The sequence below is a fragment of the Glandiceps talaboti genome, chromosome 10 (genome assembly GCF_964340395.1).
Source record: "Glandiceps talaboti chromosome 10, keGlaTala1.1, whole genome shotgun sequence".
NCBI classification, from domain to species: domain Eukaryota; kingdom Metazoa; phylum Hemichordata; class Enteropneusta; family Spengelidae; genus Glandiceps; species Glandiceps talaboti.
In genome coordinates this window covers 8,759,196-9,011,748 of record NC_135558.1, presented here as the reverse complement: position 1 = coordinate 9,011,748, position 252,553 = coordinate 8,759,196, and the positions used below count along the sequence as shown (strand labels likewise).

General features: G+C 34.2%; 7 protein-coding genes across 8 annotated transcripts; 1 reads left to right on the top strand and 6 right to left on the bottom strand.

The window, feature by feature from the left end:
* The first annotated feature begins 2,155 nt into the window (after positions 1 to 2,155).
* Positions 2,156 to 43,377, top strand: LOC144441456 (whirlin-like). Its single transcript, XM_078131032.1, has 16 exons — positions 2,156 to 2,898; positions 24,960 to 25,172; positions 25,837 to 25,962; positions 27,558 to 27,836; positions 28,093 to 28,308; positions 29,564 to 29,659; positions 30,328 to 30,480; positions 32,578 to 32,673; positions 34,070 to 34,284; positions 35,260 to 35,274; positions 36,164 to 36,165; positions 37,408 to 37,657; positions 39,556 to 39,622; positions 40,729 to 41,535; positions 42,095 to 42,247; positions 42,803 to 43,377. The coding sequence occupies exons 1-16, from the start codon at positions 2,200 to 2,202 to the stop codon at positions 42,995 to 42,997; spliced, it is 3,582 nt and encodes a 1,193-aa protein (XP_077987158.1). The 5' UTR covers positions 2,156 to 2,199; the 3' UTR covers positions 42,998 to 43,377.
* A 4,272-nt stretch (positions 43,378 to 47,649) lies between these two features.
* Positions 47,650 to 51,709, bottom strand: LOC144441455 (tRNA-splicing endonuclease subunit Sen15-like). The gene is made up of 4 exons (XM_078131031.1): positions 51,632 to 51,709; positions 50,883 to 50,964; positions 50,015 to 50,150; positions 47,650 to 49,222 (listed from the first exon to the last, which is right to left on the bottom strand). Exons 1-4 carry the CDS (start codon positions 51,704 to 51,706, stop codon positions 48,925 to 48,927), a joined length of 591 nt encoding a protein of 196 aa, XP_077987157.1. The 5' UTR covers positions 51,707 to 51,709; the 3' UTR covers positions 47,650 to 48,924.
* Positions 51,710 to 55,458: 3,749 nt separating this feature from the next.
* LOC144441364 (N-acylethanolamine-hydrolyzing acid amidase-like) lies at positions 55,459 to 61,964 on the bottom strand. The gene is made up of 9 exons (XM_078130920.1): positions 61,783 to 61,964; positions 60,418 to 60,582; positions 59,783 to 59,909; positions 58,744 to 58,834; positions 57,865 to 57,965; positions 57,361 to 57,533; positions 56,888 to 56,950; positions 56,001 to 56,096; positions 55,459 to 55,582 (listed from the first exon to the last, which is right to left on the bottom strand). The coding sequence occupies exons 1-9, from the start codon at positions 61,962 to 61,964 to the stop codon at positions 55,459 to 55,461; spliced, it is 1,122 nt and encodes a 373-aa protein (XP_077987046.1).
* A 9,316-nt stretch (positions 61,965 to 71,280) lies between these two features.
* On the bottom strand, positions 71,281 to 76,055 carry LOC144441363 (N-acylethanolamine-hydrolyzing acid amidase-like). The gene is made up of 9 exons (XM_078130919.1): positions 75,874 to 76,055; positions 74,728 to 74,892; positions 74,230 to 74,356; positions 73,697 to 73,787; positions 73,259 to 73,347; positions 72,757 to 72,929; positions 72,340 to 72,402; positions 71,661 to 71,756; positions 71,281 to 71,365 (listed from the first exon to the last, which is right to left on the bottom strand). Exons 1-9 carry the CDS (start codon positions 76,053 to 76,055, stop codon positions 71,281 to 71,283), a joined length of 1,071 nt encoding a protein of 356 aa, XP_077987045.1.
* Positions 76,056 to 77,172: 1,117 nt separating this feature from the next.
* Positions 77,173 to 82,348, bottom strand: LOC144441362 (N-acylethanolamine-hydrolyzing acid amidase-like). Its single transcript, XM_078130918.1, has 9 exons — positions 82,167 to 82,348; positions 81,330 to 81,494; positions 80,488 to 80,614; positions 79,749 to 79,839; positions 79,344 to 79,432; positions 78,681 to 78,853; positions 78,159 to 78,221; positions 77,807 to 77,902; positions 77,173 to 77,350 (listed from the first exon to the last, which is right to left on the bottom strand). The coding sequence occupies exons 1-9, from the start codon at positions 82,346 to 82,348 to the stop codon at positions 77,173 to 77,175; spliced, it is 1,164 nt and encodes a 387-aa protein (XP_077987044.1).
* Positions 82,349 to 84,666: 2,318 nt separating this feature from the next.
* On the bottom strand, positions 84,667 to 90,133 carry LOC144441361 (uncharacterized). Its single transcript, XM_078130916.1, has 5 exons — positions 90,101 to 90,133; positions 86,315 to 86,408; positions 85,875 to 85,980; positions 85,091 to 85,201; positions 84,667 to 84,852 (listed from the first exon to the last, which is right to left on the bottom strand). Exons 3-5 carry the CDS (start codon positions 85,974 to 85,976, stop codon positions 84,667 to 84,669), a joined length of 399 nt encoding a protein of 132 aa, XP_077987042.1. The 5' UTR covers positions 85,977 to 85,980; positions 86,315 to 86,408; positions 90,101 to 90,133.
* Positions 90,134 to 115,979: 25,846 nt separating this feature from the next.
* Positions 115,980 to 228,141, bottom strand: LOC144441127 (uncharacterized). 2 transcript variants are annotated; one of them, XM_078130659.1, is made up of 8 exons: positions 227,973 to 228,141; positions 171,696 to 171,770; positions 165,760 to 165,939; positions 165,388 to 165,454; positions 122,095 to 122,182; positions 121,462 to 121,541; positions 119,647 to 119,749; positions 115,980 to 119,291 (listed from the first exon to the last, which is right to left on the bottom strand). In XM_078130659.1, exons 1-8 carry the CDS (start codon positions 228,061 to 228,063, stop codon positions 119,205 to 119,207), a joined length of 771 nt encoding a protein of 256 aa, XP_077986785.1. In that variant the 5' UTR covers positions 228,064 to 228,141; the 3' UTR covers positions 115,980 to 119,204. The 2 variants fall into 2 exon arrangements, with proteins under 2 accessions (XP_077986785.1, XP_077986784.1); XM_078130658.1 differs by lacking the exon at positions 227,973 to 228,141 and adding an exon at positions 179,241 to 179,462.
* Between the last annotated feature and the right edge of the window lie 24,412 nt (positions 228,142 to 252,553).

The window sequence follows — 252,553 nt, the reverse complement described above, 5'->3', positions numbered from 1 at the left end:
TTCCCCTGGCCTGTACATTAAATTTATATATATTCATACAATATCGGTATTGGCGCCACTAAACCTTTTTCGATGAAATCAGACGGGTCGTCTGCAGAGAACCTATAGCCAAATAGTTATGATTTACACTAATGATACGATCTCTATAGCGTAGTGTGGCAAGGCGGCCTTTCTGTTAAACTCATCAGGTCCACCCGTTGAGAGTATATTCAGAAAAGAGCTCTCAGATTTATCCCATTATACCATACATCTATAGCGCGAAGCTCTTAACCTGCTAAAGTTAACACACACTTGAAGCCAGACGCCTTCAGATTTGCAAAAAATTCGCAAAAAGTATAATACACCTTGACCACAAGCTTCACTATATCAAACACGTCAGAGACAGAGAGTGAATTTTAAATGCAGGACCAAGCGAAAGGATGATAGCCCGATTGTCTATAATAGTGTCAGACTTTTACTATAATTAGCTGAGCTGTTTCACATTTTATTTTGTTTTTAGTTCGTCCCTTTTGAGATTTTTATGGTGATTATTTTATATTAGTTGACATACTAAGTTTGTATTTTTAGCTATTCCTTTTTTGTCTGGTAGATCGTTATATGTACTTTTAATTGTCTGTATTTTTTTATATTTGGATGCGTAATTAGTATTATTATCATCATCATCATCATCATCATCATCATCATCATCATCATCATCATCATCATCATCATCATCATCATCATCATCATCATCATCATCATCATCATCATCATCATCATCATCATCATCATCATCATCATCATCATCATCATCATCATCATCATATTATTCCAACTTTAATATCATTATAAGAAAAATGTGTTGTACAAAAGAGATCTTTGTTAAGATTAGTTAATTACGGTACGTTAGAAAAATTACTTAAGTTAAATGTTTTTATTACGATAGTAGTGGTGATGGCTTTGTTATTGTAGGTTTTAAAATAGTTTACGTTCAGTTGTGAGTTCACCGTGCCATGTACATGTACCGTATTCTAGTAGTTTTCTGTCAGTAATTAGGTGTTTGGTAAGCCCGAACCGATGACGTCATTACAGTCTAGGGGTAAAGATGAACCATTGAAAGTCAACTTTGAAGCGTCCCTATAAACGACAGATTAATCATATGTATATATAAATCAAGTATAATATATTAGATTTGATATTAGATGTTTAGTAAAGTCTCATTGCTTTATCGAATGACTGTGACCGTGACCGAACTTGAACACACGAAGAGTCTTAGATCTTAACTATAGTACCGAAGTTATTAAAGTTTTGAATCCAAGTCATGTTTCAAAGTCTTCAAATTCATCAAAATTGATATATCAAGAAACCCTTTCTTACTTTGTATTTTGCATGAAACATGTAAAAAAATATATTCTCTCATAATCAAAACAAGTGGGTTCAAGAGTGCATCCTAATTACATGCATTATCGAAGCGTTTTGAATTGTTTCCCTAGCATTTGCATACTAGTAGCCTTATGACATGTTTTACAGTCGTATTGTCTTATTACATACACGTACAGCATGAAAAACCCGCACACGTGCTGGTCCTTGTAAATGTGTAAGTATAAGTGAACTATAAGTGAACTATAAGTGCCAAGCACGGACGGATCGTGTCAGAACGTACGCACACAAAAATAAAGTGCGCCCTCACTTTCAATTTATCTCAAACTGAAATTTCAAATGAAATCTCGGACAAAAGAAATCTAGAAAAACGTCATGAACGTGGGTCATTGGGCAGGGCACTTCACATTGACGTATATATAAGCCAAACTGTGGGGAATATACTTCATTGTGACTCAAAAACCTTACGTTTTTCTGATTGCGTGACTTATCTAATCAAGTTGCGAAGTGTGAAAATCGAGAGTGGATGACTCAGTTGTCAGTCAATTATAAAAGTAACCAATCAGCGTCTACCATTTCATTAGCTAGACGGTATGCGTAATCATCCTGCGTACTGCAATGTATTGGAACAAGACCGCTGGAATACCATACAAACAGACCCGATGAAACCCTAATTTTTTTGTGCGATCACGGAATTGTTGTGAAGATGGACTGTCGGAATTTGTGCGAGTGTATTGTGGAGGATATTAACAATCGAGAGGACCAAAATTTGGAATAACTTTTTTATTGCTGTGCCGATCTTTTTTTCACACAGGTGGGTGACAATCGTGGAAACCAAAAATGTCGGTTCCAACTCTGCCACGGAGTATGTATACCAGTCGGTCTTGGCGAGATCCATCACCACAGCCAATAGGTAGACGAACCCTGTCAACAAATGTACGCCGGTTGCACGATGCCTTAAATAACCTCCTGGATGAGGGAGACCGGGCTTATTTTGTTCACGCGTTGAATGATTACCACGCTCGTCGAAATGTGTACGATTTAGTTCAAGCGCTCAGAGTTGTTTTGGATACTCCGGAAAAGAAATACCTTTTCGTTCTCCTTGAGCAAGTTGTACCAACGTCGGATCATGTCCGTTACAAGCAGTACACAGACGGCTTGTATCCGCGATCTGGATTTGTAAACAGATCATCCAGTTTGCCTCCGAGGGGGAGAACACCTCTCCCTCGATCAAGCCAACAACAGCAACATCAGAGGACGGTTGAACCACACGGAAAAACAGTCAAAAGATCCTCCGGACAAAAATTCTCTTCGGATGCGTACAAAGATGTTCGAAGGATTATTTTGAAGAAAGCGCCGAATGTGAGCGATGGACTCGGATTTAGTATAAGAGGAGGCTCTGAACACGGTATCGGGATTTTTATCTCGATCGTAGAAGCCGAGAGTACAGCTGAACGAATTGGCTTACAAGCCGGTGATCAAATTCTACTCGCTAACGATATTCCGTTTGAAAGAATCAGCCATGCAGAAGCTGCAAGGGTAAGTTTGTTTTGAAGATGGTACAATATTATTGAACGAGTTATATACTGTCGAAAATTATGCGAAAAAAACTAAAGTTTCAGATTATAATAATACATGGCGATACCAGTGAAATAAAATAAAACAGTAGAAAGGATTATAATTATGAATGCTTTTGTAATAACCTTGAGATGTTGGCACAGACTGAGATATGATTGGTTCTATTCAAAGCCTCAAAGGAGAATGTGGGATAATTGTTTACACAGTACACTTTAGAATAAAACGTTTTACAATGGTAAGAACAGCAGGGATTAAATGTAGGCAAGATTTTAAACTAACAAAGTAATTATATATTAATATAATAAATATATATTACATATCCTTGATGGATATACATTAATATTTTAATGAAATTTTTTATTGTTTATAGTAGATACATTAGAGGCGTCATTTGTTATTTTTTGAATTTTTTATTGTTCCAGGTTTTACACTCAAAAATACAGCAGTCAGATTAGTGTTAGATTTGAGTGCAAACCCCGGAATGATAATAAGCTCAGAAACAAAATAACACTACAATTCTATGTATATTATCAATATCAGAGAATAGGAAATAAAAAATCATTGTTATATTTATTGATATAAAATTATGATGTTTTTAACAAGACTTTGTAATTATAAAACAGAGGGGGAATTCCGACAAATTTATATGTTTCCATATGTTGTATTTTAAATTTGATGATAAAATGACTGGGGAACTTAGGTAGATTTTGCCTTCAGTAAAATACTGCTCTTCAAAGTACAGTACGCTGTAAACACTTCAATAATATTGAATATGAAAATTTTGTAAGATATTAAAATACCATTACATTTATAATGTATATGTATTTTTTATTAGTTGCTTGATATCTTATGTACCATAACAAATTTCACAAATGACATTTCTACTTTAAATTTACTAGAAAAAACTTGTATCTTTTAAAAAAAATATTATGAAATATGAAAGATTGAATTGTACATGTAGTGGCAAAAAATGATAAGTTAAGCCCCAATATGTTTATTAATTATTCCTAAAAGACCACCAACACTGTGACAGTTTGAGTTTGTCCCTGACCAAGCATTTTGTAATTACTATGACCCTGTACCATAGGATCAATAACCAGGCATGTACATTGTTTAATTCAGTGTTGGCCTTGCATAACATACTATTAGCAACATGTACCAACTTACACTCAACACTATTGTGACTGAAACAATGTTTAAATAGCCATCGTAATTAGATTTGTAATTATGCTAGGGAAATCTTTTATCACCTGAAAATCATTAGCTTAATGTTGTGATTGAGGAAAATGAAGAAAACTTTGCAATCAGTTGGCAAAGAAGGAGAGCCTACGGCGTCAGTTATTTAAGCAGTATTAATATTTCATGAGCTATTACTCCTACCATTGTGCTAAGAATACAACTTGAAAGGGAGAAAATGTCAAACAGTTTTTTTTAAATGAAATGTTTACAATTCTAGAATCAGGAGGCTTCTAAGCAGTAATGTCTGACTTTTCTGTCAATAGCGATGGTTTAATATTATAATAGGTAGTGACAGAAGTCTACTGTGTATTGTGGTTCAAGTGAAACTCTTTTAGAAAGTACTGGAATGTGTGGCTTCTGGTGAATTCCACTTAATTGATGTATACCTTGTCTAGTCCCTACCCAAATACTTTGACTATTCATGGCTTCATCTTAGCTCTAAGTCTGCTCCTCTGTAAAGAAAACACAGTAAGGAATTTTGAAATTTATTTAGCCATACATTGTACCAACTTGGAGGATATGCTAATTAAAACAAAACAAAACAAACAAGAAAAATAAATGGTGCTATTCCAATCTAGCTATATGTCTGCTCCCATGTGTAGAAAATTAAACTAGCAATTTTTTGAATTTATTTATCTTATACATTATACCAACTGGAAGGTATGCTACATTGAAAAATTTGACAAACACAAACAAATAGTGTGTCCTAATTACCTGTCTCTATGTATTAATTACCTGCAGACCCAAAGCTTTTGTTAAATGAAGCATATGAAAATGAAATGAAAAATCAGAATTTTTATTTGGCTTGACCACATGTGTGTTGCAACATGCATATCTCAGTTAAAACATAAAAGATGATATTAATCTCCATTAATTACCCACCCCCCACCCTTTCAGTTTTTTACCATGTTACAAACTATGATAATATTTACCATGAATTGGTATGGATATTTCCATCAGAGTTCAGGATTTATTGAATATGTGCTTTCCATCACAAAAGGAAAAAAAATCACTTGTACAGTAATTCTTTTTAAATTATGAAATGAAAATTTTTGAATTCATATTAATCACCAGTATGCTACGGTACCTTGTCAATTTCAAAAAATAGTAATATATCATAGACAGAGAAACAAACAATGTTGTCCATTTCATGAAATTCCAAAACATAGTCCACTCTATTTCCTGGGTCAGGAAGGTAAACAGTGAACCATTATGCGAAGTCAAGAAGCCTTGTAAGTTAATAGTGGTGATAATTTAGATTTGAGTTATCGGGAATCCACCCTATCCAATAGGTGTGTTTATAAATAAAGTACGGTCAGTGTAATTTGATTACTAGTCTAGTCAGCAATTCCTATTCACTTCACCTGTTGTTAGGTGTCTTGGAATTTAATTAAGATGTCTGCTGTTTGCAAGATTTACAGCCAAAACAGGAAACATTCACTAGAAGACTAGTGCATGTAACATAGAAGAGTTTGTTCAGTATTAAAACGAAGACCACACACTACAGATAATGCATATACATTTTATATAGAAAGCTGATCATTTGGTAAATGTTACATGTTGTTGTTTTACTTGATAGATAGAAATACTTAAAAGTTTTTTACTGCTGAACCCAGCATGATTGTAAGGCGTAAAAAAAAAAATTGTGTGGTTCCGATTACATTCAATTTTAAAATAGGTGGTGTAGGTAGATTCTTTATTTTATTTTATTATATATATATTTTTTCATGTGTGAGTGTCTAGTTCAGGTTGTCCATTGTTTTCCAAATGGTCTCTGTGTTGTTTATTTCTTCCTATCAGATGTACAGCCATTACAGATTGGAAGAACAGTTTTATATTGTCAGTTTCCGCACCCACTATTTCTTGCAAGACTTCACACGATTTTCGCGATTTTATTATTATTTTTCTCGAATACATAAAAAAAAGTTTAGGGTTGGTGTGAAAAACTAGGTGGGGTTGGATAACCGGAACCAAACAACTTTTTTTATTTGGCCTAATAAGGAAGTCCTGCACACTTTGATCAATTTCTTATCAGCTATTAAAATCTACAAACTAATCCAAAACTAATGTAAATATTGTCTATTTCCAATTCACCATGACTAATTTGATTTAATCACAGAAGTTTTGTGTGTTGGAATGTAAACTATGCCATGGTGTAAGAAGAGTTGATATGTACCAGTCAATTTCTTACCACCTGTAATCTACATCTCAAAAATCAGATGTTATGTAAATATTGCCTATTTCAAATTCACCATGACAGAAGCTTGTTGGAATTTGATCAGGCTACATGTAAGAAAATCTAAGGATTCACTGGCCATTTTTTTTTCACCTCAAATCTACAAAACACAGTCATTATAGTGTAAATATTGTCTATTTCAAATTCACCATGACTAATTGGGTGAAATTACTAAATGTTCTAGTATTTTGAGAGATGTTCACAGGGATTGTTGCCAGATAATAGCTTGATTTCCAATTAAAAGCCTGTGACCTTTTGATGTCAAGACATCCCACTCAGAGAAATAAACGCACCTTAAATTTATAAGAGAAAAAAAAAGCATGTAAACAATTGTTATGCACCTACACATGTAAATACTATAGCTTGTTAGCTCTTAGAAATCTTGAAAGTCATGAAATGGACATGGATCAAGGTTACCACAGTGACTCGCAGTCGGCACTTGTTTGAACTTGAATCAATCAGTGTATTTTGTAACATTCTCTGTAATTGTAATAAGGAAATATTAATTACTGGTGTAAAATTTTTGAAAACAGAATATATTTTAGCGATTTTTTGAAACATGTAATAATTCCTGGAGGAATTACTAAAGATTACAAAGCTAAGAATGAAAAGAAATCTGTAAAATCAAATGAAATATACAGAAAATCAAACTTAAAAATTGTAGATCGAAAATATTGAGGAAGACAAAAAATCTGTGATATAATACTGTACATGTTAAAGAAATGACATTCATAGGTGTTGCTTTCTCATGTCAGAACATTTATTTATATATATTGTGTGACATTACAAAGTTTAGTGTAACTTCAACAATGTCTGTCACTGTTGTAGCAAAATGTCGAGACAAAGTTGAAAAACCAATTTTAGTAATCTAACAATATCTATGTAAACGTTTTCATTCATTATTTTGTCGGATCAGCTGTAATTATAATATTTTCACTATTCACTGATGTTGTCAGTTTTAAATCGCCTTCAATACATGTATGTCTATTTTTGAAATGTCATGGTGTATTCAATATTTTCATACCATGGAGGAATGTTGTACAAATTGATTCAAGTGTCTGTGCTATAGACAGTTACTACGGTAACCATATTACATACGTGAGCTCCACAAAGTCATTAAGTGTGTAATTTCCTTCATACGGAAAATCACATTTGTTAAAAATAGCCCAGAAGACAGAATGAAATGAAAAGGACTGAAGCTGGTACCATTTGTATTCATGAATTGCCATGACTTTCAGGTTAGAATATTACAATGTACATGTACAATGTTTGCACTCAGTAACAGCGAATGTATTGATTTACCTGGCATGCCATGACGACTTTTATTGACATGTAAATGTTTGCTTTGTTTGCTTCGATGGTTTCCTGTTTCATGTGAAACTTTAGAAAGTGGACTTAGTCTACTGGTCTTACATAGAGTTACAAAATGTCTTCTTTTTGGTAATGACCTTTGAGGTACTAGACTGTAAGACTGTGTGTCGATTACGCCATCCTATCAGGTACCATTCATTTCACTGAAAGCCTGATAAGACTAAGAGTTCAATGACACAATATATCTTAGTCTAATATGGTGGGGATGAAAACTGATCATCTTGAGCATGTTTTCGTAAACCAGTTTAGGTTGTTTGGTGTTAAGAATTATATGTTTGAGATCACCCTATATTCTATTTACAGTTCTTGGAAGGGCGGTTAGAAAATTTGATATATTTCATAAGCTTAATCAGGTCATTCAATGGTTTTGAGGATTATCATAGCCAGGAGTCCATGCTATTATAGTTTTTCACAGACAATAGGGGGGGGGGACCTGTCTATTGTCTTGGCTCTACAGGTTGTGAAATGGAATGTATTTTACTCAGAATTAGATTGAGGCTACAGGAATCAGTACTCCTGTATTATAATTATGCCCTTCAGTTCAACCCACTTCCTTCTTAACATGTTAAATAACAGATAAACGGAAGTGTTCATTTCAAGGATGTTTGAACCCATTCAAATTGGCCCACCTACAATTTAACATTTGGTAGGGTTGGTAGTTTATAGTCTGGGTACCAACTCTAAGAGTAGAAGTGTAACTAGTAACAATATCATATAGAGACTAGACTACATGTTTTTTTAGGGCAAGATCCAAGATTACTTCTAAAGTTCCTGTGAAAGTATTGTCAGAATTCTCCCTCAATACGTTTATTATACCTTGAAGTTGGCAAAAATTAGTCCAACTTCAGTAATAGTACAGATAAGCATTTATTGACAGATGTCAATGATATTTTTTAAATAGGATTATCATCATTCATGTTGAGAAAATTAGAGAAATTTAGACATGGTAAAACCTGAAATAGACATATTTGAAACAAGTGTTGTATTTATACAACAACCTGTACTTAGAAGTACTAAATTATCATTTGGAATAAAATATACAGAATGATGCAATCCCAGTGACGTACATGTACCAGATACTTTTTTCTTACATTTAAAATCTTTACTACCATGCCTGCATGTCTGATCAATATGTGTGGCTTCCTAAATCATCAAAAATTAGGTACAGGTATTAAACAACTTATTTTTGCTTTCAGTAAGACTAAAATCTTTTGAAAATCCCATATTTCACAGTATACTATTACAAACGTCAATGTAAAAGTCAGTGTCATTAGTTGTATTTTGACCAGATACATTTAAAATGACTAGATTTAATATAAATTAATCTGAGTCATAGCCTAGTTTGATGTCTGTATCACATTAATATGTCTCATTTCATTTTATTAGGACTTTTGTATTCACTAATGAAGAATTGCAAGATTTACAAATTGTAGATAAAAAGGGTCTATTTCAGGTGATTCAGTCTAACTAAGTGATCATTCTGAATCTCAATATCATGTCTCATTTCGTTATCATCAATGACTCAATTTATTTCACTTTTATTTGGTTTGATTTGATTTGATTTGACTTCATTTCATTTCATTTCATTTCATATGGGCTATTCTATTCACTAATGAAAACTCTAAAGGTTTGTAAATTAAAAAGTGTCTATTTCAGGTGATTCATTCTACATGTATCTAAATTTTATCATTCTGAATCTGAATATCATGTGTTATTTCGTGTCACTTCATTAGTACACAAGTATTCTGTTCACTTATGAAAAATTCAAAAGATTTACAAATTGTAGATAAACAGTGTCTATTTCAGGTGACACACTCTAGCTAAGTTTTATCATTCTGAATCTCAATATCGAGTCTCATATGTCATTCTTTACTATCATCCATGTGTCATTTCATTTAATGTTAGTAATTTTAATTCAATTTTACTCATTCGAACTCTTCTGTTCACAAATGAAAACAGTAAAGGCTTTAATAGTAGATAAACAATGTATATTTCAGGTGACCCACAGTCTATAACTCATTCTGAATCTTGTCGATATCACATCTCATTTCAGTTCATTTCAGTTCAGTTTATTTCAGTTCATTTTATTAAGACTATTCTGTTCACTAATGAAAAATTAAAAAAAAGTGTTATTTGAGGTGACTTACAGTCTGGCTATTATAATTCTGAATGCCGTCAATATCATATGTCTCATTTCATCTATACCACATCATTTCATTTCACTTCATTTCATTTCATTAGGGTTAGTCAATTAAACTAATTGCAAATAAATTTGTAACTCATCAATCATGTCAAGTAAAATTTATGAAATTGACATACATAGTCACTGTAGTAAATCGTATTTATTGATAACTTCCTGTCCAAATTGAAAAACCTACATGTAGTTCAGATTAGGATAACAATTTAGGTCAGTTGTCTATAAAAAAAGTTGGTCTATAACAAATACATGATCCTATGGATATCTAATCCATATGCAGTGTTTTTGCTAAGGATAGTAAGTAGGTAAAATCTACCTGAGTTCCCCAGTTGTTTTAATACCAGGGTTCCCTACCAGTGTTTTTGCCAAGAGTGGTAAGCATGTTTAGGTAAAATCTACCAGAGTTCCCTAGTCATTTAACCAGGGTTCCCTACCAGTGTTTTTGCCAAGAGTGGTAAGCATGTTTAGGTAAAATCTACCAGAGTTCCCCAGTTATTTTACCAGGGTTCCCAACCAGTGTTTTTGCCAAGAGTGGTAAGTATATTTAGGTAAAATCTACCAGAGTTCCCTCGTCGTTTTACCAGGGTTCCCAAACAGATTTATGGTGGATTCTACGGCAAACTATTGCATTTTTACCTCTTGCTCATTTACTGTTACCAGGGTTACCCAACCGTAACAAAAACATTGCTTATGACTTCACTGATGCTAGAACATAGACCTTAAAGTGAAATCATTAAAACATGTAAGAGCCCTGCAGTGACACCAGAGAAAATAATTGACTTCCATCATGAGAAAACCATGTATTTCACACCATTGTACAAAAGCTGTGGCCTTTGTGATAAAGATTGGTTGCATAGATCTCATTATAAAAAGACTTTCTTTGCAAATGTTATTGGATTAACTTATGAAACCTATTACCCAATTTAAAGGTGGCAAAATACTGAAGTTGTGAACAAGACAGGAATCCAGCTTGTCTTCTCACTAGATCTATGTCTGTACTTGAGCCTAAAAAAAAATAGTTTGTTTCCGATTTCCCAACCCCAATCTGTAAAAAAATGAATAAAAAATCTACCTACCCTACCTGTTCTAAAACTGAGGGCAATCAGAACCGCACAATTTTTTTGTTAGGCCTTAGCAACACTTTACTTACTGAAAATATATTTAGTGAGCAAGTACAGATCTAGTGAGAGTGACATCATAGTAATCCCCAATACTGACATTTGACCTCTCTTTATGAAGGTCCAGAGGTAGTGGGATAGTGATTAATCTAGTCCCAAATCATGCAGTCTCTGTGAATAGGAAAATAAATTACTTGAGATCCTGCACTTTAGCGGAAAACAGACTTGAGTTTTAACGTAAATTACTCTATATTGCATACAGACGCATTACTTTACACTACAGTATGCTATGATATACAGTCAGGTATTGACAACATGTTATTACAGCTTGGAGCAATAAATGCATTAATTTTGAAAGATTTATTTAATTTGGTTATACATTAAATACTTTACCCTGAAGTGGTTATTTCATTTCTAATAATATACATCTAGAGGAGATGTAAAAGTTAGATGTTGCCATGGTGATAATGATACAGCTAAATCATTTGACTTCAAGCAGGGTTTACCTTTTATGGACTCTCAGTAAGAGAGAGATCAGCTTGATAGGAGACTAGAGATATGAATGCACCACAGTATATTGCATACACGTAATTTCAAAACTTGAATGTATCATAATTAAATGTTTGTTGGATGATATTATTAAATAGTTACATAATTTCTTCTTGGTGATATATATACATATCTCTAGTAAATTTACTAGTAAATCAGGTAGAACCCCCCCCCCCCAACCCCTACAAACATCATCAACAACAACAACAACAACAACAATAATAAACAAAAACAAACACAAACAAACAAACAAACAAAGATATCAAAAAACAAACAAACAATACTTCAAATGTTAGTAGTTGAAAGATCAAATCTTGTAAACGACAGTATGTTACTTTTAACAAATTCCTTTCTGTTTTCAAATGTATTGATAGGATATTGTTTGATAAGTTTATCTATTTGTTTGCTTTTAAAGTTATGTATATTTTGGGCCATACTAATCGCAATATAAATTTTTTATAAGTTTGAGATATATTAAGAAGGAAACTCTTGAACTGAACAACCCAACCCTCCTTGCTTGCTTGAAAAGAAAGAAAAGTATTGATGTGTATGTTGTGTTGATTTCGTAACAATTATGTATTCAGAAAAACATTATTTTTCAATTTTGAAGAAAAATGAATTCATCTATGTAGACTGTCCACCATATGTACAAAACATATGCATAATGATTTGATATAAATTACAGAAGATTGCATCAAAATTGGTATTGATGAATAAAATTAAAATGTATGGAAATATTTTGAGGAACAGAAATATGCAGAAATCAGAATTTTTTGTTTTAACTATGAATACTACAATCAATAATGATATGTTCAAATATTTCTTGATGTAGTTGTTCCAGATATACATGCTGTGTAACAGTTTATGTTTATTTAGTAGCTTCGTCAGGTTAGCCAGGGGAATATGAGTAACCTAAGGGGCCTTGTCACTATGAGTCGAAGATGAAGAGTGACAAAACCGTTTAAACCATGAGTATTTTCCAGTTGGACAAAGAAAAAGATTAAATATATTAATATTTGTACATATGACATGAAAAAATGGTATAAATAAAGGAATTTTTAAAAACATTTTCAATCATATTTTGAACACTGCAGAACCAGTGATATAGACAAGAATAGCATGACCCGGTTATAAATCTTGTATTTTTTGTTTGAATGCATTCAACTTGGCTTGTGTAAATTGTTATACATTTTATACCATGAAAGAAATTCAAGCATGTTATCAGTGAAAGTGTAATTCATTCTAACAAAGGTCAAAGGTTACCATGGCGAACCATATGTTATCTACATATGTGTTTATATATACACATGACTCACCTTTATGAATTACCATACCAGTTAAAATCGATTATACAGGATTAAAATTAATAACATTAGATTAGTTTTTGTGTAGATTTGATGATCTTGTCAACAGCAAAAACATGAAAGTTTGTCTATGGAAAGGATTGTGAAAACTTGGGTCAAAATAAACCGTATAATTTTTTATAGATATTTTGGTCGATATTTTTCTGCCAGGGTCTGTCTTTTGACAGAGAGTTGATTGATGTTGTGAAAGTATATTACCAGATGGTAAACATCTAAATTGAGACATAAAAATTGATAATTTTGGAAATAAATTTGCTTGCCGTACCGAACTAACTCAACTACCCAAAGATTAAACTCTAAAGTTGTGCCAATGTAAGTGAAGGTTACTATGCATATTCACTATTTTTGTCAAATATGCAAAATTTTCATCAAATACAAATAAAACTTACTAGTATCTATGTATCATAAAAGTGAAATTTCATTGGATGTTCTGATCAACAACGAAACCTGAAATCTACATGAAAAAAACGCACTTCAAAGTTTGTACATTTCTTGTAACTATGGCCGAAGTATTTATAATACAACTGAAAATGACATATTTTTTGTGTGTGTATTCAATTCATCATACTTTGTGTTAAGGGCGTATGTATAGATTGTAGTCAATTGTATGAAATGTTGTATTTCTGGGTGGTACATGTATTTCAACTCAGCCACCTAGGGATATTTACCTGGTAGAGGTTAGTCTGTATTAAAGTCAGAATATTTTACTACTTTAGGGGTTATTTTTGGTCACTTTGTTTCCAAAAACAATAGATTTTATGAGAATTCACCTGTATTTGGTTCAGAAGGTAGGATTTTTTTTAGAATGTTGATATACGTATCAAATGAAGGACAAATATGTCAGCTATGATACATCGGCATTTTTGATAAGGTTTGTCAAAAACAGGGAAAAATCTGACAAAACTGCACATACCACATTTCAGTGCAATGATCAACACCAAAATGTAAACACATATAATGTGAAGGATGATTGAAACAGCAATGAAACAACCTGAACAGCTTTTAAGTAGATTTATGTTGTACAGTAAATTTGGTGATAAAATATATGGGAAACTGGGGTTAACTTTTACAACAGTCAACAAAAAAACTGACAGTGTGTTTTATGGGTAATCACGGGTATATCATGTGATGCCATGTAAAGTGTTTTTTGAATGTGATCAAACAAGTAGTATATGCAGGTACATGTACAGCACTGTACATAGTTTGAAAACTGGGGATTTAAAAAAAAATTCTTTTTGTACAAAAATTGAGATAAAAATCAGATTTGATTCAGGTACTATATATATATGACTGTAATGGGTTTGGTAAACATAAAAATGTTTATTTCATCCATTAGCCTCCTCAAACAAAGTGAATGAGATATTTATATAAATTTGTCTATTTTGTCGCAGACTCGGAAACCAGGGCTCTTTATATTAAACAATGCCTATGAGACGATCATAATCCTGGTTCAACATTTTACTGTAAAAGTATTTCATAACTTTTGTTTATTTGAATTTAAAAATATACCTTTTATTCAAGCAAAAGAAAAACATGTGTCACCTGTTTATGTTTATCCATGGATGGTTATATGGAGAAAGTCAGATAGCTAACACTTCGTCATCGTACGTGTAGCAGGCGTATGGTTATATGGGGAAAGTCAGATAGCTAGCGCTACGTCATCAAACATGTAGCAGGCGTACTGAGCATTCTGTTTGATAGCTTTCAGTTGTGTTCTGAAAAATTCTTCACAATCTAAGTATAATACTGGATTGAAAATAACAGAATTATTAAGATAAGAAAACACATTATGTCTGAAATGTACAAATTGTATTTGAAATGTATCCATAATGTATTTTAACAGAATTTTAGACAGTACATGTATGCTAATGTCAACACTGTATCCAAAATGTATCCAGAATATATTTGAAAATTGATACAAGAGGAAATATACACTGTGTTCAAAATGTATGCTTAACTGAAGTGAATTTCGTAACTGCTATGTCTGAAGTGTAAAGCTTACACGAGTTTATACAGGCAACAGAAAAAGACATATTATGCAAAGCTTCAAAAGATTTGTTTCATTCTGATGCTGTGTCTGAAATGTACATAATTGGAGATGAAAAGACAGACAAGTTTCGAAAGGTTTGGTTGCACAGATCTGATTATTGTATTAAAGTATCCTGTCATGTATGGTTTTTCTGGCACCAGATTTTGACAGCATGTTGCCATAAAAATCGGCAGTGACAAACTATGTATATTGGTCAAATAATAATTTCATATTTCATTTTCAAAATAAGTGAAGAGAAAATCTGTGGGTATTTCAATTTGGCCCTAAAAAACTGTGGGAGATAAGGAAATTGGTTACCATGGCAATGTCATGAACATACACAGCCACTGTGGCGTATGAGCCTCAGGCAGGATTATGGCCATTGTCAGTTTCATCTACTGTGGTTTTGTGATGTAAGGGTTTTAGAACATTGACAAGAGAGATAGTAAGAGGAAAGAAAGAAATAGAAGAGATAGTGGTGAAAGAGAGAAAAAGTAATGAGAAGGAGAGAAAGGGACAGAGATAGAGGAGAGATGTCAAGAGAGCATGCACAAGAGAGAGCCAGAGAGGCAGATAGAGAGACAGAAACAGAGAGAGAGAGAGAGGATAGGCAGATAGCTAGAGAGACAGAGAGAGAGAGAGAGAGAGAGAGAGAGAGAGAGAGAGAGAGAGAGAGAGAGAGAGAGAGAGTGTGTGTGTGTGTGTGTGTGTGTGTGTGTGTGTGTGTGTGTGTGTGTGTGTGTGTGTGTGTGTGTGATGGCAATATGAAAATATTTATATTCCATAAATACTTTGTCATATGCTTCATACAAAATTGAAAATAGACATAAAAACAACTGACCACAAGCTTCTAAACTGTGCCACTAAAACAAAAACAAACATATAAGATGGTGGCTATTCATGATATTAACTAAACAATACAAAATGCTCTCTTTTAAGTTTTATACAGCAAACTAAAACCAATTGATATATTATTATATTTTTCAATCAGTGATGTTCCCCAGTGAATTTATGATTACAACGAGATTCAGTTATTAAGCTATATAGACTAGATAATGAATTCACATGGGTATTACTCTGCTGTCTAATTACATTAAAAATTTATATTATAATAATATTTCTACCATAAAAACTGTTTGTTTTGATAATTATTAGGATCTTGATGGATGAGTGTTGGAAATGTTGATAGAAAACTAGTGGTGCAGATCTTTACAAAGACCTCATGTACTTTTCATTATTACATAATGTTTTATATAACAAGAATTTTGACACATACACACCTATACACATGCAGATATACATATGTACATGCATAGACAGACAGACAGACACACATACATACATACATACATACATACATACATACATACATACATACACACACAGACACACAGACAGACAGACAGACATACATACATACATACATACATACATACATACATACATACATACATACATACATACATACATACATAATGTACATATGTACATTACATACATACATACATACATACATACATACATACATACATTACATACATACATACATACATACATACATACATACATACATACATACATACATACATACATACATCGTCCACCTACCCACCCACCAACCCACCCACCTATCCATCCTTCCATCCATATATAATGCATGCGTACACATGTTCACACAATATGTTACATTGTAGAAACACACATACACACACTTATCGCTATTTTGTTAATTTTCAGTCTATTATATACATTATGTAGACTTAATATAAAACTAAATATAGCTGATTAAATAGATCTAATAACATTTTACCTTGAACAGCAGCAGTATACTTGTAATGAAATTAGTTAGAACTCTCTGAAGTATATGTATCAATTTCAGACCTTTTTTTACTTTGTACCCTGGTCCCGGAAACCCAAATGTGAGTAAATTGGGTTTTTTAAAAATTATTTATATGTAAAATTACATTTCATTAAAAAAACAGAATATTGAAACTTTTGCTAACAATATATGGTATGTGTATTTATGAATGTAAGTTTGCTGTCATTCAGTAAGGTTAGAGTCAATGTCGATAAAGATGAAATGTACTGAGTACATTCAGAGTATTTCAGAGAAAGAACAAACTAAATACTTGTAATGAGAAATGAGAACTTTTAATTATACCCAATGTAAACTTACTAGCACTGGTTCATTTTAACTCTTTATGAAATTTTGAGCGTGACTCCCTTTCTTTGCCCTTTTTCTGTTAGTTTCATGTTTTGTATTATTTTCTCCCTTTTGCATTAATAAAATATAAACACATTTTTAAAAAAACAAACAAATAAATGAAAAATGGAAAAAGAAAAGAGAAGACATTTCTACAGATATTTAATAATAGAAAATTCATGATATGAAAAACCACAATGGAATGATTTTCTAATAAAATTTCTCCTTGCATCAATCACCTAGTCAATCATACTATGAATCAGAAAATAAAAATTGACAATTTGATAAAATACAACTGTGAGTGATTCAAAAAGTTCTCCATGTATCAGTGAAGCAGCTTGTCTCTCCCTTTTCCACTTTATCCGTCTTTCTATCCCATCATGACTGATACCTTGGTGACCTATTCAACGCAGCTGGTACACTTTAATGTTGTTTGTGTGGATCACTCCGTCACTCATCTATTGTTCAGTAATAGTTTCTACATCACTGTTGTCATGGTAACTGTCCATTCACACCAGGAGAATGACCCGCTCATCATTTTTTCCATAGAATTATTGGAAAAGTAGTTAGAATGATAAATTTGAATTTTCAGAAATATTTATTCTCATATTTACTATACAGATTTATTTTTTTTCCTGCTACTGAATCAACCAATATACTTGATATATTCCAAAATTCTAAAAAAATTTAATTCAGTGATATTTTATAAAAGTTTTGAAATGTTGACAAAAGACCAAAACATCTTTATATTCGCATGCAGTTGAATAAATATAACTTCGCTACTAGACTAAAATCGTGGAAAATTTGTTTTTCGGAAACTTAATTTTATAATTCTATTATTTGGTGTTACAGAGATTTGTTATTTATGTAATACATACCTGAATGGAAATATTTATCCAGTTTACGCCACCACTAAAAAAAGTTTTAAGAAACGTTTCGAATAATTCTAATTAATTTATGATAAAAGAATTAGAGAAAAACTGTTTGTTTTATATATCATATATGTATTGCATAATGTTATTATTCAAAGTTCAAAAATCATTTTAAACCATAGCTCGAATAAATTAATGGTATACTGTGTTGAAATTATGAATCGTTTTGATATTTTGGTATGTTCATCTACATTATAAAATATAGAAATATCAGGGTTTATTCAAAGTACAGACTGTCTATCTGTTTTCAGTCTCCATAACTTTGAATTTATAGCTTGATAGTCAGTTTATGAGATGCAATCTAACACTCCAATATTTCCTGTATCAGTTACTATATGGAAGCGCTCCTTCCCATGAATCACTAATTTATGCATATCTGAGTGGCATTTGAAAACAAGCTAAAATGTTACCTCATAATATGTATGTTAAAAAAATAACTAGGGTAGCAAAATAGATTCACAATTAGGGTGAAAATCTTAAATTGTCTGAAAAATTGTAAAATTTGGTATAAATTTATATGAATAGATACTCTTGTATGATATTGATATTTTTGAATATATAGTAATTTTAAAAAAATGTCAAATATTTCTGCAGGTTCCAAATGAAATACAACAAATTGTGAACAATGAAATGTCAATCATGATTTCCGTAACCGAAATGATTCACCTGGTACATACATGTACGACTGAAATACAGAATACATTTATGCCAACATTTCACAATATGGAAAGGTCATATGATACCGTCATACTCCCAACCATTTGTTAATAATATGTCTTTGTTATCCCAAACAGGTCATTTTAGTTCAGCAGCGGTATTTAGATGCAAATTTATAGATGATTTGGATCACTACCATCTGTTTCACGTACACGATAAACATCATATAAATAGATTCCTCATTTGCATTTTCCCCTTACTTTTTATACAATTCAGTAACGAAGTATCAAAAAATTTTAAAAAAAGAAGAAAAATTTTACCAAATATTATCAAAGTATTCTGTAAAACAAATTATTTATTAAAGGGAGCAAGTGCATGTATATTTCAGATAGATTTTAAAATAAATATGCAAATTTAGTAGCGTTGCTGTTCTGTGATATGTTGCTGTCATACGCAGGTAATTTGCACTGGTATAAAATTTGAATACCCATTGTTCAAAACTCGTTTAGTCACAAAATTTCTAAAAAAATTGTCTCTGATATTTACACATATGTGTTGTAATTTATCACAAATTTGTTGATAAAATTTTCCAAAAATATTCAAAAGGGTTTTAGTTTGTAGTATTTCAGAGAATCTAAATGCTAATGTTATGATGTTTGTGCTGCTTTCTATTTTAGGAGCGTAAATTTTCATGCTGGTAGGAGTAATTGTTTAGAAATGATAGGTACCGGCAGTATGGCTATGACTATCTTTGTGCATGTTGTGTTGCAAATGTTAAGAACTGAAAATAGATCAGGGAAAAGGTCTTGTTTTGCAGATAAAGAAGACATTGTGTGGTTTACGTGTAACTTTCAGAGTCAGAAAGTTTGTATGAAATACATGAATAGAAGGGTCACTTCACTCCATAGTACATTTATTGCTAGTCTACACAATCAAATCTATTTGAAGTAGAGATTTTCAAGTAAAAGTGAGCTCAAAGTGCAGCGCCGCGTCATATTTTCATGGTCAAAAAAGTGAAAATACAATATTCAAAAATGTTTTGTCGCTCTAACAAGCATAAAACTGCCATTTACTACCATTAGGCAAAATCAAATCTAATTCAACTAAGAGATTTCTAAGTAAAGGTGAGCTCAAAGTGCAGTGTCATGTCATATTGTCATGATCAAAAAGTGAAAATAATTTTCAAAATACTTTTTGTTGCTATTACATGCATAAAACTGACATTTACTACCAGTAGGCAAAATCAAATTAATTCAAGTAAAAGATTTGCATGTAATGTACACAATGTCAGGTCACTATTTCCTTGTAAAAAAAAAGTGACTGTGCAAATAATTTACAAATCTGAAATGTAACAACTGTATTTCCTTTTGATATAACAAGCCTGAAAATGATATTATAATTCTAGTAAAGTTAAAACGGAATCAAATTTAATTCAAATAGAGATTTCCTAGGAATAGCGACATTGTTATATGTTGTGTTTTTCATCATAAAAAGTGAAAGCACAAATTGAGACCTGTGCTAGCCAGAGCTGGAACTTTGTTAGATATAATGGCTAACTTTTAACAATGTATACTCTGAACAGTATTGAATCACCTGTAGGTAAATATATTGTGCAGCATGCAGTACACATAGTACTATGGTGTGATATATCCAAGCTGATTGATTTTTGGGTCCGCACCCAAAAAAACAGGACGGTTAGAATGGTTATAAAAAAATCTAAAAACCAAAAGCAAAAAAAAGGAGAAAAATTTTAGTATAATGATTGAACGACTGACACTTTCCTACAGCACAGTAAAAATAATCGATAAGAATCAAAATATGTCTGTATGTATAATTTGGTCCTTTTATTGTCATGAACCTCAATGCCACAAAATTGAAATTTAGAAAGTACATGAAAAATAACCCTTACGGAAATGGTCTATAGTATTCCTAAAAGATTATTCCTATAAGATCTTATAGTATTTTGGCCCCTTTCTTAAAGGAATACTTTACAATTCCTATAGGAATTAGGATAGTCCTAAAGGAATCTTTCAGGACAGTCCTATAGGAATGATCAGTCCTATAGGAATCATATAGGAATATTATAGGTATTATAGGAATCCTATAAGAATACTATAGACCATTTCTATAAGGGAAAATAAAATATGAAAAAATATCACCTTTGATGCAATGGTATGGAGTGTGTAGTAGCATATCATATCATAGTGTATTTCACTTTTTATAGACATGTTGATGACATGTGAATTTAAGTCCCAGGGTGCCACTACTGGGTAAAACTGACAGTAAGATGATTGATGTCATTTGTGGCTGTCATAAACATTATTACCATGCAGCTCTAATTTGACCGTAAAACAACCTGTTGGATTCCTACAAAGTCAATAGTAGACATTGATTTCTTTTTTTACATGCAAATTTCTACAATTATAGTCCCGTTCCACTTAATCATTTCTATTCCCTAATTAAAGCGTCTGTTTTTATCAAGTTTAAAGGGTAGAATAAAAAAGCCTGGCAGTTTTCCAGCCAGGAAGGAAACTGACCAGTACTGTCTGGTGACCTGGCATATCGTCAAAATAAAATCTATGGCTTTCACCGACATGAACCATCATAAACATACATGTCAACCCAACCATGAACCCTAAAACACATAATGAGCTCGGAGAAAACAAACATATTGATACTGTCCACAGTCAGTTTTGTCTGTGATGAAAATTTTACGGATAATTTGTCAGGCATGTCTGTGCATGCTTGTTGGCATGCAATGCAATCAGACCATAATTGAAAGCCAGCGTTCCAGTGTCAACTTGTTAAATTGAAATGGTGCCTTTAAATAAAACACTGCTGTGGGACTGTTTACTGAGTTTTCACAACGACACTTTTTGACTTTACACATGGAATGTTTTGAATCAGTTACCTTGTATATTAAAAAAATACATCCATTACTTTCTTTCCAAATGTATCTTATTCATGTGATTATATGACCAGTTTATGATTTTACTTATTAATACTAGCTTTCATAGAAACCACCATTATTCGGTTGTAGTAATGAAAACCTCGTAAGTTGAGAATTAAGGGAGCAAATAGTTTTCTGCCGAGGGACGTTTGAGTCATTTAAAGTCAATAAAAACAATTTACCTAAGTCCCCACCTAATTTTTAATGCAAACTTGCAAGTGTATGTGCTCAAAGGTTTTCTATGGTGTGTTCAATCTGTTCTGAATCACTTTGATCATTCTATTTTTCCCCCATTCAAATTCATGATATCTGCTATAACATATACTTCAAAGGAGTGTTTGTATGAATGATCCCATCCCATATTATTTTAAAGTGTTTGTCAGGATAGATATTATGTAAACTTTGTAATAGCCACTAAAGTATAGCATATGAATAGAGCTGTCCATGTTTTGTATCAAACGTTTATACATGTAATTATAGGAAATCGTTACTTTGTGTAATAACATATTGTATGCTTGCAGTCACTAAATTTAATATATGTAAATTAGACAATCGTAATAAATACAGGTTCAATGTTAAAAAAATAATAATGACATCATACATATACCAGGTATATATACAAGGTTTTATGTAGATTATTTTATATAAATACATGGAAATTAAAACAATAGGTGTAATTTAAATTATTCCTGGTATACATGTACATACCAGTAGTGTTAGTTGTAAGATACGACATTTGTACCACATAATCGGCTACAACTTACAAAATACTACTTGGTTTAGAAGGCTGTTAGGGCTGACAACATGACTCATAGTAAACTTTTGATGTTGTTAAGGGACGATTGCACAATTTCACAAGCTCATTATGGGGGGGGGGGGGGTCTGGTCTTAGTGCGAATGCTGAACTTCATTTTCACACTTCTAGCCAAATTTTGATGGAAAATTTGCATTCCTTCCATGATAACAGCTTTTATACCACTGAGATGTTGATAAGTTGATAAAAATTTACTTCTAATGTGAGATATGGTGCTGGGTTTCTGGTAGTATTTTAATGTGTTTACAATCATGTTTTTACATATAATACATTGATTGTAGTGGTGTGACTGCTACAGTTTTCATAGTAGTTTACATCATATATAAATGTTTGATGTCGACCGTGGGAGTGTTCGTTGGGAGGGGGGGGGGGGGTTTACCTCAACAAACAATGTTCGTTTGTTGAGCTTTTGCGACTTTGTGTGATCATCCCTAACATGGTAACTGTTTGTATCACAGTGTGGAAGAAGCTTACATTTGATTGTAATTTATGTACAATAAACACCACTCCATCTATTGGGCATATATTACAGTCTATATTTAGGGTTAGCAATAGGATTTGAAAATGAAAGATACTGCAACCAAATTAGACTGAAAATGAAATACTTGCGTGGCTGTTTGTGTTCCTGTAACTATATAAAAACTAAACAGGGAATTGAATACAAGAACGTACAGAACAATGAATCTCTTGGTCTGCGACGAACTTATACTTGAAAAATATACCACATGTACATTCCATGATGATGTGTCAATATTGATCTCGTTTCACTTTCTACATTGTCAGGATTGAGGAAGTCAGTGGTGTAAATTACAACCATGTGAAAGTATATGTACATGTGGTGTGCTCTATATGATGTTACTATCTATTTCCTTCTAGGTCCATGTAGTTCAGATTAGGTTTAAAATTTAGGTATAAAAGAAATCGTTTTCCAAAGCTGTAGAAAAAGTTGGTTCTGAACAAAAGAAATTGTCATTCTTACTGCTAGACTGATGTGATGAACCCTGACCTTTTGTACAAATTCTGTATATATAGCATAAGAAATTACCCTCCTCATCAATTGAAATACTGAATAAAAAGGTTTTCAGTAAGAAGGAAATGACATGAAAATTGAAATATCTCACAATGACTTGCCATAACCCCTGCAGAATACTGTTATTAAACTTGGAGTAAAAGCATATTAGAAGTGCTACAATGTATAGGAAGTCAGTTAATTTAACCATAGAAACCCCTAGAGACTGTCTACAAATCATGTGATCTTTCTTGTGTTGTAGCAACCAGTGCAGTAACCAAGGAAACACTTACACTGATTAGAATATTCAATGAGGAGTAAAAGAGTAAAGTCAATATCGTGATCTATGTTCCACTACACTGCTTGTAAAATGCACCGCACTACACTGCTTGTAAAAAGAACTCAGCTCGTTCTCTGTACTAGACACAGTAATGAAAACAAATTATTGTGAAATGCATGTATCTAGAGAAATAAGCCATGAATGTCAAGCAAAGGAATCCATTTGTAATTCTTATAAATTGGTTATTTTGAAACATGATCTTCAATTAAGAAAAATAGGTAGTGTGTAAGAAATGCAGATATACATAAAAATGAGTTAATAAATAAATAATTGTATATATGTACTAATATTATTTAATTATTTTTAATTATAAATAAATTATTTTATTTTTACAAGGATTTTAATGAAAAACAAATTAACTTGTATTGAAGTGTTTTGCTAAAGATTTCCATATTTTATGCAGACCATCCCATAATATTTCATCATATCATTAAAGATATTATATTTGATGTTTAATTAGACTGTCAAAGCTGTCCTATTAATATTTGATAAATTTATATATGAACATTCAAGGTCAAAATTTCAGATGATGAAGGAACTAACAATATTGGAAAATATAATTTGAAATTTTTTCCATCGAAGATTCTTTCAGTCAGTCTTTGATGTGTTGGTAATGTTCAGATTATAAAATAAAAAAACAGAAATGAATCCAAGTAAATTAGTATGTGTTATTTGAGATGGAACCATTGAGAGAAATCACCTGTCACCATGTTTTTATAACGGACAGTAAATCATACTATGAATGAAAGGGGCAAAGTCGAAAGATTGCTACAGTAAAGGGGAGGGGAGGGTAGACAAAATAAAGTTTCATCCGACGAAAATGATGTATTTTTTAATCAAAGCCGAATAGTTTATATGGACATACAATTGTACTAATTGTACATACATGGAATGATGGAGTTGAAAAAACTTAATTTTATGTGTACTTTTTGTTATCTGATGTCAGTGATGAATATGTCTTTACATCATTACTAGTCTAAATTGACATCTTTTTGTTTACATTTATTTTTTCAGATTTTAAAGAAAGCGCAAAAACTGTCTCTTCTCATCAAATCAGTGGGACGAGTTCCAGGGTCGTATGTTTCACATCAAACGTATACATGGGTAGATCCACATGGACGTAGTGTGTCACCACCTCCTGATATCGATGTACGGGGTTATAGAGGTAACGATTCAGTCGGAAGAAGAAGTGGTCTTAATTTACTCAAAGATGGAGATGAGCGAAAGGTGAGATGAAAACAGAGATTTACACTGAACCAGTTAGACAAAGCTGTAGTAGTAATGACAATATTATTTCAGTCAGAAGTCCTGTGAAATAACACTCAGTGGCTCATTGATGAGTTCAGAATGTGACCATTATGTCTGACATTCAGTCAGTGTCAGTTCATTCATGTGTGTTTCCACAAATTAACTTTTACTGATTGCGCAGATCCATTAGTCTTTGGCCAATTACCAATCTTTTAGAAGATGTTAACAGAAAGTTGGACAGTAGAAGTTAAATTTTCAAAAGTTACTCCATGTACTTATTGTGTTATCAAAATGGACATTGATTGTCATGAATAAAGCCATTGATAATATTACAATTAGGAATATGAATCCATTGCTGATTGCCTGTGAAATGACCAGTAGTCCTCCAATTATGTGAATCTATTGATTGTTGATTGTCCATAAATTGGCCATGTGGTCCATAAAGTATGAATTTCAAAGTGACTCCATTGGTGGTTATCTATGAAATAGCCATCAATCTGCTATGTACAAATATCAACTCATCACTAGTTTAGTCTCAGAACTGGAAGTAGAAATAATCCAATATTGTAATAGTTTACAGACTGAGGTCTATTGTTATTTTCAACTCATAACAATGCTACTTCTTTTGCGTCATATATTTCAGGTACATTTAGTTGTAGAAGATGGCCAAAGTTTAGGACTAATGATCCGTGGAGGAGCAGAATTTGGTTTAGGTATATATATAACGGGAGTAGATGCTTTCTCAGTGGCTGAATATGCAGGTCTCAAAGTAAGTAATACAAGGATTGAAATTCTTATTGTAATGTATTTGCTATGGTACCTTCAGTTTCAATGGGTAACACAGTATAAACTTAAGACATTCTCACAAGCTGGAGCACTTATTTCTGCTGAAGCAACAAAAAAGAGGCTGTGGTTTATGAAACTAAGATTAAATTTGTATAATATCAAATACTGCAAATAACACTACTGCATAGTCATTATTTTGTAAATTTTATAGCATTATGCAAATTTGACCATGAGGTCAATATTAGGTATATCACACCACTGGTTTCCTTTTATGCCAGTTATAGGTTACAGTACTGTCACAGAGATAACATTTTGTACAGTTGAGCCAACAAATCTGTCGCTGATGATAACATATGATCGTAAATATTTCATGTACAGAATATAGATTACTCAAAATGAAGAAAATCCACAATTCTCTATTAAGTGTTTGTGATATGTCTGTGTTGCCGACTGATTGAAATTTATGAGCTATAGGTCGTTTTATACATTTGACACTGTGTCTTCTTAGCATTAATTAATACATTGTAGTTTATTATGCAACTAATTCAGTAAGAGTTGCATGTCACACATCCTGTTGACTTTTCTTGTTGAATGTACCCCTATGAATGTTTAAAACATTAAAGTTAATAGGCAACGGATTTCATTGACCAGTTGTATCATGACATGTTTAGGCCAAAAAGAAAGAGAATTGTTTCTAGTCAGCACATGCATCACTTAAATACCCCTGTGTCAGTCTTTTTTTGTGTGTTTGTCCAGCCCATGCAGTCTGCAGCTGTGGGGAAACACAAAAATAACCCTCCCTACTTCAGTGAAGACAACTGCAGAGCCAATCATGAACAAGCAAATGACATCTGCCCCACATATACACTTGCTCTAAAGTACTAAATAAAAAAAACCAGTAACTGTCATAAATAGTAGATTGAGTGACAGTTTGTTGAGAATAAAAAAAAAAAAACGCCATCGCACCATTTTAGGCAAAATGCCCTAACCAGAAACAATTCTTTCTTTTTTGGCCTTATGTGTACATTTTTTTCCTATGTGTGTAAATATAATCTTTTTTGATGAATAGCTTCATTATATAAAGTTTGTTACTATGTATGATAAATGACAGTATTGGTATCCATGGCTATGTTTTACTGTAGAACAACTATGAGTCTGTAGGTACATGAATATTGCATGATATGCAGAGTACTAGTACTTCACTGAAAGTCATAACAGTTCAGTGACCCCTATACATGTACGCTTGAGTTACAGATGGGAGATAATTTACATATTTATAGCCTTAAAAACTAGTCAGCATAATATCATAGGAATTTCCATAAAAAACGTACACTGATTAACTTTCAAACTCAGTTTCATTTTTCACCATATTTAGGAAGATATAATAGAATAGAATAGAATAGAATATAACTTTATTGTCCAATTTCATAGTATGTGTACCAATATGGATGTACAAACACAGTATCCTGTTCAGTGTTTTCTGGAACACCAGTACGAGGAAATTGGCAAAATTTCCATATAAATTACTTGTCATTGACTATTACATGTATCTCACTATCTATATGTCTTTATCTGTAGGTTGGAGATCAAATTTTAGATATTAATGGTACTAGTTTTCTGAGCATTGAACATCAAGAAGCTGCAAATATACTAAAGTCTTCCAAACTCATGGTTATGACAGTCAAAGATGTTGGCAAGTTACCCTATGCCCGGACCACCTTTGACCAGACCAAATGGATCATGGGAGATCAGTTGTCTCAGATGAGTGAAGGAATGAGGTCACGGTCTAGTTCTGTGTTGAGTAATAGAATGACCAATGGTGATAGTTTGATGAATGGACAGTCCAGAGAATATAATGTGAGTGGAGATATGAATAAGCTGTTTTTTCGTCTCGTGGCAGATCTCACGAGATCCCGCGTGAGCCATTGCATTCATAGCAACCACTGAAAGTGTCAAACACTTAGCAACACTATTGTTCTCAACAAATTGACATGATTCACAAACTAGATAAAAAAAAAGAAACAAGAAAAAACTTGTTGGTAAAAGTCATAAACTGTACATGTAGAGTCATCAATCTTTTCCATTTTCATACATAAGTTCTGTTTCTCTTCAGTCCAAGTTTACTAAAGGAGTGGCAGGAACTCAGTTGATGTGGAATACCAGTTTATCAACACAGTCATGGAGTATGATGGAAGAACAAGCCCGACATTTACTGAATGAGAATGAACGTGGTACAATGAAGTACTATCTAGATGAATATCAAAATGGACATATCTCTATTGATGATTTAGTTATGGCATTATTTGAACTACTCAATACACATTCCAAGGTAAGGATAACATTGATACAACTGCCGACATCAGACTGTGGAAACACAGAACCTGTTACAAACAGGGAAAGTAAACAGCTGAATTAGATTAATAACACTGGTATGTTTGAAGTACAGAGACTTGTATTACATTCCATCATTTGATAAGAACAGTTTTATGGCCTCTTTACATAATAGTTCATGTCAGTCATATTCACAAACAAATGTCTGGTCTCTCTTCATTTCATGTACACATGAAGAGGCAATAAAACTGTTCTTATCAAACCAATGTGTGTTATACAAGTCTCTGCTGTTACAACATGCTGAGCCATGTGTTATTATTCCATATTTGTAACAGCTTCCATTCGTCCACAGTCTGATGTCGTCAGTTGTAAAACCACATTTTGGTTGATAATCAGATGGAGAAATCTTCAACCTTAGCAGGATTTTCCACTCAAAGCATTTATCATTTTGCACCTGGAAAATGGAATAGAACATTTAGTACAGTTGGATGCATTTGTAAGATTACAGTCGTTCCTGATCAGGGAGTTTAATGTCCAGACTATCCATCCATGACATTAAATTGACATGTATCCTCTGTGATAGCAACAATTTGTCATTTGACAGGAAATTGTGAATTTCAAGCCTAGTCTTTCTAACAGTCGTGTGTAATTTCATGTATAGAAAATATACGCTTACAATTGTGACAGAACAATTTGGATCACTAAGTTTACAATATACTCACTGGTTCCCTGTGGCATAGTGGTTAAAGCTTAGGATTAGCAGGCGGATTTTTCTTTGATTGACCCAAACCTAGGGGAGTGTTCTATAGACTTAATGGGCAGGGTTGAATCACTCAGCCATATCTCAGTCACAAGACAAGACAAGACAAGTGCAAATTTGGACAGACTTCGGAGTAATGACTCAAACGGTGTCTGACGATTACTCACATGGAGCCCACAGGTGCTATGTATGCTGGGTCTGGGTGACTCTAGGATATAGCCTGTGGACTGACTGGGGAAGCCTTGACAGTGCCACAGCAACGTGATATGGAGTGTGTCATGTAGTCCCAAACCTGAATGGATTTCTGTAGAAATGTGTAATTGTGTTTTATATGTGCATATATCTGCATCAAAAGTAAATTGTTGGGAGAACTTCCCGGCACAAGATATCTTTTTTAAGGAAAAACTTTATAATGTACAACTGCAGCATAAGTAAATTTATGTTTGTATGATATCCTCATTGAACCAAATTGTTGTGTTTCTGTCTTCTGTAGTTTTCTTTGTTAGCTGAAGTTCGAACCTTTATTGTACCACGTGATATCGACCGATTTGACACGCTGGTTTTGAAACGAGAGGTCCAAGCAATGAAAGTAAGTGTATTTTATTTTAATAATCTTTCCTACTCTCTCATAGTTTCTGCGGATCCTAGGTGTCTCTCTTTAAAAAGTGGCAAGATATTTCAGTCATATATTGGGGCATGTAGGGTTTTTATTAAGTCAATATGTGCAGGTATCAATGACCTAGTAAGAGTAACTCTAGAAAGCAGAGAGTAGAAAAGTAGAAAGTCTACTTGAGAATTTTGAAGAGTAGTAAGTGTCAATCTAATGAATTAAGTCACCGTGACTCAGAAAGGTGTCACTGCGATCTGATCACAGATAATGTCTCAATAGATTGCTGTGCATACTGTCACTAATGACAAATCTCATCTTAAAGTATGCAAGAAATGATAAGAAAGAAGCTTTGTTTTCAATACAGATAGGAGTCTCAAAATGGATCCAGTAGCTTGTCAGGTAGATCTTTTAATATGAAGTTGTATTACTAGGAAGTTATTATTGAAACTTAGACACAATATCTAATTTGTAGCTTGAAAGATACATCATTGTTTCCACCTGTACTGGATTTTTCATACTACCCAATTTGCATAAAAAAAATTAAGCATATGTGTAGGTTTTATTTTTTGACCTACAAGGTAACTATTCATCATTCTCAAATCACCCCTCAATTTCCATTTTGAAATGAATTTATTCTTGTTCTACAGGCCCGTCAACATGATGGCTTCATTGCAGACAGGACCTCTATGAATTCGTTTGGTGAGACAATGTCATCGGCCAGCCATTATTCATCTGCCTCCATTGATTCACGACCTATAACACCACCTAAAGTGCCTCAAGAATTACCTCCTAATATCAAAGTAAGTCGTAGAACTAACAAAATTACAAAATTTGGTCGAAACTCAAAATTTTTTCTCTTTTTTGCTTTTATTTTTGATTTCACGATACAAACATATTCATAATGATGAAGTAAATGAAAAGTAATATTCAATTTGACCAAAATCATAGTTGAAAAAATGAAATTTTTTCCTGTATCTGAATTTTTGTCTGCCTCCTGAGAGGATGTGAACATGCACATCCTGATCTCATCAGAAAATAATATTTGTAATTTATATTTGGAGTATATTATTTTTGCATCATATTCATCATTTTATCATTTGGCAAGCCTAAAGAACAGTGTAACCTGTACATTGCTGTATACCCAACACTGTACACTTAAATTCACTATAAAATCTAAGTTTAATACTTGAGAAATCAAGTAACACATAAGAAATGCAATCCCTTTTGAACAAATAAATATGAAACGATTGCAATGTTTTGATCCATCATCCACTTGTATGCTGTGATCACATAGTGATTTTAAGTATTCACTAAATACATATTACAAATGTTTTAAAATAACGTGAAATATGGTCACTAGGAAAGAATCAATTTGAAATGATTGCGAAGATTTCATCCATCTTATTTATTTATTTATCTCACCTTTGTATCGGTACAAAAAAGAGCTATAAAATAGGATAAAATATACATACATCAAACAAGTACACATGACAATACAAAATCAAACAAAAACAACAAGAAACAGGGATGGCACTCCCCTGTCTAATTAAAAGCATACTTAATGTGCCAATGATTTGGATATTGAGCAAACTAGGATTTTAAATATTCACTATTATAAAATACTTATCACAATAGTTTCAACTTTATGGTTCCAAAGTGACTGTATTTCACTGTCTAATTTGATTCATGAACTATATATTCTTCAAGACATAATGTTTTAAAGGATTTTGTTGTGCGTCCATGAAACCTGATTCTTATCATCCACCCTCAGTTTAGGGTTACACTGTTCTGAAGGAGCATCAGCCATACTGTCTTAGACTATTGCAAGCATCTTTGGGTGATTCTGTCAATATAGTGTCATTGACTACCCGTTAATCTATCATGGTGTTTCCATGGTAACAGTCTACTTTACTTTCATCTTTACACATTTCATCCAAGCCATCTCTTATAACCATGGATACTGTCTCATGTAACCATGGATACTGTATTGTATCTAATACTTTTTTGTGTATAATTGGTAGAGCTTTTTTGTGTATAATTGGTAGAGGTGTGGAAGTAAATACTCCATTGTAAGCCTATCTTGTCATTATCATCCCACTTACGCATCAATTCATCATTATTTATACCCATCACTTTGTCTCATTTTGAGTCCATTAATTATTCCATCCAAATGCAAAACACATTTTGTCTCCATCCTCCATTCACAACACTGACGACTAACACTTTGTTTCCATGGCATCACACGGGTGTTACATCACGGGCAAATTTGACACTGCTCACCACATCTGTGCACTAGGTGCTTGCATACTGTTTTGTTTTGGTGTTGATGCATTTAGACAACCTTTCATGTCACATTCAACATTCAACAGTTTACAGTTATTTGCTGTTTGATTCTCTTTCCATCTCAAGATCAAAGTTTTCTCATTGAAGTCAAAAATTAAAAACAACAAGCAAAATTTGTTTTTAATTTACTTTCAAAATTGTTTTATGCTTTCTGTATAAATAATATTATCATAGACCATAAAGCCAAACTTGAGTGATTTACATCACATCATACATCCAAGAAATTAATCTCCTACACATATTTTCCACATTTTGTCTATTTATATCACATTTCGTGAGTCTTTCAAACTATAAAGGAATCAAGAACAATAGTTCTGTCACACATAAATCAAATTTCAACAAATGAAAATATGACAAAATTGTCATAACATTTTCAATAAAAACATCGAAATAAGAACTATAATCATCTGAAATGGAAAGCACAATTAAACACATCTTCTTTTTGGATCCAACTGTGATAATTTTTTCCCTAATGATTTTTTTTGTTTTTTTTGTTTTTGTTTTTTGTTCACAAACATCCTTTTTTGCCATTTCCCACCACATCACAAAACAAGATGAGTTACGATCATAATTATTATGAATCACACAATGGCACAAATGCTAACCACATAAATGATGACACAGAGGGCCTCCCTGATTTTCAAATGCCTGTAAGTATTGACATTGTACAAGAACACTTTCAATCTTTCATCTTTCTTGGGGGAAAAAAGAAACACAAACTTCTCTTGATAAGCAGTGTTTTTGTTAGAGATGATACTAAAGTTGGTACAAATAATCCTATTGTATTATTTAACCTCAGTCATATTTGGAGTCTGTATGTGTGGACTTCTGGAAAAGTCCAAACTTCTCATAAAAAGCAGTGTTTTAGTTAGTGATTGTACTGAAGTCAGTAAAAATAACCCTACATCATGTACATGCATAGTCATTTTATTGGTGTTTGAATGTGGAACTTGTTCAAAAGAAACAAGCCAACTTCTCTATGATGAGCAGTGATTTTCTTAGGGGTGGTAAATTAATATTGATGAAGAAAGAACATTTTATAAAGCTGTCGACTTTAAAATACTTCTCCAGTCCTTTTACTTGGGTTCCCAACCCAAACTATGAATTAGAACAATTTCAAACATATGCGAGTTTACTAGATTTTCCTTGTATGTAAGTATGTTTAATACCAGTGTGAGGGTTCTCAAAATGTAGTGAAATCACTGACAAGAAATCACACACATTATAAACTAAACAGAGAATTGGTATGTTGGACTTTCTGGATAAATTTATCATTATTCCACAGATCAGATTTAGGTTTAACATCTTGTTCAGGACATTTTTTCTTTTCCATAGTAGTTTCTAGAACCACTACAATATCCCATCCACCCTTCGGCATCCTATCCTAGACTCTCCCAACTTCTTCCTTGATAAATTACATTTGTACCTACTATAGAAATCAGATCCATGCATTCACGTACACAACTATTTCCAGGACACTTAGCTTCTAACACCTGTGCTTTAGAAATTTCTCTTGCTATGTTCTATCATTAGCTGTAATTTAACAATGTGATTATAAAATAAGATTACGTTTGAAATGATATCTGCATCTGTTACACATATAAGAAATTATCACGTTGTATAATGTTTTACTGAGAGAGAGAGAGAGAGAGAGAGAGAGAGAGAGAGAGAGAGAGAGAGAGAGAGAGAGAGAGAGAGAGAGAGAGAGAGAGAGAGAGAGAGAGAGAGAGAGAGAGAGAGAGAGAGAGAGAGAGAGAGAGAGAGAGAGAGAGAGAGAGAGGGAGGGAGGGAGGGAGGGAGGGAGAGTGAGGAGAGAGAAGGAGGGAGGGAGAGAGGGAGGGAGAAAGAAAGAACAATAGGGAGAGAGCGAGAGAGAGTGAGAGAGAGAAAGGGAGTGAGGGAAGAGTGTAGTGTTGGTTTTGACAAATTATATAAGACATGACCACCTGCAAATACTGCTTCACACATGGGAGTGTAGTCAATGCCTGTATTGTATAGGAAATTGCTTGTTTGATAGATTATATTTTCTTGTCTGTCTCTCTATAGGAATTTGATGAATCACCGCCCCATACCTTCAAACCAAGACCAATAATTGCAAACAAACAAACAGTGACAGTAGACATTCATCACCACATTGAGACTGTCAATAACCATGGTAACAAGTTTCAAGATCCACTCTATGATGACACCAAGAGTCCAAGTGAAGACAGTGGAGTTGATGTACATCTCGGTGCTCTCAGTACCACAAGAACTAAGGAAAAGTTAGTATTCTTATAGGCTATCATGTACAATAGTCTGATTTTACTCAAAAAATAATCATTTCTGAAAAATTAAAATACTCTCATACTTGAGTCTAATTATTGGCATTTACCCAATCTGTCGTCTATTGTCAACCAAACAACAGCCACTACAATGTATAGGCAGCTTACAATTTTCCAAAATCATAGCTTGCCTGCTACAGCTCCTTATTTGATTATAGTCTGCCATATATTCTCCATTTCTGAATTTGTATGATCTTCTAAAAAAAAGACTCCACAGTGAACACAGTTTTAGAAAGAAGTATAGTAAACAAATCACAAACAAACTTTTGATGCTTGATTTGCATACATTTACATCTTGTGCTGAGTTATCGATTTCAGTTATTTTGGCAATACAAGTGTATGTTCCATAATTTTACAATATTGCACTTTGTATTGTTTGGGGATGTGTCTGCTCAGAAGACTTGTCCAAATTGAACTGCTTTGTAACTGCAAACGTTAAACCTGCTTTGCTGCTGGCAGAGTGACTGCAGCTCTTGATTGAAGGCTTTCTCTTTCTTCTCGCACAAATACAAATGATTCAAACTCTGTATACTTGTCGTCCGGTCATTATTGCAGAGAAAAGAAAAAAAGCTATTGAAATATTGGTGATGGGTTTTAAATTTTCATTTGCTCATATTATCATATTTTGTTATTATTTCGCGTGACTTTGATTTAGTTTTCATCCCATCCTTAAATATGAAATATATGTGATATAATTTCGCAGAATTTTTTTTTTTTCATTTTTGTATTGCTTCCTTTATGTTATATGTTATTTGCATGTGAATGTAGGTATTAGTTGTAGAATTTTTTAACATGCTTGTTTGTTTGTTTATTTGTTTATTCTTTTTTTTTTCCCTCCCAACCCCCCATGGTGGTGGCAATGCTTCCCCCACCCCTACATACACACACTTCATAAATGTATGTGTACCAACGCAGCAGACCTAAAAAGAGGTAGCGTAAACTTTGCACTACATAATATCTGTTGCGCTTGGTGTGATGAGCGCTACGTGGTGTCCCATGTAAATTTTATATTGTAACAAGGCATTTATAATTTATGACAAGAGTGACTTCTTTCCGGGTCTTTTTTGAAAATTAAAAATTGGCTACCCTTATGAAAATCAGAATTTCATTTCTGTGTATCAAAATAACAGCTTAAATTATTAGAATGGCAAAATGGGTAAAAGTGAAGAATCTATAGCTAATATGTATGTTGTGAAGGATGGCACATTTTGTACCTTGAAATGAAGGCGACAAGTAGCATTAGGAATTAGCGAAGTTAGCATACCCAACACAGTAAGATTGACTACCCAATATAGTATGTTATGTACCATAGCTTATTTTTAACCAAAACTTAATGACGGAGCGAAGTAACAGTATTGTAACAAGTGTTGTCCAATGTAAAATTATTATCACATGGAAATTACTTTGTTTCCCTGGTGTGGCCAAAAAATATTAACAAATTTCACTGGGATTCAAAGACTATATTTAATTCAGCATACCCTTAAGTTTCTGTCTTTTGAAGGATTTGAACAGAAATCAAATTAGAAATTGTTAATCTTACGATGAAAATCAACAAAACATTACATCATTATTTTGCACTTTTTCTTTTCAACGGTCTTCTCAAAATATTGTTCTTGTATTAATAGTGATTACTGGCCAACGTGTCTTGACTTTCAGAGGCACCATGTTGTTTGTAGAGAATGAATTATTAGTTTCCTGTGAAATGTACACAAAATGATATGTCCACAGAATCCCAGTAATCAGAGTACATGTGATATATCATGAAATGATATTTTGCTTCAGATGTAACATGGAGGGTACATTGCAGGTTTTACAGAAGTCGTCTACTCTTTGCCATAAACACAAAATGCTTTGTTAATGTCCAGTTAGAGTACAATGTGTATATAACAATATATTGTAAAACACTCACTAACTCTTACAAATGCATGTCACAACTTTACTACCCCCTATATGGGTTTTTATACCCCTGTGCATGTCGATAAATGGATGTCGTTTTCATTTAACTTTGTCAATTTCATTTGGTGGATGAACAGAGTTATATAGACTGCATGGTGCTTGTTGGTGCATGTGTAATTTATATTGTGTTGAGAGTTTTTAGAAAAAGTAAGGTTTGATTTTTTTTATAGGGATGTAAGGAAATGTAAGAAAATAACGATTATGATATCATTGAAAAAAAAATTGTCTTACAAAATATTACAAAAGCTGATTTTTACAGCGATTATATTTATAGAAATGACTTCCGATTATTAACACTCTGTGTTTAAACTTTTATAACTAACTGTATAGAAATGACACCTTCTTTTGTTTGGTTTTATCCTTGAAATGTGTTATCGGTTTATTTTGATAAAACTGTTTTGTCTGTGATGTATGTGCTTCATTCGCTGCAGTTTGTATATAATTAAGTATTAGTATTATATAGTAGAATTAGGTGAAGGTTTTGGATACAGATGCTATAGCATTTGAATGATTGAATTAGATAAGGTCTTGAAAGGTCAAAGGTCACAAGGGTTATGCAAGTTCAAATTGAGGCTTTTCATTATGAAAGAAACAAATTGAAAAATTGATAGAGAATTATAGAAGTATATATGTTGTGTATGTTTTTCATGTTTCTTGACAACTTAGCAATTTATCATAAAAAAGTTGATGGCAGTGAAATATGGCGATACATTGCTTGCTTGTTTGCAGGATTACAAATGGGACGCCATCATTCTTCACTAAAAGAGAATATGTCGCAAAAACCACACTTATTATGCCATATTTATCTTCACACCTTTCATTACACAAGAAAGCTAAAAATAAAAAAACGAAAATTTCACAAAATATTTAGGAGAGTAATAATTTGAAAATTTAGGGAAAAATTATCAAATTTGACTTCAAATTAGGATGAAAATTGAATGAAAAAAGAAATGTTATTTTCAAAAAAAATCTTTCTTTATCTGTATTTGTAGAATATCAACAGAATAATTTCACAAACTACAATTTCGTAGCAAATTAACCAATCATAACACTTCCATTTGTTACAGTGTTACCATTTCACCAACTCCACCAATCACCATCAACGAGTTACCATTTCACCAACTCCACCAATCACCATCAACGACACTTTACGTGATCCAATCCCAGAAAGCCCTAGTAGTACCAGCACAACAAGTGATGACCACAATGCATCATGGGAAAGCACCAACTCCTCCAGCAGCCATGTTGTACATAAAAAGAGACATTCAGTAGACATAGAAAGACGACATAGCTTTGATAGTGTCACCACAGAAAGTTCTACACATAGCAGTGTAAGTAGAAAGATTTTGCTTTGTCTGTTATATCTGAAATTTTACTTTAAAAATTTAAATGCCCCCAAAAAGGTTTTTACACCAATGGAAGTACTTTTATCTATGTTTCTGAAATTCTTTTTCGAAAATTTTGCATCGTGCAAAAAATGATTTTCACACCAATGTGTCTCTTCATCACTTTTTTACTTGTGTAAATGACATTTTTGTTCTATACTTGTGGAACTGAAATTTCACTTTAAACAAAATTTTTACATCAGAAAATTTAAAAAGTAATTCATATTTATAACTGGCTTTATTTGTCACTAAGTGTATCAGACACATGCCAGAACTTTTCTTGGTAATTTTCATATACTTCAAAATACTGTACAGTAAGAAACTACCCATATGATTGGAAACGACATCATTATGATGTTGGCTATATTTACATATCAATACATGATTGAAAATAGACACTTTAACCAGAGTAAAATTAAGGCCTGTGGCAAGACAAAATGCATGTTATTATCATGAAGATTTATATAAGCTCTTAATTTTCATGTATAAAAAAATGCAAATTTGTTATGTTTTTTTTCATCAAATAAGACATAAAGATGATGTCTGTGCAAAGATGATAAAAATGTAAAAAATATGTATGTGCAAAGATGATAAAATGTAAAAATATGTATGTGCAAAGATGATAAAATGTAAAACTATGTATGTGCAAAGATTATAAAATGTAAAACTATGTATGTGCAACAATGATAAAATGTGAAAATATGTCTGTGCAATGATTACAGTTAAAATTACGGTACCTTAGCACTTCGTTCCATTGAAATTATGTTCTCACACAGAGTTATACACAAACAATTATACAAGGTATAATTTTAAAATTAACGTTTATCAAATTATGTGAGCTCTTAACTTGTCAAAATTTGACAAAGATATCTTGACTTAAAGCAATTTCTAAGTATTCTGAGCAACAAAAAGGTTTCAAATTATTGTAGGATATCCCCAGTAGTGGGTGAAGCACTTTGTTGTCTGACATGCTTTGTAATTATGCAGTTCATTGATCACTTTAATTATCAGATTATTAAAAGATTTTAAGGGAAAAAGAAGATTCAATTTAAGCCTATAGAAGTAGAAGGAGGTATTCCGGGGGGATTATTAAAATCAAACTGCCATCACTTATTTCATCACTTATTTCATGTATAGAACAATTTTGAAAATTTAAATCTAATTATATATTGTATTATGTATACACTTGAGAATTTTTTGGAAGTCATGATGGCATACTGTATTTATTTATTTCCTATATGGAGGGGATGAGATGTAAAAAAAAAGGCCAAACACGTTTTATAGTTGTAAAAACTAAGTCTCTTTGCAACAGTGCTTATAAAACATGCACTACTATGCCCCTATTTTCTGACAACTGAAATATTACATGTCTACTAAAAAAATCCATTACGTATGCACTTGAGAATATCTGGATGTCATGAAAGCATACTTCTTTATTTATTTCCTGAGTGGAGGTGCTAGCTTGGCTAATGAAGACATGCAAACTTGTTTTATAGCCATGCAAACACCATGTCTGTTTGTGACAATGTTAAACCCTGCACTGCTAAGCCCCTTTTTTTGACAGTAGACATGTTACAATATGATACGTGTACTGTAGCTCACAAGAATGACGTGTATTAAATTGAAAAAAAAATCCTGCTCAGGTTGATTCACTTTCACCCACAATATCCCATAATATCACCACATCCTATTGTGTTGCAGTCCACGTCTCATCTACCAGTGGGTGCCATTTCACAACGTAATCACTGATTGGCTATCAAAGGGTGATACTTTCAGTGTGCTGGTTTGTCTTGGCCAATCATAGCACATGTTGCATATTACATTCAGTACTTATCATTTGTTGTTTATTGTTTTGTTTCATATTTCAGAGTGGACATCTAAATCCACCCACAACTATTAATTTCAATCGCAGTCAACGAATTAGTGACCCTACTCATGTAAGCATCAATCATTCATTCACGTTCATTATTTTCATTTCATTTTCATCAAATTATCACCAAGAAATCAGCAAAGTCTGGACATCTGCTCATCATTTGCTTGTAGTTTATGTACCAGTAACAATTGCATGTGGTGAGAAAATTCCATTATTCATCCACATCATAATTTGCACCAGATTTCATAATTATGACTCATGAGGGCGCCCTTCTGGTGCATGGTGGCACAAACTTTAAGAGTTGCTTGATTGTAATAAACTGATCAACTCATACTTCAGAAAATTTCATTCCTTCCCTGAAAGTAATTTCAAACCATTCCTTGAAAGTACTGGAAAAATGTAAATTATGCCTGAAAAGTCTTGGGAAATTGAATATATGAAATAGTTGCCTAAAAAATAGACAAGTCTATTGTAATGAATCAAACAGCAAATGTGCTACTAAAATATTTCTGGAAAATGACATGGAAATTTGAACAACTTTATGCATATCAACTGACACATACCAACAACATGGACAAATAATTCTGTCATCACCAGTGAGTTTTTGAATCAATACATAACTTAACATTTTGAAAAGTTTGTTTCACCATGGACTAATTTACTAGTACAAGAAGAAATAATATCCACTAACAATGTCATCTATGATACTGGCTGTCTAATCTTGTTGTATTTCTGAACTCGGAGCAAAGCTGATTTTAGAAATACGACAAGCTGTGATTCCAGAGCAAGGAATCCACATTTTGGTCATTGTCTCCTAATGTTTTGAACAATTTCTGTTCATTTTGGAATAATTTCACCATGTAAGTCTTGTGTAGTATTTATATAATCTTAATCTGTTAATAATCACTGTCTTATCTCCTGAGGTATTAGTCTCGGTTACCCAGATTCTCATCACTGAGGGCGCCATTTCAAGTCCTCCCAGACAAGAGTCTTGGGGAAATTTAATCCAACGTTTTATCACACCGGAAGTCAGGCAGAACATTTCTTCCAAGTCAGACTATCATCCAGAGGTAGTGGCGCCCTCAGTGGCGAGAGTCTGGGTAACCGAGACTCAATTTAAATTAATATAATTCTGATTTGTTCTCATTATCATGATTACTATTATTACAGCATGTTCCGAAAGATCAACAGAGGAGGGTAGCCAGGACAAAGAAAGCAAGTGAGACACTATACGAGTTAAAGAGACAGCCACCAAGTCCAAGTATATCACCTCGTCCAAGTAGTCCTGCAGGGGATGAAGTCAATCAAATTGTTAAAAAGAAACCTTTGCAAAGAACCCAAGCTGAGGTCATAATTCATCGATCGCCGACGCCATCTCCAACCCCACCTGGTGAAATCATCACTATAAGGAGACGTTCACCGAGCCCGGGAAGGCCGATGACCCTTGACATTAAACCTAAAGTCTTTGAAACATTCAGTGCAAAGAAAGAGTCTACATCAGAGAAAAGACAGTCACGTTCTCACCATAGAGAACATAGTTATTCATTCACAAGAACCCCTAGTCCGCCAAGATTAGGTATTAATTCAGGACCCCCTAGTCTTCCCAGGAGTAGATCCTCGAGTGAGTCATCGTCAGAAAGTTTAAACGGAACACTTAAAGGTACACTGACAAGGAACAACGTTCCCTCAATAAGTACTGAAGATGTCTCAAAGAAAACAGTGGTAGGAGAAAGACGGGAAGTCATAGTTATTGAAAAAACACCACCGGCAAGTAGGGAAGGAACGCTGACAAGGAATGGGAAAGTGTATGACGAGGAAGAGGAATCTACACCGGTGCCCAAACCGAGACACAAACCACCAAAACCACCTAAGCCGTCAATAAAAAGTGAAGTGAAAGAAGAAAGTGTGACAAGGGCAGTGATAAACTATGAATCAAGAGAAAATATAAATGCTGCAGAAACAAGTAGTAATAGTGAGGTGAGATTCACAAATTGACACTATCGATCAATCAATCAATCAATCAATCAATCAACCAATCAATCAATCAATCAATCAATCAATCAGTCAGTCAATTGATCAATCAATCAGTCAATTGATCGATCAATCAATCAATCAATCGATCAGTCGATCAATCGATCAATCAATCAAAAGAATTTCCAAAAAAACAGACTACAGAAACACTGTTCAATTGAATGACACTGAATCAATGAATGCTTTGCTGAATAGATATGCCTTCACTTTGCTCTTGGGAAATTTTGAGATTATCACCTTGAATCATGTCACAAGGTAAAGAATTTTGAAGGTTGAAGAGTGCAGTTTGGAAAAATCATAGCTGCCAAACCAATGTATATATTGTTTTAGTCTGGAAAGGTTAACTGTCCAATCTTTTAAAAGTGATATATACTTATATCATGGAAACACAAATTTGATGGAAGATGTTGCATATATGGATGATCTTAACACTAGTCATGCTGATTGAGGGCAGTATTTATTTGAAAAGTGTATAATACTTGCTGTGTTCATCTATTCTTTACAGCCACCAGTAGTGTCAATCAACACATCTGCCATAGAAGCACCAACCAAATATTCCGAGGACGTAGTTATAAGGAAATCCAAGCCTACACTTGGTATCGCAGTTGAGGGTGGTGCAGGCACCAAACAACCTCTCCCCAAAGTTATCAACATACAGGTATGCTTACAATGCATTACCATAGCAATGACCTTTGACTTCAGCTAGTCACTATGGGCTACAACTAACTATTGAAATGTGTAGTGATTTGTTACACAACAGACGAGCACCCAAGCGTATGGAAATGAGGGCTGAAACTGGTCTTGGATGTGAATAACATGACAGTATATGAAGCAACATCTTTAAAAGTTCATAGTTTAAATGAAACAAGCGGAAGTATATTTAGACTGACTGAGATTATCATTTATATATGCTGTAAAACTCTTAGACATAACAGTTTTTCAAAAGTGGCCACAATGTTCGACTGTAAGTACATAAGCTGCCTCGAAACAGCACTCCTAGTGGCTAAACTAAATAATCTTTTGTCTTTTTGGTAATTGGACTACTGTATGTTGAGATGCTAGTTTGAATGCTTTGCCATATGGTGATTTGAATTTAACTAGACTAGATTTCCATGGTTACATTAATTTCATGTTACACAATCCCATACTACTGAAAAATAATAATTGTTTCATTACCACGATTTCATTTAAATTGTTTTCTGTTTGATTTCAGTATGGTGGTTCAGCGTATCATAATAGTAACCTGAAGAGAGGACATGTCATTCTTAGTGTGAATGGCAAATCATTGAAAGGCCTTGCACATAGGGATGCTGCCAAAATCCTTGCTGGAGCCTTCAAAGACAAAACTACTGACATTATGGAACTTGTGGTTATCGATTCCAACAAGTATCCAGTCCAATATTACTAAGCTTTACACCCCTATGTTGAAAATGGAATGGTTTATCTGCCATTGTAATTGGTAGGAATCAACCATATGATGACACTAGAAAGGGGGTAACCATCACCTTGATGAGCATGTGCTGATATCCAGTCCAATATTAGTAGCCTGTGCACCCCTGTGTTGAAAATGGAATGGTATACCTGCTGTCATAATGCATTGGAATCAACTACATGTGAAGACAGAAGAGGGGTAATGATCACCTTGATATGCATTTTGATGGTCATACTTCACTGCAATAGATATGTCCTGTCCACAGCTACCGATCCTCACACCCCTACATAGATAATGACAGCATCCAGAAGTGTTACAAACTGACTATACCATTTATTAAAATAGGGCACCTTGAATGGGGGGGGGGGGGGGGGGTCATAACATAATTATCAATCAATTTCATCCAAATAAGTTTGCCGTTATTTCTTTGATAAATCCTAAGGTAATGTACAATGTAGTTTGCAGTTTCAATGTGGTTGTTTGTAATAAAAACACAGATGTTCTACTTTTATCTTTGATTTTGACAAATTTAGTTAAGATTTTAATGTTGTAGTTATCATCATCCAATTGTAGCATGACAAGTTCTAATTACACAATATCAATATATGATGCAACAATGTTCAGTCCACCTGGTCCGTTTATACCTACTATCTGATTGGCTGTTGGAAAATTGTTCTGATAGCCAATTGGCCCTTCCTGTAAAGAGAGCCTTCTAGTGATGGGATATTGCATGACCTAACAGCGTATGTCAGAAATTTGCATGATGGAAAACATCAGCATCATTAAAGGCTGGTTGTATTGATATCTGATTGGCTGGCAACTGTCCAATGAATGGACTGCAAATGTGCTGTTCACTTGTAAAAGGAATGTATTAAAGACTGACATCTGCCCTGTCTCTAGAGGGCACTGTTAACTGAAAAGGGCTATGCAAGTACAATAGATATAGTTTATTTTGATGTTTACAAATTTATTTTAACTTCATTTTATTATGACAGTAAGGTGCAATGTGTTTAACATTACCAGTTCAGCAGTACATACTATGTTTCTGAGTCCATCCCAAAATTCTAACCACTCTATTTCATCAAAATTTATTCCAGTTTGTTCCAATGAAATTTATTCTCATTTAATATATGATTCCATTTTTAATATTTTCAGAAATATGAGAATTAATATTAGGTTTTGATTGCATGTTACCATGATAACAGTTTGATTTTAATTTTAATTCCGTTTTCTCAAAACTCACCAGTACTTTCTCATCCAGGTAATTTCCATCCATTCTCTGAAATACTGTATTTAAGACAGGTTCTTTAAAAACTTTTTCCCCTGCTGCTTTGCATTGTGTGTGGTAAGGTGTTCCCTGGAAGTGCAGGACATCCATCTGGTTCCAGCTAAACATGCAAATTAACATCACGAATATGTAATGAGTTTACAAAAGTTAGGTTTGGTGCCAGCATGAGTAAGTAATAGCTTTGCAATATCACCAACCCGGAAAGAAACAAAAATGAATATGTAATGAGTTATCCACCTGGTTTTAACCTACATGCAAATTAACAGCATGAACATTTTAGTGAGGCTAAAAAACCAGACATCAACTAATCAGAATACCTGATTTGCATTCTTCTGACAAACATGTGTAGTGACATCTTGAATACATAACAAGTCTACAAATATCACCCATCTGGTTTTAAACTAACATGCAAATTAACATCATGAATATTTAATGAGTTTACAAACCAGGAATCAACCAATCAAAACACCAGATTTGAGTTCTTCTGACCAGCTCTTATTATAGACACTTCTGAGAAGAACAAAATATGCTAAGCTCACCTTACCTTTACTTGGCCAGGGATGTATGTAAGGATTAAGAGATTATATATATTTATTAAAGAGTTATTTATATTTTGGAAATTTATTCGGTTTTTCTGATACTTACTGGCTTGTATACTTTTTCTCTTGTTTTATTCACTAACAAACTTGACACCTTGAATTTACTATGAAAACAGTAATGTACACCGAATAGTGGACGCTATATGTATATATTGAAGAGTTTTTAGCTGTATTGCTGAGGTATATTGATGGAATATAATAATCATGCAGTCATGTGTACTGTCATGCAATGATATGTAGTGTTATGTAGCTTTATGTACTATGTGCTGTCCTGTAGGTTCATGTCTAGTCTGTAAGGTACACTGTGACAGGGCGCCCTCACACATCGGTCAACCCTGAGATGAGGGTGGAACAACCCGACATATCTTAGTCTAGTTCATGTACTGTCATTATATTTTGTGTATTGACATGCAATTTTATGTACTGTCATGCAGTTTTACAGTGCTATGCACTTTATGAAACCATCCATCATGTGTTATGTTATGCAGAGTAATGTAGAACAGCTAGGAATTTTTGTAATGTTATGCTGAATTACGTTATGTGATCCATGTCAATCCAAGTGCATTATCAACTGTCTTTAAATGTAGTGTCTAATTGCAGGTTATGTAACTTGAAAGGGCTCTTCTTAGCACCTAAAATATCCCCAAATATATATTTTGATGCTGTCAAGTATAACTTACAGGAAGTCAGGGTTTAAGATTTACTTTTATGGTTAGTGGTCCATCTGGACCACCAGTTTGTCATTTTTGTGGTGGTTCATAGCAGAATGTTAGTGGTCCATACAAGATATATTCCATACTGGTGTTCTATCATTTGATAAATATCAGTGTTTTCATCTTGTCAATTTTAGCAAAATGTTTAACTTTATACGTTCCTTGCCAAACCTACTTCTAAGTATACCGGTATCTAAAATAAGGTTTATGCTAATCCATACCACTGAATCACCACAGAAGGAGCCAGTTCCCCAAAAATGCTTTCAAACATTCCACCTTCACTGACACCTTGCATGCTGACAACAGGCCGAAATTTATTTCTGATGAATCCCAGGGTATTTGACATATTTTTGTTTTCTGTTACATATTCTTGTATATCGTCTTTGTTGTATATTGTAGGGTTTGAGATTATATTATTGTGTATTATTTCCATAGCAACAAGATGTTGTTTCCTAGCAACACTTCTGTATAGTAAGAGTACATTTTTTTAAAATCACTTATATTTACAGTTAGTTTTGGTGATGCAAAACTTTTGAGGTGAAACATTAAAAGAAACAGGCACATTGATACTGTGTTGTATGTATTTGACACTTTAGAATGTACATTTGTATCATCTTTGCTGCAATGATTAGTACCGGTAGACTGTAAAATACATCATGTTATACCGCCCTCAAGTGGTGGCTGATGAGACAGCACAACATGTCCTTTTACAGGTTAGTTGCATCAAATATTGAGATCTGCCATAATGTAAATACACTATTCCTACACCTGTATCTGTGAAACCTTGGAAAATCAGACTTGTCAATTTTGCGTTTATTTATTGTTTGCATGTTAAATGAGTACCATCATCATATAATGTTTAGTTTCACAAATCTTCCACTCCAAGGAAAGATAAATAAAATTTCTGATAAATAATTTCTAGGACATGCCAACCATATTCAGAGTCAGCTGTTACAATGAAAACAACACATCTATTGCAAATCATGGTTTACTTGTATCAAGCCCATAAAAATATTCGGCCCAATATTTCGTAAAATGTAACACTCACTTTCAGCTATTATATTGGGCTTCATACACAGCTAGGTTTGCCATATGTATTCCTATCCACAGTCACTGCAATCCATGTGATAGTTCTGTTCCTACAGAAATTCCAGTAATTTTGTCTCCCGAACTCTTGGAAATCACTTTGTTTTAAGTATTTCAATTTTTTTAATACCAAGGTAGATTTATGAAAATTATTTACTTATTTAATTCATCAAAGTAAGAAATTTTGCATTAGTGTCATAAGGTAATAATAATTTTTTTGATTTATCATAAATTCTAGTAATATTAAAATTAGTAATATTGATTTTATGTTTTATTTTTTAAATTATTAATTTAATCAGGATAAGGATATCCCAATTTCCAATGTAGAAATTCCTTGTCAGCCATGTTGTAAGACCTCCTCGTAATTGATACGTTTTTGTGATTTGGATTTTGAAACTTGCCCCACGTACATTTCCAACTTTGATAGATTACATGCTGTCCAAATTTGACAATTCCAAGCTAATGCCGTTCCAAAATGTAATCCCCAAAATTTGCAGCTGGAGTATTTTGTCATTGCTTCAGTGAAAAGTCAGCGACTTTTCTTTTTTGATAGTACATTTGATTATAGGGCGACTATTTCATTGACGGAAGTATCGAGACCCTAAAAAGTCAGTTTTTACAAAAATTTGAATTTTTGTTAGTTTCCCCATCCTAATTTACCTTAAATAAATCAATTATTTTACCCAGCCTAAAAAATTTGGAATTTTGACCGAGCGAGCTTCTGCCGATTATTCATCCATGTTTATTTCACAATCAGACATTTTAAATCCCTAGCAACGTTAAAATTACCTTAGTAACCAATTTTGAGGTGTTAAGGAATAGTGTACAAATTCTACTAGTAAGTTTTGTAGTATACAATTAAGCATTTGCACAGTAGTGCTAAAAGAAAGAGAATTCTTTATTTCTCAGATTTGTAACATATTTTGTACATATTTGCTGAAGGATTATCTCTAAAAGATAGTCTTTTTTTTTGCTAAATAATAATAATTATGTGATTTAGTGGGTGTATATTTCTACTCTCTAAGTTATTGCCTGGTGACCGACATCTGTATATTTTCTGACATGTTTCTACACAATAAATTTATGTAAGTCTTGCTGTTGACTGTACGACTGTGTTTGTCTTATTTCATGACGTGTGTTGCATGGTATTTGGTACAACCAATAACACCAAAGTAAAGCATTATGTGTAAGTACCATAAGCATTTATAGCATCCATATCAAGTGTAAAGGTATACTTTTTCATTTGCTAATTGATCACATCAGAAAGGCCACATGCTAGGCTTGTAAAGAAACCAATTGAAATAGTATACTTTTACACTTGATATGAATAATATAAATGAGTGTAGTGCATAAAGTGCTTTACTTCAGTGTTACCTATTGTATATTGAAATGCTGGGTACACTGGGCTTGGCTTGGTTTTGTTCCAGGGTGTGTACATGATTAGTTTGTAAAAACTAGCTTGTAGCATCACATAACCTTCACGTTGGCAACTCATCTGAATCATAAGATTTTGGCAACTCATCACATTGACTCACTGCATCATTGACTTGTTAGCAATACATCCAGTCTTTTTGCTAAAGGATGTTAAGTAGGTAAATCTACCAGGTTTCCCAAGCAGAGTTACAATAGATTTCTATTAGAAACACTGCTACTTTTACCCTTTTCATCCTTTCTGATACCAGGGTTCCCAGACCGCAGCAAAAACATTGACATCAGTTGCCCATAAATATGTACATTACGTAAATGACCATTGCCATAAATATGTACATTACGTAAATGATCATTGTCCATAAATATGTCCAATACGTGAGTGATCTTTCAAACTTATATTCGTCTAATGAATACATGCATATTTATAGTTCCAATGTACCAAGTCAATCATACAGAGGATAAAATTTACATTACATAGACTTTGGCAGTGTTTTCACAACATGTAATTTTACTGATTGTGTCAACAATAATAGAAAGTCTCAGTAAGGAAATATTGTGGTTAAGATTACATTGCAATAAAATAAATCCTGTAACACAAAAAAAAATATAGAAAAATTTACAGCACACAATTACCAAATAAATAATTAAAATGTTTTAAAAAAAAAAAATTGCTAGAACAAGAATGTCTGCCCGAAGAAACAACAGTGGTGGCCTTTGACCTGACCCTGTTTATCATTTCCCTGAGTTTGGCCAAATGTCAAAAGAGTTCATACATGGATTATTTGGCTAGAGTTCGTCATCCCAGTTCTCTTCATCAGTTACAGGTTCATCAGGTTCCCTAGACATCAAAACAGCTTTCCTCTTCTTCCGTTTACCTTTGGTAACTTCGTGTACTAGAGTTTGTTTTGGCGGGTCAGGTGGAATGAGCCCGTCTGAAATTCTATAATATACCGTACTAGAGTCTGTATGGCTAACAGCTAATACTAAACAGTGTCCCTTTTCACTTCCTTGGTCTTCACTCTCTGCCTTTCCTGTTGTATCTTCACTCTCTATGAGTTTGATTTTTTCTATAAATTCTTGTAATCTGTACGTATAAGAGGGAATAACATTATACATAGACTTAACATACAACATAATCATGTCGTGGTGACTATGACCCTATGATCTTTGAACGAGACGCATATACACCGTATATAGGGTACAATAGATATAGATGTGTATAGATGTATGGATCTTCATGCTTTTTGCAATGGCTTCAGACACACTGAACAGAAAGGGCATCATAGTGAACCACGGTTTACAAATTACATATACAATTTACCTATTTGCTGCAATTCAGTAATCTGTGAGTGATGTGAGTACCTTTGTACAGGGATTGGCTAGGATCAAAGCACTTACTTTCCTAGTTTGTAAGGGACACTGTGATAGGGCGCCCTCACACATCGGTCAACCCCTTAATAGATAGAGCAGGCCAGTGAAGACAGCGTACAGTCTATTACTCTTCTTGGTGACTAAATGTGAATTTCAACTATCAAGTCTCACCAATGCTGATACTATGCATGTTCAATTACATTTCCATATTATGTATCCCTACCTATCACTGAGACCTTAAAGTCAGTTTAATGTGCCATACCATGTACATGTCAGTTTGCAGTTGAAAATTGATGACTCTACGGATATAACTAATTTTAAAAGTAACGAGTAATGTTGGAAAAATATGAGGTAGTACTATGAGCGAGACCCATGAATCTGCCTAACTATGGATATACAGTGGTTGAAACGAAGAAGTTTTAAACAAATTCCTGACATTCCTGTGAAGCAGTCAGTTGTTTTTGCTGACACTGCAATTTCCTTGTGATTGGATATTAGTACATACCTTTGGTTACTGAGTGGTGTATATGTACTGATAGGTAACACTAGCTGTGTTTCACCTTTCTTGTTTGCTTTACCAGAAATAAAAACCATTTTCAATTCATGGCAAGGATGTATTTCCACATTCCACCAGTTCTTGGCTAAATATGCAAAAGACAAAAAGATTACACATCGTGAAGTGTTCAGATCACAGTACTGGCACATAGTGCACACTATTAAGTGTTCAGATCACAATATTGGCACATAGTACACACTATGAAGTGTTCAGATCACAATATTGGCACACAGTACACACTATTAAGTGTTCAGATCACAGTACTGGCACATAGTACACACTATGAAGTGTTCAGATCACAGTACTGGCACATAGTACACACTATGAAGTGTTCAGATCACAGTACTGGCACATAGTACACACTATTAAGTGTTCAGATCACAACACTGGCACATAGTACACGTCACTGTAAAGTGTTCAGATCACAGTACTGGCACATAGTGCACACTATAAAGTGTTCAGATCACAACACTGGCACATAATACACACTATTAAGTGTTCAGATCACAATATTGGCTATAGGACACACTATGAAGTATTCAGATCACAGTCTACTGGCACATCATGTTGTTTAACTTTAGAAGTCTTCATTGTGACAGTTTCTTTGATCCCAATACAATAAATGGTACACAATGTTATTATCAAATGAGAAATACAACAGTGCTAACAATATGCATGTATTCTACTCTCTCATTTCTACCTAGACTGAAAGATTCATCACTGAATGATAAACATGCATGCAAACAACAAGAAATCTTTCATTTTCATCACCACCCAATCTGATGAATGAAGAGTGAAAAAAGAAATGTCCAGATACCTTCACAGAGATCCAAGTAAGTCAGTACTGCGACCCGAAGTTGAATCTTGTCTTCAAAACCGAAAGATAACATTTCTTGATACTGTGGAGACAAGAGAGATGATGTTACTTTGGAAACCACAGAATTTCATATTCAACAACCACAAATGTTTCTGTATCAGCACTATTTTGTTTACTCTACTCATGGAGGTAAGGAGGACATTCTACCTCCATATGTTCTATTTATTGAGGTTTTCAGCACCTTGAGATGTGCTCACCGTACCTGTCTGTGCCCTGAAGATTGAAAATGAGCCGCTTCTTGAGTATCAAGAAGACGTGTGAAAAACGCAATATTTCCCCATACGTCATTTCTCGAAACAATAGATGAAATATACACGATGTATACAATAATACATAGACTTCGATTAAAATTATCAAATAATTATGCCACACGTACAGTACACATCCTGTGTAGTTCTACGGTATCATTTGCTCCAATGTTAGTCCTGCTTGCAGACGGAGTGAGTCGGGACTCAGTTCTGACAATGTCCCCTCCATTTAGGTTTTCATTAGGTTCTCCAATGTTAGAATCGTGTCCTGTGGTGTATATACCGTTTGCAAGTATAAAACAGGATACTTCCTAATACTAATAGACCAATATTTACCGTCGCTGTATCAGAATACCTCGTTTTTTACATCGCTATATTATGAATTTGTGCAAATACATTTTTTGCATGAACCAATGTACAGTCAGACACAAAAAGAGTTACCTTTGGGTGCTGTAAAAACCAATTATCCTTGTCTATTGATAAAGGTGTCTCCTCCTTCATTCTCCCGGCTGCCATTTTGAATTGCGCCCCCGCAGCTGTCTCGTCAGGTAATTTCTTATTTATCCAATCACATCACTGAAAAGTGATGTAATGTGGTATTTTTAGAACACTACGTCACATGTAGTAATGAAAATAGCAGTCTTGCACAAGTGCTTGCAACCGTATTAAAATAAAAAGCGTGAACGAAAATAATCAAATCGCTGGTCCAAGCCGATCACACTGTCAGAGAAAGAACAACGGCGGGTAGAACGAGTTGAAATCACTGCCAACATTTCAGTGACTCGTGTGAATCGTGTAGCAGGTTTTGGTTATTCGAGTTCGGGGATGGTAGCGAAGGCCACCGAGTGCAATCACTGCACAGCCACCGTTGGGAGCGAGTCTGACCCGTACCCACGGCTAACACCAACCAGCAAAGCGGCCAGGAAAGAGGCGGTTCGACGTCTGCGTGAAGTAAATAACAACGAAGTCAAGGTAAATGAGACTCATATTGTGACAGACTCGGGTGAGTCAAATGTTCTGAAGAAGACTCGGAAGCGAAAAGGCAAAAAGAACTTCAAGTTTGTGGCGGCTGAGGACTTAAAATGTTTTACTTTTTCTCCGAGAGAATCACAAATTTTCGAAGATGACGTAACTTTCGAAGCGGAAGAGGATTTCTTTTATGGTGCTGACCTCGACAAGTCTGACGAATATGACAAATTATTAACCGATGTGAAAATTCCGCGCAAAACAAGTAAAAACAAAGTAACCAAAGCTAGAGTTCAACTCAAGGGGGCGCACTACGACAAGCTGAATAAGAATTGTGGTAGAACAAAACTATATGTGAAGTCGTACAACGTAAGCAAGAAGGAAAACAAAGATGAAAACCTTCGATTTGCGGTGACTACAAGAAAAGAAAATATTGAGAAAGATCTGAGAAGGCGTAAACTTAAAAGGGAAGGTCCAAAATATCCAGTATTTACAACATCTGCTCCTGTACGTAACAGTTACAACACAACCGGGAAATACAGTCCACGGTCGAAAAACACGCAAAAAGTACACCAATACGAACTTACAAATGACCGCATTGTGCCAGAAGAATCCTACCTAGCTGCCATTATATCTCTTCAACATCGAGAACTCACCCCTGAAGACTATGAAGTCTTGCTCCGACTAGACGAGAAAGTCGCCCCAAAAACTATCGAAAAGAAAACTTTAGATTCCTTCAAAGTCGACACAGCGACGTCAAAGATAGATGAAATGTGTGCAATCTGTATGGAGACATACGATGTGGGACAACAGAGGAAGTATCTGCCATGTGATCACGTCTTCCACGCTAAATGCATTGATATGTGGTTGTCTAATTCTAGTATGAACTGTCCTCTAGATGGTCTTGATGTGTCATGACGTCATGACTGCACCATGTTAGACTCAGCTGTCAATCTTATTTATTGCGTCTTATAGCAGTCGTATTGGTTACAATAATTTCATTATGTTCCCATGACTGTCTTCATCGGCTACTTAGAATCTGTATCGCTCTTCTGCCTGTAGCCTCGTGCAAAATTAAACATTTTCTCTCACAATTGCATGTCAGACTACAATACATGTATCCCAGTCAAGCAAGCCATTGTTGTATATTTGTCGCTTAAAAACAAGCCCAATATCATACATGTACATCATCAGAGTATTTTTTTATTAATATAATAATAAATGTTCCGCTTTGGTCCCGTCCGAAAGTGGAAAATAAAATATGTCTTGTTCACGTATTGATTACTATTTGTATTACATTGTAAGGAATGATGTTTTCCAAATATACACTTTAAAATTGATCACTTCTTGTACGTCGTCCACAAATGCATTATTGCCTAATTCATCAAATATCGCCGAAACTGTGTGTGTCATGCAAATAAGTGTTTTCATATTTGATACTACAGCCAAATGAAAACAAAATATGTGCACTAATTGGAAACACATTGTGACCACTGAAGTTATTACAGTAACGGTAATAAACATTTAAACTTTATGCATGTATTATAATTATGTATTTAAGCTTGAGTGACGTCAGAGGTTACAATGTGTTACCTGTAAATTACTCGTATTTTGTTGTCATCGAGCACGAGTCAGCATGTGTGAAAGTAGTCTCGCTGTCAGACTAGTGACTATCGTCCATTAGCTTTGTAAGGTGCACGAAGCCACGAGAAGTGAGGGACTTTAGTCCCGACTAGTCCCTCTCTTCGGCATACCGCATACAAAGATTAGGGACGATAGTCGCGAGTCTGGCAGCGAGACCAGTGTGGTAACTAACTGCAATGCATTGTTACCACCGTTTTAAAGTAAGTGGTATGCGTTAATTTATATTACGAAACGTGATGCAGTTTCATTGATATCAGGAGACAATTTTCCACGTCGATGGCCAGGTTATACTTGAACCACAAGCATGGAGTTAATTTCGGCATTATGAGGGTCGCTACTCGGATCTACCATAGACATTGGATGTTCTTTCCACTGTCCATGGTTTCGTACCCACCGCCTGCACTGTATAGGGCTGCTCTTCTTGCAGTTGCTCTCTTCAACTAGTTCACTGTTTTCATCGAATCTCCAAATGAAGATGAAGTATTCAGGACATTATTGACGCTTTTCGTCGATAAAAGTATATGGAAATTCAACTATAGTATGAAAATCACCATAGACAGTAGAGGTTCTGTTCATGTCATCTGAAACAGTGCGTCATCTAACAATCTTACTGTAAGTGTCTAAAAGTGTCTAGGGACAAAGTCCAAAAAAAATGCAAATTTGTTTCTAAATTTATTCAAATCTATGTTATAAGATAAACATTTTCAAGACACATATCTTGTTTAAAACGATATATATTGACTCATCACATACATACTTATATAATATAAATGCTTTCCTAGGGGGAAGAACACATTTCTTTTTACAATTAATACTGAACTGTTCACAGTACTGGTCTAACTGCGCATGCGTTTTGTTTGGTTAAGGCCATGCCATCGCATAGAGTTCACTTTAAAGCATCTAAATATGTCTGTTGTTCCAAGGATTACAAACTCGAGATAAAATAAGTATTAGTTTCATCTAGTTTTTCCCTGATATTAATTCATTTAAGTTGACTTTGGTCAGTTCATTTTCCTGAGTTAATAGAAATCATGAAATGTGAAGAAAATACAGGCGTTCATTTTTTTTCAGCTTAAAATTTAAAGTGGCCATATGGATGGGGATTCGCTATTTATTTTGGACTTTTAATTTATGAAACAATTTTATCATATGATAGCTTCGTACTTGGAAAATCAATGTGAAATAACATATGCCAAGTACTTGTTTGTAACTCAATACATTGCAAAAAGCTAAACAATGTGTAACAAGTTTGTTATTGTACGTAGAATAACAAACATTTTACACATTTAGTAATTTTTTTTGCAATTGATTGAGTTACTAACAAGGACTTTGCATATGTTGTTTCACGTTGCTTTTTCAAGTAGGAAGCCATGATAAAAATGTTGTATAAATTAAAAAATCCAAAATAAATACCCACTCCTCATCCATATGGCCACTTTAAGGTAATTCTCTCCTTTTGCATGTATGTGGTAATCGACACATTGTAAATTGTGATTTGATTAATTGAGTTTCATTGAAGGCTACATCAAATGTAAACCCGTGCTATATTATTTAGACGACTGTTAAAATTCTGAAAAAAATATGTATCTGCATGTAGACAACAGTTGTCTGAAATTTGCATAATTTGTTGTTAAAGTTGCATCGGTAACTTTTCCCGCCTAAATGGTGATGTCGTCATCATTTTCTGGCCAGGGCTGCAAAGTTGGTAAGAAGTCATAACGAGCCCAGCAACCGTAGGTAGACGGGTCAGCAGCGGACATCACAGCAGTATACACCGTTGCTCTGTTATAATGACAAAAAAGGTACAAATTATTGATTTCTAGTCATATTTTTCACACTTCAGATAAATTCTAGAGACGAACTACAGTTAGTGGAGATACGCTTTATCAGTTCATTCATGTGAGACTTTCGGTTTAAATGTGACTCCGTTACTAAACGCGTCCCTAAACCCATTCTCACGTAATTATATTTGTTCGGATTTTATAGAAATTCTATCTTCGCCCCCTGTTGGAGATGCCATTCGTTTTTTTTCAGAAGTAAGGGCGAGAAAGAACAGTCGTGGGCACAAATTTCGATATATGAAACCTTCTTTCCCCAATTTAGACTATGTAAGCAAATTGTTACTATGGTCTAACTTGCAACTTGATTTCATTCACTTCATCGGGGAGTTAGGATTCAAACGAACCATGGACTGACTTACGATCTGTATACAGGTGGCGTTGACAAAACATCATAAATAGCCTTCCCGTTTACTTTATCCTGACCAACGGCATTCATAAATTTATTGGCTGGGTCTCTGGAAGGAAAGCGATGGAGAGACACTGAGATATATAGTCATGGCTAAGGATCAAGTCAGAAATCTAACACAAAGTATCTCTTATTGCATCCTTTCTATAGCTCCATCTCTTTTTATGCTTACGTAGAACAGACTGAAAAGTCTGTGAGAGTTTATACGGTGCAATTTGCTGTTTTTAGTCAATGACTTTATTTGTCATTAGGTACTAGTGCTGTCTATGGTGTAATAGGTCTTGGAACGTTAACTAACCTTGTGGTGGTGCTGGTAGGTTTGTGTGTGTGTGTGTGTGTGTGTGTGTGTGTGTGTGTGTGTGTGTGTGTGTGTGTGTGGAGGGGGTTGAGGGCGTGGGGACTGTAACCTGAGAGTGCAGAGAGAGTGGATGAGAGTTTCCTCATTTTACGTCAAGAAATACATAAGACAAGCACCACCATGCACCATAGCCTGAAAGATCACATAAGCGGACCCAACGACTGAACCTTTCTAACAATCAGTGTCACCACCAATTCTTCGACTACAGTATCAGCATAAAATCTGCCCGAGAACGTTATTGCTTCGGACGCCGTCAAATCATTTACCAGCGCATAAACAAACGAAGTACACAAGAATAATCGTTGAGGGCTGATATGCGATGAACTACGCCTATGCTCTACTTCAGTTGGTGATGTATAGCTATATAATTTTTTTAAAATACAAAAAGAACATTAGAAAGAGTTGTTTTTGACTATAGACAGAGATACAATTGTGTAGACTTGTGTATACTCAGCATTATATCACAGTAAAGAATAACTCACCTTCTGTTATCGTCTTTGGGTGGCGGCAACCAGTGGTCATAATTTGTTTCAACAAGGTACCATCTAATTATAATACAGTAAAATAAACAATTGAACACATGAAATTATCACCATATTTTCGAATTCCTCGGATAAGTAATTATCAAGTACGGAATTGTTCCAACATTAATAGCCAATGTCTGTTATGCGTCTGTTGCCAGTGAATTCAAACATTTACGGACGACATTGTATTTGAGAAAAATAATGAATAAAAACAGTTGCACTCTCTATTTTCCTTCTTGCTGAAATTATTTATAGTAATTCAGGAAAAGTCGTAAAATTTACTTTTTTTTATCTTTCCAATTAAAACGAGTTTCAAACTACCTGGAACTTGAACGGTTGAAGTATACTTTAATTTAATATCCATACACACATCACAAAATCTTTAAATTTAGTATTTAAAAAACGAAACAACGATATGAAATTTCCATCACCTTGCATTATTAGGATCTAAATGCCACACATCTCTCGCCTTGACTCTATCACGTGTAATAACAGCGCCTTCACCAGGATTCACGCCCCCAACGATGTAATAAACAGGTGCAAGAATCTGTCGGTTTGAGAGTTTATCTACTGCATCATGAAAATTGGTTTCGTGTTCAAATACCTGTAATTTAATAAATTTCATTTTTAATTTTGACAAGTATTTGTACACCAGTTACCTGTATTCATTAGCAGACATGATTTTGTAAAATGGCGATCTAAATTACAAAATAAAATTACTGAACCTTAAAATATGGAAAACAATGTATGTATGTATGTATGTATGTATGTATGTATGTATGTATGTATGTATGTATGTATGTATGTATGTATGTATGTATGTATGTACTACTAGTATGTATGTATGTATGTATGTATGTATGTATGTATGTATGTATGTTGCACCTTCTGTAAAACTTGCCCCCGTTGATAAGTGTACTATCATGGTTACCAACCTCTCTTGGAAGAAAACTTGAGAACGAAGCGCCACCTAAAAACAGAGCATTGAATGCTTCCAATACGTTTTTCCACCAATCAGATGACGATCCTGATGAACCTGTGGTAAACACATGAACACGTCTAAAATCAAAATAACATACCTGTGCACTAAGCTTTCAAACAAAATACTCTGTCAAAATCCAAACGACCGTCTACGACCAACACAATACTGTGTCACTGTCCTGGCGTGGGATATGCGTATACGAAGAGTCAGAAGTCAACCAACCAACCAACCTACCAACCAAACAACCATCCCATCCACCTATCAACTAGCGAACCAACTACCCTGGCAACCTATCAACCAACCCACCAGCAACATATCAACCAATCCATTAACATATTAACTTATTAACCAACCAGCCAACCAGCCAATCAATCAATCAATCAATCAACCAACCAACCAACCAACCAACCAACCAACCAACCAACCAACCAACCAACCAACCAACCAACCAACCAGCCACCCACCCAACCAACCAACCAACCAACCAACCAACCAACCAACCAACCAACCAGTCATTCAGTCAGTCAGTCAGTCAGTCAGTCAGTCAGTCAGTCAGTCAGTCAGTCAGTCAGTCGACCAATCAGTTAATCAACCAAGCAAGCAAGCAAGCAAAAGCAATCAATCAGCCAGCCAGCCAGCCAGCCAATCAATCAATTAATCAATCAAGCTAACCACGTAACTAACTAACTAACTAACTAACTAACTAACTAACTAACTAAAATAATGATATAAAAGACACACATTCGTAGTCACACAGAGCATTGGCAAAGTACAATTTCTTGAACATTCTCAATCTTTCACACCATGTAAGTCAATTATCTAATTTCATTACCTCTGGCGTCGACAGTGATGGAGAATCCATGGGGTCTCATACCAGTCAATATACCAGAAAAACCAACGAATGTCGTTCCTGTGTAAATTACCTGCAGGTGAAAATGATGTTCAACACTAATTAGTTCCAAGCTTTCAGTTTTCTTTGTTCTTTTGTAAATACACTGATAGAGATCACTATACCAAAGACTGAGGTGATATTCTTGTCCAATCAAATCGTTTGCCTGTGTCGATCTCCTGGGAATATGCAGGGGGGGGGGGAGGTATAAGAAACATTAAACACGTGGTATACACACCTTCAAGCTCGTCAAAACTAACAGATTGAAAACCGGGATCGGTTTGCTCGTTTGTAACAATAGTGATTAGGTTATATTCAGCATACTTTTAATCTAAGTACGGTGAAGCTTGTTTGCCTTCGTACAGCATTGTTCAACGATACAACAAACATATTCTACCAGTATATCGACACTGTATATCTAGAGATCTGATTGGTCAATACCTGCTGTAAAAATTTGGCATGTCTCCAAGTGGCCCTGAACGAGAATAGCGTACCGATAATTATACCATGATGTTTCTCTTTGACCTCTAATAGGGCGATCCATGAAGTTCGCTATTGTTGAAATACTCTTGAAAGGAAGTCTGTCACAATGCGATATCACACTTTGCAAAACAATACGGAAATGAGAGTATTTTGGTACGTGGTCAAACTATGTAAATACATTCAATTAACTTAAAAGTATAAAATAGTGCAAATTGGGACACCATAAGGCTTTAAAGAATACCATGAATACTGAATACCATGGATGTTTTAGTATATATACATACATACATACATACATACATACATACATACATATATGTATATATGTATATATGTATGTATGTATGTATATATATATATAAATATATATATATATATATATATATATATATATATATATATATATATATATATATATATATATATATATATTATAAGGCTATCACAAGGTACATTTTCTCACTGTTGTTTGTAAGTCAGACGTACAGTAAACGCTTACCTTACCACCCTTTGTTACATCTGAGACAAAAGTGATATTTCTGAGTACATCAACAAATCCGTAGTCCATGTTACGTCCATGCCAAATTTGACCATTTGAGTCCTGTGCAACAATACTCGTACAAAATCTATGACGGAAAACAGCCATTGTCTTGGATGACGTATGTGGAGTCAATATCATTGCAATCAGCAAAAAATTATCGATCGATTGATTGATAGATACATAAATAGATAGACAAGTAGAAAATAGATAGACATAAATGGACAGGAGACAGATTTATATACAGATAGATAAATCGACGGAGGGACAATTACAGAGAAAGAAAAAGATAGACAAATTAAATAATATATAGGTAAATAGAAATGTATATATCACAGTTAGTATAGATATACAGACATATAAACAGACAGATCTAGACCGCCACATACATACATACATACATACATACATACATACATACATACATACATACATACATACATACATACATACAGAGATAGATAGATAGACAGACAACATATATATATATATATATATATATATATATATATATATATATATATATATATATATATATATATATATATATATATATATATATATATATATATATATATATATATATACTTCCTTACGTCATAAATTCATACTCCAAATTCAATGCAATGACATCAGACAGTTTAATACCAGTAGCTTTTGCAAAGCCTTGCATTTCCTCCCTGTATGGACTCGGTATAAGTGGGTCAACTGCCCCGGCAATAACTTCGAGAACGGGAATGACAGCTTCGGGCAGGTAGTCGCTGTAAGGAAAGAGTTTAAATTTATTAACCATTTAGGTACATACATACATACATACATACATACATACATACATACATACATACATACATACATACATACATACATACGTAGGGGCAAAAGTTCGTTCACAGATATGAACTTTGTCATAATTCCTAATGTCCTTCGAACTTTGTATTGCTACCCCCAGTAACAACAAAGTTATCTTCACTGTTCAGATTTGAACCATTTGGTCCCATTGATGGTGGGCAATACAAGTGGTATTTTCGTAATGCATGACCGATTTAAAATAAATACATTTTGTAAATTGTAAACTGTATTCTGATAGAAATGTTCTGTTACATATCTCGGGAAACAAGTGCCTGTGAACAGAACCCACCACCACATATATTATACCCTTGGAGGTATGGGTCTCCCCTTGATACCTCCATGTTACCAAGCCGTGCTTACATCGATCATGGATGTAAGGGAGAAATCTGCCAGCGCGAACGATTTAATGCCGATCGACAGAGAAGATCACTAGACACGCTTTGTTATCATCAGAGTCAATTTAACGTTCGACAGTTACCATTTGATCAATATCCCAGGCCGCCATTGTTGTCCTTGTCAATATGCAACACGCTATACCCTATCTTACGTAATCTGTTTGTTGTTTTGCTACGATCTTGGCACAAGGGTTTTCTCATACCTCCATCCCCAGTCGAAAATGACTACCCCCGTTCATGACATTGCTTGAGCCACACCAACATACTAGTATTCGTCTCCCAGACCATGGAACAAATGCATGGTCTATGGTCATTTATCAACCTGACACGACACACCCCTTATAAAGTGTCGTTCTTTATTAGCACCGTATCCTTTCAATTTCGTTGGGTTTCGATACTTTATTTTGGTGTTCTACTCTATACACAAAAGACCATATGAAAGTGTCCACTGCATGCATTTTTTTTGTAGTTTTTGCCTAACGGTGACAACATTTTGTTAAAAGACTCGCATTAATGTTAGCATAGACGTCTTATGCTGTTAGTAATGATAGTGAATTCATGTTTGATGACGGTGTGTTCATGATATGCATGCAAACTGTTGGTGGGTAGTATAGGGAGTGGGACATCATATACAAATGTAAATATGGCAATAATATACAAATAAACATCCGTATAAACAAGTATAAAATATACCCGTATTAAAAATGCAACACTTACTGCAAGGTCTCACTAATGAAGTGTACGAGTGTCTTCTTGTCATAATTTTTGACAATTTCATCCCAACGGTGCTCTGGCGGAGTATCCAAGTCAAATGTATACCTTGGTGCGACTACAGTATGGTTGTGCTGACCAGCAACAAAGCCAATCGAGACCAACGCTAACATGAAAATTCGCAACATTTTGTCTTTGTTGAGAACCAACTGTGTAGATATAACATGTATAACAGCGCCGGGTACAGTGACAACTGTACTTCAGCACTACGACCTGGACGAAGACAGTTCCTGTCAAGGTTCGATGTTAGATGTTATGTTCGGTGTATCACCTGCTCACAAAAGGTGAAAGGTCAGCATGTATTTCAAACCCACGGTCATAATAAACGCTAAGGGAAATGAGGGCATACTGAAAACATTTTAAGGTTTTGCCTGTCTATACTGTTTATAATCACTTGAAAGAACGTTTTTAGATTTAAAAAAGGGCATACCAGGAAGGGGACAAGAGGACTGAGAGAATAAACGGTGGAGTTTACTTTAAACTTGATTCAATGAATATAGAATAGAATAGAATAGAATAGAATAGAATAGAATAGAATAGAATAGAATAGAATAGAATAGAATCTTGATTGCACCTGTTAAGAAAACTACATTTCTTCATTGGAGTTTCTGCAATAAGTGTTTGGTGCTAAAACTAGTAACTATATAAACTACAGTAATAATAGTTAACAAAAATAACAAAAAATAAGGTTTATACGAAAGTTTAAACTTTAGGTTAGATAAATGTAATATATAGTAACAGAAAAATTGTATGAGGGGAACGATCAGAAGAGCGCCTACAACGACGAGTCTTTCTGCCTTAAAATTCATACCAGTTATTTATTGGTTAGCCATGCACCCCGTCAGTCTCCAACCCCAACAGTTATAAGTTCGGCAAGATCGACCTTTATCCTATTTTCAGTTGGCCTAATAAACTGTCCTAAAGGTAATTCACGTTTTGGTGGTTTCATGGGTCATATACTGGAGGACCATAACTGGTGCCGGGGGGGGGGGGGTGCTTGGTGCTAGTGTCATTTTATTTCGGGGGGTGGGGGTGTTTGGTTCTAGTGTCATTTTATTGCAGAGATTATTTGCTCAGTTTGATCCGGCATTTTGTAAGGAATTCTTTACGCTGACGAAGTAGCCTAATCCCAAAATTCTTATAACGATGGGTGACGTCACAAACTTGAATCAGAATACTAAAGTTTGTAGCGTGTAATCCTTGACGGGTGGTGGGTGGGGGTACATAATGTAAATGACATGATATGAATGTGCCGCCATCTAGATATGCATTTTTGAGTGTTTGTTTAAAATGGTGGAGTATATTTGGGAGGTTGGTTTAAAATGAAGATGTACAATTGTTGTGAGCTTGATCTACTATGGTGTCATTTAGTCTTGATCCAAATCCATCCAACTGTGTAATGCAATCCCACAAAAAATTACAACTTGGGGGCATGTTTTCTTTAAACTCAAATTGGTCTGAAATCGGGTATGGGTGCGCCTCTACCAAACTAGTGGACGAGTGCCCCCCCCTCCCGGATATTTATCGTATTGGAACTATAAATGCCTTAGTTAGATCTATTGTGATATTTGAATGGCCAAAATGGCCATAAATTATAATCAAAGCAAACGAGGAACAGTGTCTACTTTGTTGGAATACTTTGTTGTTGTTCTGGTTTCCACAACGACATATCCTGGTTCCGCTTGTCGTAAACACATTCTGCCGAACGAACATTTTTCATATTTCAATTCAAAACAAAATATTGAAAATAACAGTCACTATTATAAGCCTTTCGTGTTTTAATGTTGAAAGTGTTGTGAAACTTTTTTGACAATTCTTTACAAGTTACTCAACTTGAATGTCTGTTGATATTGTAAAAGCTTGACTATGTGACAGAGTTTGAAACACACACACACACACACACACACACACACACACACACACACACACACATATATATGTATACTGTTACACTAGTAAAATGATTTGACTTCTGGTGTCTTTTGTCACAAACAATGGGTTTAATTTACAAACCCATCGTATCAATATGTGGCCATGCACATTGATTTGTATGCCGTGTTTCTGTTAAAGGTACAAATGTACATAGTTTGGTTGTAAGCCTCAATACAATGTACGGGTGATTTTAAATCAATCTATTTTCTAATGCCTCAAAGGAAATAAAATGTGTTTGTACCAGATCAGCCTTCTCAAGCATGATAGTGACATCACAGCTTTAATGTAAGTTTATAGTGATCAACAAACCACTGATCACTGACCAGGTCAATAATTTCTAAACCACAGTGACCTCTCATAGCAGAAGTTATAATATACCTAGTGATAATGCTGTGCCATGATTCGCTAGAATCAGTCACGTGATAGGAAAATAGAAATGACTATTTTCCTAGGGAAATAGTTCCATCAACTTTTACATGGTCACGTGACTACCGCGCGTTCACAGCACTGAGGTCAAAATGGCGGCTTCTGACGATGTCGTCTGCCACTGCGAGTTCACAGCATGAGGTTATATTATAAAACACATATTGCCTGGCCTATATTCGGACTATAGCACCCGTTCATTACCCCCTCGTGACTGTGAGTTACCACAATCACATGCTATTTCCCTCGGCCTTTGGCCTCGGGAAATAGCATGTGATTCTGGTAACTCACAGTCCCTCGGGTGTAATAAACGGGTGCTATAGCCGGCCCTCATCATGGCCAGGCAATATGTGTTTAATACAAATGGGGTTTCAACTAGGGAGTGCAATCATATTTATATCTCTAACTCTACCCAAATCATAAATTATCTTCACTAAAATATTTGCATAGGCCTAAATTGCACAGTCGGTTGACACCTGTACATTATTGCCACCTTGACTAGTAAGGCTTACAGTGAGTGAAATTATACATCGGCTCGAATCAATCAATCAATCAATCAATCAATCAATCAATCAATCAATCAATCACTCGATCGATCGATCGATCGACCGATCGACCGACCGATCGATCGATCGATCGACCAATCGATCAATATCAATCAATCGATCGATCGATCGATCGATCGATCGATCGACCGACCGACCGACCGACCGACCGACCGATCGATTAGCTATGACAATCGATCGATCGATCGATCGATCGATCGATCGATCGATCGATCGATCGATCGATCGATCGATCGATCGATCGATCAATCAATCAATCAATCAATCAATCAATCAATCAATCAATCAATCAATCAATCAATCAATCAATCAATCAATCAATCAATCAATCAATCAATCAATCAATCAATCAATCAATCAATCAATCAATCAATCAATCAATCAATCAATCAATCAATCAATCAATCAATCAATCAATCAATCAATCAATCAATCAATCAATCAATCAATCAATCAATCAATCAATCAATCAATCAATCAATCAATCAATCAATCAATCAATCAATCAATCAATCAATCAATCAATCAATCAATCAAAAGAAATTGAATAGTGCCAAAATCCAATAGTAGATCAATGTAAAAAGTTAGAAAAAGCTCTTGCCAACAGATGTGTCTTGATGTCCTTCTTGAATTTATCGACAGTTGACAAAGAGCGAAGTTCAAGTGGTTTACGGTTCCATAAGACTGGCGCTGCTTTTGAGTCGAGGATTTGAACTCTGTGGTTGCCATGATCCGAGACTATCAATTTGTCGTTGCTGTTTACAGCTAGGTACATAGGATTCTTGAATTCAGCTGGACCACTGCCCTTTTTCCCGATTGTACTCTCATACGCCACTTTCTTGTAGACTCCCTCCACTTCATACACCTTTATGTCATGCGATTCGCTATTGACGATGTAGATTCTGCCCTCACTTGTGACTCCTACTCCTATGGGACCTTTCAATTCTTCTTCTCCAAATTTGGTCCACACAACTCCAGATGCATCGATTATGTATGCAATATTGTTTCCATAATCAGAGGCAACAAGATGAGCCTTCAACGGTGTCTCTTTGAAGACAGAAACATCGTATATCTGTGTATTTTCGTATTGACCAAAGGTATCTGTCTGACCAGCATCTCCTAATTTGTACCCCTTTTTGAGTCGTTCACCATATCTGTCGTAACGGTAAAGGACTGATCTGGAACATGCAATGATATCACCATTGCCCAGGGCCACAGCACATGTTGGGTCCTTCACCTTATCAGCAAAGCTCAATTTATGCTGGAAAATAGGAATGAAGGGCACATCAGCCCTTACATGTCCAACAGCGTTAACATTAGAATGGAATGCCGGCTCGGCTTGCAAGTTACTGGGTTTGGATTCTAGTATTGGTGGACCACGTTTGTGGTAGCAATGGATAGGACGTCTCTTAATCTCTTCCAATCTCTTTCGGATGCCAGTTTGTTGTAGTTTCTTCATTACAGTAACTCCCTTCTTTTCGCCGAGTAGTTCTTCACTTGTGGAAATGTCACCTTCGTAGGTTGTTAACATCGTGCTCCATCTGTTCTGCGACTCTTGTAGTTTTCTTTTCTGTTCTTTATACTTTCGCTGGAGTTCGGCAAACACTTCATCGCCATCAAACCTGACAAGCTGAGTAATGTGATCAACGTGATCTTTTATTGCATCTTCTGCCCTTTTGAAGTCATCTTCCAATTTGAGAAACGTGTCTTCTACAAACTTTACATTGCCTTTCACACTTTCTATAGAATCTGTGATCTCATTAGTCAGAATACCCACGGATGTCTTTTCTGTTCGAACGACATCATGGAGCATATCGTACTTGTGACCGTGATCTTTCTTATGTCGCTCTCGCAGGCAAACATAACATGCGACTTCCTTGCAAGTGTCACAGTAATACTCAAGACCTTTCTTGTGGCGTCGGCACTGATCTGGCACATCATCAAAAAGCTCTAACGTTTGGTTACTGTCTTTCAATACATCGAGAAGTGATGTTATAGTGATGTTTGGTCTGAGCCCCCTGAAACCGTCAAAGGGTAAGCGATGGATTTTGCGACAATTTGGACAGGATACCGTTCTTCGGTCGCCCATAGAGTTGGCCCATTCCTCCAGACAAGCTAGACAGAATGAGTGTCCACAAGTCAATGACCTTGGGTCATCCAATCTCATAAAACAAATGGGACATTGAAGTACCTGTTCATCAATTGCACTTATCGCAACACTGGCCATGTTGATCTGGGGATGTGCAGCAGTTTATCGCCCTGAAACATGAAACATTTATCATTACTACATGATAAGCAGACAACTCTAGTAGTCCTACAGCCCAAGACAAAACCAGGAGAAAGTAAGGAAGAATGCATTATTGAAAAACACTATAGATTGGAGGAATTATTTTTCGATAAAGAAGGTCCACTATTTGAGACAAAAAGATACAAAGGTTCTCTCGAGCTATCGAATTGACAAATAATTGAAGCAAGGTTTACTGCACTAGTGCTAGAAAAGAAGGATCAGGACCACACCAAGATTCTCCATAACTTTACTTCATTGCTGTAATAAAGTTTCAAGTTATGGAGAATCTTGGTGGGATCCTGATCATGCAAAGTCTGTTCATCGTTGTTTGCCTTTCATTTCTGTTCAGTGTTAAAATGCTTTTCGCGTGAATGTAAAACAAGTAGAATTATGGTTACTATAAATGTGCGTTGTCCAATAAGGCCAACAAAATATATATCTGGTTCTGGTCAGCCCGCGCGTGCCCTGAATACCCTCGCGTCGATCCTTTTTTCCCCGATAATATTTGCTTTCCCGTTCCTTATTTATTCCTGATATCAGGAGAACAAGCAGCTGAAATCTACCCTACATGCCAAGACTGCTTAAATACAAAGTCTAAACTGCTTGGAAGAAAAAGGAAGTTTTTCAAGAGATAAATATGATAGAACAGAGTATGTAAAGTGTCAAAAAATGTGTATTTACTAATTTGCAAACAAAAAAAAATTAGGAAAATTTTTTTTTTACCCTGACCAGAACCAGATATTTTTTTTGGCCTAATCATTATACGCTATCTTTGTAAATATATATCGTCAAATTCGCATGTAATGATTTTAGAACATAATGTCGCCTGAGGTTTGGTACTCAGAACTTCCATGATTCTCCGCCTTGTTGTTTATCTTTTCACCGGTGTCTTATCACTGTCCTACAGTCAATCCCATTGAAAAGGACAAAGGTTATGTTTCGTATTGCACATGTTGCTAAGCAACGTGGAGTTAGTTCTGTCTACGCTCCTTTACATTTGTGTTTTGAGTATATTAACCACATCGAGGTAGAGGAACAGATCTACACAAATGTCTATATACCTTTCGGTGTCCTGAAGTCAAAGGCAGTATCCGTCTCTTGAAAACGGTCGAAATAAGTATTGATATGTGATTTTTTTTTTTAGACCTTTGAGATATTCACAATAGTAAAACCAGGCTTTACTTAAGTAATTCCAAAATGACGGTCAAATTTTGGGAGAAAACCCACTTTAATCGTGATTCTAGCCTTTACGTGCAATATCAAAATCAAAATACAACCCAGCCAAGTATAAGTCTCGGTGCAGTTTAACAATGATGATTGGAAACAGTGGCATTGACATTTTTGGCCACCTAGTTTTTTTGTTTTATTCACTAAACTTCATGTACATCAAAAACTCGTGCCCAGAGTTCACAAAATATCATCAGAATTCGACTAATAAAATTACAAACTAACAATATGGCGTTCCTAATCGTAGAATGTTTTGATCTTACATACGGTAGACGTTGGAATGTGCTATCACACATATGTAATGACTCATAGCACCATTATTGTAAAACAGTCATGAACAATACTTATAGGTTATAGGACAACTAAAATAATTTGATGAAAGAACAGCAACACTCTTTCTTTTCCACCAGTGAATTAATCCATTTATTGTTCATACAGCATTAGACAAAAGCTAGTTTCTAGAAAACATGTCGGCTTTAACCATGCACAGTAAGCACAAAGGCTACTTCCTTTGTTGTTTACTACATTTGTATATCCGTTGCTATAGGTTGGAGGAAGTACTTGTTGTGGAATATCAGGTCCAAACTAAGTCACAAAGTACTGGAGACAGGAGATTAACATACCCTCTCTGGGCATGATGTTAAAGCAAATGTTGCAAAATATTCCAGCTCCGTTGTCACTCAAAAGAAGATAAACAGTTGTTCCTACTCACCGTTATAATATTGGTTTAGAAAATTGTGGAAAGTGTCTGTCAATCCTGACAACGCACTCTGCGCCTTACTTGACTGTCGCCACCAAGTAAACTATGAGAACCACAAACAGTGTGGAATATCGTTAAGTTATCAACAGATATATTCAGGTGACGTTCATCACTGCCTCCACATGATTTGCATAAACTGTATGCCGCTCCTGATTGGTTGGTTGTACAACAACTTTAGTTATCTGACTCAGAGGTGTAATTTGATGGCTTGCAAATAATTCTTACATCTTAAACTTTAGATAGTCCTAAATACTATAGAAATATTTTGATCTAGACTAATTTAATTTTGAAAATATTGAATTTATAACAGACAGAATAAATTATAACAAGCCTTATCAAAGGTGAAGCAAACATTTTACGTATTCATGCATGCCGGAACAAGCGACTCGGGTAAAAAAAAGAACGGCTACTCTTAAAACACTGGGACGACTATCTGTAGAGATTACAACGCGGCAGAATGACGTGGACTCGTTTACACCAGTGCGCCTACCATGGTCAATCATAGAGTTTGGAGAGAGACATATATTAATCAACCAAAAACTAAACTGGCCGAAGTCACTCGTAGAGTGTGGTGACATTTCGCTAAGGCCTTAAAAAATAATTGTTTGGTTCCGGTTACCCGACCCCACGTAGCTTTTCACTGCCGATCCTAAACTTTTTGTTTACGTATTCGACAAAAAAACAATAAATCGCAAACATTGTGAAGTCTTATCGAAGGCTTTGTGAAGTCAACTTAAAAAGACAATATAAAACTGTTCCACCAATCTGTAATGGCTGTACAGGATAGGAAAAATAAACAACACAGAGACCATTTGGAAAACAATGGAAAACCTGAACTAGCCTCAGAAAAAAAAACATAATAAAATAAAATAATACATCTACCTACCCCACCTATTCCAAAATTGAGCGTAATCGTAAGCACACATTTTTTTGTTCGGCCTAAATAGCCGGTCTAGTTACAGCAATCTTGGCACGTAAGTCATTGATAGATAAACCTAACTTAGTAATAGCCTTATTTTCCCTCGTTAGAGTTTTACCTTCAAGTTGCAGTTTTCCTCATTGTACTGCAAGCGATCGACATACAACACGATTACTTTGATCGATATAAATGGTTCATGTATAGCCTGTGACACTAATATCAAACTGTATCCTCTACACCGGACAATTTACCCGTGTTATCACATCTTATCAGTCTGTTAGATTTGTTCGTTGATACATAAACATGTCAAAACAATTTTGTGCATTCCTGAATATTAATGGTTGAGGCACCAAACATCGTATTGTGATAGCTAGGTGCACCGTAATCATTGCAATATAGATCCAATGGTGATAGAGCCCTTCTGTATTAGCAACAGAAATACTCATGGCTACGTGTTGAAACAACTTGTTGACATTTTGTTGGTTCCATGACGACATATCCTGGTTAAAATCATTTGCATCGCCCGATCACACTGTATTGTAAACGTATCAGTAAAACTGGTCTTTCATATTAAAGATTAAATAATTGCTGTGCTAGGTTTATGTACAACGCTGTGATCACGTGATTTAGTGTGGAAGGCACCTTACATGCAAACAATTTTGCCATTAATGTCATTACTATTGCAAGTCTTTCATGTGATTTAAAGAGCCAAGACACATTTTATACCTTTTTTGATAAGTCATTTTTTTATAGCAGATTCGTTTATTGCATGCCAAGAACTACGCTCACAATACAATGAATATGGAAAAATACCAAATAGTCAAGTTTAAACTTCTTTCGACAACATTTCACTAATGCACATTTCTCTTTGCTCAGCCCTTTGTGTACAAATGGAATAACGAAGTTCAAAGGTCAGTGCACTGCTCTTTTGTACGATCATATTTTAATTTTTTTTAATTGTTAAAATAAACCTAGATTTGTAAGTATGGCAAAGGGTAATTCTGTGACTGATAGTGCAGATGCGAGATACTAAAAGTTCTGATCTATACTTCTAGCTCTTCTATGCACATAACTAATTATTTCTATGTATTACGGTGATAGAAGACGGCGAGCTATATATAAATCAAATCTTAAACATGTCATTGTATTTGTTTTGAAATCAGGAGTAAGATGCTTCCTACTTTTTACCATTAAAATTTATTCAAAAAGTACTGATTTGAAGAGTTATATGAAGTTCAACTGGAAGGTCATTTGTGTGAAATATCAAGCAAAAACTGAAGACGTTTTGATTGAATGTCAGATGTTATAACACAGTCATACAATGTGATGATCAATTTCGGCCGGAATAATTTCTTGACCAGGAGTTGTAAATAGATGGATGGCTTGCAGACATAGAGGCTGTATAGGCGGTACTCCTATAAAATAAAATAAAACAAAACGTATACAAAATAGTAAATAAGTCAAGCTTAAGTATCATATATATCGAACGAAAGATGTTTGTAATAAGTTACGTTTCTATTGATAATTCATTCAAATTTCCAATCGAATTCAGTTCCCAAAGTGAGTCATGCAGATTGAAACTTCACAGTTTTGTTGGACAGGATGGTGAATCGTCTTACAAAAAGTAAGTTTGATTAGTTTACAGTTATATGATAAATCCCATGATAATTGTGTTTAGCCTTTCTTGTAATTTCAGCATAAATTACTTACGTTCTCAGATTTGGTGGTTTTGACAGTACACCAAAGATCTCCTTGTCATTGACTTTGTCTTGACCAATGGCATTCAGTTCTTTCACTGCAGGAGTTCTGTGGGAGTGAGGCAAAAAAAAGTGATTTGAAGTCATGATGAACAAATTTATGGTTTTAATTATTAATAGTGATATAAATGATAATGGTCTTATACCTTCCCAATTCTTTCCCTGTTAAAACTGAACTATCAACTATATAAAAAATAACCAAATAAATAAAATTAATCGCATCATTAATTAATTAATCGACTAATTGATAATAAAAAAATAGTTTAGAATCAAAAATATATTTTCAAAGTAGAATATGACACTGCAACATTACAACATGATTAGCCTATATAAAGTGCATTACCGTGGAAAAACGGCAATGCACTATAGATTGACCACAGACTTTGATGATTAGAGATGATAAGATTTGTATATACAATTTAAACAATTCCTGTCTCATAGTTATGGTTCATATTGAATAACTGTACAGCGCCTCTGAACTCTACATCGTAGAAATTAGCGTTTATAAATTCACTGATTGATAGATTAATTGATTGACGGTTGAACCAATCATTGGAGAACGGTTTTGGTAGACTATGTTGTTGAACACGATGACAACCGTCACGGCGAGGATAACAAAACTGTTTTCATACCTACGATCGTCATGGGCAGGTGGTGGGTTCCAGTGATCATAGTTTGTCTCCACTAAAAACCATCTGTGAACGAGGATGTACAATATTTTAATGAAGAAAATCAAAGAAATGTGGTAAATATGTTGAAGACAATGTTACTTAATATATGCATGTATTACGTTGTTAAAATTGTTACCATGGTACTGAAAAAAAAGATTTATAAATAAAACTAAGCTTCTGAAAAGAAGCGTGAACTACTCACCAACAATTCACATATTTCAAATGGTTCGACAAATATGCAAATGTCGAATTTAAAAAAAAGTATTTGCCTGAACTCTTGTTGTCATTGGTATAAATATTGTCAATTTTACCATACATACACAGTAAGTATGTTTTCTTTTATCTGTTCACCTTTCCTCTATAGAAAACCACGTTTACCTGTTTTGGTCCGTGTCAATGAACCAAACGTCCTCGGCAGTAATTCTGTTGCGAGTTATCACAGCACCCTCTCCAGGACCAACACCTCCAACTATGTAATAAACTGGCGCCACAATTTGTGTGTAGGCGAGACTTTCCACAGCATCGTGAAAGTATTTTTGGTACATCAAAGTCTGGAAAAAAAATAATTAAACAGTCTGAACACAATTTAGGTTTTGAATAATGTACCCTGCCTTCATTTATGAAGGCCGCAAGAACTCGAGAAAAGATAATGTGTATTATGAAGAATATGTATTATCAATCGATGGCAACTGTTTGAAATTCCAAAATTTTGATGAAATCAGTTATAGACAAGAGCAATACACGCTCTGTTGTTTTGATAGGAAACTCAACGGGTTCACCTCGCGAGGATAGTATTTGTAATATTTTTGGTGTACCTCACCAGTTGTGAGCATGACAAACCAAATTTGTAATGCAACTGTAATTTGTGTTTCCTACTTACGTCTCTGACAAGAAAACTGACAAAATAAGATTTGTCTCTGAGCAAAGCGTTGACGACTTCAACAAGGTTTTCGATGAGTGATCCAGTATCTATAAAAATGTAAAATAGGTACAAATGTGGAAGGTATTATCTGTTAATATTATACGTCTCACCCGAAGAGGAGTTGTGCTGATGGTCACGGTGGTGTTCGTGGCGTTGGTATAGTAAGATAGACTAAGATACATCGAATTCGCGTCGTGTCGTGCAGCCCTCACCGGCCTCCCCAGGGGTTTACCGATGTGTGAGGGCGCCCCCATCACAGCGCACCGTACAGACTATTGTAATTATAGCGATGGAGAGTAAAGAGGAGTTTCAGTTGTATCCTCGTAGCAATTATTCGATCAAACGAGAGTATATATTTCAGAAATCGACAACAAAAACTTTAAATTTGTTATTTACCTCTCTGATCCACTGAGATGGTGAATCCATGGGGTCTCATTCCGGTTAGTACACCTACATAACCAAGGAAAGTGGTAGCTGTATAGATGGTCTGAAAGTATTAAAAAAGTGTTCCATTAATTAATCAGTCGATTTTCAGGGATAAAAATATGAAGTATTCATATGATAGTAACCTTGTCCTCACGACACTCGACTCAACCTTCCATGGAAGAGCACCCTTCTTCTTGTGGGTTCACTTTGACCTATATTCACATCAAATATAGAGGAAAGAGCCCTTTTTGAACGACCTTCTTTACTTTATGTTTGTTTTTGGAGAATTTATCAAATTCCAAAACTTACCTTCTTTTGCATGTCATTAGAGAACATATTCACATTACTCCAGAAAGTAAACTAGAGGTGACTTCTGAGAAAAGGTTTCGTGCGCACACACACACACACACACACACACACACACGCACACACACATATAATACACATACATACATACATACATACATACATACATACATACATACACACACATCTTAGTTTACCTCTCCATTTTTCTGTGCGTCGTATATCAGTGTTATATTTCTGAGGACGTCAACAAACTGGTAGTCAAGGTTACGACCATGCCAAATATAACCGTTAGAATCTTGGGCTACAATACTGGTACAGAATCTAAATTTTGTGAAATAGAAATAAAAAGAAAAGAAAAGCGATTTGTTCTTGGACCTACCTCTTTGACATCAGCTTCGCGATGCTTTTACATTGAGATGTCAAAATCGTCCCAAATAATTTTTTGAAAATTTATACTGAAAGATGTTCACTGAACGAAGAGCTCTCCAAATTTCGGTAAATCTAATGATACGCTATCGATTAGAAAATGTTACTCGGTCATTTGATAGATTCATTTTGAAACTTCAAAGGTAAATTTTTGCTTCGTTTTTTTGGTTGATACATTATCGATCGGTTACTATACATGTTTAATCACTCATAAAAGGCCATCATCACACTCATGCAAAGGATGGTATCATTAACATTTAACTTACGCTGAGATGTCGTACAAGATATTGAGTCCAACCAATTCACCCAGCTTTACATCAGCAAACTTTGCCATGCCTTCTATTTCTTCCTTATACGGACTAGGCAAGTAGGATTCGATACTACCGGCAATCAAATCTAACGCTGGTACCAATGCATTTGGGATATATGTCCTGAAAGCATGTCAAAGTGTAAGTAATTATGTTGGATTGAGTTCATGAAAAATTATCGATATTATCAACAAACATATATATCATGCTAAGCTGAAAGCCTATTTTTGGAGAAGGCAGCACCGTGACTTCCTGGGTTTTTAACCCTGTATAATACAGCCAAAAAATGCACATGTATATCTCTGCTGTTAATTTCATGTAGTAGTGGGCAGAATATGACCAAAACAGATATATTATCAGTTGGTTATGATAATACATGTGTATGTTATGACATGTTATTTTCATCAGAAATTTTGTGTCCCTCGGAAATTCTTTCAAGACTTGAATATCAGGAGTGACTTTGTAGTAAAGAGTAAGTTCGATTTAATTTAATTTGCTCTCAGTTTTAAAAGAGGAGAATAAGGAGATTTAACTTATGTTCCAGTCATCATGGAGTTATGGAACAAACTTGGTCAATGAGGTCAAATGTGAGACAAGTAGGTCAAATCACTGCAATCGGACTTTATTTACAAGTACCACAATTTAGTGTCTGATAGTAATGATGTCTCGATAAGATAACTTGTAACATTGGCTAATGGAAGGAGGTCACTGCATGTCAAAGTTCGCATTTGTTGTAAATTTGTATGCGCGTTATTTCTATCGAATGTTGTTTTCATAGGGTATCCACCTGAGAGAGTATCATAACCTATAAAACGATTCTACAATTCTTGGGTCCAAAAGTTTAAATTCTTTTCTTCAATGTTTGAAAAGGGGCGCCAATCCTAGATAAATACATATCCAGCCTCAAAATTTCGGCGCATCGTACACAAATTTTGCATTATTTTCACGGCTGTTATATTTTTAACGGCCTGAATTTGGGAAGCAGTCAATATATTAGAAAAATATACAAAATTCACCAACCGAGTACCACGAAAACCATCCCTGCAAGTGATCATAGTATTCAGTATGAAAAGGTCATGCAAACTTTTAACGGTGTGTACTCACGTAATGATTTTCTTAATATCCCTTTGTAGAGCCTCTTTTCCCCAGTGCATGCCAATATCCGACCATCTATCTTCGGGTGCCAAGTCCAAGTTCAAAACGAACCTCGGGGCTTGGATTGGTTTGTCGGCAAGGGCATAACAGCCGAGGAGTGCGAGGAGAACGAGCCTCAGTGCAGACGCCATCGTCACTGTATACAACGGTGTGATAACTGAAAACCAGTCCAAATGATCAATTCGATGATCTGAAGTCCATATAAATCGCGTGACCATCATATGATGAGCAGAAAGATAACAGTTTATTTACAATGATGGAGGTGATGACACCTGGCTATCTCTGTCAAAGTGTGCCACAACCAAACATAGTTGAAAAGATTGGAGTGGTATCATCTACGAACTGATCTATAGCTCAAAGCGCTTTACAATTATCACCTGGTACGTATTTTTAGCGACACATCGGCCATTTATACTTCCTCAATTAACTCCCTGGCGAGCATACAATCCATTGCAGCCTCTTTAAGCGCATGGGATTAAAGCATTCATATTGCAACCTCTATCCTACCAGGTCCCAAATTATACAGCTGGGTTGACTGAGGCGCACAGACGGGGTTCAAATCCTGCCCAGGGACTTTTCAGAAACAAATGGCAACTATGAGCTCGAACCTGTAACCTGCAAACTCCAAGCCGGCCACTCTAACAATTTGACCATCGTGACTCTATCAACCGACGCCGTAGAGTATATGTTATACATTCACGATCAAAACTCAAGTCTACACTACTCATATTCCGATATATGATAAGTTCTTCTCATGACTGACAAATTCAGGTACGTGAAGACTTAGAGTCGAGGTTACACACACATACACTCACACACCGTCTTACAATACAATAACAAGTATAATCTGTCTCAACTTTCAGGGTATTTGTTCGCCAAATATTTTATTGTTGATCATGATGCCAATGGACATACCCATAACACCGTCGTAGAATGCAGCACACGATATAAGGCTAACCCTTCTCACGGCAAAGACAATGATTGTAGTGGGAGGATAAATGGTCTTGTATATGAATCTGCATTTATGTTTATTGAACGTATAATAGTCAAAAAGTCTCCTGCTCCCTGTATTAAGTCATCCTCAAATTTGAAAACCACACGTCGAATAATTGTGCCAAATTAGCCCCAAATTTTGCATCAGCTATGGATATAACATTGGTCGTGACGTAATAGCCAAGTGGATGGAATAATGATAATGATAGACACATGGGTATAAAATTGTAATTGCGCTGTATGCTAAATTTGAATCTAGTCAAAAAGGCCGTAGAAGAATGACAACACAGTTCGCCTGATGACCTGCCAGAGGTTGATTGCCAAATTGCTAACTGTATCTATAAAATCTTCCTCCTCTTCATCTACGAACCTAGACCATGTATTGTAGGTAGTTGGGCGACTTGCAGACATAACGGCCGTGTACGCTGTGTACCTACGAAATAAATACATATTTATCGCTGATTTAAAAAAGTGTCAAGGCTAATCAAAGTCACCAACAAATGTGCGAAAAGGGCAAATGTTTTTGTAAATAAAGTCCAACAAGCTATGTCGTCATGTGGAAGAAACCTTAAACATTTTGTCCTCAGCGCTTTTGCTACCCTTCTCCCCAAACCTCAGAATTGCTACCCTTCTCCCCAAACCTCAGAATTTGACGAAGTGAGTTTTCGTTAAAAAAAAATCAAATATCACCCAGTGTTACAAATTGAAAAGGAAAGGTTGAACAGACACTCGGTTGTTCTCCTGTGTGATTTTGCTCACCCCACTCAAACCCAGCCCCAATGTTTATATCAGATTGTAAGTCGTAAACAACGATGATAACACACAATTCACACTACATTGTCAACATTCATTCCTCACATACAAAGAACTGATGAGAAAACCAACTTACGTATTCAGTACAGGGTGAACCGACATAACATCAAACATTGTCTTGTTATTAATATTATCTTGGCCAACCTTCTTCATTGCGTTGATTGCAGGGATTCTAATTAAAATGACAAAATAGAGAACGATTTATTGAATTGGGTTTAAACAATGAATGCGAAATATACAGTTACTATAACAGGTGTAAATTGTTTGCACCAAACATGTCCGTTTATACTCTGTGTACTACATATTTGTCTGTACTTGTGATTAAAATATTGGTTTGGAAATATACAACTTTCCGATTTTTTTTAATTACCTAGCTGTCGCCATACAGAATAAACGAAATCAAACTCTGCACTCGTCATACAGCTTACCTTCGGTTGCCATGTGGAGGTGGTGGTTCCCAATGGTCGAAGTTAGTCTCAACTAAAAACCACCTAGGATTTGAAATAAAGGTTTTTTAAGTCGAGAAGCTAATCTCCAAGTTGTGCACGTCAGAATGTTTACAATTTAAAAGAAAATTTTCTTCAATTTATTGCAGGGGCCAGTAGTTTAATTAATTGCAGTTTTCATGAAATTGGCGTTTTAATTTATAAGAACAAATAGTAGATGAAACAACCCGTAGTTAATTAAATTAAACTTTTAATCAAATCGATGTAGACCAGAACAAAGAGTGGACGGAACAGTGGTTTAATTAATTTTCACACTTTTAATTAAATATACGCATTTTAATTCACACGAATAAATTGAGAATGGATTACATCTCCTCCTGCAGTGGCCAAAACGTTATATTTTCAGCTCTGTTTGTCTACTCGGTTCAATGAATTACTAAAGTGAGATATCGTCTGACACAATGATGATCAGAATTTGGAGAGTGTGAAAACACCGTTACATACCTATCCTGATCCATATCAATGAACCACACATCTTCAGCAGTTTTTCTGTTGCGAGTAATGACAGCGCCCTCATTGGGACCAATACCTCCTACAATGTAATAGACAGGTGCGACGATTTCAGTATAGGCCAATTTTTCCACAGCATCGTCAAAGTATGTTACTGATGTCAACGTCTGGAAAATGAACAAAGGATAAATCATCGTGGATCAGAAAGTACAAACAACGAGGAACCGTAGAGGAACATTTCCGCATAGAAAAATCTATCATACATATAATGGAGGTGGGGTTGGGGGAAAAAGTTAAGATTTACTTGGAATGTAGTATAAATGTATGAAAGTGAGAAATTTGGAATATTGCTCTGCCTATATCATTATGCATATGAACGATTCTTCGTGCGGTACATAACCTTGTCATCAAAGGACAAAAAAGCGGCAAAAATTATTTATCGTAGCACGTAATGCTATAGACCATAAAGTAAGAACACCCACACAGGTTACAATTCTCGTTTTTCACAATTACCCATCACCCCTCGCGCGCGTACTGGTTCCGGTTCAGGGTTAGCGTAATGGCGGACGAAGTTGTCGTACTTCCGGTTTTATAAACAATTCTCCACAATAAAAAATAACAACATCAAAAGACGCAAATAAGATTACCCATCCTTACGTCTCGTAGTAGAAAACTGACAAAGTTAGATTTATGCTTTATTAGGGCATTCACGACTTCTACCAAGTTTCCTAGTATGGATCCTGTATCTGTGGACACACAAAAATACAGATATGACCAACCCAAGATTTCAAGGCGTGGTAAAAGTAATTGTTGTCATGCGAAATAGTTTCCTTCTGCGACAGAATTTCCATTTTTATGTGCACATGCATTTTATGGCGACATTATGTTATGTATAACGATGTGAAGTTGTTTCCAACAGGACATAATTTCATGACCGCTAGTTTTGTTGCAAAGTTACAGCAAATAACATTTGTTCATTATAATGGTAGAAAGCTGTGTCCTTCATATCTGTAAGTTGCTCTCAAATTATCATAAATAAGCTGACAGTCTAAAAACACTAACCTCGCTGGTCAATCGATGCAGTGTAATGGTGAGGCTTCATTCCAGTAAGGACTCCAGTATAACCAATGAACGATGTAGCTGTGTATATGGTCTAAACAAATAAAAACTGTTTGATCTCAATTTAACTCAACTCAAACGTTTCAAAATATTTGATTAACTTTCACACCATTTAGAGAGATCATCAGGTGAGCACAATAGTTAAAACAATAACAAGACTCATTGCATTGACATCCAGATATATATTTAGAATTTTATCATATTGGTAAGGTTTTTGTTTGAGTGGGGATTTGAATCGTTGCATGATCATCATCCTGTTAAAAAAAGAGTGAAGTGTGTAATCGAAAATTTCAGGTACCAATTTCTCTTTCTGTAAATGGAAAGGTTTAACCACTCTTTTCATCTTTAACCTACACAGACAAATTTTCAGGAGGGGCATATAAAATAGCATAATGTTTATACACTAAAAACAACGATAATATATGCAGATTTTTAAAAGCATAATTTCAAGCAAAATCACATGATGAAAAAACGTTTTGTGATGACAGTTAGAGTACACACAGTTGGAAGGTAAAGATTCTACACAATATGTTTAAAGTAACACAGTTCGTGAGGAATATTTGTACTTGTATTCCATATAAAGCCGAGGCATGGAGTTTTTGAATATTAAAAATAGTTACTTCTTCTAATGCATGTTAAAAGCATTTGAGTTTAAAGTATTTTTTTTTCATTTCAACCATACCTCTCCATTCTTTTGTGCATCAAAAATCAGGGTGAGGTTCCTTAAGATATCGCCAAATGGGTAGTCAAGGTTACGACCATGCCAGATTATACCGTTTGTATCCTGGGCAACGATGCTGGTACAGAATCTATCATGAATGGAAGAAACAATTTCATCATGAAGACAAAATATCTTGATTAGCAGGTATAGAGATACATGTACATGTAAAATCTAACAAGTTTTAAAAAGTTTTTATAAATGTGTATTTGTAATAAAGCTGCTCTAATTGCAACTGGGCCGTTTACTGAGATTGTTTTGTTGTAACATCATTTAAAATTGAATCATCCATGGTTGAACATTTTTGTGTAGCAGTACACATAGTATGGTAAAACGAATCCAATCAAAATGATATTTGGGTCCGCACTCTAAAATCAGCGACCCAACAAGATCATGATTTCAACATGCTACTGTATAACTTGTGGATAAAATCGACTTCTAATTAATTGGACTATTGTCATTTTAATCAGTTTTAGTGATTATATTGTTGGTTTGTCTGATCGGGGAACAAAATTAGTCTTATGTAACCAGCCAATACTGAGTATCAAATATCATTTTGTGCTGAGATCTCGATGAGATATAATGATGCGATTTGCCTCTCGTTAAACGTTGTTTCTTGATCACTTATAGCTATTCATAGTCCTGGTCAATCTGATAATACTGCTCATTTATTTCAAAAATATATTTTAGATCACATGAAATGAAAATATGACACTCGTTACGTCAATACATATACCAACACAAACAGTTCCTTTCAGCAATTTCAATTTTCCTTAATAAAATGTAGACACGAGGGTTCCACTTACGCTGTAACATCGTAGACAATATTTAGAGCTACCATATCGCCAATATTTATCTCAGCATATTCAGCCAAGCTTATAATTTCTTCTTTGTAAGGACTAGGTAAGTATGTTCCGATGTCAGCAGCGATAAAATCTATGGCTGGTACCAGTGATTCTGGTACAAATCTCCTGAAATATCAAATAAATAAATAAATAAATAAGTAATTACATTCATGTGTTATTCATAAACATTGTCAATGGCGAATATTCCTAACAAAAAAGTTAGAATACGTGGATTTTCCAAAACATCTTCACCAGTAAGTGCCACCGCCGCCGCCGCCGCCGTCACCACCACCACCACCACCACCACCACCACCACCACCACCACCACCACCACCACCACCACCACCGCCACCACCACCACCACCACCACCACCACCACCACCACCACCACCACCACCACTGCTGCTGCCATTAACACCATCAACACCACCACCACCACCAACACCACCACCAACACTACCACCACCACCACTGCCGCCCTCGCCACTGCTGCCATTAACACCATCACCACATGTAAAACAACAGAACTGTAACAGAAGCAGAAACAATATCGAAAACAGAAAAAAAAAACAGAAAAACAAACAAACATCCTTTTCGTTGTGTATGCTAAGTTCACAAACAGTTAAATGACACGGAATTGCACAAGTTTTATTAATGTAATTATCCTTGTTTAACCTTTAAGAACTATATACATCAAAACACAAACAAAACAATGGAATCATCAATACATAAAGTCTGTGACCGGTAAACCGTGGCCACACCATTTGAATGGATCATCGACTGAAACTACATACTCACGCTATTATTTGTTTCATGTAGTCCTGTATTTCATCTTTACCCCAGTAACTAGCGATATCAAGCCACCTTTCTTCTGGCGGCAGGTCAAGGTTCAAGACAAACCTCGGCGCTTGAAATGCATCGTCAGCAATAGCATAGCAGCAAAGTATAGCTAGAAGTGTTAACGTTAGACGAGATACCATGGTTTTTAGTTTGATTTTGACATATGGATCCGTTTCGATGGCGAACCTTTACGCGCTGTTCGAATTGTTTACAATTGGTGAACAGTGACCTAAGTCCATGTCATATCATTCGGTTGCTATGGTGACTTAAAGATAACATTGTACTTTTAAAGTTTTGGATCACGTGATACCAGAAGTTAGATATCTCCGTACCACAACACCATTCCAGTAGCTATGTACGTCTTTTTATTTTGTATTTATCTTTGTGTAGATCACAATGGTAGAATACCTACGATGGTGAAGTTAGTATCGATGGTAATGGTGGGGATGATGATGATGATGATGATGATGATGATGATGATGATGATGATGATGATGACGACGACGATGATCGATCAGAACTCTCTTTCAGGAAAATAATGAGAATTTGTAAGTCTCAACGCAAAACCCGTCTATATACTTTGTTACTACCGATGATTTTAACTTAAGAATCTTTCTACATCTTCAATCAATCGGCGTTCTGTCCGTACGTACAAGTTGGTTCTATTTTTTAATTATCGGTCCGAATTTGGAATTGAAGACGGAAGGATATTATAAACCATTAGACGTATCAAAGTTCTAAACATTCAGAAAAAAAAAATTCGCCTCGGTACGCATTTGTTGCGTCGCTGCGACGTTCTGCATTTTCCTATCCACTGATAGAGGGCGTTATCATTTGGGTCAAATTCAAGAAATATTGGGTCAGCAGTTTAGGAGAACAGAAAAAAATAAAGCCACTCAAAACAAAAATGTGGGCGTTGCCAGTAAACAGGGTAGCGCATACGTTCCTTGTTGAAAACATTATTTTATATTAATGGGTTGAAAGTGCCATTCTATCATTAATAAAAGCACAGCGACATCATGTGGACACTGTATTAAGCAACTACTTAGTGCTTGTCTGATCGGCATCGAAAAGAAATCGTCCTATGTTTCCGCAATAGAAATTGCCTACAAACGTGGTACTATACATTAACTACACTATACGCAAAAACGCCGACTCCCCATGTCGACTGAGTGGAAATATTTCCACGACCTGCTCCCTCACAAAACAAATACAAGATAGGCTGAACACCTGTAGTTGGTATGGCATATATTTACAGGTCACATCACAGTCATGTACAGTGTGTCACACACACACACACACACACACACACACACACACACACACACACACATATGTACATATATATACACATACACATACATGCACACACACACACGCGCACGCACGCACGCACGCACACACACAAATATATATATATACATGTATATATATATATATATATATATATATATATTGTAAACGGCAATGCATTTATTATATGGGTTTTCATACAATTGCAAAATATAACAAATACAAAGAAATAATTTAAAATACAAATATACGTGACAGAATGCAGAAGTCATTAATTTAAAATTGATGAACTGTTTGCAATGATGGATGCCCTGTATCTGAACTCAGACAACTATAAAGAAGGAGCGGGAGTAGCCTTTCGGAATATGGAATTTGGTCCTTGTATTGTATTGATGAACGGTATCATTGGTTATTATAAGTTGAGGAAGGTATGATGACGCTATAATAAATATCTATCGAAAAATGTCTGTCTGCCTGTCTGTCTGTCTGTCTGTCTGTCTGTCTGTCCCCTCTCAATCTTTCTCTCCCTCTCTCTATCCTTCTAGTTTTATAAATACAAATATTTCGGACACATAGTTTGAGTACGATCATATTTAATATCTCTACAAACAGTTACTGCAAAATCTATTTGGGTATTTCCTACGCCATTCGTCGGCGATATGTTCAAATTCAATGAATGGTATGAACGGACAGTGTCCCTCGTCGTACATTCGATGGATGTTAGTGTTCGTGGGTGACGGTAGGTTTTCAACGCCGCACTGCTGCTGTGAATGTTCGATACAGAATAACACTTTTAAAACGCCCTGACAGGCAACGGCGCCAGGAGATTTGATATATAGCGAAGCTTTCTCAAGACACTGTCTTCGTATAGATGTTAAATGGCAAGGCTCCAAATCATCTATAAAAGGAAAACGTTTACAAATATAAAGTGATGTGTTTTAGTTTATATAATAGCCATATTCAGAGCGTTTCTGAGGATATTTGAATTTGCAAAGCTGGAAGTCTATTGCATGAGACTTGGCATGTTGGGCGAACAACATTGGCACATGATTAATACTTAGCTCATAAGGCTACGACGCAGTTTTTTTTACATCTAAAACGTCGGTTTTACACCTGACGATGACCACATACACAATTTGATAGGTTTTCATACATGTATCACTTTTCATATCTTATCTGCATCAAGATACTGACCTGAATCAGGAGTATATCCCTCTTCGTCACAAAAACCAAGGCTTTCGTAAATCAGATATGTCCTTACTTGGTGTTTTAACAGATTGGTAAAATTGAAAGGTGTCTCATTAACAGCATTTTTATCACACATTACAGCAGCTAAACAGTCTCTCCGTGCCTGCAATAATAACTTAAGTAAATTAATAGAATAATATTTTTATGTTTAAAATGTTACCAACCTTAGGAGGCTGCATCAAGTTTTTAATCGAAAGCTGTGACAAAACGGAGATATGACATTCTCTCTTTTATGAATCATCCATTTATTTTTATAGTACGTATTCCCCCTAAGTCTTTAAATCTTACCTCTCAAAATGGCTACACTCTTGGGCAGTACGACAATTTCGGAGAACGCTCACCTGTACAAATCTGCACCAAAGTACGGTGTCCGGCAAGTGCCAATTCACAGGATTCATTATCACACCCGATGCGATATCCGTACATTTGTCCAAGTCCGTCCACTTGCACGCCTGAACACCATCGAAAAAAACCAATCAAAAATACATGTATAAAAGTTCATACAACAGCATCTTACGACGTCTAAGTTTAAAGTAGGCAAAATAAAAGGTTATCGGGCAAACAACGTATCATAGCAACACAGACAATTTGCCACAACGTAGAATAACAGTGTTGAAATTTAAATGAAATACCCATAAACTGGCTAAAATGGAAATAACCAATGTATGTTTCAAATAATTTGCCAGTTTCTGAGTCACTTTTAAATTAATACATATCTGACGTCATACAATATTGAACACATTATCTTTTTTAACTGAACGCTCATAAGTTAAACAAGCATGTGTTGGAACATACATTGTGACGCCATTGTGAATTGTTTCTGTATACGCTGAGTTTGACAAAGTTCTTGTATATATCAGAATTCGAATTGAATGCATACAAGTTCAAAATTATACAGCATTGTGTTCATATCACATTTCGAAAATTCGAATTAAACGACGTGATATTTCAGATGTGACTTTACATTATAAAAAAAAGACAAGGGCAAATAAATGATGGTGTTTCCGTCAACACGTCTTTTAAAGGGAATAGAAGCTATAACAAGATTAAACTTATAGAACTATACATCTTAAACCTATGTTCAAATCACATTTATTGAAAAAAATCCAACGTGTAATACTTTACCCTTGTGTACTCCATTTCAGCATTGTAGCAAGCGACACCACTTATCAAGCCGAGAGACCATACAAGTGGTATAAGCAGATCACACCTGACGACAGCCACCATTTTCCTGAGAGAGAGAGAGAGAGAGAGAGAGAGAGAGAGAGAGAGAGAGAGAGAGAGAGAGAGAGAGAGAGAGAGAGAGAGAGAGAGAGAGAGAGAGAGAGAGAGAGAGAGAGAGAGATGACACTCGTGAGTATCGATATTTTCGGCAGCGTGAGGTGTACTAATGGGTAGGCCATATATTGTAACTACCCTCCAATCTGGTAATGTAATATTACAATCGTAGAACTATATGTACAACTCATTTGAAAATAATTTAACTAGTAAAGTTGATGATAATACATGCCCAGTCTTGTTCTTAAAAAAATGAGTCCACAATCAACATTGATTCATTTTCGTACCTGTATACGTCTTTCTGTAGAAGCAGACTTGTCTGTGGTAGAAGCAAAGTCAGTGCGACTGCCCTTTATTGTAGAGTTGTCTGTCAGCTCTTGTCTGTAAAGTAGCAGACCAACAACTCGTTTACTCGTTTGAATACCACAACACAACACAACACAACACAACACAACACAACACAACACAACACAACGACACGTATGAAAACGAATTGTTTGTGTACACTCAGATTCAGGCTATTTATTCACAACAGCTGTTTATATTGTTCTGGGCAAACCATGGTATCGTGGGAAGCACTTTGAAACAAACTACTTTACTTCAATTTTAAGGTGGGGGGGGGGGGAAAGAGAATTTACACAAGGCAGCAATATTGTTCCACATGACGTGTATAAAAGGTGTTGTCAAACGATGTTGTGTCACGTGGCTTGAAAAATTCTGACGACTGAGCACCCAGAGTAAAGCAGGTTTTTCGTTGATTAATAGAAAATTACCTTAATATTCAAAGTGATGTAAAACTCCAAATTTTGACATCCTGTGGAGAGAGACCCAGAATGTGTTATCTCTATGACCAGTGACCCCGCTACTTGACATAGTTTTGGCGAATAACAATATGAAATACTATCATAAAATGCTGTGCAATAAATGAGCTACTTCTCATCACCCATAAGTGACAAAGATTGATTGATTCAAGCTATAAAAGCAACGAAAATAAATTACCACGGCAATTTTAGACCACATGTTGATCAATGTGTTTTCAAAAACCTCGTTATCTACTACACCAAAGTATACCAATAACTAAGTGAGACTGAATTCTACCTTTCCCATATACTCACTACACTGGCTCTTCGTTTAAATGCACACTAAAGATATATCACATTCAAATTTACTCTCCAAATACACCCAAAGAGCAACGTCCCCAAATATGTATTTTTTCCAGCACTTTGAAAATAATTGATAAATGTGTTTGTATATTGGCTGCCTTAGCATAGCCTAGAGGCATGGAATCATACTAATGTTATACATATATACATATTTTGATATAGTGATAATAACAAAAATGTGACAGATTGCATCCTACATTCTTACCATTCAATTGACCCGGAATAATTGCCTATCGGCCGTTCTGTTTGTTTGTTGTGAACGGTATGCTGAAATGGTTTTAAAATGCATCTGTCGCCAGTTATTACGGTATTGTCTAAATGACGTCATCAACGAATGTTCACGACTATCAAAGTTTTATGGATTTTAGAAGATCATTAGAATTATTCCATGTTAATAAATTTTCAATTCCTTATATTTTTGTTATTTTTGTTGCGTAACTCCAATTAAAAAGTTGTCTTAGTTGTAATTAATAAATGCAGTAATAGAAAAATTGCTAATGAACAGGCAGATAATATCTAAAACTGTTAAACAGTTCTAAGATACATTTAAATGGTTTATGAAAGCATGGCTGGAACAATCATAGATATATTTTGGATTTTTTTTTTTGTGTTGTGTGATGTGCGTCTTATGTGTTAAAGGAAATCAGATTTTTTTTGCAAGAAACATTCAACATACTGTAAATGCATACTCGTTTAACAACAAATTATGTAAAAGCGTACTTTCAATCAAAATGAGTGAGAAACACATGCATGAATTTCTGTAAATTACTATTATTATTATCATTATTCTAATGTTAAATATTGCTACAATTATTTTTTAAAATCTCATTTCAATTAGTTTCGTTTATTATAATTATATGATTTATTGCCTTTGGTCATCGGCCTATAGCAAATAAAATGACACATATCAAATAAATGAATAAATCGGCCACTCAAAGCCATTACAGCTCACTGAGACAGCCTCCTTCCTCAATACAAATGCTTAGCAGACAAATTCTGAAAGGTTACATGTAATTTACTTGAAATAAGATTTACCAAAGACTGTTGATTTGGATGTCGAAATGCCACTGTGGAAATAATTTTTCCCTGCGACTTTGATAAAGTGAGCATTCAAAAAGAAAACTCGTCTTATATTATAACTAGTCGATGCATTTTTTTGGTTATTGAGCAGTGATGGATTTTTATGTGTATGTTGTGTTTAAGTGAGCATTCAAAAAGAAAACTCGTCTTATATTATAACTAGTTGATGCTATTTTTTTGTTTATTGAGCAGTGATGGATTTGTATGTATGTAGTGTTTACTCATTTTGTCAGCGACAAGGACTCGACTAGATAGTTGTAATCCGAGTTTACTTCATTGACGTGCACATATTTTACGATCATATAACAAACGCCTTCATGATCTATTTTAGGTTTTTATTTTCTTACACCTTTTTGAAATTTTGTTGAGATAACCAAAACTTAGATTTTATGATGTAAGAAAATATAAAAACACAAAATATATCAAGTGTTACCTCGGAATCGTAGATAAAGAGCCAACTAACAATCTGCAATGAAGTTCGTCTGAACACAACAAAAACGAAACAAAACAAAAAGGAAAAAGAAAGAAAGAAAAAAACAACAGCAACAAACAATAAACCGGGCGACTTTAAGCACTGATTTATCCCTTCAACTTTATGACAGATGTGAGGATGAATACAAAGGCCTGCCAGGATATTAAACTGAAAGGAGTCATCTATCTTGCCACCTCAGGACAAATAGTCTATTTTCTCGTTGATGTTATCATATCCTTTCCCTCCAATCTAGTTAGAACGAAAAACATCGTGATGTCTGCGGGGCCTGGTAAACAGTAGTAGATGTAGTAGATACGATAATTTGACCGTTTGACTTTTATATATAGGGGAACTAAATATTACGACCACACCCATCCACATATATTTTGTATTCATATTTACATCACTATGATTGTATTGTTTTTATAAGATAGTGTTTTTGAAATGAAAGTATTACATAGAATGTGTGAAATTCTCCTAGCACTATTTATATTCTACCAACAGTATCATATCACAAATCCAGACAAATTGGTTAATTTCGCCACGATAGTTGTTCCATTCATGTACAACAGACACACACACACACACATACACACGCACACACACACACATATACACACACACACATACACACACACACATACACACACACACATACACACGCACATACACACACACACATATATATATACGTATACATACACAGACATATATACATGCATGCATATATGCATACATACATACATACATACATACATACATACATACATACATGCATACATACATACATACATGCATGCATGCATGCATGCATGCATGCATGCATACATACATACATACATACATACATACATACATACATACATACATACATACATACTTCAGCAAAGGAAATACTCGTGAGTGACCTAATAATGTGCCTTGTCATTATGAGTCACTACATGAGTAGTGACAAATTCCTTAGATCACGAATATTTTCTGGCTGAATGAAGACAACTATTGGGGAATAATATAATTATTCCTCGCCAGCATGATTTATGAAAAACAGGAGAAAATTACTGCGATATTAACTTATTTAACTCATGTTCCGAGCACAACTGCACTGCCAATGACATAAACATTGTTGTTGTTACATAGAAAGCGACCAGGGTATATGATCTATATTTTCTGTTCAAAGACAAAACTTGGCCTTTGCTTGCTGTTTAAATTTGTATATACATATATTTATGATTCTTCTTTTTTTTCAGGAGAAAAGTGTGCTTTGTTACAACCTTAAATTTTACAGTTTACCGCAATCCTTAGTGTACACTGCAAATGTAAAGTTACTTTTTCACTTGTTGTGCAGCGTCTGTACTTACCTGGTAAATATTTGGGGAGTTACGAATCCTCGCTGCTCCACGCAGGGTCTTTACAAATATGAATGTCGATAAAATCTAGAGAACCAGAATCTAACAAATGTCATGTTGTGATAATGGCAACATTTGTGGCGTCGCCTGACAGGGCATTATTGCTATGTATATTAGTTGGACTCAACAACTAAGATAGGGAGAACCAAGTCACAGCGCCCTCACTTTGTCAATGGAGGCCTGTAGATATGAAACAAATTATGATTTGTCATGATTCCAACTGTCATATATTTTATAAACGAAAGAATTATTACAATATTAAATTGTAAAAAAAGATGTATGTATACTTTGTCCGTTGTACTTGTCATGACATTCAAAAACAATTACATGTAACAACGCTGATTATGAATATTAGATATTGGTACCAGCATTAGACATTATAGTATTAGCCATTGAGCTCCGACAATCGAAGCCGCCCTCTACTGCATTTTGAATTGTGTAACTGGCCTATTACTATCTATAGAACTTCTCAGTGTTTTCGTTATATGGTCTGTTCTCTATCCATAAGTTATTTCAGTGTAACTGGCTTATTTTCAACGTTGGTGGAGTAAGTTATGACCGCTACCCAAAAGTTATTTCTGTATATAAACATGGCTTATTCTCAACGTTGGTGGAGTGAGATATTGCTGTTCTACATAGGCTAGTTACGTTTACTCTATTTCTGAAGATATATTTCTAAAATAAGTCAAGAGTTATCTGTATCGGTCTTATCAAACAAAATATATCATATTTACAAAAAAATATCGTTTTGCATTTGTGACAAATTGCTGATTTTCATATAAGGATGTTTCTACCATACCCTTTCATACCTTACACCGGATATCTTACTGGGCTAAGTGTATACCGCTTCTTCTCACATGTTTGCAAATTACATTGTTCCTTACTAGATAATTACGTGACAATGTTGACACTTTGTGATTCATTATCATCTAATTGGCATAATACCATGGCAACCAAACGGTATATTGAACAGTAAAAATGTGAAACTTAATTTCATATCGGTAATGCTTGGCAAGTATGACGTCTCTATGGCGTCTGAGATTAATTGCGTAATTATGAACAGGATAACAACAACAACAACGTGATTTCATTGGTCAAAGAATTCAAGATAAAGAACCCCTGGAGAAGTGTTGCAAGACTTCGTAGTGACAAATGCGATGATCAAAGAGATCTGAGAATCAGACATGCTACTGACTTCTTAGAAGGTTAAGTGAGGGTCTGAAAATGGCAAATAATTCAATGAATCGGACATTTGAAATTGCCTATTGTGATGAACATGTCTTCACGGAAGAGGAGGGGAATTGGGAAAGACCTTTGACTGCTGCAGTAATCTTCATTTTATCGTTGCTCGGTATTATCTTCAATATTGTTGTTGTCGTCGTTTTTTGTTGGTCTAACTACCGAGGAACAGGCAAACTTCAGACACTGAACATATTTATTTTGAATCTTTGTATTTCTGATTTACTCTTGAGTACAGTATTCAAACCTTTCCTGTTTACTTCCATCGTCAACTCAGAATGGCCAGGAGGAGTCGAAAGTTGCAGGTATGTGTTCATGTTTCGTGACATTTGTTGGCAATCCGCGACATTCAGCGTGGCTGTAATAGCTTTCGACAATTACCTCAAGGTTTGTAAACAACCTGGTGTTCATGACCGATTCTCAAATGGAAGATGTCGACATTTCATTTTATTCGGAATTTGGTTTCTCAGTATATTTCGTTCAGTAATCGTCACGGTCCTGGCGACGTTCACATACGATACTATCAGTGGAATGTGTAAAGTGACGCGAGAGAAACGTGAATTCGGAAGAGACTTCCTGTATATCATTGGTTTTGCTGCCCCTGTTGTTGTCAGCATCACATTGTACTGTCTTATCCTAAGGAAAGTATTGAAACACAATCAAAACATGGCATCCTGGGCTGAGCAACGAGGAATCAATGAAGCTGTCCAAAAGGCTCAGGAAATCAAACGTCTAAAGAACACCATTCGAGTGACTGCAAAAACCTTCGCGGTGTTCATCTATCTACTTGTATCACTCCTACAGTATATTATAATCAACGTCATTTACGCAGACTGTGCTATCAAGTATAGGTTTGCTCTCCGTACCTCACTTATCATATTATTGACAAATTCCACAGTCAACCCTGTCATCTATTATTCGAGAAATCGAAAATTTCGACAAGTCTTGTCATGGTTGAGAACGCACTGCTGCTCCAAGAATACTAATATAGTATCCCCACTTGTTTAATAGGAGTCACTCGTATGATTATGTAGTATTGGAAGTAGATACAAATGACATGCATGCCTCTCGTAAAGTTTTGAATAGTCTTGATTGTTTAAAAAAAAAACCCCGCAGTATTCCTTTAGCGAACATTTGAATTAATATGACTGCAAAGATCAAGTTTGGCTGCATGACTTTGAAGGGTAATGTCAAGGTCAAGTTCTGAGATGAAATGTCGACTTTGATATTGGTGTATACAAATTATAAAGCTGAGAGACCACACCCGTGGCACAAGCAGATCACACAGGACTCTCTCCACTAAATTTCCTCTCCACTGTATGAAAAAACCTAAGTATCTTATTCTTGTGATTCCCATGAAGAATATGTATCAAGTGTAATTTCCTAGATGCAACATCTTTTAATGAGTCAGGAGACAAACAAACACACACACACGCACGCACACATACACACACACACACACACACACACACATACACACACACACACACACACACACACACACACACTCGCTCCGGCTAGAAACAATTATACCCTACGTAACCCCAACCACAGGGGCCTAGGGTGGCAACATTTGGAACTCCCTGCCATTTCAAAAGCCTGTACAAAACCCACTTTTGGGATGCACGGCATATGTAACCACGCACCGTGGCTCTGGTCGTCGCCTGTATTTCAAATTGCCTTGTTCTGTTAATCTATGCAACTTAGATTGCAGTTTACTGTTCAACATGTACATTTTAAAAATATCTATTTGCGTGTCTGTCAGTTTCACTTTTCGTTTGGAACTTTACGTCCATTTTGTAGCTTTACCTTTGGTCTACCTTATCGCTTACTGTATTGAGTTCCATTTTATCTACTTTTATCATTTTGTATGATTGTTAATGTTGTGATGCTTGGGAAAGTAGTGATTTATTTACCTTACCTTGTATTTTATTTCAAGCTTATTGTTCGTCAATGTATTGTTCGCATATTTGGAGTGTTTATACCAGTAAGTGTTTTAATGATGTACGAGTTGCGTACAATAATGCTTTTAGAATTTTACTTGGTATAAAGAGGCGTGTTAGTATTTCTAACATGTTTGTTCGTAGTTTCATTATGACTTTTGAAAGTAAGCAGCGTATTCTGAAATCTAAATTTTATTTTAGACTTAAAGAGAGTAATAATATTTTAATTGCTGCATCGTTGTCAGATTTTGTCATTTTTAATAGTAAATTTTGGAGAAGATTCTTTATTGAATGTTTTTAAATGTGTACTGTAAATTAGTTTTTTTTTGTCTGTTTTTTATGTTGTTCGTGCAATTTATTTTGTTTATGAGCTTGCTCTCGAAATAAAACTCTTAAAATAAAAATAAAAATTAATACTGTATTATTATTATAACTGTGTTATTATCACACTGACAAACAGACTGAAAAAGCTATGACATTACTCTTTCTTACGGTAGGTAAAGACGACTCCATATATGAAATTCAAAGCCAATGGTGTATTATTATCATTTGCAATTATGCAATAAACTGTCATCACATAATACATAGCCCTGTAACATCCCTTTTGCCGAGGGGGTGCATGGCACTATCGTCAGTAACCTTCTCGTACGCTAACACATATTTGTTTACTCTCTTCCGAAATGCTAAACATCCATAATTTTATTTTTAAAAAGACAAGAATAAAATTACATGTTTAATTTTGGCCTTGATTGCGCGCCATGAGGGAGTGAAACGTGTTTTCTACTCACGTGTTTCACCGTCTACTGCATGTGGAAATTTCATTCGAATGGCTTTGTTAATTTCCGAATTACTGTTTGCAGTTGTTGAAATTGACACACATATATTGTGTTGAACTCATCAAAACCATGGTAACGTCCTATCTATTTGAAGATTTGAAGGCTAACTTGGTTAATTTCAACAAAAGTAGTAATTTCTGAGGCATTAACGATAACACAAACATATTGTAGTTGTCGAAGTTGACACGTCTATTGTGATTGAATCAATGGAAACGTGGTAACGTCCTGTTTAATCATAGACCCTACACGAAATTATCCCCTTTTCTGGGCTATATCTGTAGTAACTTTGAGTGAATCTGGACCTCGCTCTCTCATGTTGATTGGTGGGCCAGACGTTATAGTGCGAAATAAACCGTCTTCAAGTTATTTTCTGTTGTGTCCCTGTACAGTGATTCCGTGTGTACCTCTTGCTGAGTATAATTCCCTACTGTATGTTGATCGGTAAATTGTTATTGACATATCGAAAAGAGATTCATAGATTGTCAATAGAGTGAATATATCGATTACAACACCCTCCATATTGTATGTAATTCCTGAAGGCACCCTAAAAAGGGCAACATATTAGGCCATATGATAGCTGTTCGATGGAGTTGTAAGGTGAGAACTATAGCGTCATGGTTGTTCCTACATGTATTGTCAAAATGCATATACAGTGCGCATACACGGCAAAATGTCTTATTTTTCAAATAGGCCTGGTGCGTCAATTAACATCGACAAAACACACATGTTTAGGATCCTCCATTCAACGTCAACTTTACGTGTTCTAACATAACCTTAATACTTGGTACTGCAAGTTGTCCAGCAATGGAAATTGATTTTTTTCCTCGGGACCGATAACAAATAAAAATTATTATTTGTAGCCCATGTCTGTAATGTTACCTGACCTTGTTTTTGGTGGCTATTGACCTACATTGTTGATATGATTTACAACACCCAGTACCGAGTGTGATCGTGCGTGTTTTGGGCTTCCATGCCTTGGCTTCAACTTCAAGTTCTCACGTCTAGCCTCAATCCCAGTCAATATAAATCTCCAGAAACCATGGCTGATAAATCATTAATTTCATCGAATCTGTCCTAACTAGTTTCGTGCTACGCCTGCTATGGAATTCAAAGTGTGACCTGAGGAGTACTGCTGGGGAACCTAGTTTGAAACCACACATGTCCTGATGTGACCCTACGTATGTGTCCTGATCAATGACGCGTAACGTCGCTGCCATTGGTAGAAACTATTATTTAGTGGGTGTTGTGGTTCTATACGATGTCACTTTAAGCTATATCCCCAATTATATGATAACTATATATGTGTCGCTGAGGTGTATTAAACAAGACAAAAATGTCAGCTATTTGAATCACACATATCAGTGACATTCTGTTACACTTGCATATACATTAACTTTTCATAACAGCGTAGGTCTAACAGCGTACAATGGTCGAACCCAAACAAAAGCCCGTGGCCCGTGACGTCTGTACGTCTTTTTTTCTGAAGTTAGTTCCTGGTTAGAAAATCTATCGTCCCACTGAAGTGAAGGGCTAACATGTACCAGCGTAATGATGTAGTCTTGAAAGGTAATGCAATATATTATTTTCACAAACCTAGATCAAATTATGGATTTCATGTGCTAGTTGTCTTGAACTAGTTTGGCCAGAACCAAAGCGATAAGTTGAACAGATAATAGATATCATTCTGCTTCAACAAATATGTATTTTTAGACAGCGGGATTCCCCGTTTGATATGCAAATCTGTCTTACTTTATTTTTTGGGTAATTATATTGAAAATTGGGTACAGGTTAGTCTGCTTACAGACGGAGTAATTCGGGACTTGATTCTGACAATTGTCCCTTCCTGAGGGTCATGTCAGTATGCTAGTCCCGTACACAGTCTGCAAGCAGGACTAGGTACAGGTTTCAACGGCTCTGGCGGATTTACATTACAAACACAGACTCTACAAAGGTTAATAACTAACTTGGAGGCGTCAAAAGACGGTCTACAGCCATAAAATAAGCGTCAAAACTTGACAAAAGTCTATATAATCTCCGAAACTCGTATTTTGTTGGCAACCGGGACCGCTGGAGCACCTACTGGGTCTTGGACTCGGACAAATGAGAAAATCGGCAATAAGGAAATTTTCGGCGCTATATATATATCGTTAGCCTTGAAGACAATGATTTCGCAGCTCTGTACAGTAGTTATGTGGCCTTAGTTAGAGACACTAGTGTATAAGGTTTTTAAACAACAGATAAATATCTCAACAGTGAAGTAAAAAGTAAAAGACATAGATAAAAAGTGAATTGTTCTTCCATCATAATCCACAACATACCTTTCAATTTCAGAAACTACACTGGACTTCTGGATATAGGACACTTCCCTCTCATCAAGATGTGTAATAACATGACAGATGAGATCTCTGACGATATTGAAGAAATGCCAAGTCTACATTCAAATGACTATTATGAACAATTGCAAGAACAAAGTGAAAGTCATGGCAGTCACCAACGTCTTGCAAGTGGCTCTGAAGAGATACCGAGTCACAGGCAAGGACCAACATCAAGGCCAATACCAGTGTCAAAACCATCTCATGATAATCAAAGAGGTACATACAAATTACATAATGTATCATAAACATACTTATAGTTATAACAACCTATCCTCAACAGATATAGGTCAAGTGTGTGCACAAACACAGGCAGACAGACAGACAGACATACAGACAGACAGACAGACACAGACAGACAGACTGACAGACAGACAGACAGACAGACAGACAGACAGACAGACAGACAGATGCAGACACACAACACACACACACACACACATATGGGCATATATGTATTCTATGTGGGTCTATGTGTCTACCACAGCTTATATACATACATAAACCAGTGCATACATACACACACTCTGGGCTCAAAGTTAACATTTTCTGTTGGTTACATTTTACCACTATGTGCAAAACGTTAGTTGCATAATAAGATGTGCAACACCATCATACACAATATAGTCACTAAAAATAAACATGTCCAACATCATTGTTAAACTTCCAAGCTATGTATTCAAAATAAAACATGATTTATCACAGTGATTATAAACTTTACATGGTTATTTTAAGCTGTATTGGCTGTAACTGGACCATTTATAATCATCAAAGGAGGGGCTATTACTATTGTTTACATCTGTTTTACAATGGGATCAGTCAGTCTGTCTGTAATACATAACTCCCTGACATGCAAAAATCCAATTTCATTCAAACTTGGCTCAAATGTGACATACTATATGAGACATATGCAAAAAATTTGAGTCATATATTCCAACAAACTGTTCACAGCTTTGAGCAACACTCTGATAAACATGAAACATTCAAAAACACTCTGATAGAATGAACCATTCAACAAAACTCTGAAAAACATGAATCATTCAACAACACTCTGATAGACATGAAACATTCAAGAGATGAGAACATACAATTCAAATTGTGTCTTTTTTACTCAAGAATATTGAAATCTTTAATAATGACAATTGTTTATATCCAAAGTGTTATGTGCATTACAACCTAAAAGATTGTATGACAAGATGTGTACTTCAAAAGTCATAAATTCACATACATGTGTGCTTCATAGTGTGCCACACTAGTAACTTGAGATGCTGAAGCCAAAAAACCCCAGAAATATGCATGATTTAAAAAAAGATACTTTCCAGCATAATGAAAATAAGTCAGGTTAAACTTAGTTTCCAGACCATGAGATAGGTAAGAACCTTGAATAGTACTCATGGTATGCCATTTCATGGTTATCATGCATGGACGGATGAACAGATGGACAGACACAAGGGTCCCAACATAGTAACCCCCCCTGACTTTGTCCATTGGGGCTAAAAAGAGCACTTAATTCATCTTGACATGATTATCAAATAACCACTTTAACTTTAATAATGGCTTTTTATGTCTACTTTGCAGGAAGTCCTGGAAACATTACGATACATGGTGGATGCGTAATGATTGGCGATCGTGGTTGTATGCAGATTACACCATCATCTATGACACCACCACCTGCATATGGTATGTATTTACATTGAGTAATATAACTGTGTAGGCCTACTGGAACACGGTAATGAATATCTTTCCTTTGAATTAGTGAGTGCATTAAAAGAAGTCACAGCTTTTGAAATGCCAGAATCAACCTTATCTCACTTAATAATGTTTTTTATAAAGAAATGCAGAGAGTGGAAAAATAAAAGGTTTATATTTAAGTTGACATTGAACTCAACAAATGGAATGTGTACCTTGTCCTTAAATATCCATCACTTGATGTTGATGCATATCCTTCTATTACAGTACAATTGTCTTCTGGCATTGTTAGAAAAGTTGATTGCAGAGTATGGATTTTGTTGACATTTTTATACATATAAAAAATTACCTCATTGGCTCATTTATGGGTTATATTCTAATAGCAGGTTTGAGTTCAGTCAATTACAAGTAAGTTTGAGAATGCTTTGACAGTAGGTAGAATAATGTAAGGATCTGTTTAAGTATGCAGCAAAAATTAAGTCCCAAAATGTATAACTGTGCTCATTAATATGTAATACCAATATGGGTAATGATGTTTTATTTTCCTCACATTTTCTTTTTCTAGATAATTGTATGTATAATCATGCATTCAAATGCAGAAATCTGTTGAAAAAGAAATATGAAGCCATGTTTAAGCAGTACACAGCTGTAGAAGTATCCCGACAAGATGATCTATCATTGGATGAGACTTACATTCCCCTTTGGTTTACAGACCTTGCGGAAGGTCCATCGAGGCAAATACCACAAGATTCACTCCACCTACCATCAGAAAATGATATAGATAGAGTTGTTATTTATGGTGGTTCTGGGCAAGGTAAAACTACTTTTTGTCACAAGCTGCTTTATGATTGGGCAGTTGATGATACTACTGAAAATAAGTTAGCAAACTTTTCTCTTGTTTTCTATCTAATGGGCAGAAAAATGAAATATGAGATCAAAGACATTTTAGAGTCAGTATTTGATCAGTTGCTGCCCCAAGCCACGGCTAAAAGATGTGGTATTGATAAAGATGACTTAGCAAAGTGGATTCAGGAAAACCAGAGGAAAGTTTGCATTATCTTTGATGCTGTTGATGAAGTTCCAGTTTCCTGTTATACAATGTATAAGCAATATGCATGCAAAGAGGTGTTAGGGAACACACATGCTGTTTTTACTTCCCAAAGTGAGCAGGTACCACGGTGTTCAAAGCAATACACTGTGTGTCCATACCGTCAAAAAGATGTAGAGCATTACATTACACAGTATTTTGAGACTAATCCCTCTAAAGCAGAGAGATTAATACAGAAACTTAAGCTAAATCCTAATCTACATGACTTGATGTTGCTCCCATTATGCTGTATCATGATGTGTATTTTATGGAAGGATGAGGAGACATCCCAACCTGCTACTGAAACACAACTCTTTAAGCAACTCTTTGATTTGACTTGTGAGCAGTACTGCAAATCTAAACAGATGCAAGTCCAGGGCAGCACATTTCAGAACAGACTGAAAGTACTTTACAGTTTGGCTTGGAATGGTATTAAACAGGAGAAAATGACTTTCTCAGAGAAATATATCTTAGGTATAAAACAAGGAGAACGGTTAGAGAGTATAACAGATCAGGAACTCATTGGGGTTGGGTTTTTAGTCACAATTCATCAGGAATCAAAGCATGACTTGAGGTTTTCTTTTTCACATGGTATGATCCAACAATTGTTGGCTGCTATGTATGTGAAAGAGACAAACACAGAACAAGTCTATGATGAGATTTGGGTATGTGGTGGGACGAAAGATTGCAGACAAAGGTATGAAGCAGTTTGTGTGTTTCTTGCTGGTCTGTTAGATAATGCTGCACCATTCTTTGATGCATTTGGCAGGAAACACAAAGCGCTTGCAACCAGCACTGCACCAATTGAATGTACCTACCGAAACATTCAATTGGTCTGCCGATGTTTATTACAAACAAAACACCCCAATTCTTATCTCCATTCCATCGTGGCTGTTTTATCAAGGGATAAAGAGCTCTTTATTAATTTCTTCAGAGAGGATGTCCATGATTATATTTTCACTGCCTTGGCTTCTATGCTAGAAAGCAGTCAATGTCGCCAAGAAAAGTGTGAGGGTGTCATTGAGTCATTATCTCTGGTGAGTTTCAATAAGATTCATAAACTTGGACTGCTACAGTTCACTGAAGCATTACAGGTGTGTCGAAGTCTCAGAGAATTGTGTCTTTGTATATCATCCATGGATACAGAGACTAGTAGTAAGTTTCATGGGGCAGTAGCAAAGTCCAGCCTTACAAAGTTGAGTCTTGAAGCATATCTTGATCAAATGGAAGAAGAAGCCATACTTGAGATTCCTAAAGTTTTGAAGAACAAAAACCTTGAGGAATTTCAGTTGTTTGCCATATTTACTAAGACATGTCCACCAAGTTGTCTCTCTGTTAAAGCTGGCCGACCTGACAACTGTCGAAAACTGCAGACAGTTTGTAAATTCATCATGTGTTTGTCTGATGCAATCAGTGCAAACACAACTTTGAAGTCCATCACATTAACAAATAACTTCTTCAATGATTGTCCCAATGCAGACAAGTTATTTGAAGCCATCTTCAACCACCCAAGTCTCTCATCTCTGATGGTATCAGGTCACTTCAATGGTAGTGGCAAAGTTAGTTCTCAAGGTCTGAAACATATACATAAGATTGTAAAAGATAAGAAACAGGAAATAGATGAATTCAGTTTATCCTTGATGGAACTGTCACCACAAAGTGATCTTGAAACCAGGTGGGAAAGAGCCAAGATGCTTGCAAATGCAATCTCTATGAACTATAGCCTGAATAAAGTTAGATTATCATTTGCTTACTTAAGCCTATCTGAACAGCTCATCCTGGCTGACAAAATCATCAATCCATTTCTGCAAAGTATTGATCTGAGATGGCGGAGTATGCATGGGCAGTTTCTTGCAGCATTAAAGCAAACAATGTCAGAAACCCCTGCCCTATGTGAACTAAAACTAGAAGGTGGATTCAAAGATGCAGGAGGGGTTAGTGAGTTTATAGAGGGCATTAATGAGAATGATAATATCAGATTCATTACACTCTCTGGGACACCATTCCAAGCTGAATTTGTTATTGAACTTGTTGACCAGATTAGACATTGCTGCACACAGGTCAGGGATAATCCTCTCACACTGACAATGGAGGGAGAAATTGTAAAGTCTCCATCTTGTCAAGAACAGCATCACTGTTCTAAAGTACAACCCATAACAAGACAAGAAGCAGATGACAATTTGGTAATAGCCAAACAGTCACTGCAGAAGTTACGGGAGTTGAAAGATTGTAAATTACTAGCCAATGTTATGAAAATCAACATCGAATGTGTTCCAAATTATCCGTCCTATTCCAGAATAATTTTGTAATGGAGGTAAAGAGACCATGTGGAAAACCATATGGCAACCTGGAAAATATCAGGAAATTCTGTATTTCTTCCAAGACAGCATGAAAGCAAATGTGCATTTATTCATGAAATTACGCATGGGTTGAAAGTAAAAGAAAGTCATTTTGTTAATTATGATACTGGCTTGTCCTGTAAACAGAAAACATTGACAAATCCAATACTACACAAAACACCATAAACCATAATTTCAATCCATAGACTGTCCTAGACTTTTTAACATGTAAACTTCCTTGTTACCAATGACAACCTCACTGGGCAATCAATCATATTTTTATTCCTGAAAGTTTGTATATTTGTAAATAACGAATTGTATTTTTGTTTATATAATACCAGATATCACATCATTGAAAATTGTAAAGTGTTTTTTACTGAGCAATCACTTGTAAAATTAATGAACAAATATTTTAATATAATGTCATTTTCCATCATATGCCAGCTGATATTCTTTCTATACAATAACATTAACCTAATTCCAAATTTCTAAAACAAAGGCAAATTTTATAACTCTTTATAGTAAATATTTATTTTTTAATGAAACTTTTGTAAACTAATTGTATTAATTATTATAATTGTTTTGATTATTGTTTTATAGTTATGCAGCAATGTCACAATACTATTATTCGTAACTTCGCTGAAATCATGAATTTTCAGAGTTTTACCTTTTTTTTACCAAAGAAATGCTGTAACCATAGGTGTCTAGTGTTGGGAGTATATGTGCATTGGAAAGAAATTATGTACATTTTATAACACATGGCATTCAAAATACAAGAGATACTATAAGTAATATTGTGTTTATCAGGAAACTTCCTGATACCATGTATTAAAATTGTTGCTTTCTATGTATTGTACTTTATTGAAAGTCTTATTTTCTGTTTAAAACTACACTATCTGTAACTGGAGTATCTACAACAACAACAACAACAACAACAACAACATGTTCACTGACAACCAGCAATGTGTTCACTGAAAACCAACAATGTGTTCACTGACAACCAGCAATGTGTTCACTGACAACCACCAATGTATTCACTGACAACCAACATTGTGTTCACTGACAACCACCAATGTGTTCAGTGACAACCACCAATGTGTTCAGTGACAACTAGCAATGTGTTCAGTGACAACCAACAACGTGTTCACTGACAACCAACAATGTGTTCACTGACAACCACCAATGTGTTCACTGAAAACCAACAATGTGTTCAGTGACAACCACCAATGTGTTCACTGACAACCAGCAATGTGCTCACTGAAAACCAACAATGTGTTCAGTGACAACCACCAATGTGTTCACTGACAACCACCAATGTATTCACTGACAACCACCAATGTATTCACTGACAACCAACAATGTGTTCACAGACAACCAACAATGTGTTCAGTGACAACCACCAATGTGTTCACTGACAACCAACAATGTGTTCACTGACAACCAGCAATGTGTTCACTGAAAACCAACAATGTGTTCACTGACAACCAACAATGTGTTCACTGACAACCAACAATGTGTTCACTGACAACCACCAATGTATTCACTGACAACCACCAATGTGTTCAGTGACAACCACCAATGTGTTCACTGACAACCACCAATGTGTTCAGTGACAACCACCAATGTGTTCACTGACAACCACCAATGTGTTCAGTGACAACCACCAATGTGTTCACTGACAACCACCAATGTGTTCACTGACAACTAGCAATGTATTCACTGACAACCACCAATGTGTTCACTGACAACCACCAATGTGTTCACTGACAACCACCAATGTATTCACTGACAACCACCAATGTGTTCACTGACAACCACCAATGTATTCACTGACAACCACCAATGTATTCACTGACAACCACCAATGTGTTCACTGACAACCACCAATGTATTCACTGACAACCACCAATGTGTTCACTGACAACCACCAATGTGTTCACTGACAACCACCAATGTATTCACTGACAACCACCAATGTATTCACTGACAACCACCAATGTGTTCACTGACAACCACCAATGTGTTCACTGACAACCAGCAATGTGTTCACTGAAAACCAACAATGTGTTCACTGACAACCAACAATGTGTTCACTGACAACCACCAATGTGTTCACTGACAACCAACAATGTGTTCACTGACAACCAACAATGTGTTCACTGACAACCACCAATGTGTTCACTGACAACCAACAATGTGTTCACTGACAACCAACAATGTGTTCACTGAAAACCAACAATGTGTTCACTGACAACCAACAATGTGTTCACTGACAACCAGCAATGTGTTCAGTGACAACTAGCAATGTGCTCACTGACAACCAGCAATGTATTCACTGACAACCAACAATGTGTTCAGTGACAACTAGCAATGTGTTCAGTGACAACCAGCAATGTGTTCAGTGACAACCAGCAATGTGTTCACTGACAACCAGCAATGTGTTCAGTGACAACCAGCAATGTGTTCACTGACAACCAACAATGTGTTCAGTGACAACCAACAATGTGTTCACTGAAAACCAACAATGTGTTCACTGACAACCACCAATATGTTCACTGACAACCACCAATATGTTCAGTGACAACCAGCAATGTGTTCACTGACAACCAGCAATGTGTTCAGTGACAACCAGCAATGTGTTCACTGACAACCAACAATGTGTTCAGTGACAACCAACAATGTGTTCACTGAAAACCAACAATGTGTTCACTGACAACCACCAATATGTTCACTGACAACCACCAATATGTTCAGTGACAACCACCAATGTGTTCACTGACAACCACCAATGTGTTCAGTGACAACCACCAATGTGTTCAGTGACAACCAACAATGTGTTCACTGAAAACCAACAATGTGTTCACTGACAACCACCAATGTGTTCACTGACAACCAACAATGTGTTCAGTGACAACCAGCAATGTGTTCACTGACAACCAGCAATGTGTTCAGTGACAACCAGCAATGTGTTCACTGACAACCAACAATGTGTTCAGTGACAACCAACAATGTGTTCAGTGACAACCAGCAATGTATTCACTGTTAACCAGCAATGTGTTCACTGACAACCAACAATGTGTTCACTGACAACCACCAATGTTTTCACTGAAAACCAACAATGTGTTCAGTGACAACCACCAATGTGCTCACTGAAAACCAACAATGTGTTCACTGACAACCAACAATGTGTTCACTGACAACCAACAATGTGTTCACTGACAACCAGCAATGTGTTCAGTGACAACCAGCAATGTGTTCACTGACAACCAACAATGTGTTCACTGACAACCAGCAATGTGTTCACTGACAACCAGCAATGTGTTCAGTGACAACCAGCAATGTGTTCACTGACAACCAACAATGTGTTCAGTGACAACCAACAATGTGTTCAGTGACAACTAGCAATGTGTTCACTGACAACCACCAATATGTTCACTGACAACCAGCAATGTATTCACTGACAACTAACAATGTGTTCACTGACAACCAACAATGTGTTCAGTGACAACCAACAATGTGTTCACTGACAACTAGCAATGTGTTCACTGAAAACCAGCAATGTGTTCAGTGACAACCAACAATATGTTCACTGACAACCAACAACGTGTTCAGTGACAACCAGCAATGTATTCACTGTCAACCACCAATGTATTCACTGACAACCAACAATGTGTTCACTGACAACCACCAATGTGTTCACTGACAACTAGCAATGTATTCACTGACAACCACCAATGTATTCACTGACAACCAACAATGTGTTCACTGACAACCAACAATGTGTTCACTGACAACCAACAATGTATTCACTGACAACCACCAATGTGTTCAGTGACAACCAACAATGTGTTCACTGACAACCAACAATGTGTTCACTGACAACCAGCAATGTGTTCACTGACAACCACCAATGTATTCACTGACAACCACCAATGTGTTCACTGACAACCAACAATATGTTCACTGACAACCAACAATGTGTTCACTGACAACCAACAATATGTTCACTGACAACCAACAATGTATTCACTGACAACCACCAATATGTTCACTGACAACCACCAATATGTTCAGTGACAACCACCAATATGTTCACTGACAACCACCAATGTGTTCACTGACAACCAACAATGTGTTCACTGACAACCAACAATGTGTTCACTGACAACCAACAATGTGTTCACTGACAACCAACAATGTGTTCACTGACAACCACCAATGTATTCACTGACAACCACCAATGTGTTCAGTGACAACCACCAATGTATTCACTGACAACCACCAATGTGTTCAGTGACAACCAACAATGTGTTCACTGACAACCAACAATGTGTTCAGTGACAACCACCAATGTGTTCACTGACAACCACCAATGTGTTCACTGACAACCACCAATGTATTCAGTGACAACCAGCAATGTGTTCACTGACAACCACCAATGTATTCAGTGACAACCAGCAATGTGTTCACTGACAACCACCAATGTATTTACTGAAAATTGTTAAAATTGTAACTTAATTCGGTCTATTTTATCCATAAGTTGTACAGCAACAGGTTGAAATTGTGATTGCATTGGAACACTGATTTTAGAGTGTGGACCCAAAATAAATTTGATGGATTTATTGTATCATAGTATGTATACAACCAGACAAATACATTTATGTACCCAGGATTCAAAGCTGTTTAGAGCGTACAATATAACGAGTAAGTCTTCATGTCTAACAAATCTGTAAAAAAATGTTGCAGTCGTAGCTTAGTGCAGTTGTAAGTATTAATCTAGTTTTTATTTATTTATTTGTCTTGAAGTTCATCGGATAATCATTTATAATTGATAAGGGAAGTTGTGTTGTACTAACAGTTTCAGTCTCAACGTTTAATGCACTTTACTGTATTTTTTAAAGCATTCAACTATGTAATATTCATTGTACAATTTGTATCAAAATATATTTCATTTGATGTGCAACTTGTTTGTATAATATTTGGATTGTTTGCAATACTTACTAAAATAAAGAAGTCTTCCTAGATCATTTGTGAAGAAATGTGTGTATTTGGGATGTGAATTGTGTGTGTCTTGAGAATGAGTGATAACATATAGGTTGCTATGGAAACAAGATTATTACGTTTGAGTTAAAGCCCTCCATACCTATCTACCTACCATACCCATTCCTACCCACCCACCCACCCACCCTACCTACCTACCTACCTACCTACCTACCTACTTACCCATGCCATGCAAAATTACTGGTACCTGCAGTAGCATTCTACTACCTTGGTTGAGTTTTTGGTCAACACTATAACTTCTATTTCACAGGCTACATATACATTACCATAGGCATGAGTGAGAATAAGTCAACCTTCTTATTCTATTTTGACCCTCTGGCATGAAATGAAATGTTATTGCAGGTACCAAGAACTGTGAGCCACCATACAAGATATATCGCTTTAATACCTGAAAACAAATGCCAAGATATCTTTGGATATGTTTTGAATGTGAGCCGCTTAGTACAATAATATAATGGATATGAACATAAAGCCATGGCGTATCTTAGTTTTAATGACTGGTGTATGTACTGTTAGCTACGCCATATCATTCCGCCCTCATCGATCGGTCTGCTGAAACGGGTTGGCCGATGCGTGAGGGCGCCCCATGACAAAGCCCTTATTTCAACCCGTCGAGATGACTGTCACTTGATGTTGTCGTTTACTTATATATCAACTACAGAATACATTAAAATGAATAATGGTAGTATCTCTTTGTCATACATTGTTACACTTTGCATGACAATCAAGGCGTACTTGACATACACATATTACTTTTCGAAAGGCCAAAGATTGATTAGATTAAATGTGTGGGAAGATGAATCACTTACAGATGAAAGTTCAGTCTATCTCAGCTCACAGTTTTCTCCTAAATTAAACTCAATCTCTATGCATAACATATCAATCACCTTATGAGATTGCATTTGATAAAGTTCTACTCATTGTCATACTTGTGAATACATGATACACTGTTGCTCTATCGCTAGTGTAATTTATCAAAAATTAGTACCGAGAGTCAATTGGACGTTATACTATACGTGGATGGAGAGAGTACATGCGTAAGCACTTAGGTTGCACCATGCTGCAGGGTCAAAATTCTTTGACGGATGAAAGAATTCATGTCTGTTTTCTCTAAAGATATCAGTTGGATGTCTCTCACGATACAGAGTTTTCACATATCGTCTTGCAATGTCTTCGGTAGTAGTTGGTAACGTCCCCGATCACGTTTCATTGAGGGTTGTAAAGATAATTCTGGATAATTGTCTGAATTCATGTATGCTTCGTGACTTCAGCAAACACTGACAAAACCAAGGTGGCTACGTACCTGGCCAAAGATTTGGTGAACTATTCGTATTTATTGGTGCAAAATGAAGTAATAAACACAGGGAAGAAAGTACTGGTAATAGGCACTGGTTATATGTGTTAAGTTGTATAACTTGTTATTCATGGGTTTTAGACAATCCTAAACGTGTATTCACCAGCATAAATGGTAACTGACTACACATTACTCTTATCTCAGACTGGAGCTTTGAGCTTAGACTGTTCTCTCGTATACAATATACGTCAATCGGTCGTGATATGGTAGAGGGAAGCGGTAACACGAATTTGAAGCCAACCTCATATCTAACCTTAATTACCGGCTTTTGTTTGATAATGTCAGCGGGGTGTTTGCAATAAAGCAACTTTTAGGAGATTTCAAAGGCCATTGCAAATCTTTATGAAATATCCCTTAAGCAAAATCATACTGGCATTGCCCATTGACACGCTGTTATTTGAAAATGCGCACTTTGAATCGTGTGCATTATATTAGAGTAAAGTATAAGTGTATCCCTCAACCACAGGTGTTTGTACTTTCAGTGCAATATTCATTGTTCAAAAGGTTACACAACCTGAATTTTGAAATGTACGGTTATTAGGTTCCTGTCACCTTTGAGTTGAGAGCAAGTTGACTAAATTACTTCTAAATGTTGTGAACTCTGATATTGCATATATGTGGGATGCATTGAACGAACGTGTTATTTTATGTAAATGTCAGGATTTCAATACTTTCTTTGAAGCAAAATGAAAAATTATGAAATATTTAAAAACATAGCCTGTCTACTCGCTGTACCTTTGAAGCCACTATACTCGTTCTCTTTCTAGCTTATCCTGGTAGCAATTTCAACTTACTATTGAGTTTTGGATCTATTCACATACCCTGATTGGTTGCAACCGGGAGTGATGCCATTACGTCAGACAGTTTGATTATTCAAATGAGGTCATTGTGTAAATGTACATGAGATTACACGAACAAGTGTGATAATTTACAAGTACAGTGTTAAGTTAATATTATGTAAATTTACATACATATGCATATTCAAGTATGGGCCTTTGGGGGCGTGACTAAAATAACAAGTTGAACTTGCTCCTGCGACAAGCTGGAAAGAGAGCGAGTGTATCAGTCACATCCAGTGAGTAGACGGGCTAATAAAAACAAGTATCATGCTTGTTAGCAATATAGTTCAATTTCAAAGTCGGCGAAAATGATAGGTAGCTAACAATACGATATGATGGTTCGTTTTTTCTCTTCTCAGATGAATGAGTATCATTAAAGAATATAGAATTCGAAAGTTGTTTCTTTTGAATCCAGGTCAAAGGTCAAGATCGAACCCAGAAAACTGAAAACCATGGAATGGTTCGGAATTAATCCTTATGTGTGGATATCCCACTGAAAGCGCTTTTGAAAATCGCGCTAAGTTAAGAAAAATATTTTGTGGTTACGATATGATTATATATGAATTACGTAAAAGTACATTGAAATATAGTGTATCAATTTCACTTCATATCGGTAAATAGTTTTAGATGTATAAATGATAAGATAATCTAGTCATATTTGAGATGTCTGAAGCATGTTTTACAAAGAGATTGGGTATTAAGTCTTGCATAAGTCGAAGCCAATTTCCTGAAGATAAATCTGGTATGTATTATGTGAGTATCTTCCATGATATCAAATCAATATCTGATAATATACATCACATATATACCTGCCTATCAAGTGCAAAATACTCGTTATAATGATTTCTCCTGAGACATACACATGACAAACATATCAAAGTAAAGTCGGTATCATATTAGACTTTAATATATACTTTTGTACGTATGCATTAGTCCCAAGGTATCATCTAATCATTTAGAATATTAGTAAATACATAGATTGGTATTATTCTGACATTTCAAAACGTTTCTAAACTCAGTGAATCCCATACAGTTGAATGTCATGTACCGTACTTAATAAATTTGTTCACGTCCCAGCGTTCTACTATAGTGTAATAGTGACAATAAAGATAATGATAACTGGACAGATTCGTGGTTGCCGTATTAGGATTTATAAGCAGACATGATTGAAAACTTGTATATTAAGCGTTACTTAAAGAAATATCGTGTCCTGTGTAAATCTCATGAGCTAGTAGTCATTTAAATCCCGGATACCGGGTACATCTAGCTGACTGCTATCAGGTAGTATTTTTTTTTATAGATAAGGAAAACAGCCATTAATCGACATAAAACGGCATTGCAAGTCCTTTGATTGAAAAAAATAGCGAGATGACTTAGGAGTTCTTTCGATCTATCTGATGAAGTAAGGTGACGCGAGAGTAATTGCGACAAAATGAAAATTGAAAACATGCTATAACCCCAACCCCTTGTCTTCATGATATAATTTAATGCCTTGATTCCAAAACAGAATCGTGCCGACTCGACCTTGCTGTAAAGGGATATAATCTCACGTTCTTCTGTATTATAATTTTGTTTCTTCGAAGAAGCAATGTTTCACATTTGATGTATGTATGTATGTATGTATGTATGTATGTATGTATGTATGTATGTATGTATGTATGTATGTCTGCCTGTATGCCTGCCCGCCTGTCTGTGTATGTGTCGTTACCTATCTAGCTACCTATACCTACCATCCACCCCCCCTCTCTCTCTCTCTCTCTCTCTCTCTCTCTCTCTCTCTCTCTCTCTCTCTCTCTCTCTCTCTCTCTCTCTCTCTCTCTCTCTCTCTCTCTCTCTCTCTCTTTATATATATGCGTGTGAGTATGTGTGCGCGTGTATAGCAGAACCCTGCCATTAGATCCTCTACATATGTTTCTCTTTCTTCTGAAAACCAAGGGTGACACCGTTAGAAAGAAGATCCGAGCACGGGGGCCTACACCCAACTTGCAATTGGTAGGTACTCTACTCAGAGTCAACTCCTACTTTTATGTCAGCATCATTTGTACTTTAGTGAACAGCATTGGGTCTGGAGTTCGTCACTATCAGTTAGCAGTTACAACTCACCTGAACAAGAAGAACAACCTAAGTGGTCTCTTTATCTTTCGCATAAATTTGTTACACTATTGAAGGTAAGTAAAGCACTTTCCTTTACGACAAACTTTAAAAAACATTGTAAACATAGCGCATATTACTTTTAGTATTTTTTTGAAATATTTCTATAAGAAATTGAGACACTTTGTGCATATATATCTGTAAGCTCAAAGCTCCCATCTAATCCGAGCTGTTTGATCCACCCGTTCTGCTATGTTAATATGGGATATGTTCTTCTAAGGTGTGTCAAAATAGGAGACGGATCATTTTGTCCCTATTTCAATTTGTCCCGTTTCAGCTGGTATAGTCCCATTCTACTCACCATAATTTCAACTCGCCCAGTGTCAACTCGCCCCGACTTCAGATCATCGGATTTGTGGGCTGATTGGTTTTATTTTTCATTATGTGTTTCACCTGGTCAAAATAGGCATTTGATATCCTAATTATATCTTTCATATGAGATGAGAAGGTAATATAATGTCATAGCTCTGTCTGTCTGTCTGTCTGTCTGTCTGTCTGTCTGTCTGTCTGTCTGTCTGTCTGTCTGTCTGTCTGTCTGAGAGAGAGAGAGAGAGAACGACAATAATCAGGTTCGTCAGATTTTCAGATAGAATATTTGCCTATATTTAGCATATCCATTTGACAAATCTGAGATTATTTACAAAACATTATTGAAAGCATGGTGAATTTTTAAAGTATATGGTTTTGCACAGGTGTGCAATTAAATATCTATTAAGTAATAAGATAATATCAGAGAGAATTCTATTAAAAGTACTCTTTTTGTTGCCATTAACCGTCTTTAAGCAAAGCCGCTTACATAAAATATCTTCATGAATGTTCTGCCATTTATCAGTCCGACCAGGGTATCAAATTAGCAGGTGTTCTGTGTGTGTAGGTGTATTGTAATGACATTGTAGCATAGGTATAACATAGATGAAATAAAACTTGTTCGTTTGCTTTAAATTGATTTGATACGCCTTATCTTCCGTTCATCAAGTGCGGGGTAGATACATTCTAAAATGTTTTCCCTCCAAAGTCAACCATATGAAAAGGCTCCGAACTCACACGAAATTAAAGGTCATCCGCCGATGAATCATTAATGTGGGGATGTCAACGAAATGTCACGACGTTCTTCTACTAGCTGCAGCGCTTATTACCTGCAATATTTTTAGCTCATCATCCCGTCTCTTCGAAGATATTTAATCACTTTGTCTTTTAGTAGAATTGTTATTGAATGTCACGAATGTCGTCATTAAAAAGGGACGTCTTCTGATGAGTCTTCTTGCCAGTTACAAAAGTCACTGCACACATCCCCTCACCCCCTCCCATCCCTCCACCTATTTGAATCTTCTCAGAGTGTTATTCTGTACAGTGCACACAACCCTGTCTCTTCTTAGTAATTTTGTTTGCGCTCAGTTGCAATTGGATGCAGGAAACATTTCAAAATTTACATATTTACATGTGGGCCAATGATTGTAATTAAAAAGTACAGATATTCATTCATTCAAATCAGTTGAAACCCGACGGCTTCACACCGACCTAGGTTTTCACACTTGTTCGCATTTGTTTCGATCACGATAGTTGCGCTTTTCTCAATTTAACAGTAAAATTTGAAATGGCTAAACATCTGTAGGTCTACTCTTTGTAAAAATTGAAAAATGTTATTTTAAAGACCAGAAATACTAGTACTAAAACCTTAATCTAAAAAGTCGTCCTTTCGGATCAGGAAATGGAAGAGGGACAGTCTGGTAATCGTGGAATTGGAAGAGCAACAATCCTAAGCTGGTATTCGCTAAAATACGCGTTGTACCGTTATGCCACATTGAAATTCAAAAATACACGATTTTCTAGTTTCACTTGTCCGAAACTTAGAAACTAGACTAAGGATAACATGTACATTTAGCGAACGTTGTTCTTGGGTTAACCCTAGGTCTTTGTTTATGTAGTCAAACCACAGACCCATGAGGTCAAACCATAGACCCTCTCTATAGCTAGCTACCCCTTTGCAAATAAACAAGCTGATTTTTTCCCATTCTCGTGGAGCAAGAATAACTTCTCGTACTAACAGAACATTACATATTCTACTTTTGCCACAAAGACTGTAGCCTATAGTTTTATGAGGATTGTTTTCTGGGCAGTATTTCGTCCATATTCGAATAGTTTCTAGCTGTGGCCTACATGGTAGTCAAAATTATCTCAGCTGTTGTGATTTGTACACGCAAATTGCACATCGTGACTTATTTAGTACATACTAAGGATAATCACTATTTTGGTTTCAATAACTATAGATTTGTGCATAATTTGAGATCTTCAAAATCATAAACACAGTTTCTAATAAGCCTCCAACTTGCAATACTGTGGTAAACAGATAAACTGATCGCATTTTGTGTCTTTTGTAGACTGACGGTTCCAAAATGTTCATTTATCTGTGTATTTTGCTGCTGCTTTCGACTGGTGAAATATTTTCGTCACCTGCATTGGACAAAGGTCAATACGACACACAACTAGGATCACTAGAAGGAGTTCACACAGTGAGTATACTTCCATTATTATCCACGTGGTTACTGGTTACACTAACAGTTGAAAGGCCACGTTGAAGTCATGGTAGAATTCGATCAATAGAGGGGGTACTTTCTTCTTACCAGAAACGAGGCATCGATTTACTCACACACGGTCTTTGAAACTGATGAATCTGCCAAATACTTAGGAACATCCACAATAGTCTCGCTGCCATACTCGTGACTATCGCCCCTAATCTATGTATGTATGCAGAGCGGCTTAGCCGCGAGAAGAGAGAGACTTGTCGGGACAAGTCCCTCTCTTCTCGCAGCTGCGCCGCTCGGCATGTACAAAGCTTAGGGACGATAGTCACCAGTCTGGCAGCGAGACTACATCCACAGTGGGCCTCCATTATACATGTTTATTATGATAACAAAATAAAGAACCAAAAGACAAATGTCATAATTGGTCGCAAGGAGAGCTCCTCACCAAATCTAGAAGTTTACCGACATTTGTACAGGAGTGACATCCAATTTCCCATGATGCACCATTCAACATGGCGGGTTTTAAAGTTCACTAGTGGTTTATTGTTTTCTGTTCCAGGTGCAGACACGACGTCTCAGTCCGTTTCGAAAAAACGACGACTTCTTCGCACAATGTAAGCGTATCTGTAAGGGTAAACGAAACTCATGGGACTGTTACCGACTTTGTATTGCACTTGCCGGACGATAGGAGCCACTGCACAATTACCCCACGCGCCACAGGGATAAAATCTGCCTCACTGTTTTCACCTCTAACACAAATTCAGCATTTTGCAATGTAACTATATGGTATAATTGTCAGATATGTCGTGCACATCGTCACCGATGATGCACATTTAAAAAGGGATAATAAATAATACATTTCACTATTTTGAAGTAAAAAACTGTGTTGATTACTGTTAACGTTTGATTATAGTTAGAGAGAGAGAGAGAGAGAGAGAGAGAGAGAGAGAGAGAGAGAGAGAGAGAGAGAGAGAGAGAGAGAGAGAGAGAGGAGGGGGGGGGGAGCGAGGGAGGGAGGGAGAGGATTAGTTGGCAATTTAATGGCAATTAAGACGAATTCTTTTTACACGAGAGCAGGTAAATCGCCTGTTATTGTGCAGTCTGCTTGAACATTTTGTTCGTATTCAGCAGCCAGTAATGAGAAGACTGATTAGGGATGAACGACACAACATATCTTACAGCCTAACAACTTCTTAAATAGTAATTCAGATTTATATCTGGACAGCTATTACAGAAATAAAGAATGAAGAGCTATAAATAACATTTCACACATCATCACCTTTCGTGTGTTTGTGTATGGCTATAAGCAAATATTTTATGTTGTTACCCAGTATTTACAGTACCGACTGGTCGACAATTTTCCAGCTGCTTCAAAACAGGTGTTTAGAAAATACGCATTGTCTAAGACTTGATGGAGGTAATGTCATAATCGGTACTTTTCCAACTGAGAGATGACTCTATATGATTGTTCAATCGATAGGAAAAGAAATAAACGGGACAGTTAAATTAACCTTGAAAAGTTTCACTGCCCTTCCGAGAAATGACTCTGTATGTATGTATGTATGTATGTATGTATGTATGTATGTATGTATGTATGTATGTATGTATGTATGTATGTATGTATGTATGTATGTATGTATGTGCGTGTGTCTTTATCTGCCTCTGCCCCCCTCTCTCTCAGGCGCGCTCTCTCTCTCTCTCTCTCTCTCTCTCTCTCTCTCTCTCTCTCTCTCTCTCAAAGTCAAGGTATGGATATCACCCTCACACGGCGTAAGTGTACACTGTTTTTATCCCAGGTTTGGATGGAAGTCAAAGAACATTTCCGTGAGGTTTGATTTGAGCTCGGAGATTTGTATGTCTCAAACGATATACAGTACAATTACATACAATTAATTTCGAACGCCCATTACAGAGGCTCTCAGATGTAACTATACTCAGGGTAGATTGTAAGATTCGTCGTCACTGCGCCCTCACTGGCCAGCTATCTATCTAAAAGGGTTGACCTATACAGACTAATATTCATGCATGTACAGAATAATCATATATGGTACTAACGATGAGGAAGAAGGAAATAATTTTCCACCTTGAAGCCATTTGGAATCAATAAAAATTTATATCATGCGATCATTCCCCACCTAATTTACAATGCATACCTGTCGTCGGTTATGCGTGTGATGTGTTCGATCTATATCTGTTCTCTGCTGAATTGACTATTTAGTTTGACTCATTTTCAACTACTGTCACATCCATGTGAACATGAAGAACAAGTTGTCACCATAGTGACTGTTTCAAGTGTCATAACATCCAATCATAAAAGTAACATTTGCTTAGAAGTGGTTGTGAAATTTACAACCTCAATAAAAGAAAAGACTCATTCAACCCAGAAATATTTCATTCTAAAACATAACTTTATTACCCTTACACGAAATATTACAATTAAGGGATATCTTGATGGGTTCAGTTGTCATGGCAACAAAGCAAAACGATGATCCCACTGGAAAATCTAAGTATACATACATAGACAAGCCTTTTTTTTTGTAATACTAGCTACCAATATCATACAGCAGTGCATTGGAGAAAAGAAACAACAGACAATATTAATTCACTCTTTGCCATGACAACAACAATGTTCTAATTTCAAGTATTAGAATTCCACAAGAAATAATCTCAACTACAAGATTAAAGCTTTTTTTACCCCAGATTACAGGTTGCCATGGCAACCTTTGTTAAAATAGCAAGTTTTTTTCACATATATTATGGCAGTAAATCCAGTCAACGACACAATAGTTGACCTACCAAGTAAAATAGGTATACTAGAAAATCAAATGAAATAACCCAAGTCTCGCCAATTGTATACACTCTTTTTTAAACGCCTGATCTATGTACACTACTATGAATTGACAGAAGAAACAATTTACAAAGACTAGATTGTGTTTACAATACCACTGCCTCGAATTCCACTGAAGAAGCTGTATTTTCTTGGACAGCAAGCGTTGAGGGCGCTGTTGCAATTCCGTGCGTGTGACAGCGCCCTCACAGTTGAGAAGATAACACCAATTCAAATGCAGACGATTTTTTTTGGAACATTCATATTTCAGTAAATGTTTGCTATATCTTAGCCTCCTTTTTTGTGGAGGCAGCAGAATTGTAGGAGACTTCTTTTTTTGGACTAGTACAAATACAAAGCATTAATGTTTACAACTATTTACACAGTTTTATTCACTGCAAAAAAACAATATTTCATACTTTACTGTTTCTATGTACAAATAAGTGATATTTTCTGTATACTGTGTTCTAACATACATATGCATGTAAATTTCTTCCTCTTTCTTCCCATCAATCTATATTTTGCTGCTATAGAAGGAGAGAAATGTACATGACAGATAAAAGATTTTTTTTGGTTATATCTAACAGAAAAAACAACAAAAAACAGTAAATAATTTTCTGGAAATAAAGAAAAAACATAAAGAAATAAATGACTTGCCATGGACCATCCTTTAATACCTACAAACAACTTCAAATATAGTTAAGGCTCCACGAAAAAACTGGAAAATATCATAATCAATTTGCAATACTGATCTTTAACTGAACTAGTGCAGAACAAGATTCCTCAAACTCACATTCCTGTGAATGTAATGGTTTGAACTCGGGGGGGAAAGTAAGGTAGAATTTTCAATATTAAAGTTGATTGCATTGATTGTAGGATCACTGTAAATTGGTATATTTATATGCTAGATAATTCAAAGACTAAATAATCCGATAATATGATAGTATATCCCACTGTTTAGAAAGCAGGGGGTGGGGGGGGGGGGAGGGATGGGGTAATTTGTGGACGATTCATGGTGAGAAAGTAGAGTGTTTAGTGGAGCTAAAAGGAAGATTCTTTTATAAACCCATAACATGAGTGTAGATCAAAGGACAGAAAGAAAACATATGGAAAGAATGATATTGTGTGCTATGATCTCCTGACCATTAACTTTGCCTTGACACTTCTTTGTAGCAAAAAATACAGATCTGTGCCACCCTTAGAACACACACATACATTTGTACATACAAATCTACACAGATTAGGTACACAGATACACATAGCCACATAATCACATATACACACATAAAACACACACACCCTGTTAATATTACTTCCAAGGAAGTAGACACGGAAAACTCGGGAAGGATCATGGAAAAAAAATTGATAATGTTGACTAGTGCAATCTGTTACAAAGAAATCATCATTGCGTCTACCAATACCATAGCTTAAGTACAGTTTGCCACCAGATATTGGAACCATAAAGTGTTCAAAAATAAACCTACAGACACTTCAATCTTCCAGTGCTTTTGAGAAAAAGCGAAACAAAGAATAACTGAGAATTTCGTTCTTTTAGGTTTTTCGTAAAGAACTTCCTTTGTTTTCAGAAGAACAAGCAAATTTTAAATATTGTAAATATTTTTTGTCAAAATGTTGACACTACAGGTTTATAAAGTCACAGCACTGGAAGATTGAAAGTTTTGGATGGTGTGATGACAAGTCAACATTAAAACATAACTTCCCCTTTGGTGTCTATTTTTTTTATCTTTTTTTTTCTCAAAGGAAATACTCCATGCACTAAATACATATGTGCATGTTCACTATACTGCCATACAAAGAAACTGGACTGAGAAATGGAGATTGCGATATTGCACTTCAGCTGAATTTGGTTTTCAAAACGACTATGCTTGCACAAGTCTTAACCCTGCTAAACCCAAACAGGCCATTGACCTCTAATCTTTCACCTTTGACCTTTCATTATTTCAGATTTACATATTAGATATTATGATAGAACTTGTGACTCTCATGGCGAAATTAGCAGCATAGATAGATAAGTTTTCAGATTAGTCTACCAGTTTTGGAAAAGTATAGCATAATTATCTACCCCTGAGTAATTTTGCAAACTTTTTTTTATTACTGCTGGTTAAAGGTTAACCAACTTATGGTGTCCTGTAGCAAAGATTGAGAGTTTTCTAAAATAATAAACCATGAATCTGTACTGAATGTAATGGGACAAATGTCACAGAAATTTCCAATGTATATGTGTCACTTTCATTTTCAGAATGGAACTCTTCCAGTGACTTTTATACACTTAATAATTCAGCAATTAAACCAAGCAGTGGGTTTCCTTCCATCTGAACAGAAATCTTAAAACAGACAATAAGAATATTATCTGTAACTTCTTAAGTCCCACAATTGTTTAAAACAACTTGTCTCTTTTTCAAGAGTCTAAAGTCTTTCCCTGTATTATGGTACATATCTAACAAGTCCCCCTTTTCTTTCACTGGAATAAAATAGCAGAGACAAACTTTACTATACATTCATCAACATACCAACATATTGATACCATTCATAGCAAAAAGAATTCACCTTTGTTTTCCTTTACCTCGCAAGGAAAATTCTCCATTTCTCAGTCCTATTTCTGTTGTACACGTAAAAATAAACTTCGTCCTTCTTTACTTGACTCCTGTTCTGAAACCACTCATTATAACTGTTACACAATTCATTCTAAAATAAACTATAAATAAATAGATATATTTTTTTGGTTGTTGGATTTTTGAATTGTCCATCAGTCGTTTTTTGTTGTCAAGATAACATTTCACTTTTCATCCGTTGCTGCAGGAGACTGAGGGTCATTATCTTGGTCATCATTGAAGAGTGGATTCTTCACTGTCATTTCACCGGCCTGTGGGCAGCAAATACAAAAAAAATCATCTTTAATTACAAATTGTGGAAGAAATGTATAATGACGAGATGTTAAAACTTAAAAGGGACCTGCGGGTGGATGGGCAATGGGTAGGGGTGGGTATGGTCAGGTTCAGGAAGCACCTTTGTATATAGATGGGTGGGATGAACTATGTTGAATTCTGTCCAGTATGAAAATGTATATGAAGAATAAACAATTTCCAATGTTTAATATTTTGAGTGGCTATTGATACATACAGTTATTACTCATTAATTAGTATAAACTACATTTTAAAATTTACTAAGAAAAGAAACATTTCATTAAACATTTTGAATGACAAGAGTATTGAACTGACCGGAGCAAGTCCTGGGCATTCATACACTGTGTAGTCCCCTTCTTCATTCTCTTCTTCAGAATCATCGTCTGAAACATCTTGCTTCATTTCACCATTAGCTCGGCTGTTAACCAAAAAGAAAATCCAAAGACCACCATTAGCTGGCTTCACATGAACAGTTTCTAATCACACGAATGTCACAATTTCCTCCTTGGAAACCACATCTACAGCTGCTGAGTAAAGTACTAAGTGTAGACAAAGCATTATTAGATGGTTGTAGTGTTTTCCATCTCATGTTTGTTACACTGATGGGAAATGCAGGTAAAAAAGTCAAACAGCATGCTTTTATAGTGGCAACGAGTTTCATTATTCTGATACTGCAATAATCTGTTTAAAAAAAAATAATGATGTTACCAGGTACATGTACTTTCAAATTCTCAGGACAAATATATAGGTTCATTTTACGTAGTAAATACCTACTGCCAGAGTTCCTATAGCAATTAAGTCATAGCCCCTCATATTAAAAAAATATGGCTGCAAGTTTTGCAAACAAGTTTTTAAGAGTTTATTCCACAAAACTGCTCAGTGCTCATGTTAAGGAAAAAATAGTGTTCAGACTCCAAGGTAGCCTTGTACTGTAGCCCCTACATTCTACAGAATAACATAGCAGTTTGATCTTATATCCAATTGATAAGGTGAACTACCTATGAAACAAATTAGCACAGTGCCTTAATCTCATATTCGATGGATAAGATGAATCCTAGAAGTAACAAATCGCCAAAGTGACGGGGCTTTAATCTTACATCCAATAAATAAGATGACATTGGGAAGTAACAAATCCTTTGAGTTTGATTAGTGTATACTCCTTCTTTGCATACAAATTATGTACATGATATATCCTGTGCGATACTTATACAACTCCTTCTTTGCATACAAAGTACACACATGCTACAATCTATGAGTCAGACCTACACAAAGATTTAAAGAAGTGACTGTTTCCAATCTGCATTCATTGTTTAAAGGTAATTACATTGCCAAACTTGTGTGGATTGGGATTTCTTCCTGACTCAACTGGGTAATGAAACATTCATTGTATTATATATCCTGGAAATCGTCATATATCTATAGTCTCCTAGGTAGTACAGAGCGACTTGACCTTCAGACCTAACCTGTCAATCATTGGTGACCTCCTCTAAGGTCACACTAAATGGAATTAGCGTCAGTCTACTGGTCTAGTGTAAAGGATGTCGCCTTGAATTCATATTACACAAGGATGTCCTTGTCATATGTATATTTGTATATATCCTTGTTGTAAGCATAATAGAATTTGCCTCATATTTCTCTATTAATGTGTTGACTCTGTAATCCCGCCTTCATCTTAGCAGTGTATACATCAAAATATGACTTCTTAATACCACAGAATCCTAAATGAGTTATGTATTTATATTCATTCACATTCACATCTTTAGATTTCAACTTTTAATATCGTAGAAATGCTTGTTTTCCTTACATTGTAGATATTGGATTTGTCTTGTTTCTTAGGTTGTAGCTATCACGACACATTCATTCAGTAAACAAGGCCAACACATTGACATATTTACACTGTTTACAGTGAATAATTCTTCCCTTGTGACTCAGAACATCAATGTGCCACAGCATTGTTTTTTTCTCATGTATCTGTGAACATTGCCCTTTCTACGGATTCTCTTCAAATGTATATATGAAAGCACCCTTTTTCTGAACTGCCTTTGTCTCAAATCCTTGCAAATTTAATAATTTTGGTTTTTGGTAAATTTTATAAGAAATCAATCGAGACACTGCAAAATTTTTGCTCACCTTTCCATTGCTATCATTTGTTGTTTCTGGTGTTGATAATGATACATCTGGGCACTTTGTGCAAGTTTTCTGTCTCCATTCTGAAATAAAAAAAACGAAGTGTTTCATTAAAGCAAAAGTCCTGTCAGATTTCTGCCTTCAGGACACTTGCAGTTGTTTTGATTACTACTACCACCTTACACATGATTTGGGTGATAACTTACTGAAATTTGAAATCTTGTACAGAAGTCCTACTGCACTTGACATGTGTTCAGAAAACATCTGGTGATGACATCAAGTGTATCCTACTCACTATGTCTTGTCATTTTTAAATTTGTCATGATAAGAGATTAGGCTATATAGGCTGATGTCACCATTAGATGTTTTCCCATAAACCAATGCAGGTATTCCCAAAATTGCTGAATATACGTAAAGTTTAAATCCACTATTTTTTGTTCAAACACTCTTGACTTGGTTTGTGTGTATGCTCATTTACATATGTAATTACAGTTGGGCCAACCTTTTCTTTGATGCAAGAGAAACATAGAGATAAAGGAAAACACTTACTGCACTAGGTATAATTTGTATGTTTATGTTGGACCCACTTTTCCTTTAATACCATGCAGAGACATAAAGCTGAAAGAGGACACTTACTGTGATTGTTGATGATTTTGTACTAGGTCCTGTTACACCGTAGGCTGGGTAATCGGCTTCACCAGCTGACTTGGCACTCTGGTGGAGTCTGGAAAGTGTGGAAAAAATATATATACCATTCAGTTATACCCTCAAGACAACAACATATATAGATTGGTGTGATGTACTGTATTCTCAAAACAATAAAATCCACTATAATAATGCCTTTGCGCTTCAAGGCTGAAATATTTCATTATCAGATATAAATTTGATATATCAACTGAAAATTGAGCATAATGCTAGAATCCCTTAGGTGTACACATTTTGATCAGTCATGGAAACATGGAACGACAAACAGAAGACACACAACACACACACACACACATTTTCATATTTGACTGGAAAAACACAAAACCAGAATAAAGGTGTGAATACAAGCTTTATTGGATTCTAATCAAACTTGATAATTCACATTCATCATCATGCAATGCATCCACTGAGGGGACACAAACTTGCTATGCTAGGGAGTCTAACTATTTCTAGTCCTATCTACCTATACCCTTACTCCCTAGCTTGAATACAAATGTGTATATACTGTAGTCGGTCCACTGTTCACCATTCTCAAACTCGTAATGGCAGTCATATGACTACATTTGTCCATTTAAGTTACAATAGTAACATACAAAAGATGACAAATCTGTACAGAAAAAATTCTTCGTCTTCTAACATTTAACTAACATTTCTTCAACCATGTCTTCAGAATCAATTCCACATCATTTAAAAATATTTGGTCACAGATTTTCTCTTTAATAATCTTCAAAAGAACCACTCAATTTCTTCACCTTGAATTGCGTACTTGAATATCCTCAATCAGACTACAAGCAAGGTTCTTCAATCTCTATCAACAACACAGATATCACCTACAAGTTTTACAAGCTTTTTGACCTTGAAGGTATCTAGTGGTTGTCATGGTAACTCTATTTATGATTCCGACCAACACGTGTGTATATCCTGTTCAATCACCTTCTCTTAAAGTACCTTATCATAGTCATTTGCATCCTAGTAACAATCCCTGGCATTTTCATTACCTTCAAAAAAATGTCAATCAAGGTTGCCATGGCAACACATGTAGTACAATAGTCGATTCCAATCAAATGACTTTTAGCACCCTTTTTTAATCATATGTCGTCTTTCTTGAACATTCATGTGGGTGCAAAATAACACAACATAAAGGTCTGCAATTATGGATTCATTATTGTTTAGATGAGTTGTCCAAGCCTTCAACTACATGAATTAATTCTCAATGGCAATTATAAACACGATGGAGAGATATATCCACAGCTGTATATAACCTTAGTATTTGCTATTGTTAAAAAGGTAACAAGTAATCATCAAACACCTACAACTGTTACAAAGTTAATGACTTCAGTATTGGAAACATTCATACACCACTTGCCCCTGTAAAATCATACAGAAGGCCTTGTCTAAATTTTCTTGATATTTGAAAACTAATACTAAAACTAATCCTGTAATGTAAGATTACACAACTCAGTCAGTCTGTGTTTTTGCCAAGATTTTATCATCATTTAGTAGTTTACAATATCTGTACAATTATAAATGGAAATATCATTTTATCAAACTGTCCCAAGACTAATGTTCTCTCCTCTAATGCACTCAACTCACTTCCTCCCGGAGGAATGTGGTAATTACTAGATATGAGATATGTGGAAATAAACAGTAATAAAAGCTGACAGTGTTACTGAAATAGAATATTATGAATAATTAAGTAATGAAAAGTACTAGGTACTGATACTCAGTTATGCCTCCATAATATCATCTTAACACATATACTGCAAACCAAGATATCTTTGTGACTTTGCAATTTTGTCATTTCATAGTTATCAACTAGTTCTCCAAAAAAAAAGTTTTTATGAATTACTGAGCTGGTGCGTGTGGTATGTTCATGTTTTTATTTATTTTATTTTTTTCATTTATTAATGGTATTGCAATTATAAAATAATTTTTCACACAATTGCATGTACCATGTACAAAAACACATTGTAGAACTCATTTTTATGTTTTTGTTTTCCAGCAAAATGTAGTGAAATGTCAATATTATCACTACTCTGACCAATGTTGTTGTTTCTTACAGTTGTTTCATGCTCCCATACATAATATATTAGTTTCATAGAAAATTGTTCAATCGTGGTGGTTTTCACTCTAAAAACTCTTGCCTGCATAAAAAGCTGTATAAAGTGGACATTTATCTATGAGCATCTGGTGAACAGACATTGTGGATGGCCCTCCAGAAAGTTACATTTAACATGTACAAGAATACAATCTTAATTTACATGTATCTCCTGCTATAAATTATGCAATAGAAATGATACGATAAGCTTTGCATTTAAATATTTTTGTGAATTTTTTTCAGATAGTACATCTTTTAGAGATAAGACCAAAGAAATATCAGACATATGTTGCTATAACAACAACAATTTTAGATTTCAGAAACAACAATATCAAGAAGGCAATAACAGAGTCTTGTTTGCTCAGAATGTATTAAGTTATGCTTACATATACACCTGAGCCCCCATGACAGTAGATCATAAAACACCCTAAGTGTTTCAAGGATATTGCTAAATTACCTATTGATATTAATTTTATGAACACAAAGCACATTGTACAACATTACTTCATCGATCAAGAACCTTATAAAAAGTCTGACCAAATAAAATGTAGAGAAAAATCACTGAAATAATCATACATGTACTCTCTCTTCCATAACAACTAGATATTACCTACAGTCATATAAGTGTATCTTAAAATAAATTTATCCCTACAAACATAAATTCAATAAGCAGTAAGTATTTTGAAAAATCAAAAAGCACATCTCTTATATACACTGCTGCTAGCATTAAAAGCATTGATTAATCAGTTAATTATATTTGTCTCACAAATGATGAACAATTCTTATTGAATTGACTATAGACGGATCTGGAACATCATTAATATTGATAACAGAGAAAAATGAAAAATACCATTTCATCTAAAATCCTTACAATTTTTTTTTTTACAAATCTTAATCTATATTTTTCAAATGTGACTGAGAATCAAACGCTGATCGATCTCCTACGCAGTTTTTTAATTTTTTTTCTTCAGATTTGAATAATTAATCATGAAACCTCACTATACAATACAACACACTGAAAACTGCTCCAATGAAGTTCATTACTCTCATGTCGTAGACACAAGAAAGTCCTCTCAGTGGGCCTCATCTCATCTAACCCGTTGAATATAATACAGACATCAGCAACAGTAGGCAAATATTGTTGAATCATTATTCTTTGTGTGCACAGGTGAGGAAATGGCTCTTCTTCCTTATGATTGGTAACAGTATTGTTATTTCTTCTGACAGGCCTGACATTTACTGACTTAATATAAAAAATATAATGACTGATTTTTCATATTAAATTTTAATGTCACATGTCCCTTCAAATCATAATGCCATCCACTATGGCTGTCACATCAAATTGTTAAATGAGCTTCGGGAAATTTAATATACCAGAGTAAAATTTCAAAGGATATATGGAGAAGATGTATATCTACATGACTTATTCCCCTTGTTGTTTGAGAAAGCAGTTTTACCTGATCTACTGTTGATACAAATTGACTTGTTCTTTATTAAACAGTTAAATGTAACTAGAATAAAAAGGTAGAACACATGTACACAAGCACTGTTCATGAATACATTAAACCATGTTTCCTGGTAGCATGACCTAGTATTATATGATACATTGAAATCCACAGAGGTAGCTTGAGGCAATTTCTGTGATATTTCTGTCTTAGGCTTTACTGTTGTTGTTCTTCAAATAAACGACAGTCTTAATGACCACTAATTCTTTATATATAACCTGCAAGTTTTATTTGTTATGAAAAACAGCTTCAATTCTAGGCTTCAAAATTTAACACAGCTGGTAATGAATAAGAAATGAATAAAATATGTATTAGAGATTATTATGAACACTTGTTTTACTTTCGTAAGGGTTATAATTTTTATTTTCAGCAATCAAATGGGCCTGTTTATCTTTATGTTATGTCTCCACCTTTAAGAAGACAACCAGTATATTGCCTATTAAAACATGGGTATTTATAGGGATTACAAAAGTTTTACAAGATTTGCCTTTTTGTCAAACCTACTGTCATGAGGTATTACACTAATTTACTGCTCATTCTGACTATCTGGAGGACTAAGCTGTCATTACACATAGTTATTATTAAGCCTTGTTGATTTTTTCTACTGGTAATGTATATGTATTAGTTTACATATACAGTGGGTGTCACAATAAGTTACTTCCCAAGGTTGATTATTCTTATTGACAATTCCTACTGTTATTACTGGCAATCCAATCAAGTCAACAGAAAGCAATTTCACAACCAAACAGTACTATTAAAGAATAATTTTGTTCCCAGGTTCCCCTTTGAAGTCATTTCTGAATCTTGGATAATCAATTTGAGTAGCTGCAATTCATACCAAGGCAACGATCTGTGTTCTGTTGACTTTTTAAATTTATGATGCAAAAATTTAAGTATTCAAGCTACATGTAGTAAATTTTACTCTGAACATCATATAACTATCTATTTATAATTTGCTTTTATACTGACAAAATAAATTATATACAAAATAATTTATCATGGAATTTGAAGAAAATATTTTGAAAACATGTACAATGTAGAGAGGTTTAATTAACAAATGAACAAAAAATCATTCAGTATTTATAGTGATAACAAACACTTTTTCAGTCTTCACCATGTAGTATTATTTTACTTCACAAAATGACATCCACCTCAACCATGATGATGCTTGGTTGAAAACAGGCCTTTGAAGTTTTTGAACAAGATACTGTCTCAGTTGTTGACGCTTTCTCTCTACGTCTTTCCACAATTTGGTATTAACAACTATTACAAGAGTATGTCGTGTTCAAGGTGTTTGTGTTATTCCCTCAACATACAGAGGATCATATTCTGTAATTGTTTGTATATACATGTACATGTAGTACAGCAGCTTAGCTCTAACTACATGTAGGTGCCTGGATATAAGCATGTATGGTAACGTGACTGCTAGCACAACAGCCACACAGCTCAGAATGGAAATTAAGCTAGCACAGTTCATGCAGCTGATTTTTCAGTTTTTATGCACGTATCTAATAACATTTAAAACTGAGTTCCCATACCAAACTTGATATCCACGCATCAATATTTCAAATCCTCTTCCTGTTACATACAATTTTTTGGAAAAAACATATTTCCCTTTACAAGTGAGAACACTTGATACCTTAATTCTTATATAAATTATGCAAATTTATCGAAATTTCAATTCCATTTTAAACTCTCTACTTTCCAAATTAGGCAATATTGATAACTACTTGTAAATTCAGAGAAATCATAACGACAATAAGTTATAGAAAGTTGAGGGGGTAAATCCAGGGAACACATTTCATACAAAATGACCTGTATTTTTTAGACAGTCGAATCATTGACTCTCCCTGGACCCTAGTTTATTTTATAATTCACAGGAATCAAAAAGATAATTTGCAGAGTTGAACAGCCTTGCAAAGATAGACCTATGTGTTGATTGATTCTATTGCTTCTCCAACAAACTCAAAGGAGGTGAGAGGAAACTGAATGGAAACATCCTGGTTGATTCACAATGAGCTAATTTATGATATGCAAAGAGACAGGTCACTGACAGTACATGGTCAGTTATAAAGAAAGCATATACACGAGGGACAAGATAATAAAGATTAATTGGATAAACTACATCAAAGACGGTAGATGATATAATCGGAACACACAGAGATAATTTTTCTCTGAGGTGGAGCAGTGGGGGTCACTAATAGATGGATATATATAAAGTACAAAATGTACAAGATAAAATTGATTGACTGCATGCATATCGCATGTACAGTAGTTATGGGAGTGACTGCATGCATATAGAGTATTTATGGAAGTATTTACATTTTGTACCACACATGTACATGTGCAATATTTGAAGATACAATTTCAGGGATGGCAGCCATATTTTTCCACTAAAAACTATCAGTGTAGTCTAAAACATTAAAACATAAACAGAGGGATTAATATAATTTGATAATATATGTGTCCAAAATTGATGATTTAATACTTATATTTCATGTATAGGATTTACCATTCATGTACAATATCTGAAGAGAAAATTTCAAGGATGGTGGCTGTATTTTTCCAATAAATGTCATTGTTGCACTAAAAAATATTTAAAAATGAACAGAAATATCAATCTCACATGACAATTTGATTCTACCCTTGGAGAAACTGATAATGGACATTTTTTTTATTTTGATAGAGTTTCATCGACAGAGGTATACAGTTACATGATGGAGGCAACGTGCAGGGATTTTGCATTCGCATTCATATCAGTTACATTATTATGATCTATTTTTCTGTTATCAACTATTTAATATTGAAAAATGTGTAAAATGATAGTGTGTTTCCTTTTGCATTCAGGTAAAAGCTGAGTTTTACAATAAACATGAACACAACTTTTGTCTTCAAGATCCTCCTATGTATTATAGCAATCCGTTCATTCCTCCTCATAAAATTAGATAAATTCAAACGCAATTACTTCAAACGCTGAAATTCTACAAAATAAGTTAAAGTCTTTGCTAACTCTCAAACCATGATGACTAGTCTTGGAAAATTTTGAATTGAAATGAATGAAATAAGAAATAATTTAATCTAAACCCAGAATCCTCAGATCACTAGTATGAGAATCTGTTGAGACGTTATTGTAACAAGATTTGAATGAAAACTATATGACTTGTACCATTGTGTATTCCCTGTAAATAGCTGTTTCAATCATGTACTCGGAGACATATAAATACAATGGTATCACAGCGACTTTGTTAAGCCAAGTATGCAATGACCATAGGCATGCATTTTGAGTTGATAACGCATACTTTATTAATGATAGCGCCAACTTTCAGTTGGCCTGTTCTTTGTAGAAATATCACAACATGCACACGTATATGTCACAATACTAAAATTGAATACATATTTTGCTATGTTAGATCTAAGAAAGTTATTCATAATTAAATTTATGCTTATAAGGAAATGAAAAACCATAACAAAATTATGATATAACACAATCTGATTTAGCATTGCGAAGCAATAATTGCTAAATAATAAATGCAATAAGCTGCATGTAATATATACGTACATGTATTGGTAGCGTACAAAATTCATAGTAGAAGTAATAAGCTAGTTGTTTACAAAGAGCTAGTGCTTCTTTTGCTGAAGATGCCGTGGGGTATTTCCTGTGACCCTTTCGTTAAGATCAGTATAGGTCCTATTCTCACTTTGCTTTCACTCTAGTATTAACGAAAGCTTAACACACAGATGGGAAAATGTGTAATTGGGTATCACTACAGATGGAATCCCTTAAATGTATGATTAAGACTTGAAAAATATTTTGATCATCGTTGTTGTCGTCGTCGTCGTCGTCGTCGTCGTCGTCGTCGTCATTATCATCATCATTGTTGTGTTGTTGTCACCATCATCATCATCAGAATCATCTTCTTAATACTTCACATTGTGTTCAAAACAAAATCCTAATGTCATGCATTCTACAAGGTAATTGGCATCTAAGACGTCAAAGACAACAAATCCCTCATACCCTTGAAGCGGCAGGTAGTCTGTTGAACCAGTGTAAACAAATAAGAGAATTGAGTGCTGGTACTCAAATACCCTAGCTATTAAAGTGACATGTTAACCTTTTCTCACCTTAGTATACACAGTAGGACAGTGAAATCACCCACTTACAACACAGCAATGCAGTTTTAACAAATGTAATATTTGACAGTTTTTTGTTCAGTTTGATAACAACGACTGAGTTAATAATCAGCTTAAAAACAACAACATACTGTTCAAAAATATATTTTTTATGAAAAAAGAATTAAGCAAAGCAATTCCATTTGTAGCAGAACAATAACTTACCTTCTCTGTATTACATGTATTACAGAAATCAAGTGTACAAAATTGACTTTCTTTACAAATTGGATTATAACTGTACTTTTCAACATGCAGAATAAAATGACTTAATTTCTAAATATAAATTCAAACTTGCATTTTCACCTAAGATGAGGTTTGTGTTGCTACATCCATTTTAAATTTGGATATAATTGAAATATTATTGAGTCAACATGGACTATGATGATAAAATGTACAATATATGTACAAGAATCTTGCAAAAATAATAGATGAAATCAGCAGTCGTTTAGACTTCAAAAGCTATAAGCATGATGTATGAGTCTTTAGAGCTGGGAATCAGTAATAATTATCAACATGGAAAAAAATGTCTACTGGGACCACAGCCCATAAAGAATAATATTCATTAATTTGATAGCTATATACAGATTTTTCTTACTGCTGATTAATTTACTTCAGTTCAAGGAGAAGTGATAAATGTCCATACGCAGACTCATCCAAACCATCTACTGAGAAACAATGCCCATGAGAATGATTCCTTTCACCTATTTAGGTGGTTCAAATGAAATAAGCAGGTATCAAAGCCTCAGTACAACTTATCAATCACATTGCAAAGCTCCTTAAGTAAGTATTAAAAACCTCACATGCAACATGCTGTTCTTCATTTCTATTATCTGGCATTTTGAGATGAATGACAAATTAATGAACTTACAGTCTTTCCGAAGGATGAAGGAGTTTGTAAACCTCTGTGGAGCAATAGCGGAAGAAATCATTACACATATAACAGCAGCAGAAGAGATAACGGAGATCATAAGATGATGATGATGGCATTGTTGTTTGAATAATACTGTCAACACCGCATTGAATTGCAATAATCACTGTTACAGCAACAACATCATGTAGTCAAGACGATGGCAAATTGGCAAATTCGTATTAAAACATCAACTCGCACAATAACTATAGCTCTCAGGGAACAATACCAAAACAAGAAATCCTTGAACTCAGCATCAGTTCAGGAACATCATCTCTAAGAAATCAAGGATGTCAGCTGTCTTCAGTGCACACAATGTAAACACAGACTCTACATACGTCTCAGGCAGAAATGGTTACTTCCCCGAGTAATCATGGGAAATAATGCCACGATAATTAGCTTGTAGTGTGATATGGTTAAGAATTCATCTGCAACACAGAAGGCACTCGAGACCCTCTTGTACAGAGACTAGGGTAAGACGAGCACAGCGGTTGGAATGAACCAAAACAAGCAAAATGTCACATCATGCAACATTTATTAGCACTGCGGCTCTCCTAGTACTTAGCATAATGTATCCACAGATGACAATGTGACAAATGAAACTCTACAAAGTGTTAATACTTTCAATCATTATACATACAATTCACCCACACATCACCGATGTGATAAATATTAAACATTTGAAGTCAAGGTATTATTAATGTGTAATTAAAGCTTCCCAAGGCAATAGCAATTTCCTATCCAATGGTCATATGTTAATTTTCTGACTGCTTTCCAGAAATGATGTTCACTCAGCAATTTTGGACCCCTCTGTAGGGCACAGTAAATCTTCATTTCTGTGTTACTAAAATGTCATCAATTTCATTATTTTTAATGAACTTGATTATCTTGTCCTATAAAACTGATGATTGTCAAGAATTATCTTCTACAAAATGTCAATCTGCCCATAACTTTCATATTTTTATCATTATTTATCATGCCAATCTGACTAAATATATCACATTATTTATTTTCTATGCATTATCTCCATTTTGATTTTTTCCGTACAAAATCCAACTCGCTTTTTATTGAATCTCAGGCGACATGAAAAATGAATCAAAATTTTATATTACTTATCATAAATCTGACAGAAATAATGCATTTATAATAATTCAAGGTTATTACATAAGATTGCACTTTGAAATAATGAAATTATTAATTTTCATTAAAATGATTGCTTAGATGGTGAACAGCGGATTTTGATTAAATAGCTTAAATAATCATATAATAAATTCATAGCTCTTTTTTTAAGGTTGACTCTTGTCATATTTCATTTATTTTGAGAAATATTCATGAAATCAAATTTAGATCTTGGCCATTCTTAGCGAAAAAATGAAATTTGAAAGAATGTTAGATTGTCATTTGCTTCAATATTTTGTCAGTAATTTCACAACTATACATGTACAATCATATGAAATGTATATGATGTGGTGTAAGATCACAGCCTGAAATTATATCACTGTTATTTTGGATATTTCATGTCACTTTTTCTGAGGTACAGTTTCCTCTGGCTACATTTTTTTTAGCTGATGTTACATCATGATATACATGCATGCATGATATGACACATTTTGTTAGTTGTATTACATGGTGCAGTTTTAATTTGCATTCTTGTTTTTACCTATTCTCCCATAAATCAAATAAAATATATAACCTATATATTCCCAAAATAAACAAGTCTTCTTCATCACTATAACAACATGGAAGGTACATATGTTTTTATATAAAAGATACCATCAAAACAAGTATATATTTCAAGGTCCTTGTTTGTATAATATGCACATGCACTTTCCAAATTTTGAAATCCCCAGTCTTCAACCTTGTTCTGCCAAGCATATATGCATTCCACAAATAAAACGTCAACTCTTGTTTAATATTAAGTGTCGCATAGGGTTCCACACATGCAAAAATATTCTCATGGTGTCAAAGTCAAATTTTGTGCCCTTGTAAGTTTATATGCTTCCCAAACTTTTGCCATGTCCTGATGTTACGCCTTGTTCTGCAAAGCCTGTATTTGTTTGGTAAATAACATATACAATGTGTTGCATGCGAGTTTTAATGTATAGGTTTTGTTGACCTCGGTTAGATATTTCTCATAACTTTCTGAAGCTTGCCAATTTCTGACAAACATCCTTGTTCTGCAAAGCCCATAATAATGATTATTATTCTAGCCATAACTGTTCAAGGCCAGCAATCAAACCATAAATCTCATTAAGATGTACATGTATATATATAACAGTCTGTAGACTGAAGAGATTGATGCATAATTCATTTGGCAACATGTCTGTATGTCTATGCATACCAATATCAATTGAATGCCTTGGCAATCTCATCAAAGATGTTGAAATGCTAATAGAACCTGATATATTCCTGGGTAGAAATATTTGCACAGATATTGAGATCCCCCGGTTCTTAACTGTTGTCTTGTTCAATACATAGGGCATATCAGTTCAGGTCATGTGGGTTTTTTTTTGGAAAATGAAAAAGAAGCACTATATCGAAGCTAAAAGCTTCCTGATTTTGAAAATTGTTAAAAATATCTTTAATACGTGATAACTCAGTCTTCAAGATTACATTCCAGCATTCAGCTCAGATTTGCAACTTAGATTTTCCTCTAGAAAGTTGACTCCTGAATTTTGTAATTTTTTGAAAAATATGTGATACTGATATGAAAAATGCTTCCATATTAAATTCCAGCTCCCAACTAAGATTTCCTTCAGAAATTTGATTCCTAATTTTGAACATTTTGCAAAATATCTTAGATACAGATCGTAGACATGTATTGTGAAACTACTTTCATACAATGTAATGCGAATCACGTTCACCAGAACTGCAACAAAATTCTTTGTGAAAATCGAAATTCAGAGTGCACGCTAAATCACTGAGATGAGATATTTGCACAAATGACAGAAAACATCATTGATTATATGCAAATGACAGTTTTCATTAAAACACTACCATTAATTGTATTTGTTTAAAACAATGGTTATTGATTAGAGTAATTAATATATTTACTAATTAATATGTACAATCACATCATAATGATATTTATTGATTTCAGTAATGGAACATTTATATCATGCCAGTGTTATCCAGTGTTATAACACTCATTTTAACTCCATATAATCTCTTTTCTTTCCTATATATTTACAGTGGCACAAGCTGAATTTATAAGCTTTTTAGCCTCAACTGAAAATACTTTTAAAAAAATACATAAAAATACATAAAACCTTGATTAAACTATGCTAGTATAATGTTAGTGTCAATGCATGCCTTCTATGACATTACAATTGTCTTCCGGCATGGTTATAACTATTGATTGCATAGTATGGAGTTCCTGTACATTTTTGATACATATAATAAATTACGTCATTGGATTGTTACATCCTTATGCCAGGTTTGAGTTCCTTTAAATTGGAAGTGATGAGTAAGTATACATCAGTAAGTAGAATACTCGAAGTACCTTTTAATATGCTGTAAAAACTACCCCCAAACATACATGTGTATATACACTCAGCTTGTGCCCCTTTAAAGTGATTTTTCTTTCCCCTTTATGTTGTTGATGGTAAATGAATATAACAATGAAAGCATTTCTCTATATCGGCTGTGAGGTCTCCCTCTATGACTATATGAAAGGTAATCACGCAACCACAACTGCTAGTCTGTGATGTTTACTATAATTGTGTATATCAGCCCATGTGATCTATCGTTGTAATATCCTGGTGATTGATGAAAGACTTTCATCAAATCTCACATTACACTGTACATGTATGCCATACATAACAGTATTCACTTTTCGTATAGATTTTTACCCCCGTCACGATTATTTGACAAATATTTCTAATTTTGACGTTTTTATTTGAAAGTCTAATTTTCATTGCAGTGAATTTCCTTCTCAGAAGTCTGGTCTCTATGCAACACACTCTTGTGCATGCATCATTTCAGAAAAAAAATCCTGTAATTTTAATGACTTGCGATATTCACTCGTAAAAGGAAATGAAATCAATCAAGATTTTGTTATATGTTGTCATAATGTCACCTACGTGTGTAATATCAGATTCATCTGGCATATTAATACTTACAGCTTAAATTGTCTCGCCTTCTTATAGAAAAACTATTATTTCTAAATCTTGCATTCTAGAATTTCATCTATTTTGAACTAACTTGTTTTAATTGGGTTTGGTTTGTACTAATATATTTTGGAGATATGTTACGAAATACAGAATTTCAGACATATTTGTAAACTATGATCATTTCTTTATATCACTTGCATTACGCAAAACTGCCAAGACAACTGATTTGAACATTGTTCAGTTTACAAAAACGATTTTCTTTCCTGGACTGTCAGTTTGAAACACCATGAGATTTACGGAAAGTCTTCAGTTCATAGAACTTTTTATTTTAATTTTTTATCTTTTATTTTTTTAATATTTAAAAAAAAAGTTAAAAAAAAAATGAAAACAAATTTTTTATGTCTTTTACAGCCTTGAGTTTAATTGTTTCCTGACATACAAGATTCATGCTAGACCAAACTTGGTAAGTGTTCTCTGTGCCAATAGTCTCAACATTGCAGTCATAAATCTGAAACATGAAATTTCAAAATAGATATTTGGTCCATTTTTTCCAATATACAGGATTATGGTTATTGCTACTTCATATTAATATTATTTCACAGAAATGAAAGTACAAATCCTATCATTTAGATGGTGAACTTGATTTACACTAAAACAGGTTCAAGATTGATCCCAGATTCGAACATTATTGTTACTGTATCAGTTGACCTATAAGGATTCCATAGGATCATTTTTTTTTGTCCTGGATCAACTTTCTTGTAGCTCTCTCTGCCAGATGACAGGTTTTTGAAACCTACATTTTAATCATATTCAAACTGGGCCCCTTGTTGGTATTTCATTTTTCAGTGAAGTATTTATTCTCACATTACAGAATGGTGATGTCATATACCTTGGTGATAGTTTACTAATCTAAATTGTAAACTTCTCCTTCCTGAAACCCATTAGGTGAGATTATACATTAAAAGCTCTCCAAGTTTTATGGCAATTGTTTTGTTGTACACACAGCGTCTGAATATTGTATTATTTCTCTTAACACTCGGATGACTTGGCATTTATCCCAAAGTCATAAATTCAGCAATCACTAGAGGAAGTTTTCACTCAGTAACGAAGGGCAAACAGGGTTATTCATACAGTTCACATCCACTGCTACAACTAACAATAAATACATATTCTTTCATCATTATTGCTTCTTTTTCTGTTCCGACCCATCGTAAAAACTACTCAAATTTAATGAAATTTGATTCATACCATTTGAATCACAACTAAATTACAGAATAACTCTTCACATTGTTTTAAAAAATTGATAGAATTTTTAATACAGTTCATTTTTTTTTATCTGTCACCTGGCCTCTTGTATATTGTTCACTTCTTACAATAAATCACTTTCAATGTTTTCAAATCCATGACATCCTGATAAGATTGCGGTTGAAATTTGCTAAAATTATAATTGATAGTTTTCTATACATTTAATGTAATCTGAAACAAGAACTCAAACAAAGCGCTTTGTGACTAAAATCCTTGCCTTTCAGCTACTCATTATATAGAAGTTGAGTCCATACTAAATTAATAATTGTGTTGAATTCCAAGCAGAGGTTAATATTTTGTAAAGTTTCACTGGCTCAAGTCACTCGGAAATGTTCAGCTAAATTAGACTCCTATTTAGTATGCTGGTGTGTGTCTTGGTTATAAAATCTTCCATGACTGCTTTGCATTGAAAGATGATTGTGGATTCCGCTACTTAGGATTACAATCTGAAGTATTAGTCATTCCAATTACGACAGAGTGAGAGTAGGTCTTGTCCACAAATAAGAAATAAAGAATCGGCCTGGATTTTCTTTAGCTAAAACGTAAGACTTTAATTAGCTTTTCTATTCGATAGTAATCTTTATGGCACATATACATATAAGGGTTTCGTGGACCGGTTTCCAAGCCATTCAGACATAATGTGATCTGATAATCCGTCTACATCATGGATCTGTGATTCCGCTTCCCTCTTCATGATCTGCTTTTGCTGGTTTCAAGGTCAGCCTGTTAAATTTAACCACACCCTGAATAGCTGTCATCAGAATAGCCGTTTGTACAAATTTAAGAGTGAAGTGAAATCACTGAGACAGCCTGTGAGCTGAATGTATGGCACACAAACCCTAAAGGTTGTTGTCTTACACTGTATCACAAAGTAGACCAATGAGTGAAAATATACATATTTTTTATATCTTGATCGTTATCAAAATAGCTTTAAATGCCCTGATTAAAAACAGTACTGTGAAACCCTAATAGGTTTTGGTCTAGTTAGTTTAAAAACTTGAACAAAAACTGATATTTCATGTGATTTTAGAGTAGGCACAATCAAACCATCGATTAATATATAGTAATGTTTAATTTGCCAAGGAATACATTGACTTTCCTGGGAATGAACAACACCTGGATTGATCTTAGGGACTACTTCATTCTCTGGCAATCTCTCTCAAAATGTCATACTTACATTTGGCATTATATAAAGTCTCAGTGGGTCACCACTGGGGAAAGATAAAAGAAGAAGTAGATCTTATGTGAAATAACCTAATAATGGAGTTATACTTACTTCTGTACATGTACGTACATACAGTGGTGAAGACTAAAACATATCAAACTTTTCATTTACTTGTTTTTGTTGTTTTTGCCTATAAAATGTACATTTTAATCACACAATTCTAAATTAAACATTTCATCGATCATCTTTAAAAAGATTTACAATTGTCTTTTCCCTTTACCCTCGCTTCATTATTCTAATGTGCAAATATTATACATTTGCATATAATCACAGATTCTACTGCATGTGACGTAATTCATACACAATTTCAGAACTAGCAATTAAAACATGATAAACCGGGTTTCTTTTCTTACATCTTCAAAAGAAATCTTGTTTTTGTCTTAATCTAGCTAAAAATAATGTCCTGAAGTCATTTTACAAGTAATATCTGAAGTCAGTGAGAAGCACTCTAAGCTGTGATGACTTGAGCAAATACGAAAACAAGTCAATCATACGATACATTATACATGTTCAGCTGGCATAACCCAAAGCAGTTCGTGATTGACTTATTACGACGTAACCAAGACAAACCACAGCATCATGACAAAAAACATTAGAGTAGCAGACTACAAAATATCTGTTGAATTTGCAACTGACTGAACACACTGAATAATTCATATCCTCTTTCAAGAGAGATTTCTTTGATTTGTTTCTATTAATATTTCATCTTTTGGTCTCTAATTGCTATTCTAGTGATGAGATGAAATGAAGACCTGAAAGAGGCTGCAGGAATGTAGATGACAGTTTATTTTGATGTAAGCCACAAGACAAAACCTATATCTGAAAAACTACATAGATTGCTGATAGTAGTCTATATTCTGGAAAGTGCATGAAGGTTAGACAGCATAAAAGACAAACTGTCAGAAATACTTCGTGCCACTTATTGTTTTAAGTCATAAGTTTGACTGAGAGGGTAGGTTTTAATGGAACTTATCTAAGCCATCGTATATGTACATGTGTACTTAAAGCAGTAGCTGTTCTCTTGTACATTCTACACTCCCTGTAAACCAAGCTTACATCAACACCTGCCAATAGCTTGACAAGTTCCTGTCAAACAAGGAACAAGTATATGTTAGTACATTGTATATACATATGATTTTCATTATGATTTTGCTATCTACAAGCATTTTACTAGGAAAACACACTGTTTATTGCTATGTTTCTCATATCATGGGTCAGTCGGTCGCTTGAAAAAGTAAGTGTTTTTGTACATGTTGGTGATACCTTCACTTCATAATCATACTTTAACAGTCCAGATGACTTAGAAATGACAAATTAAAGTCAGAAGGAAACTATGAGCTAATCATTTTATCGAAGGTCCTACATTAATAAACGATAATTTCCACCCATATACATACTAAAGGTGATCATCAGTGAAATTTTAAATTTGTTCTAACCTTGCCATAGAGGGCGTTAATTTTTAAAAGTTATTTCTTATTTCTCTGGATGGAAGAATTATGAGAAGTTGTCCTTATGTATGTATTGAAGGCTAAAACTGAAGAGAAACACTGAAGGTTTCACAATTGTCCATCAAACACATACTGATAAAAAATTCATACATAACTGAAACTCTAAATTTTTGAACACTATTTCTAATTCAGTTACTGAATTAAATATATTGTGAAGTAGATGTACATGTACACTGTCAAACATGTACAGTCTACATGTCTGCCATGACATGTCCACAATTCTCTGAATTATCAAACAAAGCTATTAGAGAGGAATACCTGGTCTCTCTACCTTTACTGTCTGTTTTATATTAAAATTATGAAATAATTTCACAAATTAGTCTGGTGATCCATTTAGACATACAAAAGATTAGAATGATCCCCACACAAATTTCATAATTTCTGAGATTGTAGATTTCTAAATGTTAAATGTCTATATCATATTCATTTAATTATTAATTATGAATTTCTAAGATTGAAGATACCAAAATGTCAAAGTCTATCTAGTCAGTATCAAATTTCAATGAGTTCCTCGAACTTTAACTCATGCCTTTTAATGATGTGGTCACGAATATCATATGCACATGACTTCAAATAGTATTCCAGTGAATTGGGATGCTGCATCCATAATTATCAGCTGTGCCATGACATGACATACAGACCTCATTAAGGATTAAAATAGTACATCATCTATGGTACGTCAATAAACATGATTCACATTTAATGGTAAATGTAGTTATGTCATTCTTAGTTTTTTGTATTTTAAGATGGTGCTTTTGGGTTATTTTTATAATTTTGCTTTGTGGTGCAATACAAGTTCTTACCTTTTTTAATTATTATTATAATTAACAATTGAACAGAACCAATAAATGCAACTTTAAATCTATTATCTATTACATCTAAAATACTGAATCAAACTGTGACCTCTTATAGGTCATATTAGTGAATGACCTCTGACCTGGGGTCACATCAAGGAATGACCCCTGACCCACACCCTGTTCATCAGTGACTTCTGACATCAAGCATACACATGAAGTGTTATTCATATACCTGCAGTAAACTCTGAATATTTCACCCTCAGGTAAAGTACTCAATTTTTTATTCGTTTTTCATTAAAGTATATCTTGAAAGAGATGCCTACAAGCAAATACTCAGTGAAACGTGTTTTCATGTTGGCTAAATAGTTTGTTTTGTTACTTCTTATGACAACAACAATGGGAATTTAAAGTAAATAATATACTAATGTTGGTTTTTATACACGCTTTCCCAATTGTGCTCAAAGCAGTTTACAATTATTACCCCTGGCTAGGACCTATAGCGGCACAACAGCCCTTTTATACTTCAACTCCCTGGGGAGCATACATTCCATTGCAGCCTTTATAAGCACATAGGATTAAAGCATTCACATTCCAACCTCTATCCTTCCAGATCCTCAATTATACAGCTGGGTGGACTGAGGCACAATCATGGTTCAAATCTTGCCGAAGGACTTTAGCCACTTGGAAACAAATGGCAGTGATGGGGCTAAAACCTACAACCTGCAGATTACAAGCCGGCCACTCTAACCATTCGGCCATCATAACACCACAAACCTTACAGTAAATACTAGCTATAAAATTGCATTCTTCTCAAAAAATTAAGTACACAATGATGAGATATATCACTGTATTTTAACCTTTGACATCAGCTAATATTGCTGTAATATCAACACAATTGAAAGCCAATTAGTTTCAGAAAGCAAACCTCTTGAGTCAAATAACCCGAGCTGGAGGAATAAAAAGCTTGATTGTGGTGAAGAAATACTTGACTCAAGCTGGTTTTCTATTCAGGAGAGAGCATATTAGACCATTAGTTGTGTGTGATTACACTGCGATCCTGTTTAACTCGAGTCAATGTTATTTCCAGGATAATGGTCATGATTACAGCCATGGAATGTATAATGAGGTTGGTCTGTTGTGGGGGAAACAAAGGTGATTTTTTTTGTAAGATTCATCAATGTCATGGCAGTGGTGTTGGAAAAGGCCTGTCTGTCATTCTATGCAAAAATTAACACAAGTCTGTCTGTTTATTTGTGTGTGTGTGTGTGTGAGTGTGTAGAGAGAGAGAGAGAGAGAGAGAGAGAGAGAGAGAGAGAGAGAGAGAGAGAGAGAGAGAGAGAGAGAGAGAGAGAGAGAGAGAGAGAGAGAGAGAGAGAGAGAGAGAGAGAGAGAGAGAGGGGGGGGGGGGCAGGCGAATGGGGGATGGCATGATTAAAAGGACCTAACAACATTGAAATGCAAAGTTGGTTTAAGTCGGCTATGATTGCAGCATTATTTATCTTCATAAATGGTAATAACTTTGAAATATTGTTTCTACTTTCTGTCTTGATCCTTCAATAAATAACAGCAACCACAACAACGGTATTCTAAAGCAAGGATTCTAACTGGCTGTACAGAAGACAGGGTTGGTTGAATTTCTTCAAACAGTTACTGACATGGTTGGTGAGATAAAATCACATCTGAAATCACAGGTGCAAAATAGCCTTTTAGACCTGGGGAATGTTTGTCAGATAATATTCATCTGTATGACAGGCAATATCAACTGACTTCAATTACTGTGAGAAAGGTTTGCAGTATTTGATATTCTGTTATTGTCAGCTAGCCCAAATCACTCCTATTCCTCTGAAAATCTTCTTTTATAACTGTGTTTCTCACTTCATTCCAAAATCTATTTTCTTTGAAGATTGGTTTCATAAATCTTGGGGTCTGCTATGTACACACTGATACATGCACTGAATGTAGAATGACAGTTTTAGTAAAGTTTCTATCCGGTGAATGGATGAAGTTTGTACTAAATCACATCTCTTGCCCAATAGACACTTATGACATCCATGTTGTGTTTTTATGCACACATGTATATACCATTTTCATAAAAGTTTCTAAAACAGACTAAGTCTTTAATCCAAATGTAAAATATCACTTTTTTTTAAACGTAAAGAAAGTAATAAACTTATCTATCATATCCATATTATTTGGTACATGCTATCATACACTAACAATGGAACTTGCTACAACTCCTTCCTTATGGTAATGGTATGAACTGATTAGATTTTGGTAAATATCCTACAAATACTAATGAATAATTTGCATAATTAACAATTTGCAGTAGTTACAATATAGGAATGCAACCTTCAAATTCCATATCATTTGGTATATGCTCTCATACATGTACATTGACAATTAAACTTGCTACACTTCTCCCTTATGCTAAAGGCATGAATTGATTTAAGTTTTGGTAAACATTCCAATGAATATTAATGAGTCATTTGCATAATGAATGATTTTCAGTAATTAGACTATATCTTAGGAGTGCAAGTTTCACATTCCAAAAATTTGGTGCATGCTAACATACTTTGACTATATTATATATTGCTTCACTGGTCAATAAACGAAAGTAAATCAACGAAAGAAGAAAACCATAATTTGTGTTCACTGGAGCAAGTTGCTAGTCACTGAATTCATGTCTTTGCCAATGTTTTGTACTGATCAGAAAAAATCCCCTTCTAATGAGGTTACATCAGACTCGGTCAAGCTTTCAATTATCTGTGCTTCTGGGCCTACAATGTGTTCAGCTGAAAATGTCCATTAAAATGAGAAATGGAACACCAAACCGAAATGTAAATATGCAAATACACTGACTGATATACATTTTCATTAAAGAATTGATGCAAAGATTTTTTAAGTTGAATCAACATGCACTGAGTGAAATTAGATCCTAATTCAACTCTTACAATGTAGAAATTAGGTCAATGCATCAATACTAATGATTTGGATTAAACTCTACAGCGACTTTATGAAATTTGGTTGTCTACATCAATTGATCATGATTGGAGTGGTTGAATGGAACCAACAGAGAGACGGAATCCTTTTCTTGTATAATGAATATTTTATAAGACTACAGTACATGTATATATCAATATGGGAGATATTGAAATCTACCACTGAATAAACCAAAATGTTCAAAACAAATAGTATGCTGTCAAGAATGGTTACATAGCACAACTTGGGGAGCTGTGACTCATATTAAGTCTTTGGACATTTGCCCAAAGGAATCATTTTCCTGTATGGAGATTTTTCCACAGGAATCATTTTCTTCTATGGAACATATGTTTTCATCTGAGTACATATATTTTCTAATATGGAGGATACTAAAATCTAACTAATAGTTGTGGTGATGTCACCACTTAAACTTGCATGTATACCATACCACAAAATAATTTTCCTATCATTCTACCCTAGATCTTCAGATGTTTGCTTTCTAATTACTGGACATGTGCTCATTTGGCATAAAGTAGTCTCACACTGGATACCCAGCCTACACAAATGTTACGAAGCTAACAAATGTCAGGATACAATCAAAACTGTAAGAATGGCGGAGAGCATTTGGTGACCACAGTAAAATTGATTTATACTTGTACCTAATTTCATATATAAGACTGATTACCCAAACGCCCTAAAGGTCATTCTGAAAATAATTTCTTTACAAAAGACCATCAAACTACTTGATAACTTGATTTTTAATCAGTGTTTGTCATGTTCTTAATGTAAATGTGATAGCTTCTCCAAGGGCAAGGTGGATGTATGCAAATCTGAGACATCACGTAGGGACTGTCTGTTATACATTTAGTTGAATAAGATATGATGGAAGGAGATTCATTCCCATTAGGTTAAACTTCCATTCTCATCCATAAACAATATTCCATGAATTTGATTTGAGAATGTAAATCAGGTAATAATGAATTTTTACCAGGGTTAAAATCTGAACCAATGCTCACGAAGTTGAGGAGTCTCATCACACTTATGTCCCATTACTTAAAGGGGCACAAGCTGAGTTTATGTTTTTTTGGGGTGTAATTTATTTTTTTTCTGCATATTAAAAGCTACCCACAGTATTCTACTTATTGATGTATATACCTAATCATCACTTGCAATTGACTGAACTCAAACCTGGTATTAGGATATAACTTATAAAAGATATGATGATGTAATTTATGATACATATCAAAATATGTACAGGAACTCCCTACTATGCAACCAACAGTTCTAAGAATGCCAGAATACAAATGGTAAGGTCATAGTAGGCATGCATTGACATAAGCAATATTATAATAGTAGAATAGGTACATGTATAATCAAAGTTTTTTTTAGTAATGTCACATAAGTGAAAAGCTTATAAACTCAGCTTGTGCCACTTTTATCACTTGCACTACATATATTACTGATATTTCATATTTCAGAATTTTTTATCTATAATAATTAATATATATTATTCCTAATAATTGGCGAACAATATAATTTTACCTCTGCTAGCATAATTCATGAAACATCGGGAATGGTGATTTAGAACTTTTTGACTCATATTTCAAGCATTGCAGAACCAGTGACATTGACATGGGTTGTTGTGACATAGAAGGACCAGGGTATATATTAATCCATATTTTCTGTTCAATGACAATATCTTGGCTTGTGCATGGTATAATCTTTCCTATATAATGGTAGTGATCTGAATATGAAAGTAGACCAATCTCCAATTCTGTTCTTATACATTGCACACAATATTTTAAGTCGATAATGTAACAATGATCAGGGAAGCATGAAAATGAATTCACAGAAGAGTAGGTCTAAGAATACTTCTTGACTAACATGAACAAATTTCGCTGTTTTTCAGATAGCGTAAAAGAAATCAAGGTACCAAGAAAATGGAGTTCACAGACTGACTATTAAGGGCTAAAAATGTGTATGAACCAACATGGTCAAAATTTGCTTTCTGTGTTGCTCTGATACCCTAACAGTAGTCGAGGAGGCATAAAAAATAGAGTTCACACACTGACTGTTAAGGGCTAAAAATCTAATATGAAATGACATGGACAAAATTCTCTTACTGCATTGCTTTGATAACCTAACAGTAGTCGAGGAGGCATGACATGCAGTTTACAGACTGAAGTATTATAGACTGAAAATATCTCCAAATCAACATGGACAAAATTTGCTTTCTGTGTTACTCCGATAACTCTGTGACATTCCATTACATAGCACATAGTGATAAAAAAGTACACAGTTGCAATGGTTGCATAGCAGAGAGATAATCTCCAATATCTTTCTCTTTATGTATTGCCTTTTGATACAGCTCAGACAATAATATGTATTCTCAACTGACTTCTGTTTTGATAGTCTATCATCAATAATGCAATCCTATCTAAATCTGAATTATTACACAGAAACTACACAATATATATCTTTTATGTCTATACTGATGTCATCATCTTCTTCATCTATCGCTATGGTAACATTTTTTCTATCATGATAATTTAAGATTTAACTTGGAGATGCTGATTGAAATGATGAAAAATGGATTTCCTTTCTTGTTTTCATGTAATCTTCTGTTAAACTAACCGCTTGGTGATAAAATGATATGCTTTTTGCAGTTGTCTTATTTTCATATTCACAAATACCCCAGGTACACCTAATCCATTGTATGCCATACAACCATGGCCAGTGAAGTGTTGGATTTGTGCATTGGACAGATACAACCATGGTCAGTGAAGTGTTGGATATGTCCATTGCATGCCATACAGCCATGGTCTGTGAAGTGTTGGATTTGTGCGATGGAAACATATAACCATGGTCTGTGAAATGTTGGATTTGTGCAATGGAGAGATACAACCATGGTCAGTGAAGTGCTGGATTTGTGCAATGGAGAGATACAACCATGGTCAGTGAAATGTTGGATTTGTGCAATGGAGATATACAACTGTGGTCAGTGAAGTGTTGCACTTGTCTAATTGAGACATATAACTATGTTCAGTGAAGTGTTAGATTTGTGCAATGGCAATATACAACTATGGTCAGTAATTTCAAGTTAAAAATTGAATTTGTACAATTGTACAATCATGGTCAGTGAAGTGTTGTGCTTGTCCAATTGAGACATTATTGCATACCTTTTGAAAATGATGTGCAAATGAGAATATGCTTATTCCCCGTACAAGATGTGAAATCGAGTGATAATGTGTTTTGATTTTTGCGAAAGTAAACAACATAATGACATGTTTAGTACAAGTGTGGGTACTTAGGGATATTTGCACTTGTGTGTGTGCAGTTATCTGTTGTACTTTCACTCATAAGATTCACGATAGTATAGCAGCAGAGTACACCACAAGTATTTGTGCAAATTTATACCAAAGTAAGCCACACTGAAAAATCATGAGGTTATACATCACATCACAATGTTCACTTATATTTTGACTAAATGTACATACTACAGTATAACCACATTATTGGTCATCGTTTATCTAAAAAATACACACAATATGAGCCTAAAGAAACAAAACAGTTCCTTTTTGCCCTATTTCACTTTTTTACATGAACCACGACATTTCCTTTATAGACACAAAGTTACACAAAGTGGGTTTTGTCTAAACGCATTATTCATCATGTTAATTGAAGTGAATAAGCCATATCAGTTACCAACTATATATAAGGCAATATACATGACAAATGAATAATAGATAAATGCATTTATTTTTAGCATTTCCAGTTCACTGGACATCATTCAAAAATTACTGAAAATTATGTGAAAATTTGGAAAAAAAATTTCATCCGAGTTACCTAGTATTCATTTTACTCCCAGGAAATGAAAATCAATATATTTCAATAATTGAAATAACTAATTTCAGACAAAATGCTGAGTTAAAGATAAAAGATTAATTTTCTTTTAAAACCAGGCATTATACAGTTTTAATAATCTATTGTTTCACATTTTTCGTTTTCAATTTACTTCCTTCCATTATCTTCATCAGCGTCTCTTCAAAACTGAATCAATATGATATATTTTGTCACAAGGTAATTTGTACAGTGACCTCGAGTTCAAACTCATGAATATTCATGATCTAAATTTTCTAATTTTTAAAAAAATAATTTTTATTGAAATGCCCTTTTTAAAATCAATTTGTTTCATTGACAGCTATCAGGACCAAAAGGAACAAAATTTGCATATGAATGAAGTCATCGCAGAAATAGAACTGCATAAGTCAGGAGAGTGAGATAATATAATGGAGATTTATATTATGTGCACTGTTATATGTAAACTCAAAGTTCAATATTAAAGAAAACGCATTCTGTTACTTAATGGTGGTCTGACTCCACTGACTAAATATTTCAGATGATCAAACTGTTCTGTCTGTTATCAAGTCCTAATAAGACGAGATAGACCAGATGGCTGCATTATCCCCTAGCTGATATAAAATGGTTGAATTTTTTAAGTGCACTTGGGTCGGTCGATGTTTCAAGGTTGTCGTAGTGATAATATACCATGGCTTGAAGTCAAGTTGAGTTTCCATGACAAATGAAATATCCACACCACATACAAAAATCAGCATCAAGTTCAACATCATTTTCAGAAAAGTATCTACTATTCTGGTCCCATTTAAATTAGTGATTATGATGTTTGTTTACAGTCTAATGACTCAGAATAAAAGTAGAAAATGAAATGTCTAAATAATTCACCGAATACACTTAACACTTTTATTGCCCCAAGGAATTACAAAATGATGAGAATCAATATGGAAACCCCCACAGCAAGAATTGTAAGAAATAAAATTCCATTATCTTAATTGATGTGAACTTTCACTAACATCTTTTTTAGTTTGTTGTTGTATTTATCTGTAAACACTGACGATAGTGATTCTAACTCAGATGATATGATACACCCTTGCATAGGTCCTCCACCGTTACTAGCAACAAAGCGAAACCTTGCAGGAAATTGCATTTTGACCAATAAACCTAATTCATTTATGCAATGACATGCACACAGACTTTGGAAATAAAATAGGTGGTTGGTTCTGTTAGTTTCTCGGACACCATTGTCTACATTCCAGCGGCCTGATAGTCACAGGATTACCAAGATCTCATTTATCATGAAGTCTTTCAAAAATGTTTTTTTTCTCTACAAATATAATATTTCATCTTGAAAATGGAAAATGTATTAAAATTTCTACACATTTATATTCAAGGTTGCATACTCTAATTTTGAAAAGTACTTTTAGGATAAAAAGAAATAAAAATATAGTAGGCTATTCTGAAGTATTACTTACCCGTCGAACCAATCCGACGTGCCAGAGATAATATCTGATACACTATCCACTACACCACTGAAAGTCTCATGTGCCCGTTCACCAAATCGACGGACAGAATCAGCAATATTGCCAAGGCGATCCTCCGAATCTGCCATCACACCAAAACACCGAGTTTTGGGGGCTACATTCACACAAATAACTCAGTCAGTGAGTCCTCCACGTACCTCCATGTACATGTATGTAGCTACATTTATGGAATTGATAAACTACTATCGTACCAATCCTAGACATGACCCCTAGTGACATCACAGAGGAGGAAGATTTCATTCTAATAGGAGGGGGGTTTAACCATTCACCTCATCAACCGCCACGTCTTGATGAAATTAAACCATAATATGATTTTCTTTGCACTCAAGTAATTATGTAGAGTAAACCCATTCATCACCATGGCTACGATTTAATTTATTCCATCTTGCGGATCGATAAATTACTCAATGCAGGGGTCTTTGTATGTTTGTAGTACACTTCCCAAAGCATTAATTTCTTAGCTTCGCATTTTGCGTTATTATGTAGATCTTTGAGACTGATTTCATACCACACGGTTATTAAGCACTGAATAACTAGTGCATTGTGTACTTTGAAGTAGTTCTGAGTAATAAGACATGGAATATTAGTTTTATCTTTATGCGTCACATCATGTTGTACGTTTCACTATCAGCTGATGACATTCAGTCCTGCTGAAAATGAGATTTTATCTTTTTCTTTTCAGACCATTGAATCAGTTATAATTATCACATAGTTCTGAGAAAATATTGAGCATAATACTCGCTGAGGGATGTACAAACGCACTCAAAATTTGACATTTTTTTGTATTTTATGTAAGTTAACCATGACAACATACAGTTTGGGGAGGAATTATTACTCACAGCTTAATACTTACTGTCGCATTTACAAAAAAAAACAAATACATTTTTAAAATGTGATATTTTGATTTTTTTTTCATTTTATCTGAGTGAACCACTTTTGTAAAATGATTTCAGAGTTTTGAGAAGAGAGTTCAAATAATACACACTGTGGCATTTCAATGAAAACAAATACATTAATTTTTTGATATTTTGAGATATTTTTTTTTCTTCATTTTCTGTTATCAGAGCAAATTTTTGTAAAATGATGTATACCATTTACCTAATGTAGCTGCAGGAAGAAATTCAGAATAATACTGTGGAATTTAGAGTATAATTTTTTAAAATGTTATTTTGATTTTTTTCATTTAAATTTTGCTTTATCTGAGCAAACCATTTTTGTCATATTATATGTAGTTTTGGGAAGAAATTCAGCATAATACTGTGGAATTTACAATGTAATTTTTTAAAATGGTATTTTGATTTTTTTCATGTGTCTTTTATCTGAGCGAACCATTTTTGTAGTTTTGGGAAGAAATGCAGAATAATCAATCACAAGCCGTGACAAGTACAAAGCATTACATTTTTTTTATCTTGATTTTTTGTTCATTATGCATTTTATCTAAGCAAACCATTTTTGTCAGGTGATATCATGTACAACTGTCGTTTTGGGAATACAATACAATATTCACTGGAGCATGAACAGAGCATAATAAAGAGACGATATCTTGTGTCATCTTTGACCAAAATTGGCACAATATTATCAGTGGCATTGTGAGCGAATATGAAAAGTCCATTTTTGTGATAATAGTATTTGTAATGTGTATTTTTAAAATCAAAATTGTATACAATGCAGAATCACTTGGACAATTAATTATAAAACAGTCCTCATATTTTTTGCACAATAATCTCTGTGGTACTGATTTTTTTTTAAAAAAATGATAAAAGTTGTGACATTGTGGATCAAAATTTATGCAAAGAAATTTTAGAAGATCAATGCAAATTTGTTCATAAGACATTATTATTGGATTGAAGCTTGGCACAATTACCATTATAGTTGTTATTAAACAGAACTTAAAGAAATATTACATGTAATGATAAAATCTGTGACATTTTGGAACAAGACTTCACACGATTAGAAATCACTAGACTAAGAGCATTTATGAAACACATACATGTATTGCATTTACTTAATGTCATAGTGTTGAAATTAATTTCAGCACAATTGTCACTAGTTTGAAGACATAAATGAAATTTTTTTTATATGATTATAAGTTAACGTCAATCTAAGAAAGAAATGGAGCAGAAATAATAACTGTGTTGATTGCAAAATACACAAAACAATCATTTTTTTATGATAAAATGAAGCCAATCATAAGTAAACTCTCTATACTTTGTTTCGCCAAAGGCTAAATGCATTAACAACCGTCTATGAAGGTAATGGAATATGCCTTAAAACCTCTGAAATATTTTGTACATTGTGACATTGTGTTTTCCCATCAACGCAATCTCAAATCCTAGCTTTTCGTTTTCTTTTGTGATTCCATGGATAATGGATTCCAATTTTGATGCTTCAATAACAACATCCTTGCAGGTCATACTCTCGCAAGAAGCAAGCTTAGTAAATTTGTAATGTATATCTTTTTTTTTTTTTTTTTATGAAACAGCAGACAAACGAGAAACCTACATTACTATTAAAGTTAGAATAACGAGAAAATTTACCACCACAACCACAGTCTTAAAGTTAAACTATAGTTCAACTGGAGATGTCGATGACCTAAATAAGCACACCTATAAAAAATAATCTAGTAGTGTATTTATGTTGATTTGAATTTGAAGTCAGTTTGATATCATGTTATACTGTAGACAGGTTTACATATATGTTTCTCTGCGATCCTCACATCAGTGACATTTATGATTCCACGCAATAACCATGCCATCGAAACACTTAATATTCAATATACTAAAAGTAAACACACACACACACACATGCCATCGAAACACTTATTCAATATACAAAGTACACACACACACACACACACAGACGGATGGATGGACACCAGTCATTCCTATAGCCCCCATCTGGGCTGTCCATATTGAGGCTAGTACTACCACGAGAAATACTTCAGATGAAACATAAAGCTAGAAAAAAAGTCCAATCTGTATTCCGCCCCTTTATATCTGTAGATTTCACTATCCATCACTATATTCACCAACTACTGACTATGGTATTGATACATTAGTAATACTCAGGCCAAACAGGCAGGAGCACTACTGTCCTATGCTTCTTTCAGATTTCATTTAATGAAATGGTTTGCAAATAACAATCCAACCTCTGTCACCATTAAAAGCAAATTTACCAAGGATGGATGAGATAGGGAGATGCACGTCTCCTGCATGGATGATTAGGCATACTATCTTCTACTCCTCAGTTCAAGAACACTTACAATCTTCCGATATTACACAATTTTCTGTTTCTTGACTAAAAAGGTTTTGTCGCAGAAAAAGGCAGCAGTTTCCTTTTACAAGCAATTTACTACAGGTATAATGCATGTCTACATGTTGCGTATGTGTAGCTGTTTACATGACACTGTATTTATGGTTTAAAAGTGTTATATTGCATTACAGCAGTTCGCTGTTTCTTGTTATTTCATGTAGTACACATCGCTTAAGATAATGCAGAGTGACAGTCAGTGTGCCCTCTAATGATAGCCAAATTTTGTTGTTGCGAGTCAAAATGAGAAAAAACAAATTTATATAATTTCCAAATTTGCAATTTAAATTCGACCAAATTTATGTAATTTCCAAACTTGCAATTTAAATTCGACCAAATTTATGTAATTTCCAAACCTGTAATTTAAATTCAAACAAATTTATGTAATTTCACAAACTTGCTGTACTGTAGTACATCTTGCTGATAGATTTAACAAAACATTAAACAATTCGATGGTACAAATGATAAACTTAACATAAAGAGAACTTTGTTATCAAAATTCAAACTTTTGATAAAATTATAATAAAGTCTTTGATTATACCATATTACCCATAATGACATAAGACTTACCATAAAGAGTACATGTATCTTTATATCAAATTGCAAAATGTCATCCACATTTCATTCAAAAAGAAAATGGCCACTAAATTCGAATTCTGGCACTAGAAACATCAAAATGTTTATTTTCATAAAAACTCATCTGAACAATTAATTTATTAAGACAACGCATCAGAATTCAGTTTATTATTGATTTCTATACCAATAATCCCTGGGGTGTATTCACTCTGCAAATTACACCATGTAATAAATAAGTTTTCAACAAGCATGCTTAGAAGTATATGTCTTGGGGTCTTTGCCATCACTAATTCTGGTATTACGGTTAGCTTTACTTGATGATTTCCCAAGATAGTCGACTCGGCAGTCCATTTGGACGGCAAAGTAATTTGGTGGAAGGCATAATACCCTAAGCATATCCATTAAGATCAATTTCTTTAAAAAGATCTTAAAAACCAGAACTTGTATTAAAGTTTTTTCTTGCGGAATGGTAGTTGTTCTTTACAAGTAGTGGGGCTTTGAAATCCTATGGGTTCATTTTGCATGTTTTTCCGTGATTGAGATTCTACATGGACACCATGGTGGGATAATCTCAAGTAGGATTTAAAATACAGGGAGTTCCTTGATGTACTGGGTGATAAATGAAAACACTGTTCGAAGGTGACATTTAGACAGACGAGAAGGATTTCAAAATATCATCAGACAGATCTGTCATGTGGGAGAAGTTATCGAGACAGAGCGGGGATAAACCCTTCCCGCATTCCAACATCCATCACATCTTTATTCAACTACAGAACCGACACAATCTTCACATATCTTGAGTGTCAACGGAAGATTTTTTATCTTTACATTGTATTCAGACAGACTGTATTTCTTATCATTTTTTAAACCCATTAAACAGATCACACTTATCTTGCAAGGAAAAACGGATTTTGATATCATACAAAAATGTGTCCTACAATATTTCCTAAGATACAGCAATGATGAATGATTCTGAGATTCTCCATAAAGATAATCTATCTATACATACCAAAAATAACCTAAATATTTCCTTAACATATTTCCTATATACGATTGCAGAAGATTCTTCAAGAAAACAATCTATCTTTGCCTATCAAAGATTTACAACTTACATCATCTTATGGCTATGTTGTCATAGCAACACATGCAACATCATCCTTAACAACGTAGTTATCCTTCTTAGTACGTCATGATGTGATATATTTCAGTTTTGAGCGAATAGCAGTAACTGCAAGTGCATCCACAAGCGATCTAACAAGATTCCTGTCAATACCAGCTGTGGTTGAAATCTGCAAAGGAAATCCACTGCCAAAAGCATAGAAATGGGATTACGTAGTTGTACTAATGCACAATTGTTTTTTGAAAATTTCTTTAAAGATCTTGCCCCGAATATCAAAATGACTTTGTGTTCCTATACATACCGGTATGTTAATTCCTACAAGTGGTGCTTAGATACAAATACAAACAATTCAACAACAGGTGTTTCCCCAGAAGATTTGGCGAGTACCGTCTTGGCCACTTGATGAAGCAGTGAATACAGAAGCCACTCAGAGCATCATAAAAAACTATGAATTATGAACATCTACCAAACATCTTCACAGTAAAACAGTTAATTTCAGAAGATGTCAGCAAGCAGTATATTTCATTTGACAAAATTTGACAATCTCAGTATAACCATAGATGTTGTAGGGGTCCCCTCCACAATATCTGCTATAACCTATATTACCCCTAGTTCTTAACTGTAAAATACTGCATATAAAAAATGTTGCATGAGTAGGTAAAATGCAATTATAATATTTCAGACTCTCAAGTGGAACAAGTCAATCTGTATATACTAGATGTATAATGCTTTAATAAAGATATACGGAAAGCGCGGCAACTTGAAAGATGTCTAACTTTAGTCTCATCACCATTTGTCATAACAATTTATGGCTGACTTTAATAAATAGGTACAGTAATGTGGCACTTGTAGTTTACAACTTAAAGTCACATATTTAAAGGTTGTTACCCTGGAGAAGATACTACGATACTTACCTGTATGCATATACATATGTGCATATGTGCATACATTCATACATAGATACGGTACATATACATACAATGTACATACATACATACATACATACATACATACATACATACACACACACATACATACATACAATGATACATGCATACATACATACATACATACATACATACATATACATGCATACATACATACATATGTACGTACATACATACATACCGGGACACACATGTACATACATACACATATGTACATGCATACAAGACAGTGACAGACCCTCCTCTCTCTCTCACACATACATACATACATACATACAGACATACACATACACACATATACATATATACATACGTACATACATGCACATACTCTATCATCAGCATGAACCTTTAGGACTACAGCGTATATTACCTCCTAAATAATTCAGTCACTAAAATACTAAGAATAAATGATTTCAATAACTCTCAGTTTTTTTCATCTATTATTAAACATCTTCCTGTTATTTTCTTCCTGATTCTATTATTCTTTCATAATGTCTGGTGAGAATTGACTTCCTGTGTAGCCTACAGCCAAAGTAAAAGACTATAATAGAACACAAAGCCAAGGAAGTGGAGTGAAGAAAACATATACAGTCTATATATATCAACACTGTCAATTAGTTGCAGTAACAACAAACTTGTCAATCTCAAAAATGAGAATTTATTGATTTTTTCCATCATTTCAGCTATCATCGTAAACCTCAGATTTTATTATGACATGCAAATGATATGACATTGCACAGATAAGCTTTGATTTGATATAATTATATTATTAATGATAATTATGTGGTATTTTTTCTTCATTTCAGCTATATTACCACCACAACTGTTTACAATTTAATATAATTTTTAATCTTTATTTTATAAACTGGATAGTTCTTTAAGTATATAAACACTTGCCTTCCAAGAAGTCCAGTGAGGGCCATCCCTCATGGATTCAGTGTTAATACCCGAGGAAACCAGAATACCCAGGGAAAACTTGCGTTGTTCAGTGGAGTCAAAACTGAACGACACTCTTCTTACTTTAATACATCGTGGTAAATTTTAATAAAACCCTGAATGGGTTGAGGCAAGTGGTTTAACCACTCGGCCACCGACAGCCCCAGACCATATGTGGAATGTAAATGATAAAATAGGTAGTTTTCCCTTCATTTCAGATATCACCACAAACTTCTTAGATTCTAATGGCATGTCAATGGTTTAATATATGTAAGTATTATAATTCAAAATGATAATTTTTCAAAAAAAAAATCTAAAAGATGTTTCTTATGTATTTATAAAACTCAAAATATTTATTCCTGTAATCTATGTTTTGAATACAATGTTGTAATTTCAAATCAACCTTCTCTTCAAAATTTATCAAAATTTAATATCAATATCATATGATATCACCCCATTTGTAATTTCCTAACAATAGTTTGAGTGATTTTATTTTACTGTTAGAGAAATTTAGATATATCTGCATTTGCTTGGGTTGATAGAAATTTCTTTAAACAAATTCTGATAAAATTTAATTTGTATTCCAAATATTTTTTTCAGGTTTTTTTTCAGTTTGTCCAATTGTTTTTGTAGATGAAATATCTGCATTTGTTTGGTTTTGACATAAATTTCTTTAAACAAATTCTAATAAAATATTCCTTAATTTGCATTTCAAATATTTTTCTTCTTCAATTTTTTCTTTATTTTGTTCACTTTGTACTCTGATTTTTTTTGTTAAAAATTTAAATGAAATATTTACAGTTGTGACAAATTGCTACCAATTTCTTTAAAGAACATCAGACAAATTTATAAAAATCTGTATTGGCAAGACAGTCTGCATTCTACTTTTCAATCTGGCGTATCTGATTAATGTTCATGAATTATTAGTTTGAACTGTGGTTGCTAAGTTATAGATGAGAGTGTATATGCTATATCTGTGAGTTGTTATAACTTGACTGTGTTTCCACACTTAACTGACAAATCACTGATTGCAATCTCCGCAAATGATAAGCAATCTCTTGGGGAACTACACATGATGACTGTGCCAACACAATTTTGGCCAAATCTTATCGAAATTTTGAAATATTCTGATCAGCAGGAAATGGAATGATGACTTAGAAATCAAATCTATGGTACGAACACACACAAATTTCTAAAAATGTTTTCATTTCCTGCACAAATATTGATCAAAAGAATGGACTGTATACTGAATTGATGGAACCACTCTATTTACTAGGATTTCAAATGTACACAGTATGAAATTAAAGGATCGTTATGTTTTCTGATTGTTTGCATCAATCAGTAATGAATATTAAACTCAACTAACACAACTAGAACCAATCAAAATGGAAAACACATCACATATCTTCTGATTGTTTTCATTAAACATGAACAATTATAAATCAGCTGATGCAATTTGAACCAATCAAAATGAACGACACATACCACATTTCTTCTGATTGCTTGCACCAATCAGTAACAATTATAAGTCAGCTGATGCAACTAGAACCAATCAAAATGAACATTTACCATTTGATATTTTAGTGGAATTTTCAAATTTAATTTTGATGTCAATTTTAATATTCCTTCAATATTTCACATTCGGATATTCATTTTCCATAGATACTGTACATTGTACCAGGAATTATATTCCAAAAACATGAACGTGATTTTGAATTATTCTCAGCGCTACAGTAATCATTCATGCAAGAGCTGCCTTCTCAACTTCATCATAACGAAGAAGGATAACAACATCGCAGTACTTATTCAAGGTCTACAGTGTAATAAAAGTACCTGGCTAAATTGTATGGAAATAATTTCCTTTCCACTCTTCTATTATTCAGCATCTGCATCTAAAAGAAACTGCACAGTTAAGAGTCATTTCACCGGCGCCTGGATTTCACAAAACACGATAGATCCACTTAATAGAATCAGAGACGCTGGAGAGAGATAGAATTCAGTTGCTCAAAGAAATGGTGTTCTTCTTTTGTTTCATAATATCTAATTTCCTATTCTGAGGCTAACTGAAATATCTGTGTTTTTTCAACCCCCCCCCCACCATTTTTCCCCTACATATGACCACCAACAAACAGGAAATATTAAGTTTAATTATGCGATAACCACAAGGATCTTTCCTCCATAATAAAAATGAACTAAATGAAGTATTGCGTTTTTTGATAATTTGCCAGCATTTCAATTTAGGAACACCAACAGTATAAGTCATTAACTAAAGGTGAATGTCCACAGACGGGCATGATAAGTGACCATGGAATATCTATCTTTCTTGTGATGTCATTGCAGAGTCATTCACCATGACTGCAATAGACTAAGGCTAACATACACTTATAATATGCCATCAGGTTTTTATACCCTGTCAAAACAACTTACATTTGCGTCATTGGGTCTGTGGTGTTTTAAGTATTCATTCGAACAAAAAATATGCCATCAGGTTTTTATACCCTGTCAAAACAACTTGCATTTGCGTCATTGGGTCTGTGGTGCTTGAAGTATTCATTCGAACAAAAAAATATGCCATCAGGTTTTTATACCCTGTCATGACAACTCACATCTACAACATCACTTCTTTGGAGCTTGAAATAGGAGATCATAAATTTAACTTCATGTTGCACCAAGAAATAAATAGTTCACCAAAGCTTTTGCCAGATGTCAACCATGGTTTTGTCAGTGCATAGAGACTTAAAATTTATTCTGTAGAGCTTGAAAAACAACAACACCAAGTCCAGTAGGATAGATCGTAATTACTTTGTTGTTATATATAAACTTCGAAACCTAGATGACAGAGAACATTCAGACATATCGGTACACATGCTGTGACCTGTTGGGTTATCTTGCTCTCATTTCTTCAGAGATGATATGTAATTATATAATTCACAATTTCTGTCACTCTTCCATCTTTCCCAGAAATCTTTCTTCCTACTGTAACGTCCATACTTCCTTCAACTTTAAGATTTCCTTTTCTTGAAGACAGACTTAGTCATTCTGTATAAGATTTAGCCTCACTATCTGTCATTCTGCCTTTGACTGTTGTATTTTTTACATTTAATGGAGCAAATTATCTGTATTTTCCCCCTGTCTCATATTTCTTGACTTCCAGCCTTATCCTCGTCAATAGTTAATCATTGGCATTTAAATTCATTTTTAGTTTCCAGAAAAATGCAATTACTAGCTCTTGTCATTTCTGGTACATGTAAAGCTTAAAGCTGTACCAGCTGTAATTTGAGTATTATTGTTTTTTGTCAGACAACTGACATTATACCATGCATAAGCCAGGCTCAACAAAAAAATATGGAATATGTACTCTGGCTATTCTATGTCACGACAACGCGTGTCTATGTCACGACGGCACGTGTCTATGCCACTGGTCCTGCTGTGTTCGAAATATGACTCAAATCATTCACAATTGCCATTATTTTCCCCAATTTTGTTTTTATACTACTGGTGATGGTATAATTATATTATTCCTCGATGTTTTTCTTAATTCACCCTGAAAATACTTGTGACCTAAGGGTTGTCACTACTCGTCTAGCAACTCATAGTGACAAGGGCCCCTTACATCACTCATATTTTCCTTGGCTGAACGAAGAAAAACATTGAGGACTAATATCTAAAAATATTCACTGAAAGTTGTTAAAATACCAAAACAATGTAATCAGATGTTGTCATCTGAAGTCATTAATTAAACTTTTAGGGGTTTTCCCCATATTTTGTTGGTGTCTTGTAAATAATCTGTATTTAATCATTGTGAACATTATTTTTTTTTACAAATTTCTCTCTTGGTATTTGTTCCAGACAGAGATATTAATCTTTAGGGAATCATTAGGACTTATTTGTTTTGTGCTTCCGGCAATTCAAGCTTTCTTTTCTCCTTTGCAATGATTTCAATTTTATAGAAAACTCATCCAAGCATCAACTGTAAATTGACTTAGTTCCATTTTTACTCTCTTGGAGCAATCAAATTACATCACATGTTGTCTGCAAGCACTTAATAACAAATCATTCACTGCCTCTCTGAACCCCCCCCCCCCCTTCCACCTGACCACATATAGTACCTTCCTATCCTGACACCCCCTATGGAATAATGGAATATTCCAGAGAGAATTTAGTTACAGCTATAGCAATACAAGAAATATCACACCTAAATATCCCGACACCTCCTATGGGATAATGGAATCTTTCTGACAAGTTTGAATTTAGCTACAGCATTCTGAGAATTATCACACACAGATTATGAGTAATATATCCTATCCTATCACTTCCTACAGGATAATGGAATACCCCAGAGACCAGTTTGAATTACCTATAACATTCTAAGAAATATTAAACCTTAATATCCTGACACCTCCTATGAAATAATGGAATACTGCCAATAGAAGTTTAAATTTAGCTACAACATTCTAAGAAACATGTGGAATATGAAAAGAGTGAGTCTATATATTTACAGTGGTGATAGAGTTACAACTGCATCCATTAGTAAGGTTGACAAAGTATATACTTCTGCTGTATCACTATGTTCATCTCCACTGGATGATGGATTGTTCTTTAATTAGTCCAACATGTCTTCTGTTGGCATCAGTTTTGACATTTTGAAATGAACTGTGATGCCTATGCTAATTTACATATACCTAACTCTGACCTGATATGAATAGCTAATGCCTGTTATTTTGATTTCAAGTTGACATAATGGACGAGAAATGGGTATTTATTTTAGATTTGTAATACATGTTTTTCTACTAAAAAATTCAATGTGAAACAGCAAAGAACAAGTCTGTGTTTGTAAGTAAATATCACAAAAAAACCCTACAAGAAATGAATAAAAATTTGTTGTTGTACATACATACATACATACATACATACATACATACATACATACATACAATGATACATACATACATACATACATACATACATACATACATAGTATACATACATACATACATACATACATACGCATGCACGCACGCACGCACGCACGCACGCACACACACACACACACGCATACATACATACATACATACATACACACACATACATACATACATACATACATACATACACACACATACATACATGTACATACACACACATACATACATACATACATACATACATACATACATACATACATTGTGTACATACATACATGAAGTGATCTGTAGACAACCTAGGTAAATGCAAATTATCACCACATCATGTCCAGTCTGTGGATTCATCTGTCACTTTCCCACATATTGAAACATTACCGTGCATATATATTTTGATCACTTGTGATTTAAAGCTATTACTAGGCCACAGCAACAAAAACCATGGCCATAGCAACAAAATATATCTATAGCATAAAAATATGTCCATATAGCTATCCATCTTCAGTCAATAAACAATAAAAAAAACCCATCTCCATAGCAACTGTACAATTTTCTTGTATTCAGGTATTCATCTTCAGTATTTGGCCGACTTAGGCATCCAGGGGTGAAAAACTTGGATGAAATCACACATACACACATACTTTATAGGATCTGTAACCCAAGTAGTTTGGCTTTTGAAACCTATCAAATATCAATGATCCACAAAAAACTAAAAATGATTATCTCCCCAGTAAGACACCTGGGGATACCTCATCAACTACACCACCCACCAGCTACATTTTGTTCTTATATGGATAAAAAGCAGATTGAAGTTGTATAGCGACAGGCCAATAACTAAATTGGAAACATGCAAGTATGAACCGTGTCGATTTTCAATTGCAGGTAGGTTCTTTTAAAGTGTAGTCACTTTAAATCCATTCCTTAGGAAATGAGTCTGGCAGAGACTGAAATACCTGGCATCACAATAACTCTATACCGGTAGTAGAAGCAATTTCAAGGTAGTTTCTACAAAACTGAACCAACCTTTTAGTATATATGTTATTCTCAAATTATTAAAATCCTTGTTGTTGTTCCATAGTCTACACTTCCACATTTTCTAATTTCATATTTCTCCTCAGTAACTTTCAATCTATTTGTATGTAAATACAAGAATTACACAAATTGGAATTCAATACAATTTCTATAATTCATCATCTTTCCTGAGCCACCAAATCTTAAAAATACACCTTTTGAAAACAAAAGAAAAATTGATCTATGTATTCCATAAAATCAATATTACATATCAATTCAACTTGGTAGTCAAATTCAGAACTCAGTGATCATAGATTTTATCATTGTCAAATTTGAGGTCAGAGGTCAGAGTTGTGACATCATCACAACAATGATACGACAATTTGTGTTTAGCATAGTTATGATTGTTTTCCCCTTCTTTTCTCTCAACTTACCAACAAAGGAAAACTGTTATCAAATAATTATCTAACTGTTAAGTCACTTTTTTGAAAATCAATATTTTGGACTGAGGATTTCAAATGTTCATGAATATTGATTTTCTAGAGTCATAATTCATGACTGATAATTTTCACACTTTTATGACCAATTTTGACAAAATCAATCCGTAAATGTCTTGAAAATTTTATTTTTAAAAAAAGCAAAACATACAAGTAGGTATAAACAAGATACTGTAATTACATTTTGACCAACAACATTTTCATATACGACATTTTGACCAACAACATTTTCATCTACGACATTTTGACTAACAACATTTTCATATACGACATTTTGACTAACAATATTTCCATCTGACATTTTGACTAACAATATTTCCATCTATGACATTTTGACTTACAACATTTTCATATACAAAATTTTGACCAACAACATTTCCATCTATGACATTTTGACTAACAATATTTTCATCTACAACATTTTGACTTACAACATTTTCATATACAACATTTTCACTCGCAACATTTTCATCTACAAAATTTTGACCAACAACATTTCCATCTATGACATTTTGACTAACAATATTTTCATCTACAACATTTTGACTTACAACATTTTCATATACAACATTTTCACTCGCAACATTTTCATCTACAACATTTTGACTAACAACATTCTCATATATGACATTTTGACTAACAACATTTCCATATACAAAATTTTGACAAACAACATTTTCATCTATGACATTTTGACTAACAATATTTCCATCTACAATATTTTCACTAACAACATTTCCATCTATGACATTTTGACTAACAATATTTTCATCTACGATATTTTCACTAACAACATTTTCATATATGACATTTTGACGAACAACATTTCCATATACGACATTTTGACTAACAACATTTTCATATACAACATTTTGACCAACAACATTTTCATATACAACATTTTGACCAACAACATTTTCATATACAACATTTTGACTAACAACATTTCCATATACAAAATTTTCACTCACAACATTTTCATCTACAACATTTTGACTGACAACATTTCCATCTATGACATTTTGACTAACAACATTTCCATCTACTATATTTTGACAAACAACATTTTCATCTATGATATTTTGACTAACATCATTTTCATCAAGGACATTTTGATTTACGACATTTTGACACAGGATTGAAGAAGTGCCTCTAAATGAACATAAAAATCCGGAAATTAACGAAGCAATAGTAAGTAATTATATTGTGAAATGTCTTGGGGTCAGATAAAGGCAGGAAAAACAGTCAACAACCTCATTGTAAAGAACATCGTAAACATGACCTAATTTGATAATCTCATGAGATTGGTGTTCTACTTCAGTCTTCTACATCAATGTGACGTGCACATCTTTGACTTTTAGCTTTTTGCCTTTCAAATTTCACGTCATGATATATTCAACAAAACCTTGTGTATTTGAGTAAAGTTTCAGCATCATTCAAAATCTCACTGAAATCATACTCATCAAATTTCAAAGTCAAGATATTCTGAACAATTTTTTTTTGTATTTGACATTTGCGTAATTTTTTAGCATAATTCAATTTCTTACTGATATCATATTCATAAATTTCAAATCAAGATATTTTGAACAATTTTTTTTTGTTATTTTAGTAAATATTTGACATAATTCAGACTGACTTATGACAGACTGACTGACCGACTGACATGTTTATAAAATTTAATGTAAACAGTTACTCTCAACAAGATTTTTATTATTAGGCATAATTCAATTTCTCACCAAAATCATATACTTACTAATTATTCATAATTTGATATCAACAATTTTATCAAATATATATATTTACAACAATTTCATAAAAATTGTAGTCCCATATCTAATCAGATATATATTTCTTAATTCATTTAGGAATGATGCTGTTAAGGTAATTTTCATATGAACATTTAGAGAAATACTGAAAATGTTTCCGAACTAATTTTTTTGACTTTGTGGGTGGAAATTTTAATATGATAATATTAACTAACTCTGTAAAATAAATCTTCTGTTTTTGAAATAGTGCTTTTAAGGCAATTTTAATGTGAAAATTGAATTTCTTGCGATCTAGTTATAATGAAACTATTTCCCCAACTCTCTGTAAAACAAAACATGTTCTGACAACCATGTAACGGTTCTTGACCCTCATCAATTGTTGTCATGGTAACATAGATACCTGAAATACAATTATACCTGGATACAAACATGACATGCATTGTTGCCATGTAACGAACCAAGGCTTTCCCATTGGTGAGTCATAATTCTCTTGTTCCTGTTTTTATCATTTATACATCATGGTAAATCATACCTTGACCTTGTTTGAACTGTTAGTAAGTCACTTCTAGTTCTTGAAACACACCAACTCAATGCCATGGAGTGAATCACTGTCACTGGATAAGAATGAAATTGTGATCATCCAAAGGTTACCATGGCAACCAGCATTCCATGATGACCTTGTTGTTTTGGTGGGGGAGTTGAAACAGCGCCCTCTGGTGGTCAAGTTGAGATCCCACTTCTGCTCTCGCACGCTGATCACAAATCATTTAATATGTTTTTTACCTACCTTCCTTGAATCTCAGTTGCGATGTTGGTTGAACACAATTCATATTATTTTGATGTACATTTCAAGAATGATATTAAGCATGTTTCAAATGAGAGCATAAATTCTAAAATGTGAATTTTTACTTCTTAGAAGGGGGATAGATTTTGTGCATACGCTGAGGAAAATTTAAATTTTCAATATGATTCAGGCTTTTGAGAACACATCAAAAATACACTATATATTTTTTTTTAGTCCCTTGAGTTATAGAAATTATTTCGATGAATTATCAGTTTCGGGAGTTACTAACTTTGAGCTAGACCACAAAAGGTGAAAAGTAGAAGAAGAAAAAAATGTCGATGCATAGCTGCTGGATATCTGAATTCAACGTATGGGAAACCAAACAGCTGTTGTAAAACCCAGCGAATTCAGAGTAGGTAGATAAACATAGCTAGGGGGAACAAATATTTACAGAAAAAAACTATCACCGCACTCAATCTCTTTCACTGACAACACATCACAATCTCACTCTCTGACAACACATCATGATGTAGTTGTTCGACAAACACAAAAATGGGACACATGACTGGTCAAAATGTGTATGATAATCTAGAGGAATCTACAGATTATAATCTCATGTACAACCTCAAGTCATTATCAAAAGAAATTCAATATCGAGAATACTGATGATATAGAAATTTAATTGATGTAGATTTTTTGTAATTATTTGATCTCATTTACTCTGATGGCAAAGATACCTGTATGACACACTTCCTATATTTCATAATTTTTTTTTTTTCTAGTGCTGCCAGTTAAAAATTATGGTATCCATTTTTCAGATTTTTTAAGTGAACAAGTATATAGGGAAGTGTACAGTACACATGAAATATGAAAAATATATAAAATGTGATTGTCTTTACCATCAGATTTTAATTAGATTCCCCCCCCCCCAAAGTTTTAATTAATAACACTGTACACCAAATTCAAGCCATATAATAAGTAATATTTCATAACATATTTTTTAATTTGATATAATTCTGCAAATTTCTTTCTGTTACTGGTTTAGTATGTAAACAAATTTAACATAAAACTGGTTGCTTGTGTTATATGACAAGGAATGTTTTCCTTTGCAATATAGTGAATAATGACAGTGTCCATTCAAATAACTCATTTCTGTTTGTCATTTTTTTTGTGGATAGGAATAACCACACAGGTGAACTAGAATTTCTGATATTAAAACTAAACCGTTCTAAAACTTTGTGTATGTATTTTCATAGGTAATGGCTTCAATTTGGTGTTTACACTGTGTACAAAGTCACAGGTGATCAAAATAACCAGACATAACTGGAGATAACTAGGATAAACTTACTTGTACCAACAATAGCCAGCTATAACTAAACCAATGACTCCCAATGCACTGCAACATATAACTATTACTGCAACAAAAAATACAACAAATACAGCGATTAAAACTGATCAAAAACCTTTCAACCAAGACAAAGAGATTGTGATATTAAATGTGATGTCATTACCCGGTTTCCCATAAACTCTTGCAAGAAATTTCAAAAATGGTTGAACACATGTCAAGTGAAGTATGGCTTCTTTACAAGATTTCAAAGTCGAATAAGTCACCAAGGTGATATTTTATCACCCAAAATCACATGTAAGTTGATAACTGTAATCAATACAAGTGTTCTAAAGGCAGAAATGAGGCTGAGTGGATTTTCCACTTAATTCTTACCCAAAAATAACAAATTACTGATATCGGAATCATCTTTTTCTTCAATTTGTGTACTTGACTGTTTGTTATGGTGTGGTTTGCCTGAGTCTGAACTTGCACCTTGTGCATCAACTTGTGTATTAACCTCCTGGTTCTGTTGTTTTTCCTGTACCTCTATACTTATATCAGTTTTCTGAGTATCTGAAATAAAAGAAACATGATAGCATTTTTTTAATGAATTCTCTGTATATTTGATCTATTTGGCACACAAAACAGACAGACAAACAAACAGAGACAGACAGACAGACAGACAGACAGACAGGCAGACAAACAGCCACAGACAGATAGACATAGACAGACAAACAACCACACAGACAGACAGACAGACAGACGGACATCCCACTATGCTTATAGCACTATTGAACCTTATTCAGTTGTGCTAAAAAAAACAAAAAAAAAAACCCCAAAACATTTGAGCTTTTGTGATCTCATCTTGAACATAATGAGAAATTGGTTGGAATTGTGAGAGCCAAGCAACTTGGCTATTTGGAATAACAATTTCACCTACATGTGCATTATTTGATATTAGAATTTTAAAATCAGTATTTCACAATACATCCATCATTTTACAAGAGATTGAGGAATGTTTTTTTCAGTATACACACAATGCACAGATAAAATTGGGTTATGCTGGTATTCATAATGAATGAACAATTTAACATCCCTTTTAAATCTTTCTTTCACTACGAATAAATACCTGAAAGGAAAATCAATATAATGCTTTCACCGTTTGTGTCAGATCAATAATTAATGACATTCACCACTCTGTAGACAAATGGTTGACAATCTATAGGTAAAATATCCCCTAAGCAAACATACAATTTAACTGTATACAGTTCCTATTAATTCCTTCCGCCACTTGCATTGCCTTGAGCACGTGATTTCTAGAAGCTGCCTATAGAGGGCAGTCTTCCATATGTGCCTTTTCTCTTTGAGGTGTACCTGTATGTATCAGAACATCCATTTTTGCTTTGTTGCCTTTGTCAGTTTTCCATTATTTTTGCAAGACACAGTGACTACATTCATCAAATACAAAACAAGAATAAAAGTTCTCTTATAAATTTTGTTTTCCTAGTAAACAAAGTCACATATATCATATCATAGTATCATCTGGCTGTTACCAAACGGTATTTCCAAATTCTCCCTGAGAATGGAATATTATGTCAATTTTCCTCATTTTAGAATTGATTTTATTGTTTCAGAAAAACTGAAGTGTCTTTCCAGAAAGCCATTTTTGTGTTTTTCCATATGTATCAGTTTCCTAGGCAATCTATGTATAGTACAATTTGATGACAACACTTTGAGTGACAACATTTTCCTAATTCAATAATCTACTTGAAGAGTTAACAACATGTGCGTGTGTATTTGCGAACGTCCATTCATGTATCTGTATTCATATCTGAATAGGCCATTTCAGACTGCAAACAGGAAATTGAGATTACAGCGCCCTCGCTCAAATTGGGGTATCATCACCTCATAGCACTGTTTCTTGAGAGCTTTGTTCCTTGTATTCGGTAGAAGTGTAGATCAGGGATGTTTTTGTTCAGACATCGAGGAAAGCAGCAGTGCTCTATGATTAACTGAGTACCCTATACCATGTATACCCCCAAGGTACACACAGACAGGAAGTAGGGTGCCACCATGGCAAATTTTGGAAAGGCCAATTGAAATTGGAGAGTAAAGTACATGCACTGTATACGTATATATATGTGAACTTCCATTCATGAATTGTAACCATATACGAGTGTACTCATGTAGGTGACAACACTTTGAACAAAAAACATTTCCTCCAAAAATGTAATTAAACCATCAAATTGAAATTGGAGAGTGAGGGTCCAAAAAAGTGTGTGTTCATGTGTGGATTTACATTCAGGTATTACAACCACGTTACGATGTTGACAAGACTTTGAGCCAAATCATTTCCTAATTGAATGAACTTCAAACCTAGTGTCACATGGATACTGCTGCAGTGCTGAAATGCCTCACGACAATGAAAGGGTAATTCAAAGCCTTGTATATATAAGAAGGTCACAAACAAAAAGATAAAAGCACCAAATGTCAGACATTCACTTTTATTGAACATCTAACAATGTGATAAATAACTGCAGAACCTTCAAACGTAGCTATTTACAATACATGTATCTCTGATGTCATTTCCTGTCATTTTTCATTCTACAAAAAGTCATGTTGAAAACTGAAAATTCAAAAAAAAAAAATTAACTTTACATTAAATTACATTTTTTTGTTTTAACAAAAAGATTGCGATGTTGTGTAATTTGAATAATTTTGATCGCCTTTATTCACAAATTTTCCCAATTGAAATGAAATGAATCTTAATTTAGAAATGTTCGTACATGTAACTGAAATAGAGGATACAGTTACCTATGACTTTTACATTGAATGGATGGAAATTAAAAATAATTTAGTGGCTACGTAATAATGACACATTTTAATCCAACACACATTAATGTTACCATGACAGGCAGGAAATCAATTATCTAGGGACCACAATGTAAATGTCACAGGTTCCAATTTGAATCAAATCTCTTCAACTTTATTGATAATTAGTAGGAACTTCTTCTTTTTTTTAATACATGTCTAATCTTCTTTAATAGTCGATAGAAATAATGAGATGAATTGTAAAGGTCAGACGACATCTGAAACACATTTCTAATGCACTTTAGCCACTTTATTTGTGTTAATACCTGTTATTAATCTATCTGTGGTGCAATTTTTCTTACTTTCGTAGGAATGGGATTATACTGTATGTATTTCAATCACTGATTGAACCAAAGAAGCAATTTATAAAGAGTTAGCCCTTAGGATGCAGTATGTGTTTTGAAGTGCATTCACTGCCATGGTATCGTACATGCACAAGTGTATCCACTATCACAGCATACATGAACAGTAACTTAGAATGTATACATTATCATGGGGTCAGGGGCAAAGCCAATCTCATTAAAATGAAATCGGATGTAGTGTACATGTCATGATTTATTTTTTGGCTGTTACGTTTACTGTTGTTTGTTCTTTTGTGAGCACTCATTACATACATCTGTTTCATTCTTGTCAAAAATAAAATAAAAAACGTATGTTGTAATGATGGGGAGGGGTTGCATATATACCGGTGCATGAAAAATGTACAATGTACATGTATACATAAAGAATTCATCTGTCAATCATAGATTCTCATATGGTACCTGAAAGCCGAAATCTGGTACAATTTCTACAATATATAATTCAGACAGCCAAAATCCTTGTCACACATCACTATTTGATATAGGATTCACAAAAGATGACTTCGAACAATTATTTTTTTGTGATCTGTTCACAATCTGTCAAACCTCACAAAATCTCAAATAGGCTATTAAAACAATTCATTACATTCATGATACCCTATACCTGCTTACTGATGTACAAAATGAGATACTGATGATGACGAAAGTTTATGGTTGTCATGGTTACAATTTTACAATCAATGATCATAAATTTTTTCATTTCGGCATTGGAACAGTTTACTACTTATTGATGTCCTTCTACTTTTATACATGTTATAAGCAGAATGAATGAATATCCTGACACTGAACCCATGCCATGAAAGTTGCCATATGGATGAGAAATGGGTATTTATTTTGAATTTTTAATGGACAAATACAACTTTAGTATGTTTTACTACTTAGATGGTAGCAGAGTAATACCGGTAAAAGTTGAAATTATGATTCATTAGGAACACAGAGTTTCAGGGTCTGACTGAAAATGAAATTGATTTATTGCCCGATACTAAAGGTATGTGTATTGCTACACAAATACACGACATTTTGGTGACGCCATTATAACTCTTTTAGCCACGCTATAGAAATGTTACAATTCAAGTTATTACAATTCATTAATACATTGTTGAGGTAATATTTCTGTACAGCAAGTTCTCAATATGCACACGACTTGAACAGATTCAGAATGGATCCAGTAAAATGTCATCTCCATCTCAACAGTCGATTAAAGTCTGATAAACAAAACGTTGAGTCACTTTTATTTCCCGTCTACGTTTCAATCCAATCAAATATTCCCTTTGTGTTCAACAAAACAGATCACAATAACAGATAACAAGGTAACCAAGTCAACAGTTACGACAAACAAAGGCGGCGACTGAATTACTCCAGTCATCAGATCTGAATCAGATTGTACTTTCTCATTATTCAATCCATATTAATATTGTTGCAGTCAAATAAACCCATTGTCGAGCTCATGAAAGACAACTTGAATCACCTAAACTTATTCTTTCAATATTGTCCTCAAATACAAAAGATAAGTAAGTTGACATTTAAATACCCCTCATATTCACATATATTTAGCTCAAATAATGTCCAGATTTCAAATTTTGTCAGCAAAGGATGAATGGTTAGAACAGGACACAATTAAATTGCCTAAAAATTATTCTCTGTGAATTGTCTAAAATTATTCTCTCTGAATTGCCAAATATTTTCTCCCTAATTGCCAAATGTTTTTATCAACTGTCAACATATGTATCTGTTAAAATGATATCAAAATCAACTATCACAGTCGCTGCTACCAATTTTTAAAAATTTGAATTCGTAGTCCAAATAGCAAGGTTTGAACATTTCATTAGAAAATGACAGTCATTTGCCCACGGTCCTTTTTCACTGAGAGGGCAATCAAAACATCCAACAGACCCAATTAATTTCTATAAGCATAATGTAAACAAACAATATGAGCTTTTATAAATTTCAATTTCAATCCTATAAATGAACTTGAGTGACATATCATTGATTTATTAATTCTAATATCTATTACTCTACTACACAGTAAGGCGATTTTTATCAATCATTTGAATTCAGCATTATCTGAGCCTCCCTTTGTATCAGTGTGTATTCTGTGTAGATGAACTGATCTCAATCTATCTAACAAACTCAGTACAGTGGTCCGAGCCTCCCTATGTGCATGTATCAGTGTGTATTCTGTATAGATGAACTGATCTCAATCTATCTAACAAACTCACTACAGTGATCTAAGCCTCCCTATGTATCAGTGTGTATTCTGTGTAAGATGAACTGATCTCAATCTATCTAACAAACTCACTACAGTGGTCTGAGCCTCCCTATGTATCAGTGTGTATTTTCTCTAATTTGATGGATCCCTGTTTATTCAACAAATTACTATTTTAACATATCAATTTGTTACGTACATTGTAGATTTCTTTTTTTAATCAGAAAGGTATTAAAAGAAACATTATGATATTTGATCCAATGAAATACAACAACAAAGTACTGAAAATAATTCTTCACCTTTCAAATAAAGTGGAAACCCCATAATTATGTTTTCACGTTTTAAAACCACAATATCATATTTATAGCTTGGTTTGGATCATATTCCATAATTTGTTACTGTAAAAGTAATTTCAAAAACTAATTTCAGAGGGACATAAACAAAATACACAGTGGGTCATCATTTCCTGAATATCCTGATATTTATATTTTATGATATGCAAATGCAGAGTTCTAATTTTTAAAAGTACCACTTTAAAATGTGAGATTACTGATACACTTGGAAAGTGAATCCTGAGAAATTTGTTTAGAAAGTTTTTACATAGTTATTTATCTCTAAAAACTCCTTGTAATTATTAGTAAAAAAACATCACTTTTAATGCTTGTGATTGGTAACTTCATATCACATGTTCATCATGTGATATAAATTTATCCAATCAAAATGCATCACTTGTACTGCTTGTGATTAGCTTCCTCATATCACATGATCATCATGGACTGCAAGTCACCAAACAGAAGTACTTGTGACTGGTAATTTCAAGTCACATGACTATCATGTGTTATTAAGTCATCCAATCAAGAGAATCATATTTTTCAAATGTTGATAATTCTCACCTCCTTGTTCAGTACCTTCTGATATATGTGCCCTTGCAACAAATCTGTCTATTTCTTCATCTGCAACAACTTTTCCTGCAAGAATCAACAAGAAGAGACAAAGATGTTCAGAATCCAGAAACATTCAACAGTTATAATCAAATTGGTCATCAGGACCAAAAGTCTTACCATGTAGTTCTTTAACTTCTAGATATATTTATATCACACACAAGGAACTCAATTGACAAATTTTTTATGTTTAAATTCATATTTGTCAGGATTTTTAGTAAATATATTGAAATTCGACAAAAAAATATACACATCATGTAACATATGTATTCTTTGTTGACTTTGCACAACATGTGGAAGAGTGAAAATGATAACGTTTTCTGAAAGCCCACAAATTTCCATATACCAATATAGTTGCAAGAATATGTCCTCAATGTATAATGTCTTATGATATATCTCAAAATCTATTTACTATCATTGCTGTAGTTCTAAAATAAGGGCAAAATCCTACATGATGCCCATACAAATTATACGTCTAGTATTTATTATGTAATGAAATGACAATTTTAAATTTTAAGTTTAACACACAATTTTCTCACACAGATTTTTAAAACGCCATGATCCGTGTTAGAGATTTAAAATGTAGGCAAAAAACTTTAATAGTCCAGTTCCTGATGACTGTGTTCTGATTTACAAAAATGTACACTATGGTAAAGTGTAGGAAGCGTTAGTGTATTAATCGGAACGTGGTTGAACTAGACAAGGCAAAACCGTCCCTGATGTCTTTATATATACAATACCACATTTTGTACATATATGTGGAGTATTATATAATGAATTCTGAAACTTTTGGATTGCATTTTTTTATGACAAATTTCCAAAAACATCACGATCAATCAGCACTGGAATTTATAAGCACATGGAATACATGTGGATTATGTACTGATGGATTCTGAAACTTCTAAAGTTTCATATATCGTACATATTTTACTCCCCCAAGACAGGATTATCTTTGCAAAAAGACGTCATCATAACAATTGAGGCATTCATATGACTGATGATACTGAACGGATTTCCGTTTTTTTGTTGTCTTTTTTTTTAAATGTTACATAAACCTTACAACTGATATTGTCTTTAAACAAAACCAACATTCAATACACCATGATCCATAATCCTTGTGCAACAGGTTGTACGGCAAAACTCCAGTGCACACGACAGTAAAAAGATAACAATACACACTCTTTTTCATTTTTACAGAAAGTATGTCAGAAATACACGGGCAGCATCAGAAATCTCTGCATACAATGTACGTCATACTAGTACACCACTCAAATCAATACAACAACAAAAAATTGCCACCATATGTCTCTGGTTAGAATCATTCAAATTTCAATGTTATTATTTTCATTTACAGATATTTAAAAACCTAAAAAAAAAAAAAAAAATTTTTTTTCCAGGTATTACAGAAAATGAAAGGAAAATGTAACAGAGATTGAAATTATTTTTCATGATTAAAACCAAAAATGTTTTCTTACAGCCAATTTGCCATTTGTGTAGGCACAGGCACTCAGTTTACCCGCTTTTTATAAAAAGCCGACATTGAAAATTTCGACATTCCTGAACTCAAGTTTTTCCTGTTGATCTGTTTTGTTTCAATCTTTGCAGTATAGCAGTCTAACATTTTTGAAATAACCATGCAGGCATTATAAACGATACCTCCATAACATCTACATCTATATCAGCTTTCAATTTCTCATTTCAACATGCCCAATGTATTACACAGTGACTCTACACATACAATATACTTCTATTCCCAGGTGTCTCCGGGAGTTTTCAAGTAATTTTCCAGGAGTTTGCCAGGTCAACTAAATGTCCTATCCTATGAGTATATTGTAGTACATCTCATCAAAGACTGATATTTGAGTTTTCATGAAAAGGAAAGTTATCTCATCAATCATTATAAGGACTTTCGATTTGCTATAACCGACATCTTATTGGAAGTTCACTTTCTATAAGATTTACGTAAAGAATAACATTTTTCAAGAATGTTCAAAAATTGGCAAAAGGGGTTAAATTTCTGTGGCTTTCAAGGAGTATTAAATGAAAAATCCATTTATATACAAAGACCACATGTAGTCCCCCATTTTATACCAGCACCTGAAAATGCATACCCAAAAGGGGTACTGGCACATCCTTATACCAGCATTTGCATTGAGTAGCCCCACACCCTTCCCACTCCACCGGGTTGTGGGAACACTTTTCTTTATGATCTTTGTGTAATGCATTTTTTTATCTACTCCTTGAAAGTCTCAATGATAGCCTTGGTCTAAAATGCTATAGTTCCTTCCATCACAAAATTACAACCTGACCTTAAACAGGAATATTTTTTAAAATTCAAAATAATCTAAAATGGGTCTGCATTTTAGTACCATGGTGGCAGTAAACACCCCTACCAAACCTGTGGGAATGCCCCCTCCCCCCCCCATCCCACCCCTTGAATAAAATAAAAATAGACTGATAAGTTGATTACCAACACTGAATATTTTAACATAATATATCAGTCCAGCAAATCAGTAGTTATTTTATATTTAACATTATTAATATGTTGTAGAATGCAACAGCTGTTGTGGATATGGGTTGTGACACCATGTTTATAACAACAAAGCACTGTCGGCTGCAGATTTCAATATACATGTAGACAAATTTGATGGAATTACAAGCAAAACGGGACACCACTCGGATCACAGAAACTGCACATACGATAACTACTATTCTAAAGTTGTTCATCAGTGAGAAAAAAAAGAAAGAAACTGTGAGTGTTTTTGGTCTGGTATCGCGCATAAAATCTGCCAAAAAAATGACCAAACAACCAAAACAAATATGTTACAAAAGACTTAATATAAATAATAATGTTTGATAAGTACTGGAATAGTTAGCAAACAGATTCACAGAATTATTACAGATTTAATTTTAAACAAGGGGTATAGCTATTCCAACCTCATACTTTGTTGCATAGCAACACTAGAATGAAAAGAAGATTAAGTTTTACATCATCAGGAACCATGGCAACGGAACCATGTGATGTACCATATTGTGCATCTATTATTTAGGAATACCTCAACTACTACATGCAGGATACTTATATCAAAGTAATTACATGTAAGTTGGGGATTGCTCTTGGATCAATGGATGTGTCTTTCTTTTCCAAATTTTCCCATTTTACTGAATGAAATTCATTAAAATAAAAATCTTAATGACGAGTAATAATCAAAGTTATAATAATAATAATAATATATATAAATATGATGATGATGATGATGATGACAACAACAACAACAACAACAATGATGACGATGACGATGATGATGATGATGATGATGATGATGATGATGATGATGACGATGGTGGTAATGATCATGATGATGGTGGTGGTGGTGATGTTGATGATAATAATGATTTAAAACTTCATCCAGAAATTCCAGTCAAACAGATGATGATGATGATGACAACAATGGTGGTGGTGATGATGATGATGATGATGATGATGATGATGATGGTGGTGGTGGTGGTGGTAATGATCATGATGATGATGGTGGTGGTGGTGGTGGTGGTGATGTTGATGATGATGTAAAAAATGATTTAAAACTTCATTCAGAAATTCCAGTCAAACAAATGTACTTTAGAGCAATGACATTGAAAAGAATGAAAATAACAATCTTCTACACATCCAGCTAACAGATGTGTCATTAACAAACGCAACCTTAGAAATACATGTACACCCATCATTACCTACAATCCTGAAAATAAAAATAGTGAATCTGATGGGATTTCATCTAGCCATGGGTAATTAGATAAACATGCAGTCAGTAATTACTGAAATAAAATAGTCTCAGGTGATACGTGGAGACAGAATAAACAAGTTGATTTGTTTCCTTAGGGCAAAACATTTTCAGAATTTCGTTTTCATTCAATGTCAAATTTCATTCTTCATGATTATACATTTCAATTTACAGTTATCTTTCTTTTCTTTGTCTTGATTTCACTTATAAAAGTCACAGCTTGTTAATTTTCATCATTTTATACTTGGATAAAAATAAAATTTCACCTATAAGCAAAATGTCAATTACTCTTAGTTGGTCAAAGTTTGTGGCTGTGTTTACTGCTTATTGACTGTTTGCCCTTTGCTAGTTCCGACTCCAGTGCATCTAAATAAAAATGTATGAGTGGATTTACATAGTTTTATTGATAAATTCACCTGATGTCCTAGCCCACACAACCACCTTAACTGAAACCACTGCAGAATACGTTGTAGATGCTACTATATCCATACACTCACATGTATCAAATGTAGCGTTAAGTACATGTAAGTTTGCTAAAATCAGGAGTCTCTCTCAGACTGAGCTAGTTTAATATTAGAGTTGAGCTGAAACTAACAGTTCAACATATCTTAGCATTTGGAAGGGATTAATACCTGCACCAACCCTACGTTAACACCAGGCTTGCTTAGTGCTGTATAACACCAGGCTGGAACTAACACCTCACTAGGAAGTGTTGGCAACTTAAAGTGTAAACGCCTGCACTAGTCCTATGTTAATACTGGGCTACATGCAGCTTACAGTGCAAACACCGGGCTGGCACTAACATCTCATCACCATGTCTTGACGACAGGGAGGGACTAAATGCCTGCATCAGACCTACATGTACATGTACATGTATGTACATTGTGCAGACACCTGTGCTAGCGCAGTATTATTATTAGCCATTATAGGCTAACACCTGGCAAGCAAACCATACCGGTACTGTAACAGCGATTCCTAAAGCTGTATGTCTACACTGTGTATGTGAGTGGACTTGTGTTACCTTTGTATACAATGAACAGACCGTCGTACGAAAAAAGATGTTATCTTTGTCAACACGTATATCCTAAGGGTAGGATTTGTACAGACTTGTTATCCCTGATAAGATTTAGAATTTGAATTAATAGTCAGGTGTCTATGGGAAACAACATCTTGTATGATATCAAGATTATACCTCATAAAGGGACAGTATAGACTTTTGTATCTTTTTCATGAATGAAAAGGAAAGAATTTAATGTCTACCACAGTGATACAGAGTCTAAATTGTCAAAAGTGAGCATTTGTAAAATCCAATATGGCTGCCGACTAAATGTCTTACATTGTAACTCTATGGGAAACTTACAGAATGTCGAAATCATGACAATGAACGCTAAACTTCTTTTTTATTATTTAAAAATGACCAGGAACAAGATCTTATGTGGTAAAGTGTGGGGAGATTTTAAAGAACTTTGACTTTCACAGAAATTGGTCCTTGAGATACATTCTACCTTAATAGGTTGCAGCTTGTTCTAGAATATCCGAATACTTCCTATATTCAAAATAACACACAAAAAGATTAAATAAATATACCTACGATATGTCCATAAAATTTAATCATTTTTTTACAATGATCTATGAAATTTTTTCACAAGTAGATTTTGTAACTGATATGTGTTCAATATTTATTTACTTATTGCCTAGACTCAAAATATTGATGAAGTTTCATGTTCTAAATTTGTTCTTAACATCTTTCTGTAATATTTCCTATGACTATGTTATATATATTAAAAATAACCACTTGTGTACACATTTTTATTAATAATGACATATTACATTCCTACATGTCAAAAAGGCATTATTTTGTGACATGCATGTTATAAAATACATGTTTTTGGAATACATATATTTTGTTTGAACTTGTGAAGTGACAATGATTTGTTACTTTCAATATGTTCTTGTTGAATATTTCAAACGGTAAAATTGATGACAGTGACAATATTTTCAGTAGTATTGGTTTAACATCTACCTTTTAACTTGTGCATCAAGTCAAAATTTAACTAATTTTTGATATCTGAAAATTCACCGAGTGACAAACTAGAATCCCAACCCATGACTATGATGATACTGATATTTACCAAAAATGCTCATTTTTATCACATTGAAGTAAAACATTTGCAGTTTTATGAGTTGTCCTCGAGGTTATCCATGTACGAATGAATGTGCATGCATGGACTGTGGGTTCATAATTTCAAATATGAATTTTTTCCACACAAAGTCAACAAATTTTTAAAAACAATTCCCAATTTTTCACTGATGGCTAATCTTACCATCAGGAGCATATTACAATATGATCTATACACTATTACTCTAAGAATAATTTTATATAAATTCAAAATATGTCTACATATAATATAGAACAACACAGGTTACTGTAGCATGTGTATATGCGCTTATGTCTGTATTGTATTTCCAATTTCTGATAGTGTTTTTTTCAGTTCTCCCACCTTTGGGAGTGTTCTATTGCTGCCACAAATAGCCTAATCAGCTAATACATGTAGTTGTACGATAATGATGTTTTGGTTGTACATATTTCATTAAAATACAGTAAAAGGTTCAATAAACATTTTCTCTGAGGTAATAATTAGAGTCATTTTCTAGAAATGTTGTGATCACTTTCTCCAAGTTATACAGCACATGTACATGCACATTTTACCAAAGTGATTGTTGATACTTACTTGTCACGCGATGGCATTTTTTCAACACTTAACCACTGATAATTTCATAGATTTCATTTTTTTAAAGAATAAATTGAATTTTTCTAGACTTTTAACTGTACAGTCTGATGACTAAAAATATAACTGCAAGTGAATAGCCTGTATTACAGTCAGTTTGTGTGTACGTATAGGTACATGTGTTTCAGTATATATACACATGTATGTACATGCAAATTATATGCACATGTACATGTAATGTGTATATATATATGTGCGTGTGTGTGTGTGTGATCACGTGTGTGTGATTATTACAACATTTCCTCCCCCTAAATCCTAAAACACTGTAATTCTTACACTAGACTCTCATCACAGCATAAGATTTGTTGAAAACAGTTACACACATGTATAAGAACTGAAACACATTATAAAAGAACATTCACAAACTTGTACAACTCTACACAGTATATTACATTTAATATACACAGGTACATGTATTGGAAATGAAGCAGTAAATATCATATGTATGATTTTCGATTTAAAGTTAACTTGTTCAATTCATGATAGTACTCAGGTCTAGAATTTGCAATGTTCATACATGTACATGTACATGTACATGTAAGCACTTAGCACATACAAATAATGTACAGTACAAAATGCTGAAAACTTTGTGAAATACTGGTACTGCGAGATCAAACCTTTATTTAGTGTGTCTTATTTATTTCATAGTCAGTATACATGTTGCATAATGTTGTTGGAACATTGCAATGTACACATTAATTATGCTGTTTTCACCTTTGGTAATCGGCAACCACTAACTTAAATTACACAAATTTAATTAAATCTGGTTCCTATCGGCATAATTAATTCACAGTTGAATATACGCAAATGTAAACAAGCCAGTATCACTTATTATATAAATCAGGATAAAAAAAAATAAAGTGATAAAATATGGTAAATCTATATATTTATAAAAATGGAGGCCATAAACTACAACACAGCTTTCATACCTGGATCGGCAGCTTCGACAGCCCGCACATACAGAGGACCCTGCTGGGTCAGAGGTATAAGAAAGGCGGTGAGAAGAAGCGACGTTAAGAAAGCGTTGTAAGAATCCATGCTGCAGCTTTACAATATCATTGTGAACTTATCACTCATAAATTCCGGAGAAGCAATCCCGGGATAATGCTGGTCCGGCAAAAAATATGTTGCAACGATTGATTGGATTGGAATATCGACATACACCAATACGTACTACAATTGTGGTGCTTTGGCAACAGCTGTAACGATTCACATGGTGAAATCTATTTAATTCTAGGGGTGGTCAGGATATATCACAGAGGGACACTGTATATCGACGTTCAACTGAAGATACATAATGTGCTAGAAACTTCATAATTATTCAAAGAAATACAGTATCCATTTAATGAAAGAGTTTTCAGAGATTCTCTATCAGAAAAAATTGATTCAGCGACTGATAATTTCTTTGTGACTGAAAAAAACATTTAGATCAGTCCTACCCCTTGCAAAAATAGTTGAGTCTGCTGATACCAAATATAGCAATGTGATGAGCTGAGTGGTATTACATCCAGGTTGATAAACTTTGCCATTTACCTGTAAACTTAAATTGGTGTATGTGTTTTTATGGCAGATTTCAGTCAAACAGTGTCAACATATTTTTACAGCAGTTTTTTTACACGTCCCTGCAATGACGCCATTAATAATTGATAACCATGTTTAAGTCTTTCCGTTTATTGATTCTGTTCCATAGATTTCTTTGGCAAAGGAAGTGTTTCCACAAATAGATATACAGGTACACGTAAGGTTACTGTTATCGCGATAATCTGCCTTTAGATTTCAAATATGGCTCCAATAACCTTTCGAAATCTGCCTTCTAATTAACAAAACAAGGACAACTTTACGGAAACAGTCCAAATCTTAGTTTCTTAATCTTTCAAGCCATGCTTATTGATTTCATGCAAAACATTATATCACTTTTTAAGATCTTATTAACTCATTTATAATTATATTCATAAAGTGTGAGAACTTTCACAACAAACATATTTCTTCTACTCCTGCTAAAAATTCCCATTCACAAAAACAAAAATTTTATTTTTGGAACTGAATCCCAAATTTTCGTTGACGTCTCATCAGCATCCTCCTTCTCCCTTTAGTTATTATCACAATATTTCAACAGGAAGTCTAAAAACATCTTTTTTTGATTCTACAAAGTGTGTGCTTTTAAATGTTACATTTGTATCTTATTTAATTCTCATTACTGTGCCCTGAAATAGAATTTTCCCATAAACGAATCTCGTTTGTTTGTACATTTTATAAGATATAAATTACTTAGTCATATATAATAATTATATATAATGAGTTTTTCATTTTTTAAGAGCATGTAAATGGGATTTTCTCCCATTGCTCTTCCATTACATAAATAAATAAATAAATAAATAAATAAATGAAATAAATAAATAAATAATAAATAAATAAATAAATGAATGAATGAATGAATGAATAAATGAATGAATGAATGAATGAATGAAATAAACATATTTATGTAGCTCTATGGTTCAATAAATTTCATCAAATTACTTTTTAGGTCTGAACCCAAAAACCAGCTCCTGAGTACAATTACAATTTCAACCCATGGATAAAACTGACCTCTAATTAACATGTATAATGTCTAATTATTGGTATATTAAACAATTTTCAGTGAATACATTATTAATTCCCTGATCAACAAAATAATACTCCTGTTACAACTACAGTAGCTTTAACTTGAAATTAACAAGTTATACAAATCATTTGAAAAAAAATGTACCTTTTCGTGGAATTTCATTCATGACACAGACATCAACTTAAAGAGACATGAGGACCAATCTGATAATGTCTGAGTACCCGCTTGGTAAAATGAAAATGATGTTCTGAACTACTTGGTAAAATGCTAACTAGTTGTGACCTGACATCATTAGTGTTTATTACCGTTACATCCTATATGTCACAAGTACTGCCAGGAGAGGCTACGCTCTACGTAACCTTCAACCAGTGACAACTGAAGTGGTAGCTTATGAAGTTGAAGTACTCTTGTGATAAAAAAAAAACTCTAATGAATTTTGAAAAATATAGTCACAGCAAACATGATCCAAAGCACTGAAAATGGGAAAACATTATTGCTATTCTATGGCAAAATTTGTGTTTTGAAAATTGTTCCTGATATTAATTAAAGTGAAAATTTGGCAAGGGCTGAAATTGGGTACTGGAGAGCCGTATGGTTCCATACTTAGGTGTGAAATCATAAAAACATGTAGTGTGCGTCCATTCAAATATTTAATTATCGCCATAAGCATTCCTTACACTGCATGTGTAATTTCATAGAAAAATTGACCTCAATAAACCATTGACGAACCTGTTACTATGGCGATGGAATAAAGGACCATACAGACGTTGCCATCATATTTTCCAATTGTGAAGAGATTTTTCTTTTTTGTGAAATAAAGTAGGTTTACTTAGAAAAGACATCCTTTTTCAGTGAAAATGTCTGCATGATGTGATTTACTCCAACCTAACCTTTATACTTGAATAATGGTATAATCACAGTGAACAAATAAGTGACATACTTCTTTTTAAAATTGATTTTTTTTTCATCCAACTATTTAAACTTCTATGCAATTCAAGTCACATGGTTTTGATATATGTATACACGTGCATGTACGACTTGTTTCTATACTTAGGTGTGCAGCCTGTAAAATACATCATATTGTTCAGTTCAGTTAGGCTTCTCTGGCTGATATGATGGCACAACACGTTTTCATATCTGTCAGACTCTTTGGCATTGTGACAGTTACAATGGTATACCTTATATTGTTTAATGTTGTTGTTTTTCAAACAACTACTGTTGTTATGGCTCCCAAATGTAAGCAAAAAAGTTCACTGACTCCACGCACATGTATTTAGAATAAAATACTTTAAGCAAATATAGTGAAACTAATGATGTGAAAAGATTCAAAATGACTAATTGTCATTTTTTTTCAAAATGATATATCTTCACCTATTGATAAATCTGCCAAAGTGCTGGTACCAGATTGTGTTTGGTAAGCGCCACAATGGTATAGCGCCCTCAACGACCACATAAAAAACTTGTCTGTGACAGTAGGATAAATGAGCATATGACTTGGCTAGAGAACCATATGTATATGTATATGTCAGGGTTTGGATTAACTTCCATGCTTGATAATCAGATTTAGCCCAATGAACTTTTTCAGCTACAGTTTTTATTGATTTCCATTGGTCTAATTCACAGACTACCACATCTCAAAATTGGTAGTCTTATATGAAGTATGTCTAAACAATGTACAGGTACATGGACTACCGCTAATTTGGAGCCATGCATGTACACTTGTATATATATATCTATTGAGGTCACTTTGAGATGAAATTGTAAAAGATTAATTATGATACTTTGAATGGCACATTGAAAGTTCCTCCGCCATCTGTTGAGATTGATTGTTGTCATAATCCGACACTGGAAGTGATTTCTACCATTATTCACAATCAGACATGAATGATTGTCAAACTGAAATGATGTTAAAGATAAAATAATGGATTTCTGCTGTCACTGCCAAGTAAGAAATCAAACATTTTTTGAAAGCACTTACAGATTAATCATAAGTTTACATACACATACCATGACCTGCTTCTACCTATAGACCATTTATTGATAGATTTTTATCATAATAATTTTTCACTGATTATATATAATATAAGTTTGACAAATTATATAACACAGATCATATTTTCACATGAAATATTAGACTGGTCTTTCAGCTACTCTATTTTCATGAAGCTGAAAAAATATGTACAAACTGAATAGTAAAAGTAAAAATGCTTAGTAGAATCTAAATAAACAAGACTGCCATCACAAATCATCATAAAATCAGACATCTTCACGTCATTGTCCCAGACACACTTTTCATTGCATTTGCAAAAAAAATATGTCTGGGCTGATGTGAACGCCATTATTTGAAATTTGTGAAAATAAATTGCAGTAGTATTGCACATTACGTTAATACAATTCCCTGCATAAACAAACAAAAATGTATGAACTAAACTTGTCCTGAAAATTACAAGGAAATATTATTTCACTGATTAAAATATTCCTACATATCTGATATAATTGGATTTCCCTACTGAAATATTTGGATGTCTGAGGTGGTTATTGCACCATGGGGTTATTATTATTATTATAATTATATGAAATGTACATTTAATATACGATTTTATTTCTTTTTGTGACACCTACACTATTACATTAAACCTTATCATCCAGTAATTAACTTAGACAATTAATATACCACTGTACTACTAAATGCAATTTAATGAGTTTTATCTTTTTCAATTTTTCCTAATACTTTTTTTTTACTCAAATCAGATTTTTAAAACTGAAGTGTAGATTACTTTTCGCTATTACAAACATTGAAATGAACATACGTAAATATGAAATGAACGTAATGAATTGAAACATGCCTAATAAATATAAAATATACATAAAAAACGTTAAACTTTATGTCCCTATCATTACTATGAAGACTAGTTTTGTTGTTTCTGTACAGTGTTATTAGAGTCTTGTGACCATAAACAGAGATTGAAATATCAAGTAGGTCATATCATGGGAATGAATTAGTCAATGTTTCTTGGCGTTCCATAATAGCACCACTGAGGAGGACATAACACTTAATTATGTTTTCTTTTTATAGCAAGTTTATCTCTGGGGGAAAATAGCAGATCACGCCTCAGGATCACATAGTTCATGCATCTAAATGCTCCTGAACCAAAAATTGTATAATTACATGGAAGAATAACATAATTATATGCATGCTATTTTTTTGTTCTTACTTTTTAGGTTTTTTTTTTTATATCTTACTTGTGTCCACTTTAAACTACAGAAATACAATTTGGAATAAAATATAATTTCCTATGCACTGATTGGTCAAAAACCATCATGTGATGCAAATGTTTTTGTTACTCCACTTTGTGACCTTCAACCTTTTGCGGGGAGGGGAGGGATTTTTAGAGTACAGATTCTTCTTTTTGTAGGCAAAACACTTTTTAATGTGACCAGTTTACATGGAAACTTCATAAAGCTAATACAGGAATGCACAAAACCAATCTTCTACATTTGAGGCTGAATTAAAAACAAATTTCGTGTGTTTTTAGCAATATCTGACAAATCCAATTTTCTTCATTAACTATTAAGAATGGCTGGCTGAATTTAATTTACCCGGCCGTAAGCAATGACAAAACGACAGCGTATTCACAAAAGGACAATGTACTCTTCATGCTTTGAGAGTAATCCATCACAACAAGGTTCATAGGTTTTGTCGCGATATTCACTTTTCAATGATTACATTATCACAACAGTCCAGGTTTGATAAATTAAAACCATTGGAGCCGTAAGTTTTGTCAAATGTCTAAGTCTTACAAGTGTTGTTGTTGTTCTTGCAATTTTTTATGTGTTGTTAAAATTTTGGCCAAACCTTAGATCATCATTTTTTTCAAAATGGCAACTTTATATACAGCAATACTATTAACATACACTGATGGAAATTCAACTCTTGTGGTAGACTTACGAGTACTAAACGTTTGTGGTCGAAAGCTCTCGGCTTACCTGTATCAAATTATGCTGTGTGTATTGGTTACAATGTTAGTACTTATCTATCGTGAATATATACATGTACATGTATTTCAACTACTTCAGCTCCAAAACCCCATTCCTGGTTTGTAGCCAACTGTTGTCTTGGTGATGTTAACATTGGCAGCTTCAATATTGAGTTGTTCTAGTTGATAACACTGAGGTGTTAATGCCTGCCAGGTGTTAAAGTCCCACTTTGGGATTAGGATCGGAATTCAGGTAATAGAAACAGTTGTCTGGCAAAGCATTAGAAAAAGTTGGTCCAGAATGTACATGACTGTGTAATTCTATGTAATCCTTATGACTGATAAGATAATGCTAATACATGCAACTGGGATCGAAACTCTAGTCTTTAAGTTCACGTCTACTCAGGAGATGTACAGAATGCAAATACTGTATATACACATATTACATGAATGTGCCCTCTAAAGGCAATGACCAATGTCTTGAAGGAATGGGAATTGATTTTATCACATCAAGGTTTTATATTCATTGCGTGATCACACATGTCATTGAGATCAGTCTTGCCTACAGTTTACTCATAGATTTAAGAAAATTTGACACGTTTTAGAGTTCCATGTATCCCAATTAAATTCTACAATTTTATTTACGCAAAGAGTAAAGAATAATATGTCCTTCAAAACTTTCTCATGTACAATAATGAAATATAATATATATATATATATATATATATATATATATATATATATATATATATATATATATATATATATATATATATATATATATACATATATATGGTATATATATATACATACATACATACATACATATTACATGTATATATACATTATATACATATTTATGCATATATTATACAATATTTATCAATTTATCTATTTTTCATATATTTCCTTTTTCATTTATTTATAAGTTTCCGTTTTCATTTATTTACTTATTTATCAATATCCCTTTTTACTTATTTATTCATTTTTTTTATTCATTCACATGTTTATTTATTTATATAGTTTCACATGTTTATTTATTTATTCTAACAACTAGAAAAGAAAAACAAACAGACTGCAACGTGAACCATCACTATAAGCTGTTAACCTTCACACACACAAAAAATCTGAACCATTTCATTTGTATAGTTGATTTGAAAGTAGGTATCATTGCTCAACACAAAGATTATGCTGATGTAGGAGCAGTTATCCAGGAGGCAGTTGCTATAGCAACCAAATCACATATTGGCTTCATCAATGGGATCAACTTATGAATGGATGACGCACATACTGGTCATTAACAGAGCATGTTCTAATACACAAAATGATGACTATCAAGCCCTTTCCGCTGCAAAATTTTCTTTTTTCCAACAGCAATTTTTTTCAATTGGCATTGCTGGATTTCTGCTTACACTAAAATTTGGCTATTATATCCCAAATGATTACCAATGCGAGTAATTTTGTGAAATAAGCGCGGATTTTCAGAGAGTCTGTCTGCGGAAGGTTAAAAACACTGTCAATATCAATCACAGAGGGATCCATACATTTGATGTTGACTCACCGACAGCTGATCAAATGAAATTTGGAATTCTAAGGCTAAATGCACTCATCTACAATTTTTATAGCGAGCTCAAACGTACTCTTATGAATTGCTGAAAAGCCTTCACTGAATGTCAAGTATTTTCAGAAAAGATTCCCATATTTAATATTTCCCATCTAACTAGACTGCTGATACCCTGTCTATTGTGTGTTACTGTATGAAATACTGATGTCTACCGTTTTTTTTCAATACTGTGAGCACATACATTGCATCTGTTTCTCAGTGAAAAATTATCATTCATTTCAGAAAAACACATGGTTTAAAGTTTCCTTCTGACTTTAATCATCATTTCTAAGTCATTCAGACTGTGGGAAATGAAAGTATTATCAATATGTACAATGTACTCTTATTTTTTATTTTTAGGGTATACCGATCAAGCAGTTTTTAAGGTGGTACGATTAGAGAAATAGAAATAGGTACAAGCACCCTTTATCATGTATAAATATCTCTATATGGAGATAGAGAGTTTCCCTGTACAAACTACATGTATACCTATATACAAACTACAAATCTACTGATACAGTTTCACCAGGCTGTTGGCTGAATGAGCTGCTGTCAGACTTACAAATTACATTAACACGCATGAAAAGTCAAGGTGAACATGCCAACGTTCTGTATTTTTAAAGGAAACATGACAGGAGTCAATTAAAAGTGGAATGCCATTCATGAAATTAATCATATTTCTGTAAACCTTTAAAGTTCTGTAGAGTCAGTTTAAGATTTTACATCACGTACATTTTGTGTGATTGCCGAGTTGAAACTTGTTCTTCATTCATTGTTCTATGTACAGGGTAGGCACATGTACTTTCCATGGACATGCATATTCATCATGCGGCGAGTCAAAAATGCTTCTTTTTCGAGGTGTAGTATTCCTCTTTTTATTGATGACTTTCTATCTTGAAGCCCCAGTAGCAATCACGATCCATTTTTTCTTATATCTTTTTTCTTATTTTGGACTTATTTTAAATACATGCCATGTGTTGTTGTACTTGCGTTATTTCTCTCTTCCACTAAATGACATAATTCTAACCATTCCAAATGACTCATCCCTTCGTTTCCTCTATGAATACATCCTCTGTTGTTACATGTATGATGTAGAATTGCATCCCAAGTCTTGGCTGAAATTGAATAACCACTTCATAAATTCTGTACAGATTTCATATCATTTACCAATCCTTTTAGTATATTACAAACACTCCATGTGGAATTACATGTATCTGGAGCTCTGAAAACAGATCTTCAAATTAACCCCTGACCTCTAACCACTGACCTTAAATACCATCTCTGCTTTCAAATTCTAACCCTATTCAAAACTACTAAGTCTATCCGTCTATACAATATACCTTTCTGTTGGCCAGTTTTTCATGTACAAATTTGCTTTCTTCATACCAAAACAAAAGTAATACAGAAAAAGATCTTAAGATCTGGACAGTGCCCTTTTTATTTATTTTCTTAATATAATGAGATAAACTTGACTTGAATATTAAATCTACATTGTTTATTCCATCAGGCTGGTTTGATTGATCAGACAATTCTAAATATGTTTTCAAACAGAAAAAAAAATATCTATCAAGTTATGGAATCACCTACATGTACATGCACTCTGTGGAATATTAATCATACTGAGTAATCAACAACTATTTGACAAATTCCATAACCATATGTTCGTCAAAATTGAAACGGTTGCTAGGAGACAAATTTTATGATATTATGAGTGAACACTGGTAATAGAATATCAAGGAGCATATGTTATCAGTTTTAAAAAACACATCAATCATATTTAATATAAAACTGGTTGACAAATTCCATAGCCATATGTAAGTGAAATGGTTGCTAGGCGACAAATACGCACACATCATCACTATCGCTATGCGATAAGTCTCTTTTTGGGAGCACAATATATATTTATTACTGTGCTCTTAGGAGTCATAGGTGATCTAATTACAGGCGTAGAGTAACTCACCTGCAGGGCATACCTATATACATGCACATACTAACAACATTCCTATCACATTTTCAATCTAAAATCACCTTCCCTTATTTGCGTTTACATTGACACTAGTACACTTGGCCTCAATTCCTCCATCTGAGTTCAAAATATACATTAAGGTTGAAAGAACCTTGGTAGCCAATTTGCATAAAAATAAAAGTTATTCAAATCTTTGAAAACTTTGCCATATGAAAATTTGTTCCAGGTCCTTTTGAAATAATTAGACATTTTAGGAAACTTTTTATTTTTCAAATATTTGACGATCATTTTGGATTCCAACATGGATTATTTTCAAGATTATTTTGACCGCTTTCACAAAATAATACCACTATTTTTTTCTTGTTTTCAATCAAGAATGAGTTAAAGGTACATTTTTTTATCAGGGACAGTTTAAGACTTTTTTCCAAGACACATTTATATACTACAATAAAAGCGATTTCATCATGATTATTTTATTCAAAGCCTATCACATAAAATTGCTTCATTTCATAATATCATTTCATTGCGGTTTATTTTTATGTCAGCGTTTTCATTACAACTTGGGAAGACCGCTAACAATGTAGGGAGAAATCTGGTAATTTTAAAACTGTTCATAAATTTCAATAATGTATGCCAATTATGGTATAAAATGCTGGCAAAATACAAGGGATACAGATTTTGACTATTTACTGGCCTTAATAACATAATATCCTTTATAAAGAAAGATTACGATCAATATTAAATATATTTGATATTACATATAATGCTGCAATTTATTTGCAAATATTGCAGTGTGAGATATGATTATATAGATTCTCCCATTAGACAGAGATAATGGTATTTTTAGCAGAAAATATCTCAAATATCAAATTTTCAATTCCACTAGTCCCGATAGTCTAGAGATTTGGCTAAGAGATGATATGATCATTCTTAATTACTTTATGCTAATTTAACATTTAGTAATATACATTTTCATTAAGTTATACATTTCCATTAATGTCTGCCATACTCACCATAAGCTGATATAGCAAAATCTCTTATCACTAAACTGTTTAGTCATCAACTGTCATATTATACATTTCAAACTAATCTTTATCATCCATGGATGGGTTAATGATAAAATAAAAGGGTTATGAAAAACATACAGACCATACTCAATTTCTAAGTTCATAATCCTCATGAATAATGCATAAGAGAAGTAGATAGAATAACATTTTCAATCATGGTGAAATTCAGACATCAAAAATGGAAATCTCCTTATTGGAGGAAAGGAAACAACTCACACCAACTATATTACTGACAAACAGCTGAAATAAATTAGCATACTCAAAACCGGAATTGAACTTTTATCATTCAATGATGGTCAGATTTTGAACTGAATCAGCTCCAATTTTCGACTGATTTCATTTGGTCTAATAGATTATTACAGTATATAAATCTGGAAGTCGAGATACAAAATTGAGTAGTCTATGTTGCTATGTGCTAAATTCCCACCCTGATATTTGACATATACTTTGTACATAATGCTCTTATTGAAAAACTCTCTCATAAACAGATCACCATAAGCTTATAATAACCATTACTTTTTAACCCCAGGATTGATATATTTACCTAGCTTCTTAAAAACTAATCTAGAAACAGAGTCGACATCCGCAAAAAACTCAAAATCTATTCATTTTGACAGTAAAACAAGAGAAGATTTATTTCCAGGTGGACGGCCTGTTTAACAGGATTTAAGTACTGTGTACATATATACTTGCCAACGTGGCATGCGAGTCACTGTACATAACACCACTAACAAATCCAAAACAGATGATAACGTGTACATAGTGGTGTTATACCAACTCATCCAACTCATCCACTTTGTGACTATCACACATGTTCATGTCACTGAAGCAGAGAAACGTGACTTCCTGCGAGTTTCCTCCTACAGAAATTTCCAAATGTTGTTAAAAATTTATCATAAAAATAGTATCTTAGTGCGGCATGCGATATGATCATTATGGAGTGGTATGCAATATTTATTCATCTCAGTCTCAGCCTGTTGCCATCAAATACCATATTCATAGCTGTACAATATACAAATTGTACCAGTAAAATACACATACATGTATCATAATACAATGTTTTTAATTCAACAGTCTATCCCTGTACCATACCAATCCATAAGAAATCAATGAATGTACTATACATGTATGTACATGTATAATAATCGTAGGATAATTTATTGTATTTAATATGGCAGTGACTTCACATCATGTGTCATTAATTCTTGTTTTCATATATACATTCATATGATATAAAATATATACACTGTAAACCGATATATTTTCCATATAATATACATGTATATTGATACAACTGTACATACATGTACAATAAACCTACTATTTTGCCACTAGGAAATTTAGCTTTTTTGCAGTTTTCAGCAACTTATAGATGTAGTTCTCAAAGACAAATTTTTACTAATTACCTGACTGGCACATTGTGTTCACATACAAGAAGGCATTTTAGTCAATACATGTACTTATTTTCGCTAATGTATCATTCAACATTAATTCTCAAATACATCATACAGTACGTTTACATTATTACATGGCTAAATATTTAAACATTAATAGTATTGTAGTTGGATTCTCAATTTTCAGATGATTATGTATTGAATAATTTAAAGTGTGAAACTTTGAGTTACAACAACTAGGTCTTGGTTTTCTTCTCATAAATTATACACTGCTCTGTCATCGCAGCATTGAACACTATTTTTCTAGGTGAAGATATATCTACTACAGACACGCAATACTTATTTTACTGATTATTGTTGAAAATATTCATAATGAAACTTTGTAAGGGATGATTGCACAATATTGTACAAGCTCAACAAATGTACGCCAACAATCGATGCAATGTAAAAACAAGATGATAAACACATTATAATACTAACTGGAAGTCCAGCATTGTATAAAGCATGTATATCGCATTAGAAGTAAATTTTAATCAACTTATCAACATCTCAGTAGTAAATACAGAACCTGTTATCATTGACAGCGTGAAAGTTTTTGAAATTTGGTTAGGAGTGCCAAAATGAAGTTCAGCAATCACATTGATTCCAGACCCCCCTCCCCTTTAAATGAACAGAGTTTGTTTATTGAGCTTGTGTGCCATCATATGATTGTCCCTAACATGTCTCCCTTTCATCATACTAGATAAATAAAACCAACTATTCATATATCTACAATGTAGCTCAGAGACTTTGCTATCTGGCTTGACAATGCCATCTGCTAGATAGAACTATAGAGCCAGTGCCTGTATATTGAGCCAGGTAATCAAGTCTTTAAAGAGTTCAGACTAGCAAGGGATGTTTAGTATTCTATTTGAACAGATCTTCACATTTAGAAAAACTTTCTTCTGAGCCCGCCATACACTTGAAAACAGGCAAGAGTACCAGAAGACAAGCTATTATTTCTTATTATATCTTTTGAACTTAAGAGGCATTTGATATTAACATTTATTCCGCACATTTTTAAAGGTCACTCCTTTCAAGGAAAAGATGGTATCAACTGTTGACAGATGAAATATGTCATTAAACAAAAGGTTACATATATATCTTATATAACATGATTTTTATCTTCTATAAGCTATTAGGGTGTCTTTTGATTGTTAATACTGCCTACAGATATCAAAGGATCTTAGTGAAATCTTCCCAATATGAGTAATTTATACTCCGATTATACTGCCTAAAGCAGTAATTCTGTAGACAAATGAATGCATAAGTCAGTTTGCAAAAAAAGTTACCATCAGCAACAGTGTTTTTGTTACAGGCGGTATTATAAATGTAAAGTAGGTTTTACTATAATCTATCCGACTTCTCCATATTGTCATTAAAGGTCAGGGTTTCAATCCCATGTCCTTGCATAGCGTTATCTTATCAATGAAGCCATAAGGATTGCATTGGACATTTTCAATTTTTATTCAGGACTAATAGTTTCTGTCAGACTATCGTTTTTTTTTCCTACCTAAATTTTTATCTCGATCTGAACTATCAAATGAATAACAAAATTCGCTGCAAGTTCTACCTGATTTTCCTCCTCTGTTACCAAAGTTCCAAAACCTAAACAAAATTCCTGATGAAATATTGTATTTTTAAATTCCTTTTAAATTATTAGTTTCAACATTTTCAATCAGCATGAGAAACCATCTTTTGTATGAAACTATATAGTTTACTTATCTGCAGTAAATTGAAAATAGCACTTACAACTTGTGAGAGTTACCAGTATACAATACACAGAAATTACTTGACATTTTTTTCCAAGAAATTGAAGAATATATAGACGAAAGAACCATGAGAAAGTCTGCAGCTGGCATCTTTATGAATAGCACTTCCTTGGCATATACGCAGGTGACAATATTTACAGTAAGCCCTACTATACTATCACTTTCAACTTAACAAAGCTAAACTAACAGCTCTGCGAAGCTGCTAGCTTTGTCTTGTAAAACTCAACAATTCCGTGTGAAAACTTAAGTGCTGGCATATTTTGCAAACGCAAAGCCTTATAAGTGCCTGACATTTAATGCCCTGTGAAACTCTACTGTTATTTGTTTTGTTTTGTACATCGATCTACAATGTACACGAACTCTACTAGGTAAATTCGATGTACATCATGTACAGTATATAAATGGACACATACACTGTATTATGTATACCAACATGTAACATGCAAATTGTCAAGCTATATTCTTAGCTATGATTTCAGCAATGTTGGAAGTTCAAGTTATATGCAACCAGACTAATATCAAATTTGTGTATACATGTATGTGCATTGTAAATTCCTACATGTACATGTACACATGTCCATGTACAATGTAACCCTGGATCTTTGTTTATTTAAGAAAGTACACAGAACAGGAATTTACAAAGACAGAAAAATATCTAATCATATAAACATGTTATCCATCATATTTTCTGACGAATATAGGGTTGGAACACGTCTACTCTGTATGAGTAGGCACATACGTACACACACACACATACATACATGTACATCTGTTTCTTCATTTTATACTATAACATCTTCAGAATGGAACACAGGAAGGAAGAGCAATCTCACACAAATTAAGGATATGACATCAGTGAATTTAATCTGACTTCAATCAATTTTTAAAAAAAGCAAAATTAATATCTTCATATTACATGTAGCAGTGCGTTTTCCAAATGAATCCCAGTATGCGCGAGTATAACCACTTGGATAAAGATAGAGACAGAAACAGATCATTCCTTACGTTTATTTGTGCCGTGTCCAGAAAATTTAAAATGTATGTTACGTCTCTCAAGTATTGACTAGCGTATGCAAATATGGGTTGATGAGTTTTCTATGTTTTCAAGTCCTCAAGGTGAATGGAAAGGAAGGCATTTGCCTAGGGTTGACCCTGTATCACATTTACCTTTATTACTTGCAAGTGCAGATTCTTGTAGCTGATGCATTGGATATTTCCTGTTTGGTAAATTCAGGAAATTATTTGAAGGACACTTGCAAATTGAAAAACGCGAAATAGTTACATTTAACAGGTATATGTTTAATGTATTCCATTCGGGAACCTTGGTAACCAAGTGGAGGAAAGCTAGTCAAACTTTCACAGATTTGCCTTGTACCGTAATGTTAGTGAGAAACCCTCTGGTATATTAAACCATGGTAAAATACATGTATGTCACGCTGAGAAGTCAACCTTAACAAAAATACAAGTGGTAGAATGACTGGTGAACTTAGGTAAAGATTTTACCTGCTTATACCTGCTTTACTACCCATTATAAAATACTGGGTACTGTGAAATGTTACTGAAAAGTTTTGACAAACAATAACATTACATTATGTGTGTTGAAAATGTTGAAATTGTCATGCTCGAAGCATGCATGTACGTGTACATTGTATTTATTTTCTATGATATGTGATAAGATATGTGTACTTAAGTTTTATACAAAAGTTTGCTAAAGTTTACAAAATTTCCTTTAATCTACATTATTTATTCAAAGGGACTGCTATAATCAAGGAAAACACAACAGATCTATCCCGCAAAATCCTCATCCTTGGAAAGGCTTTCACAGATCCCTTTGTGATCTTTGTAAGTATAGCTACCTATAAACTAGATAACAGCACAAAGCCTCTGTCACTTCGAACAAAAACAATAAGATGCAGCATACATGTACATTCCTAGGGCACTTGTACCCATAGTAACGCCATTATTCACAATCTTACAGAAATTGACAAGCATAACCTATGCGTACATTTACACAAATGAAACTGGAGAGTTCTCAACACATATTGCCTTGGGGTATAACCCAACGCCAGAAGTGTAGGTGTCTATATGATCTTCTTTAGACTTAATGCATTATCCATTTCTTAAACATGCCTGAATCGTATCTATTAAAATCCTCAGACGTAGTTGTCAAGGCAACCCCTTTCATTCGTTGTCCAATTTCATCCTTGTTATCTATTTTTCGTTAAGGAACACTGTGAAATGAATATCACCATGTGATAATATACAAATATGTACATTCTGTACATGTCACATGTAATACTAAACATACACCTTCATACAGGTGTATATTGTATAGGTAGGCGTATTTCTTTTCTGATAAGAATTTTACACATTTTGTTCTCTATGTGTTTCCTAACATTGTAGAATGTTGATAAAAGAAGATTGGGGTGTATTAAAGTAGATTCCAGTGTAGGTGGTAATTAATACAGTGTATCTTGTAAAACTTACCACCTACATGGGATCATAATATAATGTACTTTAATACACCCCCATGTTTTTATCATCAAAAGTCTGTCTCCTACATCTACAAGTACATTAAACTCACCTCATCACACAATACTGCCTACTGTTGAGAACTCTCTCTGGATGATTTTTACCTATTTTTATTGTCCTAGCATTCTATGTATTTCAAACGTTACACATTCCCCGCTGCAAATTGCAAAAAACTCTTCCAAATTTTAGACACTTCAAGTCAGTAGTGATGCAGGCCAGAAACACTGATAAACCAATTGCACTAACTCGCAATAAGACTGAAATGTATTTCAAAAGTTACACATTCCCCGCTGCAAATTGCAAAAAACTCTTCCAAATTTTAGACACTTCAAGTCAGTAGTGATGCAGGCCAGAAACATTGATAAACCAATTGCACTAACTAGCAATAAGACTGAAATGCATTTAAGAAAATGGTCACCTTTAGAAGATGTTTTTATCTAATTTTCCTGTGGATAATTTAATTACGGGTTGAGTAGAGTTTCACTATTCCTACTCCTTTGCCTTTTTCTTGCTTGATCTTTCGTGTATCATCATATGTATCCCTTTTTTTTTTGCTTTTGTAAATAATTAAAATTGTTCAAATAAAAAACAAAAATGAAAGAAACCTTACACAATCATTTACAGGTATCTAGGTCTCCATGTTAAGACAGTGACGATAGCATCAATCTAGTTGTACGTGTATATGCCTATGTCTGATGAGCCACACTTTCTATTACCAACAGACTGAAGATGTACATTAACACCTCATTCTCACCATTACAAAATGACCCGAGGATAAATACAAATTTTTCATTTGTGAATTAGTTGCCCATTACAGATATCCATACACAAAATGGATGCCAACGGTACAACTGACATGCATTCTATAAATGATAGTACATGTATGGTGGCTACATCTGTGGTGCATATTTTTAAATTTTTATTGTATTACATAATCAAACTACCATAAGCTCTGATTTCTTCAAATTAATATCATTTTAATTACGTTAGACTTACAAATTTGGTTTTGTGTATGTTCCCTGATACAAGGTATGTAAGACGCAACATAGAAGGTAAATACGAGCAGAACTGAGAGTCGTTTTTCAAAGTGTATACTAAATACGAGCGTGTTTGCGATTGTTGTCGAGACTCTCGTCTTGCCATATACACAGGAAATACAACTGTATATGAGAGTGTGGTTGAGACTCTTTTCTTTCATATAAACAGTAAATACAATTGAAAATACGATACTAAATGTTAGCCGGTGAGGAGTGCATGTATACAAAAAAAACTTTCAGACTAAAAACTAGTTAATGTCCTAAAAACTTGAAAATAGCTGACACTTCAGGATTAAACCCTTCAAAGAGCTTAGTCTGCACAGTTCTGAAAATGTGTGGGAGGAATATTATGGATTTTCACTTTGGAAGTCTATAGTCTTATGTTTGCTACATCTATGTATATTGTATTTCAAAGAATCCCCAACATTACAAATAGTGTATACCGTACATGTTTCATCAATGCTATATCATTTAGGGTACAAAAGCAATCAACCCCCCACCCCCACTACCGTAACCCCACCTCCACTACATGTACTTCCATTCCACATCTTAAACTAAAATAGATGACTTTGCACGCTAGAGACAATCACATACATTGTATATATTTGCTCAGACTTTCATATTTCTACAGGTGTTTTGAATTTATGATGAGCCATCTGTCAATATTTTGTAGCCATAAATTCTTTAGATCATTCCACTCTTCAAAACAGAAATTACATTAATATGCAAGCCATACCATGTTATCTATTTTTTCATAATCATATGCATTATACAGAATTGTATAATAGTTAATTATAAGTGTACAGAAATCATAAAAAAATTCATATTTGGAGAACAAAAAATGTTTAACATTCAAATGTTCTTAGGTTCTTCTTTTATTTTTAATATATAAAAAATTATATATTTTTTCATGTCAAATTTTCATTATCACCATTCAATTGTACAACAGATGTTTTGTAAAAGTATTCCACCGGTAAGTAAACATAACATTTTCATAGTTTCCAAAATATATGTATAGCATGAAGTCACATGGGCACTAGCTTCTTCTGTCAACCCTCAATTTCCCCAAGTAATCCAAATGGTGGCCCAGGGCACGTGTTCAGAAAGTATGGCATTTAGTACATATACTAGCCACTGATTTGAAACTTGTCAAAAACTGTTGGCATTATACAGTAGAGAGATTGCGATTAAGAATTCATGCCCCTAGCCAAAGAGAAGTAATTTAGGACAGAGTTTGACCGCAGGCGATTGAATCTTTCCAATTTGACGAATTAACATCTGATGTAGAAAACCTTTATGAATTTAAAGTTCACTGTCCATCAAATGAAGTTACTACGTATCTAAGATGATAGGTGTGATGATAATGTAATGAAAATTTTATCAAAAGTTCAGTACAGAATGTCTCTTGGCTTAGAATTTACGAGATGGTTTTGCTAGGAGTGGTACATGTCCGTACAAAATGTAGGTAAAATTTACTTCCCCAGTGTACATGTAGGTTGTTTACTGCAGCCCCCCCCCCCCCCCAATCAATTTATAACTAAATAACATGATTTTGCAAGTACATGTAACTTAGATATTGGAATCTATGCCAAATGTGACATGTACTGTAACCCCCCCCCCCCACTATTTAAGATAAGAAAGATAAAATGTTCCATACATAACAAAATCAAAATAACCAAAATTTCCTATACAATCTTTAAAATGGAAACTAAAACAGTGTAAACAGCTTTAATGTTAAATCCTAACCTTCGACAGTTTTTCATTTTGTAGTGATTTCAATTAGGCATACAATACTGATATATAGCGTATACAAATCAACATGTACTGCATTCAAGGTATATCCATCCATGTAGTGCACAGTTGTTTATTTGTAGCTTATAGTGCTTTCTTACAGGGTAGTGTTTTACCAGTGTTGCCTACTAAAATTATATTACAATATACAACATGTACCAATGGAAATGTTTAGTGATTTCTGTTTTCCAAATCTTAGAAAAAGAAACAGCAGCTACATATGTATGTATAATGTTCACATTACAGATCCGAAACACATATTTCACAAAATGATAAACACATACTTATGATTCTGTCAACTTAACAGCTGTGGTTTTGCCTTTCAATCTTTCTGTTTTATTACTATTTGGTAATTTCATTTTCTTTGACTGTATGTTTGGTACTAAGATTATTATAAAAAATAACAAGACACTGCTTTCACATGTTAAGGCATTCACTATAGTATACATGTAGATGCTGACAGTATGGAAGTTGACGCTAAATACCTGTATACCAAAGATACATTTCTTTTAAGTTTTAGATGCATTCAGGTGTTGACACAGGCAATCAGACATGGTCGCTAAACTGACATTCAGAACCATTAGGTTGCTTTGTTGCCTAGCTCTGCAAATTTCCATCCATTAGCACATCCACAAAAAGAGCTGATTATGATCCGACTTAAGTCTCCCTAGTCTGACAAGCTGAATACACATATGCAGAGTCGTTAGACACAACCTGACTACAAATCAATGACACAAAAATGATGTTAACTATCTTAACTTTGTATCTCAGTTATGTACATACTGGTACATACATACATGTACATACACATGTACATACGTACGTACGTACGTACGTACGTACATACATACATACATACATACATACATAAAAATACATACATGCATACATACACATGCACATGAAAATACATATTATTACATACATACACATACATACATACATACATACATAAATGTACATACATACATACATACATACATACATACATACATGACATAATTATACAATGTATGTACATGTACTCTGTACATACATATATACATACGTACATATGTGCATACATAAATACATTGTACATGCATATACATATATACACGTTTATGTACACAAGCACACATATACATAAATCCATATTCATTTCAGTGTCTAAATTACAAAGCAGATTCATATCTCATGAAAGTATACTAACTATCATGATAACATTTGCAGTTGATCATGTATGTAAGTGCCTTTAAGTTTTGAAATGAGACAAGGCTGTCCATCACTACAGACCTTAGAATCTTGCGAGAGCCAACTCTTTTTGGATTAGCAAACAAAAAGGAAGTGACATTTACAAAGTAAATTGCAAAGGGCATTCAAATTTATACTTCTGGGCTAAGTTAAATATTTCAATACACATTGATGCGAGTAGATGTCTGTGTACATGTGACATGACATCTTCTATTCAGGAAGGAATCTTCTTACAATAAAAACTGCCTTTACAAATAATTTTAAAAGCTTCAAATTGACATTTTTCTATTTTTATTTTTGGTACTTTAAACATACCTTAATCAAGCGTTTCCACTTTTCAAATGTCAATCCATTATACACACACCTGGATCCTGAAACTTGCATTCACAAAACAACACTTTCAGAAATGTCATCAGTCGCACCACAGTACATGTATATTTGCATTAAAAAAGTTGTTGTTTTTCTGTTATTTATTCACATAAATTGGGCAGACATCATATTACTCAGGGTTCATGCCTTATTATTTTAAGTTGAGCCTTATTTCCAGAAGAAGACATACAAGTATCACTCTGTTGTGTGTGAAAGACTTCATGGGATTTCTGATAGAAAGGCATGTACATGCACATGTAATGTACAGCTATGATCAGGAAACCATGCATTTCAAACCAAAATATTCTGAGAGGGCTGCATGAGCCCCTCTCCTTCAGTGAGTCAACAGTACTGTCAAACGAAATTCAGTAGTGAATAAACAACATGACTTAAAAATACCTACATGTACTGATTTAAATTGACAATATAAGATAACACTGAAGAAGGGTGCAGCCCCCCCCCCCCCCCCCCCCACCTTCCTCTTAAAAATGCATGGTTTTGTAACAATATTATACTATCAACAGAATCTCAGTTATACGTTAATGTACAGGATTGTACACGCATTCATATTTGTTGTATTGTTATGCGAAGCGTAGCTGTAATGCAGCATATATAAACTGACGAACCTGTCACATGGTTTAGTTACTAGACACTGCCACTTTACCGACTCATGAATTGCAATCAGCGTAGCAATTACTTAGCAATCCCAGTAACAACAATCAGGATGGAGGCTTACTGGTGATTTCAATTTATATCAAATCATCTATAAAATAGGATCAGCTAACACAATCAATGCCATACAGTACTTTTACTTGTATCAAATATCATAGCTTATTACTTTCACTTGCTTTAAAACTACATGTAGAAGGAAATGGACCAGAACAGCATACATTTTCAGATCAGTTTAAATATTTTAGGTGTAACAGAAAACTGATCTCTTTTTAAAACAACAACAACAACAACGACGACGACAACAACAACAACAACAACAACAACAACAACAACAACAACAACAACAACAACACATTTTGAAGGATATTATATCAAATTACATATATGAAGAACCTGACATGAACAGCACCATAACATGTATTATGTACATATGTAATTTATCAAATACCTGTAAAGCAATACTTTGACATGTTTACCATGTAGGTGTGAAGCTCATCTTTATAGATCTACGACATTCATTTATCTTTTTCGCCTCATAACAGAGTGGTAAAAACAAGAATTTATTATCCAAATCAGGTCATTTATTCCCATTAGAGTATTAAGTAAATGGATGTGCTTTTAGAAGAAGTAGAAACTGCTTGAAGCAGTGACAAACACGACATGATCATTAGTGTTGAGGGTGTTACCATTATTTTTCCATGTAGTAAATATGATCTAAATGAATGTACAATGTACATATATTTTTATTTTAATCCGACTGTGAAATTACATGACTGTACAATGTACACTAAATCACACAGCATAATCTTAATCATACTTTTGTTATGTATACATCTACATGATTGTATGTATAATATATGCACAATGTAGACATACACATACATGTAGTAGTACATTCAATTTCGTAAACTCAATGTGGAGAGACATTACTATGAACTGTTGCAACACTTCAAATTTTTTCTATATGATATACCGGTATCTATATTTTGTAAGCACCCCAAATACACCACATTCAATTTAAGATCTATAAAACATATTTTTCAGACTAATGGTTCATGTAATGAAAATGATTGATCAGAGAAATGCCATATTTAGTTGCATATGACGCCCTTGAAATATCTCATTAAATTTCAACAGTACATTAATACATCAGACTTGTGCTGAAGGTCAATATGATTATGAATATCATCATGTCTACCATTAAAAAAATGCATATATTGTACATGTGCTAATGCCATGATGGCAGTTTCTTTTCAGAAAATTGTCAAGATTATAAGAACCTTTCAATTTGTTCTTGCATGTTTAAACTCTCTTCGAACAGTAATGACCTGTATTGGACATGACATACAGTTATTGGGTCAAGATGTCATATGGTGGATCCAATTACAGGCACAGACAGTTTGATGATGTTGTAGAGATCAGTGTAGTAGTAGACAGGCTGGCTGGCGATAAAACTTTTCTGAAAAGATCCATGCTGTGTTACAATTCTTATTTCACACATACATGTATATATGTGCACTATCTAACATCAGAATTTCCATCCATACATTTTCATACATACCACATTTTCTACATGTCTGTATATTATGGAAGTGCGTCAGACACAAATATTCTTTTACAATAGCTATAACATAAGAAAATTACCAAGCTTTGTTCATTAAAATAACAATATATTCATCAGACAGTTAAAAATATTACATTATTTGCATGCTTCTTTATTAATTGTGGTCCTGTCCAGCTGGTTTGTATGTCTTTCCATTTGATGACTTTTATGCAAATATAACCCAATTTGCTCATGATTGTATTGTGGATACGTGACTGTGAAACTTTGACTTTTATTACACAGCAACAGCAACTCTTACAGCAAATTAAATACCTGGATGTATGCCAAGAGATGATCCTGGCAGACACTGAGACGAATTTCTTTCCCAGGTAAACAGCTCCATGTAACATGTGAAAAAGTCAACATGGGGGTAGATACATTTGTAATTTAGCTTTTATACCTCAATTGACAACTGCCATTCAATTATTCGTGTGAATTTATCATAAACATCTTAAATGTTTTACCATGCACTCTCACAAAAAATATTTGCTTGAATGGAAACTGTATACTGAATGTTCTCTCCTCACTTACATTTCCTTGCTTGAGTGTGGTATTTACAATCATAAGGGTATAACGGGAAGCTAAATTCTGATTTTAAAAGCCTATAAATTGTCCACTAACCACACATAGGATATTGACAATTAAGTTTCAGGATATAGATTGCAGTTAATGCCAGTTCTGGCAATCCTCTTAGTCTACAAGTAATTCATCTTTATACTATGTACAGTTTGGAAGTAATGTCCTAGCGATGAAATTGCCCTAATCCTCGCAGTGTTATTTTCACCTACACAAGATTCCTAGCTACATGTACATCCATGTAATCTAAAATTCCAAGTGGAAAAAGGGTATATATAATACATCCTTGCAATTTCAACAGAATGCTTCAAGGGGAAGATACGAGCATGGGGACTGTGACTGTGTGTCTATTCATTCTGAGCAATCCTTGTGCATTTATTCTGCCATTAATCATGGCTTGTAGAGCATTCTTCCCCTGACTACTTTTCCATCTTCACTGTTACTGTGTTAGCACATTCAATTTAAACAATGACCACATAATGCATTTTTCTTATCCCTAGAGCCTAGTTCCAGTCTCTGTATCTCCAAATTGCAATGCAAGATAGGAATGTTTAACTTGTTTCTTTGGAAAACCAACTATGAACTCTTTATTCACTACTACATTTTCCATTGTTGGAATCCTGTCACTTTTTTTATCTTTAAACCAATGAATAATTAAATTTATTACACACACAAGTACATGTACATGTCACACATCATCAAAGTATGGACTTACGTTGTTTTTAATAGTTCATCATGAATAAATAACAGTTTGGGCGGGGGGGGGGGGGGGGGGGGGGTTAATTTTCTATATCGCCACCAACATAGTGTACATATTTTCATTTTGGGTGTTTTCGGATTGGCATGGATATATGTACATGTACATGTAGATGTGTGCTTTCTGAATGATAGATTCTTAGAGAGCTACTGTACAATGTATATCAACACTATGAAAATTGTGTTAACATTTAAACCATACAGTACATGTACGCCTAGCATCCTTTTACTGATATGCTACTCTGGTGTTCACGAGATGTTAATATTGGGTGGCTGGTTTAGTGCCAGCCTGGAGTTAGTACTGAGCAATCCCAATGCTATCCCTACATTTCTTGTATCTCTTTTTCTTGACCTGAATACTACATTATGTATGATATCATAGCCCTGGTAGGGTTTACTGTTGGTACATGTACAAAATGTATACATGTATCATATAATGATAATAGAACATGGCCAAACACTTCAAAAAGAAGAATTACATGTATGTACCTGTAAATTTGCATGTGTACTTGATATAATGTTTATTGAGGTCAACCAAATCATGAGAGACATATGAAATTCTGGTCTTGTTTAATTGCACTTTAGTTTTTTGGTCATCCATGACTGACTAAAAATAACCAAGATGACCTTCTCCTGTTTGTATTACATTATTCATGTACTTTTCTAATATATATTGCATTGTTATCTAGTAAATATACTGCTGAATAAACAATTATGAGATCTGACCACTTATAAAACCAGGTGGTTTTCATACATGCGAGGCATAACATTACATTTTGTATTTGTACGTCTGAGATACAAACTTAAGGTATAACACTTCAAAGGCCGTGTTTTCATAAAGCTTACTGACCTTGAAAATGTTTTAAATGTACACAAGATATGATAAGGATGAAGTAATGGTTAGAAAAGCACTCTAAAAGATAATGTCTGCATAAACAGACTTTGTATGTAAAATTTCATCTAGGTTTGATGTGTGTTATTGTTTATTACACATGCATGTACGTCACATGTCTGTCCGTGATCTACATAAGCAGCAAGCATGATTCTTGTGAGCAATGGCATGACCATTGATGCAAGGATACTCTTATTTGAAAACATATACATGTACATAATGTTAAATGTAACATAAAAGAGATAACAAAATGATTCATAATCTTGAAGCAATCCCACATACATCCATATTAGAACATGATGTATATGACGTATGATGAACAAATGTCTTTGAACAATGCAAATACCCAGTTGTTGTGTAAACCTGTGATTAATTTCATTCCTGTTGTATGTAATGACAGCGTACATGCATTTTGTACATCAGTTTCCATCAAGTAATAAACATTTACCATCTAAATTATTAAACAAACCTTTTGGAGGATCATTTGTCTTGATTATACAAGTATATTTCTATATGAATCACTTAATAGTTTACTCCTACGTATTGAGATTAATTTAGTGAAATTGTGTCAAATGGATTTTATGATGTGTAAATGTTAAATGTACATATATCATCTGTTTTTCATATCCTGCCCACCTGCTTGATAATAACAAACCATTTGAGAAACCAATCCACACTCACAATTATCATAGCAAGTACATGTATGATGTTATTGTTACATGATGTTGAAATTCCTCAACAGAATATCATTTTTACACCGAACCTCTTGAAAGGATCACAAACAAAATAGACTGTAAGACTGTTCAGCTTTTAATTCCACTGGGTAAGTGGAGTATGTGCAAATACTGGATATCAGGAAGTAGTATTACTGTACAAAGACTTTGCATTAAGGTTTGATATTGAAAAGAAGCTGAGAAGTAAATATGATGTTTTAGAAAGTGTTGAAAAACTGATGACATTGATGTAACTTCTTTTTTCTTCGGTACCTGTACATAACTTAAACATAATTCTTGATAATAAAAGATACAAAAAATCATCATTATAGCAATCAATTGATTTCCAATTTTTCAGTAACTCCACTTCATTTTCTAATCTTTCACATAATAACAAAAATAACAAAAGAAAGTTGCATTTATTAATAGAAAATTTGCATCTGCAGACTATTAAATCTTAGCTAGACAAGTTTCAGATTTGGTAGAATTATATGTACTTCAAGCCAATCCATGAATACATCACAGTATAAAACACACTTGAAAAGAAATCCATTTACAAAATTAAATCCCTCTTGCTGTTTCCAATTGATGAATACATTTTGTTACTTTAATCTTCCTAATGTAAATACTATATGAAATTACACAAATATATGTATTTAGATCCCATTCTCAATATTTTGCTTCATTCAGGCACAGAAAATATGAGTGACTGAAGGGCCTTGTCACTATGAGCTGAAGATGAGGAGCGAAAACAGGTATTAAATTCAAAAGAGTATTTTCCAGCATACATGTACATGTACGCACGAGTAATGAAAAAGAGTGAAAATACTGATTTTGACAATGAACTGACTCAGTACTATACAGAATGAATGCCGAAAATGTACATTATGATGTAGAACTACAAGGGAATAATTTAGTATAAACCCATATTTTTTGTTTTACAATATTCAAGTTGGGCTTGGAAATGGTATAAATATATAAATGTATTGAAAACAATTCTGAATCAACACTGTCCTCCAAAAATAATTATCTTAAATATTTTTCTCAATATCATGACATGTTGTGACTGAGAATATGCTGTACTTGTTCATGAATTCTTTGAAATGACATCAAAATGTATGTTCTGTCTACATACATGTACACATGTTTATATACATGTATTAGTGTCTCTGTCTTTGAAAATTACCTTTTATCAAGTTGAAAAGATTATTATTATAATATAAAAGTACAATAATACACACAGTGTAACAGGTTCTTGGTGTTTTAATAACTCATAATATATGTACAGGTAAGTAAGAACATACTGTACTCATAAATCTATGACAATTCTTTATTTCACTTACCACGCATCCTACATGTTACTATCACATTACAAATTTGCTGTGTTTTACTTTTTGTCTGTATTCGCTTACACAAATTGCGTGAAAATGAGAAGAAAGTTAGCAAATCCTTTCACAGCTTACAGTTACACTACACTTGTATTCTAAAGTGCTTTTCAGGATGACTTAGATGACATTTTAGACTCTTCTTGCAATCTTCCCTGTCATTATTGACAGCTCTGTAAAGATCAGAGGGCAACTTGATTGACAAAGTAAAGACATTTTAATAAATGGGATTAAAGCTTCTTTTCACATTGATCTCACAGTGGGAAAGAACACATCTGATTGCTACAAAGGCTTTGTAATCTTGAGTCAAACATTTTCATGTTTTCTATGCTGTACACAACAGTTATTTCAATTACATAATGAATTTATAGTAAATATTCTATCTTCTTGACAACATAATCTGAAGGATATATTAGGTGTAGAATTTGGTTCAAGCGTTTCTCTCAATGGATCAAATCACTGTCATTGAAATTTTCAATATACAAAATGTACAGATGTCCAAGAGTAAAATGAAAAAGTATATTTTGTTCAACCTACATGTACATTGTATATAGTATTCATATATGTATTTACAATTACATGACTGACTGATTTCGATTTAACATTTAACATTTTAGGTTTAAACAAACAGCTGTTTACAAAGTGGTTCTCAAAATATTTGTCCTACATTTGTACAGTCATGTTCATAATGACACAGGGTCATCATACTGTTTACTAAAAAATCTAGCTGGGAGAAAAACAAGGAGAAAGCAGATATTATCTCCCAACCATGCCTTCCTCATTCCCTTGTGGGTTCATTTACAGGTTGCTGAGATTACCTGGCCTTGTGTTGATGACTCAAGTACACATCTCCATTCTCCCACGAGACCAACTACCTTCATGGATGAAATTCATCAGTTTTGAAGACTTTCCATAAGTGTTTTCATACATTTACATGTAGTTTCATGAAAAACTTCAAAAATTGAATGATTAATATGTAAATACATTTATATGCAAATTGCTGTTTCAGTATTCAAATTTTGATTCATAGTACTGGGGTATGCTAATAAGAAGAGCTGTCAAATATTGGCAGGTGCAATAATACTTTACAGTAAGCAATCTCTTTTTTCGATTTTGTGGTTCAATAATGCAAAGCGCAAAGGCCCCTACAGATTAATATACATAAGCCAGCAGAATCTGCGTAACATTTAGAATCGATTATCATGACATTTTCCAAATGAAGATAGCCTGGAGTATTTAAAACTACTGTGTAGTAGATTCAGATAAATATAGAAATATCACAGAAGGTTTAAATGTTTTTTATCAAAAAAGGTAACAAAATGAAACTTAACATATTGGGTAATCTGAGAACCGATGTTACTTGCAACATGTTTAAAATCAAGATGGAACCCACAGATATTATTAGTCTGACGGACAGGTACATATACAAAAAAAACGTACATGTATGCTCTGACTATGCTGAATGTGAAATATTGTAATAACTACACTTTCAAGTTTTATAAAAGATAAAACATAGAATGCACCTGTAACCTTTTCTTATCAATTCTTGAAGCCCAAAAAGAGATCTTGGAATGAACACGAATGTTTTTAATATATTAATGGAAAAATAAGTAACTGTTAAATCAAATGTCACGACAAGGCTTCACTTATACATGTACAACTCCCACAAGACTCACATGGTGCGAAATGATTTGAAATTTTACTCCCCACGCATCACACATGCATCCCCAATCCTTGGAGATGCTTTAAAGCTTTCCATGGAAAAACAGAAACAAGAACTGTTGCCCTTCTTTCTTTTAATAACAACCAGGTCAAGTACTTTTGCAACAGCTGAGTACATGTATATCCAAGGAGTAAAATCTGTGATACATTTCTTGAGTTGGTTTGTTTAGTAAATGATAATCCAGATGCTAGACACAGTATAGGTTTATTTCCACCCCCTTCAAAGGTCTGCTATTTGCATTATCGTTCATATCACTTTCCTTGTGTGATCTCTCACTCGGTGAAATTCTATCCATTGAAACCATCTAGAGGTCTACAGTTTCCAAAACATCAAATAAAGATACATCATCTTTAGAAAAGAGTAGGATACATTTACATAGACACACACGGTTATAATTTGTAACAGTCACTATACATGGAAAGAATTCTTCAGAACATAACACACATTCTTTCTACACTACAAAATGGTTCACATGATGAATGCAATGCGAAAGATGAACTGAACTCATTCCGACAAAAATGTATCAAAATATATTTTCGGGCCGTTCTATGTTATAACAGTGTACACTTATGTCATTGATTCCTCCATGCTTGAAATGAATGAGATGTTGAAAAGTGCCTTAATTATTCATAAAGCTTAAACAGGAATGATTAATATATAAATCCGTAATATTTTTCTTAATTCAGCTGGAAAATACTCAACAATGACCACTACATGTACTCATTTTCTACTTGTAATGACAAAGCCCCTTAACTTGTATTTTCCTTGGCTGAATAAAAAAAATAAGGGGCAATAATAAATACAGTGATATACATGTACTACCAAACATACAATTGTATATATTGTATACATGTAGTGTATACCTCTGAAATTACACTGTATTTTATTTTTCAAAGTTTTTTAGCCGTATCCCTATAGAATCAAAGACAAAATCAAAATAGAATGTACATACAATCTATTCATGTATGAGTGAAGTAAGAGATGATAATAGAACAAAGTGCTTATTGTCTACCTCATAAATATTCCTTTCCAAACTTTTTACTTTATTTTAATGCTGGCTTGTGTTAATGCTAATGTGGTGTTAAAACTACGTAAAGCATGATATCAGCTTGTAGCCAGCCAGGAGCTAGCACAGCAGGATGCAAATCTTGAGCTGCACTGTAAGGTCTGTATACAAATGTACTAGTGGGGACACAAGAAGATGAGATACAGAGTTACGTGCAAAAATGCATGTGATCTATTCTTCATACCAGACGGTTATGATGAATAGGCCCCTATGTGTGTATGTCATATTGATTAATCATCAAGAATAAAGTTCTTACTGTGACACAAACATACATTTATAAGTCTGAAAATATATATAGCTTTCAATTTCCTGAATCTTATCTGAGTTAAAAACCCTGACAGCTGTTTAATGTTAACATACAGATATCACTTTTTTTGTTACCTGAGCGAACTATTAATGTTAGTCCTGACACAAGGAATCACACTAATGTGACCTCCAAAGCATTACAATAAATTGACTACATGTTTTTCGTTTTATCAGCCATGACTTTTCCCTGACCTGACTGACTTATAACACCATTTACAAAATGTACGAGGTGAAGAGGATGTACACGTACTTGCAACTATACCTTGGAATCAATTCACAGGATGTATAGGCAATGACACATCCTTGTAGACAATTACAAATGTACTAATTGTTTTTTTTTTCTCTGTAATCATGTGTGACTCCCTAGCCCTTCATAATTTTAAAGATGTTACAGTCCTATGTGAATGTAGATTGTACAATTGTGCACATACATGTACATTATGAATATCCTCTACATGTAATAGTTTAACTGTACATGTAGTTGTATTGACTGATCAACTGGGGTTGCTGGTGGCCGAGTGGTTAAACCACTTGTAACCACTACAGTCGAAGTTCGAGCCCTAGTCTGGGTTTGATTAAATTTGCCACGTTGTAAGTACATGTAGAAGTGTGTCATTCAGTTTGACTCTACCAAACAACATACTGTAGATTTCCCCAGGTATATGTACATGTATACTCATTACAATACTGAGCCCATGATGGGTGTCCCTCATTGGACTTTTTGGGAGGCAAGCACTGATATGTGAAGAGAACTACCTGTATACAGTAAAGAAAGCTAAAATCACACCTTTGTATAAACTCAGAACAAATTCTAGATACATTTCTAGCTTCAGGAGTAGCCTAGGACATGTAAAATATAACTTTGGGATGGTAAATTAGAAATAAATAGCACATTTGGATGTACAAATGTACATGTAGATGTGTACTAGAGACCTTGAGGCTTGATCATGCAAAGATTATTCAGCATTAATGTCTCTATCCAAACTGGCAGAATAGTATGTCTGTAAAATTGATGGCAGGTTGGTATCCTGGGTCTCTGTTCAGAATGGGTCTCCTCTATTTCATAATTACTCTCAGACAATATAATACATATTTGTATTCATAATGTTAATTTCAATAGCCAACTCTAATACCATCTACATTTGTAGTAGCAGACATAAGATATTTCATAAATACACATTTAGATCTTGACATTTTCACATACGGAAGTTTCCCAACAAACATCTTACGATCGCATAGAATACATTTTGTATGCATCCTGTTGGAATATGATTCAATTGTACTTGAGATAACTGAATACATTTAGATGATTGCCCTTCTGTTTATCTTATCTTAGATGATCACAAAGAACTGCAAATTTCAAGAGCTTTGTTTATGTATGATCAGACTCTTTAGTTACCTTGTTATATCTGTCATCTTTATGGGGTGTCTAACTTGGGAAATCTACGAATATTCTTTTGCATAAGAAACGACATCTAAAGTTCATGTTTTGCTGACATGTAGCTGACTAGGGACATGCTGACTTCCGCTCAATCATAAATTTTGTGCAGATTGCAATACATTGTGGGCACAGGCCCCCTTCATCAATGTCATAGATTTCAAAAGAAGTAGGAACAAAACTACATGTATATTACATGTATCTACAACATAAATATTACATTTTGCATCTATGTACAAAGTGTATTAGAATACGCTTACGCAAATTAAATTTCATTTTTATGCAAATGACAGGCTAATTTCTACTTCTATACATATAATTTATTGGCACCCTCTTAATATAAATTTGTGACAAAGCATGTTATAACATCTTTGGAGCTAACAAAATCTATTTGACAGTAAATTAGTTGCTAAAATACAATTATCATTGAGACAATCAACAAAGATATATATTGATATTGACATTTATATACAAAAATAATGCCAATAATAATCTTTGGATCAAGTTTGTATATAATTTTTACATTAAATTTTATGAATTGTCTAAGTTAAAATATCATTGTTTTGTTTTATTATGTTACTCTTTTATTACATTATTTTTGTAACAATGAGAAATTTTATTTTTATTTTAATGAATAGACAAATAAAACATTTCAATGATTTTCTGACACAAGTCTGTATTAGAATGTGTGAATACATTAGTCCATTTAAAAAAAACGTCAAATTTTGCCATCATTATGATTCATATTTCTGTGTGTGAAGACATTAATATTCTTAGCATTTTTTGAGGTCAAATTGCATTCTTTAAATAGAGAGGCAGGTGCATGACAATATTACTGCAAACATTCCATTAAGCAGTCTTTATAACCTTGCTCTCCTTCTCACCTACATTACAATGCATAACACTGTTGCACCAACAATCACATTCAATTTAATTCCATCTGACTGATTCGGTTAATTAAAGCACTTTTCTCTTGGATTTATCTTTTCCTGCTTTATACACTGAGAATAGATATGAGTGTGTTCAATGGCAACTTTGAAAATAAATTATAATATTGTGACTATACTGTATTAACTGAAATAATAATTCATTTTGCTATGATTTTTACAATCCTTCTCATGGGCAAATAGACATACACAAAAATGTACAAAATGGTTTGTTTTCTCCCCAGACACTAAATAAACATAAAAAAACACAAAAAAGTTCATGTTGCCTATCCCGCCTATAGTATAATGCCAGAATCAGAAGGCAAGTATTTCTAACATGTTTGTGCATAGTAATATTATGAAATTTGTAAGTAAAGAATACACTTTACCTTCTAAATATTAAGACAAAGTGAAAATACTTTAATTACTGCAACATTATCCAATTATGTCACTTTTTATGTGATTTTAAATAGTACATTTTGGGGGAAAAACTTTGTATGGATTGATTTTCAATTTGTATTGTAATGACTTTTTTTTACTTTTTCTTGCAATTTTTTGTGTATGATGAGTAATTAATTCAAAATAAACTATTATTGTTATCATTAATAAACCTTAAAAGAGAACTGAATGCCTACATGTACCAGAGGAAATGATATCAAAACATGTTCACATCATGACATATTTTGCATATGCAGACAGTGTATAAATTTAGACTCGACTATTTATCCACTAATTATTTATATTCACTTTGTTATATAAATCAGACTCTGAAACATCAAAGCTGTACACCAATATGTTATCATGTTAGCCTCCATTTTCAGCTTGAATGCAATGGTTTAAACCTTTTGGTGAAACTGTATATAGTTACCTAAATCTACACTTGATTTCTATAATTTAGACTTTACTGGATTTTACTGGATGTCAAATAAATATAACTTTACAAGGGAGTCATCTTCTATGCTCGGTAGTCAAATAGCCAGGGGAATTGTTTCAGCTACAATTTTCCAATGATTTTCATTGGTCTAACAGACTACCATCTGATAAGTTTGGTAGTTGAGATACAATGTTTAGTAGTCTACATGTATGTGTCCAGGACTACCGCTAATTTGGTAGTCTTGATACAATGTTTAGTAGTCTACATGTATATGTCCTGGACTACCAGTACTTTGGTAGTCTACTGGTAGATACATACGTACATAGCCTACATTGTGCCCTGGACTACCGCTGATATGGTAGTCTAGATACATGTACATGTATGATGTTAAGTAGCCTACATGTACATGTATGTGCCCTGTACTACCACTAATTTCTAGCAATGAACATATCCATGTAGAATACGATGCCATAGTAATACATTGTACATGTATATGGTGAAATAGACATACATGTACATGTATGGCATGTGCTATGTACATTTAATTGTACTAGGGTCACTATTACAATTTCTACTTCATAACAAATTTAAATGATTATGTACATAAACCATATCAGCAGGGATATCTGCTGTCATTTAATTCCATACTTTGTTATATACCATCTCCTATCATAAAATGTAGTTTTTCAATACCCTATTATCCATAATTTATGCTGGATTTATGGTATCCATCTTGGTACAGAAAATTCCACTGCATGTACATGTACATTTGTGTGTGTACTATAACACTAAAAAATGAAATGGATATTGGCCATACATATTTATAAGGAACATCAACTTTGATGGTTTTTATTCATATTTGTATCGTTTTATATTTCATCAACTACATGTACTTTCCCCACTTTTCGTTATTCATAATTTATACAGAATTAATTAAGTTCATGTTGGAATAGGAATTCTGATATACATGTCCAATATTAAAAGGAAAAATTAATGTCTGAGTACCTTCTGAGAAGCTCTACCAATGAGTAAAGACAAACAGCTTTTTTTTTAAATCTGAAAATGGATTTTGATATTTATGAAGAATGGGGATTGTTCATATTGTTACTGAAAATTCCAGCACACACTAAGACATGAAATGGATATGTGCAATATCTGTAAGAGAAACAGATTATTTTTCATCAATAAATTTTCTACCTGTACAAATGGTTTCATGATTGAAGTTTAATGAGGACTAACTCCAGTGAGATCAATGTCAATTCATATGTCATGAAGATACAATGTACCTACAGCAATGCAATACCGGTATATTATAATTGCCAGGTGCTCAATTTCAAGGTCGCTTTTTCCTAAAATACACATTCATACATTTGAATTAAAAATTAATTGTATATGTGCATTCTATTTGTGTATTATTATTATTGTGTCTAGTATGCTTTTGTACATTTGTAAATATACATGACTTACCCTTTATTAGAGTTTCTGGCTTTGCACCAAATCAAAACATCCCTGTTTAAAAGAATTCAAAGTTTCCGAAAGGAAGCATTACTCTTATATATAAACTCTGCTTGAAATAGTCTGTATGTAGATACAATTCTCCAATAGTTTTGTTTGCTTAGCCAAAGAAATTATGAGTAACCTAAGGGGCCTTGTCAATACGGGTTGCATGATGAGTAGAGACAAAACCTTTTATATCACAAGTATTTTCTGGCTGAATTGGGGAATGATATCATTATACATATACATGCATAATTTATGCAAAATAGGGAGATTTGGAAAACTTTGATTCATATTTTGAGCACCACAGAATGAATGTCGCAGGAGATAATTTGTTGTGATGACACGATGTACAACAACCAGCTAGAGGTATATCACCCATGATATTTTTTGTTCAGAAGTATTCAACGTGGCTTACAATGTATGTGTGGCACAAACATGTACATTTGTATGTATACTCTCAGTGACTACATAATGTATATATGAATTCTGATACAATCAGTAACCAATTCTCATTCACAAAAAAAAAGAGCAAAATCCCTTTGGAACCTACAAATGTATACTAATCTATAGGAGCCATGTAGGAGAAAATCACCATCCATTCACAAGTACAATGTATATATAATCACTGAAGCAATGCAAACGCCGTGAGATCTGTTTTGATAGTACATAGTCTACGTCACTGGATAACCTTCCTGGCATTTACCTTCTCTAAGTGATCAATTCCACCACACTTTACTACGGAAATGATGACATTGTAATGACAGTAGATTTGGCTTCATTTTTTTACCCTGCCAGGAAATTTACTTGATGTGTCCATTAACCTCACAGACACTGTATTTATACTGTAGATTTCTCCATACATACTAATATTTACGAGGTACATGTATACAGTCATGTATTGCAGACAAATTTTCAAATCCATTCACATTATCGACACTGAATCTTGACACTCAAATATCTAGTGTTATCGATATCATAAAATTTTAATAATTTTCATTCAAAAAATCTGTCAAACTCTCTTAAGCACCATACCACATATTACACTAATGTATACCTCATTCAAGCCTAGTTAAACACATTTGGGCAAACAATATGGAACTAACACCTGGTCATTTGATACTACAACAATATCCGTGTGTGAACCAAAACTTGCAAAATCACCATTATTTTTCCATATTTTCATAAATTATGCTTGCAGAGAAATAACTATATTACTCCCCAAAATTGTTCTTCATTCAGCCCGAAAATACTTGTGACCTAGGGAGTCTGTCACTAATAGTCTTTTGACACATGGTAACAGGACTCCTTAGGTCATTCATATTTTCCTTGGCTGAATGAAGAAAAATATTGGGAATGATAATTAAATGTACAATGTACCCCGTAGTTTGCAACACCATGTAATATAATCCTTTTTTCGATGCGTACATTATAATTTAGAATTCCATTTATTTCACGTACATGTACATGTTTGCCTTTCTTCTCTTTTTACTCAACTTCATGTGAAAAATACTTTCTAAAAGACCACTTTTTTACATCTCTTCTAGTCTGGATACCAACTGTGGTTTCTAACCACATTGAGTGAAGGCATAAATCATAACGATACTGTTCTACATCTCTCCCTACATTACTAAAATGAAAACATTCCGGACAAATATTTTTAGCATATCTGAAATCCCAAGAGTGTTTCCTAAATGTCATTCCATATTAATATTCCATTGACATATTTTCCATGGATTTTTTTTTTCTAAATATAGTCTGGACAACTTAACATAAATTAATAACTTGTCTGATAATTACTACTTGGCATTAAATGACTTAATATATATGGTTATTACATTAATATTTCATTTAATAGTAGTATGCTGATTATTGATAATTCTCTTTGATACTTGTAGTAATTTAAAGTATATTAATGCAATATCATATAATAACAGTTATTTATCAAAATTTGTCAGATACTGCAATTGACAGTTTTATTTAATTAAAGGGTAGAGTTCAGATCCAACATCATTTTTTCATATATGTAAATGTTAAAACATTATACATGCTGAATCAAGTCACTATCTACATATATATTGGGTACAGTAGATACTGCAGTAGACAGTTTTACTTTTAGTTAATTAAAGGGACAGACTCAAGACCATAATATTTTTCTACAAAAATATACATTTTTTTTTCTTCATATTATTAAGTAAATGTTGAATTATTCTACATGCTAGTCACTGATATATCAGTAGATACTGCAGTAGACACTTTTAGATAATTAATGGGACAGACTCCAGTTCATATTTTTCTATTGTTTTTTTTCCTTTCATATCTAAATGTTAAATAATTCTACATCCTTAACAATTATATCAATAATGACAAGGAGCTCTGTAATTTTGTACTGACTATAAAATAACAGAGACTTAATTGTATCTGCATGTACATTGTATGCAAAACATAATGTGTTTGCTTCAAAATTCAAAGTTTGAATCTACATACAGGTACACGTAAATGTACAGTAGCAATGTGTATATGTGTACACATGAAATTTGTTTGTTTGTTTGTTTGCTTGTATGTTGTCCTTTAACTGGAGGAAAATGATATTTTCCTACATCCTTTAACTGGAGGAAAATGATGTCTTCCTTGTGTAGGAAACCATGATTGAGTGCTACATTAAACCCATGATGTATTTCTAGTGTTCGGCATTAGCAACTGTGGAGATCAGACTTAGATGTACGATAATGAAAGTAAATTCCAGTTGTTTTTAGTTTGGAATATAAACAGCTGTATACAATGTACATTAACTTCTTTCACAACACATACAGTAAAGCACACAAGTGAAATGTTCACATAATATAAAATTTGTCACAAAGCAGTCACCACTGTACAGTAAATTCAATCTTAATTCAATTTCCTCTTCTGGACATAACTTCAAAATAAAAATGTAAATTGTTCACTTTACATTTACCTTTCAATGACACAGATACAAATTGTGTTCTGTTTATATATTCTTATCTGCGATATGTCCTAAAAAACACTTGGTTAATTGGAGATCTCTGGAGAATCCTGCTACCTGATTAAATCAAGTATCCTCCCGCATGCATGGCAGGAATTGCAAATGAGACATTTACCTGCTCCCTCTCTCTCTACTCAACCATTCATGTAAATTCATGCATATAACATGTAACACACACTGCTACTAAAGTAGTCAAAATGCCATTTAATAAAACCACTTAATATGTATTTGTATGCGGTAAATCAATATGTGTGTGTGTAGAAATAACAAAGTCTTGTGTATTTTTTATCATTTTCATTCTCCACTATGTCGACCCCCCCCCCCCCACCACCAACCCATCCATAGCCAACTGACCCAGTTCAGCCATAACGAAAATATCAATAATGTTGACTGCCAGCATTTTTGACCACTTCTATTTATATGATAATTTTGCTGTATAAGTACTATTTGTGGATATTTTTGGCCAAGTGTCTCACTTCAATGCGTCTCAAATAAGACCATGATGCCTGTTACGTCATATCCTCAATGCCTACAATGATAAAATACCCCATATTTGTTGTTTTTGTGTTTACCCTCATACCTCTGGCATGCACCAACTGATTTCAACCAAACCTGGCACATCAATCAAAGATGGTAACATGGTAATAGTTCTTTCTCACTGTGTACATAACTGATGAAAAACCAACCCAGCTATACATTTACATACTATCATACATGTACATAAATGTGTTATGATTCAACACAAGCCTGTACTATATAATCACTGAAATGTATACATAAAATATTGTTGTGAAAGTTAACCTTTGACCTTTACTTCTCTTGTATGCAGTTTGACAAGTCAAGTCTGGAGGGACCTACAAGTACATGTTATGTAGTTGATTGCTGTAACACTTTCTATACAACATACACGTATACATGTACACATGTACATGTAGTTGTACATGACAAAATATTATGTAGATGAGCACATTGACATGCTTGTGTTCCTATATGTACATTTATACATTTTGCAGCACACCTTGACACCAATGTACATATACATATACTGTAAGCGTTACTGCCATATTTTTCATCTTCTGTTCAGCCTCAGAGATTAAAGACAACAAAATTCTACTGTAACATTTGTATTAGTACGGAAAAGTATAAGTACACATGTAATGTGAGTGTATATGTACATGTATATACAAATATGATTCTATGTTTGGGTCACAAGTTCATAAACTTACATACAACTTGTCTCAGACTTACAAGAACATACACAAACAAAAACTTGGCTGGCCATTTTACCAGAGTCTCCAACAAATGAGAAACACTTCATCAATTAAGTATATTTGAATGCATATTTGAAATAAAAAGAATAAAACTTTTGAATTAATCTGATGACATGCCATACATTTATAATGCTTGGTCATGATCAATTAATGTAGAAAAATATATTTACTAAACATTTTGAAGTTGATTTGTAACATTCATTTCTGTACAGATGAAATTTAAAATGAAAACACAAGAGTGAAACATACATGTACAGGACTGGAGATCACACGTTTAGTTCAATTTCTAACTACATTTTTATAGGGAGTTCACACTACATTATATACACTTCACTTTGGCCACTTTAGAATGACTGGTCAAGTGTAAAGAGTTGGTCCAGTCAGTATACGTGTACATGTATGTAGGTTAGTCAGGTGCAAGCAGGTGGTTTGAAGTCAAGACTACATGTGCATGTAGGTTTGAAGTTGGGAGAAATTTATGAGACAGTGTGAATGTATTTGGGCCAACTGTGGTTCCACACATTTGATGATGCATGCAAGTCTCAGCTACTCCAATCTGACATCATACATGTACATGTATGTAGGCTTATGACAGGTTTATTGTAGCACTTTTTACTTTCCAATCTGAATGCCACCAAAATACATGTACAACCTTTTCAATCATTTCTTGTCACCATAAACTGAGAAAGTTGAATGTACATGTAGCACCATATAGTACCATATACATGTATATGTCTATATACGCAAGTATATGAAGCCTGAATTATTTGTGTGTGTGACCGATTGACCTAACCTAGTACAATTACCCTCAGTACCAAGGCAATGAAAATAAACAATACATCAACAATGTCTATTCTGTCCTGCCAATACCAACAGTAACTGTAACACAACACCACTTCACTGAGATACAAATGTACTGATAGACCTGCATGGTTGAGTCATCAATTATACTATGCATCACTGCATGTATCATTGTGTATGCCAGCTCAGGTCACAATACAACATATCCGTGTGTGCTATCATGACTTTCTGTAAGAATATGTACATGTAGGTCTCTACATGTACATACACATGTACAGTCTGAGGCTGGAAATATTTTCATGTAGTCTGGGTTAACTAAGCAAGTTCTACATTTGCAGGGCTTCACAAGTCACTGCATGGCTTCACAAATGCACATATCAGCAGCAGAATTCTGTCAGACACCATGTACAGTCATGTATCATACACAAATGGGCTAATTCAGCGATTTTTGTTACATAAGTTAACAATTAACATACAAATGTATATACATGTATACAAAATGTACAATATACATGTTTGAATCATTTGGGAGTAATATTCTGCTAGGCACCATGTATCAACTACATGTACATGTATACCTAGTACATGAGCTCATGATCATCAAGCTACATTGTACTGGGTATTTACTGTTATTTGTTTGAATCATTTAGGGAACAGTAAAAGTATAATATGGGGTTGATGTGAAGTTATCACAAGGTTGTCACTGATTGGAAAACATACATATACTTTATCACTTATTAACAATACAGCCAACAGATGGGCTTGCTTCCTTTGTTTTTTTAACCAATCAGAATGAACCTTATAGAGTGCTTCACATTATCTGATGATATGTACAATCATGATGTACATGTGTACCAATGTCTCAGTCAGTTTGGGGTGGTAAATACAAAATGTACAATGTAGACACATACATGTATTATGCATTTCACACGGTTTCATAATGAAACCACATCCTCTTGAATCTTATGATTGCAAATTAAGTGAACTTTATCAGAATCATCTTGGGGACGATCGGTCGCAAACTCGATAAGCGAACTTTGTTTGCTTAGGGGAGGGGGTCTGGCGATGCGTTAATGGAATTGCTGAATTTCATTTTCACACTTCTAAACAAATTTCGACAGAAAACTTTCATTCCTTCAATGATAACAGCTTTTGTATTTACTACTGAGATGTTGATAAGTTAACAAAAATTTAATTCTAATGTGAGATATGGTCCTGGGTTGCTGGTAATATTTTAATGTGTTTACAATCATGTTTTTACATTACTTCGATCGTAGTGGCGTGACCGCTACAGTTTTCATCATAGTTTACATCATATATTAACGTTTGATATCACACTTGTTAACATTTGTTTAGGGGAGGGGGAGGGGTTTTTGACCAAAACGAATGATGTTCGTTTGTTGAACTTGTGCGACATTGTGTGACCTTCCCTTGTACATTACCCACATGAGTTGTTTATATGTATAAATCAATCTGGCAAATGGCTACCAATATATTTATTTGGGGTGGTAAGTACAAAATAACATGTATATAACTACACTGTGTATTTTATATAGGCTTCTCTACCATAATTGCAGCCTAAGACATTAATCATCATATACAAATTAGATCACCTGCATCAGATATATATATCTTCTGTATTGCAGTGTTACCATGGTTAATAAACCTATGGCAAAACATTACCTTCCACGTCCACACTACTTTGAAGTGTTCGGGTCATGGAGGTCAAATGAGCGATGACTTTCTTTGGCATGTATATCATAAAAGACATATGAGCTGTCTTACATGTAGTGCCAACATGTTTGGGGAATACACCCATGTTTTTGTTACAAGTAGTTGGCTGGTAACATCATTAAATGCATGGATGATTTAATTTCACCATATGTATTTTCCAAACAAAGTTTTAGCCTTACAACAAAAACAGTGTAAATTAGGTCAGGTTTATGACAAACGTTGCATCTTCTCAATTACTGTTACCATGGTTCTGAAACTTTATGAAAAACATCAACGTCCACGTCAACACTAGTATGAAGTATCCAGGTCATGGGGATCAAACGAGATGCTTTTTATGGACAACATGAAATATTGCTTTAAGTTTTTAACTGTCCAGACGCCATGAACATAAATACTCTTCTAGGAACTGATACATAATATGCTGTACATTAATTTTGTATGTGTAATTTTCACTAGTCGATAGTCTCAATAGCTCTAACTCGCTGATAGCAAGAAGATCCTACGTTTTATATATGTAAAATGTCTAGAGGGCATGGAAATAGATATTCTTTTTCCAAACAGACCTTGGACATATGAACATAAACCTCATGCCATTCCAAGTAACTTTACACTACTTAACCAGTCTCCGTAAAGTCATCAGTTTTCATGTATTCAGCATGTTTTGAATTAATGACAGCTGTCCTGTATTTTTAAGCATTATGAGGTCAAGATTGACTATGATTGAAGCAATATAGATCACCAGAGACTTTCTCACACACCAATGAGGAAAACAGAGAGAAAGCCACTCCCTAATTTCTCTGACAGTAATTTTATGACTGCCGTACATATACACTAAAGTTTACAGACCCCAGATTTGCAGTTAAATGTACACAACTTCTAAGTAATTGGGTCCCAGAGACCCCAAAAACTAAAACTGACATAAAACCCGCTATAATTGAACAATACTATCAATATGTAAATTGTTCTCAATTTGTTTGCATTATGTAGACATAAGCAAACAAAATTAAAATTGGTGTAGAAGTGTTCCTAAGTCAAAACTGTTTACTTTACTTAACATTTTGGACCATCCTTGACTGAATTTGAGTGGGTTTGGCAGCATTCCTAGTCAGGATAAGCTTATAAACAAAAATATTCAAAATTAATCATACTAAAAAAATAATTTAAAAAAAATTAATCATACTAAAATGAAAGACGCTCTTTTCATCTTAACATGTGAACCCCTTATCTGAGATGCAAGTAATGAATATCGACTACCAAACAATCTCTTCTGTGAGTTTTTCTGTCAGCTTGCCTCATCCCTGATAATCACAAAAAGATAACAGATGCATCAAAATAATCTAAGCAAAAAAAAACCTGTTTATATTACATTTACAGTTCATTTTTATTACTAGATTAATGAAACCAATGGACTATAACTTGATGATAATTTCAATTTGAGTCCATCTAAATATATATATATATATATATATATATATATATATATATATATATATATATATATATATATATGTGTGTGTGTGTGTGTATACATATATACATGTATTATATATATATATATATATATATATATATATATATATATATATATATATATATATATATATATATATATATATATATATATATATATATATATATATATATATATATATATATATACATCATTTGTGTATAATACACACACAAACACACACACACACACACATATATATAATATAATATATATTATAATGTAGATACAAATGTACCATGACTCAAATTATAATGTATGAATTAGTTTATAACAAATGGTATAACATGTAAACGTTTCATGACTAACTGCCGGAATGTGTCATTCTACCAGTAGAATTGAAATCAAGCGGATACAGAAATTTGTCACACTGAAATATGCTGGTAAACAGTGAAGCCAGTCACAATGATATTGCTCATCTCAAAACATCCTTTGTTTTCACTTTCGCTTTGCTATTGTCTATTTTATGTATCAATATCAAATGAAATAATATAATGAAAACTCCTTTAATATTTTTTTTTTTTAATATTTTTTTAAATTTAAGAAAAACAAGGATATCAGTTTTATTATTGTCATGTCTAGGTGCTTTTTCCTTCATTTAAAAAAATTAATTTACAGCTACTTATGGGAATAATTTCACAATCATAATTATGAAATTATATAATATGCTAATTTTTGTCATGAGGACAGCTAACTACATGTAGTACTCATCAGCTTTATTCACAGACTCAATGTAAAACAGTAAAAGCCCATCATAAGGGGATGTCTTGTGCATATTTGTATGCATTACACAGTTATGAGTACAAACACTGACATCTACTGATAACAAATAAAACGTTTTCATTGCTTCCTATTTACTGAATCTAAATTTTAATATTACAATAAAGATTGAAAGCCTGCGATAAGGAATGTCTTGAGTATATTTCTATGCATCACATACTTTGCAGTATAAAACACAACTCTGTCAAGATGCTTTATGTAAATTATCGCTTTAAAAAACATTCCTATTTAATAATTTATTTAACCTAAATTTTAATATTAGGCCTAAAAAATAATCACTGCTGACCCTAAACTTTTTTTTTATGTATTCGAGAAAAAAATAATAAAATTGCAAAAATTGTGAAGTCTCACGAGAAATAGTAGATATCAGACACTGACATCAACTTAAAAAGACAAAATAAAACTGTTTTTCTAATCTGTAATGGCTGTACCTCTGATAGGAAGAAACAGAGACCATTAGGAAAACATTGGAAAATATAACTACCTGAACTAGACACTCACACATGAAAAATAAATATAATAAAGTAAAATAAAAAAGTAAAATAAAAAATCTACCTACCCCATCTATTCTAAAATTGAACGTAATCAGAACCACACAATTTTTATTAGGCCAAAGGAAAGCCATAATATGTATAATGTGTATGCATCACATAGTTGTCAGTATAAAACCCAACTCTGCCAAAATGCTTTATGTGAATCATTGCTAAAAATGTTCATATTTACATAACCTAAATTTTAATATTTAGAGTAAACATTGAACCCTGTGACAAGGGATATCTTAGCATATTTGTAAACACAACTTAGTTTTAAGTACTAGATGCAAGACATCTCTGCCAATACAATGTAAACAAAACGCTTTAATTGAAGGGAATCATAATTCATTGCTTAAAACACTTTGATATTAACTTAATCTAAATTATAAAAAATTAAAGTCTTCCCTTTCTCTGGACGCATGATACGGTCAAATTGTATATGATGTATATGTACATGTATGTACAAGATATATACATTTACAGATACAAAACTACCTGCCAATAAAAATTAAAATGCCTTAAGTTATTATATTAAAAAGCATTACTAAATGCTTTTAGTATATATTTGATTAGCTTGAGGAGGAACTGCACTGGTTTTGTTTGGGTGAACAATAGATTTGAAATAATTATGCATACATTTTGAAATTGTGAAATTTTGCATTTTATGGATGGCATCGATTTTTCGGTCTAAAATGATCATCAACTCTTGACTCAAAATTTGTTCCATATTCTGTTGTTCACTCTAGGTATTAGTTTCATCAACCCAGGAAACACTGCTGTCACAGCAAGTTATATCATAAGCAAAAGATACAATTTGCTTTTGTATTTCCATTCCTATTCTAGCAAATTTGGACAAAAATTATAATATCAACATCATTAATACTAGTTATGTTTCATCATTTGGTATATACACCAATTATTAAGTGTATTGTTAGTTTCTGAAGCAATAAATACTAGAATTTTCAGCAAATTTATAATTTATTAGAATTGTGAAAAGTGCAAAAAATGTACATTAAAATAACTTGTAGTTCATAATTACAGATTATCTTAATATATTAAAGAACATAGTTTCACCCCAGTTTTAGTTCATCCACAGACCCTCCCCTCCACCTCCACCAACAGTTGGTGGAGAGGCTATGGTTTATCTTTTATCATTGTTTGCATTCTCTTTTATCCATTTTTTAGATGTGAAGACGGTTTCTGGTGTGCGACCAAACTATGAGAGTACTAAAAATAAAGAGACATTTTTTTCCTAAAATTTCAGCATCCTTGTATCATTTTCAAATATACCAATTCCAGCAAGGTTTTTGTCTACATCAACTGGAGGTGGACTAATACTGTAATTGGACTTATATTCTTTTATTCTACAAACCCACACATTTTCTGAGTGAGATATAGGTTGACATGCTAATATTATAACTCACATGAGTCAGCCAGACACTCACAACCACATATCGATTATTAGTCTTTCTCCTTTGAGATTAAACGTGTTGAAAATTGAACACTCCAATTCATTATTCATCATTTGCATTTACAAAATTATAACTAATTAGGTGGAAAAATTGCCTCAAGCATGGCCTCAACTAGGTTATCATTACATTGAACCACCTACACAAAGTATACAACATCCTCTGTGATAATGATAATAATATTGATGGATTAGCCAGCATTGAAAGCCATGACCTCACAATTGAATGTCAAAGACGTAAAGACTGATTGCCTATGCTTTAAATCAACATGTCCTAACAACACAGGATATGAAATTTGAAATTAAAATGAAACTGGTACGCAATATTTTTTTGGGGTTATATCTAATATCATGAACACCTAACACAGATGAGTGTGCCAATGTTTGCATTCACTGTAAACAGAATAAAACAGGACCTGTAAAATGCCAGAAAATTTTATATTGAAAACAAACGCTTCCAGGTTGATACATGTATATATAATCAAATCATCAAATTTAATTCAGCAATATTTAGATTTTTTCTCAAATTTCCATTATTTTTTTAAAGTTATACATGTACAATGTATATTAATATGCTTTTTATTGCCTTTGATCACTGAATATTATATATATATACAATATAATTATATAATGTATATATTAATAAAGGCGTCTCTCTGGTGTTCAATTTGCAAAAGCGTGAAACTCTTGAGGTATGGCTTAGGACCTCCAAACTCCTTGGATTAAGTGTGTGTGTGTGTGTGTGTGTAAAATATTCAAGCTTAAGTTAAAGATAATTATAACACCATCATTATAGTACATGTATGAAGCATTTACAATGCTAGCCACCAGTTCACCTATACTAGGAACACGCAAATTAGATATCTACAAATTCTAGTTTTCCAACACATTCTTAATTTTGCTGAAAGTTGTCATATATTTGACACATACACTGTACTTTTATATTCAGTATTGTCACTGAATTATAAGACTTAGAGCATTTAGTATGACTTAGACTATGAGTCTATTACAAAACATGTATTTTAAGTAAATACAAACTGTAAATAGCTACAACTCTACATTTTGGTACCTACATTGTACATGTATCATATTTATTCTTAAAATTAAGGATATCCAGACTTCACTAAATCTTGCTTTCCTTCTCATATCTTTATTTCCTGGTATTTATATCTCTCATTTTGATTGTGGAAACAGGATATACAGATAGCATGTAAATTGTAATTCTTACGATTAGATATTTCATTATGACAAAAACAGAGTAACTTCTCAGAACTAGCAGTATTGCTTTTAATATAATGTATTAGTATATTGACATTTACACATTATTGACTTGTCCAGCATAACCAAAAGACTAATTTCGATTTTTTAATAATAAGGCCAATAAATATTTTTTTTTATTTCTAAGTTGTATTTATTCAACCACTTTTACAAGACTGGCTTATTGACTTTACAGCCATAACACAGACATATCAATTATTTTAATGGTCAACATGATTACTTTAAGTGACTCACAATTAGTGTTTAATTCAATTGAACGTTAACCACACAAAGTACATTTGTATACCTAATCATCCAAACTGTCTATTCATATGAATAATTTGGAATCATATTCTTTATTACATTCACTTTCGCTTTCATTTTTTATAAAGGAAATGTTGAAGAAATCCCAGGGGATGTCCTTAATTTTGAATCTGTCTAAAAAAAAAAGTATACAGTTGTAGCAAATGGCCAGTATATTATTAGTAGACTTGACAGTAACACTAACATTTTTTACTTCATTACCATTTGTAAAGTTACATTTCTCTGTATTTGAATTTCTGAATACAAAGACATTTTTTCCTTCTTTGTTATAATAATAATACTCAGCAGCGAAAGAAATATCATGAAGGAATTTAAAATTTCATGTATGTGCTTGCAAATACTTTCCATGAATCATAATACACAAAGAATACAAACTATGATGTCCATCAGATTGAAATCAGAGCATTGTTATGAGGAGTGAATATTTAATTTAAATTTTTTTTTTAATTTTAGTGTTTTATGTAGGTGTTCGAGTCTGACATTTTGATGATAATTTCAATTAAAGAGAAAATATTGAGGAAAGCCACTGGTTTGGGATCACGAGGTATTCTCTCCCTTCTTCAGCCACTACTGCTGTTTCCACACATACCAGCATTTCAATGGGTTCATTCATTCAAATGTGTTCAACGCCATTTGTCATTATAAATATAGCAACACACGATGGTGCAGTTACGACCGAACACTCACAATTTCCGTCTTGTCTCATACTTTTATCATTTTTTTTTTCTTTTCAGGTTCTGATTATCTTTCAAATATTACATGTGATGTCAAATCTGACCATCGACGAATGAATACAGACATAGCCCGTACCAGCTGTCATCAAAGCGTACAACGGTACAGATATAATACATGCACGTACGACAACAAACTGCCAAACCCACTACTAGAGCGAGTACCGTTCCCGAATGCAGTCGTATGCCGTGTGGTCAAAAAATTACGACGCTTTAAAACCCAGCGCTGGAATAACAGATGGAGAATTTAATAAATTACACAGAACTTCATTTATTATCTTGAACTTATCTCAACATGAAATCATTTGACGTTCTTTCAACTGTAATGACATATGTATATTCCGTTTGGCAGATTCATTGAGTCCGTTTACACCGGAGATCGAGAGAGAGAACACCGCGACAATAACCCCCCTCGACTCTGGTGTGTTTTTGTACTTACGTTTGACCGGAACCCCTTCTGTCGAATGTCCTGGTATATTCAATAGTATCGTTGTTACAATCAAGGTGGCTAGGACGATCTTCGAGGCCATTTTCTCAGTAGAAATCGTTATAACATTCCCCGTAGTACTGTACACTGAATATCCGAGCTACCTAGGCCTCCATTACAGTCCGGTCGACGTCACGATTGGTGAATGGGATTGTGGGTAAGATATTAATAAGCTGAGGATAAAGCAATCGTGTCTCTGACGTAAAACCACCTGTAGGAGGCGATTGAACGAAATTCTCGTGTTTATGCCAGACAAACTGTATCATAGCTATGGATTATTTTTTTCATAAGTTTTACGTTTCCATGCAGTCAAAGAAACTTGAGTATATGCATCACAAAATTCCCTTGCAGAGCAGTAAGCTTACGTACCTCGGTATTGTACACTTCATACAAAATATATGGTATTTTGTGGGTGTGTCGTGTTGTTGACATAAATATCACCGTAAATGTAGCGTTGTGTTGCAGAATCTTTTCTACTGCGTGTTGTTTTGTGTTATTTTCCTGATTGTATACGACTTCAAGGTGTTCTTAACCTGCACAAAGATATTGACACTACAAAATTTGAATTGTTCTCCACAGTGCGTGCTTGACGCATAGATATAGCCTAATTATGTCAACGTGATATGTACCCGGGATATGTACGGTATTTATAGGACATGATATGGCCATTCTATCGTGTTTTTTTTTCTTCATATTTACGAAGTGCTTGTGTGTGTCGTCGCTGTTGCTGCTGCTGTTGTCTTTGCCTTCGTCTTTGTTGTTGTTGTTGTTGTTGTTGTTGTTGTTGTTGTTGTTGTTGCTGTTGCTGTTGTTGAACTTGAACAGTGACACAGTGCGGATACATCCCTTGACCAATTTTCAATTTATTTTCTTTCTCTCTCTAATTGGTCTATATATATAGTTGTTATTTTATATGGTGCATATCCATATTTTCTGGGGGGGGGGGGTCGATTTGTTTTCTTCCCTCCTCTTTCTATTTCTCAGATTTTCTTCGTTGATGCTTGCGTTGTTGTCATTTTTTAAAACTTGAACGTTCCGGAAGACTCTTCTCAAATGTTTACTCTTACACTTGCGCCTTCTCTTCAAGGAGAAGACGGTGTATGACAGGCCTAGGAGGGGAATTCTATGAAAGACTAAAACTTGTCAAGTAAAATCATGAATAACTTGAAAAATTATCATCACCAGCAAATTCTAGTAGTCTTGCTTCTCAGTACAGTGTGGCAGATCCCGCCATTACCATAAACTACAGCAGTGGCAAAAAAGACGTGAAGAGAAGAACCGATTACAGGCACAAATGATTGTGCCGTAGTTTGGCGAAACATTACAGTAGACGCACCAATGACCACAGACAATTGCGCAATCAAAGTTGGAAGGACTTGATCAAAAATAAAGACTTTGTTTACTCATTTATGTCGATATCACCAATATTACTTTTTGGCCTTGCCTGTCTAGCTGAAATTTTGATGTGGTTATGACAAGTATTCGGAAAGATAGTTAACGCATAATGCAATGCACAACTATATGACGGATGTAATCATTCATGGCAGCCATTGGTCCTTTGTATAAATTAACCCCATCGTATTGTATTGTATTGTATTGTATTGTATTGTATTGTATTGTATTGTATTGTATTGTATTGTATTGTATTGTATTGTATTGTATTGTATTGTATTGTATTGTATTGTATTGTATTATCAATACAATAGTGAGGGAGTAAAGAGAATAAGATCTTAGTTCTCAATCAAATTGAATTGAATTATTTTATTCCCCAATCAGATTTGTTGGATCAATGTTTGTTTAACAGACTTACTATAAATACATTGATAATTCCACTCGAGGTACAGTAAGACTTGACCCACAGTATAACAGCAGAAGTTTGATAAGGTTCTGTTAGAATTCCGAACTTTTCGACGATTTTATCTTTTGAATATCTAAAGAATCTCACCATTCCGTTTACACTCCTAGAAAGTCAGACAAACTTAAAGTGATTAATTCATGTATGATAAAGAAAATGTGGCGCCATGGCCAGAGACAGTGGAATCTTAACCGAATGTAGTGAGTCACTGGTGAATGTTACATCCACGAATTTGTAAATCTAAGCAAAATGAAAATATAACTCAAAATTCGTATAGAAACCCAATTTCAATGACTGAAACTTTGAGATATGTATTTTTTACATATGGGTTTATATCTTACGTCAAGGTGTCGTTTCTGATCACGTGATATTATAATCACGATCTCGCTCAGATAAGAAGGATGTAATACGTCAAGTGACCGTGACTGAATTCGTGACTCAGAAGCTGTCGTCCTTGGCCTGGCACAGACATGGCAGTCTCGGAGGCACGTGCACCAAAATAGCAAAAGACGCCGAACTTGCCGCCAAAGGGTGTTGAAAGTTGCATCATCACGAGTACTGGAGATGAACAATACTTATTGATACCGAAAGTATATTCTATTGCACTGATATGAGCAAAGCTTTGTCAACTTGATTTGTGAAGCCACGAAGTTCGCTTTTTGAAAGTTACCCGAATGGAAGACCCTTGAAAAGGCCACCTTTTGTGAGAGTGGAAGATTTCTCTGGCGCGCCGAACTTAATTAAAATGCCACCGGATTATTAATCAGTGAAAGCTAGAATAAATAATCAATTTTCCTGTTAATGACCAGACCCACCCACCCAAAATCTCTTGATTTGACAAATAAATTGAAAAAATGGACGAACCAGAAAAAATTAACGTCATTTTTATTGTTCCAGTATAAATACATGTCTCATTAAAAGTATTTATCTTCATCATCTCTGTCGTGCTTCGGTAATCTACAACCCACTCAGGTTGCTAATGTACTGATTACGTGATATCGTATGCAATGAGGAGACAAGTACTTTAAGGTTGGCATTGTGGAAAGATAAACAGAAAATTATCTAAATTGGCTTCTCATAGTACAAAGTGGGCGGTGTGGATGGATGATAAGTTGGAGGTTGGTTGATTGGATGGATGGATGGATGGATGGACGGACGGACGGGTTGGAAGGATGGACGGACGGACGGATGGATGATGGATGATGAGTTGGCGGTTGCTGGATGGATGCTTGGATGAACGGACGGACGGACGGACGGATGGACAGACAGACAGACAGACAGACAGACAAATAGATAGATAGATAGATAGATAGATAGATAGATAGATAGATAGATAGATAGATAGATAGATAGATAGATAGATAGATAGATAGATAGATAGATAGATAGATAGATAGATAGATAGATAGATAGATAGATGAACGGACGGATGGACGGACGGATTGGAAGTACGGACGGACGGACGGATGGATGGATGGATGGATGGATGGATCGATATGTACAGATGGGGGGGGGGATAGACAAAGTAAAATATATAGGAAGATAGGAAGGAGGGTGGATAGATATATGAGTGGGTGGGTTTTGGCCGGATTGATTGATCGATTAGTCGATAGACACGAAAATTATTAGATACTAAGAGGCATTGAGACATAATATCGAATGAAAAAAATGGATACATGCGAACGGAAAGAAATACCGTGAAGGAAGTCGTATAATCAACGAAGACAAATACAGCAATACATTTGAAAAAACGTGCCCATAGAGGACGCTAGTCAACATGATTATATTCATGTCAGTAGTCTACCAACTTTAAAAGCGATCACAGGTCGCATAGCGCCAAATGCGCTGTTGAGGGCTACTTGCAACTTGCTTGCTGCGCACTGTGGTACTGTCACTCTTATATTAGTTTTTTTTGGCAATCATTCGAGCGCAGAGCCGAGGACTGGCAAAATCGAATGTTGCCAATTTCAATTGGTGCAGGGTTCGCATGACTTTCTAGTAAAGAATAACACATAAATGTAAACCACTCGGTAAGTAATATCTATGTCATATAGCTCAGAAGTTTGCCATTGGAACGTATTTCTAAAATGTTTTGTTAGTTGCAATAACTGATCTGACTCGTACTGTCGTACGCCACGAACAGCAGTGAATAAACGTCTTTGTGTAGCTGTATATACACGATCTAATCATAGACCAGACCTGTTGGTGGAGGGTGGAGGGTCCAGCTATGATCTAATAAATGAATTCAAATTGTCTGCGCCCAAATAGCGCCCTCAACGGCGATCAGATTTCAACTTGAATTGTTTCTGTACTTTTCATGATGTGGATAATATCGACCACTGTACTGGTTAACATGTACGTACAATGATAATTGGAATTTTGGCAATTTTCAGTGAATGTATTGCGTTTATCTGATCGAAAAATTATACTCCTGTTACATCAGTGCCGTTTTAACACGGTGACAGATTCAAAACCAAGCTTTCCTTCAGGCCCAAGATTCAAACTTGACACTACACTATACCTACGCACGTAATATTGACAACTAATGAATTCGAACAGTCTCACACAGTCTAACTCAGTGGACCTACGTCGTCAGTTTTTTTCTTTAAAAGGATGGTGATTACAAAGTAACTTGAGGGGAAAATATGGGGCTGAATACATGCCTGAAAGAGCTACGAATACTATTCATCTATGGATGAACAACAGAAATTTCCCATCTCTCAAAAGATCATTCAATTTTAACAGATTCTCAATACAGGGCTTTCTAGATCATCAAACAATCGCACATAACCATGACAACATTTGACAATGGTAATTATGTCCATTAAGTACTTGGAACCATCCACTTACGTCAGGCTAGATGGATGTTTCTTTCCGGTTTGCGGTTTAAAAAAACGCCATTCAAACTTACATATTAAACACTCAAGCTAAAAAAAGACACAAAGAGCACTGCACATGGCGTGTACACAATATACGATTCAAATTAATGATGAACTCATGCAAATGAGGGTGCTTGTACTTGAATTCGTTATTTCAACAATTTCTAAGAAAAGTACGCCTAGAAAAATTAATAGTGATATATAAATCACACAATACTTGTCAAATACAGATATAATTCAGTAATAATCGCGAACTAGGGCGCCATTTATTTTACAAAGTTGCCTTACAAATTGGTTTTAGGGCAGACAAGGACAGTATACGTAGTTCAAGATAGTGATGCTCTAGTTGCTGTGACGTGTAGCATGGCACAACCATAACATACACTCGAAGAAAATACACTTTAAGTGAAAATGATAAATTATTGTGGTGAAATATTTCATTAGGATCTACTTTGGTTTTGAAGTGCTGATACTGACGCCCAACAGGGCAATAAATCCTACTTGGGTTGATCAGCTTTGGATTATATTAGTGTCTTCAATATAAAGTTCACAAATTCATTCTGCAATGGCAGTTATTAAAGAACGGCAACGTTTTCCTGTAAATGCCTAAAATGGTTCCTAGGACAATTAATTAATCAGATATATTCACAAAGTAATAGTACACTTAAGTTTATACTATTCCGAGAATCTCCATACTGATATTTTCCGAAGGGTAATGCTCGCAAGCCAACGCATTCAACTCTGGTAAATACCGCTGACGAACCAGCTTCCATAAGGTAGCACTGCTGTAAAGAAGAAAATGATTTACGACAGTGAGAGGGGTATATTCTAGCAAGTTGAATTCCCCGCCACTGGCATTGCATACATGGCGCTATATCACATTGAAGGTACAGCCAACAGTATTTTTTTTTCCGAAAGTCGGGTCTGAATGTGAAATACTCAAAGAAGAACAAAACTGAAACTGATTTCGTGCATTTCGTCAGAAAAGCCATTTTTCCGACCCTGTATCGTGTGGCCGCTCTAAATCATCAGGGCATTGGAAATTGGAAAATGTGGTTCAGAAAAGACCTGATGACCACTGGATTGAGGCTTCAAACGCGAGGAAAAAAATGTTGACTCAGAGGTAATTATTTGATTTTCAGAAGCGTTAAGATCCTAAGTTTATTTTGTTCTGACACACTGCCTCTCATCAGTGTGCAGTATGCCACTCCTTAGCAAAAATTGCTATTTCTATAACTCTATAAAGAGGTCATACGCTGGCAAGTTGGTGATATATTACGATCATGTCCTTGTCTTTAACATATTCAATACTCATGATCTCTCTCATATTTCGCAAATCGTAATCTACCGATGTAATACGATATCAGGACCAAGGGTGATATTCAACAAGACTGTCAAGTTACCATATTGTGAATGTCAAAATTCAAAGTAGAGTTTGTCCTGTAACTGGTTCATTATACCGCCAACAGCTGTTGTTACCGCCTACGTTTTGTAGGAATAAGAAAGAATAACAGAAATTAATGAAAACTAACTCTATTGAAAAATAATCGAATTGCTTGAAAACAAGGCAACGAACCTTCTAAAATGCCTTCATTATTTAAAAAAAAACACGCATAAGCTTTCATATTGCAAACATTAGAGAGATCGTAAGAGCTTTGACTTTGTCCATAAGGTGCATTTAATAATTTTGACTAGGAAAGTTTAGATTTGTCGATATCGTCACATACACATATCACGGTCATATTTTTTTGCTATTTGTGTACCGAATCGCAATGTCATGAGTAGGAAAGTGCTATCTAAATGGCAATTGGCATTGTAGCACAATTGTATTTGGTTGTCTTGTTGCTAGGGATACTTGCATACATTTTTGGAATCTTTATTAACTTGTCTACCCTTCCCACTTTCATCTTTGCAATATAAACCATCCTTTAGCTGATTCTATGGGCGTGGTGCTGTTGCTACTTACAAGTTCAGTTGCTAAATTGGAATGAACAATGGGGGGGGGGAGAGATATAACTTGTGTATTCTGACAACACACTGAGGCCTGTACACAACACACACGTGTAGCCCTTACGTTCTTCTATCCATCATTCCTGTCCATTGTCCAAGTCTGTGACTAACAATTGTACAGATTGTCCACTGAAAATGTCACACAGTCACACTGTTTCCACCAGACTTGAAGTCATCGTCTTTCAAATCAAAGGATGTAGCAATGCGGGATCATAGCAAGGGTGTCGGAATTACATGTACCAAGCAAAGACAACTTGATTTGGTATACGGTATAGCATTTACAGAAGGTGTCGTCTACCCTTGCAAGTCGATGGGAAAGCCATGGGCAAAGTCATTGATTTATAATTATGTTGTACAAGCAGTTGAGTGTGAAATAATGATGAAACCTAGAAACTATCATATGTCGAGTAATTCTGTTCCAACTTTTGAGCATAAACATGAACTATTTTCAGACGGATGACTTTGACATTGTATAAGGGATGCTACTTGTGCGCCTGCTGGATGACACAATAAATCATTCGAAGTACATGTATGAATAGACACAATAATACAACCATTTGAATACTGATTTCAATGATCAACAAATAACATGCGCCCGGCCCTATGTGACTTGAATTATTATGATATAAGATGAAGGTGTTATTCTTGTATACAAAATTGCATTTCATATACTTCATCCATGATCCACACAGTCCCATTTGATCATGCAGTGTTCTAATCAGTACACAGAGTCATTGGATGCGGGATCCCGTGGTGTTTAAACTTTGAAAAGTTACCGGCACCAATTACTACATTGTGTCATTGCATGAAACTTGTCTCATTCTTCATTGCCACAGGCAAGCAAACGCAACGCTGTAATTTCCGAAGTTGTAGCACCGAGTACAGGTCTAAATTACAGATAATGACCAGACTAAAGGCTTAACTGGAGGAAGCTGGATGTTATAGTCATAATGACAGAGTGCAACGTCGATTTCCTGCAGTTCCGATATGATGATTGCAATGTGTTCTTGTATTACTTTCATCTAAATAAAGGCAAGATAATATAACCAACGTTAGAAAGTATAATAATAAATAATATAATGTTGGTTTATAGCACAACTGAGCTGATAAGGTTCAGTAGTACTATAGGCATAGCAAGTGTCTGTCTGTCTGTCTGTCTGTCTGTCTGTCTGTCTGTCTGTCTGTCTGTCTGTCTGAACAATTAACAACTTAAAGTCAAAAACTGCTGGAACGATTGCCATGACAATTGGTGGGTATACTACTTTGGGTGTCTAGTTTGGAAATTTTTGAAATCAAAATGATCTTACCACTGGTGTGTGATTTGGGTCAAAAAATGTGATTTTTGGTAAAAAAAACAACCTTAAGCTCCAAAAACACTTGGCAGATCGGTCTGAAATTTGGTTGGAACGTTCTTAAATGTGTTTAGATTATGAAATGTTCATGACATCAGTGATATGTAAATTAGGCATGAAAAAATGTCTTTTTTAATTCCAAAACTACCGAGCAGATTGGGCTGAAATTTTGTTGGAACGTTCTTCAGGGCGCGTGTTTATATTAAAATTTGTTCATGACATGTTGGTCCAATCAATGATATGCAAATTAGAGCTGAGAATGTGTCTTTTTTTGGTGAAAAATCTATAATTCCAAAACTGCCAAGCAGATTGGGCTGAAATATAATGGGGATGCATCTGGGCATGTGTCGATGAAGCTGGATTCACAATGTGATTGTTACATACATTTTTTATATGAAAATATAGTAAAAGATATTAACTGATTTTAGGTTGATAAATTTGGAAACAGGCGAAATTCTAATACAGAAGTACAAATGTATCGATATAATGGATCCTATTGTTTTTGGCCAAGCACTTTAGCAAAACCAACACACAATTATAACTACAAAAGGGAACATTCCAATCAAGTACAAAGACACGTGAATAACAAAAGAATACAATTAGAAGAAACAATGGAAAATGCTATTAGTAGCGAGAACAATAAGTATCTAAAACCTAATCTCCGGTAATGTTATTATAGCTTTTGTTAGTTATAGTATCAAGTTCAAGTTAGAGTGCTGGGCTTGAAACAAAGGGAACCATTAGATTAGCTTTCAAAGAAGAGACTGGATGTCTGGAGACATCGATGTCGGCTAAATGTCAAACAAACTTATTACAATTTCAAAGGAATAGAATTTGTATGCATTCATAGTCGGCATTGACTGTCATAAGAATATATTGTTATAGAAAGTATTTGTTAAGATGGCAACGAACATTGATGCGTGGCAATGATAATTTGAATATCATGTGATCATATGTAAATATAGTAAACTCCCAACCAATCGGATGTTTGAAACGTCTCTTGACGCCGGATGCAGATTTAGAATAAGAATTGTGTTGTGATATTAATATGCGTTGCATATCGAGAAACGCCCCTTTTCTGGGCTATAAGATAGGATAACTATTGTAACTAGATATGGAGAGAGATGGGTGGAGTGATGGATAGGAGCTTGGGACTTGTTGGGTAGATTTTATATCTCCCGAACCTGTGTTGAAGTGGTGTTTGAGCCAGTGCTGAACAATAAATCATCTTGTAGTCATATTTTGGTCTAGTCCCTGTGCAGTGATTCTGAGAGTACCTCTTGCTAGCTAATTCCCTGCTAGAAGTTAAGTTGCTATATCGAAAGAGAATACCATTAACGAACCCATAGCAACATGATAATCCCATCAGTGATATGTAAATTAAGTCTAAAAAAGTGTTAATTTTGGTAAAAAACTTATATCTTGAAACTACATGGTGAATGGGGTTGAAACTTGGTGGGGATGTTTCTGGAGGTTTTATTCTGCAGTTATTGTTGAAAACAATTTGACACTGTCCGTCTGTGTGTGTGTGTGTGTGTGTGTGTGTGTGTGTGTGTGTGTGTGTGTGTGTGTGTGTGTGTGGACGACTTAAACTCAAAAACCACCACATTACTTTTGGTGTCTAGTTGGGAAATTGTTCAAATGTTTGGCCCTAGCAACCATAGCCATGCCCTTAGCAACAGTGAAATGAGGATGCAATTTACAAAGATAACAACAGGGATGGGTAGGTAAATGAATGCAGATTCAAAAAATGTACGTAGCAACAGCTAAATGATGGCTTATATTGCAAAGATGAAAAGTGGGAAGGGCAGGCAAGTTAATAAAGATTCCAAAAATGTATGCAAATATGCTTAGCAACAAGGCCACGCCCATAGCAACAGCTATATACAGTTGTTCTACAATACCATTGGCACTATTTTGGCTGTGTTGTGTCAGACAGATAACACAAAATTAATGTAATTGTATCTAAATAATCACGCTGTTTCTTGCAAATTATTTTGTGATAGACTAAACAATCCATGATCAAAAATACACACCTCTCATTTTCACCAAAAATAAGATATAACATTTCAAAATTCAATGACCAACCCTACCTAGAAAAGGCATGTGCATGGCATGTCTTGTACAATCTCATTTTATGTCATCAGCAGTTTATATCAGTAAAGGAAGTTACTGTTGAGATAAGTGTAGGTATTCACTGTAGTCAAATACTACCTATCTCACTTCTGCACTTGGATTGGCAAGCAAAATTCACAACTCAGCGTGCTGTTTATGTTGTAAACTGTTATGTCAAAGTCAAAATACATCAGCTGGTACTAGCACGTTAATTTGAAAACACATTAACATTGAAAGTCTACTTCATGCAAGCAAACGCACTGCTCGTTATTCGCCAGTTGTATTAGTTGCTGGATATCAACGACATATTACCATAATCATCGATTGAACGAACGCAACTTTTCTTTTTTCTGTATTGAGAAATCGCAGTGAAGTTCTAATGTCACGAGAGAAGAACTACAGGTGGGTCGAAAGAATGCAGATTACAATAGTATTTTTTTTAATTAAGATCAAACTTTCTAGACTTGCCCATGAAACGAATATACAACGAAAACCACGAAACCTGAAACAAAATATTGCATGGCGGGACAAAAATCGTAAAATTGATATATTTTATCGTCTGAGTGACAAAAAATCTTACCAACATTGCTTTTTTAATTGTCTGGCGCGACATACATCTTAACCAACATGGCTAAATTTTCTTTGCGCGGGTGTTGAGCTACCATTACCAGTTAAATATACAAGGACAACTCGTGAAGGTAAAGCTAACATTGGTCGTGTTCAATCTGATAATAAACTTTCTTTCAGTTGTTACAGGATTTGTACAATTTTCAAATTCTGCATTGCATAATGTGATGTGATGTGATATGATATGATCGTATTGCAAATTATTACCGTCTGACTGGCTTGCGTAGAATAACTCATTCTCTTCGCACTAGATTTAATTACTAAACTCGGAGAAGAGAGAACTGTTTCACTTAAACCAATCAAATTGGATGTAATATAAGGACTGGAGGTACCAAACATGTATGCTGCCAGCCTATGTAATACGATGAACCAGGATAATATTACGATTGGTAGGTATTTAATACCATTCGTCAGTATCACTCAGGTGATCATATCAATATGAACCGTGGAATTTAAAAGGTGTAAAGCAGTCTATGATTTCGCCAGACGGACGGTGAACACAATCTACCCAATCGTGTAGGACATTTGCCTGTATCCTATCGAGTAGGGCTGAGAACACTCACGGTATCTGGTATGTACATGTATATCATATCAGGCACTTCTCTTCGAAAGCATTTGACAAACTTGAATGTTCAGACTGTCTCCACATAATGAAGACCAATCATCGTGCTCCTTATGAGTTCTCTTTAATTCGTAAATTTTCGATATTTTCACATGAGAAGTCTTTCAATGTTCCTTTCGACACGTTCTTGAAATATTGTTGTCTTCGGCTCAAAACAAATTTTGTACATTTGTACTCAAGACATCTTTTACACACAGATGATGTAGGGTTCGTCATTGCAATGTAAAGTCATACACTAGTAGTTTGAAGATAAACAAAACAATTTGGCTTCACTTGCTACAACAAAGAAATAAATAACATTGCCTTCGCTTGTTTATGGCGATCATCCTGAAACAGCTAGCTAGCTTTCATGTCATAGTTACTACAACACGTGTTTTGCTTGATTCTGTTTTTGTACTCGTGTTTCTGTACTTTGTAAAGCGCATTGAGATAGTTTTATGGAATGCGCTATATAAGAACATTAGATTAGATTAGATTAGATTAGAATAGATTAGATTAGATTAATCAGTATTGGTAAATTGATTGGGCAGGAACATCATTTGAACTAGTAGATAGACAGGTGAAAGCATGACAATTTAACACATTGAAACCGTATCAAAGTTTATGTATGATCAGCTGATGCTGTTTCTACTGCATTGTTTTTGCAAAATATATAAAGAATTTTTAATTTTTTTTTTAAATATACATCACAGAACCTCTACTGTTGTTTTGTACGGTCATGTGTGATTTTACTGTCTTTGCCTAATTCTATCTGTGCATGAACTCTTTCCTCATCTCACCTGCAAGAAAAGTCAATGTTACTCATTCGAATGAAAACAACCTGAAATATTCTAGACCTGTTACTATTTACCTCGTACAGTACACCTTTCATCTTCACCGTCTTCTCCAACCCACCCTAGCTCATTCGCGCTAACTTCTAGTCGACGTCAATTTTAGGGTAACAGGACAAACGCCCCCCCCCCCGGACAAATGCACCCGGACAAATGCCCCCCGGACAAATGCCCCGATAGGACAAATGCCCCCCGGACAAAAGCCCCCCAACAAATGCCTACAGTAGGACTATGGCTCACAATTCAACCAAGAAAGGCATTGTTTTTTAGGGTTACTTAGCATTTCTACTATAGTGTGATTGAAAGACGTGATTTCAGGCGGTGTACTTAAAACTAAAAATACGGTTTTATCACTTAATATTTATGCAATCAGATTCCACAGTTCTACACAAATTGTTGCCGATTTCGAGAATCGTCATGTGCTTGACTTTTTGAGGGGAATAGCCTACAACCTCCAGTTTTGAATATTATAGTACATTATAATATTTAGCATTTATGCAATCAGATTCTCGATTTCTACACTTAAGCAATGCCTAGTAACTGCTTTATTTAAAAATCAAATCCCATGTTTATCTCACTTTGTTGTTTGTATTTTTCTTTATTGTCCACCCAAAATCACTTTATAAGCACGCTTTTGGTAATAATACAATAAAAGTGATAAAAACAAATCATGCCCTATTTGGTCGAATTCAAACATTTTTTGAACATCTTCTGTCTATTCTATTCGTCAGTTATACAATAAAAGTGATAAAACAATATTTTAAGTGTACTCCCAAAATCTGGATTTTTTTATCTCTGTCCGTAGGCAATGACAATCCTACCGGGAGCGTTTGTCCGGGGGGGGGGGGGCATTTGTCCCAGAACCCAATTTTAGACCCTTTCCTCTCCGCTTTGCCTTATGTCCCCCTCCTAAATCACGACTCCAGTGCCTCATTGTCAACGAAATATGTCCACATTCCTCAACCTTGTCTCTTCAAATAACATATATGTCAATCGAACTGTGATGTACGATATTTTTATTTGAATATTTCACCAAAATTCGTTATATACCCGCATAGTTCTCAATTAGAAATAATTGTAACCTATTTCAGACATTTTGGTGCTCTATAACGTTCGACGGTCCAATTGATACAGAACTTGAATGAAATTACTACCAAGTACGCGTAAGTACATGTGTATGTATGTATGTATGTATGTATGTATGTATGTATGTATGTATGTATGTGCGTGTGTGTGCGCGTGTGTGTGTGTGTATGTATGTATGTATGTATGTATGTATGTATGTATGTATGTATGTATGTATGTATGTATGTATGTATTAAATAGTATCAAACTCGTAGAAGAGAGTGCTCGATGTTTGGGTAAGTAGGGCGGGAATAATCAAAGTAAGCTGGTTGGAACTTGAGGTGCTTAGTTGTTACTCCTATCACAGAGAGCACGCGCATACAGAAATGAAACCAAACGGTGCGACCTCTGCCTAACTGAAAAACCTGAACTCATCTCAAAGTGCCGTCACGAAAACAAGTTCTACATAGTGAACTTCAAAAGTAACATCACCTGACAAATTTGAGGACTCCTCGTATACATAGAAACAATACACACTTAACTTTCAATAAATTCTTTCACACCATACACATATAAATACAGTAACACAACGAGTACTAGTTGTCTGATGATCGCATTGAGCGTGAAACTCGGAGTAACAACTAAACACCTCAATTTCCAACCAACTTACTTTGATTATATATATATATATATATAATATATATATATATATATATATATAGATCAATATATATATATGTGTGTGTATGTATATGTATATATATAATATAATATGCACACATGCATACATACATACATACATACATACATACATACATACATACATACATACATACATACATACATACATACATACACACACATACATACACACACACATACATACATACATACATACATCCAACCATCCATCCATCCATCCATATATACATACATATATACATACATACACATATACATACATACATACATAGTATACATACATACATACATACATACATACACACACATACACACATACATACATACATACATACATACATACATACATACATACATACATACAAACATACATACATACATACATACCGGTACATACATACATACATACATACATACATACATACATACATACATACATACATACATACACTGTAATATTTACTAACATTGAACACATATTGCCTGGCCATGAGGTCTATAGCACCCGTTTATTACACCCGAGGGACTGCGAGTTACCAGAATCACATGCTATAAATAACGTGTGATTCTGGTAACTCACAGTCACGAGGGGTAATGAACGGGTGCTATAGCCCGAATATAGGCCAGGCAATATGTGTTTTATAATATACCTCATGCTGTGAACTCGCGGTGGCAGACGACATCGTCAGAAGCTGCCATTTTGACCTGCTGTGAACTCGCAGTGGTCACGTGACCATGTAATAGTTGATGGAACGATTCCACTAGGGAAATAGTCATTCTATTTTCCTATCACGTGACTGATTCTAGCGAATCATGGCACAGCATTATCACTAGGTATATTATAAATATACTTATTGCCTGGCTTTGCGGGCACTAGTATACGTCTATCACGACGAGGACTGTTATGTAGTAACCATTTCCCGAGGCTTTCAGCAAACAAACGAGGGGTGATATAACGTCTAAAACTAGTGCCCGAATTAGGCAAGGCAATAAGTGTTATAACACATTACATTTGCAGGCACATATTATTTCCATTGGCAACGCAATCCACGATATTACTTCCATGCTACATAGATATTGCCCAAGAAAAAATAGAACGCGACTAGTGCCCCTCTAACGATGAACATTAAGGTCACTAGTCTATGGGTCAAGAGTCCATACCATGTGATATTGTCTAAGCCAATAACTGAAGGTTATATGAGCACAATGTGTTTTAATGAGTAATGTTACTTATTTGCTACATAGCTTGCATTATTATCTGGAAAACGTTTGTTTCTTCTGATAAAACTATCTGTCTATTTGTGCAGGTTGATTGGTAATAAAAATGCCGAACACTTCAACGAATGATACGACGGGAACACCGAGTGTAGACACTGGTTGGTCTTCGCTACTTACCAATCTAACAACAATGCGTGCATTGTACGCAATAGTCGCCATTATTGGCATAATCGGCAACTTCTTGGTCATCTATGTCTTCCTTCGGGTGAGACAATTGCGTAACATGACAAACTACCTGATCATCAACTTAGCCATAGCTGATTTCATCGTATGCATATTTCTCATTCCCTATCATGTCACTCCGGCAGTAATACCTCATCCAGGAGCTGGTGGAGAGATCTTGTGTCGACTTTACCTTTCAAAACTTCCAATGTGGGCAGCCTCTTATGCGTCTATCCTAAGTTTGGTTGCCATAACGATTGAGCGTTACCTTGGCATCATCTACCCACTTTGGTACGATGCATATTTTAGCATTTCAAAAATCCGTGTCATGATAATCATTGTTTGGTCTCTGTCAATCATATTTAATATACATATGCTGTATGTTTACAGCTATCACAATGGGTTTTGTATGCTCACATGGCCTAGCCAAACATATTTTCTTATATTTAACATATCTACATTGTTTCTATTTTGCGTCACACCATGGTTCTTAATCGTGTTTTGCTATACGCGTATACTGTGTAACCTACAGCACAGTCCCACCTCAGCCCATGGGAGTGGTGGCCCCAGCCAATCTCATAAGAAAGTCATTCACATGCTGGTGATAGTCGCAGCCACGTGTATAGTGTGCTGGTCTCCGGTGTCAATCATGTGGACCTGGTATACATTTGGTGGACATTTAAATTTCACGAGCTGGTACTACAACTTTGCCGCTTTCTTAACTCTCTTTAACTCATGCATAAATCCTTTGATTTATGCTTTCAAAAATAAACGATTTAGAAAAGGATTGATGTTGGCTGTCAGTCGTAAAACAAATGAAATAACTACCATTGATGGGCTTGATGCATATAATTTAAAAGCCATTAGAGAATCACACAATGGCTCATCTTAAAGAGCCAGTTTATGTGGGTTGTCGGTGGAATAATGTAAAGAACTAGTAATGCGATAGTAATGTAACAGATATAGTAATATGATAGTAATGTAACAGAAATAGTAATGTGATAGTAAATGTAACAGATATAGTAACGTGATAGTAAAAGTAACAGATATAGTAATGTGAAAGTAATGTAACAGAAATAGTCATGTGATAGTAATGTAACAGATATAGTCATGTGAAAGTAATGTAACAGAAATAGTTATGTGATAGTAATGTAACAGAAATAGTCATGTGATAGTAATGTAACAGATATAGTAATGTGATAGTAATGTAACAGAAATAGTAATGTGATAGTAATGTAACAGATATAGTAATGTGATAGTAATGTAACAGATATAGTAATGTGATAGTAATGTAACAGAAATAGTAATGTGATAGTAAAAGTAACAGATATAGTAATGTGAAAGTAATGTAACAGATATAGTAATGTGATAGTAATGTAACAGATATAGTAATGTGATAGTAATGTAACAGATATAGTAATGTGATAGTTATGTAACAGAAATAGTAATGTGATAGTAAATGTAACAGATATAGTAATGTGATAGTAATGCAAATATAAATAGTAATGTGATAGTTATATAACAGATATAGTAATGTGATAGTTATGTAACAGATATAGTAATGTTACGTTATAGTAATGTAACAAATAATAATGTGCATTGATTGCTGCTTTCCCCTAGTTTGGCATCTTTTAGGTAGTTTAGGTATATGTAAATATGTTTGTTTGTTTGTTTGTCATTTCAACCTTGAAGTACTTGTCTCCTCATTGCATACGGTATCACGTGATCAGTACATTATCAAGCTTAGTGGGTTGTAGATTACTGAGGTACTACAGTGGCAGAGATGAATATGGATATGATGATGATATACTGTATTCTGCCAGTGTAGTAGTAGAAACATCCTACAGCAGCAATCAGGCCTTCTCTATGTAGTCAATGCACAGTGTCCTGTCCTCGGCTAACGTCCTTAGCTCCCCGAGTTTAATTCTTTATAATGATTTCATCGTTCCTAGCCCTGCATCTTTGAGGCCAGTTCGCAGTACACTGAGCAGGTTAGTACAGTGGCGTCCTCTTCTGGCTTTGTACTTGTTTCCTCCTGAGACAGCAAATTCCAGGGCCCTCTGTGCAGGTGTATCTTGAGGCATTCACAGTACGTGCCCAAACATGGACCATCTCAGTTGGGCAACTCTCTTAGACAGTGTCATGGTGTTACACATCTTGAATAGTGCTTTGTTGGAGATTAGGCTATTTGGCCAGCGGTGTCCTGTGATGGTGTGTAGATGTTTGTGTGTTGTTTTTTCTGTATTGTTATCTTAAAATAAAATTCAATTCAATACTTACAGAAACGTTATCATCATCATCATCATCATCATCATCATCATCATCATCATCATCATCATCATCATCATCCAACAACAACAACAACAACAACAACAACAACAACAACAACAACAACAACAACAATGAAATATACAAAGAAACTAGCAACAACAATGAAATATACAAAGAAACTAGCAACAACTTTACTTTAATCCTATGTCATAAGTAATTATTAGTTGAGTTCGCTGGATTTTACATGATTATAGGTTTTACTGAATACATCAAATATTATTCATTTTGTAAGTCTATACCCTGCAGATTTTCCTATGAATAATTTGTTTGCAAGACTTTAACCTTTTCACAAAACAATTTTCTGTTTATACAAGATAGCTCACAAGCAATTACCGGAGTGTGTGTTATTACTGTAACAATTTCTGAAAGTCACATTTTCTGAAAAATGTACGTCAGAAATATTATTTTCGGCCCTAACCACCAGGCAGATTACTTGACTTTTAGCATGTATGTACCTTTGTGTATTATATACTCTTTATGCGTTCATATCTGTTTCCTTCTGATAATCATTTTAATGGAAAGTGGTGCTCCTTCTCGAGCTCACTCACTGCTTTTGTTTAATATGTTGTCCGTTGTCATGATTTCATAGATGATCGCATAGGCAAATGTCTTTGAAATACAAACCCAAAATCATTGTTCGAGATTCACTATCAACAATATACATTCTGTAACTGCACTAAAACATACAGTCTACTGCTATCAATATGATCAGAGACTCAGAGATAGCAATTTGTAAGATTTTTTGAAACCCACGCAACCAATTCTTTAAAAATCACTCAAAACAAGCTGCATCATATGTCGTGTTGTAATGTCTCCCTTAGAGTCATTCACTTTTACAGGAACGCAAGCAAGATTCCCGATCCCTCAAATACATTTCCATTTCAAATCACTTTAGACAAATATAGTAATATATGTATATAGAAACAGTTACTATGAGTCGGTCATTCGATTTTTAAAAAAATCACCTTCTTCATGTTTCTCAACTTCTACTTTTCCTCCTCTCTATCTTCTTTTTTATTTGATTCCTGATAACAAACTCTTTCTCAGCTTCTCGACACAAGTGGTATATTCTAGCCCCCCTCTACTTGAAGAAGTTCTGTCATGAAAGAATCGAAATGCTCTGATCGTGAACAAGTGTCGTTGCCTTCGCCATGACTATAGATGACATCGACAGTCCAGACACTTGCTTATTCTTGCCAGAGCTGTTCTGCTAAATATTAAGGGCGGGCGAAAATAATTCAATTTTTTTTATGTCGGAGCTGAACATCCATGGATCGGTCGGGTAATGAGAAACAGCTAACAAATAGGGCCACCCTAATGAAATAATTACAATATATTGTTAGTACATATACCACGAAACTGTCAGTGTCAAACAGTAAATATTGGGATTATTCCTCCCAACCATTTTTTTTGCACTTGGTCAATTGCAACCTCACTGCTCTGTTACAATATTAGATAATTCAACGCCTCTACAGTCCAAGTTCAATAACTTCTTTCTTGTAATTTCTGTAATTTCAAAAATTCATAGGTTTAAAGATTTCAGGGATAATACCTTTACAACTCTTTTTCATTCATGTGTTGCCCCAATATTGGATTATTGTTCTGGCATTTGGGGCTTTAAATCCAAGTCGAAATGTAACGCCATTCAAAATCGGGCTATGAGATATTTTCTCGGTGTCCATAAATTCGCTCCGATACTTGCTGTTAATGGAGATATGGGCTGGGACAGTTGTCTGATAAGGCACCAGCTTAATATGGCCAGATTATGGAATCGTTTATTATCTATGCCAGATAACAGGATAACCAAACAAGTGTTTTTTTGGGACTATGAGTTCAATTAAAAAATTTGGCCCAGGATATGCTGAAATTATTTACAGAAATTGGTTTACAAGGAATTTTTCATAATATGGAGACATGTAATATTTCATTTGTCAAAGAAAAACTGAAAAGCTTTCATGGTAATAATTGGGAAATTAATGTGAAAGAAAAGCCTAAGTTAAAAACATATGTTACTTTCAAAAAACATTATGGTCTGGAAAATTACTTAACGTATAATTTGTCACGTGGTAAGCGATCACTTTTAGGTCAGTTCAGACTAGGTATTCTTCCTTTAAAAATTGAAACTGGTAGATTTTCTAATTTAGACTGGGAGGAGAGAATCTGTGATTTCTGCAAAGACGCAGTTGAAGATGAGATACATTTCCTTTTTCACTGTGGACTTTATCGTGAATTTTGAGAGTTTCTGTTTTCAAAAGCTAAGGAAATATCTCCTCACTCTGACACAAGAGACGTTGTCGAAAACCAAGAATTTTTAATGTCAACCATACCATTTTAGCGATGCTTTTAATAAGAGAAAGGAATTTATTTACAATGTTTAAATATGTATATTTATATATTCATAAGTTAAAGATTTGTATTACTTTAGTGTCTTGTAAGCCCTAGGGGCTGGGTGTGGCTATGGGTAAGTCCACACATGACACTTTAATAAATAAACGTAACATAACATAACATAATATAACATAACATAACATAACATGTACATGTATCGTCACACAAAATACGCAAGCACCCTTGCCTTTCCTGCTAGTGGTAACACCATGCATGCATGCATGTATACACACGGAAGCCTTAAACGTATTATCTAGCGGGGCCGACTCTTGATACCATCAAAGACTGGGTTAAATGAAAGATTGAAGGAGGTTCAAATGCACTGACAGTAAGAACGGTTTCTTGTTTATAGTAACTTATTTTTCTGAATAATTTGTACTCTTAATATTGTAATGCTTTCTGGTTGCATGACCAACCAGTTGTAATGCATTTTCTTTAACTTCCGTGTTGTGATCTTGGTGTTAGTTTTGCATTTTATCCCAGACAGTTACTGTTGTTTTGTTTTGATGTATCTTTTATAATTATAAACCTGATGAAGAGCCGGCCTGGGCTCGAAACGTAGTGGAGTAAAGAAGTTTCAATTAATATATGATGTCTGATCTTTCCTGTTCTTAAGTAGAAAAGTACACGACGCCCTCTGACCTGTAAGTGTTTTTTTTTCTACAAGTGTTTCAATGTTTAGACAGCGCTGGCACTCTTACGCAAACTCTTCCTTAAATATGGTTGTTGTCTGGCAACTGTATTGGATAATGATGACGTTTTCGTTGTATGGAACACCTTACGAAATGGACTTGCCTATCATGGTATTGTTACGAGTCACAGATCTAAAATATATCCATTCAGGACATTTTGGTAAATTTTCATTATGAACTCTATATTGAAGTCAAAAAGCATTTAAACTTTGTACATACAGTGACATTCCGTTGCGTAACAACATAGGTCCTTGACATCTCAACATCGCTATTTCGTACCAGGTACGATTGAACTGTCAACAAGTTTTATTATGACATGACTATTTTATGGTCTTTGAGATATGAACTTGTATTACTAATCTAGGGAAGGTGATTGGATATTAGATCTCAGATGATGTCTTTCATAAGACTTAACAATACGTCATACTCTAAGAATAGAGATTTTGTGTAAACTTTGAAATGTATTTAAGTTGGGTTTTTAGCCCATCTCGGGAAGAGGCGGAGACGGAGATTGGTCATGTAATAAAATCAACCAAGTGGTTAGCTTGGCGTTCGTTGAACCAGATACGTATGTTTCGTTGTGAGTTCTACTCAACACAATCCAAGTCGGTACGGTACCTCGTAGAAGAGATGGTTTGAGAAGAAACTAGTTGGTCGGCTAATTCAACGTTATAGTCTTAAATGGAACAGACTGACGATTGGAACAGCAGTGCGAGTGAGTACTTCCCCATTTGAACATTAAATATCGATAAACTGCACAGTAGCCGATCAACAGCGTTTCAATATGCATATCTGAGAGGCGAAGGTTACTGTCGCTTTGTATGGCTATCCTGTCCAGTTGCCATCAGCAACACTCATCGAAGTATGCATAATTCTTTTCCATAACTTATATTTGCAAACTACGATGATCGATTTCATAAAATTGGATATTTCTATTTCCTTCTATTTTCTACTTACATATTTTGCCGCGAGGGAAAGAATAACAACAGAAATTTGATAAGCAAGGGGAAGTTTATTAACTTAAAAAACCGGGATGTATATACATTTTTTGTAGAACCCATTCAAAAGATGAAATTCCCTGACAGACAATTTATAATACATTTCGACAATTAGTTAACGCAATGACCCACTCCTAATTTAGTTCAATAGTAGTATATGATATTCAATTGAGAAAAGTCAATTTCTTTTTAACTGCAATTACAATGTTATGTACTTAACAGTAGAAATACTGTAATGAATACAAGGAAAAGTTAACATAGATGACAGCGACTTATCTTTACGTTAACATAGTATTGTATAGTGCCAATTGGACAAAATTTAATGCACTTCTGCCCGTAGCAATGCCACTTAATTTGATAAACAACATCTTAGAGAATAGACTTGAATGTTAGCAAGACATGAAACCTTTCAATCATTCAATCCTAGAGAATTCGATTCTGAAAACACTTTAAAACAAGTCAACAACTGACAATTCATTATAATTCGATTGGAGAAGACTGACTCATCACATTCCTCCTATCAAAGCTGCACTGACTGCAATTGAAAGGTTTAAAAAAAAGTTTGTTAGGTACAATAACTTACTCGTAATGTCGTACACCGTGAACAGTGTATCGCATCACCTGTAGAGAAAGCATTTTTTGTAGATGTACGTATACACGATAGATCAAACCAAATTTATTTTGATTCCGCACCCAAACATCAGCGTCCTTAACGGCAATGACGATTTCAACCTTTTACTGTACTGCTTAAGGACAATTTCAACCATCAGGTTAACATGTACAGTCTAATTATTGGTATTACAAAGAATCAGTTACTACATTATGGTTATCTAATCGAAAATTGATACTCAAGTTACACCAGTACAGTTTTAGTATAGTGATAGATTCAAAAACCAAGCTTTCGCTGAAGATAAACTTACTACTACACCACCTACATATAATATTTATCTAATCTTCTTTTTTGTATAAATGCTTGACTAAGTTGTAGTGAATATATATTTTATTGTGTAATGAAAACAATTCCAAGCTGCAGCTAGTACAAGTTACAGAAATTAAACTACAAGAAAACATTACCAAATACTGTAGAAAGCGGCGCTGCGTCGTTCGGACGTGCTTTGAAACAGCTCTCGACTCAAGTTAACTGAAATTGTGCATGGACGAAACTAAAAGTGCCACGTTTTTACTCATGAAGTGTTCAAGGCTTACTGTCGAGACTACTGAGTGGGTATGAGTGCATTTGACCGAGAAGGGTAAGCATGTTGATCACAGATAAAACTTTAAATTCAAACGAAATTTCACGCGTACTGGTAATAAGAAATCAAATCTTTTACGTTGATTCTATAAACATGATTAAGGTATTACACCGTGGATATGCGACTTTGTAAATGATTTGTGTGACTATATAACGACAACACTTAACGTCGAATCATTTAACATGCTCATTTTGTTCATTTGAAACAATATTTCCAGCAAGAACATTTTATACGATGCAATATACATGTATCGAGGAGTCTAACAACAATAAAACTTATTTCTAATAGACACCAATTCAAAAAACAGCTAAAAATACAGCTTTTCACAGAGTAATGTTTTTTTTTGTAACTTGCCAAATGTTCCTTTGTACTTAGATTTATCCGCATTTTCCAATTAGCCCTCTAGTCACTTTGTATTCATTTTCATATTTCTTGTAAATAGTAGTTTTTAGTAGTTACATTGTATTTCACTATTTCTCGTATCAAGTATTATAATTTAAGTAGTAGGTTGGATCATGGACACGACTAGGTATGCTTACCTATTTCCATGGTCCCCACCAGAGTTAATATATTTTATTAGCATTTTTTTTGTATTCACACTTTTGTCTTTCTTTCGTTATTGTTTAACTTTGGTGAAATAAAGATTCATTCATTCATTCAATAACATTATGTATCTTGACTTAAAAAAGCTTGAACAAATAATCAAATCGAATGAACATGTTGACGTTTGCGGGATAATAATTGCATGAAATTGTTAGAAGTGTTGATTGTATAAAACAAACAGTTAAGCACTCGCCTTCGAATTTGGTGACATTTTTCGAATGTTGGAAATATGCGTATGTAAGACAACATTTTCTCTGAGAACATAGTTATGATGGATTGATGGATGAGTGGATGGGTGGGTGGGTAAGTGCGTGCGTGCGTGCGTGCGTGTATGGATGTGTGTGTGTGTGTATGTATGTATGTATGTATGTATGTATGTATGTATGTATGTCTGTATGTATGTATGTATGTATGTATGTATGTATGTATGTATGTATGTATGTATGTATGCACGCACGCACGCACGTGATTTATGGAGTGGGCAAGGATTATCAAAGTTTCTTTAAGGGCCAATGTCTTGGGCAGGCATTGTGTTCATAGAAAATTGTGTCGTCCCATTTGTCGACGTTTCAGAGTTAATTTCATTCGAAGTTCCCCTGAACGCCAGTAGAAATCCTTTCCTGAAACTTTTATTTTTGAAGGCATATATAACTGGGTTTATACATGAATTGCCCAAAATGAGGCAAACGGCCACATTGTAATACCAGCTGGTAAAATCAATAGGATAGTCGAACGTATAACAAGCCCAAATGATTGTCACGGGTGACCAAC

Coding starts and splice junctions, on each gene's coding strand:
- LOC144441456 (XM_078131032.1), top strand. CDS start 2,200: ATGTCGGTTCCAACTCTGCCACGGAGTATGTATACCAGTCGGTCTTGG. Junction 30,481..32,577: donor AATTACCTCCTAATATCAAA/GTAAGTCGTAGA, acceptor TCACAAAACAAG/ATGAGTTACGATCATAATTA. Junction 32,674..34,069: donor TCCCTGATTTTCAAATGCCT/GTAAGTATTGAC, acceptor GTCTCTCTATAG/GAATTTGATGAATCACCGCC.
- LOC144441364 (XM_078130920.1), bottom strand. CDS start 61,964: ATGTTGCGAATTTTCATGTTAGCGTTGGTCTCGATTGGCTTTGTTGCT. Junction 60,583..61,782: donor TTCATTAGTGAGACCTTGCA/GTAAGTGTTGCA, acceptor CTTTCCTTACAG/CGACTACCTGCCCGAAGCTG. Junction 59,910..60,417: donor TTGGAGTATGAATTTATGAC/GTAAGGAAGTAT, acceptor TTTCCGTCATAG/ATTTTGTACGAGTATTGTTG.
- LOC144441361 (XM_078130916.1), bottom strand. CDS start 85,976: ATGGTGGCTGTCGTCAGGTGTGATCTGCTTATACCACTTGTATGGTCT. Junction 85,202..85,874: donor CTGAAATGGAGTACACAAGG/GTAAAGTATTAC, acceptor GATGGTGTTCAG/GCGTGCAAGTGGACGGACTT. Junction 84,853..85,090: donor TTTGGTGCAGATTTGTACAG/GTGAGCGTTCTC, acceptor TTATTATTGCAG/GCACGGAGAGACTGTTTAGC.
- LOC144441127 (XM_078130658.1), bottom strand. CDS start 179,349: ATGGATTCTTACAACGCTTTCTTAACGTCGCTTCTTCTCACCGCCTTT. Junction 171,771..179,240: donor TGTCGAAGCTGCCGATCCAG/GTATGAAAGCTG, acceptor TGATTCTTGCAG/GAAAAGTTGTTGCAGATGAA. Junction 122,183..165,387: donor GCTGGCTATTGTTGGTACAA/GTAAGTTTATCC, acceptor CACACTTTCCAG/ACTCCACCAGAGTGCCAAGT.
- LOC144441363 (XM_078130919.1), bottom strand. CDS start 76,055: ATGGCGTCTGCACTGAGGCTCGTTCTCCTCGCACTCCTCGGCTGTTAT. Junction 74,893..75,873: donor GATATTAAGAAAATCATTAC/GTGAGTACACAC, acceptor ACATGCTTTCAG/GACATATATCCCAAATGCAT. Junction 71,366..71,660: donor AAACCACCAAATCTGAGAAC/GTAAGTAATTTA, acceptor TTTATTTTATAG/GAGTACCGCCTATACAGCCT.
- LOC144441362 (XM_078130918.1), bottom strand. CDS start 82,348: ATGGTATCTCGTCTAACGTTAACACTTCTAGCTATACTTTGCTGCTAT. Junction 79,433..79,748: donor TGCATCGATTGACCAGCGAG/GTTAGTGTTTTT, acceptor GTGTGTCCACAG/ATACAGGATCCATACTAGGA. Junction 77,903..78,158: donor CCTCCACATGGCAACCGAAG/GTAAGCTGTATG, acceptor CATTTTAATTAG/AATCCCTGCAATCAACGCAA.
- LOC144441455 (XM_078131031.1), bottom strand. CDS start 51,706: ATGGCAGCCGGGAGAATGAAGGAGGAGACACCTTTATCAATAGACAAG. Junction 50,965..51,631: donor GGTTTTTACAGCACCCAAAG/GTAACTCTTTTT, acceptor TTGTCTCCACAG/TATCAAGAAATGTTATCTTT. Junction 49,223..50,014: donor ACACCACTCAGTAACCAAAG/GTATGTACTAAT, acceptor TTATACGTACAG/ATTACAAGAATTTATAGAAA.